General features: G+C 44.7%; 1 protein-coding gene across 1 annotated transcript; it reads left to right on the top strand.

Annotated features, from left to right (window-relative positions):
* Nucleotides 1-82374: 82374 nt before the first annotated feature.
* Nucleotides 82375-275301, top strand: APCDD1L (APC down-regulated 1 like). Its single transcript, XM_086932631.1, has 4 exons — nucleotides 82375-83192; nucleotides 246465-246639; nucleotides 257382-257910; nucleotides 274034-275301. Exons 1-4 carry the CDS (start codon nucleotides 83156-83158, stop codon nucleotides 274799-274801), a joined length of 1509 nt encoding a protein of 502 aa, XP_086788757.1. The 5' UTR covers nucleotides 82375-83155; the 3' UTR covers nucleotides 274802-275301.
* Nucleotides 275302-288358: the final 13057 nt, after the last annotated feature.

The following is a 288358-nucleotide window of genomic DNA, read 5'->3' as shown; positions in this document are numbered from 1 at the left end:
ATGAGAATCCACCCAGATTTCTTTGTTCAAGCAGCCGGAGGTCAACACAGACCCTGAGCTCACCATTCTGCTTGTGCACAACAACCAGTGGAGATAACCATAGGGAAGATTCAAGTGGTTAAATTATTCCCATGGTACACAAAGAATCAAGTTATTTTTCAAGATCCTGCCTAACACTAAAGGGGACGTTTCTCAGCTTATGTTTGACAGGGCTGGCGCCATCCTTCACAACAATTTTGTGTTGTAAATCCCTAATCTTGCCTAATTCACCAGAAAACATATGGGAAATTTATTGATAACATCTTCAAGATCTGGATTGTCTCTTAAGTAGGGGTGGGCGTCAATTTGCGAAATTTCGTCAATTCTGCGTACCGCGCAGAACGCAGAATTGCAGAAAATTCCACGATCCACGGCATAGCGGAATTCGTGAGTAGGGATATTGAACAAAACGGTGGCATCTTCTTGGATAAATAAGCACGGCAGGATTCATTCTGGCACGATGCTCTGTCACAAAAATTAAAGCTCAACAGGAAGCACTTACAGATATAAATAAAGCAGGTGCCGTTGCAGCTCAAATTCAGTAACGCATTAATCAGCCCAAAACGTTTGTGAGAACGGTCGAGGATGGGCAGGTGTGCTTTCTCCCTACATCTACCGTCAAAAATGAGCTGTGATCCTTGATGGAGGTCCATGCATCCATGAGCTTCTCGAGCACAATCCCTGTGTAGTTCTTGTGACCAGGAGGTTCTTTCTTATCATTTACACAGAAAGTATCCAGGAGTCAAAAAATAAACTCTAATCACAAACGACCATTGACATGACAGAAAGGGGGATTGTGAACTAAATTATTCAGTGACACCACGTGATACCATGTAACCAAATTCACGTGTGACACATACCCAAGGTGAGAATTTTCCCATCAGTTGTCGATCTGTTCCGCCACTTTTACATCATATGGGTTCTCCTTACCCAGGAGTTAGTGCACACACAGTCACAAGAGTTGGAAAAAGGACTGTGAGAGTAAGAAGACCCTGCGTTTTTATCTAATCAGTGGTGTCAGTGTGGTTTGACAACTGAAAAAAGCAGTGCAAGTGAGTGATTAGTGAAAGGATAAAATTAGGTAAGACTGAGTAGAAATGAAACTTTTAATGTGTTCTCTCAGCTCCCTAAACATAAAAACCATGGTGAGATAGCAGGTTTGACAAAATATCTGCTCAGCGAGTGGTCGACATGTTTCTGCATAAAAGGAAAAGTGCCTATGCATTCATCAGGACCTAGATGTTGCTACTGCTGTCGAATTTAGTGAGAAGAATAAAAAGGAATCATATCACCTGTTTGTCAGGTTCAGATGTTCCGCCACAATCTAAAAAATAGTCACGTCAACTGAAAGACAATTTTGTAAAAATACACTCATCAGTAGTGTTATTTCTATGATCATGTGAATAGGTATATCTCAACATATTATCACTCACCCAATTCGTGTGGGGATAGCGCCTCACCTCACCTGGCTGCAGCTCAGGTAAATGAGGACCACCGCTCTGTTATGAAAAGACACATACATACATAAGCATTCCACCGTTTATCCCATAAGGAAATAAAATCCACATTAATGACCATATTCAGAGACACTAAGAGTGGTATATAGTGTCTGCTTGTATATCTTATTTGCTTCAATGATCATAAACATACTGTCTTATTGCCCAAGAAAATTGTTATACACGATCACTGCATTTCCATTCTCCTGCTGACTGTTAATGGTGGCCTTCTGCCAGAAGTAATGCTGAGCCTGCACCAGCGATGCATACAGCCTGAACTATCATCTTCAGCCCAGTGTAGCCAGTAGCATAGAAGAGGACGCTGCGGCCTCATAATGAAGTGGCATGCGACCTAGCAGCTGACCAGTAACCTGTACCCACCATTGACACGCATGAGGTGGCCTCTCGACAGGGTGGAGTTCCGAAAAAACTAAGCAATGCTGCCACCTACATGAGGAAGAGCCCGTAGTGCCCCCGCACGTACAGGAAATGGGAAAGCGCCCCCACTGCGCCCAAGCACACAGAACTCATGACAGCTGCTGTTGCCTCCTGCTGCATCCATACAGCACTGCATGTCACCAGCAAGAAAAGTGAGATGCTGGGAAGGGTTCGGAATAGATAGAACACCCTCCGGTTGCCATCTGCAGTCACAGCTAGCCCGGAGAGATGTTGCTGCTTGCTACAACTCCCATCATCAGCCCATCATCAGAAAAATGAAGTGAAGGTATGTTCACAGCGAATGCCTGCAGTCACAAAGCATAATGGAGGGCGTAAGCACAGTGGGTGCCTGAAGCTGCCACTACACTCACTATTTCATGAGCCCTGCTACGGACTGGAGCCATTACAGAAAAAGGTGAGTTGTGCAGACATGTCACACATCGGCCCATTACAGGCTTGAGGAGAGTTGAACGTTCCCCAGTGGCAGGCTGCCACCACAACAAAAGAAAGGAGACACTCGTCGTCCAAGGCAATCCTGAGTTGCACCCGGAATACCTTGTCCAGTGGAAGAAAGTTATGGAAGAGTGTCGGAAGGCGGTGACCCCAGGGGTCAAGATGACTCTCCTAACCACCCGGGACCTCCTCTCCCACAATTACTGCCGAGTCTTATCGAGGGGGGGGTCCCCGCCGGGGAGGACTGATCATACACACTGTCGACACACCACACTTACGAACGGACTCCACACCGTGAATCTTTATCAAGTATGAATTTTATCAAGATAAAAGCAGGGAGCAATACAAAGCGATCGAGGGATCGCGAAAGTCTCGTAACAAGGGAACGGGGAAGTGGGAGAGTCTTAGAGGGCCAGCTGGTACGCCACACACCCTGCGCACAGTTCTCAATCCTCGAACTGGGGGGTACGGGGGCTGGCGATGGGACTTGCTGTCCTACTCACTTCGGTTGCCGATGATCGGGAGGGTAGCGTTGATGGTCCAGCCGGACCAGAGAGTTCTTCAAGCCACGACGAGGTCAGCAGGGCTTAGTCAGGAGTACTTCGTCGTACTCGTAGGTAGGTGGAGCCGCGACAGCGTCCGCAGGGCTCTGGATGGTAGCAAGTGTCTCTCGTTCTCAAGAGTTGGGCGGCGACGAGGTCAGCAGGGCTCCGATGGTTCAGGTCTTACTCTTCGAGAGGGAGCCGCGACCGCATCAGCAGGGCTCCGGTGGTTCAGTTCCTGTAGTTTCAAGGATGAGCCGCGACAACGTCAGCAGGGCTCGGTGGGTCAGAGTCTGTTCTCCTCAAGGTCAGCCGTGATCAGATCAGCAGGGCTTTCTTGTCCAAGATACAACTGCCGGCTAGATGGATGGCAGGCTGTCTTATAGTCCAGGAGCTCTTTGATGTCCCGACCCTCAGAGGCAGGAGGCCGGAGGTCCGAGGGCCAGGCGCCTGATTGTCTGGGCGGCCGTGTCTTTGATGCTTTTGGACCATGCGTCCAGGGAACCCCAGACGCTCATCGAGGCCTGGAGCCAGCTCACTAGGAAGCCAAGAGGTGCGATCGAAACCAGCCCCCAGGGATGGTTCGGAGGTGTGAGGACAGCCAGTTCCTCTGGAGGGGGCCGGAGGTGTGATGGAAATATTGGTTTCGGGTACTTGGTGAGTCGTTCACCCCCCTGGGCGGGTCAGGGCGCGCCGGACGCGCACGCCTAGCTGCAGCCGGGAGTGGCCAGAGGCTGCCGAAAGGGAAGAAGGAGGCCGGCTGGCCGTGGTGGCCAAACATGGAGTCTGCCGGTCACGTGCAGGGGTGCCGGCACGCGGTCTGGAGGTCGTTTCAGGTCCGATGTAGGAGTCTCGTGTATAGTTCTGGATGGACGGCAATTAGTTCTGTCCGTCGTTCTGGGTTTTATGGGGGTCAGCGAGGGCCACGCCACGAGGCCGGGTCCAACAGCTGAAAGACGAGGAGAACTACCCATCTTCTTGGGGGTTCTCTTCGCTGAGGCGGAAGTAGCGGGACAGGCCGTCGGCGTTGGCGTGGTCGGCACCAGGTCTGTGTTCCACAGAAAAATCCATCCCTTGGAGGGAGATGGACCAGCGTAGCAGTTTACGGGTTCTCTCCTCTCATCTGCATGAGCCACCGGAGAGGACGTTGGTCGGTCTGGACCAGGAAGTGGGTACCGAACAGGTAGGGCCTCAGCTTCTTCAATGCCCAGACTACGACGAAGGCCTCTCGCTCGATGGTGCTCCATCTCTGCTCCCGGGGTAGTAGCCTCCGGCTGATAAAGGCTACTGGATGATCAATCCCCTGGTTGTCCACCTGGGAGAGCACGCCCCCGATGCCATGTTCGGAGGCGTCGGTCTGGACCACGAACTCTCTGGAGTAGTCAGGGGCCTGTAGTACTGGAGCGGTGCACATGGCCTGTTTCAATTTCTCGAATGCCTTCTGACAGGCGGGGGTCCAACTAACCTTCTTGGGGTTGGCCTTGGCTGTCAACTCTGTGAGGGGGCCTACAATACCCCTGTACCCCTTGATGAATCTACGGTAGTACCCGGTGAGTCCTAGGAAGGCCCGCACCTCAGTCTGGGTCGTGGGGGTCTCCCAGGCAGTGATAGCGTCTATCTTGGGTTGGAGGGGGGCTACGAGGCCGCTTCCGACCTGGTGCCCGAGGTATACCACGGAGCTTTGTCCTATTTGGCACTTGCTAGCTTTAATGGTGAGCCCGGTTCGACGCAGGGCGTCCAACACCTCCCAGAGGTGGTGTAGGTGCTCGCTCGGGCCAGTGAGCAGTGAACACCGCAATGTCGTCGAGGTATGCTGCGCTGAAACTTTCCAACCCGGCCAGGACCTGATTGACCAGTCGCTGGAAGGTGGCGGGGGCGTTTTTCATGCCGAAGGGCATCACTCTGAAGTGGAAATGGACATCGGGAGTGGAGAAGGCAGACCTTTCTTGGGCCTTCTCCGGGAGGCCAATCTGCCAGTAGCCACTGGTGAGATCGAAGGTACTGAGGTACTGAGCTGATCCTAGGCGGTCAATGAGCTCGTCGGCTCGGGGGATGGGGTGTGCGTCGGTTCGGGTGACTGCGTTGAGTCCGCGGTAGTCTACGCAGAACCTCAGCTCAAGAACGGTGCCGGGGGCGGCTGCCTTCGGAACCAGGACCACGGGGCTAGCCCATGGGCTGTCGGAGGCTTCCACCACTCCTAGGCCCAACATTTTGTCGACCTCAGCCTTGATGCAGGCTTGAACTCGGTCAGGGACTCAGTAGGCTCTGTGTCGTACCGGAGGGCTGTCCCCGGTGTCCACGTCGTGGACGCACCAACTGGTGACGCCGGGGGTGAGGGAGAAGAGGTCTGAGAATTGTCCCAGCAAGTGGCGACATTCTTCACGCTGCAAGGGGGTGAGGGAGGAGGAGAGACTCCCTCCCTCTATGGAGCCATCTTGATCCTTTGCACACAGGAGATCTGGTAGAGGGTCCGTTTCCTCTTCCTCTCCATCGTCGGTGGCAAGGAGTAACCCCAACTCAGAACGCACAAAATGGGGTTTGAGCCGGTTCACGTGTAAGACTTTAAGGGCATTCCTGGCTGATTTTGTATCAATGAGGTAGGTGACCTGGCTCTTGCGCTCTATCACCTTAAAGGGTCCTGTCCACTTGTCCTGCAAGGCACAAGGTTCCACTGGGGACATGACCCAAACCTGTTGGCCTGGTTGAAACTCAACCAGAGTGGCATTCTGGTCGTACCAGCGTTTCATCTCCTCTTGGCTGGCCTCCAGGTTGACCTCGGCCAGCTCGCGAAACTTCCGGGTCTGGTTCCGGAGGGCCAGGACGTAGGAGAACACATCGGTGGGTGTGCTCGGGGGGGCTGTCTCCCAGCCTTCCTTGACCAGGCTGAGGGGACCCCGGACGGGGTGCCCATAGAGCAGGTCGAAAGGGCTGAACCCCAAGGATTTCTGGGGAACCTCTCAGTATGCGAACAGGAGGCAGGGCAGGAGGACGTCCCACTTGCATCGCAAGGGTTCCTTGAGACCCATGATCATCCCTTTCAGGGTGCGGTTGAACCGCTCAACCAGGCCGTTACCCTGGGGATGGTAGGGGGTGGTGAATCTGTACGACACCCCACACTGTTGCCAAAGGGACTTCATGTACCGGGAGATAAAGTTTGTGCCTCGGTTGCTCACCACTTCCCGGGGGAATCCCACCCGGGAGAAGATCCCCATGAGGGCCCGGCCCACGATCGGGGCCGTCACGGTCCGGAGGGGGATGGCTTCGGGGTATTGGGCGGCGTGATCGACCAGAACCAAAATGAACCGGTGACCTAAGGAGGTCCGGGGGTCCAGAGGTCCGACGATGTCGATCCCCACCCTCTCGAAGGGGGTACTCACAACTGGAAAGGGCTGGAGGGGAGCCTTGCGCTTGCCTCCGCTTTTGCCGCTAGCCTGACACGTGGGGCAGGACTTACAGTGGTGTTCCACATCAGCCCGCATGCGGGGCCAGTAAAAATGGGTCACTAGCCGTTGGAATGTTTTATCTTGGCCCAGGTGTCCTGCCAGGGGCACATCGTGGGCCAGGTTGAGGAGGAGGCCGCGGAAACGTAGGGGTACCACCAGCACGCGGGCTGACCCTAGTTCGGCGGTCTTCTGTGCACTGTAAAGTAGGCCGTTTTCCCAATAAAGGTAATGGGAGCCGGACTGGTCTCCAGCGGCCTGGGCTGCGGCCTGTTGCCGGAGCCCCTCAAGGGCAGGGCAGGAGGTCTGCTCTCGGCAGAACTCCTCTCGGGACGGTCCTCCTTCTTGGCGCTACTGGGCAAACTCGGGGATATCTGCTAGGGTGGGGACTGGCTCGACGGCGGGTCCGAGGGGACCTTCATCGGATCCGCTTCCTTCGATGGAGGGCTGGTCGAGGACCATGGGGGGCTCGCTTCCCTCGGGTACATCAGAGGCTCCACTGGGGGACTCGGGCTCTTCGTTCCCGGGATTGGACATTCTGGCGGTCATGGCTCGGGTGCTCACACAGGCCCATTGGGGTAGACCCAACATTTCTAAATGGGTCCTTCGTTCTACCTCTTTCCACTGGGAACTCTCTAAGTCATTCCCCAGGAGGTAGTCTACAGGCATGTCTGTGCGGACCGCTACCCGTAGATCACCTGAAACTCCCTCCCACTCAAACGGGACCTGTGCTATCCTGCAGGTGCGGACGGAATTATCAGCTGCTATCACTCTACAGGAGGTGTGGGGGATGATTAGGGACTCGGGGACTAGCGTGTACCTAACAGACATGATGCTGGCTCCTGTGTCCCTGAGGGCTCCTACGCTGCGCCTGTTAACCTTAACTGTCTGGCGATATTTTTCTGTGTTGTCGGGCAGGTAATCTCCTGGGATCATCTCGCGATTCCCCAGGGAGGCTAAGACCATGGCTGCGGGCTCCCACTCTCCCTGTTCCTCTATCTCTCCCTCTTCTAGGGCCACTGAGGATATCTGTCTGGTGGAGGGGCCAGTGGGAGTGGATTTCGGGGTCATGGGACATCGGGGATCACCGGCATAGTGCCCGGGTTGCTGACACTTGTAGCATGTGGAGCTGGGGCGGAGCCCCGGGGGTCCTGCACTCGGGGCGGCTCTCGTCGTGGGAGGAGAGCGTGGGGCCTGGTTTTTGGGGGGACTACGCTGGGGCCCTGACTGGGATCCTTGCTGTTTGCCTCGACTTCCCCCACCTCGCTGGCGGGAAGATCCTTGGTCGTTCCATGGTGGGTCTCCCCCGGGCCCCTTCTGGACTCGGGTGGCCACCCAGCGATCGGCTTCAACAGCCAGTTTCCGTGGGTTGGCGAGCTTGCTGTCCAGGAGGTGCTGTCTTAGTTCCACAAAGCAATTGGCGGACAGGTGCTCGTAAGCGACTAGGTTGACTAGGCCTTCAAAGGTGGTCACATTGCTGCCCTTGATCCACCCATCGAGGGCCTGGGTGTAGTAGTTCACATAGTCTACCCAGGTGGCGCCAGGAATCTTCTTGCACTCCCTAAACCGCTGGCGATACATTTCCGGCGTTAGGCCGTAGCGGAATGGGAGAGCGTCTTTCATGTGGGGATAGGCGTTCATGTGTGCGGACGGTAGGTCCAGCAGGGTGTCTCTTCCCTCGCTGAGGAAGCGGCTCCACAGGCCGACCCCCCCAGTCCTTCTCGGGGACCCGGTGGTTGGACATGGCAACCTCGTAGGCCTTGAACCACTGCTGGATGTCGTCTCCTTTGTAAAACTCCTTTACGACGTCTTTGGGGATGTGCACCTTCATTTCTTTGGGGATCACCTGCTCTCCAAGTCCCGAAGATCTGGTTGCTTCTGCTCTGGCTTTCAATTCGAGTTCTTTGAGGCTGCGCTCGTGCTCGAGCTGAAGTTTCCGACCTTCATGCTCCCGCTGGAGCTTCTTCTCCTCTAGCTCTCCCTGGAGCCGCAACTGCTCAACCGCCAACTTCTTTTCTGCAAGTTTGAGTTCGCCCTCCAATTTGAGGCGCGCCAGTTCGAGCTCATGGCTTCGGTCACGTTCTCGGTCGGCCATCTCTTCCAATGACCGATCTCTCCCGGTTGCTGGGCTCCGGGTCGGTTGCTTGATTCTCTCACCGGCCGGTGTACCGGGTTCGGTCTGTGGCCTCCCTCCCTCGTCTTCGGTCGGGGGGAGGGGTGCCCAGGACTCTACCCAAGCGGTTAGCGCTTTCTGGAAATCTTCCTTAGTACTTAGTCCGGTACTCGCGATACTCAGTTCTCTGCAGAACTGCTTTAGCTCTCTATGGGTGTAGTCTTCCAAGAGGTCTTTGTCGAATGTTGTCTTCACACCAGATTCTGTAGTCGTCATTGTTGCTATTCTTTTCTCGTGCGTTTGCTGCGTGTGGGTTCAGGTAGTGTGTCAGTGGTACGATCTTTAGACGTAGGTTCGTATCGTGTCGCTGCCACCAATGTTGGAATGAACAAAGAGAAATGCCAGTACTGTGCAATGGTTTAAACGTTTGAACCAGGGTTGCTCAGCCCAAGGACCACTCTTTCAGTCAATTATTTTGAAAAAATGATTCATTTATTTTTGGAATTTTTTCTTCTTTTACTTTTAGTTTTTGACGAGAGAATTCAAAGATCACAATTTTTAGGAGTTCATAGAAACAAAAATAAATTTATATAAATACAACTCACATCTGATACATTAATCAGTATAATCCAGGAGGATAACTAAAGGGTATTTGGACTAACGGTTGGACACGAAAGGAAAAGCACAAATGCCAAAGGTTAAATTCAAAAGATAATACACATAACATATATCACTCATGGACAACAATGTGACGACAGACAAACAAATATGAAGGGGCAAGAGGGAACCTTTCCTCTATCATGATATCATTTCTTCCTATTGAAGGGCCCTATAAAAAGTCCTGTTCCCCCATGGATTTCTGGGGAACCTCTCGGTATGCGAACAGGAGGCAGGGCAGGAGGACGTCCCACTTGCATCGCAAGGGCTCCTTGAGACCCATGATCATCCCTTTCAGGGTGCGGTTGAACTGCTCAACCAGGCAGTTACCCTGGGGATGGTAGGGGGTGGTGAATCTGTACAACACCCCACACTGTTGCCAAAGGGACTTCATGTACCGGGAGATAAAGTTTGTGCCTCGGTCGCTCACCACTTCCTGGGGGAATCCCACCCGGGAGAAGATCCCTATGAGGGCCCGGCCCACGACCGGGGCCGTCACGGTCCGGAGGGGGATGGCTTCGGGGTATCGGGTGGCGTGATCGACCAGAACCAAAATGAACCGGTGACCTAAGGAGGTCCGGGGTTCCAGAGGTCCGACGATTTCGATCCCCAACCTCTCGAAGGGGGTACTGACAACTGGAAAGGGCTGGAGGGGAGCCTTGCGCTTGCCTCCGCTTTTGCCGCTAGCCTGACACGTGGGGCAGGACTTACAGTGGTGTTCCACATCGACCCGCATGCGGGGCCAGTAGAAATGGGTCACTAGCCGTTGGAATGTTTAATCTTGGCCCAGGTGTCCCGCCAGGGGCACATCGTGGGCCTTTTGAGGAGGAGGCCGTGGAAAGGTAGGGGTACCACCAGCACGCGGCTGACCCTAGTTCGGCGGTCTTCTGTTCACTGTAAAGTAGGCCGTTTTCCCAATAAAGGTAATGGGAGCCGGACTGGTCTCCAGCAGCCTGGGCTGCGGCCTGTTGCCGGAGCCCCTCAAGGGCAGGGCAGGAGGTCTGCTGTCGGCAGAACTCCTCTCGGGACGGTCCTCCTTCTTGGCGCCACTGGGCAAACTCGGGGATATCTGCTAGGGTGGGGACTGGCTCGACGGCGGGTCCGAGGGGACCTTCGTCGGATCCGCTTCCTTCGATGGAGGGCTGGTCGAGGACCGTGGGGGGCTCGCTTCCCTCGGGTACATCAGGGGCTCCACTGGGGGACTCGGGCTCTTCGTTCCCGGGATTGGACATTCTGGCGGTCATGGCTCGGGTGCTCACACAGGCCCATTGGGGTAGACCCAACATTTCTAAATGGGTCCTTCGTTCTACCTCTTTCCACTGGGAACTCTCTAAGTCATTCCCCAGGGGGCAGTCTACAGGCATGTCCGTGCGGACCGCTACCCGTAGATCACCTGAAACTCCCTCCCATTCAAACGGGACCTGTGCTATCCTGCAGGTGCGGACGGAATTATCAGCTGCTATCACTCTACAGGAGGTGTGGGGGATGATCAGGGACTCGGGGACTAGCGTGTATCTAACAGACGTGATGCTGGCTCCTGTGTCCCTGAGGGCTCCTACGCTGCGCCTGTTCGATCGGCTTCAACAGCCAGTTTCCGTGGGTTGGCAAGCTTGCTGTCCAGGAGGTGCTGTCTTAGTTCCACAAAGCAATTGGTGGATAGGTGCTCGTAAGCGACTAGGTCGACTAGGCCTTCGAAGGTGGTCACATTGCTGCCCTTGATCTACCCATCGAGGGCCCGGGTGTAGTAGTTCACATAGTCTATCCAGGTGGTGCCAGGAATCTTCTTGCACTCCCTAAACCGCTGGTGATACATTTCCGGCGTTAGGCCGTAGCGGAATACGAGAGCGTCTTTCATGTGGGGGTAGGCGTTCATGTGTGCGGACGGTAGGTCCAGCAGGGTGTCTCTTCCCTCGCTGAGGAAGCGGCTCCACAGGCCGACCCCCCAGTCCTTCTCGGGGACCCGGTGGGCGGACATGGCAACCTCGTAGGCCTTGAACCACTGCTGGATGTCGTCTCCTTTGTAAAACTCCTTTACGTCTTTGGGGATGTGCACCTTCGTTTCTTTGGGGATCACCTGCTCTCCTAGTCCTGAAGATCCGGTTGCTTCTGCTCTGGCTTTCAATTTGAGTTCTTTGAGGCTGCGCTCGTGCTCGAGCTGAAGTTTCCGACCTTCATGCTCCCGCTGGAGCTTCTTCTCCTCTAGCTCTCCCTGGAGCCGCAACTACTCAACCGCCAACTTCTTTTCTGCAAGTTTGAGTTCGCCCTCCAATTTGAGGCGCACCAGTTCGAGCTCATGGCTTCGGTCACGTTCTCGGTCGGCCATCTCTTCCGATGACCGATCTCTCCCGGTTGCTGGGCTCCGGGTCGGTTGCTGGATTCTCTCACCGGCCGGTGCACCGGGTTCGGTCTGTGGCCTCCCTCGCTCGTCTTCGGTCGGGGGGAGGGGTGCCCCGGACTCTACCCAAGCGGTTAGCGCTTTCTAGAAATCTTCCTTAGTACTTAGTCCGGTACTCGCGATACTCAGTTCTCTGCAGAACTGCTTTAGCTCTCTATGGGTGTAGTCTTCCAAGAGGTCTTTGTCGAATGTTGTCTTCACACCAAATTCTGTAGTCGTCATTGTTGCTATTCTTTTCTCGTGCGTTTGCTGCGTGTGGGTTCAGGTACTGTGTCAGTGGTACGATCTTTAGACGTAGGTTCGTATCGCGTCGCTGCCACCAATGTTGGAATGAACAAAGAGAAATGCCAGTACTGTGCAATGGTTTAAACGTTTGAACCAGGGTTGCTCAGCCCAAGGACCACTCTTTCAGTCAATTATTTTGAAAAAATGATTCATTTATTTTTGGAATTTTTTCTTCTTTTACTTTTAGTTTTGGACGAGAGAATTCAAAGATCACAATTTTTAGGAGTTCATAGAAACAAAAATAAATTTATATAAATACAACTCACATCTGATACATTTATCAGTATAATCCGGGAGGATAACTAAAGGGTATTTGGACTAACGGTTGGACACGAAAGGAAAAGCACAAATCCCAAAGGTTAAATTCAAAAGATAATACACATAACATATATCACTCATGGACAACAATTTGACGACAGACAAACAAATATGAAGGGGCAAGAGGGAACCTTTCCTCTATCATGATATCATTTCTTCCTATTGAAGGGCCCTATAAAAAGTCCTGTTCTGAGTGCAACAGGTAGGCCTACTCCACTAAATGGAGGGGTAGACTAGTACAAATCTTATTTCAGAAAACGACCATCCAAAGGTATTATAATTCAAACATTTTTTAAAGTGGGATAGTCGCAAAAAGCGAAATGAATCAAAAAACACCAGGGGGGTCAAACAATGGGGGGGGGGTCGGCGCGTTTCGAATCCCCGGGGTTTTGGGGGATTCTCTTCAGGACCGAACAGCCAAAATCTGAAAAACATAAAATAAACAACGTACTGTCAGACATTCAAGTGGACGGTCCTCAACTTACATCCGGCTTCAAGTTTCATACCTGAGTTATCTTGTGTTGTTACCCATGTCTTGGTGTCTGGAAAAATAAAATAAGCGTGTCTAGCAATTTTTTAAAAAAGGGGGGAACAGGGGAGGCTTAAATATCAAGGAGTGAAAACAGATGTCACTTACATTTTGGGACGATCAGCAGATTCAAAAGTGGGTTCACTGTCACAATTATTTTTCAAGGAGAGAACTGTTGCTCTCTGTAAGAAACGGGGGCAAAGTATTAATGCTTGATGAACGACGCGTAGGTAAAGAAAAACATTTAGGCATGGTCCTAACATCTCGTACTGGTGTTGCAGCCGAGTGGGAGAAACCGCAATTGCATGCCAGTGTTCTTATGAGAGTAGAAGAAGTATTTTTATGGGCGCCGCGTGACTTGAAAGGGGATGCGGGCTAGCGCTGGAGGAATTTAAATTTAAAAAGTGGATGCGGGCTGGCGCTTGAAGGAATTAATTAACAAGGAACAAGGTCGCTCGCCGATTTACCTTGGATCTCCTTAATATCCTCCTCAACAAGGTGTCGCCATCAGTGCAGACGCCGTCTGAGTATCATATCTGGTTGAACGTATTTAAAGGAAGTTGTTGGGATCCTTGTCTGCAAGTTGTTCTGGGAATTGTAGTTTTGATGAAATAACATGCCCGATAATTGTGGGTTATGCGATTTTGCAAAGATACAATGAAGTGCAATATATTGCGCTTGCACATATGACATATTTGCTGCGAGGAGTCATATTATTAGCGTACGAGCTGTACCATTAAATCTGCGTATTTGTGAGTCTTGGGTCCTACCCGATTGGCTAATCGATCCACCTGGTCCTATTAGCTGATATCGACAACTCCGTCTGGCGCGTCATTCGGAATATTGGGCAAGGCAGGACTAAAATGGATAAAGATTGCCACTAATATTCTTGTCAATAGAGCACGGTTGTCGCATTTCTCTCATGCTGGTGTGTATCTGTTGATTCCATGTGAGTTGTATTTATATAAATTTATTTTTGTTTCTATGAACTCCTAAAAATTGTGATCTTTGAATTCTCTCGTCAAAAACTAAAAGTAAAAGAAGAAAAAATTCCAAAAATAAATGAATCATTTTTTCAAAATAATTGACTGAAAGAGTGGTCCTTGGGCTGAGCGATAGCGAGTTCAACCCTGGTTCAAACGTTTAAACCATTGCACAGTACTGGCATTTCTCTTTGTTCCTTCTGTTATTGGCACAGCCTTACTGTGCTTCAGCCAAAACCCTTTTGTTAATTATTATATACCAATGTTGGAAGGCGGTGACCCCAGGGGTCAAGATGACTCTCCTAACCACCCGGGACCTCCTCTCCGACAATTACTGTCGAGTCTTATCGAGGGGGGGGGGTCCCCGCCGGGGAGGACTGATCGTACACACTGTCGACACACCACACTTACGAACGGACACCACACCGTGAATCTTTATCAAGTATGAATTTTATCAAGATAAAAGTAGGGAGCAATACAAAGCGATCGAGGGATCGCGAAAGTCTCGTAACAGCAGGACAGTCTTAGAGGGCCAGCTGGTACGCCACACACCCTGCGCACAGTTCTCAATCCTCAAACTGGGGGGTACGGGGGCTGGCGATGGGACTTGCTGTCCTACTCACTTCGGTTTACGATGATCGGGAGGGTAGCGTTGATGGTCCAGCCAGACCAGAGAGTTCTTCAAGCCGCGACGAGGTCAGCAGGGCTTAGTCAGGAGTACTTCGTTCTACTCGTAGGTAGGTGGAGCCGCGACAGCGTCCGCAGGGCTCTGTATGGTAGCAAGTGTCTCTCGTTCTCAAGAGTTGGGCCACGACGAGGTCAGCAAGGCTCCGATGGTTCAGGTCTTACTCTTCGAGAGGGAGCTGTGACCGCGTCAGCAGGGCTCCGGTGGTTCAGTTCCTGTAGTTTCAAGGATGAGCCGCGAAAACGTCAGCAGGGCTCGGTGGGTCTGAGTCTGTTCTCCTCAAGGTCAGCCGCGATCATATCAGCAGGGCTTTCTTGTCCAAGATACAACTGCAGGCTAGATGGATGGCAGGCTGTCTTATAGTCCAGGAGCTCTATGATGTCCCGACGCTCAGAGGCAGGAGGCCGGAGGTCCGAGGGCCAGGCGCCTGATTGTCTGGGCGGCCGTGTCTTTGATGCTTTTGGACCATGCGTCCAGGGAACCCCAGACGCTCATTGAGGCCTGGAGCTCACTAGGAAGCCAAGAGGTGCGATCGAAACCAGCCCCCAGGGATGGTACGGAGGTGTGAGGACAGCCAGTTCCTCTGGAGGGGGCCGGAGGTGTGATGGAAATCTTGGTTTCGGGTACTTGGGGAGTCGTTCACCCCCCTGGGCGGGTCGGGCGCACCAGACGCACACGCCTAGCTGCTGCCGGGAGCGACCAGAGGCTGCCAAAAGGGAAGAAGGTGGCCGGCTGGCCGTGGTGGCCAAACATGGAGTCTGTCGGTCACGTGCAGGGGTGCCGGCACGCGGTCTGGAGGTCGTTTCAGGTCCGATGTAGGAATCTCGTGTATAGTTCTGGATGGACGGGAATTAGTTCTGTCCGTCGTTCTGGGTTTTATGGGGGTCAGCGAGGGCCACGCCACGAGGCAGGGTCCAACAAAGAGGCTGCAGATCGGATCCATGAAGGCAAACCCACCTCCCCTGCCGTTCATAACCTGGCTTAAGCATCAGAGAGAAGATGCCTAGTCCTACAGACAGGACAGGACCTGCGAGTGGTACAAGATGGAAGAAGATGCACAGATCTACTGACACATCGGAGCTGGCAGGAGGACCCAGTGAGAACAACGGCTGACACGAGGGGCAAGACCGAGGACTTGTACCACTACATGAGTGCACCTACAAGCACAAGCCAGCCACAGAGGCTGAGCGATGTCCCTGGGGACAGCTCAGTTGGAGAACCAAACATAAGCCACCAGCAAGCACGAGCAGCGTCTCTACCACATGCTTCCCAGTGCGACCATCAGTCCTCAAGCTTCGGCTGCTTGTTGAAGTCAATTGTATCCCTGCTAGCAATAGCGCATGCCGAAATAAAAGAACTGCACCAACTATGCAAAAAGTAATGTGGCTGCGAAGTCCCTTCAGTCAACCGTGCTTCATGCAAGTGATCGCCACTTGTCCAAATTGTCTAATAGCAAACACACCACCATTGCCATGTGCATCACCTGATCCAATGAAGGAGCATATTATCACCAGGGTGGAGCTTTATGACCGCAAACATCCAGAGACCAACGAGACACCCCAGGCAACATGAGAGACCAAGTGTCCAGAGACTATCTAATAGCCCACCACACATGGATCCAGTTGGTAAGCATATTAACCATGAGTCATCCACTCTTGCAGTTACACAAATGACTTAGCTGCGATTCTGTTAGTGATCCTGCTATAGCGCCCAGGCATCCCACATGCAGCCCTTCACAGTCTACGCGGTCCCATGGCAACCCAGCGAAAAGGGCTTCCATGACATTCCTGCATGAAGGTATCCTGATACAAGAGATGGTCTGGAAGCTGCTCCACTGACAAGATACCGGGATGCACTGGGGCTTCAGAACAAGGCATCCCAAGCTTTCTCTACACCATGTTAGTCCTGACAAGACTTGCCTTCACAGAGTCAGGACACATACAGGAGAAAGCTCCATAGCAGAATACACTGACACCCCTGGTGCAACAAGTTTTTAACTGTTTGATAACAACCACAAATTGACCAACTGACATGCAGTGAAAGAATTCGGCCTGTATCTACATAGTGTTCGTGACCAGTGGTAGCTGGTTAAACTATGGATGTGTGCTGAGATATCCGGATGCTCCCAACAGCTCCTGTCCACTGCTTTCCTGCGTACTGTCTCTGGAGGCTGTGAGACTGTGTTGTTTAAGTTGAACCTTCCCACAGGTTAGACTTTGTTTTGTTTTCAATAAAGCTTTGGAGGAATGTAGTGTACTGCTGGACACGTTCTAGACTAGTTTATCAGCCACTCCCTTGAGGGCTGGCCTTTACACCCACCCCACACCCATCCAACAAAGGTGTCACTGGTCAGGTTACCCTGCAAATAAAAGAGCCAAAGGGCACATGCTCAAGGCCAGTTCAGTAAAATACAAAGCAGTGTCTGGGTCATCCTTTACAGAGTATGTGGGCCTGGAGCCAATGACCTTACAGTCACCAAGAAGGGTAAAAGAGAGGGCCATGTCTGGCGTTCTGGACCACTCTGGCCAGCCTGTGAAATTCAGTCCCATCCGCCGTCTTGAAAGAAGACTGCTGCGATGCGTGCCCAATCTCTTCAGATGTAGTCCTAGACAGGAAAAGATGCTGCAAGTCCTAAAATGGAAAACTCACATGGTTTTGGTATGTAGTCACTTTCTTGGTTAGCTTTGAAGACTTCATCTGGTACTACAAGTGCATGTATTAAAATGTATGCAGCTTTAAAGTAGTTTAACAGTAAAGGAGTTTTCTGTACAATAATGGGGACATTTGGAGTAAATACTTTATCGTGTATGCCAATTAGACATTTACACATTTGACTAAAGTTGCATTACATTTCATCTCTCTAAAACTATACCACACTTGACGCTTATTTATAATTTTAGGGAGAGGATGATGAGTGATTTGCCCAGAATCACATGATTTTCGGTCAGCTTACAGAGCTGGGTTTAAAACCAGAGGGTCATGTTGCAAAGCCAGTGACCTCGCCATTTGGCCGCCTACTGTGAGGTAATGTTCTGTTCATTGGCATTGCGTATTGCCTTGGATGTGCAACGACCATGTGATACTGAGCTTAGGAATCGACCAGAACCTGGTTGGGTTGAGAATTTGGAAGGCTTGGGTTGGGGTTTGATGTTGTACCTGAGAAATGGCTTAACCAAGAAAGAGGAAACGGAGCACTAGTGTCACGTTTTGGCACAGTTAGATAGGGGCGGAGGCTGAAGCAATGGGTTGTACAGGGGTATGGGTGATGTGTTGACAGGATGCTGGTGTGACGCTTGGAGGAAGGCAGAAGTGAGTGTTGTTGATTTGTGGGGATAAGTAGGACATGGATGTGTAACCTAAGCAATGTTTGAGCTTATTCACGTTGTTTTACAGATGTAGAGGAGGAGTGGGGATAGAAATGAAGTGATCGGTGCCTACTTCCACATCCATAAATACCAAAATGTCAAAAAGATTTAGGTTATATGTTACAGTACGTAATGTTACACCCATTTTGCGAGAGCCATAATCTGGGACCCCCAAGACACTGGAGTCTGGGTACCCACTGAGGAATTTCATATACTTTATTAAGGTCATGGGTTGGTCCAAATTAGGGTGTAAATGGTGTAGATTCCCACGGGTAGCAGGGATTGCACAGTCTCTCCTCAGTTGCTGCATCACTCCATTACAAGCAGCTCTTCCCATTTATTCTTTGGGAATCATCAGGCTCTCATAGACTGCCTAAAATCAACCTTAGAGGTAGCTTACGCTCAGGTTGGCTTGAGTATCGTCACCATAGAAGGGTGAAGAAATGCTGTGGAATCTGCTGATCTGCATGAACAGGAGCAAGCTTAGGTTAAAGGGCAGTATAATTGTAATTGTACTTGCATTTATATAGCGCTTTCTACCCCAGGCAAGGTGTCAAAGTGCTTTTCAGCGAGTACTCGCTCCTCCGGAACCTAAAAAGGAATAGTAGTGAATTAGTACAGGGAAATATGAAAATAATTTGAGTATTTTTTTTACAGAGCGCAAACTTGACCTGAAGTATCGGGTATCAGAGCACTTTACATAGCACCAGTCGCATTACATGAGGACACATTTATTTTTGTTAGGCACGGGGAGATTAAATGATTTGCCCAGAATCACAGGATGGTCAGCATCATTGCCGAGACTCGAACCCGGTTCCCTGGATTCGAGGTCGACCTCCCGAGCCATTAGGCGAACTCTTCTCCTCTCAAGCAATATCAAACCACATGTTTATTATTGTTATTGAGAATTGCTTACTCTACCGTACTTAAATATATTTAATTTATAGACCTTGGAATTCAAACCTGTGACACACAAACCACAAAAGATGTTGGGGACAAGCATTTAACTCACTGAGCTACCTTGCCTTCTAGTGAGCCTTGTGTGCGGCTCTCCACCTAATCAATAAACACCTGTAAATCAATACTTATTGGGCAGGTAAGTATATTGTCTTTATTGGATTGTCATTCTTATTACTGGTACTGTGAGTCACAACTAAACTTCAATACCACATTGGTGAGAAAAAGGGAGAAAACATGTGTGTTCATTGGGATACTGACAACTTTTCCTCCTGCACCATTAAATTCATTTCCATAAATTAACACAAAGAGTGCCGGTAATGACGCACACCTACCACTAATTTCCTGAAACAACTGGTGTGCCAGCCAGCCTTTTGTGGTTGGGGGACTTTCGAAGCAAAAACTGGTGGAAACAGTGTTTCAAATTAATATTCTCCGAAAGTCCTGGCCAAGTTAAAAAATATTTTGGAATAGGCTGTTGGAAATAGTAATACACCATATTCCAAGCCCGACATATTTTACACAGTAATACATCAAGACTTACAAAGCAGTCAAATGCTTGTCTATGGGCAGACCACTGAAAAATGTTTTTCAATATAAATACAAATTTACCACAAATGCCAATTAATTTTGCTACCTGCTGCCTAATTTGAAGGTTGAAAAAAAAATCGTTTCGAGCTCCAAAAGATCCATATTTCTTTTAATCGTTTGGAGCAAGCAGATGTTGTACCTGCCATTCTGCAAAAGATAACATGTCATCTCTCAGTTGTTTATTGCTCTATTCTGGCATTTAAAGAGGTGGCAATGTTGCCCTGCTAGTTAATGGAAGGGATTTTGCTTTCAACAAGAAGCAAAAATGTGAAGAACTTAAACATAATTTAGATGGCATGGAAAGAATTACTTCTATAACATGAACATGTGCTTTTTTTCTGTTCACACAAATGTATATTTTGGTCACAGATACTGTTCCTAAAGCAGGAGGTATTTCAGGAGGGCATTTAGAAAGAAGCTTAGTTCAGCATGAAAGGTTCTAATCTGTTTTTAGTGGGTTTGGGATTTTTTTGTGATGGAAAACGGTGCTTCCAAATGCCATATTGAGTGAACACTGTATCAACCTAACACAGTAGACAGATTTTAGACTATAATACGACTGCTGAATAAATAAAAGACACCTATTTTGTAAAAAGTGTGTATATGTGGGTTTGCTGCTGATGAATGCAATGGCGGTTGGGGGCAAATCACAATGGGGCGCAAAAAATAAACAAATAACAAATACACATAATACAGATAACATCTACAAATACATACATATAAATGTTTATACACATACACATAAACACCAGCAACAGCTCGCAATTCTTCACCCGCTTGAAATGCGGAATCACTGGCGCAGACCAGCTTTTAGTGCAGCATTATTTTATTATGCTCACATATGTCAAGACGCGTTTCGGCCGTCCAAGCGGCCTTGATCACCTGACCATGCATACTAGATCACCCATATTTAAAGTGCTAGGGCATCAATTGGATAGTCGACATAGAAAAAATACACAAAAACACACACATTATAAATACTCAATAATATACACATTAACATAAATATACACTTTAAAAAAATCACTTTCCTTACACTGCTGCTCGATGTTCTGCACTACGTCCTTGTTGTTCTTTAGCACGTCCTCCAATCGTGAAGCCCACAGCCAACTCTCTCATCCAATCAAGACTCTGTTCTAAAGCGTCTTGATTGGCAGGAGCGGGTGGGCTCCACACTCCAAAAGGCACTGTAGGCCTGTGCCTGCTCCCCAACCCAGATGTCAAAGACAGCCGGGTTGGAGAGGCTTGAATTGTGCATGCCGGTTTGGCCGCAGCAAGGTAGCTGGAAAATCCAACTTGTGGGATGTAAACTTAAGTGGCCTCCCCTCACTGCTGCCAATCATTGGCAGCAGTGACGCACTGCCCCTCCCAGCCATCGCACTCCGTTTGCTGGCGGAAAGTGTGAAAAATAAAATGGTAATAACATCATTTTATCACCATATCATTTTTGACGCTTTCTGCCCAGCAATGTGGCGAGGTGACTCTCCTCCACTCCCAAGGAGGAACCACCGCTGCCAATATTGCACATGTTTTCCTCAATCTATTTTCCTCTCGAAGGCAGACAGGGAATGACAGGTGTCCCTGTGCTTCTTTGGGAAAAAAACAATTCATCTTTGTTGAATAACATTACAAATAGAAAAAAGAAAAGAGCAACTTATGCACACCCTCCACTTGACCTATACCCTACAAACAATTTAAGTTTGAGAGATTAGTTACAAATCTATTAATTAAAATTTTCCCCACTTGAAGTCAAATACTCCATATTCAAGTGCAGAAGAGATGAACAGAGTCCGCGGTAAGCAGTTACTTCACATTGATTTATTTTTATTCCATTGTAGGTGTTACATCCATAAATGATTGCCACAAATGATTCTCACAAGCCTCTAACTTGGACTCGAGTCGCAGTTAGAGGCTTGCGAAAAGAGTTGAGGTCGCACAACGTTACTTTTGAGGGTGAAACTTATCAAGGTTCCCCACAGGAGAAAGAGATTTGTTTATTTTTCTATTCAATGTTTTTTCGGAGAGGGTATATATATCTCTCCACTCAAATCTGAAGATATTTGAAGACAAACCGCGTTGCATGTGAGAAATTATATCGATCTCAGTTAGTGTGGGGCACACTACCATACTTCATTTTGAAGTGACTTCCACAGTGAGAAGTGATGTACACAGAATTGAGCTGTGGATCACTGTCCACCAGAATTATTGTGATTTTCTGGTGCTTGGGGATGAATAGGACAACGAGAATTTTGTTGATCGCCTTGATAAAGTCTCAGTAGAGACGAAACAAGTGTTGACAAAAGTGGCAATCATTTATGGATGTAACAACTCCAATGGAATAAAAAGAAATCAATGTGAAGTAACCGCTTACCGTGGACTCCTTTCATCTCTTCTGAACTTTAATATGGAGTATTTGACTTCAAGTGGCAAAAATGTTTAAATAATAGATTTGTAATTTTGAGGCGAACGACTAATCTCAAACTTAAATTGTTTGTAGGTTATAGGACAAGTGGAGGGTGTGCATAAGTTGCTCTTTTCTTTTTTCTAGTTTGTATATCCAACAGGTTCTTTGTTGAGTAATTTGCATCTCATGGTAGTAGATGCATTGGAGTTAAATTTGCACCCCAGTGAAAATTGAAGACTAGTAAGTATATTGATTCACACTGTATTACTTTAGATGCGGAGATAGATTAACACTTCTGATTGTTTGATTGTGCGGTTCCTTTCCCTTTGAGGGAAACACTAATACCAGATTCTAGTATAAAATTCAAATAGGATCTGCTAAATGTCTATAAAGAAACTCCTGGATTGTTAATAGCATTGGGGGGCTCTCTTCTGCAACAATGTTGGCTAAATAATGAAAGTTGGTAACTAATGATGCCACGGAAGGAACAGCTTTCTTTGCCAATAATCACATATTGGCATGGTGGCTCCTCCACGCAGCAGACCTCCTGCTTGCCACACCCCAAGCAGCGGAAGAACGAGAGCTGATGCTTGTGCATTCTTGTACCTCGCTCACGCATTCTAGTACCTGGCTCCTATAGCCTGGAACGAACTACCCTTGTATATCAGAACACACCAGCTCAGTCCTAGATTTCTGCAAAGAAATGAAAACCTGGCTATACCTATAGGCCTCAGTCAGGACAGCACTTCCATTTGGGCACCAGCATACCCGCCCTGGTGACATAACCACCATACAAATACTTATTACTAGTGCTTCCGGTTTTCCATTTAAATGGATTTCTACATATAAATACAGATGGAAAACAATTTTTCCTTTGTCTATATTTATATATAGAAACAGCAAAATACTAGTAAATTTTGCCGCGCTGCCGTGCTTTAGCCCAGAGTTGCCACACCCCTGTTCCTTTTGTTGCTGCCCCAGCCCTACTTTTGAATTCGGCATTTCCAGGACTACGCCGCTCGAGTGAGCTCTGCGCCAGCCTGACGCCATTTTGCAAGGTAAGTGTATTTCTGTGGCCTCAGGGGACAGATTAATGGCGGCCTCACAGCGACCCAGGACACTACCCCTTGAATGCCGCTCCTAATACTGTCTGTCCCGCTGCAGCCTCGGGCTCTGGCTCCAGGCTCCCCCCGATGTATGAACCGGCAGCTGCCCTATTTGAATATTGGTGCAACTATCTCAAGTTGTGTCCCCAGGGTTTCGTAACCTCCGTCCTCATGTGGGTGGGGGGGAGGGGGAGCTTGTGATGTCCTTACTTTGTGAAAGTGATTGGTGTGTGTTGAGTTTGTTGCCATTTTAGTTTGCTGTTCCCTCAGCTCGTGTGCCCCTGCACTTCAAAAATTGCATACTAGCCATCAGTATAAAGTGGAATACATTTGCAAACATGTGTATTCGTTGTGTTTTCATTGGAGAATGAAATTTTTATTTTTAAATGCTTTAAAACTGAGATGGCTGGATTCGAACCTGTGACCACCACGTGTGAACCGGCAGCACCAGGGGGGTTCGTATCGTTTTGTTTTCTTCAGAACAGCAATTAACGATCATTGAGCCGAAGGATTAGGATAACTGCAGCTCAGGGAGTGTGCATTGTATTCTGCAAGCTGTGCTTTCGAATTGTCATGTTTGCCTGGTGTAAACTCTTGTACGACTATAATCTTAAAAAGATATACTTTCCTGAAGCGAGGTGATTGACAGCAGCTCTGCTTTAGAGACTTTGCTGGAAGCCTGCACGCAGTTGGGTTTATAAAATAATTAAATATCTTTACTAAACCTCTGATAAAGAGACACCATGTTGGACACTGTATTCGTTGTAAAAATGAGCACCACATCCGAAAAAACAAATGCAAACCAAACCAGCGTTATGGATTTAATTTTACCATCCTTTGAAAGATGAACGACTGAGGTGACTCTGCCGAATTTGAGCTTACGATATGTCAGAAACCACCACTTAACTTGCTGAGCCATCTGATAGAATGGCATTACAGCAACAGTGTTGGGCTTGGAACAGAGCACTGGCATATCATCAGGTTAGGCTTCAGTGTGCTGATTCAGGCAAACTGCATTTGTGCTTTCCTTTGCCTCCATGCGCTATCAAATTAAAGACAGTCCTGTTAGTTTCTATTTTGTTTTAAACAGCTGGATTTTGTGCCCTTACTCGTGTGTGGTTGTTAGTAAGGTATTGTGTTGACCTATAACAACCGAGCGCATATGTGCATTGTCAATAAGTGTGGAAAAATACTAGCTGTAGCGTCGTCTTTTGCTTGTGGCAAAAATAAATGTGGATAAATACAGAATAAATGCCCAAAAAATAAATATGGATAAATGCAGACGGAAATAGCAAAAAAAAAAAAAACATAAAACCGGGAGCCCTACTTATAACATAACATAACAATCTGCATAATAATTTGCCTTTCCTTGCTGCATGATTAATTTACCTCTGCTGCATAAGTTGGAGCTTTGTTGTATGATTCCAGTGGCCCTGTCTAAAGGTATGGTTTAACTTGCCATGTAACTGACTGGGGTCTTAACATCCACACTCTCGATGGGGAAAACTTGATTTACCCATAGTCCAGCCGGCCCTTGGAGACTAAGGTGGCGCAGGGGCACTTTATTTCAAAATAAACAATGCCCTGTAAGGGGAACCCGGAGTTCCCATTTGCCTTCGCTGTTACACTTGACCTTCAGAGCACCATGATGACCTTGAGAGAGCCCTTTGCTGTTTACCAAAATGATCGGGTTTCCGCTCGGACTGGGCCTGCCTGTGGGTGATCAAAGGTGGGGCGCGCGGGCGGATGCCGCCGAGCTGATTTCATAGCTCATCAGACAAACATACAAACCCTCGACAAGTGCCTGCAGCTCCGTCATGGCTGTCATCCAGCAGCCGCAGCAGCACCCGCTGGGCGCGCGCCAGAGGTAACCGGTTCAACGAGGACACCGGAAGCGCTCGAGGTGCAGGGCCTTCCGTGCACGTGCGAAGCTTCCCTTCCTGAGGCTCCTCGCGCCCTTCAGAACGTGTCATTTTAATATATTGCATGCCTTGTTCTAACGTGGCACGGTACTTGTTATGTTACATTATTAACTGCGTTTCAAAGAAAATCCCATATTTTACATGTGAAGGATCCACCTGCCAAAATGCCTCTAAAGAAACAGAAGTGCTAACACAATCACAAAACGAAATCTTTTATGTTCTCACATTTCAAACAGCAAACGTATTTTTTTATTTGACAAAAATAGTAAATATTCAGTGGGGCTGGACGCCATTTTTTATCCGTGTCTTGCACAACGAGCTTTTTGGATGATTAACTGCAAACTCACAACTGCACAGAACTTTTAAACTGTGGGTATTTTTCACAAAGGTAAACTTACAATTTTGCGTACGTTTGCTACTTTTTTAATTCACTTTTTAGGTATTTACAAAGGGCATTTATGAGTAGTGTCTTTACCAGGGGCGGCTAGTGACATTTGAAAGTGGTGAGGCGTAAACTAATTTGCATGTTGCACCGCAGCGAGCAAGCGCAGCAAGCGAGCCGGAACCACCTTGCATCCATCCATACATCATTCATGCATCCACCCACCCACCCACCCATCCTGCATCCATACATCATTCATTCATGCATACACCCATCCATCCATCCACCCATCCATCATCCATCCTGCATCCATTCATGCATCCACCCATCCATCCATCCTGCATCCATCATTCATTCATGCATCCACCCATCCATCCACCCACTCATCCATCCTGCATCCATTCATGCATCCACCCATCCATCCATCCTGCATCCATCATTCATTCATGCATCCACCCATCCATCCACACACCCATCCATCCTGCATCCATCCTGCATTCATCATTCATTCATGCATCCACCCACCCATCCATCCATCCTGCATCCATCTTTCATTCATGCATCCACCCACCCATCCATCATGAATCCATCATTCATTCATTCACCCATCCATCCATCCTGCATCCATCCTGCATCCATCATTTATTCATGCATCCACCCATCCATCCACCCACTCATCCATCCTGCATCCATCATTCATTCATGCATCCACCCATCCATCCTGCATCCATCATTCATTCATGCATCCACCCACCCATCCATCCTGCATCCATCCTGCATCCATCATTCATTCATGCATCCACCCATCCATCCATCCACCCATCCACCCATCCATCCACCCATCCTGCATCCATCATTCATTCATGCACCCATCCATCCATCCATCCACCCATCCATCCTGCATCCATCCTGCATCCATCATTCATTCATGCATCCACCCATCCATCCATCCATCCACTCATCCATCCTGCATCCATCCTGCATCCATCATTCATAAAGGGGTGGGGATCGTGGGGAATAAACATTGCATGTAACACTGACAAACACAAATGTTGCAGAAGGGCAGCAAAACGAGTGTAAATGAGGGCAGCAAAACGAGTCTAATTGACGGCAGAAGGGCAGCAAAACGAGTGTAAATGAGGGCAGAAGGGCAGCAAAACGAGTTGCAGAAGGGCAGCAAAACGAGTGTAAATGAGGGCAGCAAAACGAGTCATTAGCAGTTAGATTGCCGACAAAGCTACACTCATTTGTAGCAGCGCGCCAAAAACAGCATTCCAAGCGCGTGCATAACAACGTTACTTCCTATAGTGTTTCTTTAATGAGTTAATCAGGTATTTACTTTTCTATCACCACATTTCATAAGCAAACCTGTGCTGCCTAACTGGCGATTGCTACTGCGGCATAATTTAATAAATAAAAATCACTCGGCATCTATATTTCTCAAGGTCGGATTTCACTTTCCGTGTACACTACACTACTACAGTGAACCCGTTTAGTAAACAATGTTCCTTCATAGCACTCTGATCATACCTGAGCTGGTGTGAACGCCGGGTCTCCCTGGCGGAGCGGTTCCTTCGGGACTTGACTGTCGCAGTGTCGCCCTCTCAAGTATTCCTTCCTGGGTCCGGTCAGGTCAGGTCTGAGGTCAAGTCTTCCATCAAACGAACCCCATAAACAAACAGAGGCCGCAGTACGAGGGAGGGAGAGAGCTCTGGCCCCCCAGACAGGGGGTTATGTACCTGGGCTAGGTATTGACCAGCCAATCCTGGCGCTGTATGGTGCCCCCCCCCTGCCAGGATTGGCTGGGGGGGCACCATAACTGCTCGCCCAGTCGCCCTGTACAACCCCGGGGGCTGCCGCCCGCCCTCATGTCCTCTCTCTAAAGGGAAAATCAGGGGGGAAACAATCTGCGCATGCGCGGGCATGTTTGTGCCCAAAAGTCGACATGCGCAGCTTTAGCAGGCCCATCAGGCCCCCACCCCCCCTGCGCACTCCGGGAAAGTCGGGTGTCTCCCGTATTCCCGGCCGGCAGGTAGCGCGATTTTAAAAAAAAATTGTATGTGGTTTAGTGGCGACGCGGTGGGTCTATGGGGCTTAGTGGGGCTACGCCCCTACGCCCCAATGGACGCACCGCGCCTGGTCTTTACATCTGCACTCGGGGCGGAATCTACGCACTCAGGATGGAGTTTCCACACACAGACTAGAATATCTGCACCCGGGTAGAATCGATGCGCTCGGGCGGCACAAGTTTGCTTTCATTTTGCTTACCAACCACCCCAACCAGCTCCAGGGGAAACTCCTTAGCCCAACAGCCAATCCCAGCCTTGCACCTGGGGCGGAGATTCTGCACTTGGGCCAAATTAAATGTAATTACATACACCTGCTAACTATCGACACCACATGCAATCTCAGCACTACAAACTTCATAAAAGCAGCACACAATCAATGCACTGATTTGGCCACACAGACCTCTTGCCTGCGTCCTCTGCACCTTGCCTCCACCATGCTACCTCCGAGGAGGAGGAAGAACCACCATGATAATCAAGTTCATAGTGAGGCACCTCAAAAAACTGTATGGTCAACTCCCCTACAGCAGCAGTACCACACAGAAGGCAGCGCTATGGCAGCATTTGGCTATTGCAATCGCTGCATTGGGGGAGGATGTCAGTACTGTTGCAGACATCAAGAAGAAGAAGAGGCAGGTTCGAGAAGAGGTGGGTGAAGGAAAAGTTCAGCAGGATAGAGGTGGCCAGAACTCTCCCTTGTGAACAAACTGCACCTGCCTCCGTCTCACCACACTCAACATGGATGTCCTCTCCACCATGCCCCCCACCTGCTCCATGGACTTCCTGTTAGTGATGACCTCATTGTGGTGCCAGGTAATATGTGATAATTCTAACAATGACACTACATGCTAAATGTCTGTGATACACTGCCAATATGACTATGGATGTTGTCCCAAGTATGGGAAAATTGCATGGTGAGTCAGACAATCATGTGCCTCATTTCATCCATTCACTACAAGTCCAAGAATCCTTTGTGATAGAGATGGCAACTTCCAATTCCCTTGTCCCAAATAGTGGCCATTCACTGCTGATGTATTCATCTAACACGGGTAAGTGGCAATTCATAAAGTGCCGCATTCACTCACCATTACTGTTGGCATGTAGATGCCATTGAGTAAATATGTGATACGTTGCACATATTGAATGTGAATTTCAAAAATGAATGTGTCCTCATGTAATGCAACTGGTGCTATGTAAAGAGTTCTGATACCTGATTTGGGTCAAGTTTGCGCTACATAAAACTCTGTTAAAAAAAAAAGTGAAGCATATACATTTGGTGGCTGAACTGCACAACGTGAAAACAGTAAAGGTGGGGATCACCCAGCTTCTTCACTTGACCAAATTGTGTGATCCTAGCAAAATGTTGATTTTCACTTTGCCCCCTCTTCCTCTAAAATCACATTTAAACAAACCTTGAAATGCACTACGTCAGGATGTGTGCTGTACAAAACCTTATCCAGTGTCATGCAAAATAGACTATGATGTTGTTAGTGTATAATGGGAACACAGGCCACTCAAAGAGTGCGCAGCACAAAGGTCTGACCTCCCAGTCCGCAATGGGCATTGTTGTCCAGGGGGAGAGGAGGAGAAGAATTAATGTTACCCAAATCTTGGTTGGTAATTATAGATATCAACATTTTACTCTGCAATTCCCTGACATGATCTGATGTGTGAAGATGCAACAGGTCTGCATGTAAGGTAACACTACTTTAGGTTGTTGAAGAGACCAGATCATACTTATGATGCACAACGTGCGGAGAAGCGTGGCTCAATGGTTAGAGTGGCAGACCCTGATGCAGAGGTCTGGCCCAGGACCAGGGTTCAATTCCCGCCTCAGCGGCTCTTGGACTCAATCTCCCCGGACCTGATAATTCTTGCCTCGGTGCCTAGTCTAATCATGGGTCCCACTCTGTGACTCTGGGCAATAGCTTGCTTAATCTTCACAACAGCCCCAGCAGTGCTTGGATGCCTGGCTTCACCTTGGGGATGCCCAGGAGTGGACATCTCACAGGAAAGCCAGGAAGGGTTCCACAGCATTATGAATACAGCGCTACGAGACCTCTGGGTAGAAGGCGCTATATAAATTCAAACATATTTACATTTACAATGCCCCTAAAAATGAAGGTGCATCCAAAGATAGGTGGTGCAGGTTACCTTGGTTACTTCCTTCCTTTAACTATCAGTAACCTTCAATTACACGCTTGCCTTTTAATGCGATATCTGGTTGATGTCAGTACTGTGCTGAGTTAACATCTGCCCAGCTCCGTTGTTTATCAAGGGGCCACATGTAAAGGTCCAGAGAGCCACATGCAGCCCCGCCCATAAATTGAATTTCACTGGTCAATACCTATGACATGTACATGTTAAATCATTACCATAATTCTTTGCAATTAACCCCGGCACAGTGGAGCTGTGCTTATGACGAGCTGAGCTCGTCATGAACAATGGGATTCGGTTAGGATCAGCACAGGAGGGGAAAACCATTAGCAGCCAAGGTGTTAATATCGACATGTATGTAACATTACAGCTGCTGACAGGACTTTCTCAGTGATCCAGACAACACTATCCTGAGTTTGGGAGACATCCTGGCTGCAGCAGTCAAACCCACTACAATGCGTCCATCAGCTAAGCATAGCATGCCATCTAGTGTTGTAAACTATTGATTCCCAAATCATGCACAATAACCAAATCCTTGTGGGAGGACATGATCAGAAATAGCCACTTTTGCATAGCATCTGAAGTTGGTGTGTAAAACGTTCCCAACATATTCCATGATGTGTGTGTCAAGTGTGTATGTTCGCATATGATTCATGCAGAGCAGTAGGTGTGTGTTAGTACACCATTACCAGCTCAGACAGGGTAGCCACTCCATGTCATATATCTCGCAAGGTACCTGTTAAGTTAACATGAGACAGTGACATATCATCATAGGGGTATATTTGACTTGTGTGTGTGATGCATTCTGCATTACATACAATACAAAATGCCTAGAAATTTTTGAATGGAGCCAGTTGGTGTTAGTCGGATTCATGAGGGAGACAGTTTCTAATCTCAAAAGCCTTGCTAAGTTTCCCAATGCCATTTATGATGTGCTGCTCCAGCCCAGATGATGACCTCGAATTCTGGGACTTGTTTTTCATTCCAAAGTGAAACACAAACACAAGTCTCAGTTTCCACAAAATATCACCAACAAGCCTGGAGTAGCACATCACACATGGAGCTGCCAAACATGGCACCTATAAACATGGACTACCCATATTATTAAAAAGGTCCACTTGAACAGACATATGACCACACTGCCACATGAGTTGCAGCACACACACATACAATAGGCCGGATTCACGATGGGCCTCTGCCCTGTGCTGGAGGCCCCCCAGTTGTGGGGGAGTCTTTGCACTTGGGGCGGGATCTCTGCACTGAAAATCTCATTGCAGCAATTCTGGCCTGAGTACGGAGACTCACCCACAATTGCGGCTCCTCCGCCCCAGAGGGCTGAGGCCCTATGTGATTCAGGTCCCTATAGTCAAACTCTCCCGGGAGGTCTCACACATGCACTGACACTGACTTATCAACAGCTTATCACCATTGACAACAGAGTGCAAAACACATGAAGGCCACAACACAACAGGTTGCCCAGGAGAAAAAAGAGTCAACCATCTGATCACGCACCTTCCCTCTGTTTTGTGCAATGGCCCAGTTGCCCAGATTCAGACGTAGCTGAGGGTCCAGAGGTATGTGTAAGCCATGATTTAATGCTATGTTGTGCAAGATGCAACAGGCTACTACAATCTTGCACACAACTTCAGGGGAGTACAGCAATAACCCCCCTTGTATGGTCAAGACATCTGTATCACACTTTCAGAAGACCAAAAGTGCACTGCATGATGGCCCATGTACGTATGAATGGCCTATTGTACCTCCACTGAGGTACAGTGGTTGAACATCTGTATAGTGTGAGGAGATGAGGGGAGAGTGCACATGCAGCATCACCTGAGGAAAATGAGGACATATGTGTACATGTCACTCTTGCATCTTGCATCAATACAGGACATGATGTATTGAATGGGACATGCGTTGTCTATTTAGGGCATGTATGTGGCAAAATGAATAGTGCTGTATGATGGTTGTGTATATTAAAAAACAACCATGCATATCAGACGTGTGGTTCTTGGTAAAATCTCCCGCCATCATCCAGCAGGCAAGAGGTGACCTGAGAATACATGCAAAAACAACAGTTGATGGACAGAATGCAGAACAATGTCATACATTCACCCCAGTACAGAGATCTGGGCCTAAATCCATCGTTTATTTTGCACTCCACACCACCCCAGTTCAGACATGGCCATATGCAAAACAGCCTTGACCCTGTGACTCAAGGGAACAGTCCAGCCCGAACTGCCAAGCCATGTCTTCCCTGGACCGGAATCAAGCATCCTAGGACCAGTTTCTGGCTATCAGCTGTCATCAGCCAGGATAGCTTGACTCCAGTGGTGTGGAGAGCACGGAACTCATGTCTGAGCATACCCGTCCCACCCGGGGTGACAAATGCAAAAACAACAGTTGATGGACAGAATGCAGAACAATGTCATACATTCACCCCAGTATAGAGATATGGGCCGAAATCCATCGTTTTTTTGCACTCCACACCACCCCAATTCAGACATGGCCATATGCAAATCAGCCTTGACCTTGTGCCTCATGGGAACAGTCCAGCCCGAACTGCCAAGCCATGTCTTCTCTGGACCGGAATCAAACATCCTAAGACCTGTTTCTGGCTATCAGCCGTCATCAGTCAGGATAGCTTGACTCCAGTGGTGTGGAGAGCACGGGACTCACATCTAAGCATACTCGTCCCACTCGGGGTGACAAATGCAAAAACAACAGTTGATGGACAACATCTTGTTGTGTGTGTAAGATATTACGCATTTGGCACAACCGATAGACGGTTATGATGCATATTGCAAGGCATGATCTTAAAGCTCATCGTTATTCACAATGTGGTTTTTGTGAAGAAATGTTTCATCATGTGTACATAAACAGAGCGTTAATGAAATATTTCATGTATAAAAGTCCAACTGCATGTATATCTAGCAGAGTAATACACTGTTTCAAACATTGCCGTGAGCCCTTTCATTGTTTCAATGCAATAGTGAGATTGTTGAAAACAAGGCGTGTCCGTGGTGCCATTAACATCGAGAAAGGCATCTTGCCGAAACGCGTCTGTTGCTGCTGGTCCTTTGAAAAATAAAACTTCTTGTAAAACGTCCCTGTGAGTGTGGATTTTCCTTGGGAATTTTGAGGAGTGAAGCGAGAATAATTTTGCGGAGTCCACAGCCGCAAGTCTGCACCCGCCTGCGAGTGCCCCGCCTGTATTTGTGGAATCGGAGCGAGTATATATATATATATATATATATTACACACCAGTCCAAACTTTGTTTGTAAAGAAGGCGCTGACTCCATGAATATATTCCAAAGTAATGTCTCATTATTCCGATTACAGTCTATATATATATATATATATATATATATATATATATATATATACACACATATTACCTACTGGCGGTCACCATGAGGTAGTTATAGTTAGGACCTAATTTCCATAGGAAAACTGCAACATTCTATTCCCAATAACTTTGGCGCCGGTTGACGAATCTTCACCAAATTTTCAAAACTCGTGGGACACTCCGGTCCGCTCCCATCCTTAAAGTTTCACTGTGATTCGTCAAGCGGGGGCAGAGAAAAAGGGGGGTCCCAAAACGTGTTTTCCCCATGCAATTTCCCATAGGAACCTTTAGCCGCAGCTACAACCCGAAATTCTGAACGGAATTACACCAAATTTGGCAAAAAGGTAGCCCTTGGTTCAGAATCATGCCTTTTTGGTAAATGGTGTAAATCCGTTCAGTAGTTGCTGAGAAAATCAAAAGTGAAATCACATATATATCTATGGCCATGCAGGATCCGTGCACCCTCCTGATGACAAGCTGTATGCTAATTGGCTGTCATCACTCCAAACCAGGAAGTGTTGGTAGAACGGAAGCACAAGAAAGCAGAGAAAAAAAAACACAATAAACACGAAAAGGGGATAGGGTAGAAACACCCTGACCCCCTAGGCCTGCTCAGGGCGTCCCACAAGGACCCCCAGGGCCCCCATTTTTTTTATATCGGCAAAATCCACACAGGGTGCGTGGATCCTGTCAATAAAAAAAAAACAAAGCGCTGGCTCCCGCGCTTTGAAGATAATTAGCCCCCGGGGGGCCAAGTCCCGGAGACATGCTCAAAAAAAGTGTGGGGGGCCCAATCCCCCCCACACTGCCCCAGAGACCGCCACCCCCGGGGCAAAGTATTAATAGTTGCGGGCCGCCCGCAGCCCCGGGGACCGCCACTCCCGTGGCTTGGTAATGTAATGTGGGGGGCCTCTAAGGCGCCCCAAGCCCCGGGGACCGCCACCCCCAGGGCTTGACTTAATTGTTATTGAGGGGGGCACACTGCCCCCCCGCAGCCCCGGGTACGGCCACCCCCGGGGATTTTTAAAAAAAATACCCTGTGTGGGGGGCTCAAGTCCCCCCACATGCCCGTGGACCGCCACCTCCCCGGGGCTCTAAATATTTTAATTGGGGGTGAAGAGAGGGGATGGGTCCTGAGGTGACATGTGCAAACATGCCCTGTGGACCGTTTTAAGTTGGGGAAATAATTCCCCTTCAATCCTGAGGGACCCTGGGGGCCAACTAGCCCACCAGGTGCTTCCAGTAAGCGCCACTGCACTGCTTTGTAGAGAGGTGGTGCAGGCCGTGCCCCTTTTTACACCTCTCTGCAATGGCAACTGAACGTACCTAGGGTGCTAATTTGCACCTAGGGACCCTCAGGATTCATGGGGAGTTAATCTCCCAACTTAAAACAGCCACAGGGCGTGTTTACACAGTGGGGAAGCGAAGAGACAGGGCCTGGGGTAACGTGTGCAAACATGCTCTATGGCGCGTTTTAAGTTGGGGAAATAATTCCCATTCAATCCTGAGGGCCCATGGTGGCCAACTAGTCCACCAGGTGCTTCCAGTAAGCGCCACTGCGCTGCGTTGCAGCGAGGTGCTCCAGGCCGTGCCCATTTTCTTTGCAACGCAGCTCTGAGGTGCTAACTAGAGATACCTGATGGGCTAGTTGTACCCAAGGGACACTCAGGATTCAAGGGGACTTTATCCCCCAAATTAAAACGGCCACAGGGCGTGTTTGCACACGTCAGCTTAGCACCCCCTCCGTTCACCAGTGTGCAAACACGCCCTATGGCGCGTTTTAAGAGGTAGTTTTAATCCCCCTGCCCTATTATATACTAGGGGCTTACAGAGGAGGTCATGCTAATAACAGGGGTACCCCAACGCATAGTGTTCCCTAGTGTATGTAGGTGTTTTAACTGTATTCTAAGTGTCTCTTAGCATAGCACGGGCTTTAGGACTGGTTAGTCAGAGTCAGTTACCACCAGTACCCATCTTAAAAAGTTGAGGGTACAGGATGATTTTGCAACAAGGCCTCTTTTTGCTCCTCTGTTTGTTCTTGCTACACGTCTTCCATCTTCCTGCACTTTTCTTCGTCCTTGAGGACTTCTGTTGCTTCTTTCTGCATTTTTTTTCCTCTTTCTGTGTTTTTTCTTCTTTCTTCAAGTGTCCTACCTCTGTAGGCATAGTTAGAAACTAGCATTTAAAAAAGATTTGAAATTCACTTAAAAAACCATAGGTTTCAGTTATGTTAAAGTTTCAGAGGTGTAATAGTTAGCTGGACATTTCACTCGTACAAAACCATTGAAATTCCACTGTTAAAGTTAGTTCAGCTAACTATAACTTGTGCGCCCGCAATGCACTGCTGATGACGTCACATATTACATCGCTCATGACATGGTCAGTGACATCACTCATGACATCACTGATGACATCTCAAATGACATCACTAATGACATCACTGATGACATCATCCTTGTGATAGATTGGCAGACCTCCTCTAACCCTAATATAACCTTTGATACACACATTCAAAAATAGAAACAAAAATTTTCAAAAAAATGGACATACCAATACCAGTTACAACAACCTATTCAGTAAATCCAAGATCTACATACACATCCACTCATTCACCAACAGTCCTATATAGTCACTCATACATATACTCACTCATCATATATACTCATACACCTATACATCCTGTTGCACACCGCCACTCATTCATAGTTACTCACACACGTAGTCACTCATGCTAATAAAGAATCAAACATCCATTTACTTTCATATACAGTTATACACACCCCCTACACTTACTTCTACAGAAATGTACACATACTCTCTTAAACAATCACTTATAGAAGCACATACTTATACAGGAACTCTTCCAATCTGTCACTCTCACATATACTCACTTATATACACCAATAATCACATATATTAGTTTCAAACATATGTAGTTACTCATACAGACACTATTGAGACAGTCATTCACTCACTAACACACCCATACACACACTCATCCACCCATACAGTACTGCACACATGCTGTCTTCAACACATACAAACAGTGAGTCACTCATTCATGCATCTATGCGCTAAGTAATATCCCCCACCGAACCATACAGACACTCAGACATTCATACTGCTACTCAAAGAACCAACTAACAACCCATATAGACACTTATGTAGCTACTCACCAACCCATGCAGCCACTTATACACAAAGTGACAGACTGATACAGATATTTATATATTTATACATTACTCAATAACCCATGTATTCACTAATATACACTTAATCAGTCAGTTATACAATCAATTTTACAAAAAAAACATCCATTTAGACACTTATTTACCCATTTATTCTTCCATTGACCTTGAGATATACATATATAAAAAATATTTAATTTTCAGAAAGACACACATTCACTAGATGACGTCATCAGTGATGTCATTTGAGATGTCATCAGTGATGTCAAGAGTCACTGACCATGTCATGAGTGATTGTTAGAAATGGGATCTCTGGTTGGCTAAGGCTTGCACCAAAGCCAGGTAGAGACCACCACTCTAGTCAGGGCTTGGAAGTTATACACCAAAGATAACCCCTGCTCACCCCTTTGGTAGCTTGGCACGAGCAGTCAGGCTTATCCCGGAGGCAATGTGTAAAGCATTTGTGCACACACACAGCAACAACATCCCAGGCACACTACAAAAGGAACTACACACAAGGTTATATAAAAAATAGCCTTTGTATTCTCATAACACATTAGAAGAGTAAACAGATAACATACACTGTGCCAACTGGCACCAGCAATATTCACAAGGGATTATGTTCACATGACAGGGCCACATGGACCGCTGTCAGAACCATCACAAAGCAAACTTGGTAAAAGTAAAAAAGATCATAAATGTACAACCAGTAAATACTGGTAATCACTGTACTTAGCATCAGCCTGTAACATAAACTACATTATGCACAGTCCCATCAGCCGAGAATTACATTCTGCACCAATCTCACCAGCATAAACACATTATGCAATCACCTCACAAGTCTAAACGCATTAGAGCCTAACCTCCTAAACATAACGCACATTAGGGGCACAAATCACAGAGAACATAATCTCACTAGCATAAACCATAATATGCCAATCAACCTCATATTCATAAACCATTTTTAGAGGTATCAAACAGGGTGCGTAAAACATACTAAATGCATTATATTTCCTAGCACCACATCACATTCGGGCCTGGTGCCCTACAAATCACAACAGTCCCCCTGGCTAACTCAAACAGGGGCTCAACTGCACTATGTCCCAAAAGTCAGAACATTTTCCTGGGGTCACAGCCCCTTCTTTTATACAGCATTTTCCTTTGTCTACAAGGTGCAGGCAATGGGAGAACCAGCTACAACTGGTTCAGGGGAGCTCCAGAGCACTTTTTTTTGCTCAGCCCCTCTCTCCCTTTTACAGGACAGGCTAGGGACATCAGACGCACCACAGGGGGTGGAGACAGCATTTGTGGAGGAAAGGCACAGCCCTATTCAGGTTCCAGGTGCAACTCCTCTCTCCCATCTACATGCAGATCTCCAAATTCACCACCGGACTGACCCATCCTGGCTCCTGGAGCCAACCACACCAGCCAGCCCCTGTCAATCACAAGCCAGACATGCAATTCACATGCAATTCACATCAGGCAGGCAGACACACTGCACACAGAAATGCCAACTTCTAAAAGTGGCACTTCTCCACTAGTCACAATAAATCTGCGCACACCATTGTGCAGCATTTATTCTCACGAGTACCCACATACTAAACTAGCCCTTGCACTCCTCTCATCCCAGGGACACACATATCCCCCATGCATTCCTATGGGAGGGCACGCCAGTCTCACCACACATACACAGAGAGCGCACACACTTTACACTGGACCACAGTGCTAAAGTGCGCAGAGGCCTAAAATCACCAACACTAGGTTACAGAAAAAGGCTAGGAGAACGCAAAAAGTTTCGGGGTAAACCTGCCAAAAGGGCCAAGTCCAACGGTGATGTATATGTGACGTCATCAGCAGAGCATTGCGGGCGCACGAGTTACAGTTAGCTGAACTAACTATAATGGTGGAATTGCAATGGTTGTGTACAAGTGAAATGTCCTGCTAACTATAACACCCCTGAAACCTATGGTTTTTTCTGTGAATATATATATATATATATATATATATATATATATATATATATATATATATATATATATATATATATATATATATATATATATATATACATATATATATATATATATATATATACATATATATATATATATATATATATTTATATATAGATACATATATATATATATATATATATAACAACCATTCATTATATAATATATATATATTATGGCTGTTGCTACGCCGACTCTGGAACCCAAATAAAGTTCAGCTGACGAAGCCACGGAGGTCTGTGCTCTTTTCTTGCCGAGTGAAACCGGGCGATCAGGGAAGAGTTCTGCTATATATATATATATATATATATATATATATATATATATATATATATATATATATATATATATATATATATATATATATATATATATATATATATATATATATATTGCGCTCGACTCTCCCAAAAGTCCAAAAGAAAGAGGCAGCACTCGCGGAGCAAAGTCAGACCAGGGTTTTAATTAGAGGGAAAAGGAAAAGCACAGACGCGTTTCGGCGTGAGCCTTCGTCAGTGTGTCATTCGTCCACATCTAACAGTCCATGTTATAAACATACACACAAACCATAGGCATTGTCATGGACATAGGACTGCAACCCTTACGCCACTGTGGGCGCCATCTTGGAATGGTGTTCTCTCCAAGGGTCAAATACTGATTTTAACATGAAATGATCATGGTTAAAAATGAAGCCGTGGATCGGCAAGTGTCCTATGGCATGTATCTACAATGCTAATATGGTCACATCAGTGCAAAGAAAACATGTAAGAAGTCATATAAATTCTCAAGCACATGAAAGCAAAAAGTAAGGGATAAGAGGAATCAAAAGGAGAGTCAAAATTACAATTGGAAATGGTACCTGTCCTATAACAGTCAATAAACCAAACATTCCGTCATAATTCGTCACGGTTCATAGATAATGCTGTTTACAGGATATATAACAGTGAAAAAACTCTTTTGAATTCCTAAAGCTTGCAAAGGAGTGGTCTATTTACACTATTTACATGTATAGAGTCGGACTAAGCCATTTCTACGTGTGTATCGTAGTGAAGATGAAAATGAAGATTGAGTGCATAGTTGTCTGTCAAGATGGAGGTACCAAAGTCACAGACACACCTATACTCTCAAAGTTGTACCCATCATCCAATTATTTACAAATACATCTACAGGCGGAATCACACGCTTTACGTATATAGTGTATGTATATATCATTTCGGATGGAGTATCTCTGGGTGTATACACACGTCCATGGTAGTCCATACTCAATTTCATCAGGGGGCAAAGATGTATAGGTGTTGCAAATTCTACATAGTAGTTCAGAGAGCATATATACAAATATACAGGTTATACAGAAACTCATAAGTCAGGTTCACAGATCTTATGATTTGAAGACTGCCACCCAAACAGAATGGGAGAGATGTTACTGATCTTGCAGAGTCCATATATATAAAGGTAGAGGTTGTCCCATGGCGCAAACCTATTTCAGATGGATTTTCATCACAGTGTGTATGGCTACCTATAGGAACAGACACTCTACTCATCCCATATCGTTACTTGCCCAAGTGATATGCTAATTCCTCCCCGCTGTTGAGCCCACCAGGTTGTTTCGTGGAGAGATCTACAATATACCTGGACTCTAGTCTGCGGAGTCGTCTCAGCCTGTCACCTCCTCTTACGTTTGGTGGAACCATGTCCAAACCAAAGAATCGGAGTAATTTACGGTCTTTGCTATGCTCATCTGCAAAGTGCCGGGCGACCGGATATGAGGTGTCAACTTTCTCGATCGCCCGTTGATGCTCCAGGATCCTCAGTTTGAGCTCCTTGATCGTACTGCCGATGTAGCGTAAGCCACACGGGCAGACCAAGCAATAGACCACAAACTGGGAACTACATGTGATGAAGTGCTTTATGGGCACTTTCATCCCGGTATCTGGTATTTCAAATGATAGCACCCGTTTGCTGCCACTACAGGCCTTGCAATGGCCGCAAGGAAAGAAGCCTGCCATCCGCTTCAAGGAGTTACCTTTAGGTGATGGTTTCCTAAAATGGCTTGAGACAAGCATGTCACTGAGCGACCTAGCCCTGCTGAATGTAATTAAGGGGTAGGCTGGTAGGTCATCTGCAAGGACACTGTCAGTTTTCAAAATGTTCCAATTCTTAGCTAACATAGCTTTCAGATCCCTCGCCCCTTTGGAATAAGGAGTGATGAGTCTGAATTTGCCTTCACTTTTTTTGGAGTTTCTGTTCCTACCAACTATAGGACTTTCCGTAGCCAACAGTTGCGATCTCTGCGTCTTCCTTACTTTTTTAAGGGTCTTAGAAAGTAAGGTGGTACCGTACCCCCTCATGGAGAATCTTTCTATGCACTCCGAGGCAGCCACCTCGAAATCGGAATCCTTGGAGCAGTTCCTACGGATCCTCAGGAGTTCTCCGTAGGGAATGCTGTTCTTGAGTGGGCTGGGATGGCTACTGCTGGCAAAGAGTATAGAATTGCCAGCAGTGTCCTTTCTATGCAGGGTGGTATGCATCTGATTGTTTTCAATGTACACTCTCAGGTCTAGGTACTCCGCTCTCTATATATATATATATATATCCAGCACAACCTCCCTCCAAAGAGAAAGACGAGACCTCAGCAGGGGAGCCGTTTGGAGCCAGCTTTTATTAAAGAACACCTCCGTACAGACGAATGCATTTCGGCATAATGACAGCCTTCTTCAGCGCCTGGGGTATTCTGCAACAAAGAAAGAAGGAGTTCATATGTCGGTATAAATACCCGCCTCCCCCTTGCTGTTCTGTGCTTGCTCCACCCCTTCCAGGTACAGTCCATAAGCATATGCCTCCCGTTTGGCGCTAAATTGTTATCGCCAACAGGTCCCAGAATGCAGTAGAAAAGTGGGTAGGCATTGCGGGGATAGGAGCAAGTACGCAAGTACGGGCTATGATGTTATGCAGTATATATATATATATGTCCCTTCCTTCCTCTCATTTGGTTATACTGCACCTCTCTACCGCAAAATTAAACCCTGGGGTTTTTTGCCTGGTGGTATCTGCAATAACCGAGCACTTCTACTTTTAGACTCCAGCCAGCTACTGATACAGTGGGGTCAGCTCTAATGGCTGACTGGAGGCCTGCCTGAGAGGTGTTTGTCGCAGCTCCCTCCTTGCCTTTTCCCTTATCTGTTCACATTTCATTTCACATTCTACTCCTTGCATGCGGCCTTTGATGTGGGGGACATTTGAGCCTCCTCCCCTCCCCCCTGGCTAGTCAAGCGCTAAGACATGAAGCACGCAGAGGCCTTCTAGTTATTATCTAACTTGAGATGTTAAAGGTGCTCTGCCCTCCTGGGAGGATTGTGGGAACAGTCCAGTCAGGCTTCAGAGGCTCTGAGTCATAGAAATTTATGAAATTCAGAGGAGCATTTACCAGCAGAGGAAGCTGGGGCAACCAAGGGCCCTGTTGTCAAGTTTCCTGGTTGACCTTTCATTTTACAAACTAATGTAACCTGGTACCTCACCTCAATCATTTAAATTAAAGATAGTAAATTATAAATATCCCTGAATGCATTTGTTTAATAGATAAACACTCAGAAGTGGAATGAACATATGGTGTGCAACCAGATGCACGCCTTAGCCAATGAGATGGCACTTTGACATATGCTGCAGACATCTGCGCAAGGTGGCATCATGCCAAGCTGGGGCTGAGGATCTTGTAAATCACACATTGATAATGGAAGCTTGTGTTTACAGCATTTACAGAAAGGCCAAGAAGTGAATGGTGAATGTCTGTGCTGTCTTCTTTCCCACTGGAACATCTTTTATGCTCACCTCTAATGACTGTGGAAAGCATGCAGTGCTGTGGGAGACTTCAGACCCAGGTCTTCCAATCTAGCAACTTTCACCACCACTAAGTCAAGTCAATGACTTAGGGCCCGATTATGAGTTTGGCGGTGCGGGAGCAGAGTGGACTGTCACGCTGGCGGCCAGAATTGCCAAACCGTGTTTACACTGCCCGTCAAAATACGAGTTACCTCGTGTCTGCCGGGCTGTTTTTGGCTGTCCCATGGTGGAGCCTCTGGGCACCGTAATGGGAATGCCAAAAACAGTTCCTACAGTCCATGCCGTGCAGGAACTGGGTTGCATGCACACATGCTGTGCCCCCCCTGCATGCATCCCCATGCACATGGGCAACAGGAGGCCCTGTAGAGCCCCTTTTGTTTCGGAACCCCCAGCCTTTTTAAGGAGGAAAGACATCCATGACACTGCTGGCAGTCCTGAAACTGGTAATATGCATGGCGGTGTCGCAGCAGCATTACTAGCATATTACTGAGGCCCTGACCACCGCCTCACTGTCAGGGAACAGCGGTTACCGGGCGGCTGCGCCAGTGAAATGGTGGCAGTAACGGCTTGCATGAATCCCGGTGACTGGCCGGGCGGGGGCGAGGGGGTAAAGAGATGTACAAAAAATGTAAATAGACTTACCTCCTCATCGCTCGTCTGCCGTGTCATCTCTCCTCAGTCTGCCAACCAGGAAGAAGCCAGGCTCCCCGGACCCAACCACAATGCTGGAACGAAACATTGTGATTGACCCTGCTAAGCCAATCACAACGCTGCAGTGCAGCGTTGTGATTGGTCTGAGTTGCGTAATTCAGCACTTAGACAGGGATTGAGGGCTTTGGCATGTCCTCCACCCAGGCTGTAATGCAGTCTGGGTGGAGAACATGCTAAGTGAGCATGACTGTTTGGTCAGACCGATACGGCCAGCCAAAGCGTCATGCGCACTTCAGTGTGCCCACCACTCCTCCAATGCCCTGCTCTGTGATCAGAGCAGCCCCTCCCCACCCCCCATGCTTCTGCAGCGGGAAGGAACAAATAAAATGATAATACCATTGTTATTATCATTTTATTTTTCCTTTCCTTTACTGCTGCCATGCAGTGGGGCACCACTAAATGGAGGTCTGACCGCCCAACTTGTAATGGGTACTTACAGTACATCTCCAATGAGAATCCAGATACTCATTGGAGATAATAAAAGTAAGTTTATTCTAGGGAAAGGATCCCATCCATGAATGTCCTCTCAACAGCATAACATCAAGGCTCCAACTTCAGAGCACAGTCAAAGGACATTCACAAGATAACATTATATATCACCTAGCAACACATAGAATCCAGGGATGCCACACATAGAAACCAGGGATGCCACACATCTCCCTCTTTTACAACTTATCAAAGCTAATAAAGATATAATAGCAACTCAAAAGAACAAAGAAAGGAAATACAAAACATGTGGACCACTACTTAACAAAGTCTTTCAAGTAGTTTGGCGGAGATGAAATTCTTGAAGATTTTCGTATGTCACGTGGAACATCAGATTTAAGATCCAGCTCCTCAGAGAATTTTTTAGAACACTTCCGTACTTTATGTGGAACATTAGAAGCATGACCCAGTTCATCAGAGGATTCTTTAGATCTACAGACAAAATCTTTTCTAACCACAACAACTCTGTTCAAATTCCAAATGTGGTGGTCAACAGTTTTAATGGCATTGTTAAAAATCTTAATGAGTCGAATTGGTTTCAAAAATGCTTCAGAAGACTTACTCTTGCAAGGATTCTTAATTAATACCCAGCCACCCACTTTCACAATAGATTTCTATACACATGTCTCCATATCATGATGTTTCTTTCTAGCATCAATTCTTTTTGACTCCGCCAACTTCCAATCACTCTTTTCATTTTCAATGAGTTTATTAGGTTGTAAGTCATTCACCCAAGTAGGCGTTACATGAGTATTAGCACACCTTCCTGCAAACAACTCAAAAGGAGTTCTTTTTGTGACAGCATGGGGAGACAACCTATAAACTTTTATTTTTTTAAACACTTCAGTACGCCAATCCATATTTGCTGATTTGGACCTTTCAATTGTTTCCTTGAGCACACGATTAAAGAGCTCAACTAGACCATTGGTCTCTGGGTGGTATAATGAAGACCTCTTATGTTTAATGCCCTGCGCAGATAAGAAATCTTCCATCTCCCTTGAGACTAATTGTACACCATTGTCTGTGAGAATGGCATTGGGTATACCTTCTTTCGCAATAAGTTTTTCTAGAAAAGCTTTGATATGCTTAGTATCGATCCCTCTGGTTATTGCTATTTCTGGCCACCTTGAGAAGAAATCAACAAGAATAAATATATACTATTCAGTGCCAGAAGAACGAATTGGACCAATAATATCTAAACCAACTTCCTTCCATGGACCATCTGGACGCTCCCGTATAACCATGGGTTGAACCTTTGGTTTAGCTACTCTCTCACTCAGGGCACACTGCACACATCCCTTATTTTACGTTCCACTGGTAAATCCATCCCTGGCCACCAATAAGACAATCTCAATAATTCCTTTGTCTTGAAAATTCCTAGATGACCATTGTGTGCTAAATAAATAAGCTCTTCTCTAAGAGAAGCAGGAGGAGTAAGTCTCATCCCTCTAACAAGTAAACCACTTTGTTCCGATAGCTGATCTCTTACATGCCAACATTTATCAACTTGTTCATCTTCTTTATGTTTAAGATTCCAGTCTTTTTTGATGTACTCAAGGACCTTTAACAAAACACTATCTTCACGTAAGGCTTTTAACCATTTTTTCTATCTAATTTGATGCTTCCCTCAATGATGCACACCATCTCACCATCATCTGCAAAATCATCATCGGTTCCAATTTCATCATCAACTACCAGACCAGATAAGGTATCAGCTACTTTATTTTGTACCCCAGGTAAGTACTTAACTTCAAAATTATAATCTTGAAGAGCCACTACCCACTTTGTTATTCTACTGGAAACCACCTCAATTCCTTTTTTAAAAAGAATTTCACATAAAGGTTTGTGGTCCGTCCTATCATCAAAAACTCCACCCCACAAAAAATTCTTGAGTTTCTTGATTGACCAATAAACAGCACGAGCTTCTCTTTCAATTACTGAGTAATGTGTCCCAGCTCCTCTCAAACTCCTAGACAAAAATAGTATCACCTCATCATGTCCATTGTTTTTCTGTGCCAGAACTGCTCCTTTAAAACAGTCTCTAATGCTCTCTGGAAAACCGAGGCTGCCGAAACTAAGCCAAAAGGTAGCCTACAGAAACAAAACATCCCAAAAGGGGTTACAAAAGCTGTCAAGTCCTTTGAATCCTCATCTAATCTGATCTGATGGTATGCAGATTCCAGGTCTATTGTGCTAAAAACCTTTGCCCCTTTCAAAAGCATCAGCATATCAGCAATTTTTGGAAGAGGATACTTGTCAACCACAACATTTTTGTGTAACTCTCTAAGGTCCACACATAACCGGTGAGAGCCATCAGCTTTTTTAGCAGCCACCACCGGAGCAAGCCAATGAGTTGCCTCCACTTCTTCAATAATTCCATAATTTTTCAAACGTTCTAATTCTAATTGTACCTGTTCTCTGACAGCCACAGGAACATTTCTAACTTTGCAACAAACTGGCTTAGCTCCATCAATCAGACGAATATGATGAACATAGTTTTTCAGACACCCTAAGGTTTCACAAAATACCTTAGGAAACCTTTCCTTTAACATTAATGTAAAATTGTTCACTTTATCACTATCAATGGCAGCAATTGATTTGGAAATAAAGTTTTCTTTAAGCAAAATATGTGGAGACGCATTAGGGTCTAAAATCAAAGCAAGATCTCTCTGGTGAAACCAACTTAATATGTTATCACCTTTCTGTTATATATATATATTTTGGCATTTGCTAATCTTTTTTTGTAATCCAGCAAACCCCAAAAATAACCATATAATTTAATTGGTTCACCACCATAATCAAAAGATCTAATATCAGGGGAGTAAACCTTACTTTTCTCCTCTAACTCTTTGAGATAGAAATCTATAGATATTATGGTGATCTTAGCACCAGAATAAAAAAAAAACCTTTGTAACTTCCCCATCAACAAAAATTTAATCAGTGGGACAAATTTTGCTTTCTTCAGTTTGAATAACCTGAACTTGTATTTGACCAAAATCTACATCATCACTAGAGTCATATGTGTCACTCATATCATAGTAAATTTCTTTCACTTTCCCTCTCTAATTTCTACTTGTACAAGCAGTCGTAAAGTGACCTTTCTTTTTAAATTTACTGCAAGTAGCTTTCCACCCAGGACATTGTTTGTCATTAGCCAAATGACCTAGCTTACCACAGCGAAAACATTTTACTTGAGATAAAATACAATTTAGTGCTACTTTCTGTTAATGAACTTTTCTTTTTAAAATGTTTCTGTCCAATAACCTTCTTACCACTTTGTTTAATGGCCTGTATAGAATTCTTGTCTTTTTTTCCACAGTCTTTTTTAATTACCTCAACACATTTTAAGGAATGTTCTATTCTTTTTGCAATGACTACTACATCATCGAGAGTGGGTTCATCTTTTTGCCAAAGTTCCTCCCTGACACGATCAATACTGCACCCTAGCATAAACTGGTCTCTAATTCTTTCATCAAGAGTGGGACCAAATTTGCAAGATGATGCTAATTTTCTGAGTGCAGCCACATAATTCTCAACAGTTTAATCTTCCAACTGTGATCTACGACCAAAGTGGTATCTCTCAAGAATGATACTAACCTTTGGCAAGTAATGCTTATCTACTTTAGCAATGCATATTTCATACTCGTTGAGGTTATGGTCAACAAAATCCGGAAGATGGTCAAAGACCTCTTGGCCTTCTGAGCCTAGGCAATATAAAAGCAAAGCTGTTCTTCTCTCTGCACTTATGGAGGATCCAAAAACCCTGGCATACCTCTCAGAAACTTTACGCCACTTTAGCCATTTTATAGGAGGATCCCCCCGGAGTTGATAAGAAGAACGGAGGTGCAGTTACATTTTGCATTGTTGAAATATGTGAGAAGAGAACTTACTAGTATGACAAAAAATATGCACAAGCTGATATAAACTAACCGTGGGCGCAGTGCTCCGCTCCGTCCACGGAGTGTGCGTAGTGTTGCCTACTTCGCAATCCGCAAATTAGGCATAGTAGGCAGGCTACGCACACGCCGTGGAGGAGCAAAGTTGTCCGCCACCCGCCTCCCACCCGCCCTCTTTTAAATGGCCTTATAATCTCTAAAAGCATAATAAAAGTAATTAAAAAGACTTACCAGAGATGCGGCGGGCTAGAGATTAGAAGGCCATTTAAAAGAGGACGGGAGGGAGGCGGGTGGCGCGTAGTGGGGCTACGCGAAGTGTGCGGGTATGTGTAGATTCCCCCCCACTTTGTGATGCTCCACATAGCCCCACTATCGCCACTACGCCCACCCTTAATATAAACAAACAACGTTTCAAAGTAGGTACATTTGTAACATACAATATAATAATGAAGTAAGATTGTACTAGGTCACAAACAATTTAAAAGTCCATAAAACAACAGTTCCAACAATGCATAAAAATAGTTTAAAATGTAGATACTGGGTTGACTTTAAACATGTCTTACAGATCACAAATGTATCACTGTGTTAAAAGTAAAGTGTGCGCATCACTGACAAGACACGCTGTTCTCCGACATTGTAAATGTCAAAACTGTACACTTGAGTGAGTTGAAGCAGAGTGAACGTGTTAAAACTAAAGTGTGTGCATCACTGACAAGACACGCTACTCTCGGACATTGTAAATGACAAACCTGTACACTTCCGTGAATTAAAGCAAAGTGAGAGTGTCACTGTTTTTCAAGAAATAGTGTGTGTTTGTCACTGACAAGACACGCTGATGATTGTAAAACACAAAAGTGTGCGTGTCACTGTAATTCTACTTTTTAAGAATATTAATAAAAGTGTGTATTGTAAGATAGAAGAAAAGCTCCTCAGCAGAAGAAATAGACGGAATCCATGAGTAAAGTAAGCTGAGCTTCATTTGCAAGTTCACTCCAGCAAGGTACCAGTTAGAATACTTCCCAACCGCCAGTCATGTCATTTATACGTAGCGTACACATTCAAAGGACAACACATACACACGAGATACAGATCCACATGGACACAGCACGCGAACAACAACACGCAACATTCACACACTTAAATCACAACAGCACGCATATTGTTTGTGGATGACGCACGTGCATTCACGCGCGTCATTCCAAACAATAACATTATACCACACACCTCCCTCCTTTTCTTTTTTTTTTTTTTAAGTAAGAACAAAATCTCTGAACCGTACAGGAGCTCTGCGATTTCTTGAACCTCTCAACAACTCTTGTGTGTTAGAATCACAACTGACAGAGACGGCAGCCGAATCAGATAACCTTGAACTGTCTGCGGTTACATCCAAAAACACATTAAATGAGTCATCCTCATCCAAACACACATTAGGTGAATCGTCTTCAGAAAGGTGCTTGCTATTATTAAACTTTGAAACTCTACTAAAATGCCAAACACTTCCATCCAGTACTCTTACAGCATTCTTGAATACTTCAATTACCTCAACAGGATCAGACCACTTTGCTAACCCTTTATGTACATAACCTCCCTTTTTTAATCTCACAAAATCTCCCACTTGAATAGACACACAACTTTTTGTCTCCACTTTTGACAAATCCTTCTTCATTTTCTCCTTATAAGCATCAACTTTCCTGTGAATTTCTCCAAAATCAATCTCTGCAAAATCAATGCGTCCACAATCCTTGTTCTTTAACCACCAAGGAACCAGATTAGTACTGGGTTTACGCCCTCTCAGTAACTCAAAAGGAGATAACAAGGTAACAGCATTAGGAGCAGTTCTATAAGATAACAGCATTGACTGTAACGCTTTATTCCAGCATAAACCACCTTTGACAGCCAGTTGAATAGCCTCCATGACTACTCTGTTGAATCTCTCTATCTGACCATTGGCTTCTGGATGGAATACCGCTATTCTTCTGTGAAAAATACCACACCTATTAAAATAATTCTCCATTTGCTTACTAACAAACTGTAGACCGTTGTCTGTTACCACCTCTTGAGGAATACCCTCTCTACAGAAAATTTCATCCATAAACTGTATAATAGCATCACTAGTAACCTCCCTAACCATCTTTATTTCTGGCCATTTTGAAAGGTAATCTATCAACACTATGCCAAAAGAATGCTGTTGTGGCAATACACCAAATGGTCCAATAATGTCGATACCAAGTTTGTTCCAGGGTGATGCAGGTAAATCAACAGGTTGTGGTACACTGGGTAAAGCTTTAGCTGTTTTATCACTCCTAGCACACAATCCACACAATTTCACCTGTTGCTCTACAAAATAATCAATACCAGGCCACCAGAAGTTGTTTTTCAAACGCCTTCTAGTAATTGATATACCAAAATGCCCTATATGAGCTAAATCCAAAAACTTCTTCCTGAGACCAAAAGGTGGGATACATTTATCACCTCTTAATAAAATGCCATTTTCTATCGCCAGTTCATCTTTAATTTTATGGTAACTCATTAGACCACCAGTAAAATCTCTTCCTTCAGGCCAGCCCTTCAATACATATTCCATTACTTCTTTAAGTTCTGAATCTTTGTTCATTTCTTTATTCCATGTCTCTTCTTGTACTACTGAATGTTCTGCAAACACTAAATTGACATCACTGAAAACATGTGCTACTTCACATTCATCTTTATCAACCACATCAGATTGACTGCACGCCAATGGAAGTCTTGACATGCAATCAGCATGGACATTGGACTTCCCAGGAATGTATTCTAAAGAATACTGAAAATTCTGTAACCTAGACGAAAGTCTAGCTAATCTAGACGAAAGTGTACGTCCTCCACCCCGTGACAATATATGCACCAAGGGTTTGTGGTCTGATTTAATAACAAATTTTGTCCCCCATAAAAAAGGTCGAAAATGTTCCGCTCCTGTTATGGCAGAGTTTTTGGCTTTATTTAGCAGTGATATAGATCATTAATCTTGCTCACATCTAGTATAGGTATTCTTAGCCTGTGTTGGCCCTTTTAAGCCCTTTTTTCCAGACCTAGAAGAGGATAGCTGCTTAATATGCCTTTATTCTTGACTTTAACCTGTCTATTGCCTATTGGCTTTGACATATTAGACACATTGGTATGGTTTATGTAGGTATTCTGCATCCCTTTCAGGCCTACAGGCCTAGGGCTAGAGGGACTCCATCTTGATGAAGCTGAGAGGCTTTTTAGGGTAAAGGCAATGTTTATAGTTAAGGCTGTTGTGTGCTAGAGGAAAATCCAGTTAGGACTGCTTCTTATCCGAGAAATGTGTTTTTCTCTTGGGCCCAGACGTAACAAGCAGATGGCCACTGCGGTTGCGTGGAAGCCTGGGAGCTGGCACAGGAATTCGGTAGGAGACAGCCCTCCGGTGGAAATTTCCATGAGGGGAGAGGAATCCATATTAGTGAGCTACAGGAGAGGAGGAGTGGTCAGTTCAGTTTGGAGTTCAGTCCAGCGTGGTGTGCAGTTCAGCGTGGTGCTCAGAACAGCTTGGAGCACAGAACAGCTGGGAGCTCAGTTCAGCTTGGAGCTCAGAACAGCTTGCAGAGAGAGAGAGGATGTCTGCTGGAGCTGCAGAATAGAGTGCAGTTCTTAAATGGAGAAAGAAGGCAGACGATTGCTGAAGATGAGGAGAGAGAAAGCAGTGCAGAGAGCATCAAAGAAGGCTGTCAGCTGGAGCAACTGAACCAGAGGCGTGGTGATGTGGTGAAGGAGGGAGAGACAGAGAGAGCCCTAATCCCACCAGAGGCAGAGAGAGAGCCCTAATCCCACCAGAGGCAGAGAGAGAAATCTTCCTTCTAATAGGTGAGGTAGTCTGAATTAGTTACACTTACAACAACTTAATCTTGTTCTTATTCCCTAGGATGTCTAACTAATCCTTCCCTTTCAGCGGAGTGTTCCTGTTATGTTTAATCCTTCTCTTTCAGCGGTGTGTTAAAGTTACTGCTAGTTATAGAGACCCCCCATAGTTTTGTATATGTATGTTTTATTATTGATAAAATAAATGACCCCATTAATTAGTGAATTAGTGTGCATGAGTTTGTTTTATGATAAAGCTATCCTGGCTTCTAGCCAGTTGCTGTTGAGCCACTGATGGATCAAAAGGGAGTAGGAGCGCTTAAATCAAGAAATAACTCAATCACATAGTGTGTATATCTTTGTCCCCATACAGTGAGGGTAATCTTTCCTGGTAGGTATTACTGTTTGAGCAGATGCTACCCCTGATCAGGTAAGTAATAGTGAGGGAGAGAGGAGACTTGCAACTAAGGGACTAAGTTAGTACACCATCCCATAATATTATTGTAGTAGCAGACCTTTAGTGAAGAGACTTCCCAATATATATATATATATATATAGGTGTTCATAGGAATGTGGTCGTCGTTGATATACGGCGTTAGTGAGAACACTGGGGAGGATTACCAGTGCCGATACCCACAGGATTGTGGCTTGAATAAGTGAGAGCGCTAGGAGGTTGAACTAGCGTGTAGTTTTGCAGGATTGCAAACAGTTTGGAAAAGGGAGCATTGGGTTCTGCAGGCCCATGTGTAGACGCACCGGATTGTGTGTCATATCTGCCCTAGGGTAGAACGGTCTGGGTCAGGGTGGCCGCGAGACCAACTGACGTGAATATAAGTGTGGTGTAGGGTATGGATATCCCTAGTAATCAGTGAGTATTCTTAGTATCCCTATAGATTTAGTGGTGTTTTTAATAATATGAGCTTGTATATTGCGAGTTCCCCATCCTCAGGTAGGTACAGGTGCCTGGATAGTTGGTCCTGAGGAGGGATGTGATTACGTTCTGGCTGGGTTGGAGGGGCCCCTAGGGGCTGATCCCACCTACTCAGAAAATCCAGCCATAACAGCTCCCCAAACACATGCCAAAAGTTCTCTTTCAATTACAGAATAATGTCGCTCTGACTCCCTCAACGTCCTTGAAGCGTAAGCTACAATCCATTCTTTACCCCATTCCTCTTGAATCAACACAGCACCCAATCCACAATTGCTTGCATCAACCGTCACAATACATTTCTTGCCAATCACAAATGGTTTGAGACAAGGTGCTCTAATAATCATTGACTTTACAGCATTGAATGTTGCCGTCATAGAATCAGTCCACTCGAATCTGGCATTTTTCTTCAAAAGCATTCTAAAAGGTTCAATTACACTTGCATAGTTCTGGATAAATTTTGCATAAAATTCCACAAGTCCCAAAAAGGCAACCAACTGTTCCTTGTTTTGGGGAACAGGCGCCTTGCTAATGTTTTCCAAATGTGAAGTTTTAGGTCTAATGCCATTTCCACTAATGCAATGTCCAAGATATACCACTTCTTCTTTTCTGAATTTACACTTGGAAGCACGAAGTGTTAGACCTTTCTCTGATAGAGCATTTAACACTTTAAATAAATGTTTGTCATGTTCAATTCTATCTTTTCCAAAAACTAAAATATCATCTTGAAATGCAATTGCTCCAGTTAAACCAATTAAAGTCTCTTTCATCAACCTTTGAAATACCGCAGCCGCACTTGCTAGCCCAAAAGGCATCCTGCAAAATCTGTATAAGCCTTCAGGTGTAATAAAGGCAGTTAAGTCTCTTGAGGCACTTGCTAAGTCTAAACAAGAAAATACTTTGGCATTATCTAAAGTGGAAACCATTTCATGCAGATTAGGTAAAGGATGTGAATCTACACAAATAGCATTGTTCAAACTGCGTAAATCTATGCACACACGAAGATCTCCCCCCGATTTGATCGAAATCACAATGGGTGAAACCCAAGGAGATGATTCAATGGGTTCTATTATTTTCTTCTCACACATATCATTGAGAATTTCTTTTAATTTTTTCCTATAAGAAAGAGGTACATTCCTAACTTTATGGCGGACAGGTAAGGCATTGGCATGTACTTTTATCCGATGTTCAAATCCCTTATATCTTCCTAAATCATCACAGAATAATTTAGGAGATTTTCCTTTAATTTCAGAAATCAAAATATCTTCTCCGCTTTTACTTGGCACAGAATTGCTTGGTTCAGAATCAATGTAGTAAACAGGAGGATCAGCGTTAGGATCAAGTTTCATTCCAAGTTGTTCTTGGTATGGCCAACCCAACAATGAATCACCAGATTTTGTAATATACACTTTTCCATATGTAGAGCGAGTTTTAAATTTAAGTTCAGCTATGAAGTAACCAATGAGTTGCAATCTATGGCCTGTATATCCACTTGGTGTAATATCAGGTTGTATTAGATTAGCATTAGGCCAATTAGACTTAAATAAAATGTCAGGAAGAATAGTGTACCATGAGCAGGAGTCTACAAATACTTTAGTGGATACCCAATCAATGATGATATCACATGAAGGACATTTTTTTACTTTAGGTTCTTTAGATATGCACATTATAGTATTAACATCAAATTCACAATCACTTGAACCTTCATGCTCCTGGTCTTGTACTAAACTGACTTGCCTTGGTGCAGATCTACAGACCTTTGAAAAATGCCCCTTTTTTTCACATCTTGAGCACATTTTATCTACAGCTGGGCATAATTGCGAGTTCCCTAAATGGTAACCACTACCACATCTGAAACAATACATATTGTATACTCTTGGGTCTGGTCTTTGCCACATATTCATCCTTTGATCAGATCTTTGCCAAGTATTTGTTCTCTGATCAGGTTTTTGCCATCTATTTCTATTTTCACTTATATACTGGTTATCATTCCTTGAATTGAGAGTTTTCCTGTATTTTTCTGAGTCCTTAAATTTATCATTTTCTTTATTAAGGATTAAGACACCTGGTTTATTGTTGTTTTGTGATCGAATTTCATCTACAAATTTTTCAGAATGCTCTATTGACTTGGCAATCTCAATTGCAGCATTCAAAGTCATATCAGAAGTTGTCCATAACCTTTGCTGTATTTTTTTGTTGTTGGTACACATGAGAATTTGATCTCTTAGTACTTGATCATAATTAATATGTTCAAAGTCACATGTAACCGCTAATGCCCTTAATGCAGAAACATAGTTATCAATAGATTCATCTGTTTGTTGTTTTCTTGAGTAAAACTTAAATCTCTCCATGACCATGTTAATTTTTTTTCCATATCTAATAGCAAGTTGTTTAGTTGCAATCTGATATACATTCAAATTAGAGGTATCATTTAAAGGAGGTACACTTTTGAATTCTTTAAGCGCAATTCCTCCAAGACAATGCTTTAATATAGCTAATTTTCTTTCAGCTCCACAATCTTCTTCTTCTAGGACCTCAACATATGCTAAAATCATTGGTTCCCAAATATCCCATTCAATTGGAGGATCACCCTTAATGGCTAAAAATGATGGAGGAGGTTGAATCCCCGTCATAGTTGTATAGAAAAAGTTAATAAACAGGTTAATTTAAGCAATTAAATGTGAATAAATAAGTAATTTGCAGTCTCCCTTAAAAGTTTGTGACTCACAACAGTGTGTGCGAATCACAGAAGTCACTTACTGTTCATTGTACTGTGGTATTGAAGATAATTCTTTTATTTATTTTTTACTTCCTCTTGTAAATATGCTCAGTAGATGTTATTCACGATCTTCAAGCCAACTGAAATTGTTTTTTAAACAGAAATCCAATGTTACGGATCAACATCCAATGAAAATGAGCGTTGATAATCTGTTCTTGAGTCATCCAATGGAGAGGATAAGATGACACCCCATAGAAGGAGCTAAGGCAAAAATCGTCGAAGAAAACGACCAATGAAAACGGATTGAAATAAAAAAAAAAATTCCTTCCAAAATCTGTTCGTTGCACGCATAGAAACGTGTTCCCAATCGTCGCCAGTATTGTAAGATAGAAGAAAAGCTCCTCAGCAGAAGAAATAGACGGAATCCATGAGTAAAGTAAGCTGAGCTTTATTTGCAAGTTCACTCCAGCAAGGTACCAGTGAGAATACTTTCCAACCGCCAGTCATGTCATTTATACGAAGCGTACACATTCAAAGGACAACACATACACACGAGACACAGATCCACATGGACACAGCTCGCGAACAACAACACGCAACATTCACACATTTAAATCACAACAGCACGCATATTGTTTGTGTGGATGACGCGCGTGCATTCACGCGCGTCATTCCAAACAATAACATTATACCACAGTGTGCATGGCACTGAAATGACACACTGTTGATAGTACAGAGTAGTGTGCGTGTCACTGCAAATGCACGCTGTTAATAGCAAGTGAAAGTGTGCATGTCACTGAAGCGACACGCTGACAGCCATGTTTCCGGGTATATTGCGTTTCAACACTAAATTTCCACGATCCCAAAATGGCCACTATGTTGTGCGCTCTGACGTAGGGCCATACGGAAGTAAGCGTGTTGAGAAGAGAAGAAGAGGAATTTCGGAACCTCAGCACTCTACAACGTGTGATGCGCTCAGGAAGATGAATGTCGAAGCCTCAGCACTCCACAAAGCGTGATGCGCTCGTGTAAGACAAACGAATCTCCCTCTTTATTTTAAAAAATGCGCTATAGTTAATAAGCCCTTGTAGAAAGTTATGGCTGAGCTCCAAATCAGCGCATCCAACGACAACTAGGCATGGGCGGAAAATCCGTTCCGCTCGCGGATTTTGCGGATTTTCGGGAAATCCGCAATCCGCGAGATTCGCGAATCTCCCGCAAAATCCGCAAATCCGCGAGCAGCGGATTTTGCTCGCACTGCTCGCACTGTTCGCGTGAGTTCGCGCCCCGCGAATAAGTGCAAAATTGCAGAAATACGATCTTAGCAAAACTGAAAGTAACTACTTACCAGGTTCAAAAGTTCAGGCTCATCATTAGTAGCCATTTCCTGTAGTGCTTCCTGAGGGGCCCCTCCAGAGTTCAGTTGCCAGTTGAAACTATTATGTGACCCTGCTCTGAACCTCAGAATAGTTACACATATGCCACAAAGGTCCTGAATTACAGCTAAGGGAGACAAGCAGGAGCCAGGCTGGAAGTTAAAATCCATTAATCAGCCCCTAATTCATTATTGTCAGTTGGGGCAGGGCAGGTGTTGTAACTAATTTTGCAACAATGAAAGCACTTAGCAAGTGCAAAAGATCACTAATCAGGGCGCACTAAGGAAGCAGGTGCCAGCTAAAAAAATATTCTGTGACACATTAATCAGCCCCAAATTAATTCAGGTCATTTGAGGCAGGGAAGGTGTGCTTTGCTTTGCCGAAAATAATGTACACTGGACAACCAGAGGGTGTGGTGATGAAACAGAGGGTGGCATGGGTGGGCCAGAGGGTGGCATGAGTAGTCAGAGAGTGGCAGTGGTGACAGAGAGTGGCAGTGATGAAGAAGAGTGTCCCAAACAGGCTGGACACGTAGAAACAACAAGTTCGCAAAACTTGCGACCCGACAGGTAAGTTTGCAAATTGCGAAATTGTAAAAACCCTCGCGAACTGGCAGAAACACGGGCGAACACAAAAAAAAAAAAATCTGCAAATTCGCGGGAATCCGCAAATCCGCAAAATTCGCGAACGCGAGATCCGCAAAATTCGCTCATGCTTAACGACAACTTCTAATCGTGCGCAACCATTAAATCCACAGTCAAGCATGTTCAAAGTAAAAACTTAACACTGTGCTCTTGAAAATAAAATACACAGCTCCTATCCGTTCAGATCTCCACAAGCGCTCCACATGATAAAGTCCAGGAATCACGTTAAACTTCAAGAGCTTACTTCAAGTTAAACTTCAATTTTTGTAAAGTCTAGCGCTCATGTTAATCTTCAAACACTTAAGACAAGATTATCCATACATCCAAAATGCCACTTTTAAAAGTCACAAAAAATATTTTTCCACTTTACACGTGCCAGATGAGGATTTTTTTTTTTTTAAAGAACTTAAATGTTATAGCTTTTATCAAAACTCATGCAGTCATTAGGTAAAATGAAAAGATAATACCTTATTAAAAGGATAGTAGAAGTGACTATCCTTTGTAGATTAAATGGATGTGGTGTTGAGATCCTTCTTAATGCTCCCTAGAAGAGTAGAGCCATCCTCCGTCGCCAAATGTAAGAATCTAGATACACATTGGAGATAATAAATGTAAGTTTATTCTAGGGAAAGGATCCCATCCATGAACGTCCTGTCAACAGCATAATATCAACTGCAGAGCATAGTCAAAGGATGTTCACAAGATAACATTCTATATCACCTGGCAACACATAGAAACCAGGAATGCCTCAGGTAGCCCCGGTGCGGTGGTGGCTGGACCACCACCGCTGCCCCACGGCAATTAGGCTGTCCTCGGTCTGCCATACTTGTAATTAGGTCCTTCCTTGTTCTCTAGTGCCCACATGAGATTCAGTTTGCAAAATGAGCTGCATGAAAGAACTTACCAAGTATTTGCATCTATGAAAACTTTTTTTGAGACCTTTGTTGAGTACATTAGATACTGCTGCACTGAAAAGATTTAAGATTTAGCTAAACTCTCTTTGCATATTCAGCACTCCAAAAACTAGCGGTCACGCCTTACCCAAGGTGGGGATAACCCTTGGCGGTATCGCGCTAGGGTTGGGGTCCAGTGTGAACACAAACAACAGAGATCAATATCCAGCCAATGCTAAAACATATTTATTTAGAACAGGAACAAGGCAGTGCAGCTTAAAAAGATAAGCGAAACAAAACTGAAAGTCCTAGCAGTTCAAGAAAGCCCTTTCACTCTAAAAGTATTTGTAGTGCTGAGAAACAACTAACCGCTAGGTTAGTCATTCAGTCTTGTAAGTCTCTGAGAGGTGATGGCAATCACTCCTACCCTTTAAATTCTGGTTGGAGTTCTGAAATGCTGGCTATCCCTATAAGGAAACTGTGTTATAATGTCCATGCCCTAATCAATGAATCCTAGCCAGCAGGTAAGGGCTTGCCAAGGACGCTCAGGTGGTTCACCCACAACTGCAGTGATCATCATAACACCCACAAAAAAAGATGTACTACAGTAAAAGAGAAAATAGTGAATGTTTTTGAACATACAGCCTTTACCCCTTCAAAAAGTTAGTTCAATGTCTGTCCAGTGCCCAAGATCCCAGGGCCTCCATCTGCTCTCCTGTCTTCGGTAATGAGCACAAGCATGGGAACTGAGACCTGCTGGGTGAGCTGTCTTGTAAATAAAAAACAAACAAGCAAACAAACGAGCACTGCTGACTATAAAAGCACTGGTACCAATCATCAACATTGTCTCAGTCTGGAGAAAACAGAGGGGCATATTAGCAACAAATAGCGATAATTATCGCTAAATGTGTCATAGTCAGAAACACGGATTCTTCCACGGAGGTCTCTGATCCTGATTCCGAGTATTTACAAGGGACTTTTTCCCAAAGCATTGTTTCCTGAAAAGATGATGAAAATATGAGCCTTTATTCAAAGAATCAGAAGACTTGGATAATGACGCTTAAAAGAGGTAAAGCGTTTCTTGTCTTTAAACAAATGGTGCATCTTGTCTTTACATTTTGGACCAAAAAGTTGAATTTCCCCAAAAGACATCTGTAAGTCTGTTGATTTTGGAGGTGTGTCAGTGATCCAATCTTTCAAGAGTAAGTTGCAATGGCCGCAACAGGTGCCCCAAAAGCCCCTGCTGAAGCTCTTACTCTATTAAAAGAAACATCCGAAAAAAATTCTGTTTGGTGTTTCATTCCTTCTAGTAAATTTGATCATTCTGTTTACCTCTTGGTCCTCTTTAAGTAGCTTATTCAAATCTAAGATAAGAGATTGGGAGGTACGCACATCCTACATTAAAACCATAAAAGCCAGACAGGAGCTTGAATACAAAAAATTTGTTTGCTAAATCAATCTTGATATCTGTTGAGTCTTCTTCTCACATTGATGTTCCTCCCACTAAGGTAGCCACAAAAGAGTCAACTCTAACACAGTTCACAAGCGTTGGTTCCATTTTTCCAGTGGATAGACATGGGACATAAATCTTGGCACGTTAATTCTATTGGGATCTTTCATTTGCCCATGATGACAACTAGTACAAAAGGATGAATAGGAACTCCCTACATCGGTGGTGTTTGATATTGGTGAAGCAGAGCTTCTTCAGAAGTACCAAGAGTCTCAGCAACTGCAAAACCAATATTTTGTCTGATATGCATAAGGATGTCTGGCAATAACCCTTAAAAAATTATTTTCCCTTCTGATCAGCAGATGCCACATCATCATCAGAATTACTGGAATGGGTCTGCCGACATTGTCTCCATCTTGACTTCATATTTTTTAAAGACCCGGCCTGTTCTTTCTTAGCCATAGTCTCAACTACTAGTCTTAATTCTCGCCTCTTCTTCATTCTCTCTAGTATACTTGATGTCCTAGGAAGAGAGGAACTAGAGTCAGGGGAAGACGATGTGTGTATCCTATTCTTCTCATGCTGGCCAATATGAGTAAAGAAAACTTAGTAAGTTAGGTCAATTGGAACAGAAAAACAAAGCGATGATAGCCACCCTTAACCTGAACCACAAAACCTTGCTTGATTACCCCTGCAATGATGGAGGTATGCTCACTATTTTGCCTTTACTCTCTTATTGAACATATAAGTGTTTTAATATTCATGTGGATGCTATAAATAAACATGTGACCTTGCAGAATGTTACGATGACACAGGCCTTTATCTTTCTTTGCAAATGTGTTGTAATGCATGGAGCAACAGAATACAATTCTTAATAAATACAACTGAAACAAGTTACTGATTTGCCTCTGTGTTGAAGGACTGAAGTGCAAAGTCAGCAACCATAGACCATGTGTGTGCTGCTATCACCACTACCTCTCTCATCCTGAAAACCAGGAGGTGTGTGGGCACAACTACCATAAAGGAGGCCTGTTACATGAAAAGAGACAAGCATACTTCTCAAAACAGCTGCAGCTCAGTAGACTAGGACACAGTACATGTTTTAAGATTTTGAAAAGTCTAGACATCTTATCAATCTTTGATCATTAAGGCACACATTTTAGATCACTATATTAGCTATGTACTGATAAGAGACAAAAATGCTGGATTTAGGTGATTTCCCTACTTTTTGTGCCATTCAGAATATTAAAAACTGGGCAGGTGGTAACCCTAGGTGGAGGGCACCAGCTGATCGAGTTGGCAAGCATGTGCAGAAGCCTACCTTGGTGACAGAAAAAGGTTCACAGATGGAAATGGGATGTTTTTGAGGCCCTCCATCCTGAAATTTTTTGAAAGAAAAACAGCAATAGTATCTTCAATTAGGTTCTATTTCAAGACTTCAGGGCCGCTCACTCACTGGATTCAAGGGTCTCTTTCACAAACACATGTTTGGCAGATAATGGATTTTGGGATCCCCATTTAAAAGGAGAAAAGAGGACATCCCGCACCGCGGTGGCTGTGGGGGCCTGTGTTATAACCCTGGTCTCATCATAAGGAACTCACTAAAAGGTCCAGCTAAAAGTAAATCTAATTTTCTTATTAGTACAAGTTGAAAATGTAATAGTTTTTCTTCTCATATTTTCAACTTAGTGAAAAACTCCCCCATAATTCTCGACTTGTGAAAGATTTTCTCAGAGAACTCTGAAAGGTATTTTATTTACAACGTAATAATGCAACCTCGTGAAAAGCGTGTCCCGAAAGGCAAACAATGGAGGAACTTTTTGAAAGCTTCCGAGGTCAGAGTTCAGGCGGGCCCACCTCTTCAAAGACTGTTTGATGCGGCAGACTCACGCTTTTTTGTATTTGTAGTTTTTATGGGGTCCGGTTAAAAGTCTCTTTTAAAATTCTCAGTTTATGATGTCAGGCCTCGCGGCCCACAACTCTGGCTCGCTTCCAGCCAATAAACGACGCGGCCTTGAACTCCTTGTGTGATTGGATACGGACTGATATCAATCGCTTCTCTTCAGAGGCTGGGCTCCAGTTATCTAGAGGTCTGAACTGCATGGGAGTCTTGGAGTTCATGTACAGCTAATCGGCCTGAAGCAGTCAAGCGTTTTATTTTCAAAACAGAAACAGCAGCTACTCCCCCAAGCATTTGTAAATCACACATTTACCCAGAAGGACACATTGGCGCCAAATAACAGATTTATTGCTATTCAACTAAATTATTCTCATTTTATGACCTTTGAAGGTCGAAAGGCTAAGTAGACCCATTGGGATTTGAACCTGTGGACATGAGGTGAAATACAAGTCCCTGCAATGGCTGCATTAATGCAGAGACATCCTAGCTAACACTCCAAGGGATGCAATTGACACTGAAAGTTGGTTCCATGATGCATGAGTTGACTGACTCTTCCCCAGCCCTCCAAGATGTTTTTCCGATGAACTGGAAAGGTGGACTCCACAGTGATTTCAGTAAGGGCCAGCATCTCTGATATAGTCAACCACAAGGACTTCCTGTTTCATAATACTGTGGGGACCAGCGTCTGGATGAACGTATTCCTTATGGAAAGCAGCAAAACCAATGTAATGTCTGCTGATGTCAGGCTAACCTGTTTTCTGAGGTCAGACCAGCTGATGATGTCATTCCAGAAAGTCAGTGTGGCTAAAAATAACCCTGACTGGACAGAAATACAAAGGAGCACATTAGGATGGCGGGCGGACTTTGCCATCCCGTTGTAAAAAGGGACCACCCACCACAAGGGCGGGGGTCCTGTGGGTGCCATTAGGATGCACCTGCCACAGTGGCGGGCGCATCCTGCATTCCTAACATTGTGACGGGCGGTGTGCTCAGCACCGCCCGCCACAATGCTAGGAAGGCATGTTGTGCACTTCCATTCACAACATGGCAGGCACCGCGCGATGCCTGCCATTTTGTGCATTGAACTGCAGGGGAGTACCATAGTACCCCCCATGTGCACCCCCCCCCAGAGTCCCTTGGGGTACGCAACGGCCCCCCCCAAGCAGACTACGCATGCCTTTCCGTGGCGGCAATGCCGCCACGGAAAGGCATGTTCAAGGCCACATAGTAATATGGCTGGCGGTGTCTGTCAGACACTGTCACCATATGGAACTCCTTTCCGCCCGGACAACATGTCGACCAGGCGGAAAAGTGGCGGACGGTCTTTCCGTCCGCCGTGGACCCCCAGCCATTGTGATACCGCCGGCCCGGCTGGGGCAATCCGCCCGCCATCCTAATGGGGCCCATAGTGTTTTAAACACTGTTTGTCACATGTCAAGTCAGTGATGCATGTAAGACTAACAGCCAGGTTGGATTAGGCACCAGCTACAGTGATCTATGTGCAACCAATAGGTCAGTTTAAAATACCAGCCATCTAAGGTTGATATTGATTTAAGTGGTGTTTTTGAAAATCATTGTGCCTTGCCTTTCAGCAACTCTTGATGTTTTGACAAAAGTTGAAAGCAGAAGAGGCTTCAGTAAGTTCAAGTGCAAGGCGGGAACCACCACCTGATATTTGCCTGTTAAAGCCCCAATTCTTCTTGGCAATTAATGGTCTTCAAGCAAGCCGAGACATTTCATTTTTCACATGCTTCTGAAAGGATATGTGAGCAGTTATGCCCTTCAGTTTTGATGTAGGATCTTCCATCTCCCCAACTCCAATAAAGCTGCCATGTGTTTCAGCTACTTGAAGGTTTCTTCGTTCATCAGGTGTGCTGGGCAATGCAGAGTGAGAAGCTAAATTCTGTGTGTATTCATTCCATTAGCCCAGGCAGGTCTTGTGTATGGTCAGAGAACTTTAATCTTGAAGTGGAGCCATCCAGCAGAAAGACAACTACATTTGCGGCCTGTATGTCTCGCAGGTGGCGGGGAGTCCTGCAGGGTTGGGGACGTGCAGGGGTTCATTTTAAATTTAAAAAAATTAAAAACTTACCTTCGGCGGTCCGGTCTCGGATTGCAGCATCCTCGCAGGAAACAGTTGCAGGCAGCCTCCCTCCCCTAAGCCAATCACAACATTGCAATGGCAGCGTTATGATTGGCTGGGACACCAACCGCACAGGCGTTCATGGGGAAGCGGTTTTCTCCATGCAGGTTGGATGCAGCCTACATGGAGAAAAGGGAGAGTGTGCATGACTGGTTTGGTTGGCCCTGGGTTTAACCAAACAGTCAGCGCACACAAGCTGGGCATACTTACAGGAATGTTAGAAAGATAAAACAGTGTCATGGGAAACATCATCTTTACTGTATCTAGGCGTACACACCAAGATAAGATCAAAGGATTCCATATAGATATAAGAGATGTTAGTGCTGCCTGGGCTCTTTCAGATTGAGGGGCATAGTGTCTTTTATTAAACTACAGATCAAGATATTTGATTTTTTCTGTATTCCAGTGAAAGGAAGAAGCAGTGGAATCCACACAAAAACATAGTTTATTCAAAGGGAGAATTTCACACTTACCAAAATTTAGTTTGTATCCTGAGATGGATACAAAGTTTGTGACTTCAGGAAGGCTGGCAAAGAGGTCTGCAGCTGTGAAATAAAGAGCAGAATGTAATCTGCATAAACTGAGAATTTTACCTGTTTGTCCTCATATTGGAAACCCTTAATCTCTGAATGTAAACAACTTTTAGAAAAAGAAAGGTTTTCAGGGCATGTACAAACAATAAGGGAGAAAGAAGGCATTCCGGCTGAACACCTTGATGATGAGCAAAAGATGGAGAGATATTGACTATGATGGATGCTTTGGGGTATTAATATAATAGAGAGACAAAATTAACAAATTTAGCACCGAAACAAAACCAAGAAAAAGTGGTAAAAGTAAAAGGCCAGCTAATTTGTTTGTCGGCCTTTGCGACATCCAATTAAATAGCTGCCAAGGCAATGTTTATATGATTTTGACTTATTATGAAACATTACAAAATAGTCCGGTGTTGTCTGCAGGATGTCTACCTTTAAAAAAACAAGCTGTTCCCTTCCTATTAACTTAGGCATTAAGGGGTCTTGACGAACGACAACGATTTTTTCAAAAATGGTGTCATCGATATTGACGAAGAAAATTGGTCTATAATTTTTACAAAGCTTTGGGTCTTTGTTTTCTTTAGCGGGAAAACATATTGAAGAATCTTGAAAAGAACCCCCAGTAGATTTAAAGGCTATAAAATGAGTAAAGAGCTTATATAGTTTGAGTGTAAGAAGTTTGGAGAAATGTGAGTACAAATCTATGTTGAAACCATAAGGTCCTGGGTCCTTCCCCTTTTTGATGGAACGAACAGCGGTCAGAATGTCATCCATGCAAATATCGTTATCTGAGGAGGAAAGAACTACGTTAGGATCATAAGATTATTTGATAGAGGCTATATATATTGAAAAATATCATCCTGGTTAGCATGGAAATTCGGAGAGTCTGGAAAAAGTTCGTAAATGCAGATGGTATATCTTCATTTTTATGGACGGTGCAGTTAGTGGAGGTTAGGAGAGATTCTATTTTGGTATGATCTTTTTTAATTTTGAGGCAATTAGCAAGTAGTTTCCCATCCTTATTTTGTCCACCATAATATTTGGCACTACATTTAAGGAGATATGAGGTGGCATTCTCTGTGGAAAATGTATTAAAAACAAATGTAGTCATTACTAATTCGTCCAGACAAGTTTTAGAATTAGACATGTGATAAGAGTGTTCTAATTGAATTAAATGTAATTTCTTGGAAGAAGACTTCCACTTGTGGCATCAAAGGAAATGATGAAAACAAACTCTAGAAGCAGCCTTCAAGGTCTCCCAGATAGTCTGAGGGGGATATCTGAAGTCTCATTTTCAAGAACGAAAGTTTGTCACAAAGATTCGGAAATATTGTGTGAATTTAGTATCCAAAAGAAGGGAATGATTAAATCTCCAACATTTAGTACCAGGAGTCACATGAAGAAGATCTAAATCTAGTGTAACAGAGGTATGGTCAGAGATTAAGATGGCGCTGATATCTGAATGCATAATGTGTTGTGGAAGAGACTTTGAAACAAACAGTTAATTTGATATTGGGAAGAATGTGCAGGGGAGAAAAAAGTATGTTCTTGGAGGGTAGGATTGGAGAGTCTCCAAGTATTAATTAGGGATCGTTGTTCTATTGTGGATGCAATTTGGGAATGCATGTGTGATGGTAAAGAACTAAAAAAGACCTAATAAACAGGAAAGAATAACAAAAAGGACATACAAGCATGATGAACAAAACATTGAGGGCGGTGGAACTATGGAAAGGGGATGGCACAACCAAACTCTGAATGGTCAACAAACTGAAGGGAGATCATACCACATCAAAAGGATAGCTGTGGAATCTCGAGGAGACATGGAATATACCTAAAAGAAAGGATATAAACATTATAAAAGCTAATTAGAACACATAAGGCGATGGCAGCTTCGCCCAGCAGACGCGTGCAGCGGGCGCACCTGCGGTGCGCCGAAGGCGTGCCAATGGCAAGCCCGTCTGCGCCCGCCCGGGCCTGGACCTGGCCGAGGGCCAGAACCCCTGCCCCTCCCAAAACACGTCTACTGTGTTATAATACAACAGCCCTTCGTCGCCTTAACACACGGACCTCAACTGCTGTAAGGTAATATCAGGCAACACAAAAACTGCCTGCATATGCGGCTTTTCCCTTCTGGAACCTCAGTATACCAGGGCTTGTCAGATAGCCCAGTTCCCCGGAAACAGCAAGCCTCCCCTTCTAGCAAGAGCAGCACCTTACAGGGAGGACTAGTAAATGTCAGATCACTAGCCAAACATAAGTATGAAATCTCCCAACTCATCTCCGACCATGATCTGGACTTACTGTGTCTGACCGAAACCTGGGCAGACTCAGCATCTGATCCAGACTTTGTAACCGCGACCCCGGCAGGTTACCAGGCGTTAAGGGTAGACAGGCCTCTCAAACGCGGGGGAGGGGTGGCCATTATCCTTAGGGACCACTTCCCAGTTAGATTTTACCCGACCTCCACACCCTTTTTTTGAGTCCTTACTCTTTATAATCGAGCTGAATACTAAACAGACTTTTAAGAGTATTCTCGTATATCGGGCCCCCGGGTTCAGGAGCCATTTTATCTCCAACATAGACAGCCTCTTAGAAACCACTTTACAAAATGATGAATTCACTATTTTAGGATATTTCAACTTCTAACTCGAAGACAGAAACAGCAGGGAGACTGAAAAACTATTGGAGACCCTGGAAGCAGTAGGTCTCAAGCAAAAAGCTCAGACCCCCACCCCCGAGGCTGGCAAATACGCTAGATGGATTTTTCTCCTCAGTTAATAAACTTGCCCCTATTGAAACCCTGGTTTTAACTTGGTCCGATCGCGCACTTATTAAATTCGCACTTCCTTTCACCCCCCTGGGGCCATGCGAGGCATCGAAAACCTCTGCCACAACAAAAAGAAAATGGGAGCGTATGGATAAACAATCCCTACCCTCCCTGCTAGAAGTGTCCCGTCCCCTACTTCTAGGGCCCCCTGAAATCTCAGCCCCAAAATATATTAAATGGCTAAACGACGCCTTTAATACCGTTGCCCCTATAAAGAAAACATCAGGAAATAGGCGAAACCCCTCAGCACCCTGGTTTACCGAAGATCTTGGGAAAGAAAAACAGCTCTGCCGGCAACTAGAAAGACACTGGCGGGCCAACTATTGCCCAAACCAGAAAATTACCTATAAAACAGCCCTATCACAATACAAAGACCACCTAATAGCCTGTAAAAAAGAGTTTTATACTAAATAAATCGAGGAAGCAAAAAACTCATCCAAGTAACTTTTCCGAGTGGTGAACATACTCACCTCGGCAAAGAGGCCAGGGATCACGTGTGACCAAGAGTTATGCAACAACATTGCAGCAACCTTTAAAAACAAAAGTGTTGAATATCTTTAACAACTTTCAGGATTCCACCCCTTCATCCCCGACAGAATCAACTTGTAGAGAGCATAACCCCAATATGCTGCTCGCTTTCTCACCCATCCCTTCTGACACCGTAGCCAGATATATCCAAGATTCTAAATCAGGATCCCCTACTGACCCCTGCCCGCCAAAAATTCTTAAAGAAATCGTTGACCTGGCCAGTCCAGGTCTCACAGAAATTTTCAACTCCATGTTGGGAAACGGCCTTTACAACGAAGCCGTTTCCACGAAATCTTTAACCACGCATGCAGTACAACGCATGCGTGGTTACCACTAAAGCCTTTACCACGCATACCTTTACTACGATGTTTGTAGTAAAGGCATATGTGGTAAAGGTAAATAGTAAAAAAAGGGGGGGGGGGTTTGGGGGGTCTCCCCCCAAATAAAAAACTCACCAGAAGTCACGTCAAAATCTGCAGATAGTCAGCGTCGTTAAAGAGAAATCGGAAGAAAAAAATCAGTTTCCTCTTAACGACGTATGACGTCACCACGCAAATAGTCGAGGTAAAGGTTATGCGTGGTACACGAATTCCGTTGTAACGCATGCGTGGTGAAGGCATGCGTGGCAACGGAATTCGTTGAAACGTCATACATTCCTCCATGTTCAGGTCCGGATCCTTTGCCTCCATCTGGAAAGATACCTCCATCTTACCTTTACTAAAAAAACCTTCGCTGGAGCCTGCGGACCCTAATGATTATCGTCCCATCGCTCGACTACCTCTACCAGCCAAAATAATTGATAAAATTATGAATTTCCAATAAACCCAACGACCTGCTGGACTCCTCTCAGTTCGGATTTTGCCACGAACATGGCTCTGATCAAAGCTACAGAAGAGATTAGGATGGTGATGGAACGGGGCGGCACAGCTGTGCTCATAGTCCTAGATCTTTCAGCTGCTTTTGATACGGTGGACCATTCTATCTTGCATGAGCGGCTCCAGAGAATAGGGATCGGGGGCGCAACACTGGCTCTGCTATCCTCCTTTCTTAAAGATAGAAGACTCACGGTCGAGATGGACGCCTTCCGTTCAGACGCGTACACCCTTCCCTGTGGAGTGCCCCAGGGCTCTTCCCTAAGCCCTTCACTCTTCATCGTTTATGTCTCAGAGCTGGCCCCATTAATTCAGAGCTTTGACTTCTGCCTCACGTCTTATGCCGACGACACTCAGATTGCCGTAACAGTACATAAAAATGAGACTTCTCCCACTGTGCAATTCCAAAACTGTATGCGTACGATCAACCATTGGATGAACACTCACTGCCTCAAATTAAACTCTGATAAAACAGAGACCTTGATCTTTGGCAACGTTCTACCGTGCTGGGGCAACCTTTGGTGGCCTGTGGAGATGGGTGAACCCCCAAAACCGGCAACGAAAGTAAAGAACCTGGGGGTGTGGCTGGATCCTAAACTTTCTCTTATTCAACACACCAATGCTACTGTGTCAGCCAGTCATCTTCTCATCAAAAACATCAGGAAGAGTCTTCCAAACATTCCAGCAGGATCTAAAAAAAACGGTAGTAACAGCTTTAAGCTGGACTATTGCAACGGATTATTGGGAAATGCACAGAAACAATGCCTAAAAAAACTCCAAAGTGTGCAAAACTCAGCGGCACGGCTTCTACTCAATATCCCCAGAAACAACTCAGTCACTACCGAAGTTCGTAAGCTGCATTGGCTCCCAGTGGAGCAACGGATCAAATTCAAGGCACTGTCTTTAGCCTACAAAGCCTTGAACAAAAAAGGGCCGATCTTTCTTCAGAAAGTGCTTTCTTGGTACGAACCCCCCAGAAACCTCCGTTCCTCTGGCACAAAACTTCTGCAGGTACCAAAAAATCTGCACTGTGCAATGGGGCGGGCGCAGTTTCCAATTCTACACTTCAAAGCTCTGGAACTCTCTTCCTTTCGAGCTCAGAAACGCCCCCTCTCTTATCGCCTTTAGGAAGGGCCTGAAGACCTGGCTATTTCAGAACTAACCGCCAGTGCAGACCCTCCTCGCTGTTCATAGCGCCAAGACACCCACAGGTATACGCATGCTCTATAAATTAAAATAACATAACATAAGATGTGAGAAAACGTTATATATAATATATATTGTGAGTAGAAAACTGATGTCTAAGAAAATATTAATAAAGATGGAAAAAACATAAATCAAGTAGCAATAAATGCAGACGTGTCCATCACCTCTTCTCTGCAATTGGCAGTAGGCAGGGGTCCTCATAAGTAGTTGTCTTGTTATTGTATATTACTTTGAATAAACACAGGTGGAATAAACCAGATCTGGCATCGAGAGTGTGGAAAGCTTGTCCTATATCAGGAAACTGTTTCCTTCTGTCTGCTGTCACCTTGGCAAAATCCTGAACAAAACATAAGTTGAAACCAGACCATGAAATGTGACCTTTGGCTTTCAGCTGCCTTGAGGACTTTAAGGAGGTCCAGATACTCTAAAATGTAAATGATTACTCCTCTAGGTTTCTGTGTCATTGACAGAGTCTGAAGAGAATGCAGAGTCTGTGTGCCCTTTGAATATTCAAAGGAGGGGAGGTAGGTAAGTCTAAGACTTTGGAAAGAAAGGTTTGGGAAAAAGTGCACCCTCCAATCCTTCAGCAAGGCCAAGAATATGCAAACTATTTCTCCTGTTTTGATTTTCTATGTCTTCAGCATACTTTTTCAAAGACTAGATTTCTGAGTGTAACGACTGTACAGTTGGCACAGTGTCTTCAATCAGCTCAACCCTTCATTCCATCTGAGTAACTCTAGTGTCCACAAAAGAACATTTTTATCTAGAGTTTGAAATTTCCTATTAGTGTCTTCCATGCAGAGTTTAAGTGTCTGAAAAGTCTTCTAGTAGTAACTCTACTGAGACAGTAATATTGGAATTTATAGGGGAGGGACAGTCTTTTGTGACCCTTTTATGGGTTGATGCATGAGATGTTGTAGGCAGGTTGGAGGGTAGCTTTTTCATGGAGGTGAGGTGATTGTCCCTCATATTAAAAGGAGAATCCAGACAAGAACCCCCAGAGTCATCCATATTTACCAGTACAGAAAAAGGGTCAGAAGAAACTATTTCAGTGATAGTCTTAGTACTTAATGGTTTCAAAGTGATTAAAATTGGAATGCAGAGCAGCGAGTATCGGAAGATAAAAGAGAATGGTTGGCGTGATTCACTCCTCATCGCGCTGCTGCATATAATGTAGAATGCGCATGAAAGGAACAGAGCTACGTTGCCAATGAACCGTCTGCTTCTATGAGGTTTCCCTTGCTGAGGTCCGATACGCCGAAAATGAAAATGGCCTATTGGAGAGGAATGCATTTCGTCTTTCCGTCACTACTGTCATGGAGCTCTGTGAAAGGCAGCCATCCTGGTCCGCACCAAGCCACGCCCCCATCCTATTGCATTACTGTTTCTGTATGGTTTAGGGGGAGTGTGAAAGAGGCTACATCCTGATCCAGGCATGCTCCCCGGATATTCTCTCCTGTCCCATCCCCACTCACAGTAGCCATTGCCAATAAGCTGAATGCTCCGGGTTTGGAATCATTTTATCCTCAACAGAGAATGTGTGTTTCTTTGTGTACACCTTACCTGGATCACACAGGGCAGCCTGTGGACTAAGAGGTAAGACTCTTGATCAAAGAAAGACCCATGAAAGGAGAAGCCTACAGTGGCATAGCCAATATGTCATGGGCCCTGGTGCAAGGACGAAAATGAACCCCCTGGCACCTGTTAGAACTGTGAAGTACAGCAATAATCCGGGTTCATTGGGCCCTGGTATCACTGCGTGTGCTGCACCAATGGAAGCTACACAGCTAGAAGCCTGGTCCCAGCCACTGAATAATGCTTAGGACTGATGAACATCACAGTGGGCATTATGGGACACCTGTCATTCACTAGTATGCTGGAGTGTGATCGTTTTCAATGGAACTCAACTATCCCTACAGCAAGATGAACTGGGTCGTTATCGATTCACCCCGAAGGTCTATAGACAACTGTGTGGACAAATGTCTCGAGCGGACATTTGCTTTGGGAATACCTGCCACTGTTTTAGACTATAAACTAGAACTAGAATCCATCAAGAAAGTGAGGTGGGGGGAGATCCTTCCCTCACCATGCTCCCAAACTCTGGAATTCCCTTCCGAAGGAATGTCGGACCCTGGACAATGAACCAGCTTTCCGGAAATCAATAAATACTTGCCTGTTTTTGTAGCATTTCTAATTGTCCTCCAGACTCAGTCTGCAAACCTGTCTCTTAACACTGGGAAGCCCAGGCCAGGCACGCGCTTTACAAATCAAAAATAATAATAATAATAATAATAATAATAATAATAATAACAACTGCAAGTTTCAAAAAGGAAAAAATATAAAAATTAAGGTATGCCCATGCGCCCATGCACACCAGCTCTTACACCCATGTGCACTCCATTTCATACTGCTGGGCACATGTGATCAGGAAAAATGCTGTCACTCATAGTGCCAGAGAGCCACTGGATGAAGTGGACTGACCAAAATCCCCTAAATATATATGTGTATTTTATTATGATTTTTTGGAGAACATGAGGATGGCTTAAGCTGTCTCTCGGTCCTACCTACAAAAGCATCTGTTGGCTGACTTACAAGCTGCCTTTAACAATGGAGGTGAAACATGTACCAGGTCAAGCCAAATGCAGTAGGTTGAGCTTCAAGCTGCCCTAAGAAAAGACAACTGCTGGCAAATAGCATATCAATGGGCTTTATCATACCAATAACGAACATATCGGTATTCCAAGTCACACGTCACCTCCATTGGTGTCTCGCGCTCTTTAGGCCACAGAAGGAATACATAGGCTTACCCATTTGGCAGGAGCGTTCTTGACTAAAAAATATAAGCTGAGTTTCACAAGCAGTGTTCTGGGCTCCATCCATTACACGATGGAGCCCAGGACACCACCCACGGGCACGGATACTGGAATCATACGACAAGGAAGATCCAAATTTCGGGGCAGGATTGACTAAATTATGCATCAAGAAAAGGCAAGTTATGTGGCATAATGTGGCATAGTCTTGGATAACATTATGTCATCACGTTATTATTTTTACGCATTGAAATAGTGCCTAGGTAAAGATTTCACCTCCTTAGCACTCGCTCAACAACCAAACACAGAAATAACCAACCGAGAGATGACAGGTTAACCTTGTGAAGTTCTTGTATTGCATGTAAGCACATCCCCACGTTTTTTGTAACCTTTGATAGTTTGTTCTAGGAACAACTTTTTTTGTTAAAAACTGCAGATTATGCAACAGGTGAAGGATTATGCGGCAGATGCGGCAAATTGATAATTATGCGAAACAAGCAGCGGCCGCAGATTCGCATAATTCCAATGGTCTTGACCATGAGCCATGGCAAGGCCAGGCCCGGAGCCCTTTAAAACGCGGTAACAGCTTGGCCTAGTTTTCTCCCAAATAAGCGCAGAGCTACAAATTCGTGGCCGTCCAGTTGGGCTGAGTAAGGGTGGAGACAGGGCCAATTATCGGGGGCCACCGGCCTCCTTTGATCTGCTGGGGGCACCGAGTGTAAGTGAAAGAGACGTCTGACCGCACTGGGCCCTGTTTTCTGAAGAATATCTCCCTTTATGCTCTGCTCTGGGGGCGCCGCACCGCTTTGTCCCCATGGCGAATTGATTAAAAGCGCCACTGGCCTGAAAAGCGGGGAGAGCGGCTACGGTGGGAAACAGCGCCTTGAACTATATATACAAAGGGGGAGCCCAACAGGCATGGCGGGTGCCTGTCCTGATTTACATTTGTAAGTGAATGTGTCCGTTTTATTTTCTTTTTTATTTTACATACCACCTAAAGCTGATGTTGTTTCCCTCATTACGCGCGCCTGTTCTGTCCCAGAGGAAACTGCGTCATATTCATCTGACCAGAGGAAACTGCGTCATATTCATCTGACCAGAATCACATCATTTCCGAAAGGCGTGATTTTGGTTCCTCATGTGACAGCTTTACCGTGAGGCCCCCACCATGTCACCGCTTTGTCACAAAAGAGGTCCCCAAAGCTTCAGCAGGAAAGTAGTGCTTGAAGGGACAGCCAAGAAAGAGAGGGGGTGGAGTCGGGGAAGTGGGCGGAGTCTTAAACAGCGGTCTAGTTCCTCATTGTTGGATTGTAATTGTGCCCAGCCAACCACTGGAAACTGATTTGCTTAAAACCATAAAATGCATGTTTACCTAACCCTAACTGGAACCTCCTATGTTGAAGAGCAAGCAAGCAGCGTTTATAACAAATAAACAGGGAAAGAGAGATCAAAACGTCATAGCCAGCCAGAAGGCCGGATCAGGTCCGGTGTGTGCACGTGCACAGGCTAATATTCAAGTTCATTATTCTTATTGTTATTTGGCATTTGCATAGCGCCCGGTTTGCCATTATCACGTCATCGAAGCGCTTTTGGTTGTCAATTGATCACTTTTGCAAATTTTACAGATCTTTTGATGGCAAACAGATCCTGATTTGGTTTTGTGGAGACGCGTGGCCAGTAGAGGGAGAGCGGGTCAACTTTAATGAGTTCTATGTGACCAAGAGTGGATGGAACCTACCAAGTGCTTCAGTATTTTACCAGTTGGCACATGCCCTTTTGCTGGTTTGGAAGTTAGTTGGTGATTGTGAGTGCGTTTAGATCCCTTAAGAGCCAGTACATTTAATATCTGGGATATGTTCAGAATTCTGTATTCAATTTTGCTGTTGTAGGATGGTAGGTGAGAAACTCTCATAATTTGCTATAGCGCAATTATGCAAAATTTCCGCAAAATTACATGTCATTACGTGAAAGGCTCCTTATGCAAAAAAGTAATTGAACGCTTATTTTGGGTACAAATTCAACTCGAAAAAGTAATTTTTAGTTGATTTCTAGGCGCTCATACTCGAAACACTGCCGTTTGCGTTCGGATTTGTAGTTTTGCGCTCAAAAGTTACCCGAATAGTGCAGTCGGGTAAAAAATCTATCTGAAACTATTGTTGAATGTCGACAATAAAAGAATTGCTGCTTGATTTGAATACTAGGCTACATCAGTTCAGATTAGTAGCTTCACGCTCAAAAATTACCTTATCGGTCAGTAAAGGTAAATAATGCAACTCACTTTCAAAACTTACCTGACCGGTACAACTTGTGGTAAGTTCAAGTTCAAGTTAATTTTATTTGATTTAGTTCTCCACTGAGAACCACAAATATTCAGTACATGATATAAAATTTTAAACAGTTTTGTTAAACAGTTTTGTAGTAAAATGTATCCCCCAAATTACACAATGTGGCATAATGGCGTTATCTATGTAATTTTGCCTGAATTGTGTTATGTGAAATTAACTAAAATTGCATCAATTATGCTGCCGTAGTTAACATTTCTGCCAGTCCTAGTGCTATGTCTTGGAAGACGGTACTGTGCTGAGCATACCGATACCCAGCTATGGCCCCCATTATGAGTGGCATGGTAAGTGGGCAGCATTTTCCCCACCCCTGGAGTTACTGATTCCGGGGGCACTGCTTACACCAGTGGCGGGGAAAATCCAGCCCATTACAAGTTTGGCCATAAAGATCCACTAAGAAACCAGGAACCACTGGGGGAATTGGTTATTCTGGGTCCACTTCCTTGTATTATTCCTCATTTGCTCTTGTACTTTCACATACTGAGCATTAAGCTGTTTCCAGATAGCAAAATGTTTGTATAAAAATAAAGAGATCCACGGTGTTCCCACAGATGTCATAAGTCCCTTGAGGTCGGTAACCTTTGTTTTACCACATTCTCACAAATCTGCAAACAAGCATAACAAGCATTTACAATGCAATGGTTTCGCCTTTGGAAAAGTTAGAGCTATTAGCATTGTAAATGACAAAATTTGTATTTATGAGTTGGTTTTGAAAACAGATAAATAAATGGCATTGTCATTTACATTGCCATTAGCTTAATCTCTCGCAAATGTGAGACCTATTGTACCCTACAGACGAGCTCAGCAGACAGCAATTACTACCACACACACACCCAGAGCCACACACACACACCCAGGGCCAGCCACACACACACCCAGAGCCAGCCACACACATCCAGAGCCAGCCACACACACACCCCCAGAGCCAGCCACACACACACTTAGAGCCACACACACACACACACACCCAGAGCCACACACACCCAGAGCCACACACACACACACCCAGAGCCACAGACAGCTTTTTTAGCGTCGGCACAACTGAAATTACAAGGGTGCACTGTATTCTTGTGAATATGATGTGTCCCTGCTTTTTTAAATGATGCATCGCAGCACTGCTAAATTGCTTGCAGCGCCTAGCTGCGTCATTTCTTTGTGAATATGCCCCTATATTTTACATCACAAAAAAGCAGCACAAAAAAACACAACAGCACACATTATCACAAGACGCCACACAACAAATATGCACAAACACTGTAAAACACAATACCTTCAGGATCCTATTTTCATAATATGGTGGTGAAAGGGAAATAAATCTTGACACGCGCTTCGCCGCCGAAACGCGCGTCGAGATTTATTTCCCTATGACACTTTATACTGTTTTTTTCAACTATTCATTGTGTTTAAGAACTAGTTTCTTTTCTTTTATTGTATTTCCAATTATTGTGTCTTTGGTATTTGGAATTTGAATTGTAATTTTCTTTTTAAATGAATTTTGATATGTGATTTTAATAACAGTGTTAATAAATATTGAATATGGACCTTTTGTAACCTCTCTTTGTGGATAATATTGTTTTTGACAAGTGTTACATTTAAGTGCCTAGGTTGCAGACAGACATATTCATTTCTAGGAGCTGGAAGATTAAATGATTTGGCCAGATCAAAGAATATTTGAGCGTCCCTGCCTAGGCTCGAACCCGTTGCCCCAGCTGCAAGGTCGGCCGCTCTAGCCATTATGCCACATCCTCTTACAAGACAGCCCCTTTCAACTCACCTCCCATTTGGCAGGTGTCCAGTGTTGGTCTGGCCATTCGACCAGTCTATCACTGCCTGATGGGCCATTTTGAAAGAGCCAGTGTGTGAGCTGTGCACCACAGCTGAATAGGGAAATGGGAATCTCCTGCGGCTGGAGTGGTTTCATACTCACCCTCCAAGCAGAGCTCTAGTTTCCCATAACAATGCGTCATTCACCCAGTCCTCGGGTTGTACTTTGCATTCTGAGACCTGTAGTCCTGATTTTCTATTGAGATTAAACAAGTCTACATGTACTGAAGGTAAAGCAAAATCCTGGTGTGACATATTTACAGGTGGGAATGGGAAATGTGTGAGCTTGCTTTCAGGGGGCACCCAGATTAATTAATTCAACAGATGTATCTGTGGCAAATTTGAGGGGCGGTGGGGGCTTTCCCTGAATTGTGCAAAACCAGTCACAACCCTAGCGCCCCTGCCGAGGAGCTGGGCATGCAGAGGCCGTGGAGAACCCTCTCGGGGCTGTCAGACAGACAGACAGACAGATACCTTCAGTGTGTTACCGTAGATGGGGGGAGGGAAGGAACGGCACAAGACAGGGACAGGAAGCCATGGAGGGAGGAGAGAGTGTGGGAGGAGGAGTCAAGGAGGGGGAGGGCTGTGGGAGACTGTCATGAAGCAAGGAAATGAAAGGTGGGCGAAGCAAGGAATGGAAGATCAATTGAGGGAGCCTAGATAGATAACATGGAGGAGGAGGATAGAAAGTGAGAGGAAGAGAGAAGAGCAGACTGAAAAAGGGAGAGAGCGAGATGACAAGGGATAGGCCGGATGAGGCAGAGAACAAATAGCTGGCTAAAAGGCAAAAGGTGAGGGGAGAGAGATAATAAACAGAGTGAAATGCAAGTGCAAAAGCAAAAGCATAAGGTAGCAGCGGAGAGAAACATTGTCATCAGTTTAATGATCAGTAACAGCAACGAAGGTTTAGATAGTCCCTCTGTTCACACTCTAAATAAATGATTAAGAGGGTCAATGCGTGGGCTCAGGACTAGCTGAGTCTTTATAAGACCTTGCGAGTCTTCATAAGATTGAGTCCAAAGGCATATCAAATAGCTTACACGAGGCCGGATTCCAGGTCAAACTTTGTGGGTTTATTCAAATTGAAAATTACTACAGAAGGCAAAGGGTAGTTAGTTAGGGAATTAGCAACTAATCTCTTAATAGTAAATCAAAATAATGCCAGAGGATCAACATAAGGTAAACCCCAAAACATAAATATACAGTCCGAACCAAATCTAGTTAAACACGATGACGGGCAGGGTCTGCCTCCAAACAGTGATGATCATCGTCAATTGTATATATACCTTGAATCAGCAGTTCCAGAGTAATGCAAATGTTTTAAGGACCCAGCTAGGCCATTAAATTTCAGAAAACTGATTAATTTCTGAAATTGATTGCGCGGCACAGATTAAAATATTCTGTCCTGCTCATAAAAAAAGTGCCACTCAGAGTATCATACATACGGAAATAAAAGTCACACCTAAGCAAACATGGAAATGTCACACATAAGTCAACAGAAAACACTGCTACACTTGAGCACATAAGTGCATGGCATTGGACCTGCAGATAGTCACTTCACACGGTGTGTTACCGACACCGTCCTGAGCCCCTCCCCTTGCGCGCGCTCAACCGACTCGCTCTTCAGTCCACTCGCCTCTGTGACGTTGCAGCGGCGAAGCCCGCCAAGAAGAGGCATCCATCCCCTCCTGCCAAGAAGTGCGCTCAACCTTCCACGCCATGCAAGGCTAGACGTCTACATTTCACCTATGCGAAGGAAACCGGATCGGGTCATCTCCTATGTAACAGGCACATGGAAACGGTGCGAGTTTAATGTGCGTGAAAAGAAAACCCCGGAGGCACAGTAAGCTCGTCAAGTTACCGCAAATGGATTGTCTCGTTTTCCTACACAAGTCATCGTGTTTTAGGTGCTGGCGTCATGCAACTGGATCATTGTTGCTAATTCGGCATAACAATCGTGCTAAATGTCAGAGGGAAAACTGTAGTTCAGTTGCCTAATAAAGGATTTCTCTCACACCCCACTAACGTTTCAGACCCCGTTTGTCGACTTGATGCTTGAAAAGCACGGACAGCGGGAGGGGGGGCGGGAACGGGTACTCACCTGGACTTCTTCTGGCGGCGGTCGGCCTGGAATGAAGAAAACAAACCTAAAAATAAAAATTAAAAAAACAACCCGCCCACCGCCGAGATGACGCGCACAGAGGGGCGGAGAGGGAAGAAATCGCGGGAACGCCCCCAAATCTGGTCCGGCCATGACGGACAGATCTCTGTTCCAATGGCTAGCCTCCATTTATGGAGCTAGCCAATGGAACAGAGGGGCGGATTCCCAAGCCACACTGTTCGAACATTAGATTTTGCCTGCGCCGAAAAGCAGCGCAGTGCGCAGCTCTCGACGAGGCGAAACCTAAAAACTGCTTTCAGACTTCCACATTTTCTTAGATTGGGGTCGGGAACCTGCAAACATTGTTTCTGCATCTTTTTTGAAGGAAAATAAGAAAAAGATGATATTTTTGTGCTTAACCAATCGGGGTTTATGCCCTACAGCTCTTGTGCTTAACCAATCAGGATTTAGGCCCTACAGCACAAAAAGTTTCTAATTTGATCAAGTTCAGAAGGATGAAATGTTGAATTGGCCCACACTGTCTTACAGATGAGCATTGACAGTGAAAAAGAAGTCAAGTTTTCTACAACATCCCTGTTGTCATGCATCCTGGCTAAAGATGGTGAATAAAAGCCTGAGACGCAAACAGCCACATAATTTTCTAGAAGCATTTGCACTGCGAATGTGCGTACCTTCAAAATGACACTGGAGCATTTGTTTTTATTTACTGATCGGAGTTGCATGGGTAAATAAAATAAGAAGAAGCTCACAAGTTATTTTTTTCCTCATGCTAGTGAAGGGTAGGAGAAGAAAATAAAGGTCAAGAGGGAGAAGAAATACAGAAGGTGGGGCAGAAGCAAGACAGGAGCCTAGTGGGGGCAGAAGTAAACCAAAGGGCCAGCCAGTGGTGGCTCCTCCGCCATGGTGGAAGAGCATTGCATTCTCCGTACATATTTTTCATTGGCTTGTGTCATTTTCCATTGTGAACTGTGGCTGTTCATTGGTAAATAGGCTTAGTAGTCTCTCCTTAGTATCGCCTTGTCTCATTTTGTAATCTCCCATGGCGACACCTCCTGTTACGTGTGTTGTTACTCTGTAGGCTTTAATTACAGCCTCTGAGCACTATTTTCTTAAATAGCTTTGTCCTGCCTACTGTTGCAGACAGGGCACACTCTCTCCTAATGCTTTTCTTCCCTTTTTTTTAGCACGGGCGCTGGCATTTGCAATGCAATAGGTCTCGCATTTGCAAGAGTTTAAGCTGTTGGCATTGTAAATGACAATGCCTATTATTTATCTGTTTTAAAAACAATACATAATTTAAAGGCATTGTCATTTACAATGCCAATAGCCAAACTCTCGTAAATCCGAGACCTGTAGCATTGAAAATGCTTGTTTTTTCTTCAAATTAAGCACTTCATCTGTGGGACGGTACACAGATCGGCTCTCTGCCCATCAGACCAGACTTCTTTTAATGGAACAATGAAGTCGACTCTGCGCTTTTCCACAAACATCACATTGTAGAGGCATTTTTGACAGCTAAAAGGGTCCTGTCTCCCATGTGGATCAAAAGGAGCTGCCTGGGAGTGTCGAGGCGGTTTGTGCTCCTGCTTTTCTTACTGAACTCGCCAAGGAGCTTTGTCTCTTTAGCAACCTCAAGCGATTGCATTGTGCCAGCAAGGCTGGATGCCAAAATTTAGCTCTGCTGTAAAATCAGGGATTACAAGGATGAGTAAGAGGGAGGCACGAGGGGGCGAAAGAAAGAGCGAGGGGGCTGAAAAGAGAAACAGACAAAGATAATGTAGAACCAGGGAGAAGGGGAAAGGGGAAGAGACGAGAGAAAGGGAAGGGATAAAAAAAGTCAAATATCAGGTCGAAATTGGAAGAAGAAAAAAATGACATATAAATAAAACGAAAACGAGAGAATAAAAAGAGCGGCAATGATTGCAGCAGGGTGATGTTTGAAGAGAGGAAGATGAACAGAAAAAAAGTCGAAAATGAAGGAAGAAGTAAAAGGAAAGGGATGGAAGAAAGAAACCAAAGAGGGGAGAATGGAAAAAGAAAGAGAAAGAATGGAAGGAAAAATAAGTTTAAAAGATTGCAAGAAAGGGAAAATATAGGAAAAAAGAAAGAACGAAAGATTGAAAGAAGTGAGGGAAGGAATTAAAACTGAAGAGTGAAGTTTAGCAACACAGCAATGAAGGACTTGAAGAAAGGAGATGGAAATAACGTAAGTACCAGGAATAGAGTAGAAAGGGGAACAAAGAAAAAAAGAATTAACAACGAAAGGAGGGAATAAGTAGGGCAGGCAAAAAGAAACAAGAAAAGAAGTAACAAAAGCAGGGGGGAAAGGGGGAGACAGGGAGAATTGAGGGGACAGACAAACGAGGGAAAGGGCAGGGGTAGGGAGGGAGGAAGGAATGGCGGAACCAAAGTTAGAGAAAAAAAGGGAGGAAGGAAGGAAGAGGAACGTAAAGAATGAAGTCAGGACAAAAGGCTCGAAGGAAGGGGGGAAAAGAGAAAAGACAAGCAAACAAATGAAGGAAAGACGTGAGGGAAAGTGGAAGGAACTAACGGAGGAAGGAATTAAGTAAAATTGGAAGGGGGATTAAGGAGATAGCATGAATGAAAGATGAAGGCATGTAGAGGCGGAGGGCAAAAAGGAAAGAATGTAAGACAATAGGGTCAAAGAATGAAGAAATAACAGCAGGAAATGTATAGAATGAGAATGATTTAGAGAATGCAGGGAGAAAGGACGGAAAGAGTGAATGAAGTAGATGAAAAAGAAGGATGAATGACGAATTAAATCAGCTATGAAGTGGGAGAATGACAGAATGAAAGAACGAAAGAAGAATGGATAAATGAATAACAGATGGAAGAGTTGGTGGGACATGCAATGAAAGAGCTAACGAAGGACAGTAAAAAGGAAGACACTAAGGAAGGCGATTCGAAAAAGGAAGAAATGAAGAAAGGATTAACGAAGGATATCAGCAGAAAGCAATAGAGTGGTTAAAGAAGAAAAAAGGAAAGAAAGAAAGACGTGAAATAAGAATAAAAATAAGTACCAAACGAGGAAGGAAGCAAAGAAGGAAGAAAGAACGAAAGGAATGACGGAAAGAAGGAAGAAAGGGAAAGGAGAAGGAATAAAGGAATGAAAGAAGTAATTAAGTCAATCAAGGACATTAAAAAGTAAAGCACTAAGGAAGGTGACTGGAAGAAGGAAGGAAGGACTGAAGGAGTGCATATGGAGAATTCAACTGAGTGGTTAAGGAATACAAAGGGGAACAGAGAAAGGAGTGAAAGAAGAGTACAAATAATCACAAAACACAGAAAAGAAGAAGAAGAAGGGTCAACTGAGTGGTTAGGGAAGAGAAATGGGAACAAAGAAAGAATTAAAAGAAGAATACTGATAATCACAAAACACAAAAAAAGAAGAAGGAGGGGGGGAGAAGGAAGGAAGGGAGCAAAGAAGGAAAGAAGGAAGTGAGGGAAAGCAGGAAGGATGCAAGGGGAGAAAGGGAACAGAAAAAGAAGTGGAAGAAGAATACAAAGAATCCCAATACACAGAAAAGAGGAAGGAAGAAAGGGAGGGAGAAAGAAAGAAAGAAAGAAAGAAAGAAAATGAAGAGCTTAAGGGAAGCATTTTAAAGAAAGATAAAAAGCCTGTGAAGGAAAAAAGGAAGAAAGGACAAACTAAAACTGCAAGGGTCAACTGAGTGGTTAAAACGAGAAATGTGAGAACATAGAAAGAAGTGAAAGAAGAATACAAATAATCACAAAACACAGAAAAGAGGAAGGAAGGGAGGGAGAGAGAGAGAAGGAAGGAAGGAAGGAAGGAAGGAAGGAAGGAAGGAAGGAAGGAAGGAAGGAAGGAAGGGCTTAAGATAGAAAGAAGAATATGAAAGGAAATGGGAAGAAAGAACAAACTAAAACTGCAGGGGTCTGTCAAACACCTCCTTTAATTCTAGATAAATAGGTGTCTTTGTTTGACCCCGGTCCCCGGTCTGTGCGCGCTCTTTCTCCGCCTGGGCCAGCACGTTGGGTCCTGTGCTCTAGGTGTTGTCACTGACTCTTCAGTTAGCCCAGGGAGGGCTCGGGGTAGCCTTCTATCCATAAATGCGCGTGTAGCCCCCTCCCATGCCCCCAGCCCTGCTGGCAGGCTCTGCCCCGCCGCCCGTGTCTGTGCTGAAACAAAACAGGCTGCCAAGCAGGGGGTGTCGCGGGGCCCGGACCCCGCTCCTGTCAGATAGTTTCCTTCGAGTGACAATGTGATTTTGCAATGTTTAGTCCAATGAACCGTGTTTCTTTAGGGGCCATTCATTGGTGTGATTTATTTTGCTTAGAAACTCCAATAAAACACGTCGGGCGCTCACAAAGGGACGCCGGAGCCCCCGGCTGCACCCCGTCGGGGTGGGGGGGACCCGTGGGGTGCTTCCGGCGCCCCCTGTTTGTCTCAGAGGCACGGACACCGCTGTGAATGAGGGGCTCCGGCCCCAAACGGCGCTTCTCAGGGCTGGGAGGCAGCGCCTCGGGCTGGGAGGCAGCGCCGAGACTCCACCTCCCTCCCAGCCCCAGCCTCCGAGCTGCCTCAGAGCGAGGAACAGCTCCGCAGCTCAGCACATCTCTGAGGCAGCAGGAGGCAGCACGGGTCCAGTCCGCAGTCCCCCAACCTCAGCGCCCGGCAGCCTCTGCGATCTTCCAGCATCCCCACCTGAGCACCTCACCTGACTTCGTACCTCACCCTCCACACCTGGCTCCTCGCCTCTGTGCCTTGACTACACCTCTCCACACCTCACCTGTCCTCCCCACCTGTTACACACCTGCTCCCACCTCACGGCAGTCTTTATCTCCAGACCTCTCTTGTCCACATACACTTCTTTACTATATCCCTCCTGCTTTCTCGCCTCACCTACCCCGGTCCCAGACAGGACCTGATTTCAACCTGTATACCTCACGTGCGTCCACATCTATAGGACATCTGCCCCGCTTCTGCCCCTCCCCAATCACCTCCGCCCTGTGCTTCAACTGCTCCCGCCGCATTATACCACCTGCGTACCTCACCTGCCACGACCTCTTTACATTATACCTCACCTGCCTGCGCCTCTATACCCCATCCGCCCACCATCTGCGCTTACCTGTACCTCAGTTGCCTCCCCAGTCCCCTACCTCCACTACCTCCTAGCCTCTCCTAGTAGCCTCCCTTATGGGCCTTGGCGTGGATGCTGGGGGTCGCTCCCGGTGCCGGAGGGGGCTGGTCTTCTGAGGATGCCCGGCGTGAATACATCTGGATTCCTTCCTTCCTTCCTCTAAGCACGAGCCTGCTTTACACGCCGCGTGGACCGCGCGCGACCCAGGATTACTTGGAGAGTTGGTGGTTTTGTTCGGGTGTCACAGCCTGCGAGAGAAGATGCTGCCCTGGGTGTGGATAGTCGGCTCGCTCATAGGTAGGTGGCCCGGCGAGTACCTGTGTGCAAGCGCGGCATACTGGGGAAGGTCCTGTTTTCGGTTCCACAGAGTAAGGATTGCAAACGACAAGTGAAACAAAACAACTCTATAGCGCTTTATATTACGACCACCATGTTTCTAGGCGCTACGGTTTTTGGATATTAATGGGGAAGGAGGGGTGGAGGGGGGTAGGCTGACTCAAAGAAGATCACATAACGTAACAAGTTAAAAAAAAAATATATATAGCGCCTTATATTTCGATCACCAGGTTTCTAGGCACTACGATTTTTGGATATGAGCTGGGGAACGGGGGTGGGATGACTAATGCTTAATTTGAGCCGGCTGTTTCCGGTGCTCGGCACCGGCACCTAATTGTCAGCACTAGAGGCTGTGACAGCTTGCCACAAATTGGCGGCGTCTGGCTAATTTAGAGATGACCATAACAACATTTAATTGTTAATGCTATATTTATTACAAATGTCTATTACCTGCTTCTAAGCCATTCTTATAGCTTTGGGGGTCTGAAATAGTCCACATTGCCACACTTATAGGAGTGTTAGAGTTAGTAGTTGTGGTGTTACTATCACGGGCAGCATGTCTGGTGCACAGTCGACTGAAACTCAGTAACACACACAGCTTTAATATATAGTTATCTGACCACAGACAGGCCTTTGCTAAGCACTGCATTTAGCAATGCTCTGTTTTTAATGGGGCAGGCGACACTCTGCGGCAGAGGGGATGTACTTTAATGGCACTGAACAGGCAATTCCCAACAGCGTGCACACCCTTTTGATGGGACATAACTTACACTCCTAAGCAGAGATGACATATGTGTCCCTAATGCTGCAGAAACAATGTTTTTAGATGAACTTGTATTTTTGCAATGGGGCAGTTTTAACACCCACCAGCTGAGCTTGACACCTTCTAATGGTACAGAAAATAGAACTCTCAACAGAGTTCACACAATTTTAATGGCGTATAACAGGACCACTGGAGTTATGCAACCGAGGGGGAATATACAGGGTCGGTAAATTATATGGCAAAAAAAGCAAAAAATGCGGCACATTTTGTGATAGTACTACTTCACTGTTGTCATTTTGTACACATGCTGGCAGCTGACGTGGTCTGGGCATACGTTTCACCTCACTAGTACCAGTTAAACACCCAACTACAGCAGCAAGTATCTGAAAGTTGACCAGCCAATCTTTGCCAGGGGCCGTCCACTGCACTGCAGTGTCTTGCCACGTGTTTAGTAACTTTTGATCCATTTGAGCAAGAAACATTGTTTGAGTTAAATTCTGCAAATTTTGCATGGCACTAGAATAATTATATGGCACATGGGGCAGTTACATAATGATGAGGAATATGCAGTGGGCACAGTACCACATAATTCCAGTGGCCCTGGACATACCCTACGCTGCCCAGCAGAATAAATATAAACTTAATTTGGCAGCAGAAATATTCCTCAGCAGAACTGATATACATTAATGGGATAATACTAACACTATTCAGGAGATGGTGCACATTTACTGGGCCTGAACACATCATTCTCAACAGTGTACATTCACTTTTAAAGGGTCATAGCTTACATTCCTCAGCAGAGGAAATATGTCCTTAATGCAGCAGAAACATATTTCCCAGCAGAACTGCTGTGTTTTTGGTGGGACAGTAATAACACTCTTCAGCGGAGTAGATATTTCTTTAATGGTACAGGGCAGCCAATCCCCCGGAGAGATGATATGCTTTTAATGGTACAAAACAGGCATTTCTCAGCAGGACTGAAATACTTTTAAAGGAACAGCATCAGCTCTAGCGCTCCTCAGCAGCACGGACACACTTTTAATACAACAGATCAGGCACTTCTTAGCAGGACTGGTCTATTGGAATGAAACATAGGGTCAGTTAAAAGGGAAAGAGGGGCCCACCCAGATTAATGCATGCCCCCTCCCCCACCCTCCGTATACCTGGGCCGCATTCACATGGTAGACGTGAGCTATGCAAATGCCAACACAATATAACATTAAACAAATATCACAAAAGACAGAATAAATAAATCAATTATTACCAGCACCTGGGGTGGGGAACAAAGCATAGTATGTATGCTCCAATCATGCCTTTAACAGGGCACAAAGGGCACATTTTGACAGTGCCGATGAGCCTAAAACAGGACAGTGCCTGCTCTTCTCTGCAATGTTTACTTAGTTCCAGTGAGAGAAATCAGGCATTTTCCTCAGAGGTGACATATTATAATTGGGAAAACACAGCACTTTCCATCAAGGCTGATATGCATGTAATGAAGCAGAGTTGGCGGGTCTCAACAGGACTGGTTTGTTTCTAATGGGGCAGAACAGTCTCTTGTTAGCTGGAGATTTATATTTTCAATATTTGAAAAAATCCAATTATTAGAAGGGCAGAGAGAATGTTAATGTGACAGCACTGGCACTTACTACTGGCGCAGGTGGAATAGACAAGCACTTTCCTAGCACTGCAAACATATAGGTAATGGACAGAAGCAGCACTTCTCAGCCAGACTGATGTGTTTTTAATAGTACAATAGGAGTATTTTCAGCAGCAATACTAGACTTTAACTGCGACAGTACTTGCACCTTTAAAACAAAGCTTCAAACAAGGCCAATTGAATCGTTCTAATACTTGTAAGTACTGACGATGGGTCAGTACCTGCATGTCCATGCAAGGCTGCAATCAGTTAATGGATTAGTATCAGCACTTTCTATTTGGACTGTTATAGTTTATGTGTCAGTACCAGCATTTCCCAGCAGGGCGGCTATACATTAACGAGTCAGTAGCATCCCTTTCCAGAGGACTACTGTAGTTTATAGATCCCTACGAGCACTTTTCAGGAGCATTCTATAGCTTGCAAGTCGTCACCCGCACTTCCTAGCAGGCTGCAGTACTTTATGTGTCAACACCAACATTTCCCAGCAGGGCTGCTACATTGTAAGAGGTTAGTACCAGCAGAGCTGCTGCACTTTGAGGGGTAGTACCATCAGTTACCATTGAGTCTGTCAAAGGTTATGGGTCAGTACCAGAACTTTCCTTCCATGCTGCATTCGGTTATGGGTCAGTACCAGAACTTTCCTTCCATGCTGCATTCGTTTATGGGTCAGTATCAGCACTTTCCTGCCAGACTGCATTGGTGTATGGATCAGTGCCAGCACTATCCTGCCATGCTGCATTGGTTTATAAGTCAGTATCAGCTCTTTCCTGCCAGGCTACATTAGTTTATGGGTCAGTGCCAGCACTTTCCTGCCAGGCTGCATTGGTTTATGGGCCAGTATCAGCTCTTTCTTGCCAGGCTACATTAGTTTATGGGTCAGTACTAGCACTTTCATATCAGGCTGCATTTGTGTATGGGTCAGTACCAGCAATTTCATGTCAGGCTGCATTAGTGTATGGGTCAGTACCAGCACTTTCATGTCAGGCTGCATTTGTGTATGGGTCAGTACCAGCACTTTCCTGCCAGGCTGCATTAGTTTATGAGCTAGTACCAGCACTTTCCTGCCAGGCTGCATTAGTGTATTGGTCAGTACCAGCACTTTCCTATCAGGCTGCAATAGTTTATGGGTCAGTACCAGCTCTTTCTTGCCAGGCTGCATTAGTGTATGGGCCAGTACCAGTACTTTAGTGCCAGGCTATAGTAGTGTATCGGTCAGTGCCAGCACTTTACTGCCAGGCTGCATTTCTTTAAAGGTCAGTGCCAGCACTTACCTGCTAGGCTGCATTGGTTTGTAGGGCAGTACCAGCACTTTCCTGTCGGCTGCATTACTTTAAAGGTCAGTGCCAGCACTTACCTGCCAGGCTGCATTGGTTTGTAGGGCAGTACCAGCACTTTCCTGTCAGGCTGCATTAGTTTATAGGTCAGTACCAGCACTTTCCTGCCAGGCTGCATTAGTATATGGGTCAGTACCTGCACTTTCATGTCAGGCTGCATTACTTTATAGGTCAGTACCAGCACTTTCCTGCCAGGCTGCATTAGTATATGGGTCAGTACCAGCATTTTCATGTCAGGCTGCATTACTTTAAAGGTCAGTACTAGTACTTTCCTACCATGCTGCATTCGTTTATGAGTCAGTACCAGCAGCGTTCATTGATATTTGGGTCAGAACAAGAATTTCTAAGCGAGGCTGTTATATTCTATAGGTCAAGTCCAGAATTCCCATCCATGTTGTGTTAGTTTATGTACCATTACCAGCTCTTTGGTAAGGGCTGCCACGCGGCACTGGATCACTACGAGTACTTCCCAGCCGGCTGCCATACTTGATTGGTGAAGACCAGGACTTTTCAGCAATGCTGTTATAGTTTATTGGGACAGTACCACAGCCTCCCAGCTGAGCTGTGATCATTTCTGGGTGACACCACAACGTCCCAGCAGTACTGTATCAGTGCTTAGTTAGGATATGGGTCGGTACCAGCACTTCTCAGCAGTGCTTTGTTCAGTTATGGGGCAGTACCAGCACTTCATAGCAGGGCTGTTATATTTATAGGCCAGAGCCAGAAATCCCAGCAGTGCCGTGTTAGTTGATGGGTCAGAACCAACGCTTCCCAGAGGCCTGCTTTATCTTATGGGTCCACTACCAGTACCTTGTGACAAGTTTCTATACCTGATCAGTCAGTACCACCACTTCCCATCGGGGCTGCTATGATCTATGGTTAGTACCAGATCTTTATAACACCAAGAAATGGCATTACTAACCCTGGGCGGAGTTAGCGGAGTTGCACTACTCGAAACACCACAAATTGGTAAAAAATCTCCGCTGCGCTACGTAAAGCTCCGCAAGCGGCGCAGTGCGGTAGAAAAATGCAGTTCGCTGTGATTTTCAGTTCCGTATGCTTGTCCGCACTGTGCGATCATCGCGAACGGCACCATGCACAGCGCAAGCGAGCACTGCTTTCCTTTCTGCCGCTCGAGTAGATTTTTACTTGAGCATCAGCTTTCTCAACGCGAACGGGCAATTTCTCAACGCGAGCGGTTGCGAGAATACGTGCCACTCGCAATGAGAAACTTGACCCCTCCGCGTTGAGAAATCTCGCCAGGAGGTTTATTTTACGTGCTCGCCAATTCGATGTTGACGATCGCAAACAAGGAAAAATCTCACCGGGAGGTAGATTTTCCTCGCTCGCGCTCACCAACTTGACGTTGGTGAGCGCGAAAGAGGAAAAAAAGTGCTGCTTGAAGCAGATTTTTTTGGAACTCCGCAAGCTCCACGTAACGCAGAGTGCGGAAAACTCTGCAAACTGCGCGAGCGGAGCGGAGTTCGCCCACCAGGGTTACATGACACCCTGGGTTTTGCCCCAAACATATTTGGTCATGAGCAGAAAAAAACACCCAATTTTTTTTTTTTGCTACCTACTAAATACTAACTCACAGATCTAGGCCAATTCCAAGAATTGGATGTGATAGGCTCACTCACGTAATGTGACATGCTTCATCATTTACCACCTCCTCCCACCTACTCAACCTTAGGGGGGCGCTAGCCTTCGGAAGTTCTTAGAAATTATTAATTTATTCTGGATAAAATAATTGTATTCAGTTTTTGGGTTAAAAAAGCCTTAGGAGAAAGCACAAACGTATCCTTTATCCAGGTGCTTTCCTAGGCTTGTTTAAAAATACCAAAAGGTATTGTCAGGAGGCATACACAGGTATAATGACCTATATGTGTCTGTGACTTGGTAACATTCTCATGTCAATTGTGATTCTGAGAGTATGGGCAGGTGTAAACCCACCAATGCCCTTCATCTCTCTTTTTGTGTGATATAATACCAGATCTTACCACGCAGGGTGCAGCAGTTTATGGGTCAGAGCCAGAACATCCCAGCAGGGCAGCTTTACTTAATGGGAGAGCACAGCATTTTCTTAGCAGGACACATAGAGTGGGAGAGACATTTTACATTTCTTAAATTGCATCACAAGCTGTGAATGGCTCGGTGGAAACTACCTCAATGCACCTCACATTGAGCTCGGTATAAGCATCACTTGAGTTTGTGCAGGGTAAAACATTCTGTTCAGTAAGACAGAAGTCAGTCTTTTTGGTAAGGCGGATAAATACTGGTCCAGTGACCGCTGGCCTCAGAATCTAGGCCCATGTGTATCTCCCAAACCTGTGGTGTGGAACCTCGGGATGATGATTGGCAATCAGTTGTCAATGAAAAGCCATAAAATCATGTAATTGGCGTCTGTTATGGCATTTTGCGTAAACTAGTACGCAAAATGTTTCAATGGATTCCCATCGAATCCAGGAAACCGCTGGCCCAGGGGCTTATCATAAGTCTTATTGGCTATGGCAATGCCCTGTTGGCCTCCATAAACGAGGAGCTCTACTCCAAGCTTCAAGTTTTGCAGAACTCCGCTGCTAGACTAATATTAAACCTTCCATCAAGAGCCCCATTAGCGCCCAGTTTGAGGACTCTTCGCTGGCTTCCAGTTAAGAAGCGATGCCGCTTCAAAATCCTCTGGCTCGCTCGCAAGAGCATGTATGGAAACGGGACAAGCTATTTTGCCCAGAAACTTAGCTGGTATCAGCCAAGTAGGTCGCTCGGATCAAGTACTAAATGTCTCTTCACCCCTCGAAGAATCCGCACCACAAGGAACGGCGGTCGATCCTTCTATTTTCTCGCACCAGCTTTCTGGAACAAGCTTCAGCCTCATTTTCTTTACACCTCTGATCATAAGCTCTTCCGTAAGAAACTAAAAACTTGGTTATTTGACCATCTATAACACCTCCATATCCGATCATCAGCCCTCACGGAGCCTTCGCTAGCGCCATGAGACCCTATGGTGATATGCGCGCTTAATAAGTTCTTCTGACCTGACTCGACTACTTCGGCACCTATAGATTAACTGGCAAGGGTTTGGGAACTTGGGGGCGGAGAGTTCCACACCTTAGAATCAGACACGAGGGCCAGATATCTCCATTTTTAAACTGTAAGAAAAAAGCATTGAGCCAAATACACACACCATACCAGTGCTTAATTTGTAAACAAATAAGTGCCAGGGCTGCTGTCATGAGGCCACTGCAGCTTTCACCACACATGCTGCCAGTGATAGTAACAACACAACTACTAAGCCTCACACTCCTATAAGTGTGACAATTCGGACTATTTCTGACCCCCAAAGCTATAAGGATGGCTTAGCAGCAGGTAATAGTAATTTTTAATAAATATAGCATTGATAATTAAATGTTGTTACGGTCATCTCTAAATTAGCTAGGCACCGCCAATTTGTGGCAGGCTGTCATAACCTCCAGTGCTGACAATTAAGTGCCAGTGCTGAGCACCGGAAACAGCCGGCTCAAATTAAGCACTGTACTACACCAGAAGGCAACCACCTCCTCTCCAGCTAGGATCTGCCAGTACCCCTATACATCCATCTGAAAAAGCTGATGGGAATCCTCAGTGAGTTGAACGTTCACAGCTGACAAATGTTATATGAATTTTAAAGTTTGTATCCCAGCCAGGTAGATTCAGCCATCCATTCTTCCGAGGTCGGTAAACTGAGTACCAAATCTGTTTTGTAAAGCACTTAGACAACAGCAGGCGTGCTTTAGAAAGCACCACTAAGAAAATAAAGAACCCATTTCAAGTGTACTTTGCATATTTCAGATGCTGTGGTCCTAGGCAGGAGCATGGTTGGACTGGCCTATAGGGCTATCAGCCAGTGCCAAACGGGCTGCTCTGACAGGTCAGTGCAAGGGCCATTTTTCCTGCTGTTTCTGGGCCTGTTTTGTGGTCTGTTGGGCCAGTTTTTACTCTTAATTTCCCAAATATTAAAACAAACATTTCCTGTAGCCAGTTGAAATCCATGCAATCTTCCATACCAAGCAAAACACTTAAAGTGTCTTTACAAGTTCAAAACTGTCCGATTTGCTATCATGGCCCATAGCTTTTCAATTCACTACTGGGGGGCCTTTTTTATTTTGGTGCCCTGGCTTATTTTCTGACTCAGTCCAGCCCTGGGAAGGAGGACTGAATGCACTTACCCAACCTGTCTTTTTTCCCCTATGGATAAGTCTGGGTCAAAGCATGGACCTTGCCCATGTATTTTGTATTTTTAAGTATTCATACAGCACATTATACCCATAGGTGTCAAAGCACTAGCCAGGTGAGAGCAAAGTACACTGAAGAGAGACGAATACACACTGACATGTTTGGCTTCTCCGGTCGCTCTAGTGCCTTCATGTACCAACATATGGACAGTATTTCTGTTGCATGTTCTTTCTTGTCTTTTCTGCAAATACCCAGCTCTCTGTGGTTTTAATATTAGATGGATCATCCAAGCAGCCATGCTTACCTTGTGTGTTTAGGTTGTGTGCCAAAGCAGCTGGAACCATGCTTCTTGTGTTTTACTATACGTAGTGCTACGGCGTGCATTCTGCCACTGGTATGGCCTCAAAGCGCTAACTGTGCACTGTACCTTCTCGCCCTGTGTTAGCGTATTCTATCACAGGCCGGATTCTGCTGCTATCGTGAGCTGTAGGCAGCAGTGGACTGTATGGGCATATTTAATGTTTTGTGACTATTTAACCCCTTCGATGCTCATGACGAGCTCAGCTCGTCATGAGGCACGGTGCTCGTGTGCTCATGACGAGCTGAGCTCGTCATGACCACACCCAGTTCTATTATGGCCCAGCACATGAGAAGAATATCTCAAGCATCTATGAGGTTAACCTGTTGACCGCAGCGCGTATTCTACCATGGTGGGGGCGATTTAATCAGTGGGCGGGGTTTGGAAGGCCCCCAGCCATCCTCCGCACACGCCCACCGTCACTTGGGATGGCCGGTGGCCGTCCGCAGCACCAAAGGGGTTAAGACCCTCATTATGAGAGTCAGCAGAGTGGTAAATGTGGATGGAATTCTGCCACTGGGCATTGGGGTGGTCCCCATGTCTCAGAGCTCAGAATTGGTTCCAATGTTTCTGGAGACAGTACTCCCAGTTCTGCAAACTCTGAGCCCCATAGCTACAGGCTCGCAGACATCAGACCCAGGTTCAACAAGTGCTTGTAAACACCCAGCAGGAGCTAAGAGCAGAAGCACAACCCCCACTCCCCTGCACACGCGAGGTAGAACAGTACCTAGCCCATGTGTGAACGTTTACCCCCAGTACACTGCTTTCCACCCCAACCTCCACCGGCCCTCTGGTGCCCATGTGCCTGGTCTCAGCAGGTGTAAAATGTCAACAGTTTAGTCCCTGGAATCATGGAAACCCACAGTAAAAGTACCCTGTATTCCCTGGTCCAGTATCACCGCGTGTGCGTACGCTCACAGACCCCCCCCCCCAATAACATACCCATTATTATGAGGACCGGCCATTGACCGCAATGAAGTTTGTATTTACTATTGGAACTTCACGCAAGCTTTGATTGTAGGGTAATTTATAAAGCGGACCGAGGGTACTATAACTGCACTTTTAGTTTTCTGATGCACTTGCTTGAAAGCACCTAAACACACAATGGGGGCCGGTCCTCCTAATCCACCTGTCCTCACAAAAAGAGTGTTTGTCTGGTTCTGTCAAGGTTAACTCACGCTATGAGGACCGAGCCGGTACCAACAGTACACACACACACACATGTCTAATTGAATCTGGGTTGACTGGATACCTGTACTCTGTCGTGTGAGAGACCACACAATGGGTGTATCTTGTACAGTTAGTTTGGCCTTCTCGCTGCAAAGTTGTAGTATTGGCTAGATATCCTTAAAGGTTTGTTTGAGAAGCCCCAAATCCGGTTGGGCTTCCAAAGGGATATGTGGTCAGTGAACACCGGGGCACCAATCCACATTGTTCGCCAATGCTATAAAGTTGAGGTCTTCCGCCTGAGGACCGGCCCTACCTGGGGGACAAAAGGGATGTCCAGTGTGATGCGAGCGTGTGGCAAAAAGGGAAGATTAAAATTGTTCTAACCCCTCGATGACCACATTCTCCTCTCGCCTCACCTTCTCCGCCACTCCATGTTTCTGCCCATACCAGACACCACCACCCATTCACGTGCAGTGGACCCAAGACTGGGTGAGCTCTGTGATAACAGTGCATGAAACTGATCTGTGGAGAGGTGTGGTGCAGCGGCCAGGGCAGATGACTTCGGAGCTCAGGGTTCATGGTTTGATCCCTGGTTCCGGTGGCAGCTCAGCTCAGCACCATTTAACTCTGGGTAATAGCTCGTTTAATTTCCACGAAGGCCCCCAGCACCTTGAGACCCATAAGGGTGAGTAGTTCGCGCTTTACAATTACAGATTTACAGATTTATTTTACCATCAGATACATCCTCAATGTATGTCACTCTCCCTGACCAGCCTCGATAACACCTACCGGACTCAGTCAATGTGACCACAACCACTCAGCCGTGGCACCAGGTGGACCTCCGTAAGTACAGTCACTCATGTCCCCATGTATGCCAGCTTCCTTGGCAAGCTAATGCCAGATGCACACTTTCAGTGTCATCAAATCAGGTTGGCGTTGAAGTAGTTAATGTAATCACAAGGTATGTGAGATTGTGTACTGATTTTATGCTTCAGGGCCTAGAAGGTATTGCGTTTTGTAGTGTGTATGCTACATGTTCAATAAACTGTAACACGAACATGTGTCAGCCACTTCACAAGTGATTGAAAACCATGACCTTGTTGCACAGGTATTTGTCAAAATGTGCATTTAAAAGGAAAACCGAACATCATTGAAAAATATGAACTCCTCGTAGGTTAATTTGAGAGAAGAAAATAACAATCACATACATTTCTGTAAAATGTATTGAATGGTATGTTCTCTCAGTCCCAGAAGCCCCTAGGGGATTTTGGCTGCATTACTGAGAACACATATTCATTTCATATACTGGATTGAATGTAAGACAAAAGTAACACCTCAGCAGTTTTTGAAGTATAATTTCTAGATCACACAGTCTGTCAATCTCTCTTGAAGAGTGGGTCATATGTGCAGGTTTCAAAATGTATATGTTTCCTGTGATACATCGACCAGTGCTGCTATGAGTTTTTGTCTGTTTGTTGCCTTGGGTACCACAACAAGTTTTGAGTTTGTTCTCAAAATGTGCCATTGTCACTGAGGGGGGGGGGGGGCTGGGGGGTGACTATTTTATTCTTGTTTAGGAGGGCTCATCTTGAACAAGTTTGAACATCCCTGTTCAAGTTTGAACACCCCTGTTATACACCATTAACTGAATGGTAGCTTATTAGATGTACATACCAAAAAAAACTGAAAGAGCAGAAAGACCTTCCTCGTCATTTGGTTATCTTCTACAGGTGATTCCCCCTCCTGATACCAACATTAAGTACCTTTAGCTTCATATTAGATTCAAGCCATCAGGTAAACATCATTACCATGTGAGCACCGGTCAACATCGCCTACCCAAACATAGGCTCATACATTACACATGATATGGAGTTGGGCCGCCAGGATGTGTACAACAGCCTTAAAAAAAATTGCTGCTTCTCCGTTTTGTCCACTGAGTCCTGGTTGAATAGAGGGAACAGTGTCAAGATACTGGGTTCCATGCACCAGATCCTCTGGGTAAGCCTTGGACCCCTTGACAACTCTTAACATGTCACTGAACCCCATCCAGAGGCTCCAGGGTCAACCATGTCTCCCCCACCTGCCAAAGACAGATGGGCCAGAGAGGGTGGTCAATATTTATCACATGATGGGTTCTGATCTATTGAGGGCCCTGGACCCCTCATTCACAGCTCAACAAAAGCACGTGCCCCTTGCTGAGCCCTTGAAAGCTGCACTGTTGACAAGCTTTCAATACCTAACATGCTCAGTGAGAATACCCCTGTGGGGCAGGGCTTGATTTCCAAACAGCATTTGGACTCGGTTCACTGAGGCAATTTCCTGGGGGAAAGCCGTGGCCCGTGCAGGTAAGAGCTGTTGTGTGGCGTTTTAAGCTCCAAGTGAATTTTCACAATTCGTGCCCTTATATAGGTACAATTCACATTGCCCTTATATAGGCATCGAAATCAAACCCTTATTTAGGCATAGCCCATGATACCCAAATACAGGCATGGCTACTTCCACCCGTACCAAACGTCACAACGACTTCGTGGAAAACCAGCTTAAGCAGTCAGGGACTTACCCTTGCTTGAATATTGATTTGTCCAAGAACTCAGTTACTTTACAAAGAACAACTATTCCTTAGGGGTTCTTTCATGACGTTCATATGCCCAACTTTACGTCAAGCTATGGCATTCCTAAACACCTTCAAGGTATAAATAAGCCTTCATATGCTATGGTAAATGACGGTGGTTCGGACCAGTTCGACTATCTACTTGCCTGCCGCAGCTCGCTGCAGCAAGTGCCGAAGGAAGCCGACTCTCCAGCTGACACACTGATTAAGAGGCTGCCCTTCTCCTGCCGAGAATCCAGCTCCAGCGTTTCCAAGCTCCCCTTGCGGGGTGTTGGGAAATCGAGTCCTTAGACAGAGATACCAGACCTCCTTTACTCTAACAAGGTATGGAGCTGATTAGAACCTAGAGAAACCTTTGGTAGATTCTTGGCAAAAATGACTAAACCTATGCTACACAATGCTTACTTCTTCCCTGGTACTAGACTCAGACTAGACTTAGGTTAGGTACATTGGGGTCGGCGTATTTTAGAAGCACCAGTTGAGTATTTTAGTCTATGTTATTTATGTATCTTTTTTATATGGCTTAGAAACCATACAATGCTCTTACAGTATTATTTCATATGACTGTTTACGCTGTACGCATTATACTTTGCAGTCTGCATAACGATTGTAACAGTCCACCTCTCTTGCATGAGAAAGAAGACTGTTCAATAAAGCCCTTTTATTGAAAACGCCTGTGTCTCTATTTCTCTGCAACTCTGTTGAAACGAAGCATGCACGATTGACTGAGTGAAATACTTATCTATTGTTTCCGCGACACTGAGAGATACATTTCTTATTCTTGGGAAACAAAGTTGTCATGTTTATGCGGTTGTCAGAAACTAATCCCTTTTTGTGAATTCGAGAACTTTTCTAGTGACCTCTGAGCTAGCTGGCACTCACAATTAAGTTTAGTATATTCGATAGAGACCTAGTCGACATAAGTCCCACTTCAAATCTATAGGATATATTATTCCAATGCGCAGAGCCTATTGGGAATATAGGAACTACAATACAGAGCGGAGGGCCAGGTTGGGGGGGGGGGGGGATTCGACAGACAGCCACGAGGGAAAATTAAATAGTTAACTTTCCCTGCTGGTCGTCTATCGAAATTCCCCCCCCACCCGGCCCCACCGCTCTTACCTGCACAGGCCGCGGCTGCTGCGGGACATTCGTTTGATTACGTTTTACCATGTATGCCCTTACTGAAACAAAGGTCCTCAGTAGGAGCGGCCCGTAATTCCTGATGGAACCAGTATGCATTCCACTGATTCCCTTGGAGAATTTGGCTTCTTGAAGTGGTGAAATCTCCAGAGGGCCCTGCAGAGGAGAATAAGGAGTTGCCAGAGGGAATGGACCAAGCATTACAGATCTCCATGTCTGTGACTCATTCCTCAGCAGATTCTCATGGTTGCTTCTAGAAAACCCATTAAGTCCCCACATGTAGAGTTAATAGGACCCCTGGTATCAGTAACTACTGAGGTGCAGAATTACATGCCTGCATTTGAGGACCTCGTCATGAGCCTTTTGTGTGCTCTTGGGCCTACCCAAGTATGCTGCACTGACAGTGCATCAGTTGTGATTCACATGCATAAAGTTTCTTTATCGGCTCTTATTCCGGGGCAACCCACCAGCCCCTCCAGCCTCTGTGGTGCAGGGGGAGGTACCACCACCTCAGGAGCCCTCAACCCTTTAGAAGGGCCCCAATCAGACCTGGATCAATGGCTGTCTATGAGATAAGGGTGACTTAGAGACCTCATCACATTCTGCAGGGGGGCCCCCATGATTTTGAGTTATGCCACTGATTGTATCAGCATTTTAATATCTGTATCACTGTTGAAATGGTTTCCCAGGGTTAGTGTCTCCAACTTAAAAGCTGTTTTGCATGCATGCAATAGCAAGAATGGACCTCAGTCTAGAGTAATGATATGTTTGGAACATGTTCAGCTTTCTTCTCCTAAATTTGTTGCAAAGGCCCTTCATATTCCTTGCTTCGTGCCAACGATAACTTATTTCTGGAGTTTGTATGTTGTCACCTCTTTGGATAGCTGCTATGTGGTCTTGTACAGTTTTTGATTAATCCTGTTGCCTCTCAACAAGTTGGACTATATCTGTTGTTTTTTTCAATACTTTATCATTTTCATCTGTATGTACATTGGCTTCTTTAGTGGAGGCAAATGGGACTGTTCCCCATTGCTATTGGCTCTGGCTCCCCACCACCACAGCTGTTGAATGTGCCAGGAAGCAAGGCAACAGAAAAAACAAACAGACACTGCACCTTCACCTTTTGTCCATCTAACTTCATTCCGAAGCAGTGATGTTTGCTTAAAATGTTTAAATGTTTAACGTATGCATGTATATATCTATATCTAAATATACATCTATAGATATATTCGTAAAAAAGCAAATGTAAACACTTTCAACAAACATAGACCTCTATATATCCACAACTCCTTTCTCTATTTAAGGAAAGAAGGTGCTCCTGGATACGATGAAGATGAGTGTAGAATTTAATATTCAATCATTTGTTGCTGAGGACAGGCATCAATGCGTTTCGGCCTCACAATGGCTGATGACAATCAATCAAGGGCGTTATAAGGCCAAAACACGTTGATGTCTATCCTTGCCAATTATTGATTGAATAATAAATTGCACGCTTATCTTTATCACATCCAGGAGTACCGTCTTTCCTTATGTGGAGAAGGTAGTTGTGGAAAAAAAAAAAAAAAAATATATATATATATATATATATATATATATATATATATATATATATATAATGGTCCACACAAGCTTTATTTGTGGTCTAAGTGATCAAGTTCCCCGGACGAAACGCGTCATGCTGCTGCCCATTTTGGAATAAAAGCACTTCTTCACTCTTCCTTGTGGTCTGTACCTGTTTTGTGCTGGTGTTCGTTGGAATCCCTGTGCTGCAGGACTGTGGACTTCAATATATATATATATATATATATATATATATATATATATATATATATATATATATATATATTACCTACTGGCGGTCGCCAGTAGGTAGTTACAGTTAGGATTATTTTCAATGCAAAATCTCAACATTCTATTGTGAATAACTTTGGTGCCGGTTGAGGAATCAGCCTGAACATTTCCTCAAATTTACCTCGCGGCGCTCCGGTCCTTCCCTGAAAGTTTGGGGGGGATTCATCAATTGGGGGCCGAGATAAAAGGGGGGTCCCTAAACGTGTTTTCCCCATGTTAATTTCCATAGGGCGGTCGACCTCACTTTTAGCCTGAACGGCTGAATGGATTTCCACCAAACTTGGCAAAATTGTAGGGAATGGTAGCCCGATGTGCCTTTGCTATGTCTCAAGATATGTGCTCCAGTGGATTTTGAGTAATTTAGGATAAAAAAAATATATATATCTATGGCCGCGCCCCGGTACGCGCACCGGGGAGCGCACCGGGCGTGCCACGTGATGTGCGCACAGAAAGCTGATTGGCTCTCGGGTATCTGTAAACATTCGAAACAGTCCGGAGCGGCCGACATCTTGTGTCTCGGTAGGATTGAGACACAAGAGGTGGCAAAAACAAAGGGGGAAATGACCAAAAGGGGGCAGGGTAGACCCCCCCTGACCCCCTAGGTTTGATGTTGGGCCATAAAAGGGCCCGCAGGGAAAAATATATATATATTTTTTTTGATTTGCGCGGGGGGAGCGCCCGGTACGCGCACCGGGGAGCGGTCCGGTGAGCGTACCATGGGGAAAAAAGAATGATAGAGTTTTCAAAAAATGTAGCCTTCTTTTATAAATTGGAGGTAGTTCTAAAAAGAACTGTTTTTTTTCTTCTTTTTGTTGTTTTATATTTTTTAATTGTTTTTTTGAACATTTTGTACTTTTTTTGGCTTTTATGAACTATTTTATATTTTTTTTGTTGTATTTATGGGGAGAAACAAAAAACAGGGAATTGAAATGGCTCAACTGGAGCAAAAAAAACCAGGAAAAAATTAGGGTTTTTTGGGGCAATTGTGGTTGTCACCAGCAAGGAAGATGAGCTTTATGCTCTGCTCACCATAGGAGATGGTCTGACCACAAAAAATACATGTGATCCTGAATTCACCGAACCGTGGTTGTATGCAAGGGATCGTCTCCCTTGTCTCGGGTCCCGATGGAGTGGGTTGTTTTTGTTTGGAGGTGCTGGGTGTAGATTGGGGAACGTTGCTGGCCACTTCTCTCATCTCTGCGGCAGCATAGTTGTTCGGATGCTTGCGCCGCATGTGCCTAATCATGGTATTATTACCGAAAGAATATTTTTTATTAGGGTTCCCCCTTGAAAGTTCCATGTCACAAATAAGGCAAGTCACCTTTGGCGCATTGACTTTCTTCTTTCCCTCAGGGATGGAAAAAAACTCCCATAGAATGTGCTGATTGGGTTTGTATGGGGTATTGTCTTCTGCCAGCCACCTCCTCCTCCTCCTCTCCTCCTCTTCCTCCTCCTCCTCCTCCTCTTCTTCTTGACCACCAATTTGATGTTGTGGTGGTCCTCTTGGTGGTGGTGGTGGTGGTGGTGGTGCAGATGCTCCAGCTGCTGCTGCTACTGTAGCCATTTTAAAGTACAAAATATACCACAAAGATCTCAAAACAGGTCTTCCTTAGTCAAAGGACAAAGTCAGAATAAGGAAAAAAGGTGGGGTCTTTCATCATTTGGAAAAAAAAATGTCCTGAACCAATGAAAAGTGTTATTTTCAGGTCACAAGACCAGGGGGTTTCATCATTATGAAACCAAAACTGTTATGAACCAATGAAAAGTGTTATTTTCAGGTCACATGACCCGACGCGCCCCGGGGTGCGTCGTGTAAGCGCATCAGATGCTTACGTAGCGCGATCGTATGCGCTCAAGTGCTTCCGGGTGCGTTTACGCCGTGCGTATCACGTGGACACGGCTACGCGGTACGCCACAATGATGTTTTCAGCCGCGGCATTGGCGCTAACGGGACGCTCCCCGGTTCGCGCACCGGGGCGCTTCAAAAGACTACGCTTTCTGGGGCGCTCACCGGGGCGCGCACCAGGAGCGCTACAGGGCAAAAAAAAACAAAAAATTTAAAAAACAATATACATAAAAAAAGTGTTTAAAATAAATATATAATATAGGATTCATTTTTAAAAATATTACATTTCATAGCTGTAGACATTTGGTATTAAAAAAACTTTGAAATTCACTGAAAAAAACATAGGTTTGAGGCCTTATATATAGTTAGGAATTAGCATTTAAAAAACCTATGAAATTCACTGAAAAAACGATAGGTTTCACACCAGTTTTAGTTAGGAATTAGCATTTAAAAAACCTATGAAATTCACTGAAAAAACGATAGGTTTCACACCAGTTATAGTTAGGAATAAGCATTTAAAAAACCTATGAAATTCACTGAAAAAAACAGAGGTTTCACACCAGTTATAGATAGCTTAAAATTTTACTGACATAAAACCATTGAAATTCCCACGTTATAGTTAGTTGGACTCACTATAACTTGCGCGCCTGCAATGCACTACAGATGACGTCACATATTACATCACTCATGACATTGTCAGTGACATCACTCATTACATCACTGATGACACCATCCTTGTGAGAAAGTGACAGACCTCCTTTCAGTGTAATGTAACCCTTGAAACACATATTCAAAAAGAGAAACTAACATTTTCAAAAAAATGGAGATACCCATACCAGTTACAACAACCAAATCAGTAATTCCACTATCTATATACACATCCACTCATTCACCAACAGTTTTATATAGTCACTCATACATATACGCACTCATCATATGTACTTATACACCTACACATCCTGTTACACACTGACAGTCATCCACAAGTTACTCACACACATACTCACACATGCAAATAAAGTATTGAACATCCATTTATTTGCATGTACAACTATACACACAATAGCACTTTACTTCTAAGGAAACTTACAGATACTTACTCTCTTAAACAATCACTTCTAGAAACACATACTTATTTAAACAGGAACTCTTACAATCTCTCACTCTCACATATACTCACTTATATACATCAATACTCACATATACTAGATAAAAGCGTATGTCGTTACTGATAAAGGCACTAGTGAGACAGTCATTCACTCACTAACACACACATATACACACTCATACACCCATACAGTCCAGCCCATATGCTGTCTTCAAAACACATACAAACAGTGAGTCAGTCATTGATGCATCTATGTGCTAAGTAACACCCCCACCAAACCATACAGACACTCATACTGATACTAAAAAAACATCTAATAACCCATATACACACACACATGTAGCTACTCACCAACCCATGCAGCCACTTATACACAAAGTGAAACACTGATACATATATTTAAATATTTAAACATTACTCGCTAATATATGTATTCACTAAGATACACTTAATAAGCCAGTTAACCAATAATTTCTTTTTTTACAAAAACATCCATTTACACACTTATTTAACCATTTATTTTCCCATCGACCTTTACAAATACATATATAAATCATATTTATTTTTCTGAAAGACACACATTCAATGGATGGTGTCATCAGTGATGTCATGAGTGATGTCACTGACCATGTCATGAGTGATGTAATATGTGACGTCATCTGCAGTGCATTGCAGGCGCGCTTGTTATAGTGAGTCCAACTAACTATAACGTGGGAATTTCAATGGTTTTATGTCAGTAAAATTTCCAGCTATCTATAACTGGTGTGAAACCTCCGTTTTTTTGCAGTGAATTTCATAGATTTTTTTAAATGCTTATTCCTAACTATAACTGGTGTGAAACCTATGGTTTTTCCAGTGAATATATCTATCTATCTATCTATCTATCTATCTATCTATCTATCTATCTATCTATCTATCTATCTATCTATCTATCTATCTATCTATCTATCTATCTATCTATCTATATATATATATCAGCGACGGCTCGTGGAGGGAGTTACGGTGGGGCAGGAGGGAGGGGAGGGGGAGGGGCAGGGCGGAGGTTACTAAAAACCGGCATATGGATAATTGCAGGTAAGTAAACAATTTAATTAATAAAACGAATTTCGTAGTGCGCCTTGCATCGCAAAATGCAATGCAGTGCGAGCTACGAAATTCGTTTTATTAATTAAATTGTTTACTTACCTGCAATTATCCATATGCCGGTTTTTAGTAACCTCCGCCCTGCCCCTCCCCCTCCCCTCCCTCCTGCCCCACCGTAACTCCCTCCACGAGCCGTCGCTGATATATATATATATATATATATATATATATATATATATATATAATGGTCCCCACCAGCTTTATTTGTGGTCTAATATGTCATTTTATTCCACCCACTCCTGAAACTTACTACTAGAGATGCCACTGTGTAGGTATTTCATCAATTTTTGCCATTCGGTGCGCAGGAACTCCATAATCATAACTATGTTAATTAATTTCTCCTTTAGTGATAAATCAGGTTTACTTATAAAATATTGTATTGACTTGTGATATTGAAACTTCTTTGTTTATGTATCTCTGGACAAGTTACCATCCAAATGTCTTTCTGTTGCTACAAGGTGACAGTCTTTAAATCAATTCTAGTTGGTGCGACAAGCTACTTTGTTGCCTCTTCTGGAGTCAGAACAATGGGCATGTTTGATGCACCTTTTCCGGTCTGCACACTCGAAGCTTTCTGTAACTCCTTCATGACAAGCCAAAGCCTGAATGAAGAACAGGGGGAAGAGTAGCGTGCCCACAACCGAGTGTGACTTTAATGCAGTCCAACACTGGGAGGCGATGTAAGCAACTGGAACCACATTTCAGCTTGACAAGGACATTATCACACCACATCTGGAATAAAACCATGCCAATCACCACCTGTGGTCCTGATCTTGATTTATGCCCAGAGACGTTTTAAGGCCTGGGCAAATTGACCAATTGCCCTGGGTCCCCACCTTTCGACTGGGCCCACCTTTAACTGGGAAAGTAGTGGACGTGTGCCTATTTTTCTATCTCACAAACTGTAACATATAATTTCATATTGTTTGAAATCAAATGACTTGAATTAGCAGAAAACGAGTAACCAATGTTAAAGATATCCAAACAGCCCCCCTCCAAATAGTTGTTGCCAGGGACCCCCAAAAACCTTAAGATTACACTATATATCACAGTTGCAACAGCACAGGATTTACTGAAATCCGAATAGTCGCAGTTTTTTTTGCTTGTTATTGTAAAACAAAAAAGTGCTTACTGCTCATGAGGTAGGTAATGCCCATTCTGGACGGAGAAAAAACCCAATAAATATATGTTTCCGAAATGTGACCATTTATAAAGCACACACCACAAACCGAACTGGCTCTGGGTGCCTCATAAATAGGTTTTATCATGGTCACACTCAGTTTTATTAAGATTTTACAAGCAATGCAGTTTACACACAGCTCGCTGCGGCTACGTCTCAGCCCACCGAGCTGTCTTTACATTAGTCTATTGCAAACGATGCGGATGGCCTCACTGCAGCAGCCAGCGAAGAAGGCTGAAGTCACAATAAATATTAGGATCACGGGGCTGGAAAGAGTGACTTGGCCAGGTGAAGGTAAAAGGGAGCTCGTGTTCAGCCGGAAGTGGAGCAGAACTTTACCCGCCATGCTCTGCCTCAGAATAAGACCCCTTCCCATCATCAGGTGCATGGAAAAACCGAGCATTATATTATAGCGCGTGTCTCTCGGCAGGACCGGCCCATGTTCCAAAGAGGACCTTTGTATGGTTCCAGACATGTTGATGTGAGCGCTGTCTGATCCGCCTGGGATGACACCGAACGTTCCAGAAACCGCAGGCAGCTCGCGACAATGTAAACAGAGGAGACACCGAGGCACACGTGCACCAAAAGACTGCACCTCGGTGCCATCCTGAGAATATTGGGGGCCCTGGGCAAGCCACACGACGCCGAACAATAGTAAAGTATATGTTAATCTTTTAGAAGGTTACATTAAAAAAATTAAATATGTCTTGCCCAGGAAACCCATAAACTTTAAAATGCCACCGTGTTAACAGACCGAGTAAGAAGTGGAGACAGACAGAGAGAGAGAGAGAGAGAGAGAGAGAGAGAGAGAGAGAGAGAGAGAGAGAGAGAGAGAGAGAGAGAGAGAGAGAGAGAGAGAGAGGTTTAGATACAAAAAGAGAATAGACAGTGGTCAAATAGAGAGAAAGTTCACTTTCTCAGTGGGCCGTGGGGGCCCTGGGTAATTCCTAACTTTGCCCATGCCTTTAAACTTCTGTGGGCATACCGAACATTTTGGGGTGTGATTAAGGAGCTCACAAAACCATTTGGGATGTGAAGGAGCTCACACCTGCACCGAGTCCACTTCTCGAAGTTGGTAAACTTCGCACAAGTATTGGGGTTTCTTTCCCCTGTGTGCATCAATGGATGAGCCTGCATCCTGGCTTGTAGGATGGGTTGGATGGGAGGGCTCTCTGCGCATGCGCGCAAGAGTCTGACCTATCTCCGCGGTGGCTGCCCTTGATAGTGACGCTGGAACGGAGGATGTCACGCGCATCAGAGAGCGAGCTGCATCCCAGGGTGACTGCACATCCAAGCTTCTGAGGAAGGGAGGCGTTGGTGGGATGGGGGGGGGGGGGGGGGGGGAGAGGGATCTTCACCAATCTAAACCACCAATAGGAAATGTTTTTCGGTGGATTGTGAGACCCACTATGACATCATCCAGGTCGTCCTTTAAAGCTACATGGGAATCTCTCATTCCTGGCCAGCAGTCGAATGATCCAGATCAGTGCACCTGCAAGTGCAGTAGTTCCCTTAGGATAAACTAAACCACTAAATTCCCCTTCTCATATTGCCCTCTGCTGGTTACAGAAGGCACTGATCCTCGCTGCAACGCTCTACTGAAAAGATAAACTATGAGCAGGGGCCAGGCCACTAAAATTATGCTGAGTAATGCAGCACATTTTTGACTGAGTTACATTCTTATTTTGTCATTTTTTTACCCATCTTAACTATGCCGTAGCAAATGTTTCACCTCATTATTACTACTTTAAAACAAAAAGCTTCCACTGTGAGGCACTACATATCACTTAATTTTTGGTAATTTCTGACTCATTTGAGCTAGAATTTATTTTTTTTATCAAATCTGAAAATAATGCAGCAGACAATAGATCATGTGCCAAATCCATAATTATGCGGAAAATGCTACAGCTGCAGAATCACAACATTCCTGAGGCCCAGACTATGAGAATTCCTCTGCATTTCACAACATTTCAAGGACGTACACACTGATGTGGTGCATTGTAATTTCCACTACAACATACAAAGAAACAATGTCACCTCACCTCTCAAAATATAAAATATGCTGGTAAATAGTCACTAGGATTCACCCTGAACTTCAACATCACCCTCAAAGAACACATTCCCAAAAAACGTAAAGACTACCATGTTCCAGCTCTCTCTTTTTTTAGAAAATGAAACAGTATCGTTCAGAAAACGACTTCAGAACTGCTTTCCAATCACTTGTATTCTTGCACCTTGATAGTGGCGGTGCCCTGCTTCACAACTTTTCCGACTCCCCGCTAGCACCTCTTAACCGCATCGCTGCGGCAGCTTTTCCCGCTGTGTGCGGCATTTTTTAAATTACCGCGTTACATGACGAGCTCAGCTCGTCATCAGCACACGGCAGGTAAGCCTCGTCATCAGCATCGAAGTGGTTAAGGGCATCCTACATGCCACAGTACATCTCATCCAGGGCCTGAAGAAATATGATCACATCACCCCCATCCTATGGAACCCCATTGCCCCCCCTTGCTGGCCCGCACCGTCTTCAGAACCAGCCGAATAATTTACAAAGTAATCACGTGGAGCACACCCACGTATCTTGCAGTAGGCTCGCCATCTTAATGTTGCCTGTCAGCACACCTGTAGCCAGGACATCATCAGACTACAGACCAAGAAGTGTAAAAAAAACCAAAAAAACAAAGCGGCAATTCTTTTCCACCTGTGCATACAGGACATTGAACATCCCTGTAGCCATCAGGACTGCCCCAGTGCTTCTCTGATTTAGGAAAGAGTTGAAAACTCACCTCTTTTAACTATTTCTAACTCAGCTATTGCTTCTTTTATTCGTTGATCGACTTTATTCTTTTCTTTGGCCCTGTACAGTGCTCCACTGACTTTTGGCTAGGCATGCGTTATAAAAACAATATATATACATACATACGTAAATATGTCAGCCACATATTATTTCTTTGGTGCAAAAGGGTTACACCTGATAAACAAGATATGCTTTTTATTATTAGAGCAGATTTTCCTTACACAGTGCATTGCAGGTGTGTTCTGGTCATGCAGGTTATTGGGCCTTTATATGCCATAAAGTTATGCACACAATGAATAATTACCTGGTATCAATACAGCACTTCAAACAAGATCTTCCTGTTTTCCGCGAGTTTCTCAATTTGACCAAACCTCACTTGTTTCAAGGTTCATGGCAAGATAATTAAGTGTTCTCCTTCAGACTAATTTTAGCTGATGTTTTTACTTTCTATTTGTTTGTTTTCCCTAAAAATATCCATTCATTCACTCATGTGATCTATATAGTGGTATTAAAATGTCACAAACTTCATAAACATCATAAACATCATGTGTATTATTAAAAATGTCATTACATTGTGGCGGAAATGCATTCAGAACCTCACACACTTCTAGTAACTACTATGCAACTCAACAATGCTGATTGTACAGGTCTTGGAAGGATGAAAAGCTATGTTATCATTATTATGTCTTCATTTAGTTCTCTAGCTTCAGATTTCCTCTCATTTAACAACGAAGCCCCAACCATTTCCGACAGCTTAACCCAAGGTGGACTAGCCGATAGTGAACATAAGAGATATCCTGAATAAGGGTGGGCGTAGTTCGCGAAGTAGCGCTACGCGAAGTGCACTTCGCACTACGCGAAGTGCACTTCGCACTACGCGAACTTCACGTAGCACTACGCGAGCTGCGTAGTAGCATGATCGCACTGTGCAAGATGTGTTTTCAATGATTGCACAGTGCGGACAAGCATCCGGCACTGTGCAATCATTGAAAACGGCATCTTGCACAGTGCGAGCTGTAGCTTTCTGCTGCTCGAGCAGATTATTACTCGAGCTGCAGCTTTCTCAACGCGAACTGGTAGTTTCTCATTGAGAGCGGTCGCGAGCATGCGCAACCACTCACAATGAGAAACCTTACCTCCCCGCGTTGAGAATCTCGCCGGGATGTCATTTTGCTTGCTCGCGGTCGCGAATATGACGTTTAGGACCGTGAACAAGCAAAAAATGAGCGCTGCACTACACTGCACTACGCGTGTTCGCACTGTGCTACGTGCAGCTCGCGTAGTGCGAAGTTGCGCAAACTTCGCAAACTCCGCGAGCGTAGCGTAGTGCTTCGCCCAGGGTTAATCCTGATATGGTGTTGTTCCTGAATGGCCAGCAGGTCTGTAGTGGTCTCCGCCAGATTCCAGACCATGCCCCAGGTCAAGAATTGACTCTGAGGCACATCACAAGCTACTGGTTCAAGAAGTAGCACTTTGATTCTCACCCCATGATGCTGCTTGCTCGTAGCTTGTATACTTTACCATACAGAGATCTCTGCCGGGGTATGTGGCGATCTCCCTATGGCAAAGTTTTGAGAATTGTTACCTACATTTTACCATGGGTAGATCTCCGCCCTGACTGTGGAGTCTCCCTAAAAGTATAGTGAAAATAAAAAATGTTTATTTAACTAAAAACAAATGAGGACAAATATTTTTATGTTAAATATGAATGCAAATTAATTTTATGTACTTATTTTAAATGTAAAACTCAAGAAAATGATGTAGCACTATTAACTTAATTTTGAATGGCATCCTTAATTGATGCAAATATATTGAATTAAATTTAATATTTGTGAAGTTAAAAATGTAAAAATAAATTATCATCTAGAGTGGAACAATGCATTAATAGTTAATAAAAGTTATGTATACAATTAATTTAATGTGATGTAATTATATTTTAGTAAAATATAGTACTACACAAATTTTTAAATGCAAAAAAGTTACAAAAATGTTTTATTATGAAATACAAATATTTACTATTTTCATATATATATATATATATATATATATATATATATATATATGTATATATATATATATGTATATATATATATATATATATATATATATATATATATATATATATATATATATATATATATATATATATATACTAGCAGCCCGCCCCGGCGTAGCCCGGGGCAGAAGGGGGCTGGGGGCAGCATCGCAGCAGGAGATGCGCAGCAGAGCGGCTGGGAGCAGCAGAGCGTACTTACAGTGTTTCCTTGCTCCGGTTTTGTTGGTCCTGGCCGCTTCTGCCCACGCTCGTGTCCGCTGTTTCCCCTGATGTCCCAACTTTGAGGAAAAGGCTTCGGAGGAATCCTGGCCCCCGCCCGTCCCTCCGCCCGTCCCTCGGTGCGCACCCGCGGCTCTTGTCCGCTGTTTCCCCCGACGTTCCGCCTTTGAGTAAAAGGCTTGCGAGCACTCATGGCCCCCGCCCGTCCCACGGTTCGCCCCCGCGGTGGCTTCACTTACCTCAGCCGCTAATCCTCCCCGCACTGCTGAATTTACTGCTCCACTGCTCCTCCGCTTCTCGCCGCTCCTCACCGCTTGTCCGCCGCTCGCTGCTCCTGCCCGCCTGTCCGCAGCTCCTCCCTGCGCTCATGTCTGCCGCTCTTCCTCTTGCACCTGAACGCCGCTCCTCCCCACGCTCCCGATGTCATCACGCACGTCGCGGCCGGCGCTACTTGCAAGGGACTATTTTTTTTTTAATCCTAAATTTTTTAAAGAACGTATATTTTTTATTTTTATGTAGCCTATGTCTTTCTGCTTGCCCTGAGGTTTTCAAAGATGTCTTGGGTGTTTGGATTGGTGGTGTACTTTTCGAGTTTACCTGGCTCAAAGGACACAGTTCTCTCTTTATAATAGTAGTATAGATACATAAATTACATTAAATTATATTTCTTTATATTTGTAACTATTTTAAATAATTTAATTAACATTATTTACTGTGGGGGATTATTTTAAGTCCCTAACTCCGATATTTTCTATGGGACTGTGTTGCAGAACCAGTGGTTGGCCATGTGTGGTGCTAAATTTGCTTCAAATGCAAAAAGAACAAGTGATGGACAGAATGCAGAACAATGTCATACATTCACCCCAGTACAGAGATCTGGGCCTCAGTCGGTCTTTAGACCGACTTCCTCTCGTCTCTTCGGTTGTCTCTTCCCTTATCCTCACTTTCTCACCTCCCCTACCCCCCACTTCTTTTCGCTCTCCTTTCTCCCCTCTCCTAATGTATTGCTGATTGTTTGATGTAATGTGTAATTGTTGATCTTTTTCTGTTATACCGTTTTTGTCTGATGCCCGATGGAGCTACCTGGTTTAGCTTTAGGGGAGATGGGCCGTGGATTCCCTCCTTGGTCATCACCTACCCAGTCGGTCTTTAGACAGACTTCTTTTCGTTTCTCCGTATTGTCCCTTCCCTTATCCTCCCTTTCTCACCTCCCCTGCCTCCTCCACTACTTTTCTCTCTCCTTTCTCTCCTCTCCTAATTGTGTTGCCTATTTTTGGGGGGGATTTATTGTGTAATTGTTTTACTTTTTCTGTTACATCGTTGATTTTCTTTTATATTGTTGATTCTCATGTAAAGCGCTCTAATACCTCCGGGTCTAGCCAGCGCTATATAAAACTCTTTAAATAAATAAATACATAAAAATACCTTCACAGAATGAGAGTGAATTTTCAATACAGTTTCTTTCAGGCAGTCACAAAAAGGTCATAGCTTTTAGAGCCATTTCAAAGAATCTAGGCATTCAAATAGGTAGGGTCTAACTTTTTCTCATAATGTTTTTAATATCTTTCTCCGCCTCCTTTCACATCTGGTTTCATGTGCCATTTCCAGGAAGATGTTTGTAAAAATGGTCCCTCTAATAAGATGAGACTTTTATTTAATGAAAAATATCAGAGCCTGTTCTACGCTTTCTAAAGCAATTTAGTGGCAGAACCACTGTTCACTTATGTACCAATCCCCAGGGTTCTGCACGTAACTGGGTCACCCCATTGTTGCATATTGATTTCCAGGAAGATAGCACATCATGTAACAAGATGGAGGGGGCAGTGGAGGGGGCGGGGGCAAAAGGGGTGAGAAATATTCTCCACCCACCGAAAATTCTCCATCCACCTAAAATACAAAATACGAAAAAAGAGGGGAAAGACAAGAGACGCTGGTCAATAGAAACTGCTACTGCCAGAAGAAGAGAAGCGAGAAGATGGATGGATGAATGGATGAATGGCTGGATGGATGGATAGATGGATTAGAAAGGAGCAACAGAGAGAGAGAGAGAGAGAGAGAGAGAGAGAGAGAGAGAGAGAGAGAGAGAGAAAACTATGCTCAAAGCCCAAAATAGAGGACATATGTGGATAAATACTCCCTTAAAAGATTGCCCAGCAATGTTGTGGAAGGCCACAAATGTAACGGGAACAAATCCTATATTTACAAAACTACTGAAAAAAAAATACAATAAAAAAGGTGCACTTTTAAACAATATTTCACACCCGAACATGCAGTAACATTGTGGTTCTATGGCACTCTACATCACTGCATGCCGGTGCTGTTCCACATGAGATGAAACTGTGTTGATTGGAATGTATCAGATAAAGCAAACAGTGGGAAAGAGCAACCCTCTAACTGGAAACCTCCAATATATAACTCCAATATATAACTATTCATGTTTATTTACAAAGTGACTAATGCTACCTCAAGGGGAGTGTCAGAGAGGTGTGAGATTCCGCCAGTAAATGTACAGGTACTGGTTGACATTGAGTTATTAATGCATTAGATGGGGGTTTAATCTTCTTTTGGAACCCTTTAACCAATTAATGAGTCAGATTTCCAAAGGTGATCCATGCAACCATCCCAGCAAACAGTCAGGTGTTAAATCTTCTTCTGCAAGCTTTTAACCGATTAATTAGTAAAATTTACAAAGATGATCCATAGAGCCACACAGTTCCAACAGGGCACTGGACAGCTCCTTCTTTTTGGGGAGAAATGAACTAAGAATTATTTGCCCTTTCCAAAACTTTGGTGTTCAAAAAACAGGAATTTGAAGAGTTAGGGAGACAGTACATAGCATATGCCTTAAGTTGCACCTGATGCACAGAAGGTATTCAATGTTGTATATTCAGAATTTTTTTTATTGATGCACCATTTTGAGTTTTCTATACTTTTGTGTTTTTTCTTGCACATTTTGTAGGCGATATGCACAATATATGAACTATTGTCAAGATCCATGCGAGAGTTCTTTCTGTCAATACTAGGCTCATATCATTTAACTTTCACAAAATTATTTGTTAAAGGATTAGTGGAAGTATAAAGTGAGTCTAATATTTCAAGCCATCTGAACTGGATTTATCTTGGTCTCTTTGGGCATTGGCTACAGAAACGGTTTGGATACTTGCCTTCTCCTGACAATCATACAGGGTATGAATATGCTTTGGCCAAGTACAGTCTGTTCTCCAGAACTGGGTACTGGATGTGAATGAAAGATTCATGGGTAATTCACAAATCCATGGGTGTTGTCCTAAGTTTAATGTAACTCTTCAAAAAGCTGAATTTTACTTTGGAAATGTTAAATGTTATTCACAGAATTTTTTGAAGATTTTCTCAACCACAGATTCCACACATGAAAGGGGGAAATCTGAAAATGTGGCAGATTGTCCACAGTTTTAAGTTTATTGGTAGTGGTGGACAATGGGAAGGAAGGGGAGTCTTTGGGGTGGCCATGCAAAATTATTGGACTGCCAACAAAGTTAGAAGCCCATGGTTATTATCAAAAAGTTTGCATAGCCAATTCACAGTTTAAAAAAAAAATCATCAAGTTATTGTGATAGTGCAATAGGGTGAGTGTAATTGTGTTTCTAGAACAACGGAGAGGATGCATAGCTCCAATTTGTAATGGTGGGAAATGGATGGAACCTTTCAATCCCAAAAATATTCTCAAAATAGAGGAAAACACTTAGAGATGCTAAGGCACATCTCCGCTACACATTCTCCTGCGGACTGCTCACCCATATATGTAAGCCCAGCCTATGTGTGGAGCATGTATGAACCTAGTTTATGTGCATTGGTCTGAGTTCTCATGGTTTTCTTGTAGAAGTCCCTAAAAGTCTGAAATATACACAGATCATGTGAAGATGATGTATAGATTCAGATTTGATTTTTTTTAAAAGCATATGTAAATTGGTAAGGTTTAGCCTTCTGGAAATTTAGCTAGGCATCTTCACTGTACATTGGGTTACGAAACTCGTTTCGATTCCCTGAATGCTCTAGGATTCTCTAAACCAGTGGTCTTAGACAGATACTAAATAAATTCTGGAAAAAAGAGGGGCTGCGTGTTATCGACGAACAACAGTCTGCTGTGTATCCAATAACGTTCCTTACCATACGCTATCAAAAATATCCTATTTGCATGCAACTTTGTTGGTGAGACCTCACTGCATCGGGTGGCAAAGAGGACTAGAGCAATATTGATAATAATGAACACTAAATGTTCTCTATTTCTGGGAATTCTCTGTTGGATATTCATAACTGCTCTCTTTACTGTTTCATGTGGCCTTGCTCCTGAGTCAATATTATGCAGGATCCTTTTGTGCCAATGGTTTAGCTGTTCATTTGTCTCCATTTTCCTGTCTGCACCCTCCTAACGGAATCTAAAACTATGTTAAAAAAAAATGAGGAAAAGGGCCCAAAATAATAATACACCTAAAACTAATTTTATACTTACACACATATGGTTTTTATTGCTTATGCGAGGTAAAATGTATAATGCTGGTGCCATTATGGCACACCACTGTCCTTTGAGAAAAGAAGGGGATTTGGAAACAAACACATTAACCATTTCCAAATCTTCATATAGATGCATTTTTTTTAAGTTTCAAAAGAAGTTTATTGGAAAATAGATTGCAATACATAAAATCATAATACTCTCAATATAGATGCATTTAATAGAAGTGCTCTTTAAGATGACCAAAGAGATTCCTCTATAGAAAACACATTTAAGAACTCAAACTGAGGACTCCCAATCATAAGTAGGGTTCATTGGAAAGGATATAAAACTTGAGACATTCTAATTTACTCTAGGGGGCATATTTACAAGCCCCTTTTTCCACCACAATGTCACTTTCAGTGACGTTGTGATGGATAGGGGATTCATCTTATTTACCCTGCCTTGTAAATAAGGCACCCTTTCATGTTGTAATTAGCGTGAAAGGGGAGGGCAATAGGTGTTGCATTGGGCGTTCCACCGCAACACCCATTGATTTTGATGCTGCCCCCTATTTACAAGGGCAGCGTAAATAGGAGACAGCGCCAAAATTAAGACCAGGAAACACCTTTAAACAGGCGAAACAAGGTGAAATGCTTTATTTCTCACACATAGAAACAGCAAATTGCCACTGATTGTTAAACGATCATAATAAAGTAATGGCATTTTGAAACTTCTATGTGTGCTGCATTAAGCAGCACACATAAAAGTGACAAAACATCATTTAAACATTTTTTATCTGCAGGAAGGGAAACCAAGGGTGCCTGCAAAGGCCCAGGCTGCTAAGTTTAGCGCCATCGCAGGGGGAATCGCAGGGCTGCGCCATATTTTTGTAAATATGGTGCAGCCCTGTGTTTCTGAAGTGGCAGAGTGCAGTGTTAAGCCAGGAAAACTAGCGCCACACTCCTTCACTTCACTGTAAATAAGCCTATAGGTTTTTAAGAATTGACTGGAGTTAGCTGTAATGAGGTGACATTATGCATCTTCAACTTACAATAAAGTGACTTTATTTCCCGTTAATTAAGGGACACCCTTTGATAGTAACAAGGTGGCAGAGTAACAATGATGGGAATTAGTCTGATCTGCATCATTAATTGGAGAGATGGAATGAAAGAGTCCTCTGTCAAATTCCAGGCCTCTGGCCAACTCATCAAGTCTCGCCTTTAACATTCTAAGTAGTCCCTACATCTTCAGGTTTTTTCCAAAAGCCTGTAGCATCCTCCACGAGTGTCCCAAATTTACAGAGGCTTAGCACTGGTGCTAGTTTGATGCAAAGCAGAAGTTGCCATTTAAATTTACTATCCTGCGCCAAAGGGGTTTTGCTTTGGAAAAGGTGCCATTTTTTTACATTGACAAAGCTACTTTACCCTACTTTGAATCAAGGGGGCATTTCTGGTGCGGATCAGCACCAACACCCATAAGTTCTGACAAAAAGCCTGTCCAAACTTTGCATTAAAAACTGATGCCTAGTTGAAGAGGTACAAACATGTGGTAATGCATTGTGCACAGCACATATCCAATGCATCTGACCCTTCTGCAGTTGTCTACACAGGAATTTTTCCTGGAAGAGAATGCACCCAGTACAACTGCTACGCAAGGCAGGGCACACTCTCCATGGCATGTGCGTCACGTCAAGCAAGGCTGCCCTTTTATGCGCCAACACAGCAGATTACGCCCCAGTGCCAGGTCAGTCTGCATTGATATGGCGCTGTATTGTGTTATCCTGATCACACAACGCAACAGAGCGAATTTGGACACTGCGCTGCATGAAAACTAGGTTAATTTAGGGCAGACGATAATACAAAGCATTGGACACTTTGGCTAACAGCTCATTAGGGAAAGCACACACAATCTTTGGTCTATTTTGGGGACGCAGCGCACATGCTTGCATAACTAGCACTGCTGCAAGATGCTGCTAGGACCCATGGCTACATATTCAAGGCATAAAGGCATGCTTTACAATGTGAACTTCAGCACTCATCATCATGTTATGTTATGTTATGTTAGTATGAATTTATAGAGCGCACGTTCACCCTGGGGTTTCTTGGCGCTGTGTACCGCTGGGGAACCCGTCCTGGCTTTCCCTGTGAGATGGTCCATATTGGGCATCCCCAAGGTGAAGCCAGGCATCCCCGGCAGCGAGGGGGCCGTTGTGGAGATTAAGCAAGCTATTGCCCAGAGTTGCAGCGTGGGACCCATGATTAGAGAGGCACCGAGGAGAGATTTATCGAGCCCGCTGACATTGGTTCCGTACCCTGCCACGTCGGGAATTGAACCCTGGTCCCGAGCCGACCTCTGCTTCTGGGTCTGCCGCCTCTAACCGGTGAGCCACACTTCTCCATCATTGATGTATTTGTTAAATCTGAAGGCTACTTTACATTAGATATATAGCTTAGCTCTGGCAGGCACTTTCTGGTCAGGTCATATGAGAATCAAATAAGTCCACAGCTCAGGGACAGAAGAACAGCCCCTAGGCTATGGTTCTCTAGGTTGCTGGCTTAGCCTAGCCCAAAGCAGTGTTTATGCAACTTAAAGAAAGGTGAATGATATTAGTGCTTCCGGTGCTTAATTTGTAAACAATTAAGTGCCTGGGCCCTTTTTAGGAGGCCATTGCAGTTTGCGCCACGTATTGTCCCTGCCAGCACTGGCCATGGCAGTACCAACACAACTATTACACATCACACGCCTAGAAGTGTGACAATTCAGACTGTTTCAAGCCACTCAAAGCTATAAAAATAGTGTGAGCAGCAGGTATTATCCGTATATAATGTATATTGAATTATTAAACATCTAGTGTTGTGCTTATCCCAAAATTAGACCGACACTGCCACCATGTAGAAGACTGTCATAGGTGCCGGAGTACAGGTGTTGAGAATTAAGTGTTGGTACTGAGCACCGGAAAACACCAGTTGAAATTAACCCCTTGCGTGCTGCCCTTACTGCACTGCTTAATTTTTTACAGGTTGTTCCAGGTGGTGGTAACAAGCCCTCGTTTTTGAAGACCTGGACTTATTGTTCAACATCAGACTAACTTTGACTCAGAGCAGGAGAGAGAAAGGTGGAAAAGACTGGATGGCGGAAGAGAAGAGTAGGGAAACAGAGACACAGGGAGAAAGCCAGCTTGAAAAAGAACACACAAGAGAGACAGGAGTGCAGAGTGAAGAAAGAGCCATGATGAGGTGAAATCAAGACCAGATAGCCTTCATAGTTTGAAACACTGGCATTCAGCAGTTCTCCCAGTGGTCTTAAAAGACAACCTTTGGGCTCCTGTACTTCTTTTTTTCACACATTAAGCACTGCCTCGCTGTCCTAGAGCATGCCTAGTCAGCCATGTTGTAATGACACAGACACCTGCAGCAAGGCCTCAACCTCACACTTTCAGGTTCCCATCACCAGCTGAGCATGGGACCAGAATACAAGAAGGTTCAATTGGTCAAGGACCTCGTGCTCACTTTTTAAGGTCATTAATGAGATATGACACTTCTCCTGACATATGAACGCCATTTATAGTTCTTCTGATTGAAGCGGGCAAGAAATCTGGGCCTCGAAGTACTAAAGTCACTCGGGCAGAGATGCTCCTGGCTGAAAGCATTCCTAGTGGCCGAGAAGTGTTCACGCACTTCCCTCACATTCCTTGTACCCGCTCTTTTTCTGGTATCACTCCGCGTGTGCGTCATGGCGGTTCCACCACTGCACCCGGGTCGCCATTTCCAAGCAGGAGACCGGCTTTGCGTCACGCGACACGGAAAAATGCAAATCGAACCGCAGAGTGCGCGCGCTGGCCTCCGAGCATGGGCGCACGTTAGCTCTGAGGTTTGTTTTTTCACTGGATTCCTATCACCCATGGAACTTGCATGATTTATAAATAGCAGGAACAACATTGTGGGGGACATTCAGAAAAGCCACTTGAAAAGGGGAGCAGCCGGGCCAGATGCCCCAGATCCCTGTTCAAGATTACAGCATATTAGTTTCCCTCGGAATTATTCGTGGGTTCGGAAATTCCCCTTACTTGACAAATTGTGCTGGCAGTAAAAAAAGAGAAAACACGGAATATTTATTCGCTCCGCTGCCGCATGGTGTGGGCATCTGCTGCAATAAAGGCCCATGTCTTAATTTAGGGAACAGTCATGTAAACAAAACCACGGCATTCTATTTGACAGTTTGACAACCTTTTGTAGCCTGAAGACAAGTAATATAATTAACAAGCACTGCCAAGGGAAGAAAGGCTGACAAAAGCTATAAAAACGCTTGCTGAATTGAAGAACAATTAAGAAATGCTTTGTATATACAGTGAATAGATTAGGTTAAGAAATAAACGTGCCTTGACAGAGTGCACTTTTTAGATGTAAAAGAATCCCTCATGCATTACAATGGGAGAGGAAGGATACCCCTAAACAGCCAACAGAAAGGAGGGGAGACTAAACTGATCCTGTGGGTGGTTCAAAGATGTGACAAAGACAACAAAGCAGATTAGTGCAATTAAAAAGGGCCAGTGTCAACAGCAAGGAAAGCTAATAAAGCAGAACAATGCAATTAAAAACGCCAGGGCTAAAAAACAATTAAGCAGGATAATGCAATTTAACAGGATCAGTGCTAAAAAAAAGTCAACAAAGCAGATCAGAGTCAATAGTAAACTTTAAGTAGCAATATGCCCTTCATGGAAAATAGATCCTCTTTCCCTGGTAACATAGATGTACCTGGCATGTGTTTTCTGTTGGGGTGGTGAAATTTAGCCGAGTATTTTTAAATCAGAAATCATTAAAAATAGTGTTTCTGCCGTAAATATTCAATGTCTGTGGTTTGGAGCTAACACTGTCCTATTGCATTGTACCCCATTGTGACTTGTGAATAGCACTTCATGTAACTAGTGTGGCTCGAAGTGGTGTCCTGTACTGTTGGTTAAATCGTTGCTGAACTTGCTATATGTGATGGAAGAGGGTAGGAGGCTGGGTTAGTATATGGAGCACACCTACTCAAGTGGTGCACCTTGCACTAATCCAGGCAACCCCTATGGTGATTTTAATGGTGTCTGATAACCATAGAAAGCTCGCAAAGTTGTGGCTGTGGAGAGCAGCCTTCAACCTTATCTTGACGAAGTGTTAAACAGCTTCTTTTACCCGTCTTAATCAATAGTGTAGGTTAAATGAAAAAGAACCACACAGTGTTTATATAAAAAAATACTTCTATTTATTATACATCTACAGTGGTCTACAAAGAATCTATGTTCTTAGAGTGATCTATTGGGAAGCACTGGGTGTTTGCACCGGGATTGGAAGGGTGCTTCAGTCGTGTCCTGTGGACTGTGCTTAGACATGTAGGTGATACAGAAAAGTGGACGGTAGACAGAGGTGCCTTTGCCAATTCAAACCTTCCCTCGATGGTTCCTATGGTCGGAATAGTCACCATCAGTTTTAAGGTGGAGTCTGTGTTGTGGAGTAACCTCTGGGTGTGTAAAGGTCAGACGGTTGAGGACAACTAAGTCTTAACAGTTCTTTGGAATTCTTGATGGGAGCTTTAATGCCTGACCCGCAAATGACTTTTCACCAATGTCAAAGAACCTGTACCATCACATGGTCAAAAGCAGGGCCATTCTTAGTACGAGCATTTGTCTGTTCAGGGTTAAGTGCAATTTGTGGTGCAGGAAGCCTGAAACAGCACTGTAGGTCGCCCAATGGGCGATGCATAGGAGATACGTCTTACCACTGAAGCCATTCAAGAAATTGAAGCATGGGGTAATGTGATCACAGCTGCCTAGCTGTAGAAAGTGGCTGCTAGCTATGTTCCAGATGTGCTGGAGTTTGAAGAGCACAGTCAGAGCAAGCCCTATGTGTTGTCTGTTGGTGTACACAAAGCAAGAGAGAATCAATGCAATGGCCACCAGTTCCTGAGGGCGGAACCAAACACGAGGGGGCAATGTGATGCAAGATCCTTATGAAGGAGAAAAGGGGTATAATAACCTTATTTAACTGGGATCGATGATGCTGGTGCTGTGGACAGCATTTCCGATTAAATGGACTACAAAAAGATGCTAAGGTTTCGCAGTAAGGCTTTTGACTTGCTGAGGTGGAATTCTACGGTGGTAATGATGAAGGAGATGGGCTTCCGACCTAACATTTTATAGTGGACGAAATTGCTGTATAGCAAGCCCGTAGACAGGGTAAAAACAAGGGAAGTAATACTTGAGCCTTTGCCGGTCGAGCGAGGTACTAGGCAGTCCTGTCTGTTGTCACCTTTACTACTTGCCTTGGCAATTGAACCATTGGTTGCTAATATTTGGCAATCGTGTGATTGCTGGGGTATTAAGATGGAGTGAGTCTCCCACATGATTTATCTTTATGCTGACAATCCCTTGCTCTAATTGCAGAATAAGCTGTGTCTATTCCCACAGGTACTACAAGAATTAAAGCTGTTTGTTACTGATACTGTGTCAACACTGTGTGTCCACAGGTGTCAATCCTGTGCATACCCTATGTGGCCTCTTTCTCTGGAACACATTGATAATTTCCCTGCTTTTCCCCTGCGGTGGGACTCTGTGACCTTCAGATATCTGGGTCCCAGGTAAATCATGGTTAGTTGATCTGATGGATTGTAACGCTATAACAAGCATTGGAAATGCAATAGGTCTCGCAGTAGTAAAGTTTGAGCTATAGGTGTTATTTATTTTTTTGTTTTTTATTTATGTGTTGTTTTTCTAAATAGCTAAATTAATAGCTTTCTTCTTTACAAAGCCAATAGTTATAATTTTTGTAAATGTGACACCTCTAGCATTTGTAAAGCAACATGTTTTGTATTAACGGGACTTATATGTGACTTATATGTATTGATATAAAAAAAACCAATGGCTTTAAAAAACAATTAATAATTAATACGTAAATAAAATGGATTTTATTTTATATTGCCAATAGCTTAAAGTTTATTAAATATATTTAGTGAAGATGCTGTGGTTGCGCTGAGTGAGGGTGAGTGAGGGTGAGGGTGAGTGAGGGTGAGGGTGAGTGAGGGGTTGAGGGTGAGTGAGGGTGAGGGGTTGAGGGTGAGTGAGGGTGGGTGAGGGGTTGAGGGTGAGTGAGGGTGGGTGAGGGTGAGTGAGGGTGAGTAAGGGTGAGTGAGGGTGAGTGAGGGTGAGGGTGAGTGAGGGTGAGGGTGAGTGAGGGTGAGGGGTTGAGGGTGAGTGAGGGTGAGGGGTTGAGGGTGAGTGAGGGTGAGGGTGAGGGTGAGTGAGGGTGAGGGATTGAGGGTGAGGGGTTGAGGGTGAGTGAGGGTGAGGGTGAGTGAGGGTGAGGGTGAGTGAGGGTGAGGGGTTGAGGGTGAGTGAGGGTGAGTGAGGATGAGGTGTTGAGGGTGGGTGAGGGTGAGTGAGGGTGAGGGTGAGTGAGGGTGAGTGAGGGTGAGGGTGAGTGAGGGTGAGTGAGGGTGAGTGTGAGTGAGGGTGAGTGAGGGTGAGGGTGAGGGGTTGAGGGTGAGTGAGGGTGAGGGGTTGAGGGTGAGTGAGGGTGAGGGTGAGGGGTTGAGGGTGAGTGAGGGTGAGGGTGAGGGGTTGAGGGTGGGTGAGGGTGAGTGAGGGTGAGGGGTTGAGGGTGAGTGAGGATGAGTGAGAGTGAGGGGTTGAGGGTGAGGGGTTGAGGGTGGGCGAGGGTGAGGTGTTGAGGGTGAGTGAGGGTGAGGGGTTGAGGGTGAGTGAGGGTGAGGGGTTGAGGGTGAGTGAGGGTGAGGGGTTGAGGGTGAGTGAGGGTGAGTGAGGGTGAGTGAGGGTGAGGGGTTGAGGGTGAGTGAGGGTGAGTGAGGGTGAGGGTGAGTGAGGGTAAGTGAGGGTGAGTGAGGGTGCGTGAGGGTGAGGGGTTGAGGGTGAGTGAGGGTGAGTGAGGGTGAGGGGTTGAGGGTGAGTGAGGGTGAGGGGTTGAGGGTGGGTGAAGGTGAGGGTGAGTGAGGGTGAGGGGTTGAGGGTGAGTGAGGGTGAGTGAGGGTTTGAGGGTGAGGGGTTGAGGGTGAGTGAGGGTGAGGGTGAGGGGTTGAGGGTGAGTGAGGGTGAGGGGTTGAGGGTGAGTGAGGGTGAGGGCATTCACATGTACTGCGCGTGGGTGTCCTTCCTTTCCTGGAAATGCTAACTTTACTGTCTTAAAAGAAAGTGAAAGCAAAGCAGACTAAAGATCGAACAGAGATCGTCGGGGACTTTCCACTTCGACGCAAGTGTGGCTTTGTTCAGCTGTTAGGCAGAGGGTGTTTGTGGAGTGTGGGCGGGGCTACCTGTATTTGATGGGTGACATCACCTTTCGTAGGAGTTTGGAGCTTAACATTGGCCACAGGCTAAGCCAATAGGCCCTAGAGCCCTAGTCTTCAAACTTTTTAAGCCCCCGCGTCAATACATTTCATTAGGGCCCCTAAGTGTAAAACTATCCCCAGTGTGATTCTGTACCAGAAATCGGGCTTAGGGGGTCCTCGAGGACTGTGTGCACTCAGAAAATAGCGCTAAATGCAACAGAAGGCAAGCAGCCTCTTGCACTTGATAAGTCGTTGTGCCTGTACCCCTGTGGTAGGATGTTTGTGCCAAATTACTTATAATTATGCAAACGCCCATAAACAAATACTTTTTAGTTATTCTGTCCCAAAAAAATAACGGGAATTTACTCCGATAACTGACATTATTAAAATTTCTCCTGGGTCCAGTCCTAAACCAAAAAACACTTTGATGAAGAGTAGCCGGTTGGGAGTAAGTGGTACAAAAATACGAAACGATTGCAAGAGGCACCCAGACATCCACCACAAAATGCAGTATCTTTAAATCTTAATCTATTTAGTTATTTATGATAATACCTTACATTATTTCAATTGGACAGGTACATTCTTCGCATTTTTTGGACAATTTCCATAAGTTATGTTATCTTCAATGTGATCAACAGAATGTATAACATAACGATTAGTGACCATACATCTTTTGAGATAACAGAACATTAAAAATTCCTTTAGACACTATCAATATGTGCAGCGCCAGAAGAGCCAACACGTGTTTTATGACAAAACTATAACAAAACAAAAACATACGGTATGCCAGCGCTGGTCATAGAATATATCATTCAGCTGGATCAGTCAATTACATAAAATGATTTCACTATGGTTTGAGGTGAAGGCGGTTTCCAGCTAAAAGTGTATACTTAACTTGCATTCGCAGAGAGGGCAGTACACTGGTAATGTATGTGGGGCAGCTGACCTCACTAGAGAAGTAAAGGCTTAGCTTGGAGTTGGCGAAACCAGAAAATGGCTGTGGCTGGCGCAGGCTGAGACATACATATCGAGGCTGATGCTGTACACTTTAATACTATGTTGAACCCTTTAAGAGATTGGGAGGGTGGAATGTCATTGGGTAGAGATTCCAGTGTATGGGCCCTAGAGGGCAGAAGGCCGGGAAACTGAGGCAGCACAAGGGGGCGTTGGTATGGTAAGAGCTTGCGCCAAGTGACTCGAGTCATAATGGCAGTGTACCGGCACTTCCCCGCAGCAAAGAGTGGAGAGTGAGTACCGGCACTTCTATATTTACATTTATAGCGCTGCTTAAATGTGACAGAAGTGTGCTATTAGGTTCCATTTAAACAAAGGGGTTGTTTGTGTTCGTTTTTCCCGTGGCATTATAAACTCCCGAAAGCTGACACGGCGGGCAGGGGAGGGGGCGGAGCGGGGAGAGGTGCGACACGGCAGGCAGGGGAGGAGAGTAGGAGGAGGAGGGGGGAGGAGAGTAGGGGAGGCACGGCCTAGCGGCCGTGCAATCAAGTAGTGAGGGGGCGGGAGAGTAGGCAAGGCGGGCTGATGCTGTACACTTTAATACTATGTTGAACCCTTTAAGAGATTGGGAGGGTGGAAGGTCATTGGGTAGAGATTCCAGTGTATGGGCCTTAGAGGGCAGAAGGCCGGGAAACTGAGGCAGCACAAGGGGGCGTTGGTATGGTAAGAGCTTGCGCCAAGTGACTCGAGTCATAATGGCAGTGTACCGGCACTTCCCCGCAGCAAAGAGTGGAGAGTGAGTACCGGCACTTCTATATTTACATTTATAGCGCTGCTTAAATGTGACAGAAGTGTGCTATTAGGTTCCATTTAAACAAAGGGGTTGTTTATGTTCGTTTTTCCCGTGGCATTATAAACTCCCGAAAGCTGACACGGCGGGCAGGGGAGGGGGCGGAGCGGGGAGAGGTGCGACACGGCAGGCAGGGGAGGAGAGTAGGAGGAGGAGGGGGGAGGAGAGTAGGGGAGGCACGGCCTAGCGGCCGTGCAATCAAGTAGTGAGGGGGCGGGAGAGTAGGCAAGGCAGGCGGGAGGGGGGAGGAGAGTAGGGGAGGCACGGCCTAGCGGCCGTGCAATCAAGAAGTGAGGGGGCGGGAGAGTAGGCAAGGCAGGCGGGAGGGGGGAGGAGAGTAGGGGAGGCACGGCCTAGCGGCCGTGTAATCAAGAAGTGAGGGGGCGGGAGAGTAGGCAAGGCAGGCGGCTGGGGGCATGTGCACGCGCTTTTAAGCTCAATGCGCATGCGCATTGAGCTTAAATTTCTCGTGCACTGCAAGGAATCGCCACGATTCCTTGCAAGTTGGTTAAAGAGTTGGTGAGCCCCCATAGTCTCGCAAGCTCGATGCGCATGCGCATCGACAGGCGAGACCTAAAAATGCTATCAGGTAATAAAGATCAGTTCGATTTTGAAAAACACTCCCTATATGACCCAAAGAGAGGTCACCAAAATGCTATTTGAAGAAGTTATGGTTCTTCCAGCTGTGGGATGCGTAGGAGTGTTTGATTTCAAATGATATTATGTGGCAGTGCAGCTCTAGTGCTGGGCCAGGTGGGCAGTGGATGTCGATAATGTGGAACTACATTATTTGACAGACAAATTTTGATGGGGAACTGTTGTGAAACATCTGCCAGATCCACAAGCCAGAACTAATACACTGCCACTCCTGTTAATAGTGGTCAAGAAGTGCTGGAAGCGGGTTTTAATATGCACTGGGGTAAAGATCTCATATGTGCCCGAGTTGCCATTGTGGTTGCTGCCAACATTTAGAATATTGACTGACAGGGTTTAGCTGAAGACGTGGACACAGGTGGGGCTGAAACACTTAGGAGATTTAGTGGTAGATGAGCACTTTGCATCTTTTCAAAGCCTCCAACATTCAATATCACATAAACATACATGACTCCCAACTGAATTTGAAAATCTCCTCCCCAGAGGACATCAGGTCCCTCAACACAACTCTACAAAATACTCAAAACTGGCCAACACATAACCATCTCAAACTAAACGCCATCAAAACAGAGTTCCTCCTCATTGTCCCACCCAACCTCAAACCCAAGATTGATTTATGGATGAAGCATCTAACGGCCCTTAAATGCTCTCCTCACAAAACTGATTGTGAAATCTCTGGGGATAACATTAGTCAAGTATGTGAAGATGAAGGAGCACATCAGTGCTGGTACCAAAGGAGCAAACTACCAAATGTACATTCCAAGGAAATTAAAACATTTTCTCCCCAACAACAACTTAAAATAAGTGGCCCAAGCCTTAGTCATTCCAAGATTGGATTATGGAAGTGCAACTCTTTGTGGACTTCCTAGATCCAATCTGTAGCCTCTAAGGGCCTCACTTAATGCTGCTGCAAGACTCATCACTGGAACTAAAAGAAACAAACATATCTCCCTGATTTAAAACCCCTGCACTGGCTACCTTATGCGGTAGGAATACAACTAAAGCTTGCGTGCATGACTCACAAAGCTAAACACTACAACAAACCAAAAGGCCTGGCACAAAAATGTGCGTAACTGGTGGAGGCAGATGCTTGAGAAGTAACAGCACCCATGCCTTGTTGAATTTATGTATTCTTTTTGTTGTCTTGTCACTTGAGGTTACTTTCTGCAATTTGCAGTTTTTCACAGTTTGTACCTCTTTTTCTTACATGTTACTTACTTGGTATCACCTGTAAAGCGCTCTGATACTTGCTTCAGTCATGTTCGTGCTATATAAAACTTAATAAATAAATTAAAATAAAATACATACAAACATTCTTCCTACCTATTAATCTATTCCTGGTGCATAATGCAATCCTTAGTGCTGTCAAGGAAACCTGGGGGGATATTCAAATCCCTCCTGATACACATACCACAGTTCAGCCTATCCTCACGACAGGAGGACACAAACGCCTACTGACTTATTTATACAACCCACTAATTGCAAAAACAAACCAACATTAACAGCTTTAAGAGCTATCTGGAAGGGGGATATCATGGGTGAAATCTATGATAGGAAATAGAAAGGGATAGTGGATTACCTCATGGCAGTGTTGAGGAATGCCTGTTTTCAGTTAATCCAATATTACATACCACACTGCTCCTCTTAGACACCAAGTAGGGTTTGTAGAATATATGGCACAGTGTCAGACGTCTGTCCCAGAAGTAACATAAACAATGCTGATCTTTTACATATGTTTTGGACATGTCCAAACCTAGCCTCCTCTTGGTCTAATGTTCTAATGAAAACTGGCCATTAAAATCAAACAGAATTGATAGAGTGCGGCTAATCACCCGTGAGGGTTTTCAGGCACTGAGAGCCAAACTGCTCGGGGTCTCAGCTAAACAGCCAGGTCTTGAGTCCCCTTCTGAACTCCTAGAGGGAGGGTGAAGTCCGTAGATAGAGGGAGAGATTGTTCTAGGAGATTGTGGTGAGGTAGGAGGAGCATCCTCCAATGTTGCTTTCGACTGCCTTCGACTGCAGATGGTCCAGAATGCTACCGCCCGCCTCGTACTGAGATGGCCCAGGAAGTCGTCTGCATCAGCAGCACTTAAGATCTTGCACTGGCTGCCCATCCATAAAAGGGTGTTATTCAAAATCCTAGTAATCACCTTTAGGTCCTACCACCAGCTGGGTCCTACCTACCTGTCAAAAAGGTTCAGAAGATATATGCCCTCCCGCTCACTCAGATCTTCCAACCTGAACCTGCTGGTGACTCCCAAATTCAGACTAGCCACGAAAGGAGGAAAGTCCCTTGGAGTGCTGGGTGCCAGGGCCTGGAATAAACTACCACTCCAATTGCGCCAGATCCCGTCAGAGAACCTTTTCAGAAAGGCTCTAAAGACATGGATTTTTAAACTCACAGACACAGCCTGTTAAGCCCTAGTCTAACCCCAATCCCTAGAGATACCAGATACTGTCTTACCGGTGCCTCACTAGCTCCCCGGCCAAACACCTTCTAGGCACGGGTGGTTAGCGCCAAGATGCTCAGTGGAGTGTAAGTCGCTTTAAAAAAATAAAATTACGTTACATTACAGATTCGGAGTGTGAGCCAGGGAGAGAGAGGCAGATCTGTGGACTCTGGAGGGTTGGTGGAAGCTCAGGGGGTGGTTGATGTATGCTGACCCTTGGTTGTGCAGGGCTTTGTGTGCATGAGTGAGAATCTTGAATGGTGATGAGGGCTTGAGTGACAGTGCGTCTGGTGGATACTGGGAGCCATTTGAAGATCTTATGGTGCACGTACAGAGTGAGGAAGCTGGCAGAGGAGACTGTATTGATCCAGTTCTTCAAGGTGAGTTTGCAGTCCAAGATGATGCTGAGGTTCCGGCCATTATCCATGGGCGTGGAAGCGGGTCCCAGTTCAACAGGCCACCAGGAATCGTTCCACAGGGAGGTGTTGTTCTTAAAGATCAGAACTTCAGCCATGTCTGTGTTGAGCTTGAGAAAGTTATTTTGCCTCCAGTCGGCGACTCTGGTCATGCACAGGTGGAAGTTGGCCCTTGTAGTGGATGGATCTTTGGACAGCTGTGAGTTTTTTTTTGAAAGAGAGGTGATTGAATTGATTGCAGATTTCCCAGGTGTTATTAGCCTGGGATGTACATTTGCCCTTTTGACCTGGAGGGACTTGGAAAATGTATTTGTAATTCCAGGGTGCCTCCTTGAAATGGCGCTATCTGTTGATTAAAAGGTACCTTGAGGCTATCTGTGGGTCCAGCAGTGAACGTTGAGCATAGCTGTACTGCTGAAGGGGAGCCATTGTAATGAGAGGTGGGAAAAAGCAGTCCAACTGCTTCCTTCCTAATACCACCTTGCTTCCGTGTTCTGGTGCATTTTGTGTCCTGGTGGTTTGGTGTTTTAGTTCTTTATTTAAAGTGAGTTTGTGTGTTCATGTCAGGAGTTGATTGCAGTTTCCACTACTTCCTAGCGGGTGACCAGGGGCATTCACAGGATGATCTGCCAGAGTAGGCAGAGGTAATTGTAGGGTGTGATGACCACTGATGCAGTCTGGGCTTTGGGATGTTTATGAGTACAGGGTATCTCCTAAATGTTGGGCCTAGCTGCTGGTGCTGATTAACTGACCGAGTATGGGTACCAGATACTTCAAGATTGGCTTTTGGTGCCTTGTTTGAAATTTTCAGTGCTTAATTTGAGTCAGTGGTTTCCGGTGCTCGGTACCGGCATTTAATTTTCAGCACCGGGACTTTTGAAAGTCTGTCACAAGGTGTCCCAGTATATCTCATTTAGAGATCAGGACAAGAACAGTTGTTTATTCGTTCGATATAACGTAAAAATGACTGATACCCACTGCCCAAGACATTCTTATAGCCTTGGGGGCATGGAATATTCTGAATTGTCTCACTTGTAGCAGTGTGATGATTAGCAGTTGTGTTGGTACTGTCATTGACAATGCTGACAAGGGCAATAGGCGTCACAAGCTGCAGTTGCATCCTGTCAAGGGCCTTGGCACGGAGAGGTGTGGTGCAGCAGCCAGAGTGGCTGACTCTGGAACACGGCCCACAGTTCGATCCCCAGCGGCAGCTCAGCTCAGCATCATGTGACTCTGGACAGCACCTCACTTAATCTCCTTCATTGCCCCAAGCACCTTGAAACCCTTAAGGGGGTGATATGTTTGTGCTTTCACAAATAGGAATTCTGGGGCAGATTTATGAGGCCCTTGCGCCACGTTTACGCCGCTGTTGCGTCACGCAAGGCGGCGTAAACGTGGCGCATCCCTACGAGGCATTTACAACGTGACGCATCTATGGAGATGCGTCACGGTGTAAGGCCCTGCGCCACATGAAACCTGCGTCAGGTTTCATGTAGGCGTTCCGGTGCAGGGGGGGCGTTCCGTTGCAGGAACGCCCCTGGGAAGTGACTCAGTGAAATCTATAAGATTTCACTGAGTCACTTTCTACGTCAATTCCTTACGCCTGCTTGAAGCAGGCGTAAGGGTGATGCACCATGCAATGTAGGGGTGGCCCCTGTGCATTGCAGGAGTCATGTTGCACTTGCGACATGACTCCAGCAATGCGCCGCCCGTACGCCGAAAGATGCGTCACGCATCTTCCCTGCCTTGCACCATGGTGCGCCGCATTGTAAGTGCGGCGCACCATGGGTGGCGGAGCTGTGGCGCACATTAACTGGCGCATCCCTGGGGATGCGCCAGTTAACGTAAATCTGCCCCTCTTTATTTTAAACAAATTAAGCACTTGGCATTGTGGAACAGTAGTTCGGTTTCCTGCCACTTCATCTCCTTACCACCCACGACTGGAGGACAGACTGTCAGATTTCTTGGAGATGGGAGATTGAAAAGGGTTTTCAGTGATTCTGGCCTGGGGATGAGACAAGCAGGGCACACACGCAAAGCTCTGTAGCATGAGGTTTCTATCCCTTCTAAGCAGCCAGTAACTCTATCTGGCAGGACTCAGAACAACATCTTCTTCCACCCAGGGAGGGACCTGCACTGAAAGCGCTACTGATCCTATCTGAAGCTTAAAAGGTACATCTGAAGGCAAACACGGGCTGTTTACCTTAAAGCAGACGGATTACCACACACCCAGGGCCAGCTCATGAAAAGCCTGTGAGTAAAGTTGTGAACACTTTAAAGAACTCTTTGTTGGGAAGAAATACACAAGGCTCCTGAAAATTGTACGGAAGATGATGGAATTCCTAAAAAGTACTGAAGAAGACAAAAAGTTTGAATTTCTTTTATTTTCATAGAACAAGCACAGATAGGCACATAAAAACAAGCATTTACAATGCAATGGTTTCGCCTTTGGAAAAGTTTGTTATTGGCATTGTATATGGCAAAATTTTGTATTTCTGTTTTTGTTTTGAAAACAGATAAGTAAATGGCATTGTCATTTACATTGCCATTAGCTTAATTTTTGCAGTCACTCTGCATTCTCTAGCACTCCCTAGCACTCCCTATGCACTCTGCACTCCCTATGCACTCTATATGCAGTCTGCATTCCCTATGCACTCTGCACTTCTTATGCACTCTGCATTTCCTATGCACTCTGCACTCCCTATGCAGCACTCTGTACTCTCTATGTACTCTGCACTTTCCACTTCCTATGCACTCCCTATGCAGCACTCTGTATGCACTCTGCACTCTGTATGCACTCTGCACTTCTATGCACTCTGCACTCCCTATGCACTCATCATGCACTCCCTATGCACTCATCATGCACTCCCTATGCACTTCCTATGCACTCTGCACTCCCTATGCAGCACTTTGTACTGTCTATGCACTTTCTATGCACTGTCTATGCACTCGTTATGCACTGTGCACTGTCTATGCACTAAGCACTTTCTATGTTTTCTGTACTCCGCACTCCCTATGCACACTGCACTTTGTATGTATTCTGCATTACCTATGCACTCTCTATGCACTCTGCACTCCCTAGTCACTCTGCACTCCCTAGTCACACATGCACTCCCTAGTCACACATGCACTCCCTAGTCACACATGCACTCCCTAGTCACACATGCACTCCCTAGTCACACATGCACTCCCTAGTCACTCATGCACTCCCTAGTCACTCATGCACTCCCTAGTCACACATGCACTCTCTAGTCACACATGCACTCTCTAGTCACACATGCACTCCCTAGTCACACATGCACTCCCTAGTCACACATGCACTTAGAGCTACACACCCCTCCCAGAGCTACACACACCTCCCCCCAGAGCCACATACACACCACCCTAGAGCTACACACACCATCCTAGAGCCACATACACACTTTGAGCTACACATATATATCTAGAGCCACACACATACACACTGATTACAAACACACCCAGAGCCACACCCAGATGCACACACATACAGAGCTACACATACATACCCAGAGTTACACACACATATACACACCCCTACAGAGCTACACACACATGCACACGTAGAGCCACATACACACACCTAGAGCCACACAAAGACTCCCCTCTCCTCTCCTGACATTTTTGGCCGCATTCATAAGTGATGACATTTGTAGTGGTGGCCTCGGGCGAATTATTTGGCTTTGCAAGCGAAAAATGAAAACTGTCCCCAAACACCAAGTGTTCATCACATGGTGATAATCACAAGGCGATAATGAGCTGAGAAAAAAAGCAATGGCAGAATGGATAGAAGAGCAAATCGGACCCCCTCGATGTCCCCACCCGGCCCGGCACTCCCCACGCCACATGACATGCCAGTGCCGCAGAATAAAGTCGGGCTTAGGCTGAGTGATTCATGTCAAGCACTGCATGACACGTGACTGACTGACTCCGTTCCAGCCCATGTGTCCGGGGGTCCGAAGTGTCTGGAATCTCAACTTACACCCGGTTCCACTCTAGTGACGCACTTCAGTTGTCCACATGTTCTATCAATGTGCTACCTATACAGTTTTGTAAATCACCGAAACATCACCTAGGTCAATTCAGAGCGCTAAGATGTGACAACCATATGTTCGTCTAAATTGGCTTTTTTTAAGATCTCATATGGAAGGTGTTCAGCTATGGTGACATGGCAAGATGCAAACATCAGAAACCAGCTAAACCCTGCCACCTCCGTGCAGAGCCCAGACTATTCCGGATTCCACCACAGCCCATTCTGAACAGACTGTGGGCAGTCCTTTGCCTAACAAAATAATAAAGCGATCTATCTACATAACCTCAATCACAGACCACAGCCCAAGCAAACTCCCAGAAAGAAACAGAGCAAGATGTTGAACGACGCCCACAGGCACAAGGTGTGCACAATAACCTGGATTACAAGCAGGGTGGGTTTGTACCTCCAGCTACTGAGCTCACACTAGTGCACTAATCACGCAGAGAGATTTCACAAAAACTTTCCTCACGTCTTCCAAAGTAATGATTATGCCAGAAAACCACAGTCGCCCCAGAAGCTGAAGGAAACGCACAGCTCACCACATCAACGGGCACACAGACAGCGGGAGGGGGGGACGGCACACGGACAGCGGGAGGGGGGGCGGCACACGGACAGCGGGAGGGGGGACGGCACATGGACAGCGGGAAGGGGGGGAAGGCACACGGACAGCGGGGAAGGCACATGGACAGCGGGAAGGGGGGGAAGGCACACGGACAGCGGGAAGGGGGGGGAAGGCACACGGACAGCGGGAAGGGGGGAAGGCACACGGACAGCGGGAAGGGGGGAAGGCACACGGACAGCGGGAAGGGGGGGAAGGCACATGGACAGCGGGAAGGGGGGGAAGGCACACGGACAGCGGGAAGGGGGGGGAAGGCACACGGACAGCGGGAAGGGGGGGAAGGCACACGGACAGCGGGAAGGGGGGGAAGGCACACGGACAGCGGGAAGGGGGGGAAGGCACACGGACAGCGGGAAGGGGGGGAAGGCACACGGACAGCGGGAAGGGGGGAAGGCACACGGACAGCGGGAAGGGGGGACGGGCACATGGACAGCGGGAAGGGGGGACGGGCACACGGACAGCGGGAGGGGGGACGGCACACGGACAGCGGGAGGGGGGACGGCACACGGACAGCGGGAGGGGGGACGGCACACGGACAGCGGGAAGGGGGGACGGCACACGGACAGCGGGAGGGGGGAAGGCACACGGACAGCGGGAAGGGGGGGAAGGCACACGGACAGCGGGAAGGGGGGAAGGCACACGGACAGCGGGAAGGGGGGACGGGCACACGGACAGCGGGAGGGGGGACGGCACACGGACAGCGGGAAGGGGGGGAAGGCACACGGACAGCGGGAAGGGGGGAAGGCACACGGACAGCGGGAGGGGGGACGGGCACACGGACAGCGGGAGGGGGGACGGCACACGGACAGCGGGAAGGGGGGGAAGGCACACGGACAGCGGGAAGGGGGGAAGGCACATGGACAGCGGGAAGGGGGGGAAGGCACACGGACAGCGGGAAGGGGGGAAGGCACACGGACAGCGGGAAGGGGGGGGAAGGCACACGGACAGCGGGAAGGGGGGACGGGCACACGGACAGCGGGAGGGGGGACGGGCACACGGACAGCGGGAGGGGGGACGGCACACGGACAGCGGGAAGGGGGGACGGGCACACGGACAGCGGGAGGGGGGACGGGCACACGGACAGCGGGAGGGGGGACGGCACACGGACAGCGGGAAGGGGGGGAAGGCACACGGACAGCGGGAAGGGGGGAAGGCACATGGACAGCGGGAAGGGGGGGAAGGCACACGGACAGCGGGAAGGGGGGAAGGCACACGGACAGCGGGAAGGGGGGGGACGGGCACACGGACAGCGGGAAGGGGGGAAGGCACACGGACAGCGGGAAGGGGGGACGGGCACATGGACAGCGGGAAGGGGGGACGGGCACACGGACAGCGGGAGGGGGGACGGCACACGGACAGCGGGAGGGGGGACGGCACACGGACAGCGGGAGGGGGGACGGCACACGGACAGCGGGAAGGGGGGACGGCACACGGACAGCGGGAGGGGGGAAGGCACACGGACAGCGGGAAGGGGGGGAAGGCACACGGACAGCGGGAAGGGGGGAAGGCACACGGACAGCGGGAAGGGGGGACGGGCACACGGACAGCGGGAGGGGGGACGGCACACGGACAGCGGGAAGGGGGGGAAGGCACACGGACAGCGGGAAGGGGGGAAGGCACACGGACAGCGGGAGGGGGGACGGGCACACGGACAGCGGGAGGGGGGACGGCACACGGACAGCGGGAAGGGGGGGAAGGCACACGGACAGCGGGAAGGGGGGAAGGCACATGGACAGCGGGAAGGGGGGGAAGGCACACGGACAGCGGGAAGGGGGGAAGGCACACGGACAGCGGGAAGGGGGGACGGGCACACGGACAGCGGGAGGGGGGACGGCACACGGACAGCGGGAAGGGGGGGAAGGCACACGGACAGCGGGAAGGGGGGAAGGCACATGGACAGCGGGAAGGGGGGGAAGGCACACGGACAGCGGGAAGGGGGGAAGGCACACGGACAGCGGGAAGGGGGGGGAAGGCACACGGACAGCGGGAAGGGGGGACGGGCACACGGACAGCGGGAGGGGGGACGGCACACGGACAGCGGGAAGGGGGGACGGCACACGGACAGCGGGAGGGGGGACGGCACACGGACAGCGGGAGGGGGGACGGCACACGGACAGCGGGAGGGGGGACGGCACACGGACTGACACCTTCGAGTAACTTCCGCGCATTATAAGAATGCATTAAAGAAACAAATAAATAAAGTAGAAGAGCAACGCACAAAAAGCACAACTGACCGTACCAGGATACAGAAAGATCAGCAGGCGTGCGCCAGACCTGAAATATGCAGAAAGCCAAACCCCTAAAAATAAGGAGAGGAGTAGACCAAAAGCTCAGGAAGTAGAGCGGCGAAGCCGAGACACGAACCGGCAACCCCAGCCACAGGAACGAGTACACTAGGCTATCTTCCAGCTCACTCACAGGCATGCATAGTGCACAGAAGTATGCAGGAACAAAGGGGAAACCAATACCCGCAGAGCGGGAAAAATAACCCCAGGACAGGAGAAAGGCGTACACAGACTCATGGCCGGAACCTGAGTCCGAAACCCCCAAAAGGAGAGTACGTGGAATCCGACGCACAGCAATGGGACACCAGTGCCCAGCTTAGAGAAAATGTCATATGTAACAAAACAAACGGGAAGTATTCATCAGAAACGAGAGCCCCTGTCAACAGCACTACATTTTGTTCATTTGTTGCATGTGGTAGTTTACATAATTTTTAATACATATTACGAATATTTAATTATTTTACTTTGGGAATGTGTTCTATTAGTTTATATTTATTAATTATGTTTTAATTTAATATATTGAAATTAATAATTCAATTTTTTAATTGCAAGTGAAGTTAGTATTGCTGTCACATTTTTTATATTGGTCTACACTGAAACTACATATAAAAAATGATTTGCCATTAAAATTTTACTTTGATTTTATTTTTCAATTTTGAAAGCATATATCACACTTTAAGTTGTCCCTATAGTTTGCCAAAGGAAGATCTCTGCCACAAGTTACTAGTAGTTACTTACACTTGTAATCACTTGTAAATTAGGCTCCACCCCCTGAATTCAGGGCGTGCATACGTGTAAGTCTATAGTCTGGAGTAGTTTTACACTCTTAAATCGTGACTACTCAAATGTAGATTTATTCACAGTGAAGTTTACCTTCGTGAGTACCCCCTACATGCACAGAAAGCGAATTTCCTTGTATTAATCCCAGTTTGAAATCGGATTAAATGAAGCACATTTTCTGCATATTGCACACTCAGATGTATTCAGTTTTATTATGTGTTAGACTGTAACTTTCACTTCCTAAAAGTAAGCAATTGTATGAAGAAGTAGGGAATAAAAAAAAAGTATTACATGTGAAAGTCACACGGACAGCCGCTTTAAAACAAACTGCTGAGGTGGCGAAGTACACATTGTATTTTTCATGATTTGCAACATGCTGCACAATGGTACACTCGGGTACAATAGGTCATGGTGCCTCGTGGCCAGTACTGAGACGCCCCGAGGTTCAGAGACAACCTCAGATTGCTAAATGGCAAGAGAATCACCGTGGATGGGAAGGGAGTGAGCAGGGGAGTTTTGGAGAGAGAACGAATAAGATGAGGGTGGGAAAACAAAGTGTAAGGAGTTTGGGAGAATTAAAAAAGAAATAGATAAAAAATGAGATAAGTCAGTTACGTGAAGTGAGTAATTGAGGGGGCGGGGGGGGGGTGGCTGAAGCCCGGTGAGTCCAATGGGTGTTGCGCGCCTGGGGTTAGGAAAGAGGGATTGAAAGAGGGCGCGAGCGGGTGGGGGAGAGGTGGAGAGACTGGAGACTTGTGCTGGAGGGAAGAGCTAAGCAGAGGGTGAATGGAAAGACTTAAATTTGTCAGCAAATATATTGTATTTGGAGAAGGGACTGTTAAAATGTTACTGCCCAGTACTGTAGCCGCCCGGGCAATTATAAAACAGACCCCACCCTCAGAATCCCCGCCCGGGGCTTGAGGTGAAACTGAGGCGCCTCGAAGACAGGCGTGATCTTGCTGGGAGGGGTTGCACCAGTGTGTGCACAAAAACTGGACTCCATGTGGTGTGGCTCAATAGCACGCTGCTTGTTCTCCCAGGAACCTGTAAGTGATCATTGTAAAACCGTGGGCTGATACAAAAACGTGTGGCAGCTCTGGGAGCCGGGCCTGAAGGGACTGCGGGATACCCCCGCACCGACCCATGCACATTTTCTGTATAGAGCCGGGGCCTGAATGGGCTGCGGCGCCCCCGAGCACCGACCCAAGCACTCTTTCTGTGTGTTATGTGTCGCGTGTTGTGACATGAGTTCTTCTAAAGACTGTATAGCGACCTCCAGACAGACATAAAAAGCACAAGACGAGTCTCTGGATCGCTGTAGAGAAACGGATCACCCTCTCTGCAGCTCAGCGACCGCACCTCTGCAGTGGGGGGCGTCCCAGAGCCACAAGAGAGGGCGCCTAGAGAGAGAATGCAAACGCAAGGGCGGTTGGCGCTGTACAAAGTAAACACACAGCATACCTGTGTGCGAGGACAGAAAGCAGGGCCCGCACAGACAGGACAGTGACTGGAGGCAGCGTTAGCAGTTGGAAGGGAAACGTGAGCGCTATCCGCTCAGGCCGCCTCTCAGCGCTACTCACCTGCTGCAGCGGAGTTGGTGTCCTAGTGCCTGGAAGCCCTGAGTGCAGCGCTGGGTTAGCAATTTCTTTCTCGTTCCATAGGGTCTCCAACTCGCTGACTTGTGCTCAGGCACATTTGGGCGCACTCCCAGTAGATGCTACATACAAAGCAGAAATCCGCGTTCCAGCTCGGGGATGTCCGCGTCTAGCCTACAGAGAAAGCATCGCCCTACGGCGGCAGCACCGTTGTTGCGGTCTGATGAATCTCACCTGGTGGAGCTCATTGTGTTGTCGAACCATTGGAGGGGGTCGTGCAGTCACGGCGGAGCCTGGGAGAGAGAGGCGGCAGCAGGGGCCTGAGGGGCAGAAAATAGCAGCGATAAGTATACGAGCTCCCCCTGCAGACCGGCTTCCATCCCCAGGGAACTAACGCAACAATAACTTTCGCACCTCAAACCCCGCGCTTCCCAATAATGCCCACCTATTCGCCCAAAGGAATCCGGGCCACTTAAGTGTACCCCTAAACTTCCTCTTTAAGACTAAGGCTGATTATTCATGTATTTTTTGTTAACTGCCACTTTCACAGCGCACAGTCTGCAATTAGAATTGCATCGTAGCGCCTTAATAACTATCTGTGTATCCCGGTCGCGCTAGCCAGTGTTCCTGAATGGGGCGCTCAGTGGAAATAGTTCACGTGCTCTATGTTTAAACTGATTCTATTCCTAGACTGTCTGCTATGGTAGAATATGCTTAGTCACATGCTCAGATTTCAGACACAGATGTCTGTCTTGGTTTGTCTTTTCACGCTCATCTGAAACCTTGACACGCCGCTTTGTGACCGAAGGAGCATTCCAGCTTATATCCGGTTTCAGGGACTTAAAGGTCGTTTCTAGTGCAGCTTCATGCCCTTCACCACAGGCCCTGACTACAGATTTCTCAGAATAGCCCCCGGAGACAGATAAATAAGCATTGTCACCTCACAAGGGCGCATGGCTCGAGGCAGTGTCCATGGTTTTGCGCAGTGAAGAAGGCAGGAGCACGCAGAGACGGATATCTAAGCGATCTGGCTGCTCAGTCTTGTGACATTACAGAACCAGCAGCGGCCATTTCGGCAACCCCGCCCACGGTAATCATGAAGCACACGGACAGGGGGGGAGGGGGAGGGCGGGAACGGACAGCGGGAGGGGGGTCGGGAAGGCTTCCTCCGTTTGGGGGGGGGTCGGGAAGGCTTCTCTGCAACAGTATTTTTATCGGGAAAGACACGGAAGCGGGAGGGGGGGCGGGGAGCATCTATTTTAGTGCTCCAGAGCCCGCCGGGGCGAGGCTGTGCCGTTTTAGCCTTTCACCGTCACTCAGCTGTTGCCATTCTGCGTGCATCGGACCTGCGCGTTCCCATGTTCGGTGCTCAGGCCTCGGATTACGGCCGAGTTCCTGTGAAGAGAGCCGTCGCGGTGCCTGTGCAGTCCAGCTGACTCACAAACAAAACATTGCTTCCACTCCGCTCCTGAAGCAGCTCTTCGCACGGCGACGGCGAAAGGGGGAGGCCAGCATCAGGAAACAAGCGGGAGGGGGCGGGAAAGGGGGAGGAGAGACGCAGAAGACGGCCGGAGCAGGAAGGCGGGTGCCGGCAATGCCGGAACAGATTCGGGGGCGTTCCCGGCTTTTGGCTGACGTAGCCAAAAGCCAAAAATTCTCGGGAACGCCCCCGAATCTGGTCCGGCCATGACGGACGCCTCTCTGTTCAAATGGCTAGCCTCCATTTATGGAGCTAGCCAATGGGACAGAGGGTGTATTCCAAGAGTCCCTACTGAACACTAGAGATTTCTCTGGGGGCGGAGCTTGCGCTCCGTTCCCCAGTCGAAACCTAAAAAGCGGGACACGTGCATATTACCAGAGCCCTCCACACACAGACCAGAGTGTGCACACAGAGCAACACAGACACAGATTCATACAGACCAATGGACAACATGGCAGCGCAGACAATATATATAACAGAACCTGTTTACAAAAGCAACACACATAGGTACACATAAACAGCACACAAACAGACAGCACAGATGACATAGACTTACAAGCTCACACAGGTCGATGAAAAACACGCTTGAATGAGTTGAGCTTAATATATGTCAAAATTGAAAACAAAGATGAATGTTACACGAAAAATAAAAGCATCACTCAACATGGCGTTTATAAAGTTGACAATGTAACTTATTTTCTGTTTATCTGCTTTTAAGGGATTTATTAGCTCTTCCATAATGATTTTTGTCACAGTTTTCTTGTAAACTTCAGGAGACAAACACCAACTAGTTTGAAAAAGAAGTCACTTATGTTTAGAGAAAATTGACATTAAAACAATTAAACTCTTAATTGGACCAATGGCTCTTTTTTTGCAATGATTTAGTTTTCCGCACTGTCGGTTATTTGTCTCCTGTCACATTAACATGATTTGTAATTTGTTTTTACTGCTAAGAAAAACAATAGAGACATTCTTTGGTTTATCTTTTAAACATATTTATAGGACAAACCAAATTAAAGTTACTAAGCTCAGGTCTGATCCTCACAGTGACCATAAAGGAGTCTGGCATGTGCTGTAATTGCTTTGTTGACTGTGAAGAAAAGACTTGTTTTGCTAATGATAGGACATCCAAATGCCATTCCTTTCTCTTGAGCTCACCAGGCACAAATCACAAAACCTACAATTTCAAATCCAGGCTGCCCCTTTTTTTTCTTCTTGTTGCATGAGCAATGTAATAGAGTTTCATGTGCAACTATTAAATGCAAATATAAAAACAAGGCAGAAGCTTGGTACAAGAGGTGGGCACAATATGCGCAATTTGCTTTTGGTTAATTATGTGAAATTTCTGAACAACTGTGTTTAATTGCACTCTATTATGTGAATTGCAAATCTAGCAGGAAATGCACCCTTTCGTCCAATTTGGACACCTTGCTGCATTTTGCACTAAAAAAATCTCAAAAAACGCAAGAGTTATAAACAGTAAGTTCTGATCATTGTATTGCTCCCATGTACTCATGCTAAATTGTTTCCATGAACGGAGCGTAATTGCATGCAGGGCCGGACTCGGAACCAAAACCGGCCCTGGCAAAGTGATAGATCAGCCCCCCCCCCACCCCCCCCATCCCCCCCCACCTGGGTTGGGGGTGCCGCCGAGCTCTTTTCCGGGGCCGGTTTTTGGCCCATTCGGTTACAGGGCCGATTTTGCAGCTATGCTGCAAAAACGGCCCTGTAGCAAAAACGGCCCCCAGGGGCCCAAAACCGGCCCCCACCCTTGCGGTGCACCGGGTGATTGCCCGGTGCCCGCAACGGCCAGTCCGGGCCTGATTGCATGATGTATTGTATTGTATTGTATTGTAATTGCATTTATATAGCGCTTACTACCCCTGACGAGGCGTCAAAGCGCTTTTTCGGCGAGTAGCACGCTACTCCGGGACCCATAGAGGATTAGTGGGTGTAATAGTGTATTTTCAGGAATTTTGTGTAACAAACGTGATACACAATTACCAACCTTAATTGAGATTATGCTAGCTGAAATTAAATGTAGCCCTGGCCTACTTTGTAGCAGGCAGTTTTAGCAAACAAGGGACTATTGAATGCAATCTGGATTTAACATTACAAGCTCGGCCTTGCAAGATTACAAAAGATGCGCCAATGCAAAACGTTACGGAGGCGCAGCGTGCATTGTAGACAACAATCCTGATGCCATTTGCCACCTTTGACCAATTCAAGCTATTGGTACACACCACTGGGTCTCCAAATCTGCACTGAAAATGAGCGTTTGGCTAAAAAATACTAGGGGTGGGCGTAATTGGCGTATTTTGCCATCGAGTAATTACTTGAAATTACAATGAAATGACTCGAGATTACATAAAATTTCACGAGCATCCCGGCATTTAGTGCTATTTTCTTTGTGCAAAATTCACCTCCTTGCAATCCGCGCCCTGTTGTCATGTGGTAGGCATTTTTGCCCCAAATGACTTCAAATTACGCGGGTGTAAACATGTAATTTCTGGAAATTCCGTGTATCAAGAGTAACGCAAAATTACCAAAATGACTCTGACTACTATGACGTAATAAAAATGTCACCCAGGTCTAGTCGAAAAAAATTCCAAAACTGGCTGAGGGTGAGATGCATAACACAAGATATGGCAACTTTGTTGTTTCGAATTTCTAGACAATAAGTATTGACACGGGTGAAGCCCTCAAACACAATCAAAACTAAGCACACAAAGTGGCTTCGAGGCACTGAAGTGGAATGGAGAGAAAGAAACATGGATCCCAATGGAGGCAAGTAAAATGGGGTGACACTACACCTGACACTACACCTGCTGCACCATATATTGTTAAATCCCTGTTTCTCACTTGGTGCGGTGGGTGGCTAACTCTGGGAGTCTACGTAGCAACTAAGGTTTGGAGGACAAGACGGGTGGGTGAGAGGGCAAACAACAATGGTGAAGTCTGGGTGGTATGGGGCTGGATGGGTGGCAGAAGAGGAAGCAGTGAATGAACAAAGTTACAAATTAGGGCACACTTTTTAAAATCAGGACAGTGCAAAAGATTCTCTGAGAGAGTGAATCCCACCTCTCCACTGTGTCTAAGGTTCGAGCTCTTATATACACTTCTACATATTGGATACATACTATCACCTATGGGCACACAGCTGTTTGTAATTGTATGCCCTTCTCGAGTGCTTCAGCCTAGATCTTTACAAAGATATTCAGGGCCTCAGGCAAAATAGCATTTTGCCTTCTGGAGTGCTCACTGTACACTAACAATAAGGCCATTTTTCCTTAATCAGTACTTGTCATTTTATAGAGGAAGGTAGTGGAGAAGGCTAAGTGGACTGTGCTCGAATGGTAAACTGCGACTTGTACCCACATTTATTAAAGCTTGTGTGAGCAGTTGCATGATGCAACCCAGTTTATCGCTACACACACTGGCCTTAACACGGGCAAATGTAATTGTAATGGTAACTGTTTTCATATTGCGCTTACTGCCCCTCGCCGAGGCATTGAAGCGCTTTAAAATTAAATAATAGATGGATGTTATCTTTTGTGTTGAGTTGTACTGCGCGAGTTTGCACAAAGTTTTGCATGACGCAACACAATTTAGCGATGCACACAAGGGCTTTTATCATGTTAAATAAATAGAAGCCATCTTTTGGACCGAGATGCACTGCAGGAGCATGCACATCTTTATTAAATGTGAGTTTGAGACACAATAAATCCAATCAGCTTTCTTACTACTAATGTACCTGTCCATGCACTTTTGCAGTCTTCTGTCCCTCACCGAAAACCGAAAGTAAAAACCGTAACACCCCATCAAATGTACACAGCGAAAAAAGATCATTAAAAAGTGATAAAATTCCATTTCCAAAACAAAATTCAAAATAAAAGCAATTTGATAAAACTTAACATGGGGGGACGACGGGGCAGCAAAAGATGGGGAAGGCCCGCATAGTGCCTACTTTATGTATTTTTGGCCATGTGTAGGCGCTCTAATGGTAACGGATTTACAGAAGCCTGGGGAAAAATTTGTCAAGAAGTAATAATGTGACACAGTCCAGCTCTTATCTAAATATTTATTTATTTCCCGCTAGTCTCTTTTTCCCGTGCTGATTACAGAGCATGCTTAAGTGATTAGAACAGGATTTTGGAGGAAAAAAAGCAGGCTAGTTCCTTTTTTTGTTTATCCTCATTTTCTGTCGCCACGCAATGTTTTGGCTGGGTCTTTGCCGCAAGATTAAAGTTTCGTGATTTTGTGGATCAACAGCTTTAAAGGCAGCCATTAGGATTGTGGTACATAAAACATTATGAATGGAGTGTAAATCGTCTTAGGGCATATATTTTACCTTAGTGTTAGGGTCATTTTTAAGACATAGGTAACTCAGGGACAAGTTGCCATTCTTGTAACAAGTGTTGCCTGTTGTCCCTAGGACCTCAATAGTCAGATACTATTACAAGCTGACTGAATGCCAAGAACATACGGGCCTACACATTTAAATTTACACTTAGGCACCTATCACTATGTCAGGTGGACTTGCGTCTGCCCGACATCATCTCAGAAACAAGACCGACCGACCTTCGGTCGGCAATCCCAACTGTCTCATTATACGGCATTCCAACATTTCCCTATGGAAGCATGTGTTACAGCCATAACCCGGCCGTAGTACATGCTCCCATAGAGAAATGTGAGGTGGTGTTAATCCCTGCACCCTGAGGTGCCTGCCTTGGGGTGCAGGGAGTAACACCAACCGGAGGCCGCAAAGGAATGGCGGCCCTGCTAGGGGCCCCCAAACACGCTTTCCGACAGGCATACAACAAGTTCTGGGCACATGTATAGAGTATACAGTTTAGGTACAGTAGTGTATTTCCATTAAAGTCGACACCGGTAGTTCAATGAAAGTTGTTTTATGTAGATGATATTCATAAAGGAAAACAACGCCAGCCAACACGTGTTTCGTCAACAGGTCACTACCTGTGACTCTTCAAGGCTGATAATAGCGAAGTGCGTTCTTTGATGAACCAGTGATAATTCCGACCCAGTTTATGGGTAAAGTTGAAGCCGCGGATGGGGCAGTCTCGGTGAAAGCAATTAACACAGGCGGGTACGTCTGCACATTCAGGCCCTGCCGATACACAGAGTCCAGTCTGTGCTCACCTCGCCTCGGAGAATGGGAGCTATCCCACAAGGTTTCCATGCCTGAGAGGCCTGCATGGAAACCCTGCCGGAAACCGTGCATCGTAATCCGGACGATGTAAACCACCGTCCATTTGGATTAGGGGCCGGTTCCGCCTGGCCGGCGGGCTCCTTGACCCCATCGAAAGCCAGCCGGACTGACCATCCGGTTCAATTCCGACCAGCCGAATCAAAATCAGCCTGGCAGAATTGAAACTGACGATGTCGGTCGTAAGGCCTCTGACCTGAGGTCGAAAGCCTTAAGACCTACATCGCAATAGGCCCCTTACTGTTTTGAGTATCTTTAACACTTTTTACAATTCACAAAATCCAAGGGTAAAGTCAATCAAAAGTGTACATTTATTTGCTTGTCTCCACTCACTGAAAAAGGAGGTGGAGACGGATTTTGAGGGCAAATAACTACTACCAAAATGAAAGATCAGTAAGTCTGGCAGCACACAAGGCCAACCAATGATACACCATGCCATAGACAATAAAGGAGACATGGACTTAAAATGAAAACCCATAGGAAATAATGTTACATTAAATTAAATTATTCAAAATAGTTAAACATATAAATATATATAATTTAATGTTTACAAATAAAACATATTTATTATTTCATTATTAAGTAGTTTTACCTTTTTTACATTTACCAACAAATGTAACTACATTTTAATAAAATATAATTGCATTATTTTTAATTAATTCTTTATATCACTTTTATTTATTATTAGTGCATAGTAAAAAAAATGTGATAAAGAAAAAATATCAACACATGGGAAATAATTTGTTAATTTCAACTTCCGAAAAATAAATTTTATTTAATTTGATAAATTTAAATTGGTTAAAAATGTAATTAAAATTACATTAATAGTATTATAGCATGTTTTCCTTTGTTCTACATTTAAAATAAATATATACCATTAGTTTAGACTAATATTCAACATAAAAATATTTGTACTTTTTTTACAAGTATAACTTCCTATGGTATAGTAAAGAGAAATGTAAAATAGATTATTTAACTCAAATAAATTAGTAAAAATGATGAACTTCAGCTCTGAAATGAAGAAATGTACTACTGTTCTGGGTCCCATTTTCTCTATAGTAACTTTAGAAGTGTAGATTGTTAATAGCAATGGGCTTACTCTTTATTGGGTGTGTGCACATCACTCCCTAAACCACTTCCTGGTCCTCCCTAAACCACTCCTTATTTATCCCCAATCCCCTCTCTCTAGTCATTAGTATTCCATGTTTTCCAGCCACTTTCCTGGGTCCCTCCCACATGTATTACTGAAACGTATTCCTACATGTGCATAGACTCAGCAGTCTGGGTAAAGATCTCCCCACAGAGAAGGATAGGAGGAGTGGAGGCAGAAACTCTGCATATAAGTTTGTGAATAGTATATTGTAGTACATTTGTAATACTAATGTAGTACTGCAAAATGTACTTCAATATGTTGTTTATGAATAGGCTCCATCATGTTTTGGCTAGTATAGACTACTCTTATCACTGATACAATGCATCAAGTGGGGTTTGGGTCAGCCCCTTGCTTATGGTTTGATGGCTTTTATTCTTGTTTTTGATTACCCCTGATGCCAAATTTGTATGTACTAAACTTTTGATTCGATGAGTTGCATGTTTCCACTGCTGACATGAGGGAACTACTTTTTAAATGTTTCAGTTGCTCTCTCCCCATCAACTCATTCCCGCTCACATCCCTAACCCTAGGACTCTCTCTCGAGTCTTAACCCTGCACTTGCACATTGCTGTCCCACTCTCCCATACTGCATAACATTTTTTTATTTAAATAAATTGCTTAGGTGATGGTCCTTCAACAGTACACTGGACTCTACTATCAGGACCGTTTCTATGCCTGGTATTGCATTCGGTAAACAACCTTTACAACGCAACTTTTACCACGCAGTGCCTTTACGACGCAACTTTTACAACACAAACCATTACAAAGCATTGCGCTGGGGGGTGCTCTAGGATAGGGAATAGGTTTAATTTACTATCCAACACCTTCCCTACTATCCACGGGGACTGGAGTTGGAATAGTAAATTAAACTATTCACTATCCAGCGCCCCAAAGCACTATGCGTTGTAAAGGCATGCGTGGTAAAAGCATGCGTTGTAACGTCATACATCCATTGCATTCATATTTTTTTAATTTACCTTTTAACACCATGCGCGCTACGCGTTTTCCCGCTGTGCGCTGAGTTTTTAAAAAACCCGCGGTTCATGACGAGCTGAGCTCGTCAAGAGCATACGACAGGCGTAACTCATGACGAGCTGAGCTCGTCATGAGCGTCGAAGGGGTTAATATGACTGTCAGCTACCTGGTAATGGCCAATAAAAGTTTACAAAAATGTACCAAAATTGCTTCCGTGGCATCGGAACTTGTATTCTTCTAAGGATTTTTCTTTATTAGAAAACCTTCCAAGATGGCTGCCCAACACAATCCAGGGTGACAGCCCACGCACACACTAGTGTGTGTACCTTATACTGCAGAATGGCCGTTTAGGATTTTTTTCATTATGCCAGTGCAAACAAGCATTAGCAACAACACTAGCCATGAATCACATATTTAAAGGTGAAACCTGGCTTCGTAAATGGTTTTTTTTTCATGGGCTAGTGAAACTCAGCAGTTCTCAGGAGGTCATAAAACTTAACATTCAAGACTTATGCTTCAAGGGTTGGTTGGTTTAATAGCCCAGATACAGTTAACATGAAAAATGGCCCCCAATATAGAGAAATATGGATGTGAAACTGTGATTTTCGGGTATGATTTTCACCAAGGGATTCTGAGTGACATCAAATAAACGAGAGCAAAGTTTGAGTTGTCTATGAAAGGGAACCACAAGGTGAAAAACATCCACGTAATTCCCTTTTCACTTATCTATAATTTTGTTATACAAGGCCCCTCAAAATTATCTGCCCCTGTTTTCAACTGTTATCAGGGGGAGAGGATTAATGGGGGAGCCATACTTGACATGCCTTCCCCTCCCTGTCTGAAATGTTAAAATAAAATACCTGAACCCCTGCCACACAGCCCACCACTCTCTGGGCCTTCCCTTCTCTCTGCTCCATATGTTGTGCTCCCAGCCCTCCAGTGCCCAGCTTGATCAGTCTAGGATTTCTGTATGTTGTTGCAACAGTGAGTTACCAGGTTTGCTACCCATTGTTTTTACCTCATAGCAGAGAATTACTGGATATAGTATCCAGTTGTTCATGCTAATGACTATATGTGAAAGCCATGCACAGCAAATATAATGTCCTGTAATTTTGAGTTTCTTTCCAAGTATAAACACTTATATTCATAATTTAAGGTTCAATTCTAAGGTAGCAATGTTCCACTTTGCCTGACAGTAAATTATGTTTGTAAAGAAACGCCTCTTTTTGCATGACCACCCCCAAAGTTTTGAACTGATGCTGCTGGTGTTTCGACTCTGACCCTTCTAGGGCATATATCGCATTGGCTCACCCACAATTGGCAGACACTAACTCACTTATAAGTCCCTAGTACATGATACCAGAGGAACCCAAGGCCTGTAAGTTAGTGTCCCTTGCCTGCTATTGCTGGTTCTTGGATCATTAGTCGATGAAGCAAGTTTCCAGGACACAGGCTAGCCTAACTCCTTCTCTGCTTCAGCAACAAAAGTCTTTATTTCAGTACTTCAAGACTAACCCTTATGTAAGGAAGATGGTCAGTCCTTCTGTCCCTGGTGTAATCCTTCCTCTTACTGATTGCTGGATTTCTGCTTCTGTCCTCATACAGAAGCACATGGGGAGTGGAGTAAAAGGGTGGTCCAAGGAGCTTCTGTTGATAACAAACATTACTTAATGTTTTCAAAGTTCTGGTTCCATGGTAATGGCAGGCATCCCATAATGCTACTAAGGTTTGGCAATCAATCAATCAGGGAGTTTTATGCACGCTACTCACCCATGAGTGGCTCCTGGTTCTGGGGGCAGCTATTGATTAGTCAAATGTCCTGCCTCTGTACTCAGGGTATATCGGTCATACACATATTCCCAATATTTAGTTTTTACAATAGGTATCTCTGCCTTACGTATTCCCTTGGGCTGATACCATAATCTGGACAGGCCAAGTAAATTAAACCAGGTTGCCACCTGCTTCACCCAAGGAATGTTTTTGCCGTTATTCATCCTCAACAACTCCTTTGGAGCCTCCCGTTAATCGAGTAGCTGAGCCGTAGACCACAGTCGTAAACCAATACATCAAGGGCTCCAGTGAGAACACATAAGCAATTCTTTTGATGCCTAAATCAAGAAACAAGGAACAAGTGGTGTACTGGTAGGGGCCGAGACAAGGGACCTGAAAAAGTTGTTGTTCCCTACTGCCAAATTATTAGCGTCGACGTATCCCCAAATCTCAGCTCCAAAGAGAGCAGCGCTTTGGGCTTTCACACGATAAACCTCCTAAGCTGGACTTATTTGACGCAACCAGGTCTGCTTGTAGAAACGGAGGACAGATTTAGATCTTTGCGTCATAAGCAAGTGGCTTTTGCTGAGTTGTGACCCCCAGCATAGCTTCTTCGACATCCTAACACCCAAGTAGTCGATGCTGTGGACCTGCAAGTAGTCAAAACTGTGGACCTGTTGAAGGGGCTTTGCATCAACTTTGACTGTATAGTGTCTATATCTACCTTTCCCAAACACCATAAATTTTGTCTTAGCTGCGTTAAGTTCGAGTCCCTTATGGGCACAAAAAATCCAAGAATTTATCTAACAGCATCTGAAGGCCTGTAAGGGTCTTTGAGATTAATAAAGAGTGATCAGCACACAACAGGGGTGGTATTTTTCTCCCATTCAAAACTGGTGAATCATTCTTGCAATCAGCAAGATCATTTACCACCCCATTTATATACAGGGTGAATAGCATTGGTGGCAGGACACACGCTGGCGCATCCCACGCTGTATGGATATTCTTTCAGTTAACTCTCCATGTTTCCCCCACCGGACTTGAGCGCAGTTGGCATCATGCATCCTAGATATCAAGGTTTCCAAATATGTAGGGGCTCCATGCTTAATAATACATTCCATAGGTTTTCTTAGGGCACAAGATCAAAAGCTGATCTTAAATCAACAAAAGCAACATACATTTTCTGATTATTCAACAATACATGTTTCCAGTTTAATAGTGTAAACCTGAAAACTTGATCACATATATTTTGTTTTAGCACAGAAGCCAGCTTGGAGAGGTGAGAGAATGCGGAGGTCTCGCTCACGATAGGGGAACAGTTAAATACACTGGCTACTAGTCTGGGGGACAGACATAGGAAACCATTGATCTGAAGCATCTCATCCATAAGCGCAAGGTGAAAAGGCTGATGCAATTCGCGCTACCACAAACAAAGCTATACCACATGCCTGACCCTAAGATGGCCACCTCAGGCTAAACATGGCAAGACCACCATTGACTTAGCTCACGCCTGATGGCCACTACTCAGCACCAGCCTACACGAAGGGGCTGCAAAGCGGAGAGGGTACTGCCCTCCCAAGAGAGGAAGGCCTACAACACAGCCTTAAGCCACCGAAAAAAGCGTCATAAATGTTGTGTTGCCCAAGTGTGGAACTCCTGAGGGCGCAATCGTTCGGTGGCCTGACCTGTACACACGGACTATTTCTGGCTCAGGCGCTTCCAGCCTGGAGACGCAGTGGGGATCCCCCACTTGCTAACTTTGATCCTAGATCTAGAGACTAGAGGCCTGAAGGCAAGAACAACGGGTTGTCCCACAATCTACAGACTTAAACTAGAGGGAGGACGAAGTGAAGGGTGTTTCCCAATTATACCGGGACCAATGCCTTTGATTGAACTATGATGATGACCCATGGGCGAAAAACCAAATCTGTTAGTAATTACCGCTGAACCTGAGTACCATTGGCCGTTACCCGGTGGAGCTGTCCTATGCAGCTATAGAGGAGTCTGGCCATGGTTCACCCCCTCGGCCGTCACCTACCCAGCCGGACATCGGACACTGTTCTTAATGGTGCTTCACGGTCTGGTCTATCTTTCACTTTGACTGCTTGTTTCCCTTGAAGTCCCTTCCCCCGTCTGGTCTGGCTGACGCTATCTGCATTCCTTTTCCAATGTTTACCTTTGTCCCTCTACCTTCCATTCCACATAAGACGTTTCAGTCTTTGCCATGTAACTTGGAAATAACCTATGTTATCGTATAATCTCATGTTTTTCTACTGTCTGTTCTCATCGCGGAGTCCGAACAACCTTGTCCGATGGAGGTGTCCTATGCAGCCATAGAGGAGTCTGGCCATGGTTCACCCCCTCGTCCGTCACCTACCCAGCCGGACATCGGACACTGTTCTTAATGGTGCTTCACGGTCTGGTCTGTCTTTCACTTTGACTGCTTGTTTCCCCTGAAGTCCCTTCCTCCCTCTGGTCTGCCTGACGCTATCTGCATTCCTTTTTCCCCTGTTTACCTTCCCCCCCTCTACCTTCCATTCCACATAAGACGTTTTGTCTTTGCTACATAACGTGAAAATAACTTATGTTATCGTGTAATAGCATGTTTTTCGCCTATCTGTTCTCACCACGGAGTCCCAACAACCTTGGCCGATGCCCGTTGGAGCTGTCCTATGCAGCTATAGAGGAGTTTTGCCCTGGTTCACCCCCTCGGCCGCCACCTACCCAGCCGGACATCTGACATTCTTTTCCTTGCCTCCTTGTTATGTTTCCTTCCCTCTATATTTCTCTTATGTCTATACTGTATCTGTAACTATTATATAATCTCTAACTTGCTGATCCTTGTGTAAAGCGCTCTGAGCCAGCGCTATATAAAACTTTGCAAATAAATAAATAAATCCATCCAGGCCTGCAGTTTATCCAGTACTTTTCTAGCAAACATTTTTTGCAAGTTATCAATTATACTGATGTAGCTGGACGGGCTAGAAGTGTCACCTTTCTTATACACTGCAACTATCTCTGCCCCCCTCCAGCACTCAGGGGTTTTGCCCACCACGGCTACGGCTACTGCATTTGTTAAAAGAATAATGTATGGGGCCCAGATTAAGGGATCTGGTTTATACAAATTACCAGGTATATGGTCTGGCCAGGAGCTTTTGCTAATTTTAATTGATTAAAAGCCATGCATGTATCTTCAAGGCTGAAAACTAATTCAACATCAGTTTTTTTCATCTGTGAGTATGTCATGGGAAAGAGTTCTTGGTACCAGGGACTGAGATATGAAACTGATAATATCACTTTTGGCATAGAGTACAGAAAAATGATCAACCCACTTTTCCGGCTGAATGTGATAACACGGAGTACTAACACTATCTAAACTTCCATGCGAGACAATTTGCCAGGAGGATCAGTTGTCCCTTGGACCAAGCTGCTACCAGCAGCTCCTGCCAGCTTTTATCAGCCCATTCATTGTTAGCTCTGACTAATGCAGCTTTGTATCTGAGCCGAGCTGCTGGTATGTTTAAGCGACTACACTCTCTTAACCCCTTCGCTGTGGAGGCTATTCCGCCGCAGCGCTAAGGGGGTGGGGCGGCCGCGCGGCGGTTCCGTGCTTGTGACGGAACCGCTCCGTCACGGCTCGCGGGTGAGCTGTGCTTGTGACGGAACAGTTCCGTCACGAACCCGCCCGCCCATTATTTTGTCAGCGCAGGCGCGGAATTCGCGCCGCGCAGGCACGGCGAGCGGGCCGTGACGGAACTGTTCCGTCACAAGCACAGCTCACCCGCGGCTTGTGATGGAACGGTTCCGTCACAAGCAGGCAAGGGGTTAATAGCCCTCTTGAGCGCACTTTTTGCCAACTTCCACTCTGCGTTTTACCATTTGTGCCCCTTCCCAAGAGCAGAATTCTTTTGAGCTGCCTTCTTTTGAAATACTTGACACAGCAGTACGAAAAATTTACCATGGATAGCCAGTAATAATGCAGAGGGTATAGGGGCATTTTTGGACCTAGAAAACAAATGATGAATCCTAGAATGCAGTTCATGAGCAGCTAAAACATGGGGCAAAAGATTATCCTCCCATGTTCTACCTGTTTTGCAAAATGGATGGTTTAAATGACCGAATAAATCAAATGGAGGGACGAGGAAAGCTTGTCCTATCTGTTCCCCGAGATTCAGCATAGGAAATCAAAATTGGATAGGACACTTGTTACCACTTTTACACAGAGAAGTATTGTGAAACCCTCATAAACGTAGTGTATAACGAGAAGCGGTATATTTTGTTCTCCGCCCCACACAAACGTTTTGGCAGCAATCATCGGGTTAAACAAAGTGTGTATTGCCTAGCCTCGCCCGAGGCTTTCTCTGGTTTTTATAGTGGCAGTCTCCAGAGATAAAAATTCGTATAACCCCAACAAAAAAAGAGACAAAAAGGAAGAATAAGATAGTTTCCAACCGAGTAGGTTACTCTTATTTTATTAGTATCGGTGGATAACTAAATTAAAAGAAATTGGTATGCTCGCTGGAAGGTTAGGAATCCATAGCATATATAACTAGTATTGACAAAAAAGTCGACATGTTTCTGCTCTATTGGCCCGTGGGTCTAAGAGCATTCGTCAGGACAAGGACAACAATGAACAAAGATCTACCTATCACTATTTGTGACGTAGGAGGGTAGAGGTATTGATTACAGTCTTACCCTTATGAGGTTCTATGAAGTCACCTGTAAGTTTAAAGAAAGGGTTGGGGTCACTAGTGACATTTACCAGTGTGTTTTTTAAAAAGGAAAAACATTGTACCTTTTATCATGCAAATTCATAAAAAGACAAACTCTATTTAGAGCAGGGGTCTTCAATCTGTGGGGCGCGACCCCCAGGGGGGGCGTGGAGTCCTAGAAAGGGGGTCGCGCATTCCCTATGCACTTTCACCTTTAACTGCCTGAATCTGGAATCCAAAACCTTTGCTCTTCGTTTTGGATTCGGAATAGTGGCAGCTTCAGGCGCTCTCTGATTGGAGGACATCGTGAAAGTATGCAGCGTCATCGGAGATTGTCCTCCAATCAGAGAAATTGAAGACTGAACACCAGGAAATGCCTTTTCGTGCTTCTTCTTGGCTGCATTTGAAATACGATCTTGTGGCTTTTTGCTGGTTTCCAGGGCAACCAGAACTTCGGTTGGTTTCTCTTGTCTATGCCAACGAAAGCTGCTAGCACGCAACACCAGTGAGGACAGTAAACTAACCCAATCAGTTTAAAGAAATATAGACATTTAAAAATGTAGGGCGCATTCAGTGTTTACATCAGCGCCTTGGTTAAGTTCCCGCCCAGCTCCCTTCGGTGTCAGTGAAGTCCAGCCGAGCTGATGTGTTTGTTCTCCGGGGGCGCCTGTCAGTCATTTCTAATTAGGTTTACGAAGTCAGCAGTAGTAGATTAAGGGAGATGTTACTGTAAATCCAAGCAGAAATGTGAGGCACAAAGTGGCTGCAGGGAATGAGGTCACACTTGGACTGCTTGAGAGATCGTTAAGTAGGGGGCATGTTGCTAGAACCAGTGGAAAAATAAGTGATTGTTGTAATATCGATATGAAGAAATTCCAGAAGAAAAGGAATGAATTTTATGAATTTTATTTGTAAGGTAAAAGAGCTTGTGCGAGGAGTGACACTACACAGAGTCAGGGTGAAATCCGACAATACCGTCTCTGACGTCATTGTCTGACGTCATTCTTATACCTGCTATACCTATCCATAGATAGTCACCCAAAAGTAGCCAATTATCTGTATTTTTCCACTTTTAAAAGTTGTTACAGACAGGATATACAATGTTTTCTGTCTGTAGTTATCTGTAAAAGTCCGTAAAAATGGAAAACAGGGAACCCTAATTATGAGGAGTACTAAGTTCCAGAACTTTTTGGAAGGGGGGTCCTCATGCCCGACAATTTTCGACAGGGGGGTCTCGGCATCCAAAAGTTTGAGGACCTCTGATTTAGAGTGTTAAAAATAAGGCGGACATGTTGGCGAATTAATGGTGGCGACTGGTTGAGACATTAACAATTACAAGGAGTGTAACATAGCTCTAATCAGGTGTACTCAAGTCTGTGAACCTGATAGAGAAACGTGATAGAAAAACGTGATAGAAAAACGGCAGTAGTGTGTTCAGCACATTTTGTAATCATGATAGAGTCTATTATACCCCATGTGAGGTCTTACCTTATTATTATTTTAAAAAAGGTTCCCTCAGGAGATCCCAGGCTATAACAGTGTCGGAGAGACAAGATGTTAGTCATTCCGATACTATAAGGACTAAATAAGCGAGGGCGGTAGGGGGACAGCGACTTACCCGCAGCGGAAATGTGTTCCGCGTCTTGTGCTGGCTCTGCCTCCTGGACGCCGAGACCACGTTTCCAATGGCGTTTTTACTCTGCTAGTCGTAGAGATAGAAATGGGACTTTGTATATATTCGTGGAAACACACTAAAAGTGGGTTTTAGAAATAATTGTGTGTTTACAAAGTAATTGTAGGAAATGTACAGCATGGTTTTGTAATTATCGAGGCATAAAATTACATTTCATTAAATTTCGAGTATCAGGGTGCCAAATGTACTCTAAATATGCAGATTACTAGCTAATATCAGCGTGCAAAGTGGTGCCAGCAAATATCATCATTCAGACCATTTTTATTCGTCTTAAGGCGGTCCACCCAGCGTTGTTCTTTTTCGTACAACACTTTTTCAACGTTGGGTGTGTTCTCTTGTACTTTTTCTATGACTGTCCACTTCAGATCTTCAATACAATGGTTATGTTCGATAAAGTGTGCACATAATTTAGTAGTGTTCTTTTTTAAGCGTATATTACTTTTATGCTCACCTATGCGCAGTTTTACCTTTCTACAGGTCATTCCAATGTATTTTTTGGCACATGGACATGTGACCATATAGATCACATGGGAGGTGTTACAATTGCTGTGTTGTCGTTGGGTCCATGTAAATGATGGGGACAGTTGCAATGTTTTTGAAATAGATGTTGAAGTACAGGCTGTGCAGGAGCCGCATGGGTAGTGGCCTGAAACTGGAGCCATATTTATATTTCTGATCTGACTAGTTGGATTTCTCAGTTTTGGGCGAGTATGAACCAGCATATCTCGTAGGTTTTTTGTACGTCTGTTAGCAAATCGGGGCTTTGGCCAGTTAAATTTGCCAGTATTTACAATATGCCAGTTTTTGCTGATCAGTTTATTGACCTGGTATGTTGCTGGGCCAAATGTGGTAACACAGGTTACGAGGTCCTTGTTTTCAGTTTTTTCAAAGGAAGTTAAAAGGTTTTCCCTCGGCTGGTTCTGTGCTCTTTTTTGGCATTTTGATATTGTGCTGTTTTTGTAGTGTCTTTGTTGTAATCTGATGCTCAGGGCTCGTGATTGTGCTTGATAATCCTTTTTTTGACTGCAGTTCCTTTTTAAGCGCAGAAATTGGCTGTAAGGGAGGTTGTCTCTAAGTGGTTGAGGATGGTAACTTTTGTAGGACAACAAGCTGTTTTTAGCAGTCGGTTTTCTGAAAGTTTTTGTCTCGATTTTGTTATTCTCAGAAAAGATCGTTAGATCTAGGAAATCAATACTCTCTTTGTCGGATGTATATGTGAATCTCAACCAAGGGTCACGTGTGTTCAGCCAGTCGACAAAGATCTTTAGGTCTTGGTTATTGAGCCAAATCAAGAAGACATCATCTATGTAACGTTTCCAGTAAATAATACTGGAAACGTATGGGTTAGCAGTTGTAAGTACATGGTGAGTTTCAAAATTACTGACGTAGAGTCCGGCCACCGATGGCGCAAAGGCACTGCCCATGGAGGTCCCATGGCTCTGTAGGAACAGTTGGTTCTCGAACTCGAAATAATTCTCCGTGAGTGCCATCCGACAACATTCCAGGACAAAGTGTCTGGGTGTTCTAAAGTCCCAGTTCTCCATGAAGAGTACGTCTTCCAACATTTCCAGGGTCTCTTTTTGGGGCAGACTCGTATATAGGGATTCAACATCCAATCCCACCAGGAGCATCTTTTCAGAGTCGAAGGTCAATTCTTTCAGCTGATTCAATAAATCTCGTGTATCTTGTAAGTAAGCTGGTGTTTTCTTAACAAGTGGTTGTAGGAATTGGTCCGCAAATTTGGATAAGGGTTCCAATGCTGACCCTATCCCCGACACAATTGGACGGCCTGGAGGTGGTATTCTGTTTTTATGTGTCTTGGGGAGGGAGTAGAAATAGGGGATCTTGGGGTTCTCAGTTACTAGGAAATCAGCCTCTTTTTTACTTATCCAGCCATTTGTTTCCGCTTCGTGAACCATGATGGCAATGGTTGTCTGTAGTCTTGAAGTTGGATCAATAGAGATTTTAGTATAGAATTTCTCATCTGCTAGTAGGTCAAGACATTGGTTCATATAGCCTTCTTTACTGAGGATAACTATACCTCCACCCTTATCCTCAGAGCCAGCACAAGACGCGGAACACATTTCCGCTGCGGGTAAGTCGCTGTCCCCCTACCGCCCTCGCTTATTTAGTCCTTATAGTATCGGAATGACTAACATCTTGTCTCTCCGACACTGTTATAGCCTGGGATCTCCTGAGGGAACCTTTTTTAAAATAATAATAAGGTAAGACCTCACATGGGGTATAATAGACTCTATCATGATTACAAAATGTGCTGAACACACTACTGCCGTTTTTCTATCACGTTTTTCTATCACGTTTCTCTATCAGGTTCACAGACTTGAGTACACCTGATTAGAGGTATGTTACACTCCTTGTAATTGTTAATGTCTCAACCAGTTGCCACCATTAATTCGCCAACATGTCCGCCTTATTTTTAACACTCTAAATAGAGTTTGTCTTTTTATGAATTTGCATGATAAAAGGTACAATGTTTTTCCTTTTTAAAAAACACACTGGTAAATGTCACTAGTGACCCCAACCCTTTCTTTAAACTTACAGGTGACTTCATAGAACCTCATAAGGGTAAGACTGTAATCAATACCTCTACCCTCCTACGTCACAAATAGTGATAGGTAGATCTTTGTTCATTGTTGTCCTTGTCCTGACGAATGCTCTTAGACCCACGGGCCAATAGAGCAGAAACATGTCGACTTTTTTGTCAATACTAGTTATATATGCTATGGATTCCTAACCTTCCAGCGAGCATACCAATTTCTTTTAATTTAGTTATCCACCGATACTAATAAAATAAGAGTAACCTACTCGGTTGGAAACTATCTTATTCTTCCTTTTTGTCTCTTTTTTTGTTGGGGTTATACGAATTTTTATCTCTGGAGACTGCCACTATAAAAACCAGAGAAAGCCTCGGGCGAGGCTAGGCAATACACACTTTGTTTAACCCGATGATTGCTGCCAAAACGTTTGTGTGGGGCGGAGAACAAAATATACCGCTTCTCGTTATACACTACGTTTATGAGGGTTTCACAATACTTCTCTGTGTAAAAGTGGTAACAAGTGTCCTATCCAATTTTGATTTCCTATGCTGAATCTCGGGGAACAGATAGGACAAGCTTTCCTCGTCCCTCCATTTGATTTATTCTGATTAAGCAGCGCACAGCTGTGGGAAATTTACTTTTGAATTTCTTGTTTATGAACCAACAAGAACTCATTTGAAAAATTGAGAATGGAGGACATGAATGGTTTGAGTTTTTCGGGGAGCGACATAAGCGAGATTTTAGCGGCTCATACTCTAATTCAGAACCCAGACTTTGTACAAGTTTTAGCACAGACTGATGATTGGGATAATCTCACAGCGAAAAAACAGGAACAAATAAGAGTTGCTATCCATGGGATAATAATGACTGAATACTTGCGCTCTAAAATAGCTCCGCGAGGATTGTGGATTACGAATGCGCCAAGAATCTTCTTACACGACCTGGCATTCAGACGCGATTGGTCGGCAATCTCGTGGAAGTGCACTCTTGACTATCTAGTGTTAATAGTCAAAACGGCCAAAAGACTCTCAGATGAACTTCTAATTGAAATAGAAGCCTGTGAAGTAGAACTAAAGAAAGGCATACAACCAGCAGTGTACAAAAAAAGACTCGAAGAGATAAACAAGGAGATATCAGAAAGTGAGGACTTCTTGATGCAAAGTAAGTTACAAAAACTAAGTAAAGACATTAAAAAATTCAGCCATGAGAAAATGCATCCCTATACCAACAAAGATTACAAATCATCAGTCCCAAGATCAGATAATGACTCAGATGGCTGGGATTCCTCAGGAGGATCTGATACAGGGTCCGATGACTCTTACAATCGACGAGGAAGAGGGCAATATCGGCCCAGACCACAAAGAAGAGGCAATAGATGGCCTAGACAACAATTTATGGGTCCCCCAATGCCATTCTTTCAGCCATATATGCAACCATATGCGGGTTGGATGAATCCTTATAACCAAGGCCCACAACAAATGCAAAACTTCATGGGGATATCCCAACAAGGAACAAACAATCAGAACCAGGATCCTTTTTTATTGAGGGGTCAAAACCAAAGAGGAAGGAGAAGAGGCATAACATGGCAAGACCAACAGCCCAATGTCCAAACAAGGAGCATGACCTCGACAAAACCGGGGACCAGCAAAACGAGTCACTAATAGTAAATCTAAGCACGGTGACCCTTTCAACAGACCAAGAAAATGTCCTGAACAAAGGACTTGGATATGTCCCTACCCCTAACCTCGACTTGTTCCGACTTAAGTGTGAACTATCAGAGTTTTGTCGTACTCTCAAGTTAAAAGCACACTTTGGGGAGTCACCAATAACCTCTGATCTAGGAGACACAAACCTTCGGAAAAAATCAAACTACAGCCCACCGACAAACACGGTACCAGTAGAGATACTAGCCTTCGAACAAGCGGTCCTAACTGGAATTGATAACTTGGCAACTACTGTGCGAAGACCCTTCCAGAACCTAACGAGATCAGAGAGAATCGCTTTGGAAGAACTACAGACAAACGAGAACATTGTCATAAAACCCGCGGATAAGGGTGGAGGTATAGTTATCCTCAGTAAAGAAGGCTATATGAACCAATGTCTTGACCTACTAGCAGATGAGAAATTCTATACTAAAATCTCTATTGATCCAACTTCAAGACTACAGACAACCATTGCCATCATGGTTCACGAAGCGGAAACAAATGGCTGGATAAGTAAAAAAGAGGCTGATTTCCTAGTAACTGAGAACCCCAAGATCCCCTATTTCTACTCCCTCCCCAAGACACATAAAAACAGAATACCACCTCCAGGCCGTCCAATTGTGTCGGGGATAGGGTCAGCATTGGAACCCTTATCCAAATTTGCGGACCAATTCCTACAACCACTTGTTAAGAAAACACCAGCTTACTTACAAGATACACGAGATTTATTGAATCAGCTGAAAGAATTGACCTTCGACCCTGAAAAGATGCTCCTGGTGGGATTGGATGTTGAATCCCTATATACGAGTCTGCCCCAAAAAGAGACCCTGGAAATGTTGGAAGACGTACTCTTCATGGAGAACTGGGACTTTAGAACACCCAGACACTTTGTCCTGGAATGTTGTCGGATGGCACTCACGGAGAATTATTTCGAGTTCGAGAACCAACTGTTCCTACAGAGCCATGGGACCTCCATGGGCAGTGCCTTTGCGCCATCGGTGGCCGGACTCTACGTCAGTAATTTTGAAACTCACCATGTACTTACAACTGCTAACCCATACGTTTCCAGTATTATTTACTGGAAACGTTACATAGATGATGTCTTCTTGATTTGGCTCAATAACCAAGACCTAAAGATCTTTGTCGACTGGCTGAACACACGTGACCCTTGGTTGAGATTCACATATACATCCGACAAAGAGAGTATTGATTTCCTAGATCTAACGATCTTTTCTGAGAATAACAAAATCGAGACAAAAACTTTCAGAAAACCGACTGCTAAAAACAGCTTGTTGTCCTACAAAAGTTACCATCCTCAACCACTTAGAGACAACCTCCCTTACAGCCAATTTCTGCGCTTAAAAAGGAACTGCAGTCAAAAAAAGGATTATCAAGCACAATCACGAGCCCTGAGCATCAGATTACAACAAAGACACTACAAAAACAGCACAATATCAAAATGCCAAAAAAGAGCACAGAACCAGCCGAGGGAAAACCTTTTAACTTCCTTTGAAAAAACTGAAAACAAGGACCTCGTAACCTGTGTTACCACATTTGGCCCAGCAACATACCAGGTCAATAAACTGATCAGCAAAAACTGGCATATTGTAAATACTGGCAAATTTAACTGGCCAAAGCCCCGATTTGCTAACAGACGTACAAAAAACCTACGAGATATGCTGGTTCATACTCGCCCAAAACTGAGAAATCCAACTAGTCAGATCAGAAATATAAATATGGCTCCAGTTTCAGGCCACTACCCATGCGGCTCCTGCACAGCCTGTACTTCAACATCTATTTCAAAAACATTGCAACTGTCCCCATCATTTACATGGACCCAACGACAACACAGCAATTGTAACACCTCCCATGTGATCTATATGGTCACATGTCCATGTGCCAAAAAATACATTGGAATGACCTGTAGAAAGGTAAAACTGCGCATAGGTGAGCATAAAAGTAATATACGCTTAAAAAAGAACACTACTAAATTATGTGCACACTTTATCGAACATAACCATTGTATTGAAGATCTGAAGTGGACAGTCATAGAAAAAGTACAAGAGAACACACCCAACGTTGAAAAAGTGTTGTACGAAAAAGAACAACGCTGGGTGGACCGCCTTAAGACGAATAAAAATGGTCTGAATGATGATATTTGCTGGCACCACTTTGCACGCTGATATTAGCTAGTAATCTGCATATTTAGAGTACATTTGGCACCCTGATACTCGAAATTTAATGAAATGTAATTTTATGCCTCGATAATTACAAAACCATGCTGTACATTTCCTACAATTACTTTGTAAACACACAATTATTTCTAAAACCCACTTTTAGTGTGTTTCCACGAATATATACAAAGTCCCATTTCTATCTCTACGACTAGCAGAGTAAAAACGCCATTGGAAACGTGGTCTCGGCGTCCAGGAGGCAGAGCCAGCACAAGACGCGGAACACATTTCCGCTGCGGGTAAGTCGCTGTCCCCCTACCGCCCTCGCTTATTTAGTCCTTATAGTATCGGAATGACTAACATCTTGTCTCTCCGACACTGTTATAGCCTGGGATCTCCTGAGGGAACCTTTTTTAAAATAATAATAAGGTAAGACCTCACATGGGGTATAATAGACTCTATCATGATTACAAAATGTGCTGAACACACTACTGCCGTTTTTCTATCACGTTTTTCTATCACGTTTCTCTATCAGGTTCACAGACTTGAGTACACCTGATTAGAGGTATGTTACACTCCTTGTAATTGTTAATGTCTCAACCAGTCGCCACCATTAATTCGCCAACATGTCCGCCTTATTTTTAACACTCTAAATAGAGTTTGTCTTTTTATGAATTTGCATGATAAAAGGTACAATGTTTTTCCTTTTTAAAAAACACACTGGTAAATGTCACTAGTGACCCCAACCCTTTCTTTAAACTTACAGGTGACTTCATAGAACCTCATAAGGGTAAGACTGTAATCAATACCTCTACCCTCCTACGTCACAAATAGTGATAGGTAGATCTTTGTTCATTGTTGTCCTTGTCCTGACGAATGCTCTTAGACCCACGGGCCAATAGAGCAGAAACATGTCGACTTTTTTGTCAATACTAGTTATATATGCTATGGATTCCTAACCTTCCAGCGAGCATACCAATTTCTTTTAATTTAGTTATCCACCGATACTAATAAAATAAGAGTAACCTACTCGGTTGGAAACTATCTTATTCTTCCTTTTTGTCTCTTTTTTTGTTGGGGTTATACAAATTTTTATCTCTGGAGACTGCCACTATAAAAACCAGAGAAAGCCTCGGGCGAGGCTAGGCAATACACACTTTGTTTAACCCGATGATTGCTGCCAAAACGTTTGTGTGGGGCGGAGAACAAAATATACCGCTTCTCGTTATACACTACGTTTATGAGGGTTTCACAATACTTCTCTGTGTAAAAGTGGTAACAAGTGTCCTATCCAATTTTGATTTCCTATGCTGAATCTCGGGGAACAGATAGGACAAGCTTTCCTCGTCCCTCCATTTGATTTATTCTGATTAAGCAGCGCACAGCTGTGGGAAATTTACTTTTGAATTTCTTGTTTATGAACCAACAAGAACTCATTTGAAAAATTGAGAATGGAGGACATGAATGGTTTGAGTTTTTCGGGGAGCGACATAAGCGAGATTTTAGCGGCTCATACTCTAATTCAGAACCCAGACTTTGTACAAGTTTTAGCACAGACTGATGATTGGGATAATCTCACAGCGAAAAAACAGGAACAAATAAGAGTTGCTATCCATGGGATAATAATGACTGAATACTTGCGCTCTAAAATAGCTCCGCGAGGATTGTGGATTACGAATGCGCCAAGAATCTTCTTACACGACCTGGCATTCAGACGCGATTGGTCGGCAATCTCGTGGAAGTGCACTCTTGACTATCTAGTGTTAATAGTCAAAACGGCCAAAAGACTCTCAGATGAACTTCTAATTGAAATAGAAGCCTGTGAAGTAGAACTAAAGAAAGGCATACAACCAGCAGTGTACAAAAAAAGACTCGAAGAGATAAACAAGGAGATATCAGAAAGTGAGGACTTCTTGATGCAAAGTAAGTTACAAAAACTAAGTAAAGACATTAAAAAATTCAGCCATGAGAAAATGCATCCCTATACCAACAAAGATTACAAATCATCAGTCCCAAGATCAGATAATGACTCAGATGGCTGGGATTCCTCAGGAGGATCTGATACAGGGTCCGATGACTCTTACAATCGACGAGGAAGAGGGCAATATCGGCCCAGACCACAAAGAAGAGGCAATAGATGGCCTAGACAACAATTTATGGGTCCCCCAATGCCATTCTTTCAGCCATATATGCAACCATATGCGGGTTGGATGAATCCTTATAACCAAGGCCCACAACAAATGCAAAACTTCATGGGGATATCCCAACAAGGAACAAACAATCAGAACCAGGATCCTTTTTTATTGAGGGGTCAAAACCAAAGAGGAAGGAGAAGAGGCATAACATGGCAAGACCAACAGCCCAATGTCCAAACAAGGAGCATGACCTCGACAAAACCGGGGACCAGCAAAACGAGTCACTAATAGTAAATCTAAGCACGGTGACCCTTTCAACAGACCAAGAAAATGTCCTGAACAAAGGACTTGGATATGTCCCTACCCCTAACCTCGACTTGTTCCGACTTAAGTGTGAACTATCAGAGTTTTGTCGTACTCTCAAGTTAAAAGCACACTTTGGGGAGTCACCAATAACCTCTGATCTAGGAGACACAAACCTTCGGAAAAAATCAAACTACAGCCCACCGACAAACACGGTACCAGTAGAGATACTAGCCTTCGAACAAGCGGTCCTAACTGGAATTGATAACTTGGCAACTACTGTGCGAAGACCCTTCCAGAACCTAACGAGATCAGAGAGAATCGCTTTGGAAGAACTACAGACAAACGAGAACATTGTCATAAAACCCGCGGATAAGGGTGGAGGTATAGTTATCCTCAGTAAAGAAGGCTATATGAACCAATGTCTTGACCTACTAGCAGATGAGAAATTCTATACTAAAATCTCTATTGATCCAACTTCAAGACTACAGACAACCATTGCCATCATGGTTCACGAAGCGGAAACAAATGGCTGGATAAGTAAAAAAGAGGCTGATTTCCTAGTAACTGAGAACCCCAAGATCCCCTATTTCTACTCCCTCCCCAAGACACATAAAAACAGAATACCACCTCCAGGCCGTCCAATTGTGTCGGGGATAGGGTCAGCATTGGAACCCTTATCCAAATTTGCGGACCAATTCCTACAACCACTTGTTAAGAAAACACCAGCTTACTTACAAGATACACGAGATTTATTGAATCAGCTGAAAGAATTGACCTTCGACCCTGAAAAGATGCTCCTGGTGGGATTGGATGTTGAATCCCTATATACGAGTCTGCCCCAAAAAGAGACCCTGGAAATGTTGGAAGACGTACTCTTCATGGAGAACTGGGACTTTAGAACACCCAGACACTTTGTCCTGGAATGTTGTCGGATGGCACTCACGGAGAATTATTTCGAGTTCGAGAACCAACTGTTCCTACAGAGCCATGGGACCTCCATGGGCAGTGCCTTTGCGCCATCGGTGGCCGGACTCTACGTCAGTAATTTTGAAACTCACCATGTACTTACAACTGCTAACCCATACGTTTCCAGTATTATTTACTGGAAACGTTACATAGATGATGTCTTCTTGATTTGGCTCAATAACCAAGACCTAAAGATCTTTGTCGACTGGCTGAACACACGTGACCCTTGGTTGAGATTCACATATACATCCGACAAAGAGAGTATTGATTTCCTAGATCTAACGATCTTTTCTGAGAATAACAAAATCGAGACAAAAACTTTCAGAAAACCGACTGCTAAAAACAGCTTGTTGTCCTACAAAAGTTACCATCCTCAACCACTTAGAGACAACCTCCCTTACAGCCAATTTCTGCGCTTAAAAAGGAACTGCAGTCAAAAAAAGGATTATCAAGCACAATCACGAGCCCTGAGCATCAGATTACAACAAAGACACTACAAAAACAGCACAATATCAAAATGCCAAAAAAGAGCACAGAACCAGCCGAGGGAAAACCTTTTAACTTCCTTTGAAAAAACTGAAAACAAGGACCTCGTAACCTGTGTTACCACATTTGGCCCAGCAACATACCAGGTCAATAAACTGATCAGCAAAAACTGGCATATTGTAAATACTGGCAAATTTAACTGGCCAAAGCCCCGATTTGCTAACAGACGTACAAAAAACCTACGAGATATGCTGGTTCATACTCGCCCAAAACTGAGAAATCCAACTAGTCAGATCAGAAATATAAATATGGCTCCAGTTTCAGGCCACTACCCATGCGGCTCCTGCACAGCCTGTACTTCAACATCTATTTCAAAAACATTGCAACTGTCCCCATCATTTACATGGACCCAACGACAACACAGCAATTGTAACACCTCCCATGTGATCTATATGGTCACATGTCCATGTGCCAAAAAATACATTGGAATGACCTGTAGAAAGGTAAAACTGCGCATAGGTGAGCATAAAAGTAATATACGCTTAAAAAAGAACACTACTAAATGATGTGCACACTTTATCGAACATAACCATTGTATTGAAGATCTGAAGTGGACAGTCATAGAAAAAGTACAAGAGAACACACCCAACGTTGAAAAAGTGTTGTACGAAAAAGAACAACGCTGGGTGGACCGCCTTAAGACGAATAAAAATGGTCTGAATGATGATATTTGCTGGCACCACTTTGCACGCTGATATTAGCTAGTAATCTGCATATTTAGAGTACATTTGGCACCCTGATACTCGAAATTTAATGAAATGTAATTTTATGCCTCGATAATTACAAAACCATGCTGTACATTTCCTACAATTACTTTGTAAACACACAATTATTTCTAAAACCCACTTTTAGTGTGTTTCCACGAATATATACAAAGTCCCATTTCTATCTCTACGACTAGCAGAGTAAAAACGCCATTGGAAACGTGGTCTCGGCGTCCAGGAGGCAGAGCCAGCACAAGACGCGGAACACATTTCCGCTGCGGGTAAGTCGCTGTCCCCCTACCGCCCTCGCTTATTTAGTCCTTATAGTATCGGAATGACTAACATCTTGTCTCTCCGACACTGTTATAGCCTGGGATCTCCTGAGGGAACCTTTTTTAAAATAATAATAAGGTAAGACCTCACATGGGGTATAATAGACTCTATCATGATTACAAAATGTGCTGAACACACTACTGCCGTTTTTCTATCACGTTTTTCTATCACGTTTCTCTATCAGGTTCACAGACTTGAGTACACCTGATTAGAGGTATGTTACACTCCTTGTAATTGTTAATGTCTCAACCAGTCGCCACCATTAATTCGCCAACATGTCCGCCTTATTTTTAACACTCTAAATAGAGTTTGTCTTTTTATGAATTTGCATGATAAAAGGTACAATGTTTTTCCTTTTTAAAAAACACACTGGTAAATGTCACTAGTGACCCCAACCCTTTCTTTAAACTTACAGGTGACTTCATAGAACCTCATAAGGGTAAGACTGTAATCAATACCTCTACCCTCCTACGTCACAAATAGTGATAGGTAGATCTTTGTTCATTGTTGTCCTTGTCCTGACGAATGCTCTTAGACCCACGGGCCAATAGAGCAGAAACATGTCGACTTTTTTGTCAATACTAGTTATATATGCTATGGATTCCTAACCTTCCAGCGAGCATACCAATTTCTTTTAATTTAGTTATCCACCGATACTAATAAAATAAGAGTAACCTACTCGGTTGGAAACTATCTTATTCTTCCTTTTTGTCTCTTTTTTTGTTGGGGTTATACGAATTTTTATCTCTGGAGACTGCCACTATAAAAACCAGAGAAAGCCTCGGGCGAGGCTAGGCAATACACACTTTGTTTAACCCGATGATTGCTGCCAAAACGTTTGTGTGGGGCGGAGAACAAAATATACCGCTTCTCGTTATACACTACGTTTATGAGGGTTTCACAATACTTCTCTGTGTAAAAGTGGTAACAAGTGTCCTATCCAATTTTGATTTCCTATGGTTTAAATGACCTTCTGGTGGGAGGTGAGATGGGACTACAACTAAAACAGTAATGTGAAACCTGATGTCATGTCTGTGCTCCAGTAGACCCCATTAGAATTCAATGGATAGCAACCTTGAATGCTTTTATTTTTTTTGGGGGGTGCAACATTTGTGTCATTTGCATGTGGTAATTATGCAAAAAGTCATCAACATTACTTGAAATGCAAAACAAGGATCTAGTGCTATTTTGTAATCCAAGCCTGACACAAACTTACCAACTACACAGGCATGACGCAAATCTTGCTAGGCCTATTTATCATGCTACTTAATGCGCGGTGAGAGCACACATGCATGTTGACCTTCTCTCATCATCTGTTGAACACTTCACCTCACCCCAGGACAACCAGGTTGATCCTTGCCTCAAAGGCAAAGTAATTCATACCCATGGCTGTGCAAGTCCATTTTCTATTAATTTACACTATTCCAAAGCAAATGGGCCATGGAACTGGCTAAAGTACCCCAATTCAGAGTTTATGTGACTTAGATCCAAACCAATACTACCTATATCTGGTGAGGATACACATCCTGTGACTGAATATGTGTCCCCTCATTACCAGAAAGTTTAGTAGAACTTAGTGGATTTAGTATCTTTGTCACCCTTAGTGTATTTACAAAGGGTTGGCGGAGTTGGTGGAGTGCCACAATGCAGAATTCCACAGAGTTGCATAAAAATTCAATGGAATTCCGATCCGCCCTAAAGAGAATGCAGGCAGCAGACCTGATCAGGGTTCCTGACCCCAAAACAACAGTAAAAAGAAGTGTAGAGGTAATGATAGAATCACCCTCCTAACTGACCTTTCTAAACAACAGGATTCTATCAATGTGTATAAGTGAATACATTTAATAATAGTGATGACGGTCGTAAATGTGAGACGTGGCCCTTTCTTGTGATGACAAGATAAGGGCACTATGTGCTTTTAAAATACCCCTCACACACTAAACAACCCTTTAGTGTCATGCTTCATCATGGGGGTCTTCCCGTCCCTCTACGGGGCGGGGCGTGCTACGACCTACGAGCTACGCGGGAGCACTAGTTGGTGTGACGATAGGCTATGTGTGGTGCAGTGAAGGTGATATCAGTGAAGTGTAGGGACCTATATATGTGAATGCAAAGAATTAAAAATTCCCTGGCTAGTAGAGAAAATGGAATTTGTTATGTTCTCTGGCTGGGAACGTTAAAAAAGGGAGGGGGGTTTGTGGGTAGAGCAAGTTGCTTGCTACCTGGTCAACATGTTTCGTAAGTAGTCTCCTATTGCTTACTCATCAGGACCTCTGATGGTCCCTACAGAGAAAATACACTCAATTTCAAATTCTAAAGAGAGTATGCCTATAGTCCAATAACTGAGTAGCAAAAATCGGCTACCGAGTTAAGCTTCCAGGCTTTACTGGGGCACAGAGTGACACTACCAACACCTCCGAGCCTCTCTCGGTCGTGGGCAAAGAGGGACAGAGTCCACAGAGTCCACACTGTGGGGACACTCCGTCTGCCCGTGTCCTTCCCCGACTTGTGCTCAGGCTCCCCATATAGTTCTCGCTCGCTTGGGATGACTCAAGATTTGGAATGCAGTCCATTTTCAGCGTCACACAACTTTTTCACCACAGTCACACACCCGGGAAATAGTAATTGGTAGACGATAACGTGCAACAGTCACGTGCCTCAACGCGTCAGTGTTGAGAAAAGGGAGTGAGGTACACGTGCAGCCGCCCTTGCTCAAAAATCTTTCGAATGGCATGTTTATTAGCTTTACACAGATGCTCGTACTCAGAGAGAGGGCCCTCGGCGTCACTTGGCCAGGATGTATATTCTGTGGTGGAGTGAGGACACGGGTGAGTTACAACAGCAATGGGAGACCTCAGATACACTGTAGCTGCGCAGTCCGTGCGGGGTGGGGGTAAGGGGTGAGGGGGGGCATCCACAGTCACTGCGACTTAAAGTGTTAAACCAGGCCCTAGTAACCATCAATTTGTGTTAAAATAGATACCTTAGGGGTTTAAATGGGATGAAAAAGTGGGGCGGTCTCTGGCTTTGCTTATTATCAACTTATACTTTGGATTCAACTCTTAGAGTCCTTTCTACTTGCATATCATTTCAGTGCAATAGGCGGTTTCCTGATGAAGGCCACAATGCCGAAACGCGCGTAGTTACATCTACCGCATTGCCCCCATCAATTCCTGTCTATGGCTCTTTTTGTTGTATATATCTTTTATAAAAAACAGAAAAAAAATCATCTAATGTGTATATGAATGCACTAATGGATATCATCTTTTGAATTCAAATGTGATTTGTCTGATTGGAATTGTTATTTATGAAACAACATAATTATAACTTAAAGTATCTTTGAAAAATAAAGTGAAAAATAATTTTTCTATATTTATTGGTGACAATTTGGTCTATCTTTGAATGTTTTCGTATTTTGATGTGTGGGTACATGCTATAATTAGACCTAGAACTGCTCATGTCAATTATTTGGCTGAAATGGCTATAGATCTTCAGCGGTCTCTGGAAATGGCTGTGGCCATAGAAGTTTAACTAGAAATCCTTTCCAAGAGCCATGGCCTCTATAAATAGGGGCGTGGCTTAAAATATGTAAACTAAAATCTTGCACTTTCACAGTGCGTGACCCGACCAGTATTTTGGTGCCTCTTTGTGATCTTTCTCCTATTGCATCCGGGCATATTGCACAATAATGCATTAGCAGCTCCTACCTTATCTATTTCTTCTTTTGCACCCTCTTATCGCCATCTCCTGCATGTGCTCCTTCACTTCACCATCACCCTCACACACAACATACCCACTCACCTGTGAGCATAGCATTTTCTTTTTACTTTGGCCCTGTCAATATTTCGATAGCTGTGTACATCATTCACACACTTTTGCTGAATCACAGTTACAATTGGCACACATGTCTATTGTTTTGTGCACGATGCAGAGAGGCCAAGGATTGAATGAGCATGTGTTCTGAAGGCCGCTATAACCCACTGTCAGGCACTGTGAAAACTTCCACTACTTTTCCCTCAAGTCCAGAGGTTTCAATTTTCCCATTATGGGTTTTACAGGCATAGTACAGAAAGCGAGCCGTGTTTTTTTCCCTGCATAGTTAGAAACATGAATCCAGGGCTCGATAGGCATTTGTTTCAAAGTCCGGTCTAACTGCGGCCGGATTTGAGACCTGGGGAGACCTGCCCCACTTAAAGCCCTTCTTTGGTAGCATCTGAACTACTTTGTTCTTGTTTCAGCGGCCCCATAAGTATATACCCTTAGTTATTTATATATGTGACATATATCTAGGTGACTTTCCTGAAAAGCAAATATATAAGAGACAACTGCACAATGCAGGATGGGGGCAAAGGACACGTTTGAGAGAAAGGAGAGAGGAGATGAAGGGAGTTTGGGGTGAAAGAACTTGCCCCAGAGAGCCCTTTGATCAAATCCTTAAAAATCTTATGCTCTCACACCCTTGCGATCTCTTAGGCAGACTTACTGGACATATAAATCTCGAAAAGATCTGAATGTAATATAATGCCCCAAACTTCACATGAAGGACGGGGGGGGGGGGGGGGGGGGATACTGTTCTATGTTGGTGAGATGCCCCCATCACAGGGCATCAGCGAGTGCAGATCAGGGGAGCAGAGCCTTTATGGGGACAGTCCCGTAGAACCTTAAAAAGACCATCGAGTGAATGAGGTCACAACACACCTCCAAACCCAAGCAGACGTCATCAAACAAAGCAACCTTCTAGAATGCCTATTGCCGGGGACTGTCAGATGTGCAGGACTCGGTTAATATGATTCTCTTCGCCGGCTGGCTCCGTAAACTCGTCTCATGCATGCTAGCTGCCCTCCATCTTCCCCCTGGGCATGCGTGGCAAGGGGCCGCATGTCAAACTTCGTGTCAGCATCTTTCAGCGGCATTTGACGGAACTGGACAGGATCACAAGCCTGGCTCGCGTCAACCAGCTCAAACAGTAGACTTAGGTTTCAAACCGCACCCAAACCCCCTCCAAACACATGTTGGAAACCGCTCCTAATGTATACTTTCAAGAGCTCTGGTACCCTGGCCCGGCGGCCGCTCACCGCTGGCGGGTCTGTACGTCTTCACGCACTTAGCCAGTGATGTCATTGGTCGCTCTTGCTTGGTTTTCACTTTTCTTCAAGCCATTGTGTTGGGTAACCCCCCTGGCTTGATTTTCAGACTGTGCTAACCTCCTGTGTCTACACCCAAGGGACTAATGCCCAGATGCATCAAAGTAATTTTTTGCGATTCCTAATTTGCGAAATTTACCGAATCGCAAGTTAGGAATCGCAAAATGGTATGCATCATTTTTCTCGCATTTTTTTTGCGATTCGGTAAAAATCGCAATTTTTACCGAATCGCATAAAAAATGCAATTTTCAAATTGCGAATTCGCAATTCCACATGTCCTTAGGACATGTGTGTATCAGCCTGATTCATCAATCATATTTGCGCTCGCAAAGGGCCAGATTCTGAGAATCTGGCCCTTTGCGAGTGCAATTTTTGCATTTGGGATTCATCATCCCAAATGCAAAAGTCGCTATTTAGAAACTCGCAAATTTGCGAGGAATAGCATTTAAGGAATCTCTATTAGAGATTCCTTAAATGCTATTCTTGAAACATTTTAAAATTGCGAATTTGCAAATTTCGGCTGCTATTTACCGCGAGGTCAAACCTCGTGGTAAATAGCGAAAACTTAGAAAAATGCTTTTAAAAGCATTTTTCTAAGTTGCATGTTGCACACACACATGTCCTTTGGACATGTGTGTGCGCAACACCTGTTTAAATTTGCATTTAAGGGGTGCTACAGGGTGTCCTTTGGACACCCCTGGCACCCTTCAAATCGCTATCTTATTTGCGATTAGCAAATTGCTAATCGCAAATAAGGAATACTCCCCATTCATTCCTATGGGCCTTTTGGCCCATAGGAATGAATGGGGAGTTATTCCTTATTTGCGATTAGCAATTTGCTAATCGCAAATAAGGAATCTGTAGGAATCGCATTTAATTTTGCGATTCCTACATGAATCCCGTTTTGCGAGTCTGTAATAGCGATTCCTTATGAATCGCTATTTCAGACTCGCAAAACGGGTCTTTCATGAATCTGGCCGTATGTAACTTATAGGTAAAAGTACATTTCATGGGTGCAGGGGGGGGTCCAAATGACCCCCCCCTGCACCCATGAAATGTACTTTTACCTATAAGTTACATACACACATGTCCTAAGGACATGTGTGTCTGTAACTTAACAGTTTAAAAAATGCATTTTTGTGCATTTTTAAACAATTTTGCAAATGACCACGAGGTTCAACCTCGTGGTAATTTGCACTTGCAATTTGTAAATTCGCAAATTTAAAAAAAATGATGCATTGCATTTAAGGAATCGCAAAATTGCGATTCCTTAAATGCAATCGCATTTTAGAAAATCGCAAAATTAGCGATTTTCTACAAAAACAAATGATGCATCTCAAAAAGCATTTTTGGAATCGCAAACGGCCGATTTTAAGGAATCACACCGTTTGCGACTCCAAAAATGCTTGATGCATCTGGGCATAAGTGCCTGGTTTAGATCTTGGCAGAGGGGATTCTCCGTCACAAACGTCCGCCATATTTCAATCCCATTATATCCTATGGAGATCGTAATCCGGCGGAGCGGACTGGATTCCCGTCATGTCTGTGACGGAGTATTCTATTCGCCAAGGTCTAAACAAGGCTCTTAGTAAATTTTCTAAAAAATGTTCCAATCTTTGTTATAAGTCCACACTCGCTAGGATGTTGGTACCAAGTTTTGTGGGTAAGTCGAAACTAGAATGATTAGATATTACTTCTGAAAGTTAGGCTAACTTAATGGCTGAGAAGTATGACCCTGTGGTAGAATGATGAAGCTTTGCATGGTTAACAAAGTTGAAGTCTGTCATGTGTCTGGATTGGAACATTGTTATTATAAGAGAAGGGGCTCTCAGAAGAAATGCTGGCACTTTCGGGGAGGGGGGCACTAAAAGGAGCAACTGAGAACTGCGAGTTGGTTCACTTCAGTTCAATTCCTTCTTTTGTGGTCTACATGAAGACTGTTCTTTATCAGATGGCTTGGCATGCCAGTAATCAGGAAGGGATTCTGACATGAATTAGGCCCATGACAAAATGTCTATGATACTAGTGTCATTAGTTCAATTTCTAACATTTTGCATTGAACTTTTATATAAAATTCTGTCTTATTCCATAAAAATCTGAAATTCTGTGAAATGATGCCAATTATTGGGTGTCACACGAGCAAAAATCCTATTGTGAAAGCAACAGAACAACATGAACGGAAAGAACGTGAGCAGCATTTGCATTTTTTGCACTTTGTTTGGAGCGAAGTACGTCCTTGCGTCCCAGATTGACGAGAAGATGCAATATAGCCTAAAATACAGCACAAAAATGCCAGATTTCCATTTCGCTAATTACATAGAATTTGTCGTAAATCGCATGTAATTGTTAGGCCTGGGCAGAATTTTGATTACACCAAAGTAAACAGAGTAATTTCACATTACTCTTGACACGAAATTACCAATAATAATGTGATTACCCCTGCTTGTGTAGTTAAGAGTAATTTAAGGGTAAAAGTCCTACCACAATAGCACATTTATCGAGCACAAGCGGGCTATTCGCGTTCTGATGCATTTAGCGCTGGTTCTTAGTGCAAAATTCATTTTCACATCCATTTTGGACCAGAGGGTGCATTTTGCAATAAGACAAAAGAGCTACATGGTGGTAGTAAGTTGGGGGAAAATCTTACCTCGCTCGCTATTTCTTAGTGCAAAGTGCATGCTTACGTCAATTTTGGACAAGAGGGGGCATTTTAGTGCTAAGAATGACTATTCTTGTGTAATTCACCCTTAATCTCATGGATTCCTTAGGTCATTCTGCAAGTTACGCATACCCCTAGTAATTGTGCGAAAGGGAGTTAGGGAAATTTTGCACACCCTTAATATAAATGAACGCAGCCTTTATCTTTCCTTTACTACCTTCATTATATAAAAAGCCTGTTTTGTCTCTATGCTTCTGTGTGTAGCCTGCCTCCTGCACTCTGTAACCCGACGGCATCCTGGAAAATCCTTATAAATCTTTAAAATCCTCAAAATGGTAAAGGCCTTTTGAGGGTAATCCATGCTCTTCTGGCACCTAGTTCTGTTATGTTTTCTTGGGCTGGGCCTCAAAGAGGACACGCTCAATGTGGTGGTGTTTACAGGGAGTGGATTTTTAATCCCTCGCATGTGTGTGATTTACAGTTCCAGTTGTCCAAACAAAAATGGAGTGCCATAAAATTCTACTGCTAATTCGTTGGACTGCTTTCCTGCTTCCTGTTGGCTGTGACTGAAAGCACATTTGCTATTGGTGTGAAATATTTAGCAATGTAGATCCAAACTTCACAGCAATATGAGGTGGATGCATGATTTTTCTTTACATTTTACACACACTTTTTTTATAATGAACCAGCATGTGGGAGGAGATGAGGAATGGCAAATGTTCAATGTAAATACAATACTACTTACACCTGCTTTCTAATGACTGAAGTCTGAGGGCAACTAGGTAAAGAAACTTGCAGACGAGACCATGGTAGGCCCTGGAGCGGTGATAACACACTGATCACTCACACTTAGATCCCACATTATGGTAGAGTGCCAGCAAAGTGCGCCATCTTGGATTGGGATGTCTGAACTCAGAGTATGTGTTATGTTTAGTGCTTGTTGGTACTCACTTTGCTTCCTTGACACAGGTTGCCTGAGACAAAGTTCTGCTCAAAACAACTAATATGAATACCATTCCTATAGAGTCTGGACATTGCGTGCCTTCAATATAGCCACAGGCATAGTCAGGCTTCTAGATTTTCCCATTTTTAATAGCAAATCTCTACCTGGTGACTCATCAGCTTTGAGTAGATGAGATCACCTAATATAAGGATCAAAATTAAGCGGTCATTGATCATGGAAAGAAGGATTTGTCATATGGGGCCATATGTATCAAGCCTTTTTCCCATTGGCAAATGGGCTGATTCTCAGAATCGGCCCGTTTGCGAATTGGAAAAAGCCTTTTGGGATGTATCATCCCAAAAAGCCATCGCAAAATAGAGAATTGCAAAATTTGCAATTCTCTATTTTGCGAATGCAGTTAAGGAATTGCAAATTGCGATTCCTTAAATGTAATTCTGGAAGCACCTGAAATTTACTTTTTGGCCTTAGGAATTGCAAATTACCACCAACTTCAAGTTGGTGATAATTTGTGATATTCTTTAAAAGAGCACTTTTTTGATTTTATTAAAGTGCCATATGTGACACATACATGCCCTTAGGGCATATATGTGCGCAAAATGTGCACACATGCAGATTTCAGGGGTGCAACAGGGTGTCCTTTTGGCCCCCCTGCAACCTTGAAATTGCATTCTCAATTTGCGATTCTCTAATTGGTAATCGCAAATTGAGAATGTCTTCCCATTCATTCCTATGGGCCTCCTAGCCATAGGAATGAATGGGAAGGTATTCCTTATTTGCGAATCTCAATTTGCGATTTGCAAATAAGGCATATGTAGGATTCACAAAATTTTTAGCGAATCCTACATACATTGCATTTTGCGATTCTCTAATAGCGATTTGCTAAAAATTGCAATTTGAGAATCGCAAAACTCAATTTTGATACATCTGGCCCTTGGTCCTTTAACCTGTTGATTTGATAATCTCGGTAAAAACCAACTGAAGTCACTCTCATCACTTGATAACGCATCTCACAGCTGATTTTGATAGAAATGCATTTTAGAGATCTGTACTAAGGGATTACCAATCCAATGCTGAACCCACACTTTTAATTCGTCTGCCAAAACCGCAAGATTTTTATTTCACTTTACACTATACAGTGCCAGTTCTGGTTGTATCTAGAAAAATTGGCCGCATTCGTATATATGTGTCTCAAAGTGCAGGGTTGTATCACACTTTTCTGCTCCACCACACAACTAAGCGATGCTATGTGTTTCCTGTGATTATTTGTATGCGTACCAATCCTACGCATGACATCCACTGTTCCATCAAGACCATTCTACAACACCATAAACCTGCACTTTACCAGCTATGCAGAACTAAAGGGGTTTTGCTTGTAGTGTTCTATCACAAAAACTTTTAAAATATCTTCCTGCCAGAAGATTGAGAACAGAATATCAACTACCAAAATTTACTATATTTAACCCCACATGTATGTATCTTGACAATATACACATCTTCTCAAGCTATGCAGCTTTGGAGTTAAAAGTAGTAAATTTATACTTACCGTCATAATATTGTAGTAACTGATATTTTGGCAATGATATCCTCACAGGCAGTGGCGGCTGGCAACTATGGAGATTGGCGGACTGGCAAATGGGTGTTGGTGGGTGGGTGCATGCATGCACGCTACATGTAAGGCACCTATATTATAGAATAAATAGTCAATTACCTTGCTTGCTGCGTGACACGTCCTCCTGGCTTCGATCCCTGTGTTCTTCTTCTCTCCTCCAGGCTCCAGAGCGGGCCCCAGCCAACTCCCCTAGCCAATCCTGACACTGCTCTCATGCTGTTAACCAGCATGAGAGAAGCACCAGGATTGGAGGAAGTGGACTCTGTCAGCGCTCCTAAGGGCACTGGAGGCCAGTGCTGGATCTCACCTCAGCTGTCCAAGACAGCTGGGTTAGAGAAGTTTAAAGAGGCAAGTCTGGCTGCCCATCGAAAAACAGCTGGCCAAAGTGACATCACACTTTAAACTTAAGTGCCCAGTCCACCACTCCTCCCTTCTGCTGCCACTCAGCAGCAATTTCCGCACCCGTTCCTGACACTTGGTTTGGGATGTGGCTTAGTGAAAAATGAAATTTAATAAAGTAACTTTATTACCTTTTTTACATCTCTGCGGATTTTCTGTGGGCATTTTAGTTAGTGGGGTGACACTCCTCCGCCCTAAAGGAGGAACTGCTCCTCTTGAAAGGACAATCTTTTGTCACTCGATATTGCAATATACAACCCGCTCCCCACACGTCTGCCCTGAAAGGGCTAGTAGCTATAATAGAGGTATGAGAGGTCTAATTTTTCATGGCTCATGTTGTTTTTTTCTGACCACTTCGATTATACCTCAACCTCTTTCAGGTGTCTCTTGGTGTTGTTTCTCAGCCGTGTGCCTGCAGCAGCCTCCTCAAGTCCACAGGTTTCTTAACCCCTTGCGTGCGGCGGGAATTCCCCGCCCATGCTGACTCCGCCTTGCGCGGGCGGAGTCATGACGGAACGGTTCCGTCATCAGCACAGCTCACCCGTGGCTGATGACGGAACCGCTCCGTCATCAGCATGCAAGGGGTTAAACAAAGGGGCATATTTAGGAGAGAAGTGGCAGAGCGTGGTATAAGTTTCCTTGCCTCAACGCCACTCGCTGCCACTTCTGAAATGCAGGGTTGCACCATATTTACAATGGTGCATTTCCCCACTGCAGCCCTGCATTTCCCCACTGCTAATTTACCTGCCTAGCGCCAAAGCAGGCCCCCGTGCACCAAAGTGCAAGAGTGTCTACCTTGAGGGGAATGATTGTGTATGTGCAGGAAGTTTTCCCTTCCTGCACATAAATAATCAATGGGGTTTTGCTGTTTCTATGTGTGATGCACAACGCAGCACCCATGAAAACAGCAAAAATGAGGAGAAATATAGCATTTCTCCTCGTTTTGCCTGTTTTTTACCTGGTCTTAATTTTGCCGCTGCCTCCTACTTACCCCACCCTTGTATATAAGGGGCAGCGTCAAAATCAATGGGTGTTATGGTGGACACCACAACATCCATTGCCCTCCCCTTTCACGCTAAGTGTAGTGTGAAAGGGGGCCTTATTCACAAGGTGGCATTAAACCTCGTTAAGTGGCTTAACCCTGCCTTGTAAATAGGGCGAAGCCCCTATCGCCCCAAAGGTTGCTGTATGTTCATGGACTGATGCTTGCTGGGAACTCTTTGCACCATCTGTTCTTTAGACTGTCATCTCAAATCTAGGAGCTTTGCTCTTCACCGGCTCCCTCAAGTTTTCATGTGATCTTTCGGATAGTCTCGGACATGAATTTCCTCTTTTGGGCTCAATCAGATTTCGACTGTCTTCAATTACTTCCTAAAGCTCTTCTAAATGTCTCCCAGACCCATCTGTTTTCAGTGGGGCGCCTGGAGACATACTGATCCATCGCATTGTCTGTGAAATCACTGCCAGGCGTTTCTGAGACACACCAGCCCTTCTTGGGAATGGACAGGTATTTTCAGCTTCTGGTGTAAGACTTTGAAACATTACTCCCCAAGCTCATTAGACTTACTGAATGAACTAAGCTGCTTAGCACACTTCTCAAAATCCTGGCTAGCTGGCTTTTCCACTTTGCTTTTCAGCTATAATTCCTTATCTAGCAATTTTCTTAGTTGCACTTAGAAAAGGGCCTTTTCACAAGGATGCTGCAAACAGCCTGAATTGTCTCAACAAGAGGGATTTTCAAGATTTAAGCACAAACCACAATAGAGGGTCTAATTAGAACTGGGGGATTATCTCAAGGCACTGAGAGCAGGCATGACCAAATAAAAGCTAAGCATGTTTTGGGCTACACTCAGGAGTCTCTTCGCTTGGCGGCTGCCCGTGCCTATTGGCCGAATTAAAGCGACTATCGAGTGAATGATGGGGAACAAAATGTTTTTCATATTCCTTCTGGGCAGTATTCTTCTAGCCAACTTTGCATTTATTATCTCGTGAAATTTGTATGGAGAATAATTGTGGATGTATAAAATTACTCCACTAATCAGAATAACAAAACTCTGCCTGCTCCCGGTATTGCCAATTTCAATTTTCCATGCTAGGGCAGTCCTTGGGCTGCTCTTGATTGTCTGCTTTCTAGACTCTCTCCCATTTACAGTCCACCTCTTGGCTGTCGATCAATGCCCCAGCAGGAGATGGGAACTGGGTATGGTGGGCGACTGCGCGAAATGACATTTACCTCAATGGTCGAGTTTGGTGATACCATGCTCTACGGATGTTTGATGTTACAACGCATACTTTCACAACGCGTACCATTACAATGAAACTTTTACAACTCAGGATCCATTACAACGCATACCATTACAATGTATGCCATTACAACGCAGAGGCTATTACAACGCATACCATTACAACGTAAGTATGGGTAAGTATTTTTATTTTATTTTAATTAATGGAAATGTAATAGTAGTGTAAATGTTGGATAGTGTAGGGGTTAACATTACTATTCTAACTCCAGGGGGGTGTAATAGTAGGGTAAGTGTTGGATAGTGTAGAGGTTAAAATTACTATTCTAACTCCAGGGGGTGTAATAGTAGGGTAAGTGTTGGATAGTGTAGGGGTTAAAATTAAATTAAATACTTGCCCATACTTACGTTGTAATGGCATGCGTTGTAATAGCATCTGCGTTGTAATGGCATGCGTTGTAATGGCATGCCTTGTAATGGATCCTGCGTTGTAAAAGTTTCATTGTAATGGTAGTGCGTTGTGAAAGTTGCGTTGTAATGGCTGTTTCCCATGCTCTACACAGAAGCCCCTGAGTTAAAGTTTCCATCAGTGTCTCTGATATTGACTTTCCAATGTCAGATGTCAGGCCTTTGTGTGAGAGCCCTAAAAATAATTTCTTTATGAAATCCAGGGGTGTGTCTTATTTGTAATTCTGCTGCGAAATAGTACAACATCAGAGAGCTGAAGAGTTTGTCTTATTCGACAAAACTTTCCTGCAGTAGTTGTCCCACAAAAAGTAAGTCCCAGATTTACTAAAGTTTGACGTAACGCAACGCAGCAATGGAACTTGTTCTGTAAAATGGAGAGAGTTGAAATGTGGATGACGTCTATGATATGGCACACTACTGCTCCCTCCTTACACTGGTGCACAGTTTGCAGCCGAGCACCAGCGCAGGCACCTTTGTGCCATGGTGCAAGGGTGCCTTGTGTTATGTAAATGTAAATGAGTGTATACTTGTAAAGCGCACAATCACCTAGAAGGTATCTTGGCGCTGTATACCGCTGTGGAACCCTTCCTGGCTTTCCCTGTGAGATGCCCCTTACTGGGCACCTCCAAGGTGAGGCCAGGCATCCTAGCACTTTCAGGGCCATTGTGGAGATTAAGTAAGCTATTGCCCAGAGTTGCAGAGTGGGACCCATGATTAGAGTAGGCACCTAGGCGAGAATTATCGAGTCCGTGGACATTGAGCCCAAGACCCTGCCGCGTCGGGAATTGAACCCTGGTCCCGGCCCAGACCTCTGCCTCAGGGTCTGGTGCTCTAATCGGTGAGCCACACTTAGCCACATAGGGAGGATGCGATACTTTCCTGCACAAAAACACTCCTAAGAGGAAATTTCCTTTTTTATGTGTGATGGGAAATGCATCACGCTTATAAAGGGGAAGTAACACAGAGAAATTAAAACATTTCTCCTCATTATGCCAGCCTCCCACAAACCCAGGTTTACAGACTTTAGTAAATCTGAGTTTGTGTCAACATCCTTTGGTGGAAACCCATCCTACGTTCATAGAACACCTCCCTGACGCAAGCCAATCCAAGGTAGCATTACCATGCATGACTTTTCCTGCTTTTTGTGGTTTTGTAAATCCCGAAATACATTTAGAGACGTGATGGATCAAACAAGTAACGCAACCCCGATGCAAACCTTAGAAAATCTGACTCTTGATTTGCGTTTTTTTCTCTGGTAAGATCTAATCTTTAATGGATTTTTTTTTTTTTCAAATGCTGGAACTTGATCATCTTTTATTTTTCAAAGAACGGAAAGACACAGAGTGCGCCAACTGCAGCAGTCTGATAGTGAAGAAGATCAAAATGTTAATGTCTCTGACATGCAGACTGTTGCAACTCCAGCAACCTCTAACCCAATGCAGAGCAGGCGTAATAGACTTCAACAGTTTTATAGGCGCCGGTCACAAGCATCACAAAGAGGAAGAGCTCTAGAGGATAGCAGCACTGTCAGTGTTGTTGAGGATAAAATCCTTAAAGTTCAGCGCCTACAAGGCAAAGACATTAGAGTCATGAAGGGAAAACTTTTTTTTTTTGTGTAAATCTTTTTTTTTTTAAAAACAAAAACAGGGAAAAAACACTAACAGGTGGTATACATCGCAGAGTGAAGGATCAATAATATACATTCAGGGGCTATAGACGGAGAATCATCAATAATGTACGATCACGAGTTACATCTGGCATGTGGCCGTGCTACAATCAGGATAGTTAAGCAGCCGCCTAATGTCAACCCCACCTCCCCAGGAAAACAGGATAAACATTGAGTAACAGCCCAAAGTAGGAGGGAGGGGGAAGGGTACAGCAACAATAAGGTTACAGTGTTACATCCACATACCGAACACACTAGTAAGTTACGTAGCAATTGACTGACTCACGCGAATGATATCCCCACCAGAACCCGTCTACCCGTTAACACAACTCCGCCACTCAATGAGACCACCTATATCAGGATTTTGAAGGATTTCAAACATAAAAACTACAAATACGGACTAAACAAACACCCCTCCCCCCACCCTGCACCCCAGAATATGGCTTGCACTCTATCCCCAACTAGTTGCCCCATCTAACTAGGTACTAAATGTAGTAAAACTTGGAGGAGGACATCTCAGTCCAGGCTCCCGGTCCCCCCTCCCCCCACCAGAACCAAGAATCCCCATCAGAAACACACAACACCATTAAGAGGCAAAGTTCGAACTAAACAGGGAAAACAGCAGCTACCACCCTACCTCCCGTAAACACAAAGGTAACGAATCCCACTTCAGAAACCCATGGTGCCAAACCGCAAACAATTTGTCTTATCCTTGACCCATCCGATCAGGCATACAAGCCCCCTCCAGGAAGGTTTTCGCCTCCGCAGGATATTCAAAATGTGGAGACAGTTCAGTAAAGTTCAATACGAGGCGAGGCAAAGTTGCAAAGACTCTGGAACCCTGTCGGCATCAACGATGACCCTCATCGACATAAGCTCCCAACATCGTTGTCCATGTGAGGATAGTGAAAGCATCGAAGAGGGAATACACACTGAATCATTCCATAGATAGTTCCCATCAAGGGTGTCCGGAAGGGGATCGACAATTAAACCATACTTAGTAGACGATATTGGTGGGTTTGGCAATCCGTCGAGCACATCAAGTACATGATTGTCAGCCATCACATTGCCATGAAGCTCCAACACCTCTCGTGGCACAGGGTCCACTGCCGTTACAGGGACCGCCGTGGGTGGTATAAGCTGATCAGGATGTTGAGACGGCACTGGGTCCGGTCCAACTTGTCCGAGTCCGTGGGCAGCCGCAGTTATTTTCCGGACAATGGACTCCACATGGGAGTGTAGTGCCCCGATGGCTGCCACTACAGATCGTATCGACGGTTCATACTCAGTCTGTCCCGCCGAAACTTGTTCCAAGACACCCATGTTCACGTCCCCCCAAGGCCCGGCCTACCCCGGGGGAATCGACAAATTTTGGGACGGACTGTCGCAGAGGGAGACCGAGGACTTACCAAAGTCGCGATCCAGGCTCCGGTGCCACCAGCGTAGATCCCAACCCGGCAAACACCGGCGGTGGCAAACCGGGTCTCCGGGCCAGGGACCCACACCCACAGCGCACTGTCGTGCCTCGTCAACCCTCCATCGATGGTAACTCGAGCAGCAATCGCCGTCAAAATCGGGCTTACATTTTTTTGACGTCCAGGGACCGGACCCTGATGTCCACTCACAGCCGATGTTGTTCAACTGGAGCCCGGTTGGGCCATTACTCGAGTCCCCGGCTCACAAGATGGTGTAGGCCCCAAACTAAAACTCAACGTAACTTTGTCCACAAAGCTGAGAAAAATACCGGGATCGCACCAAAGTACAGCGTAAAAGTTCACACACCCGGAGGCAGAGCGGAATTTCAGGATATGTAGCAGGATTATCCAGCGGGGACGGAGGTCGGCGGAGCCGGGAGCCTAAGCGGCCATCTTGGTTGCAAGCGTAGCTCCTCCCCCCTTTATTGGATTTTCAAATTGAAGAACCGGGTTTTAGAACCCAGCGTCGCCAGGGAAAACGCCCGATGTCTTCGAGTTCCCCTGCCTTGGCAAACAGAGACACAGGACACTTCTTGATGACGTCAAAGACCAAAGTTTATTGACTGCAACCAGGAATAGAGATCTACGAAGCACAACACGGGTGGTTCGCTAGAGACTGCACAATTTCAATGAGCGGAGCATGGTCTTTTATGCAAAAAATCACATTCCAAAGTAGCATCGGTTACACACAAACTGGCCAATGAAAATGTGACATTTCGAAAGTAGCGCGTGACGACAATCCCATTTTCCGTTGTCCAGCCCACCAGAAATGACCAAGCAAATTCCAACTTTCCTGTTCGATCAGGCCGGACAAACCCATCATAAAACCTTAACCCAAATCAGTGATTATGTCGTAAAGGAAGGAGCAGAAACAGATTGGAAGCAAGATAGAAAGATGGGTGCAGTATACTGTAAATTCGGCATGTCCTGCTCTTTGATCTTTATCTGACCAGCTGCTTAACAAGGAACTGGCTCAGCGAGGTCAGCCTCGGGCAAGGGAGTCAGTTCGGCCAGGTCATTCAGAAGTCAGCTAAGGTGTACGTGTCCCAGGGACTCGCTTGGCCGCAGTCATCGGCCTTTGTGAGGGCAACCACACAAAATGGCTGCCGTTCACAAAATGGAACCCGAGGGTTCAAACGAAATCCCTGAATACATAGTGTTCTCATTGATCGATTAATACAAAAACACTCGTACACACCGCACTCGTGATTTGTGGTCCGCTGACACCAAAATCGTCTATTTCCGACGACCTTTATTGAACGGGTTCGGAACCACCGAACCTCAGACCCTCAAACTACGGAACTACAAAATCACTATTTGTAGGAACTTTCAAATTTTCTGTAAGCTGGCTAAGTTGGCGGCGAAGATTTAAAAACAAGTTCAGAGTTTGCTAAAGCCGACTTCACAAATCCCACAGACCCCTGGACTGACTGATTAGACAAGGGAGGACCCATAGCTGAAACTGCTGTGTTCAAGGACTGTGCGAAGAAGGGAAGCGAAGCAAGGAAATTTTGGGCGTATAGGTTGCAAGGACAGGCATGACAGGGGACTAGACGCCAGCAGAAGCTGGCCCTTGTAGGAGTAAGGGAATAAAGAAGAGTCCTACTTTCCCCATAAATGGATCACCTGGAATTATACAAAGCACAGTTCCCATGAGGCACAGGGTCAGACTGATTTGCATATGGCCATGCCTGAACTGAGGTGACGGAGTGAGATAAAGGATGATGATGGAGTAAACCCAGATCAGTTGACTGGGGGTGAGTGCTTGCAATGTTCAACACTCCGTCCATCATCCCCTTTGTTCTTGCTTTGTTCACCTGGTATTCTATCATTTCACACTCTGTGGCATGCCTTAGACAGTGATGAAAAGGCCGTATGACAATTAGAAGCCTTTTCACCCTAACAGCTCCTGAGTTCTGTTGAAAAACTAGACACCGTGCACATTGGAACTCCCAAACATCCCCTTCAACTTTGGAATGGTTGACACAAAGTTTAATTAGAGCTGTCCTACAGCTGTGAGATGTTGGCTTGTCTTGCAGCTCCTCCAGCCAAGTTTTTGGATCCGAAGGGAGCCAACGTCATATCCAGAAGAGAGGTTTGAGGTTGTTCAGACTGTGCATGCCACTTTCCAAACCAAGGTTTCAATCCCACATTTGCATTTAGTTCCACGTGAAGGTAAATTTGCAGTCAAGTGCAGTCAATCTCTCCCCTTAGTCACTCTATCGCCCGGTGTCAGTTGCCTTGCAGTGACGGCGTTCTCTGAGAAACTTCAGCGTAGACATTTTCCAACGCTGAAGATAGTTTATTTTAAAAGATGCCTTTCACAGGCTGGACTTGATCGACATCCCCCTAAAGATTAGTTTACACAAAACTGAACTGCAAAATTGTGAGTGTATTCTGGGATATAGAAATGGCAGCCTTCCAGGACGGATGGTCTGTTGCCAGAAATAAACCAAATTGTGTCTAGAAGACGCCAAGATCCCCTGATCTGTGGTGATCTGATGTGTCTAAACTTCTAAACTTAAAAACAAGGGCATAGTTCTGATTCCAGTTGCACACAACGCAAAGCCTCAAATGGCCCCTGTCTTAAAAACATTGACTGCATACTCGTATGTCTATGTGGTAACACCGGCATCTCTAAGGAGGGCCAGATGGGACCCTTTGCCTCATGTCTATTTATCCTGGCCCCTGTCACCTATAGGCTCCACCACCTCAGCTGTCGCATATGTCAGGAGGTGTCCAAAGCAGTGTTGTTTGCTTACATTATTTACATCTGTCTTTGCGTGTGTGTGTGTGTGTGTGTATATATGTGTGTATATATATATATATATATATATCCAACAAAGCAGGAAACCCAACTTGAAGAAAGCTACGAGAGGTATTCGATTTCCACATGTTTAATGGCAGCATGCTGACAATGCACCAGACGAAAGTCACACCAAGCATATTCCATCGCCAGACGCGTTTCAGGAATCCAAGTTCCTTTCATCAGTGGCGTTGTGCTGTAATTGATTAAAAAGCGCTATGGATCTCATGCAGTTTATATGCACCACCTGTCGACCAAGGCGTGGCCGGCAGCACGGCATTCTGGATGTGATAGTCCTTCAATTAATGGTCCACTGCCTCAAGTGCGGGTCTCGCCAAGCGTAAACCACAAGACTTGGGATACGAGGAGGAAGCGGGGTAAACGCCACTGCAGGGTGGTTGTGCCTTTCACGATGTCAGTAGTAAAGCGGGGCAGGTGACTGTTGGGTGCCCCCATCAAACTTACTTGTGACTTTATATGCTTCATTGTGACATTTGAAGAGGCGCGCTCACATGAGAAGGACACATTGCACTACAACAACCAGCGTGCCGTGCGGTGGGCCACGCCCAGCCCGGCGGGTGTTTCTACTTATGGTGCAAAGCAGAACAGCGCTTTCATTTGTCTTTCAGCACGCCATTGAAGAAGGGAGGAAACTCTCGAAACGCGTCTGGCGTTAGGATTTCTTGATGTATGCTCCTTCCAGCCATCTGCTTGCACACTGCCATGCAACAAAGTGATTATTTTAAATCTTCCTGAGGCCGTCTTCAAATGGGGTTCCTGCATGTGTTGGATTGTTAACAGCCGGTCCCGGTCGTGAAGATTGGTCCACTGCCTCAAGTGCGGGTCTCGCCAAGCGTAAACCACAAGACTTGGGATACGAGGAGGAAGCGGGGTAAACGCCACTGCAGGGTGGTTGTGCCTTTCACGATGTCAGTAGTAAAGCGGGGCAGGTGACTGTTAGGTGCCCCCATCAAACTTACTTGTGACTTTATATGCTTCATTGTGACATTTGAAGAGGCGCGCTCACATGAGAAGGACACATTGCACTACAACAACCAGCGTGCCGTGCGGTGGGCCACGCCCAGCCCGGCGGGTGTTTCTACTTATGGTGCAAAGCAGAACAGCGCTTTCATTTGTCTTTCAGCACGCCATTGAAGAAGGGAGGAAACTCTCGAAACGCGTCTGGCATTAGGATTTCTTGATGTATGCTCCTTCCAGCCATCAACTTGCATACTGCCATGCAATAAAGTGATTATTTTAAATCTTCCTGAGGCCGTCTTCAAATGGGGTTCCTGCATGTGTTGGATTGTTAACGGCCGGTCCCGGTCGTGAAGATTGGTCCACTGCCTCAAGTGCGGGTCTCGCCAAGCGTAAACCACAAGACTTGGGATACGAGGAGGAAGCGGGGTAAACGCCACTGCAGGGTGGTTGTGCCTTTCACGATGTCAGTAGTAAAGCGGGGCAGGTGACTGTTGGGTGCCCCCATCAAACTTACTTGTGACTTTATATGCTTCATTGTGACATTTGAAGAGGCGCGCTCACATGAGAAGGACACATTGCACTACAACAACCAGCGTGCCGTGCGGTGGGCCACGCCCAGCCCGGCGGGTGTTTCTACTTATGGTGCAAAGCAGAACAGCGCTTTCATTTGTCTTTCAGCCCGCCATTGAAGAAGGGAGGAAACTCTCGAAACACGTCTGGCGTTAGGATTTCTTGATGTATGCTCCTTCCAGCCATCTGCTTGCATACTGCCATGCAATAAAGTGATTATTTTAAATCTTCCTGAGGCCGTCTTCAAATGGGGTTCCTGCATGTGCTGGATATATATATATATATATATATATTCCAACAGAACTCCCAACGCGCCACTTCCAACCTTCAGATCAGCGAAGCGCACAAACAGGAGATGGACCACGGAATGGATGACAGGTATTTTAATCCAGATTAAGAAGTTTCAAGCAGGAAATGCATAACGCGTTTCGGGCTACAAGCCCTTGTTCACATGCATAAAAAAGTCTGTCACACTTTTGCTTTTTATAATGCCTGGTGAAAAAGTTAGTGCATGCCCCTCCCACACATCATGTGGTCATAAACATGGTAAACACACTATGTGTTGTGACATATGGAAAACAGACTGGATACATAATATAAATGCCAGTATTTACACAGTAAAACATTTTCTGTTAGCACAAGTAAATAAATACACGTTATTTCCGGATAAATCCGTTAGTAACTCTGGTTCCTATAGAGTATATCACCAGCAAGTACCCATGTATATCATGGGTTGGGCAAACCCTTCTTCAACATATGTCACTAGCATATTTAGTGGTGGGCGTAGTGCAGAGAATAGAGACTAAAGTGCTAGAAAAGTGTGCAAACAGTGCATGTCCTAAAGTGCAAAACATACCAAATTGATATTGTATTTACAAGAGAGGAAGTAAAGTGCATGGTTCATGATACAAATTACCTGCATTCAGAAATGAATAATTCATGCTAACTATACAGATGGACCAGAAGTCACATTCTGTAAGATAAAAGCTTGATAAAAAACATTTCATTTATAAACAGGGTTCATCATAAAAAGTGATAAAATGTGATACTGACAACACCCTGTGTGTAAAACAGTGCTAAAATATACAAATATTATCAAATATTAAGTTAAATAACTATATATATATATATATATATATATATATATATATATATATATATATATATATATATATATATATATATATATATATATATATATATATATATATATACACATATATCATGTGATCAAGGCCTCTTCAGGCCGAAACGCGTTATGGTGGTATGGTGTAGAGCACATTAAATTTATAACGCACCAGTTTTGGGTTCGCCTCGTCTCTGATGCCGAATATCTGCAAGACGTCCTTCTGCCACGAATATATATATATATATATAGATAAAAATATATTTCATTCATACATATAAAGATATAGATATATACACACTTTCGAAGTCAGATGTAAACATTTTAAGGAAACGGGTGTGTGTGTGTGTGTTTGTGTGAGAGGGTGTGTGTGTAACCGTTGTAGGAGCCCTCTGCACTTTTATCTATGGCCTAATTGGTGAATTGGTGCCTCCTTTGAAATTCAATTCTCGAGATGCCATTGTATGGTTATATAATAAAAATGCATTTGTGTTTCGGTATGTGACGATAGGTTTGGACATGGCCTTGGTAGACCCTACTGATAGACATGAATTGTACAATTTCAATTGGCTGTCCGAGAAATGTCCAGTAGGGACCCCGCCAGATTCGAGGATATCCACACGAATGCATGTAGAATCAATACAATTTAATATAGAACATTTAGCGAACCAGTGATTATCCAAAATGTGGCACGTGGATCAACTGTGACAATTGTGATGTGTGGAAAAGAAGGCGTGTTGTGCCTCAATAGGTATTGGTTCATCGCCTCTCTCCTGAATCATGTCACTGATGGGAGGTGCCAGGTCCCATTGTAGCTGTGGCTCTGAGGTTCTCACTATGATCTGGAGCTAGGAATTTAATTGGGCAGTAAGACTTATAGCCTGATACTCAGATTTACAAAGATGAATCTACCCCACCCACCAGTTCTCAGGACTTTTTGTGGTGCTTTGCTGTAGGCATGTTGATCAGAAGACAACAGTTAAATTAAAGGCAGACACTTGGCAGGTGGTTACACTGGCCCTCTGCGTGTAAGGGTACACGCAGGGCACCTTTTAAGGTCCCACTACCACAGATTCACAAGGATGGACCATGAAGTCCACCTACCCTGCCTGGTATTGTGGTGTGTGCTGCACGTGCTCAGAAAAGGTTACCCTGGCATCCTTGCCCTAACATGGACATCAGACACTGTTGCTGCTCACCTTCTTTACCTGCCAGGCCTTCTTTACCTGCCAGACCTTGTACTGCTCACCTTGATCCATCCAGCATGTGCCCGACTGGGCCAGCTCCAAGCCCACTGTGTTAGGATAAGCACTGACACCAGTTAACCCCTTCAATGCTGGTGACAAAGCCAGCTCGTCATGGGCGTTACCTGCGCTGCGCGCACAACGAGCTGGCTTTGTCACGTAACGCAGGTTTTTTGAATTTTCAGCGCGCAGCGGGAAAACCCGCTAGCGCGCATGCGGTTAAACCAGAACTTAATTAAAAAAGCACAGTGGCCAAGGTTTTTCTTAGGGGCTCACTAGATGCTGAATGCCAATTATGTCTAGGCTTGATTCCAACTAATGACTCTTTCTTCCACCACCCTACCAACCCTTTTTCTAACTCCCAGCGCTAACCCTTTGTCAGTGTTTTCCTACCTGTTTCGTTCAATTTCTGTTTCTCTTTTCTGTCTTTCTATCCCTTGCTTTGGGTCAAATTCTATACATTAGGCAGGCTTGCTGCAAACCAGACGAAGACTGCACAGTGCAATCAACGAAATTCTGGAAATTCAGTCACATTTTGGTGATATAGCTGGAGTAACATATTTACTGATTACATACATGAAACACTATGTTGGGCTCACACTAAAAATAATAAACCAGTAATACATTATTGGGGTATTGTAAATGCAAGGAGATCTTCTATTGCGCTAGCGAAGATTGCAACTTGTAGTCAGAGGAGGTAAAGGCATTTTAGTGGACACACAGATGAAAATATGGAAATTGAATTGTGATCTGTCATTAGTAGGGAACAAAGGAGCTATTGAGGAACAAAGGAGAAGGGTGCCCCGATTTGAAAACAAAAAAATGGGACATTTCACAAAAATAGAAGAAGGGCTATAATTTTACAGCAGCCAAGGGGCACAGAATGACAGCACTGATTAACACAGAATCACAGACAAGGTGGTCCAAAGGAAATAAAATATAATTTGTATTCCAATGTCTTGCCTGCTAATTGAATTGCTTTCTGATATGAGCTGCTTGCTAGTCCTGCTTTGGAACAGGTAAAAAGTGCCTCCCACTGTTTTCAGCCAAACCTCTCTGAAAACCAGGACATTTGCTGAAATATATCAAGACAGGTGGTCGAAAACCTGGACTGTTCCAGCAAATCCGAGACACATGGTCATCATACAAAGCATGTCACCCTGAAAAAATGTTACATGACGTTAAACAAGCTGAGCAATATGTATAGACTATGGAATGCACAAGGAAATAAGGCAGTTAAGGATTTTTTGCCCTCTGTGTATTATTTTTAGCCACAGAAATTGATTATTGAAATGATCTTGCTAGATCTAAACTGGCATGGATATGAAAGAGTATCCAGTTTGAAATACCTTTTCTTACCCAGCACAAGACCATAAATTGTGTGACATTTGAAATGGAGCTGCCCTGTGCTGTGACAGCAAAGTTGGGTATTTTAGGACATCTCCTTAGGTACAGTCTTTGACGTGCCAGCAGAACGGGTTAGAGGCTTTGTACTTTTGTAGGCAAATTAGGAATCTGCCCAATGAAGTCCTTTCCCTAAACTTAAATATGCATCAAGGATGAGTCGCACAGCGACAGCTTCATAGGTCAAGAAGTATACTGAAGAGTTGGTGTCTGAGGTCCCTTTTTGATATCCTGGTGCCCTGATTTTAAAAGGTGGGAGAAGCTTTTAGACCATGTCTTTGAATGAATAAAGTGCATGGGACTCTCTACCTCCCCTGCCTTGATGCCATGCTCACTGAAGTGCCAATTCAGGGTTGTTAGGCTCTTTGTGTGGAGACAGTACACAGCCTATTGAGGTGTTAGTGAAACTGTGCTCAGGTCCTCCCTCCCATCCTATTAGTGATGCCCACCCAGTCACACCTAAGCTACCATTGCTGTGGTTGTCTAGGAGGAATACACAAAGCCCAATTGCCAACTATGCCAAGTCATGTGCAGGCACCAAATGGCTAAGGCAAGAAAATTCTAACTTTCTAAAAGAGGAATTTTCTGAATGGCAATTTAAAATCAGACTTCACCATCAGTTAGGATTTTAAATTGTGATTCCAGAGACACCAATTTTGAATTGGTTATATCTTCCTATTCGGAACTTACACTAAAAAAATGTAATAAGGCAACTCCAATTTTATCTTATGGGAAAGATTGGCCTTGCAGTAGTGAAAAACGAATTTAAGTGTTTTTCCCTACCAGAACATTAAAATTTTAAAGTACATGCCCAACCTTTTATATACATTGCACCCAGCCCTCTGGACTTTCCAGGGCCTAACACAAGGGGTGAATTGAATGTATTAAAAAGCAAGGTTAGGTTTTGGCAAAAGGTTTATTTTGCCAGGTTGAAATTACAGTTTAAACTGCACACACCAGGCTCTTCAATGGCAGACCTGAGACATGTTTAACGGGCTACTTAAATGGGTGACACAATCAGTGCTGCAGGCCCACTAGTAGCATCTAATTTACAGGCCATGAGCACATATAGCACCACTTTAATTGAGACTTATAAGTAAATTAAATATGGCAATTGGGTATAAGCCAATACTAACATGTTTAGAGAGAGAGAGCACATGGACTTTAGCGCTGGTTAGCAGAGGTAAAGTGCTTAGAGTCCTAAGGCAAGAAAAAACGAGGTAAAAATATGGAGGAGGAAGGCAAAATGTTAGGGGGAAGACCATCCTAAGGCTGACAGGTCTAACACATACCAAACAGCCAATAGCTTGTGATGAGAGTGAAACAAACAGCTGTGTGGAACCAGAGCTCATTCAATGCATGTTCAAAAGAATTTGTAACAATAGGTATTGAAGAAACTTGCATTGTCAAGCCAGACCAAAAAAAGGCAATTTTTCAGTAATTCAGCACTGTCACTAGGTGTCACTTCAATGCTGCTGCCTTATCTTATGCTGTCACTGGGTGTCAACTCAATGCTGCTACCTTACATCGCCCTAAAGCGATGTCGGCCTTGCATCCCAGCAGCAATGCGATGGCCTGTGCCAGGTTCCTCACCACTCAACCCTACTAACATTCCTCGCCCTGCATCTTCTACCTTTTTTAGTTTTTTGCTTTTCTTTTAAAAATATTGCATAATTCCTTTTCATGGGTGCCAAGGAAGTTTTTTGCCCTACAAGTAGAAGCAAAAACACACATAGTGCAAACAGCAGCCACTTGTGTTCTGTCTGTGTTGTTCCTGTGCTCAACTATGTGATATAATGGTACAATTTTGGGTATTTCGTGTAACATATTTAACGTAAAATGCATGAAATTACACGATGAGGCCAACTTAACCAAAATTCCACCTTTTTATAATGTGGTCTCTGTGGTAAGTTATTTGGTGTCGTGGTAGACTCACAGTTGTACTTATGCATGAAGTGAGGCACAGAGGTGTACATGCTTTAGGTATTGTGTTTGTCTTTAACCGCATCGCTGCGGCGGTTATTTTTACGCTACGCGGCTTTTTTCTAAAAGCCGCGTTAGATGACGAGCTCAGCTCGTCATCCGCACACAACCACCGTGGCTGATGACGAGCTGAGCTCGTCATCAGCATCGAAGGGGTTAAGACTATGGGCCTGATTACGAGTGGCTCGTAGTGTTCTGACCCAGGCGTAAACTCCTGTTAATGCACGTGTCAGAATTACGAGTTTGAAGGCATTTTTAACGCATCCGCTAATTATCGAATATGTTAATTACCTTATCCTTTGAACATTTTCAGCAGGTCAAACCTGCAGTAATTTGACAGGGGAAAACTTACGGTATTTACCGAAACATCTGGATTTTGGTGCATTAAACACCAAAATCTGCATGTTATTCCCCATAAACTTGTGATAGGTGTTATTTACCGCACCCGATAAATAACGTACCCTGTGGTATCGGTATTGATCAGGATCATTAAATAACGCCAGAACTCTTAATCAGGCCCTATATGTTGTTTCTTGTGTAGTACGGAGCTGGGTGCGACAGGCACGTGTCAAATTATTGTTTGGTCTTGTTAGATTGTTGGGCGACAATGTCTTACCGATTGAGCTTTTAGTATATGATTTGGTGTTGTAGTGGTGTGGCCTGATGGGTAGTTTACTGCTTCAGTGAAAAGAAGAGGAGCAAGAGATGCAAGTGGTCACTGAGGGAAGAAATCCTTAGACAACAAATCATTAAAGTGGTTTTCTTACATCCTTAACAAGCCTTTAGAGAACCCTCCTCACACAGGAGACCTGCAGGGAAGCAGACTGAGGAGGAAACGTCCCACCTTCACACAAAGCCAAAAGACACAGCCCATACTTGCTTGAAAAACCCACAGCAACCTCTCCTGCTTTGGCTGGTTCTTCAAGTGGTTATGAAAATGCATGTTTTCCTATGTCTTATTGAGTAGGGTGGGTTGCAGTGATTATCTTGCCAAAGTTTCTGAGGCAAGGCAGACCGTTTCCCACTGCTAACAGCATTAGCAAGGAATCCTCCAAAGACTTTCACTTACCCCAAATATGTGCGGTACAGGCAGAGGTTAGCCCTGCTCTGCCTGCTTGCACGCCATTAGCACCACATTGCTATTACGCGTAGGAAGGCATAAGGAATGATGCTGGTTTTTCCATCTCATAGGTCTTCTCAAAGATCCTGGTAAAATATGGAGCTTGAAGGCCTCAAACTGCAAAGGCTCATAAGGTTCACTGTAACAAGTTGACGCATGAAGATAAAATGGCAGCCCTGGTGGGGCAATGCATAATGTTGCACCATGTTGTATAATGCAAATGGTGCAAAGGTAGACTGGCCTGTAAATTGGGCGGAAATGTGTAGGCCAGTCTACCCCTGGCAACCTATACATAGTTGGCTTGAGCAGCTAACATTGGTGAAAACCTCCCTCTGGTTATCACTACTTGTTCAATGTAAGTGCCTACTACGCTAAAAAGAGGAGAGGTGCACGTAGGCACACTGCGTCACGCCCATAAGCTACGCTGACATGAGATTTGACACAACAATAACACCATGGAGCCTGGGGATAAACTAGTATTGCCAAAGTCAATAGTTCAGGTATAGGTGCCAGATATTTGGATTTGTCTATGCTTGTTTTGTCTTGTCGTTTTTTTAATGAAATGTTGTTTCTGGGGGACCTGCTGAGCCTCAACAATAAGACAAATGTGGGCTAAAACCACAAATATTTTTAAGCCTCACAAAGCACACATTGAGATAGTAGTGCAGGTCATTAAAATCCTCTACTTTGCTTTTGGATGTGGTCCATGTGCAAACAACAAGCTGTTGCTCACCATGAAGTCAGCCAATGGCAGAAGCGGCTGAGCCATTACTCTGTGTTGATGCTGTAGTTAGTGTAATTAAAATGTGAATGACTGAACAACAGATCAATGAAAGAAGAGGGGTTGCTGAATCCTTATAAGTATGTTATATAAATAAATAAAAATTCTAATCAAATAGTCTTGGCTGACATCAGACCTAAGAAGAGATAGCAGCAGGGGAATATGGGGATCCCCATGTTCCACTATTGTTCTTGTGTTCTTAAAAGACTGGAGGAGGTCAAGATAGATTCTTTATGATCGCTGAAACCAGACAACAACAAAAATGCAGACCCTGTGTGGCAGTGAAACATGATTTGTTTGAAGAGAAAGACCTGATTATATTGACAAGAAAGGTGTCAATTTCTCAAGTGCAGGATCCTTTTTCTCCAAACATTATTTATTCCTCATTGGTAATTGGAGCCGTAGCATACTGTCCCATGGGTCAGAAGGATGGATGAGCTGTTGATGTAACCTAACCGCCGCACCTAGAAACATACATTAGACAGGAGCCCTCTAAATCAGCTCTGGAGTTGAGTTCTTTCACAATGCACTGCACACTCGCTTTGTGGGCCATGTATTATTTCAAGGAATAAAAGGAAATTACGTTCAGTGAAATTATTTTGAAATATACGAAAAATAAATTTTTGGATGGTTAACATGCGCTACCACATGGTCAAGCGCAGCTCCCCATTGGTCGTAGCTATCGACCTTTGTTAGTTGATTTCAAGAGTTGTAAGGGAGCAAACATCAGAAATACATTTCAGTTCTGTGAAGCCAATGTGACTCCACAAGGTTAACTCAGAATCAAGAATGTCAACTATAAAGCTGTATTCCTTTCTGCTGCTAGAGTAGATTTTCTACTTGAGCAGCAGCTTTCTCAAGGCGAACAGGAGGTTTCTCAACACGAGTGGTCACGACCTGCCGCGACCACTCGCATTGATAAATCCACCGGCATTGAGAAATCTCACCAGGAGGTTGATTTTCCTTGCTCACCAACTAGACTTTAGCAAGCGCGAGCGAGGAAAAATCTCACCGGGAGGTGAATTTTCCTCGCTTGTGCTTACCAACTTGACGTTGACGAGCACGAGAGAAGGAAAAAACTCAGCAAACGGAGCAGAGTTCACCACCCAGGGTTAAAAAGTACCCTTCTCCAGCCTCGGTCGGTAGTAGGAGTACCTGCATGGCGGTGACGTGGGGAGTGGCAGGGTGGGGGGTACTAATGTAGGTATTACGGAGCTTTACAGGTAAGTAAACATATAAATCTGTGTCTGTGGTCAGCATAAAACTTTCACTCAGTAAAAGCCCAAGAGAGATCTGTTCCCTCTCGAAGTCAGGATGAAGTATCTCTAACTGTGAAACACTCTTTAAAAACACAACTTGCAGCTTCTAGAACATCCATAACTCTTTCCCATCACTGAGAACCTATACAGCAGTAGTTTTAGGGGAGGTGATATGCTTCTCAAGATTTCCACCTTCGTACAACTAGATATGCGGCCGCCGGCCTTGGATGTTGCATCTTCCCGGTACACCATGAACATCCATGTTCCACGCTCGTTGCCAACTTTCATCTCCCAGGCTTCACTGTCTGGCTTCTACTACATCAATAATAAGCCTTTCATTATCTAACAAAAATCATAATATGGCAAGTGCAGAAAGGAAAAAAACTCCCTAGCAATGTTAAGCAAACATTTCAATTTAAGTCCTAATGTCAAGCTAAATGAACTCAAAAATCCAACATGAAAGCACTTTACAATACTATGAATCCATGAGAATACACGAGTTGTGTAAAATGTGAATATATGCATAATAGCATGATTATATCCGTTTCTGAAGTACCCCAAAACTGTTACCTGTACATGCTCATTGATTTTAGTAGTTGCACAACAGTCATTCAAAACATGTGTCACACGCATTAATAAAGTTAGACCACTCTTGTACATAAATGTAGTATATACGTGCATAAATGTATATACCTGACGTAAATGGCGTGGGGCCTAAATTACACTGTTCAATGTTTCAAAGTATCTGAAAATCTCTTTGAGTAGGTAGTGCAGAAGGCTTCATACATTTTTAAGAAAAGAAGCTCAAATGGCATGAAGGGTTTACCCTAAACCTTTCAGTCAGTGTATTGTTTTAGTGGGATTCACTAAATTAACCAGAAAGTTCAATGGTGAGTTCAGATGTACGTTGTTACAACGCATGCTTTTACCACACATGCCTTTACAACGCAGGTTTTTCAACGCAAGTCATTACAACGACTTGCATTGGGGGGTGCTGGATAGGGAATAGTTTAATTTACTATTCCAACTCCAGTCCCCGTGGATAGTAGGGAAGGTGTTGGATAGTAAATTAAACTATTACCTATCCTACAGCGCCCCCCAGCGCAATTCGTTGTAATGACTTGCGTTGAAAAACCTGTGTTGTAAAGGCACTGCGTGGTAAAAGTTGCGTCGTAAAGGATGTTTCCCGGTGAGTTCTGGTTCTTGAGTGTCATTGGGTGTGAGTCTGGGCCTATAAGGGTGTTGTCAGGGGTTTGAATTGGATGTTCTGAGTTGATCAAGACGGTCCATTCAGTTGTGCTGAGCCTTTGCGCCATATTTTCCTATGACTGAAATGACGCTTGCCTCATATTTTGGAATATGAATATAAACGCTGTAATAATTTGTTGTTTATGAACTTTGCATGGAAATAATTAGTATATGCATTTTGAATTCATGTCTTGTTTCTCCTTGCATGCTTGTTCATGGAAATAGAGATCTGCTGCGACGTAATACCTTTATGAGTCAATACCATCCTTTAGGTATTCTAGGATTAGTGGGGCTGGAACCTCTTTGGGGAATGATGCTGAGTTAGCTACTGTAAAACGCTTCTTAGATGTTTTCTACGTCTTCACTAATGGTCAATTCTTTCTCGCTTTATCTTCGAGCTCCAAGAGAGGTGCTTTCTCGGAGCATTACTTTGATAGTTTAGGACATTCAATGGGCCATTCATAACTTGTATCAACTTCTTAAGTTTGTTCAAAGACTGATTACATGTTGTTTGCTGTGAGCACACCATGGATCTTCATGCTCTTGAACCCCAATGGGATCTCCAGGCTCCTACTGATAATATCCCACATCTTTATTCCCTAATGTGGGTCGCTGGGGACATGTTCTACTGGGAAGAGAAGGTAAGACCCCATAAAAATGTCTTGTGAAGAGGGCATCCCCACGAGTCCAGGGTGAATGAATGAATGAATGATTATTTGTAATGCGCGAACTTAGCCCAAGGGCATCAAGGCGCAGGGTCACCCTAGAATATGAAGTGCCCTATGATCACTGCTTCTTTAATGGCCAGAGGCACTTACTTATCAAAGATTTGCGCGGGCGTTCGCATAACAGCATCAGTTTATTATCCCCTTTAAAGGCCAGCGGGTGCATCTCTAAGTCGTGTTGTGTCGCACGAGCGCCCATGCAGCAGAGAGCAAATACAGGCTATACAGTTTGTTCTCAGCATCTCACATGTAGGAAATGGACAAAATATATTTAGAGAGAAACACAAAGGTGCTAAAGGTTATTAAGACAAAAAATTACTTATCATTGATCTTGTCCTAATTGGAAAGAAGTGGCGGCTCCAAATGTTCTTACTAGTCTTTTGTGCTTCTTAAAGTAGGCTTCATGATCACCAGGATAAACATTCTGTTTTACTTAAACGCCATCCAGTGATGGACAGGCAAGGTGGCCACAATCCCCCCAAATCACTCCTCTAACTAAAGGCCAATGAACAAGGATCCCACATCAATAACTTACAAGAAAACCACAAGAGGCACTATGTAAATTGATACTTGTATAGCGCACTACTCACCCGCAAGGGTCTCAAGGCACTTGTACGAATACCGCTGTGGAACCCATCCTGGCTTTCCCTGTGAGGCGTCCACTCCTGGGCACCCCCAAGGTGGAGGCCAGGCATCCTTAGCGTTGTGGGGGCCGTTGTGGAGATTAAGCAAGCTGTTGCCCAGAGTTGTAGAGTGGGACTCCATGATTGGAATAGGCACCGAGGCGAGAATTATCAGGTCCGTGGAATTCTTTTTTTGAGCCCAAGACCCACCGAGGCGGGGAATTGAACCCTGGTCCCGGGCTAGACCTCTGCATCAGGGTCTGCCGCTCTAACCATTGAGCTCTGGATCTTATCCTTTGGCCTGTTGGTACAAGGGCAAGTGCACTTTGCGTACTTTGTGCTGTGTTGTTGTTGTTGTGCCTCTCCATTGGCAAGGGCTCATTTAGATGGATTCTATAAGCCAATCAGAGGGCTTGATTGTTGCTGTAAATCATGGTGACCCATCATTTCTTTTATTTTCATGTAACATTTGCTGGTAGATATTTGCGGCTCTCCACAAAACACTGAAATACCACCTTCACTAATATCCAACACCACTGCGTAACACACAGAATTCTGCGTAACACACAAAATGAGAGTATACTTTTTGGAGGTGATTTGCGGTTGTATTGCTGCGTTTTAGAGTTTGTTGAGGCCTGTAAACTGGCGCCCATGTCATTGGGCTAATCTGTAATCCTAAAATGGGTATTTTACGAAATTTGCAACGTTATGCAAATTTCTAACAAAAAAAATCCTCATCACATCCACTACACCATATTATTGTTTGACATCACGCACCATAACCTTAGTTTGCATTACAAACTTGGAATATCTCTCTCTCTCTCTCTCTCTCTCTCTCTCTCTCTCTCTCTCTCTCTCTCTCTCTCTCTCTCTCTCTCTCTATCTATATATATATATATATATATATATATATATATATATATATATATATATATATATATATATATATATATATATATATATATATATATATATATGTGGGTGTGTGTGTGTGCACCTGCACGTGTGAGTGAGTATGTATTGGTGTTTCTGTGTGTATGTGTGTATCTGTCTTGGTGTTTCTGTGGATTTGTGTGTGGGTGGATGGCTGTGTGTTTCAGAGAAAATGGGTATATTTACGTGATAGTGTGTGTGTGTGTGTGTGCATATTGGTGTTACTGTGTGTGTGCGTTTGTGTGAGTGAATATGTATGTGTCTGTGTGTTCTTGTGTGTTTATGTCTGAGTGTATATGTGTTTATTTATGGGTGTGTACTTATGTGCTTGTGTATGTGTGTGTATCTGAGGTGTGTGTGTTTATCTCTTGGTGTTTGTGGTTCTGTGTGTGTGTGCGAGAGAGAGTGAGTATGTGTCTGACATGTCCTAATGCTTGCCACTGGTCGTCTGGGTCACTGACTTCTGACATCTATGCTTGAAATCCTGGTTGGGACCCAGATTTCATTTTAAGTTAAACCCAAAGAGGAAATTGAATGTTTAAGACATTGGTTTTGTTCCAAACTGGTCAGCTTAAATATATAGGGTGTTGCTTTATGGACATGTGATCTGAGCTGCCTGAGTGCTAGTGATATTCCCCCCTAATTTTTAGAGGCAATGGCTCCTTCCATACCCAGAAGCATGTGCTCTGCACTTGAACCCGTTCCATCTTAACCCTCAGTAACACCGGAGTTGAAGGAGACATTGACGCGCTCCTCCCAGCGGTGGAGAGCAGCTGGCTGTCTCTTTAGGTTTACAATCCAAATGATGTTGGCCGGGGTTGGGGCTGGTGTTGCCAAACTGTTGTAAACTAGCTGTTAATATAGACAGCGCAAATCACCCCGGGCTCCCAGGAGTCTCCTTGTTTGCACAGAACTTTTCCTGACTCCTGCTATCGCCCCTAAATCTTCTGAAGTGGCCAAACACAGGGAACGGCTGCGCGCTGCTGCGCGCGTGATTTACTGCAGCCAGAACCTGGAATTATGGGGCACGCGGTGTCTATTTCTAACTCAGGGAGAAGAATTATGTGGCACGCTGCTCGCAAATTATATGGCACCTATTTGGCAGGCGGTAGGTACTGGCTATGTATTTATTGATAATGAACTTTAGTTGTGAGCGAGGCATTTTTCTGTTATTCTAATAGTTGACCGTCGCAAGCTCATATTTGTGCTGGAAGCAGAGCTTTAAATGGGCCGGTACTGTCCGGTACTGAGTACTGGCACTTTTTTATTTTGAGAGGAAGAGTACCAGCACTTTTTAGCAGAAACGTAATACTTTTAATTGAAGAATAGCAGCACTTCTCAGAAACGAGCAGGTAGTCTGATACAGAGTACCTGCACTTCTATTTTTCCATTTCAAGCACTGGCTGGAAGGTTTTCAGTTTTCATCCTCACTTCTCCGATAATTTTAATTTATGGTTGCTAGCATTTCTGGTTCGGTTTCGGTGAAGTTGTGGTAACTCATGCTCATAGAGTGACCTTGAAACATTTTGTGAAATTTTAAAACTTTGAGGGTGTGCGAGGTGCAAAAGTTTTGTGTTTCACCCACTTCTGTCTGAATTAAAACTTTGCATTACATGGAGCTGTCGTTTTTTATTTTTTATTTTTTGCAGTTTTATATAGCACGGAGTCGTACCATAGGTATTGGAGCTGCTTTGCACGAGCATCAGGTACATTATCCAAGGTCAGAATTTTTTTTTTATTTAGGCATAGGGAGATTAAGTGGCTTGCCCACAATTAGGGGTTGTTGAGAAGACGCTGAGAATGGAACCTGGCGCCCCAGGCCCGAGCCGGCATCTCTGGCCATTACGCCCCGTCTTCTCCCTTAGTTTTCCTTTTGGCAGGAACTCCGTGCCGCCAGTGTAGAAAAAAATGCTAAAGGTTTTTGGGACTTATTGCGGAAGAAAAACAGACCCCTAGACACTGTCATCACATGTAATATAACCGAAGATCTGTGGTATTCTCACTTCGCAAAACTGTACACAGCATCTGCAGTAGAAGCGATGGACTTTCCACCACCACAGATCCTCCGAGGTGATGGGAGCTACGAGGAAAGTCTATTCACCAGGAAAGAAGCTGAAATTGCTATAAAATCTTTGGTCCCTCGCAAAGCAGCTGGTCCTGATGGCCTTCCTGGCGACCTTCTTCGCGCAGACAAAGGTGATTGGGGTATGCTAATCGCATCGTTATTAAACGCTGCCATGGCAGGGGCCCCCCTCCCTGCTTCTTGGATGGCCGCCGAGGTGGTCCCCCTGCACAAGAAAGGCTCAAGAGATGACCCAGCTAATTACAGGCCAATCAGCCTGATAGATTGTTCCCAAAAAGTAGCGGGCAAGGTCCTCTTATCTAGAATTCAGCAGTGGGCAGACGAAAACAAGATACTCTCGGACTTCCAGGCTGGGTTCAGAGCTGGCACAGGAACAATAGAACAATCGCTAAGGCTGCTCATGATCCACTGGAAGGTCGTCACGATTGGGAAGGGTACCTTATACCTGGCCTTCATCGACCTCCGGACGGCTTTTGATTTGGTACCCAGAAACAACCTATGGAAGGTACTGTGTGACCTTGGTATGCCACCCTACTTGCTTTACTTGATCATGAGGTTCCATGAAAATAATTATGCCCAAATACGCTGGGGGCCAAATGGTCAAAAGACCCCAAGAATAGAGGTGAATAGAGGTGTGCGGCAAGGCTGCGTACTTGCACCAACCCTATTCTCCCTCTATGTAAATGGGGTGGTGGATTTCCTGACCAAGTTACCAGCAGATGCGCCCCGTCTGGCAGGTCGTCTAATCCCTACCCTGCTCTTTGCTGACGATACTTTACTTCTGTCAAAATCTCCAATGGGCCTTCAGAAGCTTCTCTCTGGTTTTGACGATTTTTGCAAGCAGAGAGGTCTCTGTATAAATACAGATAAAACAAAGTATCTCATTTTGAACCCCCCGCAAAAACTTGGCCCCCCTCCAACACTGGGGCCCGTTGCACTGGAAAGGACCAAGATGTTCGACTACCTGGGCATCCGGCTGGTGGATTCCATGAAATGGGACTGTCACTTGACCAAAATGTTGTTGAGCCTGAAAAGAGTGACTGGGGCCCTGCTGAAAGAGCAGAGAGCAGCTTCCACAAAACCAATAGCAGCAGTAATGGACATCTACTCGGCCAGAGGAGTAAGTGCAGCACTTTATGGGGCAGAGCTCTGGGGGATGTCAAATATGAAAGAGCTAACTCGAGCTGAGAACACCTTCTTGAGAAGTCTAATGTCTCTCGGTCCATCGGTTCCCATTCTACCACTGCAACTGGACATGGGCTGTCGGGCGATTGAAGATCAAGCAAAGTTACGCCCCCTGCTACTGTGGGCCCGCATCTGGAGAGTGCCAGAGCTCTCAAGCTATGCGGATGGCCTTCGGGAGATAATCAAATCCACAGGTTGGGCAAAAATAAAATGGCTAAGGGACATCAAGGCCCTACTTGCCAACCTGGGGCTGGAAGAAGCATGGCATCAACAGTCAGCCCCGCCCAAAGCTACGTTAAAACATCTCTATTGGTCATGGGTGGCAAACAAAAGAAACTCTTCCACAACGACCTGTAAATCGACCAGAAACTTTGTGGAGTTCAAAGATGTCCCCATCAGAGAACTGTATTTGGACATTATCTCCGCCCCCTGGGAAAGATCCCTGTACTTTAAATTTAGAATAGGTCTTCTCCCTGTAATGGAGCTCACATGTCACTGGAAAATTCCATATCAGACTGCTCCATGGTGCCCCTTCTGCCCTCAGCGCCGTGAATCTGTCCCCCATTTGTTATTCGAGTGCCCTGCCTACAAGGTTCCTCGTATGAAATGGATTAAACCAATGTGTCTCACCTTGGGCACCAGACATTGCAACGTGGCACTAAGAATTTTACTTACAGACACTCGCACATTTTTTGCATGCGCCACCTCGAAATATCTTGGGTGGGCATGGCGGATTCGGTCAAAAAGACTTAGGCAAATTGTTTAATCATGATTTTAAACTTATGGTCTGTTTTCGGCCTATCTTTTTTAGGTAATTTATATAATTCCCCCTCCAGAAATTGTAGGAAAAAACGTTGATTCCTAGTACGTAAGGTGTCTTTTATGCCTTTTATCTGGCAATGTTTAAAATTGAATTTACTATGTATGTATGCTTTTTAAGATATTTTTTTATGTCGAAATAAAGCCTATTTGACTTGACTTGACTTGACTTGAGTTTTATATAGCACGGAGTCGTACCATAGGTATTGGAGCTGCTTTGCACGAGCATCAGGTACATTATCCAAGGTCAGAATTTTTTTTTTTATTTAGGCATAGGGAGATTAAGTGGCTTGCCCACAATTAGGGGTTGTTGAGAAGACGCTGAGAATGGAACCTGGCGCCCCAGGCCCGAGCCGGCATCTCTGGCCATTACGCCCCGTCTTCTCCCTTAGTTTTCTCAGATGTATCAATTCAAACAGTCTCTGGGGCATAGGTACAAGCCCCTGTTGGCACAGGAGCATCACTTTTTTTGACGCTCTGGTGGGCGAGTCCTATTTCCCATATTTACAAGGAGGCGTTAAGCCACTTAATGTGGCTAACGGCACCTTGTAAATATTCCCCTTTCCGTCTCATTCCTCTGCAACAAAGGAGGGGCGTGCAATGGGTGCTACTGTGGGCGTTCTGCCTCAAAACCCATTGCTTTTTGAAGCTGCCCCATATTTACAAGGCTGAGGCAGCACCAAAATCGAACGCCATGGAATTCCAGACGTTAGAATGGCGATATTTCTCCTTGTTTTTATGCAGCACACATAGGAAGAGCAAATTGGCATTATTGGCAGTTTATGTGCAGGAAGGTGTCCATTTCTACACATAAACAATTGCACCTTCAGCACAGGCATCCTTGCAACATGGCGGCAGGGTGCCTGCGCTTTCACTAGGCAGCTTTTTTTGCGCGACCACAAGGGGACACACAGGGGTGCGCCGTACTCTTGTGAATACGGCGAATCCCTGCGTTTAAAAAAGGTTGGAGCGTGGCATTGCCAAATTTGGTGTAGCACAGCCCTGCAACATTTTATTGTAAATATGCCCCTCTGTTGCTGTGAGGTAAAAACGTATTTCAGCAAACACATAAAACTTGAATCACTATAAAACACAAAGATACACATATAGAAAGCACGAAGCATAAAGCGATTACTAACATAAAATAATTGGAAACCTCCGTTTTACAGAATTATTAAAGTGTAATTCACCTTCAAATGACAGTCAACTGAATAAAATTGTATCAGTAAATATGTATTCAAGCGCCTTTCTAATTTTTCTTGGCACTCTTTGCCTAAAAGGAAGAAGCCGACGGACAAAAGTCAGTTAAAAAGTTCTCCTTGTAAATGAGGTTTTGTTGACAATTCGGTAAAGCGACCTAGGCTGGCGAGCACCTTACTTGTCAGGCCTGTGCCGTAAAACGCAATCGCATCTTCAAAGTATGTTTGGACACAGTTGATAGTTCTGAGACATTGGCAGATGTTTGAGAAAATAATGATTAGGTAGACCATGGTGTTTTGTTTAAATTTTGGATGCCACATCCCTGCTTCAGAATGGCGTGCAAACCACCGGAGACTCCCAAAGGATTTTATTTATTTATTTATTTATTTATGCATTTTTATATAGCGCGGACTTTACCCGAAGGCGTCAGAGCGCTTCACATTAGGAACAGAAATGAAACATAATGAGAAACATTACAAAAGAGCAGATTACTAGAACATACGTTACTTACATAAGGTAATAGTGACAATTGTGAGCAAACACAAAAACATGAGGTAGTAAAAATTGTGATGGCAGACCTGTCAGCTTTTGTGACTGTGTATGGCGCCACCTACTGGCGACTGACGTTACCTGACTGATCACGAATGTATCGAAAAGGTTAGGCCTGATTTGTGATTTATAAAATACATTCAGGAGTGGCGACACGGGGCTCTAGAACAGCGGGTCTAAGGCATACAAGGCTGAATAACATCTGTTATTCAGCGCCGAGATACCCTTTAGGGGAACGTGTGCTTTACAAACACACATTATGTTATGTCATGTCATGTTTTGGTATGCCATGTCACATCACGTCACGTCATGTCATGGTATGTTATGTCATGTCATGCCACGTCGTCACTGGTTCAAATATATTCTTTCAATGTTTCAAGCTGTTTTCAAGCTTTCACGCTTTATTACAAATCACAAAAAGATGTTAATAATTCACTTCTGTTCTTGAATTTTCGTCACAATAAATAACACTGAACATAATCTTCACAAAAGTTATTTACAAAAGTTTAAGCTATTGCCATTACAAATTAAATAAATTATTTAAGTATTAATTATTAAAAAAATTAAAATCCATTGTTATTTGTAATATCAACACTTCTAAGTCACGTAAATACAAAACATGTTGCATTATAAATGCTATAGATGTCACATTTGCAAAAGTTATAACTATTGGCATTGTAATTGACAAAGTTGTTAATTTAGCTATTTTAAAAAATAACACATAAATAAAAAAAAATCATTTATAAGACCAATAGCTCAAACTTTTCTAATGCGAGCCCTATTGCATTTCCAATGCTTGTTTTTTATTTTCCCTAGCCCGTCGTCTGTCGACTTCCCTCCCCCATCCTTCACCACAGCCCTACCGCTATTACCTGTACCGACTGAGTCTGTACACACTTAGGAAAGTGTGCATGGGGCGTGTAAGGCATCAAACAAAACAATAACATAAAATTAACTATAGAACTTAAAATGTGTGCACCATGTTTATCAGAAAGGAAAAAAAAATGTATCCATAATATAAAGTTTTACGGTGGGAGGATTAAGTCGGTTCATCGGAATTTGTGATGTTAACAATGCTTTATTTTGTTCCTTTTGATACCATGCAAAAGGAAAGATTTGTTTCCAAAATGTCCACTATATGGCAGGAGCACACTCAGAATAGTCGATAGGGGGCAGCAGCGTAAGAGTTGCCTGGGTGTAGCAGGCTGCTCCTTCAAGGGTAACTACACTGGTGGTATTCTTGATTGAGTTTATTAATTATACTGCAGTTAATTAAACCTTTATATGATCAAGCAGTGCAAGCAGTAAAAGGGAGAGCACAAAACGTGCGCAGGTAAAGGACTCTTTTAAAACAAGCATTTGCAATGCAATAGGGCTCTGAAACAAAAATGCAATTAAGTCTACCCATGCCAGAAACAGAACCATAATTGAAAACCATGTAAAATAGTCATAACATGCTGTGTGAAGCACCCCGAATAATCGTGTCAAAGGCTTGCCAGAAGGCAGGCGAGGTTGCTGAAAAGACAAGCTAAGCTATGAGGCATCATTTCATTATTTTTTTTAAAAGTCCACCACAAATGTAAGCACAGGGGCTTCAAAATCCGGAAACGAGCAAATATTTCCTAAAGCGTGTCCACATCACTTACATAACGAACGAGACGCATGGGGAGCAGCAGCCTTTGATGTGCCGGCCGGCCATGCAGTGAATAATATGGGGAGGAGAAATGCCGGCCTGAGGCAGAGCGCAAAGCAACAGATGGCTTTGATGTGGAGGCAGGCGGCTCGGGCGGATAGAGGCGCGTTCACGAGACCTCATCGAGGTCTTGTGCACTTCTGGAAATCCGCATTTCCAAGAGCTTAGTTTAGCTCTTAGTTTCACCCTAATAGGGCTTGTCCTATTCATTCCTGCGGAATGGAATAGGACGAGCCCTAAACATATTAAAAAGCTATTATACTATTAGTGCCGTCCAAATGCCCGGCGTGCTTCAGTTTAACTCTCTTCAAGTTGGGTAGAAAGTTTGAAGTAAGGGGTTAAAAAAAGCACAAGTCGATTGAACGGTAACTGCTGTAACAGCTGATTATACATACCGATGGAAGACACCAGCGTCATTGGTCTGTTTCAGCGTTGTCCTTAGTAGTGCAAATAAAGCACGTGGTTAAAGTGGCAGTGCTTGGAAAGTGCAGCAAAATGGCCACTATTGTGTAACTGCTATGTCGACTGATTGTTCATATAGAGGGGCACCAGTGCCACTGGTCTGGTTCAGCATTGTCCACAGTAGTGCAATAACACATGAGGGTTAAAGTGGCAGTGCTTGGAAAGTGCAACAAAACATGCAAAATGTCCACTGTTATAGCTCTTAGCTCAGTCGTAAAGGCACTCAGGTTACATTAGAGCAGTTACTCATTTAACCAGAGCGACGCCTTGAAATGATACACAAAGTTAAAGTGGCGGTGCTTGGAGTATCCAGCAAAACGTGCATATTTGCCACTTCCATAGCTCGTGGACCAAGAGTGCACTCAAGTGGCATCACAGTCCTTGTTCGTTCGCCTGCAGCGAAACCCCTTCCAGGTCATAACCCCATTCAATGAGCATGTTCTATCTTTTCCTCTATTACTCATTGCAATTCTTTCTCTTGCATTACGGACCCAGCCTCCTCAATTTCCTGGGAGGGGCCCCTTTTTTTCTGGGCTTCGATTCACAGGTCTAGGCTTCAGCTTGTTACCGATTTGGAGGGTGTCCGTCTGGATCTGCCCGGGCTGCAAGTGCCATCAAGTTCGCCCTGTAACCCTTTCGTGGGCCCTTCCTTCTCCCAGGGGTCCCTGCCGTGTGGCATCCCAAGGACCTTACTTGAGCATCTACTCTACCTTTCCTGAGGCTGAGTCCTTGCCATCTTCTCCCTCGGTACCCATGCCGTGAGGCATCCCAAGGGTCCTGAGGGAGCATCGCATCTACTCTTTCTATGGTGTCATGCCGCCTCTTGGCTCCCACAGTGCCCCTGCCGTGAGGCATCCCAAGGACACTGAGAGAGCCTTCCTTATACCTTCTAGTAATTTTCTCTTTCTACTAGCTTCTTTGTGTTTGTTCCGCTGCCCTCTTTTACTTATGGCTGCGATGCCTCAGTTTTTTTTTATGTGGGTGGGTGGGATTCTCGTCTTCTCTCCTGCAAGGTGGGGGAATTGTGCTCACCTCGGGCCATAGGCCCCTTTTTATCCCCTTCAATGCGCTTCCTAACTCTCCCCCTGATTGGGGGGCTCCATTTGTCTATGGGGGCCAATCCTGGCTTCAGCCAGCATGCTAATAGGGGGCGGGGGGAAGGCTCCCGTCTCCGACCAGTGTTCTACCCGGGCCCCTTTCGGGTCCGGCTTCGCCCGGCCCGGGTCCAGATTGCCCTTTGTGACACTTTGTCCAGCTCAGACTGTGGGACAAACATGCTGCACGCTGAAGAGTCCATTTTTGTTCCCTTGTTTTCAATTGTTACATAGGAGCCTACTGCGTTCACATTTCAAAGTGGGGCATACAGTGGTGGCCGGTACATGTAAGAGCGGTGAGGCGGGTAGGGCAGCCGCGGTTGGCAGTAGGAGTTCCTGCAGGGCGGTGACGTGGGGAGGGGGAGGGGCAGGGTGGGGGTAGTAATATATGGATTACGGAGTTTAACAGGTAAGTAAACATATAAATAAATAAAACAAATTGTGTTGCGCGCACTGCATCGCATTTGGTGATGCAGTGCACGCAACAAAATTTGTTCTATTTATTTATATGTTTACTTACCTGTTAAACTCCGTAATCCATACATTACTACCCCCCACTCTGCCCCTCCCCCTCCCCACGTCCCCGCCCTGCAGCAACTCCTACTGCCACCTACCTTACCAGGGCCGGACTGAGAACCAAAACCGGCCCTGGCAAAGTGCTCTGCCGGCCCCCTGGGGGTGCGACCGAGCTCTCTACCGGGGCCGGTTTTCGGCTGATTTTGTTACAGGGCCGATTTTGCAGCTACGCTGCAAAAACGTCCCTGTAACAAAAACGGCCCCCAGGGCCCAAAACCGGCACCCACCCTTGCGGCGCACCGGGGGATTACCCGGTGCCCGCAACGGCCAGTCCGGGCCTGTGCCTTACGCTCGCCACATCGCCGAATAGGTGATGCGGTGAGCAGAAGGTAAGTGGTTTTATGATTTTTTAATTGAATTTTACCTACCCTGTCGTATGTCGACTTGCCACTCTCCACCCCACCACTCTTACCTGTGCCAGCAGCCACTGGGGGCATATGCACAATATGTGCAAGAGAGTATCTTCTAGGCACAGCCTGCATAGCTTCGAGCTAGTTTCTGTGGCCCACGCTGGGAGTGCGGTGCTTGTTGGCGATAGACCTAGCCTCAGCGCTAAAAACCTAGATTTTATAGAAACCTTTGAGTGTGTCTAACAGGTAGCGCTGTGGATCCAACAATTTGTATGGATTTATACATGACCATGAGTGCTCAAGCTTTTAGAAACGTTCCTTGTCTTTTGTCCACGACAGTAGTTTTATTTGTTTGTTCATCACAAGTTTAAAATCATTGTTGGGTGTGTTTGGTTCCCAAAGATGATGTTCATTCAGCGACTCTAGGGCCTTATGTATGAACACATTTTCCCATAGACACAGAATGGGTAAAACCCTTTGATACATCTGGCCCTAAATCCTCACTTCTGGCGCGGGCCCTGCGATTCATTTTTCTGCCACCTTGAATCTCTTCCCAGATAAAAGATCTTAGGGCCCGATGTAGGTAAATCCCATTTACCGATTTTGAAATACCGAATTGTACCGATTCGGTATTTCAAAATCGGTAAATGGGATGTAGGTCCCAACATCTGGATTCGTTACCGTATCCTTAACAATTCTTTAATTACCGATTCGGTAAATACCAAATCGGTAATGCCCATTCATTCCTATGGGCTTTGAAGCCCATAGGAATGATTAGGCATTACCGATTCGGTATTTACCGAATCGGTAATTAAAGAATTCACAAGGGTGCAGGGGGTGTCACTTTGACACCCTCTAGCACCCCCAAAACGGGCATGTGTGCAATGTGGCACACAGACATGCCCTAAGGGCACGTCTGTCTGTCACATGGCACATGTGTACATGCACAGATGTGCATGTACACAGGAATCGGTATTTTACCATGGATTTGTATTCCATGGTAAAATACCGATTCTGTAAGCCGTGTGATGATGGAACATTGGCTTCCTACATTACATTTTCGGTAATGATAACGATTCGGTAAAATTACTGAAAATGTGCCCCTACATCTCGATAGCCCTTTACCGATCGGAAACGGCAGAAAATCGGTATTTTCGGCCGATTCCGATCGGTAAAGGGCTACCTACATCGGGCCCTTAGTGTTTCCGGCGCACCCTCTCTCAGTGATGACAAGGAACCCTTGCTGTACTAGCCCTTGCTCTTGTAATCCGAACTCGAAGCAAGTCTGTGCTTGGGAGGTATGCTGCGGAAGGTGGAATATCAGGCGGAAAAGAGTTGTTCCCAAATATGCTTAGCTTCCCCCGGAAGGCTACTGACCCATAAGCTAACATTGGCGTCAGTTTTACTTTGATAGCTGCCAAAATTGATTTCCAGGTTGGCATGGGCATTTTACTATGTATTTCTTTTAAAGCTGTGATGAGTGAAACCAGGCAATGTTTTAGTGTATTTAGGTGGAGTCTGGGGGAATGGGGATCTACTGTTTGTAGCTGGAACTTTTTCCACCAAGTTGCCTCCCAAATACCATTTTCCCCTCTTCCTGTGACCACCTCCAAAGATTGTCCTTTTGTTTTTTCTAGATTCACTGCCATTCAATGTATTCTGCAGCATACGGCCAGTGCATTCAACAAATGTTGTAATCCAATTGGGGTTAAGTTCAGAAGAACAATATCATCTGATCATTGTAGTGACGTCAGCAATTGTTGCCCCAATTTTGGGGGATGTGAGTGTGCCTCGTCAAGCGTTTTGCTCAGGTCAGAGATAGAGAGCTATTTTGTCTGATGACCGATGGAGCTACCTGATTTAGCTATAGAGGAGACAGGTCGGGGATTCCCTCCTTGGACGTCACCTACCCAGTCGGTCTTTAGCCAGACTTCCTTTCATCTCTCCTGTCGTCTCTTCCCGCATCCTTCCTCTATTTATGTCTCTCCTTCTCTCCTCTTTCCATGTATTGAGATTGAACTATTTTGTCTGATGCCCGATGGAGCTACCTGGTTTAGCTATAGGGGAGATGGGCCATGGACTCCCTCTTTGATCGTCACCTACCCAGTCGGCCTTTAGACAGATTTAATTTCGTCTCTCCTTGTTGTCTCTTCCCCTATCCTCCCTTTCTCACCTTCCCTGTCCTCTCCCCTCTACGCTCCATTTATTTTGCCCTCCATGTTCCTTAAATGTTTCCCATTGAGACCTAGCTATTTGGCCAAAGCCCGGTGGAGCTACCTGATAGCTATAGAGGAGATGGGTTTTGGGACGTACCCCTCGACCGTCACCTACCCAGCCGGACTTTGGGCAGACTTTCCTTCGTCTTTCTGCTGTATCTCCTCCCACCCCTTTGCCCTTACCCCCTTCCCCTCTACACTTCACTTATCTCGTTTTCTATGCTCTTGTAATTGTTTGTCTAGCAACTGATGTAAATTGGAACTGATGTAATCTTGTAATTTTGTGGAACCTCATGTAAAGCGCTCTGATACCTCCGGGTCTAGCCAGCGCTATATAAAACTCTTAAAATAAAATAAAATAAATAAATAAGAGTGGGGCGAGTATGCACCCTTGTTTGAGACCTTTCCCAGCCATGGTTTTCTTTGGGATGGTACTGCAGACATCTTTGTAATCCACTAGCACTTGCATTCCTTCCAGATGGAACACTGGGGGTCATACTTACAACGAAAGTGGTGGAGCGCTGAGTTAAGCCAAGAAGGCTTAACAGAAACAAACACAGGACTGCATCGTATTTACAATACGGTGCAGCCCTGCACAATGCAGCACACATAGAAACAGCAAAATCGAGGAGAAATGAAGCATTTCTCCTAGTTTCGCCTGTTTAAGACCAGGGAAAACCTGGCACCGCCCCATATTTAGGGCACTCTCGCAAATATGGGGCAGCGCCAAAATCAATGGGTGTTGCGGCAGAACACCCACAGCCGTTACCCACCCTTTCACTCTAATTAAAGCGGGAAAGGATGCGTTTTATCAGAAGGTGACGTTAAGCGAAGTTAAGTGGCTAAATGCCACCTTGTGAATAAGGCGAAGCCCCGATCGCCACAGTAACTTCAGAAAAAGTGACATTCCTGTGGCGATAGGGGCTTGTAAATATGTCCCTGGGTTTCTGCATGGAGCATAGGTCAATCTCCACATCTGGAGTGAAGCTTCCTACAGTTCTTCGAGCAGCACTCCAGTGCTCTGAAGCTCTGAGGGCTGGTCAGCGTGCGCTCAAGGTCTCATCTCCTTCTACTCTACAGCCACTCTGGCTTTTTCTAGTACTAAAGACTCCTCTAAGTGGTATCTCTTGACCCCATGAACTTAACAATTCCCGTAAACTAGCCAGTCAGGGTAGTGTCTAGCTAAACCGGTTGCCATAATCTTTCAGGCAGCAGGCGTACATTAGACCAAGTGCAGGCCAGACACACCACTCTGGATTGCCACTCCATTCTAACAGGCAACAAGATTACAATAAGGTTTTAAAAATGGCTCCTGGTGTGCCATTGGTTTATGAATCTAGTCCAATCATAATACAGCACACACCGTCTGCCCCACCTCTTTGCCATCATTGTAATGTGATTGCTCCCTTTGGTTAGGGTGACCCATTTTGAAAAACCGCAAACTGGGACATGTCACAAAAATAGAAATAGGGCTATGCTGTCAGGTGTGAGAAAGAGAAAAGGTCTGTGTGATCTTGTGTTTAGCCGGACAGGGCCAACAAGTGTGGGTTGATTTGCTCTCAAGAGGGAGTCGATGGTGGAGGTAAGGTGTAGGAGTTTGATTGGTAAATTAAAGGGGCCAAAGAGACAGGCAATGGGAACGTTTGCGCCAAGTTAGCATATTACGCACACCATGACATACAATGGAAGCAGCAGAAGCAGTATTCATGGATTTATATCAAGAAAGCTTACAGTGAAAGAATCAGCTGAAGTGTTGGCTTGAGGAGTTACTCCGATATGTACATAAAAAAATGTATATTGGGCCAAATGCTACATTTCTTTTACTGTCTTCAGGGTCTGCCAGAGTGTCTAGGGGCCCGATGTAGGTAAATCCCATTTACCGATTTTGAAATACCGAATTTTACCGATTCGGTATTTCAAAATCGGTAAATGGGATGTAGGTCCCAACATCTGGATTTGTTACCGAATCCTTAACAATTCATTAATTACCGATTCGGTAAATACCGAATCGGTAATGCCCATTCATTCCTATGGGCTTTGAAGCCCATAGGAATGATTAGGCATTACTGATTCGATATTTACCGAATCGGTAATTAATGAATTCACAAGGGTGCAGGGGGTGTCACTTTGACACCCTCTAGCACCCCCAAAACGGGCATGTGTGCAATGTGGCACACAGACATGCCCTAAGGGCACGTCTGTCTGTCACATGGCACATGTGTACATGCACAGATGTGTATGTACACAGGAATCGGTATTTTACCATGGATTTGTATTCCATGGTAAAATACCGATTCTGTAAGCCATGTGCCAATGGAAAATTGGCTACCCACATAGCATTTTTGGTAATTTTACTGAATCAGTAAATATTACCGATTCGGTAATTATTACCGAATCGGTACTTATTACCGATTCGGTAATAATAACGATTCGGTAAAATTACCGAATATGTGCACCTACATCTCCCTAGCCCTTTACCGATCGGAAACGGCCGAAAATCGGTATTTTCGGCCGATTCCGATCGGTAAAGGGCTACCTACATCTGGCCCTAGAGCATTAATAAACATTGGCCCACGTCTTGGCAGGCAGGGTACATTTCATTCCTTGTCTATGCCCCTCACCGACCTCACCAACCTGATGTGATAGACTTAGCTGGCCTTATTTGCCACAAGACAGTCATCCAGAGGCAGTCTGTACAGACTAAGAGGTCATTTACATTTACACTTTGGCAGGTCAAATTTAGGTTTTACCACCTGGCTCATGGACCTTCGTCCTCAGAACAGCACCAGCCACCAAAACAGAGAAAGCACAGGAGGAAAACAAGCATTTGGAAAACCAACGAGTCTGGCACTGGATGCAGGCATTTTGACGTTCTTGGTGCTTGTTCAGTTTTGTCACTGTGAAGCAGTCAGGCCCTGGTCAATTAAAAAAAATTGCTATAAGCAAAAAAAAGTTTGGGCCTCTAAAATCAAAAATTGCGTAGTAGTCCTTAGCACTGAAGGGAACTATTTTGTGTGGAGATGCACTCTTTTTTGAAAAGCGTTATTGAGAGGAGAGGCAGAATGCCACCACTCACAGTCAGTCGTGGCCGACATTAATCGCGGGTGGGGGATGGGGTCGCACGGCTTGGTCACGCGGAGGGTTAATACATTTTAAAAATATACCTGTCCATGGGTCCCATGCTTTCCTGCTCTCCTGCCTCCAGGAGGAACAGGAAGCAGGCAGCCTCCCGCCCCTCCTCTAAGCCAATCACAGCGCTGCAATGGCAGCGTTGTGATTGATCGGGACGCTGACCTGTCAGGCGTCTCTGGGGAGGCCATTTTCTCCATATAGGCTGCATGGAGAAAAGACACGACTGGGGCCGACCAAACAGTCAGCGCCCTCAGCAGTTGGCAAGCCACTCCACCCCTGCCCTAGAGCAGGACCACCCACCTGCGCTCGCTGCCAAACCCTTCTGCTTTCTCGCAGTGCAAGAAACAGAAACATAAAATGGTAGTCTTACCTTATTATGTTTCTGCTTCTCGCACTGCGAGAAAGCAGTGGGGCGACACTCCTTCGCCCTAATGGAGGAGCCGCCCCCGCTCACAGTGGAAGAAGCTAGGGGCTGAAGTTGGCTGACCCACTGCCACATGCTGTAAGCTGTAGTGGGTGGAAGAAATATGTAATAGACACATTAACAACAAATATGAGTTTGAAGAGTGCTGACTGAAATCCCCTATACATAAGTATGCTATACATATAATTTAGTAAAGCCAAAGGGTCTTGGCGAACACGAGACCTAAAAAAAAGCAGTGACATCAGGTTCTACATTCCATCTTGGTGGCACGCCGGACTTACCACCACTTAGGTATTGTCCAAAGACAGATTTCCAATATGGGGGTCTTTCAGTGCAGGTAAAAAACATAACTAATGCCTCCCAACAGCAGAGAGAAGCGAGAGAACCCAGAGGTGAGTGGAAGGGATTTCGGCTAATTTTTGCCTGATGTCCTATTACCGCTATCCTCTAAATTGGGCCCTAAGAGCCAGAGTTCTCTTTATATGCCTGTAAGATTGCTCAGTGAGCTGAACGTGTGCTGCAGTAGCTGTGACGTCACAGGTACAATTTATGGCCAGCCCTAATCAGCCTTTTACCCTTGAGGTCCGATAAAAGGAGCACCGATCTGGCAACATGTATTACTCAAGAACAAAGAGAACTCGATTTGAGGCCAATAGAATGGATCACGGACCTCAAATTATGCCGATTTTAAATAAAGCACGTTTTGTGCTGGTGCTATATGAGGTATGCAGGCCAGGGAGGCAGCTTTCAAGCATCTGTTAAATACAGGAGAGAACAGTCTGGCTCCTCAAACATTTAAAAAAGTTATTTATAATGGAAACCCCTCTTGCTGCGGAATGCGTGTTCTTGCTGTCAGTGGAAAACTGCAATTGGAACATATTTAGAGGGAATTATGGAAGATTCCTTTTACTGACATAAGAGAGCGAATTAATCGGATCCGTCTCGCCAAGGACTTTATGTTGTTTGCTTTCTTCTCAGCACATCTTTGGGCTTGTCAAAGTTCCAGACTAGTACACATCTTTCTGCCCATTCCAGGACACCATTTCCCATGAAACTGACCATTCGGGGGCTGACAGTGCAGTACCACGCGCCACTGAGCCATAGCCGACCAATCAGTGACTGCGTTAGTTTCCCCCTTATCTGTAGGAATGACCATGGATGCCTGGTATGCATTTCGAAGTGAGTACCAAAAGGCTGGACCGGATCTGAGGTCACCATGTTGTACTACCTGTGCCAAAAAGGGGCATTTTCCTTCAGTTTCCTTTGACCTACCGGGTGAATTTGAGATCGCGAATCATGTGTATTTTTCACCTAAGTTGCTGACTACTACTCTCAGAAACCTTGAGAAGTTGAGAATGGCTTGGAAGTGGTCTCATAGAAAGATTATACCTATCTCTACTTTTTAGGTCTCGCTCCTGCGACACATGGCGAAGCCATGTCGCAGAGCGAGCCTATTGTCGGCGGTTCTGCTTACAAGGAGCTAAGGGAGACAAGAGATGTGCACGCACCGCCTGCCGTATTCGGATCAGGTCGGGTGCGTGTTCACCATCTCCTGTCTCCATTTTAGCTCCATGTAAGCAGACACACACAAGCGCATACACTGAGACACACACACGCACACACACGAGCGCACACACACACACACACAAGCGTACAGAGACACCCCCCTCCCCCCTACAACTAAGCCCCTCTCACCTCATCGGCGCCACTCTGGACTTTTTCAGCCTCCGCGGGGCTCTCCCTCGGGCATGGGAGCCTCGCTTCTCCACTGCTTCTCTGGCCAGGCACTCTGTGAGCGCGGGCTTCAGAAGACGGAAGTCCCACCCCACCACCGGTTTCGGTTTCAGGAATGCACGCGCACGTCTTGTTTGAAATTTTGCCACGCAGGCTGCAGGCCGGATCGGGACACACGCGTAGGCCGGATAGGATCGGGACTTTCACTTTCATTGATAACAATGTACAGCTGGCGCTCCTCCCTGCAAGCCGCAATTGTACTTTAAAGTTAAACTCGCAATGCAGCTAAAAAGTAATTCTGCGTCGTCATCGGTGCCCATTTCTTCTTCCAGGCCCACAGACGGAGCGGTTTCCACTAGTTTCCTGAAACACGATACTACCTGCTATGTTGGGAAACTTCACAGCTGCAGAGGGAATCCAACAAGATATATAGTGAGGTAACAATCTATATACACAGATCTGGGGGAATAGAGATGTCCACAGCAAGTTTAGCGTACCTTGCAAGAGCGCTGACAGAATCGCCATGCACCAAAGGTTCAGGCTGAGCTTTTTAAAGACAACTCAGCCATGCAGAAAGTTGCTTCTCAACCGGACTCTTCTGAAACTAGCAGCGCCTGAACCAGTTCAATCTTCGCACTAGCGGAATGTGCCACATCTTCCGAGTGGGATATTGTTGGGTGACAAGTTCAGCCTTTGCCTGAATCAATCCCCGTGTCTCACCTACAACTGCCTTCTACGTGAACGGAGCCTCACTGCAGGATAGTGCCCAGGAGCTTCTACACTCTTAGCTAGGTACCTTCGAAGCTACACTCTTTTTCTTGGGGGCACGCTCAGTAGCACACAGTCACATAAGAATGTACAGCCCAAAGGGGTCCCGTTTATGGTGCACCTTGAGGCCCCGGGTCGGGGCCAGGCGCAGAGCCGGCGTGTCTGCATTCCGCGCACGGGTGCAGGACAGGTGGTAGTGAGAGCCCTGTGCGTGTGCACGGCCGGGTGTGCAGTGAAGAAGGTGTATGTGTGCACAGGCCTGATGTGCGCTGGATGTGGGCGTGTGCAGCTCAGGTGCACGCCTTGCACAGTACACCAGCCTGACCAGCCCTCGCCTAGCTGCTATATCTTGTCGAGGGGTGCTGGAGGGCTAATTTTTAGGTTTTGCCTTGTGTCCGCTGCGCAGCAGCGTTCGCGCAGGCGAAATCTTATGTTAGAACAGTACGGGTCTTTGTCCCGCCTGCTCTTCCATTGGCTAGCTCCATAAATGGAGGCTAGCCATTGGAAGATAGATCTGTCCGTCATTGCTGGAACAGATTCGTGGGCGTTCCGGCTATTTTTTCGCTCTCCGCCCCTTTGTGAACGTCATTGCGGCGGTGGGCGGATGTTTTTTTTTTTGGGCCGCCATGTTTTGGTCATTTTCAAAGTGTCTTTTGCAGGGGTGAGTTGCACGATTTCCGTGTCCTGTCGTCTCTGTGTACTGTTCTTCTTGTCTGTTGGTTGTCGGGCTGACACTTTGCGCCCTGTACTGTGCGTGGCATCTTGCCGGTACGGTGCGTGTAGAAAAGACTGTGCGCTTCAGGGAAACTAACTGTGCGCTCCCACTGTACTCTGCCGGATTATAAACTGTGCGCTTCATATTGCCTGATGAACTGTATGCTTCCGCTCCCCCCCTTTGAAAAGACCCGTACGCTTTGATCCTCATTGCGAAGCTGTACGCCACGTACGGTTGCTTACGCTAGATACGTGAGCATTGGTAGGGGCCGTCCATTCCTCACGCTAGATGCATGAGCATTGGTAGGGGCCGTCCATTTCTCCCGTTCAGAGCGCACAGGAGCGCTAAGAAGCGTACACCCTGCCCCAAACTTGCTAAAAGTAGCAGAAACACGGGGAAAAGTATTTTTAAATCCCATGCTTTCTCCAGAAGGGACCTTTTAGTGCACTCTGCGGGTGTGTACTTTTTTTCTAAATATATATAGTGCGTATGGAGTGTAGCTGAAGGACTTCCTGTCATTTAAAATGACTCCTGTTTCTGTCATAACGTACCTTGCACCTCGGATAACGCTGCCGGGCGTCCAGTACTCTCAGACAGTGCACTTCCTGGCACCTCGTAGTTTCCATTGTTTGCAGCGGCGGCTACCGATATTTAAGACGACTGCACTTTCATGGCCGCAGACAGTACATACAAAGTGCACTTTCCCATTACACATACTGAACAGGGACTGGAACAAAAAGGCTTCACGTAAGAGTCATTTTTATTTCAGTTGCTGGGCTTTTTGTGACTGTATAGTGCACAAAATCATATGTTTATTAGGTAGCTTAACTGAAGTGCACCTCGTGCACTTTCACCACATGTGCGAACTTGGTGCCAGTACATACTATTTGTATTTCTCAGTTTTCCTCAAGAAAAGCTACAGAAGTGAGCAAGGCTTGTGCCCCGCCTGGAGAGTTGCCCGACTGTGAAGGTGAGGTGGTGGCGCTAAGAAAAGGTTCCTGAAATGGCTCTATGTACACACGATGTATGTTTCTAGAAAAAGGTGGTCCAAAGGAGAGTCCAAGGCTATATCAGTTTTCACGTGATTTTTGTAGGAGAAACACATCCGCCCCCTGGTTCCCCTTCCCCTGGCTGTGCTTGCTCCCCTGCAACCTGGCTGTGCTTGCTTCCCTACCCCCTCGCTGTGCTTGCTTCCCTGCCCCCTCGCTGTGCTTGCTTCCCTGCCCCTTCGCTGTGCTTGCTTCCCTGCCCCCTCGCTGTGCTTGCTCTCCTGAGTGTGTGTGTGGCTCTGGGTGGGTGTGTGTGGCTCTGGGTGGGTGTGTGTGTGGCTCTGGGTGGGTGTGTGTGACTCTGGGTGTGTTTGTGTGGCTCTGGGTGTGTGTGTGTGTGGCTCTGGGTGTGTGTGTGTGTGTGTGTGTGGCTCTGGGTGTGTGTGTGTGTGTGTGTGTGTGGCTCTGGGTGTGTGTGTGTGTGGCTCTGGGAGTGTGTGTGTGTGTGTATGTGTGTGGCTCTGGGTGTTTTTGTGTGTGGCTCTGGGTGTGTGTGTGTGGCTGGCTCTGGGTGTGTGTGGCTGGCTCTGGGTGTGTGTGTGTGTGGGTGTGGGTGTGTGTGGCTCTGGGTGTGGGTGTGTGTGTGTGGCTCTGGGTGTGTGTGTGTGGCTCTGGGTGTGTGTGGTAGTAATTGCTGTCTTCTGAGCTCGTCCGCAGGGTACAATAGGTCTCACATATGCGAGAGATTAAGCTAATGGCAATGTAAATGACAATGCCATTTATTTATCTGTTTTCAAAACCAACACATAAATACACATTTTGTCATTTACAATGCCAATAGCTCTAACTTTTCCAAAGGCGAAACCATTGCATTGTAAATGCTTGTTTTAGTATTTACTCAAACTAGAGGTGTCCGCAGTTGGTCTCTGATGTCCAAGCCATATTTTCAAAATATTTACATTAGATGCGTTCACATATAATTATTTAGATGGGAATCATTCACATTGTGGTTGTCCTGAAAATGCCACATGGATTTTGAACTTCCCTTATCTAACTCATGCAGGAAAAAAGAGAAAACAGAGACCCCCTTGCTGATTTTGTAACCAAGTTTATTTAAAATTCTTTAAAGTTTGACTGCAATGCAAGCAAGTCAGATCCTGCGCCTTGAAGTCCTGAGATCTTACCCACTTTTTACATAGCACGCCTGGGCGTAGAGAGTAAAGGGGACACAGGGTTATATCCGCCCCAGATTTTGGAGGTGTGGGACACCGGGAGAAGGTGTGAGGGGTAAGGATTAAAAAAATCTCCTGAGCTCCTTCAAAAACTTGAGTTCTGGATCAAAGGAGAACAGGAATGTATCTCAGTCCATGTTTAAAAACTCTTGCTTTTAATAAATACTTTTCCAATAATCTGATTATTAAGGTGCATTCGTAGGTGTGTTAAAGAAATACCCTTTCTTGAATTTTTCAAGGCACTGTAGTAAATTAAAGCATGATGTTTGTTGCATAATTTACATGTCATGTATTGTCAGAGCTCGGCTCATTTACGGGGTCTTAGAGCCAGAGCCGATCCTTAGCTTGGCTCTCCCTAGTATTGTGTTGGCGCACTCTTCTCTAATGAATGAGCTACTTGCGGGGTAACTTGAGATCATTGTAATATAGTCATTTGCCTAGGTAACACGTTTTGAAGGTTGTATGACACTACAACGCGGGCTATTACCACGCGTGCCATTACAACGCTGTTTTTACAACGCAAGTCGTTACAGCGAATTCCGCTGTAAGCGCTGGATAGTGGAATAGTTTAATTACCTATTCCAACTCCAGCCCACGTTACAGTAGGGAAGGTATTGGAATAGAAAATTAAACTATTCCCTATCCAACAGCGCCCTCCAGTGCAATTCGTTGTAATTACTTGCGTTGTAAAAGCAGCGTAGTAATGGCAGCTTGTGGTAATGTCCGCGTTGTAAAGGCTGCTCACCCATTTTGAAATGGAACAATGGGTGTAATCTCTAAAACACTAATCTTTTTTCTCTTTCTAATATATATTAGAACATTGGAATATTGGGAGCTCCACTGAAAATAATGGAGTGCTCCGAACTTCTAATTTCTGTTAGAATCTCGGAACTCCAATATTCCAATGTTTGATCACAGTGAAAAAAATGGCCTCATGGAGCACAAGGGAATTCAATCTCCTCAGGCTCCGTGAGGCCTTTGTTTTACAAATTAGAACATTCTGCCCTCTAGTGGTGGAATGTTCTAATAGCCTTAGAGCCCTCCTTAGCGGGCTCTATTGGCCATTAAAGGCCCATCCCCTAGTTAAAGGCCCTCGCCTGGAGCAGGCCTTTAATGGCCGGTCGAGCCCGATACAGTGGGCTGTAAAGCTATAGTCTGTTCTACAGATTTGTGGGTTGCACCAGTGTAGTCCATCTATGCCTTTTAAGTGCAGTCCTTAAAGTTAGGGTGCCCAGGTGTTTTGACTTTGCTGGAATAGTCTTGTTTTCTGTTTCAGCAAACTTTAGGCACGTTTTCATGCACTTTGGTACAGAATACATTATTAAGCCTTATCAGAAATAAAATGTGTTAACACAGATAACATTGTGTGTAAAAGTTGCATTTAATTTCTCTTAGTGCCACATTGTCTGGCTCATCTATGACAGTCAGCACTGCCAATTGTATGTTTCTATGCTCCTTAGTCGATGCAAAAGTGTAGTCCTACGTCTGTTTGTGAACTATCCCAGTGTTTAGTTTTTAAGATGTGGTCACTCAAAAACTATAGTAGCCCTGTATTTGATTCTTTTGTGACATGCTCCCTAGTACGTTTAAACTTCACTTCTGTGCATAAAAAGAATAGGAACAGTTATCCTGACTGCAACAGATGTGGCGGTAGAGATGTGGCAAAAATAACAAAATATTAATAAATCATTAGCTGGTGTGTGGCTTACAGATGCATTATGTATACAGTTTATTTATAGACCAATCTGACTATTTACCCCAATGTCAAAGTTCTGACTTTTTCTGTTTTATGAAATATTTAATAAATACATACTGATTTAAAAAGTTGAGAGCCAACGCCAAAACAAAACATTTTACATACTTAAATTAATCCTGGTCTTTCCTGGTTTAAATTCAGCATGGCTCTCTTCAAGAAGTGTATGTGAGAGCCTCATAAGCAAGGCCCTTGATATGTGTTCTACTCAATTATATGGCAGGACCACACAGCCAGAGTTGGAGTTATTTGTGTGAATGAATCCACTTTCTGAAACACAACAGGCGAAGGTCGGATTGTAGGAGCTTCAGGACCTCTGTGTTTAAGCTTTACCGTTTTGTTACCTTTCTTCAACTGTCTTTCCCATTCTTTATTTTTTCATTTTACTCTTCAAACATGTCATTTGCTGCTTTTGGAATTCATGATGGTCACCTGATGCTAACCTTTTGTACACACGTGTCTGGGTCAGCTTGAGGCTTTTACTAATATCCTATCGAGTAGTTTAGCACCATAAACAAGGCCCCTGGAATAATGTGATTCTGCAGGGGGTGCATTTTCCCCAAAATTATGGATTTTTTGCATTTGTCGCATAATCTGTCATCTGCTGCATAATCTTCAGAGTGTAACAAAAAGATTGTTTCTAGCTCAAGCGGATCAAAAGTTAATAAAACTGCAGTGACATCAACCACCGCGCAGTGGGAAGACATTCACAAGAAAACTAGTTGCTTATTCCTATTCCTGCATTTGGCTGTTGAACTGGAATTGATGAGGTGAAACCTTGGTCCAGTATTAAGATTTGTAAACATGTAAAAATGATGAAGTAATGTAGGCAAGTGGACTTTGTCTATGGTCACCTCCACACTTTTTTTCACCAATGCTGATGGCAACAAGTGCACTAAGAGTGAACTGGAGCCAGCAACCAGACCCCAGTGCCAGTGGTTTCTATTTAAAGCATGGTGCATTTGAATTGGTAACCCCAAATGGCAAGGACTTTAACCCCCTTATAAGTCCCTGGTAAGTGGTACCAGTGGTACCTAGAGCATGGGAGGTAAAGGGGTCACCAGAGCCTGAAGCACTGATTGTGCCACCCTGAGGGACCCCAGTAAAAAGATGACAGCAATCCTGCATTTGCTGACTGCATGAGCAGTGCAAACTGCCAAACTCGACTTTGCCCTCACCATGAGTGGCAAGGCCACAGCACTGTTTTAAATATATGCCAGTCACCCCTTAGTTAGGAGTCCTGAGCCCAGGAGGCAGGATGCATTATATTAAAAGTGTGGACATATGGCCACACAATGGAGGGTTTAATAGCCTACTCTCGAGGGGTCTGGTCAGACACACCCATCTCCAAGGGGAGAGAAAGAAAAAAAAAGGTTAGAGGAAGTAGGATTTTCCTGCTCCACCCACTATATAGCGGAATATGCACAGGATGTGAATCCATATGAGCTTCAGGCTGCAAAACTAACATTCAGGTAAGTAACTTGTTTCTTATATGACCCTCTTTCCATTAAGGGCTACTATAAGTGTTCAGGGGCTGTAGGATAATATGGGCTGGCTCTTGGGTATCTCAAGGTAGTCAGCTAAATTATGGTGCCACTGAAAATTGTCATGTTTGGTATCAAACAACTTGCCTCACCAAACCCAACTTGGTTCCCTGGTCAGATTGGATGTGACATGCACTCAGGTGGCTACCTTAGAGGTTGCCCACCTGGCTGCCCCAGCCTTTCCTGTGCGCTGGCAGACAGCCTGCAGCTGCTGCCATCAAGGCATGTATCTGACCCCCTACTATGAGGTGTGAACTCTCCCAAGAGTAGTCTGCCTTTCAGATATTAAGAGGAGGAAATAGCCAACCCCCTGCCTCTGGCACATTTGTAACCCGGCAGGAGAAAAATTTGATAGTCAGGAGGCGTACATTCCCAGAAGGCTAGCCACATCCTTAGAGTGGGCTACCTATTCTGCACAGCCTAAGAAGGGTTCTGCATTTTTTTAAAGTGGCAGAACAGAGGGTCTGGGTAAAAAAGGTGTCACACTCCTCCTGAAGCAGTCACCTTAGGGGCGGATTAGCCACTGGGGCTAGTAGCCCATTGTCTAGTACCCACACCTCTAACGACCCTAACTCTAGGATTTAAGGGCTTCCCTGGATCCAGAACTTCAGATCTGATTGTCTTTCAACAAAAGACAAAGAAGAGACCCGAGTCTACAATTTCAGGAACCCCTCTACAAGCCAAAGGCAACTCGAGAACTTCCTTCGACTAGAGGTACTAGTTCCTCTCAGCCAGCAAATGTTGGACGCTCACGGAGCCAAAGAATCACTGGCCATCGGGCCCACCGAGGGATTGCCCAAAAGTAAGTTGTCTAGTGCACTGTGGGAAATGTAGTCCTGACTTCCAGCAAGTTTCAGGAAGCTACTGTTTTAACCGGAATCCAGGACATTGAAATACCAAAAGGCTGGGTTTACTGTTACCAACGATTGTTGGGGGCCTGTCAGCCTACTACTACCATTATTCAAGGCTGTACCTTGGCAGAACCCGCATCATCTTCAACTTGATGCCCCAGTGGCCCCTTTGTCAGGATTGTACACCCATTTCCTCATCAGCACCGTCCATGCAGCAAACCCAGCACTCGCGGCTCCTGTGTTCAGCACCAGGGACAGCCAGGCAACTCTGCACCCAGTCCCTATGAGCCAGGTAAAAATCATCTGACTGTCTGACCCTGGTTCTGGGACCCACATCTCCTTACCCGCAAGTGACAGAATGTCACTAGTGTAAATTCCTATAGACCTCAAAGTTATTGGTTTGCAAGAGTGAAATGCACTGATTTATTTTTCTTTTAAAATTCCATAACTCCATTTATACTCATCTAACTTTTTACATTTTGGTGCCTAAAATTATATAAAAATCTGATTTATTTTTAAAAAATGATGTCCGATTTCTTTTGAGTTGTTTCAATTACGTATAGTCCATGTTGGTACTCTGAAATGGTTAGCTCACGTTTCGCTGGAAAAGACAACTGTTCTGTGTCAGACTACCAAGGCTGGGCTAGCTATTTATTTGCTGTGAATTTATAGGACCTGTTCGGGTAAAATGAATATATTGCATAGTGAAGCCTAACCAGTCTCACTGCTTAGATCCCCACTTTCCCATAAATACCATCACAAAATGTGATGCATTATGCCCAGGGCTACGTGAATTATACAATTGTGTGGCAGCAGCAATTTCCGCATAATTTTTGATTTGCTACATTTGCCACAAAATCTATTATCTGCTGCAAATTCTGCAGATTTAGCAAAATAAATGTTGCTTCTAGCTCAAACGGTTCAAAAGTTAGTTAAAACTATGTGACCCGATGCTGTGCGGTGAAAGGCCCTTTTGAATGTTTGATTGGTCACCTTCCTCTAACTTATTGGCTATATCTGGGTGTCCAACTGATACTAATGATGTACAATTAATGCTCAGACAGTGTTAACAAGCTTAAAAATGACAAAATAATGAAGGAATGCTATCACAAAATGTGTCACATAATGACACATAATTCGCTTTTTCATGCTGCATAATTTACTCAACCCTGCCATATAATTTGACTCTCCCCTGCCACATAATTCCAGAGGCCCTGTTTGAGCTGTATAATTTTCCTTTTATTGCTGTATAATTTAGTCAGCCTTGCCACATAATTTGCTACTCCCCACCGCATAATTGTAGTGGCACCAGCTGTAGGTGATAAAGCAAGCTATTCTGTGGAAAATTGCATGGTTGTTAAAAATGATTACTTCAGAGATATGTATGTATAACTGTTTGGTGCACTGGGGACTAGTGACCTGTGTTTCTATAGACCTACGAGGTCCCTGCCTAGGAGAGAAAGCATTGTGAATCTGTAGGTCAGTTTAAAAAATGTATTATGCATAGCGTATGGTAGGCTTTACACAGTATAAGATAGGCTGCCACAAAATGTGCAAAAAGACTTAGGGGGGAATATACTATCACTTTTCAGTAGGTTTGCATCACAAAAGTAGTACAAACTCAGGAAACAGTGTTGTGTTGGATTTACTCTCCAACACATATTCTGATTTGCATTGGAAAGTTGCCTAACATGACGCAAAGTAGAGCTCATTGCTACTTTGTGGCAGTGGACGTTCCAAGGGCTGTACATGGGCATAACCCTGCAACTACTTACAGTCCTTGATGCAAAGCCCCATATACTGGAGAAAAGTAGACAGCATTTTGACAAAAATGTACGTCGAGAAAAAGTTTCTCTTCTCCCAGCTTTTCAAACTTTGCACATGTACTGCACACAAAGTGGTAAACATGTTTAAAGAGTACACTTTCACTACAAAACCTATGCTTGACCTCACACATCCACCTTTGAATGTTGCAGAATGTAAATAAAAATAAAGCTAGCTTGCAAGATGTGACAACATGCCTGCCTTTCCGATTATATACTTTTATCGGAGCATGTGGCTTACAGACCACCAGCACCTTGTAACGGGTCAATAGAGTGTCCCCAACCCTGTCCCTGTCCCAGTGGCGTTGCTAGCCTTTAGGCCAACCGGAATGATCCCTATGTTTGCCGCCCCGCGGCAGATACATTGAGGAATGGGGGAGGGGTGCTGGCGGTTTCTCGGCTTCATGCCGCCCCCTCGACGGCCGAACTAAAGCACGGGGGAGAGATTGCCGCCACCTCCAAAACTCGTGCTGCCCGAGCCGACTGCCTCTGCCTTCCCCTTGCTATGCCACTGCCCTGTCCCCCCCCCCACCCCCCAGGAATTTTGGGCCCGATGTAGGTAAGTACATTTTACCACTTCTTAAATACCGAATGATACCGGATCGGTATTTAAGAAGTGGTAAAATAGAGGAGGGGGAGGATGTAGGTAATACAGAATCGGTAAATACCGAATCGTTAAGATTCAGTATTTACCGATTCTGTAAATACCGATTCGGTAATGCCCATTGATTCCAATGGGCATTGAAGCCCATAGGAATCAATGTGCATTACCGAATCGGTATTTACCGATTCAGTAAATACCGATTTCAGCAATGGTGCAGGGGGTGTCACTTTGACACCCTCTAGCACCCCAAATACAGGCATGTGTGCCATGTGGCACACAGGGCATGTCTGTGTGTCACATTGCACAGGTGTGCATGCACAGATGTGCATGCACACCTGAATTCGGTATTTTATCACCCAATAGGATTGGGTGGTAAAATACCAATTCTTAAGGGCCTGTGGCACTCTTAGGAGTGCCACCTACATGTGGATTTACCGAATCGGTAAATATACCGATTCAGTATTTTACCGATTCTGTAAATTTACCGATTCGGTAAATTTACAGAATCGGTAAAATATAGGCCCCCTACATCTGAAAACCCATTTACCGGTCGGTAAATGGACACCTACATCGGGCCCTTAGAGTCTTCTACGCCCTTGAAACTGCATAATTGTTATACTGCTGCTGCTCAGCCTGAGTGTCTGCGTGAGAGAATGTTGGTGAATGGAATGTTCATGTGAGTGAGTGCCAGTTGGAGATGGGATGAGCAGCAGTAAGGCTGCTCCGGATGTATGACGTTACAACGCATACTTTTACCACGCATACCATTACAACGCGGTATTTACAACGCATACCGTTACAACGCATAGCGCTTAGAGGTGCTGGATAGTGGTAAGTATAATTTTATATTCCAACTCCAGTCCCCGTGGACACTAGGGAAGGTGTTGGATATAAAATTATACTTATTCCCTATCCTAGAGGGCCCCCCAGCTCAATGCGTTGTAATGGTATGCGTGGTAATGCCTGCGTTGTAGTGGTAGTGCGTGGTAAAAACTTCGTTGTAAACGTTGTATACCGGCTGCTCCTGGTGGGGCTCTCATCTATTGTTCAGTGCTGCTAGTACATGCTCCACGTCGAAGTCATTATTTCTACTTGGCATTTTCGACATGATGAGCGTTGAGTCAGAAGATTGACTCTACCGTCACGCATCTGCTATTTTGAACATTTGATCATGAACATTTAATTTATGCACTTCCGTTTCTTTATTGTATTGTGACTCTATGCAGTTTTATTTTATTACTTGCCATAATGCTGGAAGTTTTTACTTTATCACTAGCATATCTAGAGTGAATTTTACTTCCATATTTTCGCATCGGACCTTTGCAGTGTTTTTCCCCTTTACGGGTTAGTGTGGTACAAGCATAGATTTTATGTTTAGTGGAGTTTTGCTTGGTCTGTTTTTGTTACATGCTATTCTACATTAGTACCACCAAGTACGCCTTTGGTTACAGGGTTTATAGTGATTTGTGTTGTGCTTTTATCTTAGTCCTGTGTGGAGTCCCTTTCTCACATCACAACCCAAATTAATATTTGGGTGGAGTTTATTGTTGCTGATAGCTTTACATTTTCTGGGTAGAGCCTTACATTTTAAGTCAATTGATGTGTGCTTGATTGGTTACGTGTAGACTGTTCTCTACTCATCACACCCTAACTTTCTATTGGGGGAAGTGTTTTGCGTAAAGCAGGGATGCACAGTATTCACAAGAATACGGTGCAGCCCTGTGTTTCCCCTAGCACTGGTGCAAAAAAAGCTGCCTAGTGCCAGCACAGGCACTCTGCCACCTTGTTGCAAGGGTGCCTTCGCTGCAGGGACGATTGTTTATGTGCAGGAAGGGACACTTTCCTGCACATAAACAATCAATAATGGTGATTTGCTCTTTCTATGTGTTCTGCAGGATGCAGCGCACACGGAAAGAGCAAAAAACGAGGAGAAAATAATTTCTCCTCGTATCACCATTCTAAGACTAGGTATTCCCTGGCATTCGTTTTTGGCGCTGCCTCAGCCTTGTAAATATGGGGGAGCGTCAAAAAGCAATGGGTGTTGCGGTAGAACACCCACTGCAAAACCCATTGCACGCCCCTTCTTTGCTACAGTGGACTGTGACGGAAAGGGGAATATTTACAAGGTGGCGTCAAGCCACGCTAAGTGTAGACATGGGAAATGGCCCTACGCCACCAGAGCGACTTTTCAGTGGCAACAGGGGCTTGTAGATATGCCCCTAGATGTGGTGGTTTTATCGCTCAAAGATAGTGTCATTGAACGAATAGAAATCCCTGTTATGATATGTAAGTCTGCAAGCCTACGTGCATGATTTACTCAGCCGCAATCCACCATTGCCGCGGTCACAGCCACCGCTGCTGGCCTTACTCAGGAGCGGGGAAGAACCAGACAAAGTTCGCCACTAAACGACTGGAAAATTCAGCTAAGAGCTGGATTATCCGCTCAAAACTGATTTGTTTCAGATGATTTCCAAGCGGTTAAACAATAGAGAGAGGCATTCGAAGCGAAACCTCAAACTCCCCCTTATTTGTGATGGCGCGGTCCATGCGATGGCCTTCCAGCAGGATTTCTCTGTTTTCTCTTGTACTATGTAATAACCAGTGTTTGTTTCCAGAGGATGTCCAGGGTCCAAACCAAACAAGGGCTGGTGCTCTGCCTCAACCAAAAATATCAACTTGCTCAGGATAGGATTGGTGCGTCTCCAGCACTAGAAATCTTTCACAGAGGAGGGAAAAGCTAGTGTTGTGGCCTGACAATTCCCTTGTTGCACATCCCAACAGGACTAGAGAATATTTAGGCTTCTCTGGAGGACTTTGGTCCATCTCCACTATTGCTTGTGATGCAGAGGAGTGGTATGGGGAAGATGATCAGTCCTTACATTGGGTCTGATTTGAGGAGGTGTAATCAGCTCAGTGTAAACATCTTCGTAGAATCAAGCATAATGACATTTTACCGTTTGAGCACTCCCTTTTCTTTAGCAACAATAACTTTTCTAAAGCTAGGCATTACAATCTGGTGCCCTCTTGTGACCATCTGTGGTGGCAAGAAACAGCAGCTGCCTTCTGAGTCCATAATGTAATACTAGCCCTGAGGCAGATAATATGCTGAAAAAATTCTGAGAACCTTCATAATCAAACAGAGATTGAATAAAAGGATTTAAAAAATGTAAATTTAAAAATACTCCATCAGGAACCTCAACATGCTTGAAAAAACACTGTTCCAAAAAGGAAGACAGCTACATACAAGTAGGGAAGAATTACCCCCACAGAATTATAGCATGAGTATTTTGCTTGTGTGCTTTTTCACTCTCTGCCAGTTAATATCATTAAAATGTAGTGTCCTGATGGGTCTCTCCCCTCTACATTATATACATATCTGTGGCATGACTACTTCACTAGACCTCTTGAACCAAATGAGCAAACAGAACAGAAGTGGCTATTATGTGTTGCACAATGGATATCTGTAATGCAAAAATATAGCATAACATGCCAAATCTGAATTTCGTGTCATATGAAATTTCACATAATTTCCTCCAAATTTCATGTCATTACGCAAAATGAAATTATGCAAATTTTGCACACTCCTAGTAAATGGTCACCTCAAACTACGAGTCTTGTGAGCAGCTGGTACTTCAGTGCACATGGACTTGTAGTCACCTTGATGGCGCTGGGCAGACCTCAAAGTACCACATTGCCTCTGGGAGGCACAGAACCACTCAAACCCTGAGGGGCAGATTTTCTAACAAGTCACACAACACATGCCAATGAAGCAAGGCAACTTGCTGTGCTTCCTGACAGGTAGAGAGCAGGCATGCACCATATCAAGCACTGAGTGCCGCCTCGCACCGACATAGACACCCTTGCGCCATGGTACAAGGGTGCCCGCGTTACAGCCAGGATTGTTTTTGTGCAGATAGGGACACCTGCCTGCACTAAAATAATATGCTATGCTTTCTTCCTCTGTCTATGTGTGCTGCAGAAGACAGAGGAAGAAATGAAAAGAAACATATTTCTCCTCTTTACACCTCACTGGGGAAGATGTTCCATTTTGACGATTCCCAGGTTTAACCCCTTCGCTGCGGCGGCTATTCCGCCGCAGCGCTAAGGGGGTGGGGCACCCGCACGGCGGCTCCATACTAGTGACGGAACCGCTCCGTCACGGCTCGCGGGCGAGCTGTGCTTGTGACGGAACGGTTCCGTCACGAACCCGCCCGCCCATCAAAGCGTCAGCGCAGGCGTGAAATCAGCGCCGCGCAGGCACGGCGAGCGGGCCGTGACGGAACCGTTCCGTCACAAGCACAGCTCACCCGTGGCTTGTGACAGAGCGGTTCCGTCACAAGCATGGGAGGGGTTAATACTCTTGGTAAGTTCGGGAATGTGCAAAAATCCATGTGTGAATGCGTGGGAGCACCCGCGCTCCACCCGTGCAACGCCGTACCAGGGCAGAGTACCGCAAGGCATTGACTTGTGCTGCCTTGTGTTACTCCAGAGTTACCAAGCCACAGAAAGCCATGAATGGTGGCTGTGAGTGGCTTACTAAATCTCACTGAAACCCTTGCATTGCCTTCAACCGCCTTGTGTGAGGCAATGGCAATGCAAGAGCTTCTTAAATCTGGGCCTGAGAGATCTGATTCAAACCCTGCTCGGCAGACCAGATCATGTATGTGACCAGCTACAATTAGGCACTATACTCTCCTTGCAGCATGGATTGCATGGATTTACCCACAAATCCTCCTCCAACTTAATAGCTAGTCAGCTCATGACAGGCAAGGCTGTGACTGCCCAAGTCCAAATCATGTCAGTGGCCTGTGTGATGTAGACTCCTTTACATTTCTTCTAGGCTCCATCCTCTTAAAACCTCTCCTCTTCTAAGACACCTCTCTCTGCTTTTGTCAGCATTGTGTTTCCAAGAGAACCTCTAATCTGTTTTCAAGTGGATTCTGCCTGACTGGCTTATTCACAAAATGGCCTCTGCCTTCCCATAGTAAGATGGAGGTTCTACCCGGTCCATTAATGCAGTCTCTGAAGACACCAGTGATAAAGTGGCCTAGAAATAGCATTGAAATGACAGTAGAATTGCCGACAGAACATATCAAAACATTTTAGCAGCTCGTTTCATGCATGTTAGCAAGCACCAATCATATTACAAATGTTTTATTACTTCACTGTGGTTGTCTGTACGCCTCTACAGTTGCAGCAAATAATAGGCTGTTAATGGGACAAGGAGTACAAGTGGTCAACCAGGTGTCATCACTGACAAATGGTATGCGATATTATTTAGACTGCACCTGGCATTTTGGGGAAGTAACATGTGTGCTCCAACTCATTAAATCCATCCCAGTTGAAGTCTAAAGATTAAAACTTGTCTTCAATGAACACGACTCTGGCATCTTCATGGTGTACCTTTTATTAGAACATTGGAATGTTGGGAGCTCCATTGAAAACAATGGAGTGCTCTGGGCTTATAATGGCTGGTATAAGCCTGGAGCTCCAACATTCCAACTGTGAACAGAGGCTTCAGGGAACCTGAGGGGATTCCAATCCCCTCACGCTCCCAAAAGGCTTTGTTTTTTTTGTTAGAACATCCTGTCCTCTAGTGACAATGTTCTAATAGCCTTATAGCCCTTCGTAGATGGGCTATACCGCGATTAAAGTCCCTCTCCCTTGTTAAAGGCCCTCGCCTTCGGCTCGGGCCTTTAACGCTGGAGAGGGCCTTTAATAGCCGGTATAGCCCTCTACGGCGGGCTATGAGGCTATATTAGAAGAAACGTATGCATGTCAGCTTGATTTCTTCTGAGTTCAACAATGTATATTTTACACAAACAGTATTAATAAAAAGAGACATTCGCCCTCTCTTTTTAGAGTTGGAGGAACCTTTGTATTTACACCAGCATTGTTTCTGCTGGTTCTGCCAGTGTAAACCTCTGACCTGGCGGCCATTTGCCAAGTCTGCGAGGTCACAGTGACAGTCACCCCACCCTATTGAGGACGGGAGGCAATCACTTTTATTCCCTGCCTATGGCCGCCATGCGTGGTATGGCTGACACCGTGCTTTACATGGCGGGCATGGGCAGAAAGTAAAATGGCCCACAGTCATAGCAAAAAATTAAACATTTGGTAGTTTATTTTCGCAATACAAAATTGTTTCATGAGCTCAGAAAACATGCAATGCTGTGGAGAACCACAACGGCAGCTTCCTTTACACCAGAGAGATCCCCCCAAGCAGTCAGGATCACTCAAATGGACAGACCATCCTCTGTCAGGGTGGGTGAGGTCAAGGCCTCCACCCCAGTGGGGCCGGTGGGCCATTTGCCAGGTTATAAATGACTGCTTTGGTCTGATTTGAGCAATCAAAAATAATCTTTGGTATCTCCCTTTACAGCAAAATTTAAATTCCCGTAATCCCCAATGATGCAGCTGTATGTGAGTGGACAAATTCTTTGGGTGTGTAAAATTTTTGCATGTTTTGTGAAGACCTTGATTGATGCCATTCGTGTTGTTTACAAAGCGTTCTTGTTTACCTTCACACGTGCAAAATTGCTTGTTGTCCACAGCAAAATAATTTTTACCTTCACCAAAACCAGCCTGCGTTGTAACATTTTATAAAGCTTTTCAATGGGTTATGGTAATGCGCAGGAGAGGACTACTTGTTAGTCTATGTAAAGTACTATTTCTGCAGGACTATTTTGTTGATGTTACATGAGGATATTGTCGGGGCTACTCGAACTATGTGGCAATGGAGAAATAGGTTGTATGTCAATGTTGGCTAAATTAATCATCAAGGAAAAACAAATTCTGCGTCTTATTGCAATACATTCTTTGGCAGTATCATTCCACTATTTTATCATTTCTGCACACATTAATACTGTCTGGACAAAAGTTTCATCCAACTAATGTAAATGTAAATGTAAATGTAAATGTATAGGCATTTATATAGCGCACTACTTACCCGTAGGGTCCCAAGGCGCTTCGACCGCTGCGAAACCCTTCCTGGCTTCCCTGAGAGATGGTCCCTTAATGGGTATCTCCAGGGTGAGACCAGGCATCCCCGGCGGTCTGGTGGGGCCGTTAGTGAAGATGAGGCAAGCTAATGCCCAGAGTTGCCGAGTGTGATCGCTGATCAGAGTGGGCACCGAGGCGAGAGAATTATCGAGTCCGCTGACCCTGGTCCAGAAACCTGCCGCGCCGGGAATCGAACCCTGGTCCCGGGCCGTCCTCTGCTCTCGGGTCTGCCGCCTCTAACCAGTGAGCCACACTACTTCAAACCAAAGGGAGCACATGAATACAAAATCAGTATATGAAAGGCGATCCCTTAATATCTGAGAAATGTGTGCTCCATTTCAGCAATAAATAGTTTTTGTTGAAATCTGCAAATTATACTGCAGAGTGTGGATTATGCAGCAATTGCGGTAATCCATAATTATGCGGAGAATTCCAAGGCAGCAAAATTGCGTGATTTGATGGTAATGGCCATATTTTGTTGCAAAAGTCAATCAATCAATCAATCAGTGACACTTATAAAGCGCGCTACATACCCGTGGGGTCTCAAGGCGCTGGGGGGGGGGGGGGAGCCGCTACTGCTCGAACAGCCAGGTCTTCAGCTTCTTCCTGAAGGAGAGGTGGTCTTGGGTCAGGCGCAGGTCGGTCGGGAGGGAGTTCCAGGTCTTGGCGGCCAGGTGGGAGAAGGACCTTCCTCCTGTAGTCGCTCTTCGGATGCGGGGGACGGCGGCGAGGGCGTGGTTGGCTGATCGGAGGTGGCGTTTGGGAGCGTAGAAGTTGACTCGGCTGTTGAGGTAGCTCGGGCCTTGGTCGTGTAGGGCTTTGTGTGCGTGGGTGAGGAGGCGGAAGGTGATTCTTTTGTTGACGATGAGCCAGTGAAGGTCTCGCAGATGTCCGGAGATGTGGCTGGTTCGTGGGATGTCGAGGATGAGTCTGGCTGAGGCGTTCTGGATCCGCTGGAGTCTCTTCTGGAGCTTGGCGGTGGTCCCGGCGTAGAGGGCGTTGCCGTAGTCCAGTCGGCTGGTGACGAGGGCCTGGGTGACGGTCTTCCTGGTCTCGGTGGGGATCCACCAGAAGATCTTCCGTAGCATGCGTAGGATGTTGAAGCATGCCGAGGAGACGTTGTTGACTTGCCTGGTCATGGAGAGGGAGGAGTCCAGGATGAAGCCCAGGTTGCGTGCATGGTCTGTCGGTTTGGGTGCGGTGCCCAGGGCGGGAGGCCACCAGGAGTCGTCCCAGGCGGAGGGAGAGGGGCCCAGGATGAGGACCTCCGTCTTGTCCGAGTTCAGTTTCAGGCGGCTGGTCGTCATCCACTCGGCTACCTCTTTCATCCCTTCGTGCAGGTTGGCTCTGGCGGCGGCGGGGTCGTTGGTCAGGGAGAGGATCAGCTGGGTGTCGTCGGCGTAGGAGATTATGCTGAGGTTGTGTTTGCGTACGATGGCCGCGAGGGGGCTCATGTAGACGTTGAAGAGGGTGGGGCTCAGAGATGATCCTTGGGGGACGCCGCAGATGACTTCGGTGGCCTCTGACTTGTACGGTGGTAGGCGGACTCTCTGTGTTCTCCCGTCGAGGAAGGAGGTGATCCACTCCAGCGCCTTGTCCTGGATTCCGACGTTGCTGAGGCGCTGCACTAGGGTGCGGTGGCAGACCGTGTCGAATGCCGCGGAGAGGTCTAGGAGGATGAGGGCCGCTGTTTCTCCATTGTCCATCAGGGCTCGGATGTCGTCGGTGGCGGCGATGAGGGCGGTCTCGGTGCTGTGGTTGGCTCGGAAGCCGGACTGTGAGGGGTCGAGGGATCCGTTCGTCTCGAGGAAAGCGGCCATCTGCTTGTTGACGGTCTTCTCGATGACTTTGGCTGGAAACGGGAGGAGCGAGATGGGGCGGTAGTTCTTGAGGTCGGTGGGGTCCGCTGTTGGTTTCTTGAGTAGGGCGCTGAGTTCGGCGTGTTTCCAGCTCTCGGGGAAGATGGTGGTGTCGAGGGATGTGTTGATGATGTCTCGCAGGTGGGGTGCGATGACAGCGTCGGCTTTGTTGAAGACGTGGTGAGGGCAGGGGTCGGTCGGTGATCCGGAGTGGATGGAGTTCATCGTGCGGATGGTGTCTTCGGTGCTGATCGGGGTCCAGGCGTGGAGGGTGGTGGTGGGGGGTGGTTGTTCGGTCATGGTGTGCGTTGGTTGGTTGTTGAAGCTGTTGTGTATGTCCGCGATCTTGTTGTGGAAGTATGAAGCCAGGGAGTTGCAGGGGTCTTGCGATGGGGTGATGTCGTTGTTTCCTGCGCTGGGGTTGGAAAGCTCTTTGACGATGTTGAAGAGTTCCTTGCAGTTGTGTGCGTTGTTGTCCAACCGGTCCTTGAATGCTGTTTTCTTGGCGGCGCGGATCAGCTGGTGGTGTTTCCGGGTGGCAAGTTTGAAGGAGGTCCTGTTGTCCGGTGTCGGTTCCCTTCTCCAGACTTTCTCGAGGGCTCGGCAGTTCTTCTTGGAGCTCTTGAGTTCGTCGGTGAACCATGGGGCTTTCTTGCTGCCGGGTCTGCTGGGCGGGGTCCTCAGTGGGGCGAGTTCGTCCGCGCAGTTGCTGATCCACTTCGTGAGGTTGTCGGCGGCCTGGCTGGGGTTCGCTGAGCTGGCAGGAGGGTGCTGGCTCAGGGAGGTGGCGAGCTGGTCTGCTGTGATCTTGTTCCAGCTTCTGCGGGCGGTCTGTTGCTGGTGGTGGTGGGTCGTTGTTTTCTTGAAGGTGAAGTGGACGCAGCTGTGGTCCGTCCATTGAAGCTCTGTGGTGTGGCTGAAGTTGATGTCCTTGCTGGATGAGAAGACAGCGTCGAGTGTGTGTCCGGCGAGGTGGGTGGGGGTGGACACCAGTTGCTTGAGTCCCAGGTTGGTGAGGTTGTCGAGCAGGGTGCTGGTGTTGCGGTCGTTGTTGTTCTCCAGATGGAAGTTGAGGTCTCCCAGGAGGATGTAGTCAGCGGAGGGGAGGGCATGTGGGCTGACGAAGTCGGCGATGTCCTCGCTGAATTGTGTGCGTGGTCCAGGGGGTCGGTAGATCAGGGTGCCTCTGAGGGTGGCTTTTATGTGGATGAAGTATAGCAAAAAAACTCTTTTCAAAAGATCTTCGTATAGATGACACGCACACAAACAAAACTTTGCAACTCTGCTCACAATATTAGTTGAAAATTCCGACGCCATTTTGAGTCCGTCCCTGCACCTCCACGTGCTCCCACGTGGGTCGTTTGGCGACACGAACAGTTCCTGGAATCCCTGGCCCGCAGACCTCCGATTTCAGAAGGACCACCTACAGTGCTGCAGACTAAAAAAAAACTGACGTTTCATATTGTTTTAATATTATTTTTTATTATGGTTTGGTGAAATAACTCGATGTTTTCCTCCCCTCCTTGCCGGTTCCACGTACTCCCGGATGAGTCATATTAAACACACACTCAATCAATCCGTCCCCACCGTCTCATCTTTCAAGGCTTGTGGCTCATAAAGGAGGCGCTGTAGAAGTGGACAGGCCTCATCAGCAGATTCGTCTGCGTCCAACCGCTTGAAGAGCTGTTATTCCAGCGCGCGGCTGTCGGCACGTGCACTCTCGCGCCTTCGGCAGAAGGGTGGTCGATGTTCGTTCATTTCCGAGTCGTTCCAACGGATCCCTCGGCACCACTTTTTAACCACGTCCATACATGCCAAAATTTTAGAAAAGAAAAGTGGTTAAAAAAAAAATTAAAAAAGAAGAATTGGGAGAATGTGCTTTACTTAATTATTAAAAATAAAGAAAAGCAGAATGTACTTTCCTTATTGACATCTATTGAAGCAGAGGCAGCGTCAGACAGGAGACAGCCAAAACAATGCCATTTTTGCAATGGTTAATTTGTAAAAATATATATATATATATGTGCTGGTTCTCTCATCTGGGGCAGCTTATACCAGCCCATTTCTCCTGTTATTGCAGCCTAAAATAGAACCAACTACTGACCATGAAAGTGAGGAGAGGATGTGTCGTAATAGTCAGAGCTCCTGACTTCAGAGCTGGGGAACAAGGTTTGAGTCTCAGCATCGGCTCAACATCCTGTGATTCTGGGTAAATCACCGAATCTCCCTGTAAACGAATGTGTCCCTAACTAGTGCTCATTAAAAGCACTGGTGTTGGTAATTAAGTGTCGGTAACACATCAGCTCAAATTAAGTACTGCATTTTTGGCTTAAAAAATCTTGTGTCTCCTTTCTGAATCGGGTCTATTGGTGTGTATGCAACGCTTTCCAGCCTGCTGCCGTAGTTGCAATCCCATTAATCGACTTAGGCCTTTGCAGGAAGTGCACTGCGGAGTTTCAGGAAGACCCCAAAATATATAAAGGTTCCCATTTGGATCTAGTGGCACAGTATATAACTGCAGTATGCAGTGTAGTTGGTATTCCTGTTCTTCTTACTATTATTAGTATTATTATTATAAGGACTGTCTGCTCCAATCATGAACTTGGCATGCCTATTGTGTAGGGATCTAATTCTGATGTTTGTTTTTTTTAAATGCTAAACTTGGTTCCTCAAGATATCTGTCTGGAAAAAGGCAGTTTTGTTGCAACTTGTGTTCCTACAGGACGTTTAACTCATCTAGGTCTGGCATTCTCCACTCCTGAAGACACGGTAATGGCTCCCTGAGACCTTGAAAGCCCTCAGCCTCACCCACAAACGCATCCGCATAAAAAACGCGGAGTACCGCAAGAGCAAAAATAAGGATAACGCAGCGGGATACTCAATGTGCCGAGCCAACAAACACATATTTCACTTCCTCATAATGTTTTACAGCTGAGGCACCGCAGTCCAAGGACATCATAGTTGGAACATGGTCCCGGCGCTGTTCTTGGCCAGAGCAGAGATCGGTCACCATCGGCAAAGAGGGGGGAGGGGGCTGAAGTCAGCATAGCTGCTGTGGCTGGCATATGTGCAAAGTGTGAGATTAAGTATCAAGTTACCCTAAAATCATAAAATGTGGCCGAATCGTTGCCCTCATCAGTGGCTAACGATAGCTAAGGGAGGGAAACACAAATCACAGGTAAACAACCTTTACAATGAAACTTTTACAACGCACTACCATTATGACGCAACTTTTACAACGCAAACCATTACAACGCATTGCGCTGGGGGGCGCTCTAGGATAGGGAATAGGTTTAATGTACTATCCAACACCTTCCCTACTATCCACGGGGACTGGAGTTGGAATAGTTAATTAAACTATTCCCTATCCAGCGCCCCAAAGCACTATGCGTGGTAAAGGCATGCGTTGTAAAAAACGCGTTGTAAAGGCATGCGTTGTAAAAGCATGCGTTGTAACGTCATACATCCCAAATCCCAAATCCATTCATCTGGCCTGCAGGCATCCAGCATAGGGACAAACTGGCTGTACCGGGCATCAGGCATTTCCCCGGGAGGATGAAATGGTGGGTGACGGTTTTGTTACTTACTGGGTGGCGGTTTTGCAGCAGTACTGCAATATCGGCCCCCAGTAACAAAATCAGCAAGCAAGTATAGTCCACTTACTTTCATTTCCAGTCTCCCCGGGCCAGCCAGTGATTGACACTTGTATACACACTCTTCTCCCAAACTCCTTGTAGTGGCCAGGCTTGTTTACTATGCACCGTGAGGGGGCCAGCCTGATGAAATTGCTAGGGCTGCTTTGGGTTCCCAATCTGGCCCTGATCTAGCATAGTTCCATAGAGTCCATTGGAGGTGGCTATTTCCTTTTAGGATTCAGCCCTTCCATAGGAGCTCTAAAGTGCAACTGATGGTGCGCCATCTTTCAAGAAGTACAAAAAGTTGATTATTTAACAAATGTTTCAGGAGATTTCATGTCATTCTATCCATACATCGCACCAGTAACCTAAAGCTTGGCTAAAGTTAACATATCTCTCATTATACACATGCCCATGTAAAAAATCGTCTACCCTGCTGAAGGTTGTCACTCCGGTTCCCCCCTAGACCCCTGTCCTGTAGCTGTTATTAAAAATGCCCCTGAGGTCACTCCGGCGACCATGACGCTGTTGCTGAATCTCATTTTAGAGTCAGGTCAGCATCCTAAAGCCTGGAAAATAGCCTCCATTCTGCCATTGATTAAAAATCCTAATCTGAATCCTAGTGATTCGAACAGTTACAGACCCATCTCCCGACTTCCTCTACCGGCGAAAATAATGGAAAAGGCTATGAATGTGCAACTTAACCTGTTTTTTAAAAACAGCAACGCACTGGATCCCACTCATTATGGGTTCGGAGCGGGACATAGTAATGAGTTGGCACTGATTAAAGTCATGGAGGAGGTTCGAGAGGCGGTGGACCAGGGAGGCTCAGATATCCTTATCTTGCTGGCCTTTGATAGGTCCATCATGATGTGCTGATGGGCCGACTATCGAAGGCTGGGGTCCAGGGCAAGGCCTTGACCTATTGAAATCATTCCTGGCTGACAGGTCACAAATGGTGGATCTGGGATGGGGTTGGTCAGAGCCTTTCGCCCTTCCTTGTGGGGTGCCACAGGGGTACTCCCTCAGTCCCATGCTTTTTAATATATATGTTAGCCCGTTGGCTGCCCTTATAAGATCCTTTGGGCTACAGTTAACATCATACGCGGATGACACACAAATTGTGCTGTCCATTCAGCGGGGTACAGAAGCTCAAACAGCTTCCAGATGTTACGACTGTATGAAAGCAGTAACAGGCTGGATGTCTGCAAATTGACTGAAGCTCAATGCTGGCAAAACAGAGGTGATTATTTTTGGGAACAACTCCAACCTCTGGTCACCAGACTGGTGGCACATTGAAATGGGCAACCTCCCATCCCCCATGCTGAAAGCTAAGAACCTGGGGGTGATTATGGACAACACTCTGACATTTGGGGATCAGGTCAGTGGGGTGGTCTCGACTAGTTCTTTCCTCCTCAAAAACCTGAGGAAAATAACATTCTTCATTACAGTGGAAAGTTTCAGGACCTGGGGGCCCGATTCACAGAATGAACTTAAGACTCAATCCTAAACTTACTACTGTTTTGGCATTCACAGATTGCACTTACTACTTTTGGTATTCACAGAATGAACTTACTACTTTTGGCATTCACAGAATGCACTTACTACTTTTGGTATTCACAGAATGAACTTACTCATTTCGGTATTCAAAGAAGTTAGGACTCCTAACTTTAGGACTCCTCAATGCCTTCTGTGAATACCGAAAGTCTTAAAATTAGGATTTTTCTCAATTTAGTAGTAGTAAAGTTAGGACTCCTAACTTAAAATTGTTAACGCTAAAATTGTTATAACGTTTAGTTATAACCATTTTCAGTTTGCTTTGCGGGCGGGTGGTGGGGCTGCTCTGCTTTCCGAGCGGGGCAGGGGATGAGTGGTTTGCCCACTCCTGAGTGCGCAAAGACTGTTTGGTCGGCCCTCTCGGGCATGCAGCTGCATGCAGCATTGTGATTGGCTTAGGGGAGGGAGCCTGGCTGTCTGCTTCCTGTTCCTTTTGGAAGCAGGAGAACAGGAGCAGGGTAGATGCGGGACCCGGTAGAAAGATATGTTTTTAAATATTTTTTAAATTTTTATTATGAATCCCACCGCGTGAACCGCCCCCGCGCCCGCCACCCCACCCGCGAGCCATGCCGGCCTCTACTGGTTAATTTAACGATTTTATCTGTTTAACGAAAAGAGGTCTCTTCACAAAAAGCTACACAGAACCCTATTGTGTCTATATCCTGGTAAACCAATTCCAGAACAATCTGTTTTGTCTGCTCATGTCTCCATGGAAATGAAAAACAGACTGGAGATATGCAACGAGCTAGGGAAGAATTTACATTGTTTCTGCATGCAAGATTCAGGACATCCATTCCACTCCCCCAAGTTAGTAACCACGTCAGGCCAACCGGGTCGAACTGAGTGCCCAATGAAAACAGTTGTTTTTATTTGTGTGGGTCCGGTGGGTCATCCCCAATGAGATTTGTCAACCTCTACCCCTGTGATTGAAATAGAAAAAATTTGTGTGTAACTCATGGGAACAAACAAACAAAGGGGACATGAGGCACGGTGTCAGATGTTGGGCTGTTGGATTTAAACATGTAAGGAACAGCAGAAATAGTAGATACTGCAACACAAACAAAAGGAACAGGTGGCCTCCACACCAGAACACATAGATGCTGAACTGAGATATTTAATACTATGAACCTATAAACACCTTTAAGGACCCTCAAACAAATACAAAGATAGCAGATCACTTTGAAATCGTTCAATGATAGTTCATAAACTGAAGATGGCGGCACGATCAGAAAGTGCTGTGGGTCGCCCAAATTGTGTAAATGGGCTATACAAATGCATGTAACGTAGCTTGCTCACTGTCATATGCTTGTGCCACTCCAACCTTCATGGACATTTTACTTTTGATTGGTGATCCATTATATGGAAGAGTGGGGCATGCTTTCAATGAGACCTCCATTACTCAATCCAGATAAAGAAAATCTGAAAGAATGACCCTAGCTAATCTGGGGTATGTGGTGCCTGTCAATGTACGTTTCAGCACTGGTGTTCAATAACAGCCACATTAAATAGATGAATACATCATTTATGCCAGTGTGCTGGATAAAGTATGCTGAAGGGATAACGCTGGGAATAGAACCTTCTCAAGGTTGGATTGACAATTTCCATAGGATATTTCTACTGTTTGAAAGTTCAGCTTGGTCCTGTTGAAGGCACAACAAAGTTTTAAATTGCCGACAAATGCTGACCTTTTTACATGAGGTGATGATTGCAGTGGAATATTGACACATATGGGTAAAAAGATCCCTTCAAGGAGAAGTTAATAATACACTGTTAACCATGCCCGGACTGGCCGTTGCGGGCACCGAGCAAACCCCCGGTGCACTGCAAGGGTGGGGGCCGGTTTTGGGGCCCTGGGGGCCGTTTTTGTTACAGGGCCGTGTATGCAGCATAGCCGCAAAATCGGCCCTGCAACAAAACCGGACGACAACTGGCCCCGGCAAAGAGCTCAGCCCTCCCCCCGGGGGCCGGTCGAGCACTTTTCCGGACCGGTTTTGGTTCCCAGTCCGGCCCTGCTGTTAACCGTCAACAGATTCTGGGTGGGCACCATTAGAAAATAAAACTATTTGACTTGTGAAATGAGCTTTTAGCATTCAATGGGCAAGTGGAAAAAGAATTGAATATTCGTATTTTCGATTCTTTATTTATAAACTGCAGACTTAAAGAATTGCATGTATTTTAATGTAAATTTAAGTTACTTAATTATTTAGAATTTTCAGGGTTTGCATCATATGTTACGTGAGTGGAGGAAAATGCAAATGTGCTGACCTCTTAAAGCTTTTATGATGTCATAATGAGTTTGCCAATGAAATTAGAAACAGGGGGGCAGATTTACGTTTCCTGGCGCATCCCTGCAAATCAGCAGGGATGCGCCAGGAAACATGTGACACGCATCGTAATCCTTGCGCCACCACAGATGAGCCGCATGTGCAATGTGGCGCATCATGGCGCAAGGAAATGCAGATGCGTGTCGCATCTGCTGCCGTAACGTTGTTGCAGTGCTAGAGTTATGTCGCAGGCGGAACGCAACTCCAGCACTGTTCCAAACTTGGCCTATCCTCAATATGGTGCGTCACGCCGTACGCCTGCTTCAAGCAGGCACAAGGTTTTGACGCAGCTGCGTCGGAAATGTGACTGAGTGAAATCTTGTAGATATTACTCGGTCACTTTTCCGAGGCATTCCTGCGACGGAATTATCCCCCCTTTACATGTGACGAATCTCCCTAGACACGGCACGTTGTAACTACCCTGCAGCATGGCGGGGGCGTAACACAGGCCCACGCATCCCCAGCAGTGCGGGGCGGCCCTCAAGCTCAAAGGGGCCCCCTCAGCGCTGCACTTCGGCCTGAAAGCTCCTAATAGAGTCCGGAGGGGGCCCCTCCATGTACCTGGCAGGGAGGCCCCCACAATTATCGTTACGCCACTGCAGCATGGTGCTGGCTTTACGCCGCTGCTGCATCACAGAAGTGACGCAACGGGGGCGCAAAAGTGGCGTACGGTGCTTGTAAATCTGTTCCAGGGAGTTCAAAATATATTTTCTATAGTGAGGAGTGAGTGCAGCGGGCCGGGGTTCAAGAGGGCTTAGTGAATGACTTTTAAATTATTCAGAACTTTCTTTAAATTGAGCCCAAGAGGGACGATTTGAGTTCTGTACACATGATTTTATGTTTGTTCAATTAAACTCGCCCTCTTGTTGGAACCAATCCTTGTAACATTATCAGACCCTGGAGTGAGAACTCTTTATTACTCTTTATTTATACAATGGATTTGTGCATCTTACTGTTGAATATAATAATGTCCTCCACAGAAACCGCACCTGACAAAAATACTATTGGCCTTATTTACAAGCCCATTGCGCCGCCAGTGTGTCACTATCTTTAACGCACCAGGGGCGCAATGGGGGTTCCCATATTTAAAAGGTCACATAAAGTCACCCTGCGTAACTTTTTATGGCCTTGTAAATATGTTTCCCTTGCACACGTTACTCTGCGTGACAAGGCTTTCCATGGGTGTTGCTGTTGGTGTTCCCATGCAACATCCATGGAACCGGACACATTTCCAGATTTACAAAGTCTTGTAAAGCTGGGAATGCGTCAGAATGCTACGCCTGCCCAGGGGAGGTGTAGGAGTGGCGCAACGAGAAGTATTTTTATTTCTCCTCGGTTTTTCCTTTTTCTATGCGTGCTGCATTCTGCAACTCAAATAGTAAGAGGAGAAAGCCTCCCAGGAAAGTTTTTGTGTAGGAAGATGTCCCTTCCTGCACAAAATCAATCATCCCCGCAACGCAGGCACCCTTGCAATATGACGCAAGGGTGCCTGCAATGGCGCATGGACGCCAATAGTGCGCCAGCACACGGTAAGGCACACAGATGTGCCATATTGTTGCTAATAATACGCATCTCTGTGCTTTTAAAATGACGCAGTTTGGCGCAGCAAAATGCCCAGCGACGGCGAGCTGCGTCATTTTGTAGTAAATGAGGCCCCATATTCTAAATATCGTTTACAAAAATATCACTCCATTGGGTGTAGATTTTTGATTAGGAACCCCAAAAGGGTGATTCACAACATTTATATATGAATATAATACTACACCCATCACCCACGTTGAACCCAATGGCTTCTTGGCGCCTTTTGTTAGCCCCTGTTCCCAACCGCCTCCCCCCAAATTCCAAAACGACGTGGAGGTTCGTTCATAGCATCTCAACCTCAGACTGCGTTCCAAGTGGCGTTCCCTGTTTTCTATTTCACTATTTGATATCTTTGGCGCGCCTCGGAGATCCGTTATTGCTCTCCTAAATCACACGAGATAGACAAGAAGCAAAGGAACTCATGAAAAGGAGAAAATGTGTGACGCACATTTTATTCAAGCGCGAGACATTCCCTGACAAAGGAGTACAGCAAGAACACAAGGCTGACTTTTATAAATAAACATATCATTTGGAATATAGAAATCAGATGTGATGTACGCGTGTAAACAGAAAGCACAGACAGAAAATGACGCAGCACGGATAAAAAACAAACGATGTTAGTCATCACGAGTGAGTTCCAGCTTGTCACTGAAGTCAAAGTCAGCCAGATCCCGACCTCCTTTAACCCCTCCCCTGCTGGTGATGGAACCGCTCCGTCATCAGCCGCGGTCGCGCTGTGCTGATGACGGAGCGGTTCCGTCACGGCCTGCTCGGCACGTCTGCGCGGCGCGGATTCCGCGCCTGCGCTGAGCGTTCCATTAAGCGGGCGGGGCCGTGACGGAACCGCTCTGTCATGAGCACAGCGCGACCGCGGCTGGTGACAGAGTGGTTCCGTTACAAGCATGGGCGCATCGCGCGCCCCCCCCCCCGCCCCCTTAGCGCTGCGGCGGAATAGCTGCCGCAGCGAAGGGGTTAAGAAGTGTTCACCCTCCTGGGTCACGGCCAAAGCGAAAACCTTCAACTTTGACCTCCAAGTATCATCACCAACACTTTTTTACCTCACCAGCCTCTTGAACTTCGCAAATATGGCAACATTCAGTAATTATCCGCGTGGAAAAAGCATAAGAGGGGATGGATGATAACTGATTTTAAGCACCCGGGAACAAAAAATATGTGCAAAATGTTGCCAACAATGCATTTAGCATACTGCCAAGTGTGAGATTTCTGAAATTAACAGTATTTGAAATAGGCAAAACTTTCCCAAATTTGCCAGTTTCAGAGAATTTGAATTGTCAGAACTTGTGAAGTTCAAGAAAATTGCAAATTGTAATTAAAAAAAGTGTAAATCAAGTTAGGACACACCATTCGGTTCAGGCCCTGGTAGAATGCATGGGTGTTTGCTTGAAGACAAAGGCGACAGATCGCTGTGGCATTATACAGTTATGTACTTGCACGTATAATAGTTAAGCCTACAATATTACTAAAACCATAATGCACATTGGTAAGCAACAAATGTTAACTTATTCCTAGGAAATCACATAAGACATATCTGCAATGAAAGTTGTCAATCACCAGTACTGCGCAGCCCAAAAAAAAATACAAACACAAAAAACAAGCATGGAATAAATCAAAAGATCTGTCACACATTAATGGACAATTTTGGAGGAATTTAGTATAGTCTTTTTACTGCAGGTACCAAATACCTCTACAATCTGACCACTTCTTCACATCTCACATAGACACTCAGATATGGGATGGTAATAAAAAAATCCATCCCAACAGATCTCTCCACTTCTCTCTCCCTCCGACCATGCCAGCTCAGGGCCACAACTTTACATAAAAACTCAGACTGGACACCCAGTGCAGTATCCAGCTAAGCAGACTATATCATGTGAAATACCATAAAGGGTAAGGAAGAGCTGTTCAAAGCTAACAGCATACTTAAAACTATAAAACTGCACATCTGTTTCTCACACTTCTTCATTCAACATACTGCTACATTCTGTGGCCCATAGCATAATAACCGCAACTCTGTGGTTTTCACACACGACCAGTGCTTAGTTTGTAAAAAAATAAGTGCCAGGGCCCTAGTCAGGAGGCCACTAATTCTTGCACTGCTCATTGCCACTGCCAGCGCTGCTAAAGACAGAATGAACACAACTACTAAACATCACACCCTCCAAGTGTGACAATTCAGACTATTCCAGGCCTCCAAAGTTATAAGAATCATTTGGGCAGCAGGTATTAGCCATTATTAATGTATATTGAATTAAAAAGAAACTGTTGATGTGCTAATCTCTAAATTAACAGACAGCGCCACCATGTGGCAGACCGTCATAAGTGCGAGATCATTTTTAATACTGGTGCCACCAGCTCAAATTAAGCACTGGACTTGACATGGAAACACTTCTCACCTAGGATCAAATTAAAACCAACATCTTTCCATCCGCACACCCTACATGGTGTTGCGTGCTACTCATGTCAGCATGCGTTTCCCTGCCACACATGGTATAAATGCTTCAATACAATGCAATACATTCTTGATAGGGGGAACATTTTGCATTACACCACAGTTATCTACCTGTCATTATATACTGTATGCAGAGCTTGTAGGACTAAATGGTGTTACATGTGTAATAAATATCACTTTATATATGTGTGTTTGGCAGCAAATGCAAGTGACATTATGTATGAGTTCTAACACCCAACACATCTGTCTCGTTTTCAGCCTTTGCATCTGGCAGTAAACTGTGGGAAGTCCCTGTACGTCAGAGGCAGCATCACAACACAGGAAAGCTGCACTGGGAGCCTCATTGTCAGTACCAACTACGCCATCTGCAGGACGGGGCCCGGATAGCAGCGCCACTCCCTCCCCGACTGGACGGTCACTGGATTTCCACTGGGTGAGTGAACTGCTAACCCTCACTATGAATGTAAATAATATAATGCACTATGTAGAGTTTGGTTGTTTGTCTGCAATCATCATAAGGAAATGAGGAAGAGAAAGATATATGGGGCAATTCACAAAGGCATTTATGGCAGCAGGAGGTGGCACTGGAGGAGTACTCTTTCATAGGCCTTTCGGGAAATGCCTCTGAAACGTCAACCAGCCTTTTAATAAAAGGGCAAAGAAGTCACAGCTTTATTTGTACTGACTGTATCTAGATATTCAAATTTAAATATCCATTGAATAAGTTTAGAGCTAATAAGCATGTAAGTGTATGCAAAAGAGTACTACTTTTCACACTCCAAAATGCCTATGTGAATAGGCTCCAAAGCGATCTGCCTAGGATCACCAACCTTACATTTAGGGGGAGCTTAGTTTAGGTCCAAGTGAACTCCTTAACCACAGGAAGATGTGGTGCTATGGCCAGAGCTACCGACTTCCGAACTGGGAACCAGGTTCGAGTCTTAATGCCGACTCAACATCCTCTGGTTCTGTGCTAATCACTTAATATATCTGTACGTATAACAATAAATATGACCTCACGTAATGTAACTGATGCTCATGTAAAGCACTCCAAAACCTTCAGGGCAAGTTTGCACTATAAAAAAGGGCAAAAAAAGAATACATTTTAAGATAACAGAAATAGAACAGTGAAGTATTTTAGGTAGAATTCCAGTACCTAAAATATCAATTTGTATGAGGGGGAGTTTAGCGACACTAAAGAGGAGAGGCTGTTGATTAAAATGCTATATGTGGCCTTGGGACACCAGGGTGGCTGGATACAATCTTATATTATAGAATTATAAGTGTTAGTTCTATGACAATGCCAGAAAGAATACCTATTTTCTCTGTGAAACTTTCTAAAAAAAACTCTTAAGTTGAATAGAAATTTAGGAATTTGCAGCCAAATTCACAAAAGCTTAGCAAAAAATGTTTGCTCTGAATGCAAATCTGCTATTGTATGCTTTTTTAAAGTAGTTTTATTGAGGGTATTTAGAACACGAACAATCATAATAACGTTTAACACGGCAATATAAGAATTACAAATCAGAGGTACTACAATTTGTAAAGTATGGAAAAAAACAAAAAAAAAACAGAGTTAAGAAAGGAGACTATTTTTATATGAAAAGAGGCAGGAGAGAAACATAGAAGAAGAAAGTAGGGGTGGAGTAGGAAGAAGACAGGAAAAAGAATGGTGAAATGTAGGAGAAAATATACAAAGATAACTAATGAATGTAACTGTGAGTGCACTACAGTTTAAAGGCTGGAAAAAGTCTGGAAAAAGAACACAACCTTCATTCTTTGGGCGTTTTAATTTAGACATGGCAATGCATGGACCTTTGTTGTTACAAAGACATTTTGTACAAATGGAATTAATGTGTGAACAATATTAATTAGGGACCTTGAATGGTAGTATAGAAAGTGCATGAAGGAAATGTGCTACAATTATCAGTTTAAGAGTATCCAATCTAGCCCATGATGATCAATGCAGAAAAGACCAGGATGAAAGTAACTTTTGTAATTTGAGTTTTAAAACACTAAAATTATGTTTGAAAATGTAGGAAATAGTGGGTAAAAACCAAACACCTATGTATTTCATTCTGGACAGGCACCAAGTGAAATCACTGTTTGCAAGTTTATGTCCCGAAATATAACTGAATCACCTGTAAAAAAGGGGGCTAAAGAGGATAAGGGATTGGACATGTAAAGAACAACATCATCAGCATACACCGAAAGTTTAATCTCAGGGAAATTGTGTTCAAATTCAGAAATAAGTGTGTCACATCGAATGCCCTCAAGGAAGGTTTCTAGACAAAGGATAAAAAGTAAAGGGGAGAGGGTACAACCTTGTCTAGTACCTTTATGTAAATTAACATAAGGGGAGAAATGACCATTAATAAAGACACTAGCACAAGGTTCCAAATATAATAGTTTTATAAAAGAAATACATGTAGGACCAAAACCAAACTATTAAATAGTGGTAAACATGAAATGCCAAATAATGTGTTCAAAAATGCCTTTTCAGCATCAAGAAATAAGGCTGTAAGGGGATCCTTATGTTTTTTAGCTAACACAAGAATATTACAGAACATTCTGGCATTATCTTCAGCAAGTCTGCACTTAATAAAGTCAAATTTATCTGGTTTGACAAGGAGAGGTATAACAGTTACTAGACGAGATGCAAGAATCATAGCAAATATTTTGCAATTATAATTGATTAATGAAATAGGTTGGTAATTCTTACAACCGGTGTGATCTTTATCAGGCTTAAATATAGGAACAATTACGGCGTCCATGAATGTACCACTAGTCTTTGAATTTGCAAGAAAATAATTGAAGAGTTCTAGTTACTTGGGGGCTAAAAAAGATGAGAATGAGGAAAGTAATTTAATAGAAAAATTATCTGGGCTAGGTGCCTTAGCTCGCTTTAGGGATTTGATGGCATCTTTAATTTCAAGCAGGGTGATATCAGCATCTAATTTTTGGACATGTGAGAAAGTGAAGGGGGTTGAGGAAGACTTGAATTTTTTTTCACTATGAATGTGTCCAGTATTTTTAAGCTCAAATTGAATTTTTAAGTAATTAGCTAGTATCTTACCAGCTTTATTTTGACCGTCATGATATTTAGAACTAACCTGGAATAGAATATTACATGCATCAGTAGTAGCAATTTTATTGGCTGTAATTAATTCATGTAAAACAGTGGAGGTTTTGGGGGAAGCATAAGTATGTTACAATTATTTAATTTGCTGAAGCGAAGCAGGGTGTTGGGAGCTTAGTTTCTTTTTCTTTGTAGCAGAGAAAGCAACTGTGAAGGCCCAAAGGAAGCCTTAAAAGCATTCCAATTATTAGGAATAGAGGTATCAATCAATTTGTTTTTTTGGAAAAAAGTCTGTGATAAAAGCAGTAGCTACTGTTATAAAATTATGATCTGACAAGCGTTAAATTTCCAACAACCAGTTTTGGATTTACCAAGGGAAAAATCAAAAGAAGATAAAACAGAGGCATGATCCAAAATAAAACGGTAACAGCTATTTGGTAACTTAAATATAATCAATTCTTGAGAAGGTATGGTGAACATTAGAAAAAAAAGTAAATTCACATAAATCAGGGTTGCAAGTTTTCACATCGTGATCGAGTGCTAATGGCTGGTTTGAAGGCCTTATGGGATTTGTTGGGAATTAATTTGCACGTAGATTTCCTGATCGTAAAGGGATCCAACCATTGATTGAAATCGCCTGCTATAATAATGTTATGATGTTATGATGAAGTTTTACTTTGATACTATGCTAGGATCAGGTTTAACTGGGCCATACATATTAAATAAAGAAATACGTTTATTATGAATGGTAGTAGTGGCCAATACCCATTGTCCATTAGCGTCACATTCAGTAGATAGGATTTATATTTTTAGCACTTTATGACATAGGATAGCAACACCACCCTTACGCAGGCCCGGACTGGCCGTTGCGGGCACCGGGCAATCCCCCGGTGGGCCGCATGGTTGGGGGCCGGTTTTGGCCCCCTGGGGGCCGTTTTTGTTACAGGGCCGTTATGCTGCAAAAACGGCCCTGTAACAAAAACGGCCGAAAACCGGCCCTGGCACAGAGCGCGGTCACACCTCCCCCTCCTCCCGGAGGGGGGGGGGGGGGGGGGGGCGGCTGAGAACTTTGCCAGGGCCGGTTCTGGTTCCCAGTCCGGCCCTGCCCTTACGATTGACATCTGTGGAAAAATACCTGACCAACTGATGGACGTTTCAATTTAAACAATTTAATATCCTTGCAATGGGTTTCCTGTAAAAAGGCAATATGCTGGTTACATTTGGACAAATGAGAAAGTACCTTTTGTCTTTTAACTGGATGTCCCAGACCACGGACGTTCCATGAGACAACGTTAAACATATAGGGGAACAAATATTGGGGAACAGTACCATGGAAGCCATGGTACTGTTCAAAAAAGAAAGGGGAGACAAAATCAAACCATGGTTTCACAACAAGATACAACAAAATACATATAAAATGTACACACAGTGATATCAAGTAACCAGTAAGCACTCACATATTGAAATAAGAAAATAAAACAGAAGAGAAAGGAAGAAGAAAATACAAGGATCTGGTAGAAGCAGCAGCTCAGGGAAAGAAGTCTAGATCATAGGAGAAGGACATGAAGACGCATTGTGGGACAAGTTAATAACAGAACAAGAATTACGACAGAGAGATGAAAGATAAATTAAGATACAGAGGCCATGTATTAAAGAAAGTAAAAAAGAGGAGATAAAAGGCAAAATAGCAGAATTCCTAGTATTGCTGAATAGTAGTGTCCATAGTATGAGGAGAAAGAGTCTGAAGAAACGCTTTCAGCATTGCAGGATCACAAAAGATCTTGTGGAGCCCTCATAAGTAATTTTGCATACGTAAGGATGAAGAATGTCATAGCGGATGTTTAATAATCGCATTTAAGGTCAGAGGGCCAGAAACTTGATTCTTCTGACATTAGTTGTGTTAGAGAGATCTTGAGAAATAAAGATGTTGTGACTAGACAAGACAAGACACATATGAGGAACAGGAGAAAGATTCCTCATGTCTTGGCAGCATGAGTATAAGGACGGCCAAGGCAATGTGCTTGTTGAATGTTAAAGGGAGGAGCATTAGGTATACCAAGAATATCTGGAACACATTTTTTCCTAGAATCCAAGAAGGTCAGGACCCTCGATGGCCTTGCTTTCTCTAATCCGTATATACGAAGATTATTCTGTCTATTCCTATTTTGAAGGTCCTCAGTATGAAGTTTATGTTTTAGGATTTCCTCCTCAAAAGTACAGATTTTAGTGGCTACATCTTGAAGATTACTAACACGCTGCTCCATTTCGATTGTCTTACTGCTTAAGCTTTTCATTGGTGGCACACATAAAGGGTTTTAGACCTCTCACTTCATCTAGAATAGTGTATAAAACAGCGTTTTGAGAGGACAGGATAGGTCAGGGAGGATCTTTTTTCACTCTTTTACATTTTGTGATAGAAGAAGCAGCTTTAGCAGATGTATGAGGATCACATGCCATTTGATTAAATGAATAGTATGAGTCCTTCCCATACAAAGGAAGATAAAGTTGACCAAAATGAGAGGAGACAACAGTGAGAAGAACGTCTGGTTGAGTAGCTATTTAAAGTTGAAAAGTAATAAAGTAGAAATATCCCGTGAGCTAGTATGCAGATGAAAACTTAAGGCCATCAACAAATGACCAGCAAAGGCACATTATGACTGGAGGACGTTGTTAGAGAAAGTACACTCCCTAGAGAAGGTTTCCCATAAAACATCAGGCTAGAGGGAGGCTGGGAAAACTCAGCACATAATTTCTTCAGAAACAACCTGCACATGGACTTCTTATAATAAAAGGAAAATCATTTAGGAGACAATGTCATGGCTATTAGATGGAACTTTCAGCAGGCAGTCGATGGTGCGCCAGATTAATGAAGTACAAAATGGCGGCTGTTACGAGAAAAAAAAAAATCACCACCACAACTCTGGGTTCAGAAAGGCAGAATTTAGTTGAAGTGGAGAGCAATAGTTACCAGGTCAGAGACCAATCAAAGTTCCATGTAGTAACACACTGATGAGGCAGGTAAAAGCGAAAACAGAAGGAGAACGCTGCATGTCAACCAGTAGAGTAGGAAGACATCGGGCAGCGTGCATCTAAAATGGCTGCTATGTAGACCGGGAAGTCACTGCCAGGGCACCGGGAAGAATGAAGGCTACATGTAGTGCACCAGTGATATCCTTTTAATGTAGGAGGCAAGAGGAATCATTAGATATGCCCCAAGCAGAGGTGCATCAGTCGGAAATGGCTATTTAGTTGAAAGAAGATCAATGTCGAGGAGGAGCTCAAACGTCAGTCGCCATCTTATTCAGCAAGGAAGCCACACACTCCCCACTTGTCTATGCTTAATCTGGTTTTTTTTTATTTAAGTGGAAATAATGTTTTGCCTTGCAAAAGACCCCTTCTATGCCATCTATTTTGGAATATTCTCATCCCCATCCAAACATTAACCCCACTTACTAGTTCCCCTTCTTCAGGTAAATTTCTGTGCAGTTACAGGGTGCAAACTACCATTAGGTCTTTAGTGAGCACCAACAAACTTATGAATCTGTGAGTGTTTACTAACTTTTACAGTTGGATCCACCCAAGAACGTTCGCTAAACCTACCCTAATCCAGAATTTGTATCTGGAAATTTAGCAATAATGTTGGAATTTCCGTATTGTCAAATTTTATTCAGGAAGGTAAAATCTGCCATTCTTGATACATAAAAGTTGTCTTTGTTTTAGTTGGGTACACAAAGTCTTATAAGTATTGGCTCTCAGTGAAGAAAATGGCCTTTTGATTTTTCATATATTCTATTATTTATGGATGAATATAACCTGCCATGGAAAATGCATCTAAAAATGCTCATATTAAAAATAAATCCTACGATAATGTCCATAAAACCTTTCACACTTAGTACTTCTCATATAATGTGAATAATATACCCCAAATTCTATAGATTGAGCAGGGAAAAACAAAATACGAAAAAGGGTCATACAAGTCTATTATATTTACATGATTGTCCAGATTCGTTTAAGAAAATAATGAAAAATGTAAATAATGTTTTGGGGAGGAGCAGGAGAGTTGGTGCAGTGCTCTAGGGTGTTAGGAAAGAATGCTGGCAGAGAGTGCACAGTTTCCTGTACACCTCCGAAAAAACTCATAAACATAATAAGTAGCTCATATACTTAGGTTTTAAAGGGACAAGAGAATTGAGGAGGTGAAGGGGAAAGAAGGAAGGGGCAGCGATGCAGCAAGGGGACAGCAAAAAAAGAAAAGACAAATATATAAACAATACAGTTTAATAATGCAAAAATATTCATAAAACAGGTGCAATTTATTTGATTGACTTTCCTTTCTTCCTTTATGAATTTAAACTCTTTCTGTTTCCTTTGTATTTATTTGTTTCATTAGTTGTACTCTAGTTATGTTATTTTTATTCGTTTTTTTAATTATATTTTGGTTTTGTCATTTTTGAACAGATTCATTAGGATCAGTCATAGAGGGGCAGTGGGATTGGCACTGTAATGAAACAGCAGTACAATTATAGACAACAGTGCCTCTATTGTGTTATGCCTGTGGTAACCGTACTGTCATGACTTCATGTTATATTGCTAATTTTTATTAGCCAGGCAGATAGCGCCGTGCATCAGTTATTTGGCACTGAAAAGGGATAAATCACAGTGAAGAAAATAGGCAAATCAAAGTGAATATGAGAGAAATTGAACAAAGGTAGCACTTGCATTTGTTACCTCTTTTCCTAAAAGGGTTGTGGTACCAGGAGCAGCTCTTGTGGACAATGGAGTTTACATTCTGGGACAGAACATCAGTTGATCTGTAGAGGGATATGGACACAGGAAAAGTATCCATCTATCCATCCATCCATCCATTCATCCACCCATCCATCCATCCATCCATCCATCCATCCATCCATCCATCCATCCATCCATCCATCCATCCATCCATCCATCCATCCATCCATCCATCCATCCATCCATCCATCCATCCATCCATCCATCCATCCATCCATCCATCCATCTCTGTATGTATGTCTTAATTTATGTAGGAGCATCAGGCAGCCTCCTTTAACATACTTCGGAGCCCTTTTGAGATATTGTAATCATAAATAGATACCAAAAAGCAACAAGACCACCGGAAAAACCTACTGTGCTCAGAAACAAGGGGGTCTCCACTCCTGTAAGAGACTTAACACATTTTCCTAATATAGTAAGGAAAGCAGTGACACTATCTTGAGCCAGGAAAGAGCCTTTCATTAATCTGGGTGTCTTTCTTAGCTTAAGATTGTTATAAGGCTGTCATAAGATTGTCGTCAGCCAGGAAAAGTTGATGGTGCCTGTTCAAATGTGCTCTAAAGCATCCCTAAATTACAAGAACCACAGATCCTTGTTGTCGGACAACTTGTCCATCTTTTTCAGCAAGTGGACCTTTAATTCTGATGGTCAATGTAAAGGTTAGGATAGTTCACTTCCTGCAAGTGCAAGTCTCTGAATGTAGGAATTAGCACAGAAAGTCTGATTCTCGCATGTTATGCCTCAAAAATATATAAATCTAATTATTGCCCCCATCTGAAATGACTGAGACTCACTGTAACAGTAATTCTAAGGGAAAAAATGCCAAGAATCATAATGGGCACTTGCAATAAGGGCTTTCGTGTTCTGCCCTAACGTGACCTTTAAATATCTGACTGCACATTGTGAACCATGGACTATTTGCATTATTCAACTTTGCATTTCACTAATATTGCATGTAGCTAAACTAGGATCCAGAATTTGGCATTCGGTTCTTCCCAGGATGGACCAAACCTGTGATTTCTGCCCCGACTCTACTTCACACCTCCCAAACTGTGGCAAGCCCTTGTGGTATTTTTGTCTTTTGTCCTTGCATGTCTGACTGGAACTCTGCATGAGAGATGGCGAGAGTACTGGCTCATTGCAGCACCACCATCCTAGGATACACACTGATCATGTCTATGTTTGACCACTAGAGGGTGCTGCCTCCTCTCTAAAATGCTAAGTGGCACACAATCAAGCTACCAACCAGGGCATGTATTGCACTTTCCAAAATGATCATGCTCCCGAGACTGCTCTACTTTTTTGTAAATCTCCCAGTTAAAATCCTGGTTTCCTGGTTCCAGGGACTTGACATACTCCTTCATGAACTGATTTGGGATGACAGATGCCTGAGGGTTGCATTAGCTGCCCTTAGCCGCCACCCACTTGAGGGTGGCCTGGGAGTACCAGACTTTGGTTTATACTTTCTTGCAGCTCAGTTTCAGGTGGATCACAAGGTGGCTTAATGGTGTGGGCTTAGCGGAACTAGGACTGTTGGGCAATTAACCCAACCAGGGACTCCTGTTGGCAAAGCTGTTATGTCCAGCACTCCAGATTCCCTGCCTGGGTATCCTTTTGTCTACTGGCCTGAATTTCTGGTGACACAGGCTGTGACGTACCAGCACAGTGTCCTCTTATGCCCCTGAGCTCCCATTGGTGGACCTCCCTCATGGCGATCCATTGACTTTCTTTAGTTCAAGACAGATGGACCCCTTGATGGAGGCAGGGTTGGTGACCCTAGGAGACTGTTCAAACTAATGTTCTAATTCCCTTTAGAACACTGGTGGAAAAATAGGGCCTGCCAGTGGGAAAGTTAATTACGTATGAAACCCTTACTGGTGTCATACAGGATTTGTGGGGTGAGGCAGGAGTAGAATCTACAACACTTGCGGCCCTTCAGTTACTTCTGGCCCTGGGATCGGGACCCCATTTGGCCTCATGGTTCTAAAAGGCTCTAAATGGGATGGTAAATAAACCTTTTGATGCCCTCCAGACTCGTTGGTCTGCCGATTTGGGAAGGGACATGACGGACACTGAATCGGGGAGAATGTTTGCGTATTCACAGGAGGTTTCTCGCAACACATGTCGTAAACACATTCAATTTAATTACACCCATAGGTCATATCTCACTCCTCACAGGATCCAGACAATTTATAGTGGGGAGTTTAGAGGTTGCTCTCACTGCACAACAAAAGTCATTGATTTTGGCCATATGACCTGGGGTTGTCCTGGGCTTGCAGGATTCTAGGGATAGGTAATTTTGCATCTTAATAAGACCCTGTCTAGGTCACTCACTGATACATCTGCTGTATGTTTACTGGGTCTCTTCTGTAGGCCGGGCTCCAAGAAGGTGGGGAGCAGATTTGTGGACTTGGCCCTGGCTCTGGCCAAGCGAGGTATGGCCATGGTCTGGAAATCACCCAGGGGACCTAGCGAGGAGCCATGGGTGTCTGACGTTGTTCGCTGGGCACAGGCAGGGGAAAGGGCACTTCAGAGGGAGAAGCTAGGGGTGCTCATCCCAGACCTATTGCACATCTCTGTAGGGAAGTAGTTGGTGAATGGGAGTCCCCTGGAGATGGGGCTACTGCTGACACTGAGGAGGGGTTGACTGTGGGGTTCAGTCCGTAGGCGGTGAGTGGATCCTGGTGCTGATGTAGATAAGAATAGATTGCCCTCCCCGCTCCCCCGACTTCTTTGCAATTGATGTCATTCTTGCATTCTGTAATAAACCCTAGACAAGCAAGAGCACAGTTGTTTATATTGGACACCGTTTTTGTTAATATTTTAAATGTGTATAATTATTATTATCTTATGGCATTTAGTGCTCCTAAAAGAGAGAACAGAACCCCATTCTTGGCAGGTGTTTGTTTGCTCCTGCTGGTACCGTGTGGGCTAATAATTTTAAATCTAAGTAACTGATTCAGTGTTTATTCAGTACTGCATTTCTAATATCTGTAATCATAGGAAACGGACTCAGTGTTTATACAGTACTGCTCTGTTGTAATTTTGGAAATGCCAAAAAACAAAAGTGTTAAATAAAGGCTAATTGGCAAAAAGGAAACTGGGAGTATCCCTTATAAAGCACCACCACCCCCATCTCAGACTCACTTTTGATCTACAATGTCTCTACTCCCTGAATCTTTGATTAATTGTTTTAAGACAGACTGGAATATAGTTCATTTTTAAGGAATTACACACTGAAAAAGTTGTCAGTAAACTAACCGCACTGAAGAGGGTGCTCATGGGTCCCTGTTTTTTCTCTGTTGCAGGTGTGAAGTCCGCCCTGGGCCGGAGTTCCTCACCAGATTTTACACCTTTTATCCCAATCGCTTCTTTAAGGCCTACCAGTTCTACTACTCCGACCGGCGCTGTCGGGATCCGTCCTACTCCCTGGTGATCAAGGGAAAGATCCGCTTGCGCCAGGCCTCCTGGATCACAAGAGGGGCGACGGAGGCGGACTACCACCTGCAGAAAGTGGGCATCGTCTTCCACAGCCAGAGGGCGATGAAAGAGGTTGCGGCTTTACTAAATGAGACTTGTGCCGGGGCGGTGCCCGTGGGCCGGCCCTGGACCCCAGGGACACTTTATGAGCTCCTCAGCGCCAAAGCGGAGCGGGACTGCACGGCTGCCCTAGGCTTCTCCATGCACGAGCTCAGCCTGGTCCGGCTGGAGAAGCAATACCACCAGAAGCAGGAGACGCTGGTGGCAGAGCTGTTTCTGGGGGACATTCATACCGAGAAGCGTGACAGGGTCCACTACCGTCCAACGGGCTATCAACGGCCCCTGCAGAGTGCCATGGTAAGCAATCCAATTACAGTGACCAAGCTTTCCGGATTTGCCAGGGCGGTCCCGATTTTTCACCAGCTGTCCAGGCAGATTTCAGGAAATTTTGCGCATGTCCTGGTTTTTAGAGAGGGTCGACTGAAAACAGCGGGAGGTGCTTTTATATATTTTACAAAGCAGGGATAGTTAGCAGTTGTTTCAAAAAAGCAATTTAATTAACAGGCAATTTACTGGGTTTCAAAATTGCATTTTATATATGTTCTAACTGCCTGTTCTGTAATTCTCTGCTGAGGAGTGCTGTCATTCTGTGACCACGTTTGAAGTAAAATTGTAGTGCTCCTTCTAGTTTTGTGAAATGTCCTGTTTTTTGGCTTTAAAATTCTGGTCACCCTAAATCCAATGCATTGGCAATTTCGGTATCAGCGCATCATTGAGGCCACTCAGATCTAGCTTCCTCTTTCTCCTGGCTTCTAGAACCTTCTCATGTCCGACAGTCAGAAGTTTCAGCACAAGCTCATGTTAGAATACCTCCTATTCCAGACGGTAAAACAAAATGGCTTCTCATTATCTGAGGTACACTGTGATTTGAGGAATTGGTCATGTTTCCTGATAGACTAGTGCCTTACAAAAAGCCTATATTTTGGGTTGGGAAAGTCAGTCACAGTCAGAATTGTCTAACACCTAACCGTCTCTCCCTAAGTCTGGCCTGATTTAAACAGCACTTGGCTGTTGGGAAATATATTTTATTTGTGCCCTTGTTTTCGTTCTGGCAGGCCGTTCTCAGCATCAACCGACCCTTTCTAGGCACTTGATCTAACAGCAGCACAAGCAACCTTATGTTGTGCCACCGGCAGTGCTTAATTTGAGCCTGTGTTTTCTGGTGCTCGGCACCGGCACTTCATTGTTAACACTGGCATTTATGACAGTCTGCTGCATGGTGGTGCTCTTTGTCTCATTTAGAGACAAGCATAACAACAGTTGTTCATTAATTCAGTGCACTTTAATAATTACTAATACCTGCCGCCAAAGCCATTCTTATAGCTTTGGGGGTCTGAAATAGTCAGAACTGTGTACCTCTCCTCACCCATGCAGGGGTCTTACTTTTATTCCAAAGTCCTAGAGGAGCGAATTCAGTATCTCAAGCCCAGAGTGTACTTGGCTATGGCGTCTTGTTTAAGGGTATTGGTTTGCACAGCAACCCTTGCAAAACTTAGGCACTTATTTATGAGTCACATTTTTTTGTGAGGCTGCTGTGGCGTAATCAATGCGCCACACTGCGCCCTATTTACAAAGTGACGCATCTAGGCAGATGCTTCACTTTGTAAAGTCCCGCGCTACATTATAACTGCGTCAGGTATAATGTATGCAGGGTGGGCGTTCCCCTCATAAAAAAGGCTTGTAGAAGTGCTGCAGTGAAATCTATGAGATTTCACTTCGCTACTTCCACTACTTTACTTCATCAAATCCTTACTCCTGTTTCAAGCATGCGTAAGGACTGACGCAGGGCCTTTCACATGGGACTCGCCCATGTGTAATGACACATTGCTGGAGTTGCGTTGTTTTCCGACACATTTCAGCAATGGGCCATTAATGCGCTAACAGATACGTCACAACTTCTGACATGTCTGTTCAATCCTTGCAACGTGGCGCTCCGTAGTTTAAATACGGCGCATTCATGGTGTCGCAAGGAGGGTGCAATGAAAAGTGTTGCATCGCTGTTTTCAACCAGTGATGCACCACTTTTCATAAATGAGGCCCTGAATTGCTTACATTTACTGCAGGGAGTAGCCTGCTACGAGTTAGGGGTTCATCGTTGGGGGCATAACATTAGTGGCTCTTTAGGTGTGCGGATCCTGATTACATTGATCACTATTGGCCGTGGCATAGTGAAAGAGACATACAGACTTAAGGTAAGTGATGCATAGCTTACACTGCGTTTGCAACATAAGTACTTTGATTGTTCTTGCATGAAAAATCTTCTCATTCTAGGGAATACACATCTCCTTTAGAGTAGGCACTAGGAAAGGGACCCTGGGGTCAAAGTCATGAAACCTGAACCAGACCAGTTAGGCTTTGTAGGAGGGCAGAAACGTGTCGGATAGCACAAGACATGATGCTTCCTCAGTTACCCTCTTGTTTTTAGCTCTAAGATATGGAAGTAACAATAAAATAATCTATATTTCCTACACAATATGTATCAGTTGATTCCACCCCCAGATCTATTTTTAGGCTCCCACAAATCCACCCATACCAGTGTTCAAGGAGAGTAGCCCAATGATAAAGCATGCCACCATGTTTGGGAGAGGGTTTGCATCCTACTTAGAGTATAAATCCATAGGCACACCCTGTTGCACCCCTGATTTTGCCTTGTGTGCCATGTGACACATATACATGCCCTTAGGGCATGTCTGTGTGCCACATGGCACAGGGGTACATGCACAGATGTGCATGTACACTGGAATTCGTTATTTACCATGTAATAGTATTACATGGTAAATAACGAATCGGTAATGGCCTGTGGCACTGTTTTCAGTGCCACCTACATCTGTATTTACCGAGTCAGTAAATTTACCGATTCGGTATTTTACAGAATCGGTAAATTTACCGAATCGGTAAATATACCGATTCTGTAAATTAAGCCTACCTACATGTCAGATCCCAAATACCAGTCGGTAACGGCCGAAATCGGCCGTTACCGACTGGTAATTGGCGACCTACATCGGGCCCAAAATATTAAGAAAAAAATGTGCTGCCCTGATTTGCTCTACTTTTTAATAATAATAATAAATGCTTCTGACATTACCAGTTAAACATCTGTATTATTTACTTCTTTATTTTACAGCATAATTGTTTTAAGATTTAAGAATATGAGCCTTAAAGTCCTAGCGCGATGAAAGGTTATCACAAATGTTTGTGGCCAAACAAACAAAGTCTGTATTCGCTATATTTTCCTCTGTCCTGTTTGCACAAGGACAGGAGGCAAACCTTCGGAAAGAACTGATAAAACATACAAGCCTGATTTAGGCAAGATAAAATCGGTAGGCCTTAGGCAGTAAAGGTTGTGGCAATTTAACTAAAAATTGAAAAACAAGCTCATCCGGTTGCTGAGATGGAGGGCGTAATTAACCCCTTCGCTGCGGCGGCTATTCCGCCGCAGCGCTAAAGGGGCGGGGCGGCCGCGCGGCGGCCGCATGCTGGTGACAGAGCCGCTCCGTCACCAGCCGCGGTTGAGCTATGCTGGTGACGGAGCGGTTCCGTCATGACCCGCCCCGCTCTTTAGAACGCCCGCGCAGGCGCGAAATCAGCGCCGCGCAGGCGCGGCGGCTGGGCCATGACGGAACCGCTCCGTCATCAGCACAGCGCACCCGCAGCTGATGACGGAGCGGTTCCGTCATCAGCATGCAAAGGGTTAAGAATCAGGGGGGATAGCCGAGTCTACCACTTTGCCTAATCATGATTTCTCCCACCCAGTTTTCCTAGCTGCAGTAATACTGAACCTGATTTTAGGAGCCGATATTTGAGCGCTCATGACGAGGTCAGCTAGTCATGAGCCACGGCGCTTCGATGCTCATGACGAGCTGAGCTCGTCAGGACCGTGCCCGTTAGATGGAACGCTCGCACGCTGGGCTGATTACCCTGCTGTGCTGAACGTTCCATTCATGACGAGCTGACCTCGTCATGAGCATGGGGGCGCTGTACGCGCCCCCCCGCCCCCCAGCACAGCGGGGGAATCCCGCCAGCGGCGAAGGGGTTAAGTATCATGAGGCTTTGGCAGGGCCATGTTAAGGATTTTGGGGGCCCTGGGCCAAACGTATTCTGGGAGCCCTTGTTCGGAATGAATTTCATCTCTTTCATGCCCTCTTTGGCCAGGTCACTGATAGAGCACAAACACACTCCAGCAAATTCTATTTTTTTTAACAGACAGTGACGTGTGTTTACAATATTGTGTAACGTCAGAGCCTCACTAATATTACTGCAAATAATCTGTGTAACTCCTACCCATTTCAAATATGTGATGTTTTGATCTAAACGAAAGTTTTTTATGGATGTTGTAGGGAAAAAAAAATCGCTGCAAAATGTCTGTAATAGACTCACACACCACCCACATTAAAAATAAATTAAAGGAAAATGGTATTTAAAACAATCTGATTTAGAATTATTCAAGGCCATTGAGGAAAGACTCTGCAGAGCAGAGCTGACTCTATCAGGGTGCCCCCTGAAAGGCTGGCTCCCCGGGCCAGAGCCAACTTTGCCCATCCCTTAAAACATCTCTGGCTTTTGGCTGCAAGAAAAGTCAAGGCTCACCTCCATCTCCACCCTGACTTTTTTGGGTCTGGCTTGACTGCGCAGCTGTCGACAGACAATTATGTGAGCATCACTAGAGACTGCACTGTGAGCCAATCGTGTGCATCGGTTGCAGTGCGCTGTTGCACCGCCTCCGCTGACGGAATCTGACAAAATGCATTTTTGCTGGTGGTCCTTGGGCTATGTCACTTTGGTATTTTACATTAATACATTGTTTTTGCAATTTCAAAGCCAAGTTTCCTAAAAACAGCTGTTTTCAAGGGGGTGGGGATCAAGGAGTGTGGAAGTGTATATGAGGTAATGCCGATGTCAACACTGCCAACAGATGCTTCTGGTGATTTACAATCCATCATTTCCCTTGGACCTGCTTTGCAAGCCCTACAGGTGGGAAGTGCATCATTTCCTAAGCCTGGGAGCTCTGCACTGCATTGTGCAACAGCCCAACAGGCCTGATGTCATTTCCTCTCCTTCCTTCCGCGTGTGGAATAAATGAGTTTCTGAAGCTGTGGTATTGACTGGAACCAGAAGGCAACACCTCTCGGGGAGCTGGGAACTCCACAGCACCCCTTCCCTAAAGGACAACCATGTTGGTGGAAAACCTTGGAATGAATGCTTGGCTAATCCATCAAAGAGTGGGCAGTTTAATGCTTGGTGGGGTGAGAATTATGCGATGAAATTGCAGAATCACCGAATTACTTTGAACCTCGAGGGGTTGGAGAACCCTCTGCTACAGATCTTAACGCCGAGGACTTTGATTGGTGATGCCTGTTAAGAAGCGGGATCTCTAGACGTGATTTTAGGGCACACAACGCGCCACAGATGCAACTGGTGGTGGCACCTCCAATCCGAGTTTGTGAACATTTGCGCATGTACTTCACGTGATGGCACTTTGTGTGCTGGGACATGTAGTTTCAATGGTATATAACAATAAGGGGGCATAGAAGACTCATCACATAAACACCAGACCTGCCTTTTCTACCCTTCGCTACATGGGTCCTGTTGGCCACCATGCGTTTATCATTTTCTAGATTTGAACCAACATGAGTTGATTGCTACTTTGTCTCAAGTCACAAAGTTAGGCTTGTACTAGCCTAACATGCAAATGATTTTGAATGAACTAAGTATCAATGGCAGACCCACATTATTAAGGTGACCAGTTGACTCCATGCAACCAATACTGCAGTCCTTGGTATTTATTTCACAACGTAATGTTGCATGGCGGTTTTAGTCTAATTGCAATGAATAGCAGCGGCGGCTGCTGCCAATCCGACCTGAAGGGGCAGCCCGGAGAAAAAAATAATAATAAAAAAAAATCTCTTACCTTTCGCGGCCGCCGCGATCTGCTCCTGTGCTGCGCTGCTCCTCTGCTCCCGGCACTCAAATACCCAGACTCCCAGAGCCCACCCAATCCCAGCGCTTCTCCCAGCATGAGAGAAGCGCTGAGATTGAGCAGAGCGGGCCGGTCTCACGCTCCAGCAGTGAGTGCGAGCCTGTGCCCTGAGCACTGGGGATATCTTCAAGGGAACGGCCTGGAGATATCCAAGTGCGCATGTCGGTTTGGCTAGCCATGAACAGGCGGCCAAACCAACAGGTGCACTTTCAGTGCATACCACCACTCCCCTCCTCTGCTGACGTGGCATGGCCCCACTCCACCCTAGACTCGCGGATTAGAAGTCAAAAATAAAATGACATGCATTTCAGCAGTGAGGCGACGCTCCTCCGCCATTGTGGTGGAGCCGCCCCATGCATGAATGACTACAGTTGGACTATACCCCTGGATTAATGTGTCCCATTATTGCTCCACAGCCCTGGCTTTTTTTCACTGTCAGATCTCTCCACAGCCTCTCAGTGCTTAATTTGTAAAAAACAGAAGTACAGGTGCTGAAAATTTTGCCAAGGAGGCCACCGCTCACTTCTTCCTGCGGTGAGCCCCACTTTCAACACTCTCGCTGCCTCAGTCTCTATCTTCTAACCGTGATCTGTTGTCTGTCCCCTCTTTTCTCTAAGAGTCCATCCTCTCACCTCTCTAATAGTTTTCTGTCATCTTTGCCACACCCTGTATTTCTGATTTGCCCTCTTTTCATTTTAGCCCTGCCCTTTTTTCTCTTCACTTTTATCCATGCTCAGCTCTCTCTCCCCTCGATCTTGGCTCTTTACTATCACTCTCTAGAAGTGATTAGCTGTGTCTCTGTTTTATCATTTGTCTGCTTTTTTTCTTCTGTCCTGTCCTCCACATCCTTTCATTCTATCTTATCTCTTCTTCACATCATGGCTGCTTTCTCTTTGCATCTGATTTGCTCTCCTCCTTTTCTTCTACTTTGCTCCGTTTTATCTCTCTCCTCTCTTGTTGTTTCTTCTCTTTACTCTTGCTGTCTCTCATCTCTAACACTGCTGCTGCTTGTAAAACCCTGTCCTCAGCCTGTACATGTCCCTGCTATTTTAAACTCTGCGTTTTCCTGTTGTCATTCATAAAGAAGCGGCAGATGACGTGTTTTACTTTCTTACCTACACTGAGTGCAAAAACAAAATGTTCACCAAATAAAAATGCTTTTTTGCATATATTAATCAGTGCGGTATGACTGGGTTTATTGCGGAACAGGGGGCTGCTCAAGCACAGCAGGTCATGTCACTGCTAGTGCTCCCTGTAATTAGTAGGTCCAGGGATGGCCACAGCATTGGAATCCACTACTCAGCTTGCTGTGACCCTGCCTGCTACAGCACAGTCATTGTCCCCAGCAGTAATGCTCCCAATGCCGGTAAGTATGGCTGTGGTGCCTACTGGACTCACTCACACTCAGCAATTACCATGCTGGGTTGCAGCGCACAGATTCTACAGGTGACGCCATGGCGCACAAAAGTTGTGTTGGGCCACAGCCGCATCGAGCACATTGAGGATAGCAGCAATGCAGGGCTCCCGGATATGCTACTCTGGCTACGCAACAAGTGGAAAGGCACTTACTTTAATTTATTCTTCCTGAAGAGTCCTCACTCACTCCCAAGTTCCAAAGCGCTCTTGCAGCTTCCTTGCCTCAACTCCATCATGAGCCAGCCCACAGCTACAATTATCCAATGGGAGGTTTGGGCTCAGGCAGTGGCAGGGTGCAGCAGACTAGGGGAATAGAATGGAAGCCATAGTTTGTCGATGACTTCTTGGATTTGTGATCAGCGTGATGACATCTTCAATAAAGTGGAGATACATAATCATGCCTGCCTGGACAGGCGTATGCCAGCCTGCCTATGAACATTTACCAGTCAGTCACCATGCAATGTATGTTATTCTTTTTATTTTGAATTTGAACAATTAATATTGAGAGTACCACCTGCAGGGTCAGAAATTGTAGCCCCGGCCCTGTGAAAGAAGTGCTGGTGCTGAGCACCTGAAAGCACCTGCTCAAATTAGGCACTGCAGCCTCTGCATCTCTCCACTCTCCCATTTCTCTGCAGCCCCATCTATCCAGAGTCTTAGCTGCTCTTCACTGCCCCATCGATCTACCGAACCTTCATTTTTTCACTCTTACATCTGTCAGCAGCTCACATTTTATCAAATTAGTGGACAGAGGCACAGGGAGAACAATTTTGAACCAGGAAACAAAGGGCCTGATTGACGGTATGGTGGGAAAGCCGCCAACTGCCAGGGTGGCCAAGGTCATTGCTTCCGTCACCCTCATCGGTCTTGTGTCCGCCATATCTAGAGATCACCTTGAGCCCTGCAGTGATTGCTGCCTTCACAGGAGCCACCGCTATGGAGTTTCAAGAGCTGATTAGCTCACTAGGAATCCGCCATCGGAAGATGCACTCCGCCAACCTTAAGCCAACGAGAAAATTGAAAGGTTTATGTGAACACTAAACAATGTGCGAAGACTGTGCATGGAGCAAGATAGTAACTTTGAGTGTGCAGTCCACCATTTCCTCCAGATGTACTATAACAGACTACACTGCGCCAGTAAGCGAGCTCCAATGGCACTGATGTTTGGGCGATCGCTCAAGAACACTATCCTTGAATCGCCCAACTGGAGACCTACATCGCCTAACCAACCCATGAACCAACAGAGCAGAAAAATAAATGATGATGCAGTCAAGTAAAGTGATGCAATCCAGTGTCAGAGACATTCAAGGTGGCTATGTCATGGTGGTGTGAATCCGACACTCAGCAGGCGAGTTCAGACAACTATTTGAGAGGAAATCTTGGGAAGTCCTTGAAGTACAAGGCATCAGGAGTACAGCGAAGCAGCTGAATGAAACAGTTACTAGTAACATTTCCTGCTTCAAGAAATGGCAAGGCACATTCTTCCTGGAGAGATGTAATGAGTGAGTGTAAAGTAGAGGTGGAGGCAAGGTTCCTTCTGTAATTCTTTATTTCAAGATAAAGTGAAGAACAGGTGGTGCCAGGAAGCACAACTGTATAGCGATATTGTCAGGCTTCAACTGACTAACACAAGCAGAACATACAATGATGAACAAGCATTCTAGAAGCAGGCTCGCTCCTAACACGAGCCTTAAAGCAATATACAACACAGTAAATAAGTACAACATAACTGTGAGTCCCCTTCAGCCGAGTGGGATTAGTGGTTGACCCAATCGACACACCATCAATCACCCTCCGGACTGATCATTGAAGTGTGGACTGTTCTGAAGGAAATAATGCCTCCACCAGAAGCTAGAGTGATCCTATTAAGCGGCAACCAGAGAAAATACCAACTAGGACAAACCCGAGCCCGTCCAAATGGCTGAGGGACTCCAGAAGGGAGAGCTAGCAGCCCCAGACCTGTTGTGGCCTCTCTACCCTTTGCCACTTAAGGCATTATATCAAGAGCATGAAAGTTGACAGTGCGAATGCTAGCAAGTAGTCTAAACACTGCCAGTCGCGCAAAATAGTATTCCAATCCATCGTTTTTAGCCCACTTTTTGCATTCTGCAGTGTGACTGCATGAGTGCGATGGGCATACTTAGATGCGAGTCCTGTGCTCGCTGTGCCACTGAATCCTACCTGCATCCTCCTGACGTGGCTCCAATAGGCCAACACCAGTCTGGGTTTGCTGGTGTTATAGGTCAGAGGGAACCTGACAGGCAGTTCAGGCTGGACTGTTTCTATTGGAGCACAGAGCCAAGGCTGATTTGCATATGGCTGGTTCCTGTCTGGGGTGGCAGAGTGGGCAAGAAAGTGATGGACTAGAATGCCCCCCGACTAATTACCAGTTTCTGAGATTAATTCAAGCATTCCAAGCATCACTTTTTTGTATTCCTTTGTATAAATAAATGCGGTCTGAGCACACGGGCTTAGACCACAGGTTGACCTCAATCCATACTTTCTCTGTGTCTGTTCCACCAGTGGCGGCTCCTCTGCTAAGGGGGAGGAGCATCGCCCCACTGCTCTGTGAACAGCTTAAAAAATAAAATATTATCATTGTATTTTCTGTCCTGGCTCAGCTGGTTGACATTTTAGGTGCAGGGCAGGGCGGAGCTGGGCTGACAGAAGCAGGGGGAGGAGTGGTGGGCACTTGTCATGCTGGGGACAGCAGCGTGGTGATTGGCTAGGGGAGTCTGGGGGCCTGTGTGCTTCCTGCTTCTAGAGTCGACAGAAGAGGATTGAGAAGCAGCGGCAGGCCGGCAGGTAAGTGATTTTTTTTTCATCCCCCCCTCCTCACCACCCCTGTCAAGTAGCAGACACCACTGGTTTCCACAGCGCTGTGTGAAATGCTACAAAGCATTTGCAGTGCTTTAAGCGAACGCACTTTTATAACATTCACTTTGGCTACTTTACGCTTGAGATTTTAAGTTTCTTCAAATTTCTCCCCAAAAATGACATTATGATCACGACTTCTCGTACTAGTAAAGCTGCTGCAGAATCCACATCATTCTGCCCTTAAATCTATTACTTTGGGTGGGGCAGAGCAGGCAAAATTCACTTTGCGTGATGCTTTCCTTCCCCCAAACCAAAAAAAACATGTTTCTCCAGTAGCAAGCATGGCCCCAGTGCCCACATTAACCCTAACTCTGCAACTCCGCATGTGCTCAAAATAAACCCACGCTTTTCGTCGAAACCGCCTAACCACCCAAAAAACAGAATTACCTCCCATTATCGAAGAATTTCCTGCCCACAGAGAATATTTTTGCCAACTTCTGGGATTATTTATCCGTAAAGCTGCACGCTGTCAGCACTCATTAACCCGACAGTAACAATAAAGCAAAGGGAATATGACACAATTACAGAATAGCCGCGCGGATTTGTGTATAAATTACGCACAATGCTGTAATAATCACAGGGCTATTGTATTTCGCCTCCTCGTGCAGCAGGGTCGGGTCTGCGAGGCCCACCTTGTCACGGTCTGGTGGTCTGTGCACCCTGTTTTGCATCAGACACCGGAGCTCGTGAGTGTGTTATACAGGCTGCCTGGAGCCCGCACTGCTCTGCTGGCGAAGGCAGGAAAGGGAAGACGAAAATACCAGTCCCTCGTCTTTTTGAGCTGCCTGTGATTACTGAGGCTGAGTGTCTGCTTTGGCGATACTTGAGCGCACCTTGAGCCAGACTTGGACTGGCCTGGCGGGCGGACGGGTAATGTCAGGAGGGTCGGCCCAAAAGTTCAAAGAGGGCTGTCCAGTGTCGGTAAGGGTTAGTTACATGCCCAAAGTTGGCTGGTTTCCTCAGGGTTTTGCTTACTTCCACAATTGGAGCTTAAGCGGAAGAGACAGCAGTCGCAGTGGCGAGAGAGACAGATGTAGGAGAGAGGCAAACTATAAAACATCGGAGAGGACTCACCTGCAGTTATGCACCCATTTCTAAGGTCAACAGGTGCAACAGACAAAGATTTTTCTTTGAGTAGGTGGGAATTACATGTGACTTTATGCAAAATTTCCAGGAGTGAGTCACATTCAGTGGCGGCTTGCCGCGGGAGCTCTGCTGGGTGGTGGGGTGGGAGGGGCAGGGCGGGGGGTAGTGGAGTCTGACATTCGACGGACAGGAGTAAGGCAAGTAATTAAATAAATAAAACAACTTACCTTGCACGTGCTGCATCGACAACTCTACAGAGTGTCGAAGATGTATCATAAAAGTTCTGAGCCAGGCATCAAAGGGGTATGGCTCATGCACAGAGGTCGAAGTAGGCGGGATCTGAGGGGCATGGTGTGCCCATACTTTTTTAATCTGACAGAAACAGTTCTCCTACTTTATGTTAACAGCCAACTGTCCTTGGATGGTTAATTTCGACATTTGAGATGCCTCCACTGAAGTGCAAGGGGAGCTGTTAAGCCAAGGGAGAGTTAGACAGCGGAACAAGAAAGAAGCCTTCCGGGCAGGATGTCTGTGCACGAAAAAAATGTAAATGTGAGCTTTTGGTTATTTTGCAAATGTAAAGGCTGCTTTGACGCCGGTATTGGTTTTAAATGATACAGTCACTCGAAGAGTATTCTTTTTGAGAGGCATTGCAAGGTGACCTGATGAGCTGGGGAGTACGTGCTTTTATCAGTTATAAATTTTGTTTGCACTAAGTACAATCTGCATATTACTCAGATCTCTATTATGGAAGCACTTTTTTTAAAATCTTAAACCTAAATCTTTTTGTGCACTTTGAGGCAGCCTATCTCACACTGTGTGAAATGCAAGTTCAAATTAATGAAGTACATATTCACAGTTCTGGGGGCCTTGTATCACTAAAAACACACGTCACTATTTCCCACTGTACCAACCAGATTTCAATTCTGTGGCTCTCTGGTTACACACACATATATCATCAGTCAATCCTTTAAATAGAAATGTAGAAGTGCAGGTACTCAGCAGTTAAGAGTGCCTGTTTGATCTTGAGAACTCCCGGTACTTTCCTAGTGAATGTATTGCAGCAGTACTGAGAAGTGCAGGTACTCTCCCTTACAAATTAAAGAAGTGCAGGTACTCAGTACCAGACAGTACCTGGCTATTTAAAGCACTGACAGTGGTGGTTGCATTAACCAGTTGAGGTTTCCCAACATAAAATAGTTAATCTCTCCCTTTTTAGTTTAACTCACTTTTATTTTTCATGTAAGAGGTGGTATTTTATATACAGTTTCTTGAAGGTGTAAGACAACAGAATAGTTACAGAATGTTTTGTTCTTTTTAGCCACGCCTTTGATCCCACTCCCACGTCCACTGACCCAGCACCCACTGGGCTAAGGATCTCAGGGCTAGATGCTTGAAGCGATTTACCGATTGCAAACGGCCCATCAGGCCCATCGGGCCGTTTGCGACCCGGGTCGTCAAATGCTTTCGGCACGTACCAACCCTATTTTGCGAGTCAGTAACCTATTGCCGACTCACAAAATTGGGTTTGTGAGTCGCTATTAGAAAGGGGCTTGTTAAGAATGTCCCTTCCTATTAGCGAGTCGCACTGGTATATAGGAATGTTTTGCGACCAGAAATGTGGTGTAAAACATTCGCAGTTACCACCAACTTCAAGTTGGTGGTAACCCATTTGCAAACAGAAAGGGGCCCCCAAGGGATCCCTTCCACTTTGTGAAAGTGGGCACCAGCATTTGGTAAGGGCAGGCAGTGATCCCATTGACCACTGCCTACTCTTAAAAATTGAAAAGGTAGCTTTTCATTTTTATTTTTGAAATGCATCCTATTTTACTTTAAGGAAAACGGGCTGAATGACAAATAAAAAAAATGCTTTATTTAAAAAGCAATCACAGACATGGTGGTCTGCTGACCACAGCAGGCCACCATTCCTGTGATTATAGCCTTTCACAATGGATCGCAAATTGCGACCTTCCTCATGAATATTGATGAGGCAGGTCCATTGCGACCCACTGCGAATCGCTAACAGTGTCATATACGCTGTTGTACATCGCAGTTTGAGATTTCCTAATAGTGAATCGCTAAAATTCGCTATTAGAAAATTGCAAACACACGATTTTGAACATCTGGACCTCAATTCCCATACTTTGTTTAATACACTTTGGCCTCTGCTCATGCACACCTCAAGTGAGGAGAGTCTCACAGATTTTCATATGCACACTGTGGAAAAGAGGACAAGGGCAGGGTCAACCTTTAGCGTGGGTAAGCTGGACCCATGTACCGGGCACAGACTTTCAGAGGAGCTGCCTGCAGCAGTCTCCGCTGCACTGGCTGCAAAGGAAAAGTGAATTAAACATCCCCCCTTTCCACATTTTGTCTATTTTTCTCATTGCCCTCCTTACTCTTAACTCACTCCCTTTCCCCCCCACTCCTCCCATTTTTTCAACACACCGTTGCCCCGTGGGAGGGGTGATACATTTCGTTTCACTCTGGGTGCTCTCTGTCCAAACAAAGACCACCTCTGTGCGACAGTGTGGCTACAAACCACTAAACACAGAAAAGAAGGCAGTGAAAAAGTGTTTTTAGATCCAGGTGGCTTATGAGATTGGACAGAGTGTCAGGCACAGAATAATGGAAGACTTGGCCACCAAGGGTTCAGGAAATGTCAGGCCCCTCAGAAGAGCTATGGGGTGAAGGGTTCATTATTCCCCAGCCACCGTGCCTTCTGAGAGCCCTGCACTCAACCTACAATATATTTGTTTCCAGGTTTTAAAAATAAAGCTGTCAATTCCACTACAGGGCGCCAGATGCAGATCTATTGTGTTTTTATTTCCCCTACAGGACTATTTTTAGGTCAAGCATTCAAGACCTCTTGTATATACTTTAGTATATACTTATATGTGTATGTAGTTTGTGGACTCTGGCGATCAGCCCTAGGACTTGTCTGCTTCTGCTTAAGGATTTTTTTCTGTTCAACTGCCTCTATTTAACTGTCTTAATGGAAAACGACCAGTAGAGGTCAGTAAAATACCAGAATTGCTTTCTGCTGAAGGACTTTCTTTTTTTTCTGTCAACTGCCTCTATTTAACTTTCTTGATATAAAACAACCAGCAGAGGTCAGTAAAATACCAGAATCACTTTAGCATTCCCTAGATTCCAGTCCATAGAAATTGTCTGCCATGACCAGCCGTAGACCATAATATTTTTATAAAATCTTGTATTTTCAGTGATATGACCACCGAAGGCCCTGATTTTATATTAAAAACAAAGCTTTGGACTATACCATTTCCCACTGAAAGGCAGTGTTTCTCTCTGGGTCTTCCCATTCCTGGTTAAACTTTGAAATGGCCACCCTCCTAGGAGGGTCCAGGACTCAATTTGAGGACCCCACTACTGAAGAACTTCTGATATGACTGGGGCAGGCAGAGAAGTGAGATCTGCTGAAAGCAGCTGAAATCTACTGGGCACAAAGGGCATGAATGCTCAGGGTATCAAACCCAGAATTACAGATTCCCCTACATATTCTCATTTCTAAGGGTTCCCTAAGGGTCCAGTGTGTAGTCCTCCAGCCTCTCACCGGAGTAACTCTGGCATTCCCTGTATCCATAATTCTGAGTGAGGCAGAAGTAATAGGAGAATTACTGGGTCACTGGCAGCAGTGGCGGCTCCTACGCTAAGGCGGAGAAGCGTCGCCTCACTGCTATTAGAGCAGTGCAACAAGGAAAAATAAAATGATAATAACACTTTGTTACTATAATTGTATTTTTCTGCACGGAGCCCGGTTGGAGCAGGGTGGGGCTGGGCTGATTCACAGGAGGAATGGTATGGGCACTACTAAGTGAGTATGACGGTGTGGCCGGCCGTCTTGGGCCAGCCACACCGTCATGCGCACTGAGCATTTCTCAAACCGGCTGTGTTGCACAGCCAGGTGGAGAACTGTCCCAATGCTCCCGGGCACTGCCTGAGCATCCAAACGGGCCACTCAGACCAGTCACAATGCTGATGTCATGCTTGTGACAGCAGCGTCGTAATTGGCTTAGGGGAGCCTGGGAGCTTCCTGCTTCCAGGAGTCAGGAGGAAGAGAGAAAGAAGGAGGAGAGGCGGCAGCCATAACCAGGTAATTGATTTGTTTTCCACCAACCCGTTCCTTAGCAGCCGCCACTGCCTGGCAGGGTCGAACTGGGGCAGAATATAAAACCAGGTACAAAAAGGAAAGCGACTACCATTAAATAGTTTAAAACGAGGCCCATCTTTGCAAATTGGAGCAGTTTTGAACTTGTAAAGACACTTTGCATAAGCGTTTTGCAAGGTATGGAAAACGCATGGTGTTCAGCTTGCTCCAGGCAATTTTTGTTTTAGTATCAGGGAAATCAACAGTAGAAACCGGCCCAGCAGACCATAAAACAAGCCCACAAACAACCAAAAAACCGGACCACACACTGACCTGTCAGACGAGCCCGTCGGGCAGTGCCTGATTGTGCTATAGAGCAGTCCGACCCTGGTCACTGGTAATGAGTGGCTAGGTAACACAACTTGAAAATACACCAGCTCTGCAAAAATCAATGTGATAAAACATCTCACCTATGATGTATTTTTTAAGTAAGAATTGTAGCACAGGTTCTAGTCCTGCACAGTCAGCACAAAGACTGAGAGGTGATTGCCAAGGAGATACAGGAGACAGAGCCTCCAGCAGGAGGTGTGGCTGTGCACAGGAGAACTTACGATTTCCACTGCCAAAACACAGTTTGCACTATTGCTACAATGGTGCAGAAGTATCCCAAAGAACAGGATATACACTCTGTGCAAAGTTGTTGTGGTCATTGTAGATAGGACTAGTATTTGAATTGCTATTGGTATTTACTTAATGTGAAAACAATGGTGCCTTTTTCATACCCCTCATGGGTCGACAAAGCCCGTTTGCCAGCCAGTTGCATGTTGCTCGGTGGAACTGAAACAATATAGAGTAGAAATGGGTCGCTTAAGCATTAATGTCTGGTGATATTGTGTTGCAGTCAATCAATCTAACCTCATATGGTCATTGATGTTTTCTGTCTGTTTATTTTGCAGCATCATGTCCATCCTTGTCCAGCTTGTGGCATAATCTACCGATCGAACGAACACCACCCGCCCATCTTGCCTTTCACGCCTGAGCTGCCATTTCGCATTGGTGGCAAGTGGGTCAGTGCGCACTGCGAGTTGCGGCCCGCCGTGCTGTTCCTCACTCGCTACTTAATATTTTATGAACATAACCAAACCTGGGAAGGCCACTACTACCACTTCTCTGACCCTGTCTGCAGAGAACCTACCTTCACCATCTACGCTTCTGGCTACTACACCAAGGCCAGGCCTTCCTCCAAGGTGAAAGGTGGTACCGAGCTGGTGTTTAGAGTTACCATGGCCAGGGTGACTCCATTGGAGCCGGCAACGGTCTTGATGCTGAACTCCTCCGCTCCCGGCACATGTGGGGAGTTGGGATCCTGGACACTTGGCATGGAGCAGGACATCACTGTCACAAATGGTTGCACCGCTCTTGGCATCCATCTGCCTCACACCGAATACGAGCTTTTGAAGATCGAGCAAGATGCCAAGGGACGCAACCTACTCTTTGTCGGTGAGAGGCCCACAGATGGAACAAGTCCCGATACACCAGAGAAACGTGCAACGTCCTATCAGTCCCCTCTCATGCAATGCGCCATGGATACTGGGGTGAATGCCATTCGCATCAGCCACCATCATTTGAAAATAACTCACAACAATGTGAACCCATCCTTGCGACCTTGTCCTCTATCAATCTTGGTGGGACTCACAACAATGCTTTTCTTATGGTGGAAGTAACCCATCAGACTTTGGATCACCTTGTAAAATAGGCAACACAAAGACATCCTTTCTTGTATTCTTGGAAGAACAGTACTTAGATTTGGTTGTACTTCAACAACACTCAAGCACTCAGGTTCCCTCAGAAGCCAAGGTTTGACAAGTGCCTTGGAAGAAACTGCATTTCATGGATTACTCCTTACAAAGCCAATGATAAAGAACATATTCTCATAATATCATAAGTTTGGAGAAAACGGATCAGTGCCTTAGAGGGTCTGAGACCAGACACATTTGGGTCCTGTCTTGACATGTATGCCTGAGTATATAATGTGTATATGTATTTTCTAACATACAACCTTCTATTTTGGTGGAGATCAATGCAGTTAATATGTAAGTGTGATCATTTCGGTCACATCTTTTGTTTAAAAATCTTGTATTTTTTAAATTAATATTTTCTGAACATTACAATGAATAAAGTGAGATTATATGAGTTTTCCCACTGTAAAAAGTGGACATTTATAAATGGTAACAGTTCAATTGTGTTTCAATCCTTCACACCTTGTTAAAGGAAACATTTGAACACTATTAGATGGAGGCTTCAAGTGAAATAATTAATCAAAGTGACTTCCTTTAATTTAGCAAATTAATGAGTTTATTGAATGAGTGTTTTCTGCCAATTTAATCAGTAGCTTCACCATACTAAGATGTGAAAAGAGGGCCCAGCTCACAGCAGACTTCAGTCCACCCACCTTAAGAGCTGTACCCCTTTTTAGGTCACTGGAATTCTTAACAAATATAGGTACATATTAAACAGGCATTTGTTTCGAGAGCTAGCTTCTAGATGGTGGAAAAAATGCACAATATTTGAATCTAGAATAGCCCCAAGCTGCAAAAATATTGTTCAAGGTAAGTAACTTGTTTATAACATTACACAATACAATGTGTCTGTAGGGAGCTTATGGGAAATAACATGAATATTAATAAGTGGCTGGTGTAGCTATAACTGCCAGGAAAGATTGATAAGGTTTCCTCCTGGTCAAACTGCATAGTACACAATTGTGGCCGAGCATTTTAGGCTACACAGTCCTTTTTGGGTGGGTTCCATCCAGATTTGCCTATGTTTGGGCCCTAAATATAATGTACAGAAAAGCTAAAAGATGAAATGGAACGTGAGTATTGTAATTACCAGTGGCTCAGGTTGAATATGGCATTTCCATTCATTGTTTTATTCTGTCTCAGGAAGTCACCCTTAGTTACAAGTGTAGGACTGTGTCCCTGACAGTGTGTTAGAGATCAAAGGAAGACTGTGAAGGGAATTATGGGCAATGAGATAGAGGTCAAAGGTAAACAGGGAGGGCTAATAGTGGTAGATGTACCAGGGCCCAGAGGCTGGCAACTAATACCCGACCCCCAATAACTTTAAGGAAGCATCACTGTGGGGTCCCACTTTCCTCATTATTAGCATATCTAAAATTAAAACAGAAACCACTCCTTCCAGGATTTCAAAGAAAGAGCCCTAGAAATGAAGCAACTTTGGAAACCTCTGCCCAAGGTCACCTGGTTCTTAAGTATATAGCATAATTCATATGACGTATAGGGTCATATGTACAAGGAGTTAACGCCACCAGAACGTCACTTATTTTGGCGTTCTAGTGGCATTAACGTCTTTACCTTGTTTACATAGCAACGTTAAGCCACTTAGCATGGCTTAATGCCGCATTGTAAATAATGCCTCTATTTGTGCAGCACTTGGCGTGTAAGGGGCGTGCAATGGGTCTTGCAGTGGGCGTTCCACCGCAACACCTATTACTTTTTGATGTTGCCCCATATTTACAAGGAAATGGTTCCATGTTAAAATATCGTTAACAAAAATATAGTTGTATAAATATCGATTACAAAAATATCGACTCCCTATACCTAAACAGGTAAGTACATAAATATCGACTCAAAATATAGTTTTAATAAATATAGATGTAAAAAATATCGACTTTATTAATTAATATAAATTAAATTAAATAATTAAAAAATATAACTATTATTAACAAAATACATTACATTACCTTTATATTTTAACTATTTATAACAAATTAACTCAATGCCATCATTATAAACTTAATAAATGTGCACATATACATATATTTAACACATAAAAGTATATAACAACAAAATACAAACATTTAAAAAAAATATGAAAACATTAATAGTTAAACATTTGATAGCGAAGGGGTAAAAATTACTATTCCCACTCCAGTGAGTGCAACAGTAGGGAAAGCGCTGGATAGCGTAGGGGTAAAAATTACTATACCCACTCCAGAGGGTGCAACAGTAGGGAAAACGTTGGATAGCGTAGGGGTAAAAATTACTATTCCCACTCCAAAGGGTGCAACAGTAGGGAAAGCGTTGGATAGCGTAGGGATAAAAATTACTATTCCCACTCTAGTGAGTGCAACAGTAGGAAAAGAGCTGGATAGCGTAGGGGTAAAAATTACAATTCCCCTTCCAGAGGGTGCAACAGTAGGGAAAACATTGGATAGCGTAGGGGTAAAAATTACTATTCCCACTCCAAAGGGTGCAACAGTGGGGAAAGCGTTGGATAGCGTAGGGGTAAAAATGACTATTCCCACTCCAGTGAGTGCAACAGTAGGGAAAGCGCTGGATAGCGGAGGGGTAAAAATGACTATTCCCACTCCAAAGGGTGCAACAGTAGGGAAAGCGTTGGATACCGTAGGGGTAAAAATTACTATTCCCACTCCAGTGAGTGCAACAGTTGGGAAAGCGCTGGATAGGGTAGGGGTAAAAATTACTATTCCCACTCCAGTGAGTGCAACAGTAGGGAAAGCGCTGGATAGCGTAGGGGTAAAAATTACTATTCCCACTCCAAAGGGTGCAACAGTAGGAAAAGCGTTGGATAGCGTAGGGGTAGAAATTACTATTCCCACTCCAAAGGTTGCAACAGTGGGGAAAGCGTTGGATAGCGAAGGGGTAAAAATTACTATTCCCACTCCAGTGAGTGCAACAGTAGGGAAAGCGCTGGATAGTGTAGGGGTAAAAATTACTATTCCCACTCCAGAGGGTGCAACAGTAGGGAAAACGTTGGATAGCGTAGGGGTAAAAATTACTATTCCCACTCCAAAGGGTGCAACAGTAGGGAAAGCGTTGGATAGCGTAGGGATAAAAATTACTATTCCCACTCTAGTGAGTGCAACAGTAGGAAAAGAGCTGGATAGCGTAGGGGTAAAAATTACAATTCCCCTTCCAGAGGGTGCAACAGTAGGGAAAACATTGGATAGCGTAGGGGTAAAAATTACTATTCCCACTCCAAAGGGTGCAACAGTGGGGAAAGCGTTGGATAGCGTAGGGGTAAAAATGACTATTCCCACTCCAGTGAGTGCAACAGTAGGGAAAGCGCTGGATAGCGGAGGGGTAAAAATGACTATTCCCACTCCAAAGGGTGCAACAGTAGGGAAAGCGTTGGATACCGTAGGGGTAAAAATTACTATTCCCACTCCAGTGAGTGCAACAGTTGGGAAAGCGCTGGATAGGGTAGGGGTAAAAATTACTATTCCCACTCCAGTGAGTGCAACAGTAGGGAAAGCGCTGGATAGCGGAGGGGTAAAAATGACTATTCCCACTCCAAAGGGTGCAACAGTAGGGAAAGCGTTGGATACCGTAGGGGTAAAAATTACTATTCCCACTCCAGTGAGTGCAACAGTTGGGAAAGCGCTGGATAGGGTAGGGGTAAAAATTACTATTCCCACTCCAGTGAGTGCAACAGTAGGGAAAGCGCTGGATAGCGTAGGGGTAAAAATTACTATTCCCACTCCAAAGGGTGCAACAGTAGGAAAAGCGTTGGATAGCGTAGGGGTAAAAATTACTATTCCCACTCCAAAGGGTGCAACAGTGGGGAAAGCGTTGGATAGCGTAGGGGTAAAAATTACTATTCCCACTCCAGTGAGTACAACAGTAGGGAAAGCGCTGGATAGCGTAGGGGTAAAAATTACTATTCCCACTCCAGAGGGTGCAACAGTAGGGAAAGCGTTGGATAGCGTAGGGGTAAAAATTACTATTCCCACTCCAAAGGGTGCAACAGTAGAGAAAGCGTTGGATAGCGTAGGGGTAAAAATTACTATTCCCACTCCAGTGAGTACTACAGTAGGGAAAGCGCTGGATAGCGTAGGGGTAAAAATTACTATTCCCACTCCAAAGGGTGCAACTGTAGGGAAAGCGTTGGATAGCGTAGGGGTAACAATTACTATTCCCACTCCAGTGAGTGCAACAGTAGGGAAAGCACTGGATAGCGTAGGGGTAAACATTACTATTCCCACTCCAAAGGGTGCAACAGTAGGTAAAGCGTTGGATAGCGTAGGGGTAACAATTACTATTCCCACTCCAAAGGGTGCAACAGTGGGGAAAACGTTGGATAGCGTAGGGGTAAAAATTACTATTCCCACTACAGTGAGTGCAACAGTAGGGAAAGCGCTGGATAGCGTAGGGGTAAAAATTACTATTCCCACTCCAGACGGTGCAACAGTAGGGAAAGTGCTGGATAGCGTAGGTATTAAAATTACTATTCCCACTCGACAGGGTACAACAGTAGGGAAAGTGCTGGAACTAAAAAAAAATAATAAACCATCTATCAAATTTAGTATAACATTTTATTTAGATTATAAAAATATTTAATATATACATTTAAATATATTATTATTAACAATCACCTACACACCTAAAATTAATTACTCAATTACATTTAATATTTACTAATTAATGAATGATTATTAATGTATTTTCAAATTAAATAATTAATTAATTAATTGACAGCTTTCACACCATATACACTTATAAACACCACAACACAAACTTAAATTTATTTACTCTTTTACAATTAATAATTATTTAATTATAATTAATTTATAATTAACTTATTAATTATTCAATAAAAATGTATTTACTTCACAACATTTTCACTTATAAAGTCCACTACAAACACCTAAAATTAATTAAACAATTAACATAATTAATTAACGTAATTAATTATCAATTACCTAATTGAAATTAATTAACTAATAATTATTAAACTATTTATATTAAATTAACACATTAATTAATCAATTATTTTAATATATTTAAATTACTTCCCACCCTATTCCCCTATAAAGCCACAACCCGCTACGGAACTAATAACACAAAATTCAACATAAAATACATTAATAACTAATAAAATGCTACAACATATAATAAATTAACAAACAATACTCATTAAAAACACTACATTACTTATAATTATTAAAAAATCGATTTTTTTGTTAACTATGCTTTTGTAAACGATATTTATTGCAACTATATTATTGTTATCGATATTACTTACCTGTCAGTCGATATTCTGGTCAAACTATGTTTTTGTTGTCGATATTTCTTCTTGTCGATATTTCTGCGGAGATATTTATGTAACACGATATTTTGCCGTCGATATTCCCGCTCTACACCCAAGGAAATACCTGGACGATACGAGGAGAAGTGTTTTATTTCTCTTCGTATATTGATCTTTCCACTTTTGCTTCATTCTGCGGTACACAAGGATAGAGCAAATCGCCAATTAAGATTGTTTATGTGCAGGAAGCTTCCTGCACATAAACTATTGACCCAGCAGCAGAGGCAACTTAGCAAAATTGTGCTAGGGTGCCTGCACTGGTGCTCGGCAGCTTTTTTAGTGACAGCACTAGAGGAACTGCAGGGGTGCACCATATTTTTGTATATACGGCACATCCCTGCATTTTAAAACTGTTGGAGCAGAGCGTTACCTATTTTGGAGTAACACCGTGCTCCGCCAGGCTATTATAAATATGCCCCATAGCTCCCCTACTGAGGTCCTGATTACCAGTGGGCCAGTAAATTCCAACCCATGCGTAAACCCCTGTTTACGCATGGGTCGGAATTTCGAGTTTGGCTGAATTCAACACATAAGATAATTATCGAATGCATTAAATACCCCTGCTGTTGTTAAATTTCAGCAGGTTAAACCTGCCAAAATGTAACAGGGGAAACTGTACGGTATTTACTGTACAATGCGGATTTTGGTATGTTAAACGTTAAACTCGAAAATCTACATGTTTTTCTCAATAAACTCGTGATAGGTGTTATTTATCGCACACGATAAATAACGCAGCCCATGTTATCGTTATTTACCATGTGCGATAAATAACACCTAACCTCCTATGCAGGGCCCATTACTCTCATGCAATATCAAAAGTCATCCCACAGAATCCGTTTAATTTTATTTTCAAGTGATTCCCAATTTATATTCTGGTTCTGTAAGACTAATGGCAAATCCAGAATGGTGATTTTTCAATACTTCTCCAAAGAGGGAATGATAATATAGAAAGTTATCTATTTATTGAGTCTTTGCCTCACAACATGAGAGCTTGTTTTTTTTGTATACCTGGTTAGTAAGTGCTTCTTTGATCGGTGAGCTTCCTCAAGCACAAACATGTGAAAGGGCGGAGGAATTTACCCAATACCAGATGTTTTGATACCTGGATTTTACTTCACTTGTTATTAACTGAAGTGCATCTTTGTCCAGCGGCTTGCCTCTCTAAAAACACTGGGGCATATTACCAAGCAATAGCGATAATTATCGCTATTGCTTGGTTAGAGACAAAAATTTACTGCAGCGCTGCGGCGACTTTTATCGCAGATAAACCTTGGTATTACCAAGGTTTATCGCAAATGCGGTAAAAATCGCAGCATGGCATGAATATCGCTGAAAAGTCAGCGATATTCATGCATTATCGAGCTAATGCTCTTAGCCATGTTATCCACCTCCCATTGGATAACATGGCTAAGAACTGCTCAGGGCAGGTGTTAGCTTTTGGAGATATTCCCGCTTAGCGCGAATATCTCCAAAAGTTGGTAACAGGAGATAGCGATGTTAGCGACTGTTTTCAGTCTCTAACATCTTGGCACGCCCACTTTGCATCTCATTAGTGATAAATATCACTGACATGCAAAGTGGGGCCCAAGATGGTCGCTATCTCCTACTAGCTGTCGCTAACTGGTGTTAGCGGCAGCTAGGTAATAGGGAGATAATTTTATCTCCGCTTTCTTGGCTTTTAAAGCCAAAAAAGCGGAGATAAACCCCCTTGATAATATGCCCCATATTTCCTTAGCGTTCCCCCGCAGAAAGTGTAATTTATTAAAAACTAGTGGAATTTGGGTCAGAAACCCCCAAACAAAATTGCTAAAATGTGTTTGATCTTTCTATTTGAATGTGTAAAGTTATAATATTTTTTGCAGAAAGTGAAATCACACCCTGCACCAACAGTCCATACTTCCCAGGTGCTTGGGAGCTGAGCTCTCCTACCTGCGCTATCAAGCCTCTGTTCTCTGCATGGTGCTCCGGCGCACCTTGGAGCCAAAGGTCACAGTGGCAGCCGGCACAGGTAAGAGCAGTGGGTCACGGTGAGGTCGGGGTGGGGGGGAAGTCGACAGATTAGTTAAAATTGAATAAAAAATAAATAAAACCACTTACCTTGCGCTCGCTGTACTGCGGACTCGGAGACGCGGCGAGTGCAAGGTAAGGGGTTTTATTTATTATTTTTACCTACCTCGTCATTTGTGGACTAACCCCTCCACCCCACCCTGACCCACCCCACCACCTTACCGCTTTTACCTGTGCTGGCCACCACTGAAAGGTTAGCGCAACCTGGATTCAGCCCAGTGCCATTAACAATATACTATACTCAGTGAAGAACACCTACCAAGAAGACTAAAACATGGAAAACACAGGTTTAGTCCTGTGGAAGAAACAGGCTAAATAAAGTAGGTGCCTTTCAGTTGTATCCCAGCAGGTAACACCTATCCTTAAAAGTAGACCTATTGGCCCCCAAAGGTAATACACATAGATGGTGACGTGAGATCCTGTGAGATGCTGAATATGGTTAGACGAACTGCAGTATTATGGATGGGCTCTTTGAGGTTGAGAAAGAAATTAGGTTGGTGTGTCCACACTGTGGTTGCTTTGCAGAAGCCAGAGTCCATCCCTTGAAGAACTTGAAGAAAACAGGATTGGAAGGCCAATGATGGTCGCTTAAGTGCAGTGGCAACCAGAGCCGCTCTGCTGAAATTCTGCTTTCAGGGCTCCTGATTGTGTCAAGGAGACAGGCTCAAAGGGGCAAATACAGCAATGGCAAATGGAATGCAATGTTACTTTAGTAGGTCACAGATATACAGAGCGCCTCGGATCTGTGGTAGGTCCTAGGTTTGAAGTTCTTATCACAGATTTTCAGAGAATATGTCCTCCCTCTTAGCTCTTCGTCTCTAGTGCCTTGAGCAGGCTGAGGATGCTGTATCCAAGAGGCACCTGTAGTGCCTCTTGAATGTGAAAGTAGGTGACCACAGCAAGCTACTGTGCTCCAGTTTCCCCTGGGTCCAGGAGAGCAATGAAGGACTAGCTGGGATGTAACCATACTAGTTTTTGACAGAGCAAACATCCATTGATCTCAGAACTTCCCCCTTCATCTAAGGGTTGGTCTTTGAGCTGGAATGGCATTGACATAATTCCAGTGCTTAATTAAAAAAATAAAATAAGTGCCAGGGCTCTCGTCAGGAGGCCACTGCAGTTCACCCCACACACAGCCCCTGCCATGCTGCCAGTAATAGTACCACCACAACTACTAACGATCAAATTCCTACAGATGTGACAATTCAGACTATTCCAGGCCCCCAAAGCTACGAGAATGGCCTGGGCGGCACATAATAGTAATTTATAATGTATTTTATTGAATTATGTGAATTAATAATTGCTGTTGTGGTCTTCTCTAAATTAGCCAGACAGCACCATCTTGTGGTACATTGTCACATGCGCCGGTGTTGACAATTTAGTGACGTGCCGAGCACCGGAAACCACCGACTCAAATTAACCACTGCATCAGTCCCGTTGCCCCCTATCACACCATCATTTTACCCAGATTAAGGCAGGCAGGAAGAGACCTTTCTATTTTTCAGGCAGCCTCTGGAACAGTCACCCAATTTAGTGCTCCATACGACCAGTGATTTTCAATTGGCATAGATATACGGAGATGAAGAGACTATCGAACAGCTGGAGATGGTGTTTAGAGGGATACATGAAAGGCCAAGCAGAGCGATATGTTCTACCCCTTTCTGAAGGTGGGTATCATTATATACAGAACAATAGATTAATTTCATAGACCCTCACTTTCTCGGATCCCTCATTTGTCTGCTAAAATAACATGAATCAACAGTTTGACTTTACTGAAAGTAACAGATTCTTAGCCTGAAATATCTTTCAACAACTAGTGAAATTGTTCTAAATAACAGACCAACTATTCACATTCCAGCATATTGGTTCTCAATCCCTCTGCCAGGTCAATCAATCAATCAGGGAGTTCTTATGAAGCACCACTTGTCACCTCGGCGGGTCTCCAGGCACTGGGTGCTCATGTCTTTGGTCGAAGAGCCATGTCTTTAGCTTTTTCTTCCATGCCAGGAGCTTAGGTGAAGGGGGAGCTAGTTCCAGGAGTTGGCGAATTGGAAGGAGAAGGAACTACCTCTGCAGCGGCTCCAGCGGGGTGTGGGCTAGGGTAAGGGAGGAGGAGTGGAGCTGCCTGGTTGGACGATGGAAAGTCAGGCAGTGGTTGAAGTAGGAGGGCCTGAGGTTGTGAAGGGGTCCTTGTAGGCCTGGGTGAAGAGCTTGAAGGGGAATCTTTTCTATACGGGGAGCCAGTGGAGGGCTCTGAGGTGAGGGTGGTGCTGGTACTCCCCGGGGAGGTTGAAGATGAGTCTTGCTGCAGTGTTCTGGATACTCTAGAGGCGGTTAATTAGTTGGTTTGTGGTTCCGCCTTAGAGTGCGTTGCTGCAGTCGAGGTGGCTGGCAATGAGGGCTTGGGTAACTGTTTTACTGGTGGAGATGGGGATCCATCAGGAGATCTTGTGGAGCATGCAGAGGGTGTGGAAGCAGGAGGAGGAGATGGTGTTGACTTGGTTTTTCATGGTTAGTTAGCTGTCCAGGATGATTCCAAGTTGCGTGCATGGTTGAAGGGAGCAGGTGCAGGATAGAGAGCAATGGGCCATCAGGAGTTGTTCCAGGGGGAGGGGTGTTTCTGAAGATGAGTACCTCCAAGCTTAGAGTAACTCAAGCACCATGCATGACCAATCAGTAGTAATTCAACACACTCTCATAGAAATCATTGGAGGTATGGAGTTTGAAAAAATCTCAGTGGAAATACGCTCCCTCCCAAATTCTTCAAAAATGTAAAAAGAAGCCACTTACCTGTGTGTTTGCCTCCTCCCCTGCCTGGCCGCTCTCCTGCCTGCTCCTTACGTCCATCTGTAATTAAAAAACACTATGTACTATGTTGTATGTAGTATTTACAGAAGGACGTGAGGAGCAGGAAGGATAGCAGCCAGGCAGGGGAGGCAGCAGACTCACAGGTAAGTGGCTTCTTTTTTAATTTTTGAAGAATTTGGGAGGGGGGAGGGAGTGGCTAATTCTTCTCCGCAACAGAGCGTAGAGTAGGCAAATCCCCCCAAACTTCGCTGGAGGAGCAGAGTTACAAGATGAGTCGTTAATTCTTGAGTTCACTGGGGTCAGCGGAGGGTTTTTTCAGGAGAGGCTTGACCTCAGTATGCTTCCCTGCAGTGGGGATGATGACTGTAGAGATGGATGCGTTGAGGTTCTCTGTGAGGTTGAAGCTGTGAGGGTGAGGTGCCTAAGTAAAGTTTCTCTTCTGGGAGTATATTCTTATTGACCACATCAATTACGATAACCAGGGACCTTTTGACAATAACCATTCATGAGTACGTAAAGTAGTACTCTAATAGTACCACTTACCGTACCGATAAATGCTATTCACAATCAACCAGATGGAGATCTCCCCTCAGCTTTTCCACACTCACAAATGAGTAAGATAAAAGCAATTTACAAAAGTTGAACAAACACGTACTACAGTACAACTACTGAAAAAATAGACTTAAATCAACTCCAGCCAAGCTTAGAGTAACTCAAGCACCATGCATGACCAATCAATAGTAATTCAACACACTCTCATAGAAATCATTGGAGACAGGGATAACCATTAATATAAACTGCACAAAGGTTATAATATAAAAGAATTAACATAAAAGATACAGTTTAACAAATTACTTTATGTTAACAAATGTTACGTTTTTCCCATTTTAAATGTTATGTTTTAAAAATAAAATATCATTTGATTTACATTATTTATAAAATTATGTTTGTAATAATACATTGTAACATTTACACTTCGTATAGGTCAATGAATAAAATACTTATGTTCATTACAAAAATCTAATTATGTATAAAGTAAAATAATTCACATTTTATAACCAAGCTTTAGAGGGGGGGGTGAAAATGCTTCAAAAATTGCACTGAAACAAAAATGTTTAATTTAGAATGGTTAAAAAATCGAAATAACAATTGCTGTATGTGTAGTTTAATACTCATATTGCACCCAGGCTTCACATTCATTCAACATACCTAATACTACAAGAGCGCAGGGACTAAACAAGCAGGACTTTCTCATACCCCTCTCACCAATCAAAAAGAAAGGTAACTACAAGGCATGTCTCCTCCTCAGAGAAGTTCCTTTTCCTTTTAATAAGGGTAGGATGCACCTTAGATTCTACTGCAGGTTTGTTTTCATCATGGTAGTGATGTATTCCTAGAGAAAGAGGAATCATGTAAGGGTGTTAATGTTAAAAAATAAATAATGCTTAATCTATGTGAGCTGTGTGAGTTTTGGGCCAGGTCTTTGTATTCCCTTAGATTCAGAGTGCTCCAACCCAGTGGCAGGGACCCTCCTAAACAGACGTAAAGTTCCCTGTAGTAACTTTACAATCATAAATATGGTCATAGACGGTGAGACCACTGTTTTCAGGGGGTGGAGACTAGCTACTCTAAACCTAGGTGGAGATCTCTGCAATGAATTGGCAAGTAGGATGCTTGAGGAAATCTCCGCCCAGATGTAGGTGGACATCTCCATGTGCGGACACCAGTGTGCCAAAATGACTCTTTGTGAAATGGCCCCATGGTGTTTTCATATGTGAGCACAATGTGTGATTGGTGTCTTTTTGACCTCTGCAGTTGTGGCAGATGGTATTCAGATTCCAACACAGTTTCAATGTAGGGATGGTTTATAGTACATCAGGTGAGACAGAACTGACAACTGATAATTTCTAATCAAATGTCTAACTTTTGTGATCAGACCTTCCTCTGATCCAATAGGGACTCTAGCAAAATATGCATACTCTCTGTAAGTAGAACTTTAACCTTCGCTCACCATGGAAGGTAATCCTGACTTTAAATTATCTTACATCTCTCTTCCACAGTCCATCATTCAATAGTTGTCTCTTTACCTGGGGGGTTTCTAGTTCTAACATTTCTTTACTCTCACCCAGTCTCTCTGGCTACTCCGACTCTGTATTCAGGAGCAATCAAAAGTCAACATATTTTCCCCATCTTCACAAGGTATTCTATGCTTCTGTTTTGGTTCTCTCTGATATTCTCCACATACACCAACCCCTTACTTCCCTAATTTCTTTTCAGACTATCTTGTCATTTCTATACGGATCACTCTCAAAATTACATTTCATTCTTCTCCTGTGATCCTTAATTTACTTAATCTCTGACTGACATTCATATATTTAGCTCAGAATGTTGGTCCACTCCTTTCTCCAACACCTTTGTGAGGTAGAATTGCTCCTTTTCCTGCTCCCTAGCCATTTTGATTTTGCCCCTTCCTGATCCATCCACTTTCCTCCTTTGCCCTTCCTTTGGACTGCTTAGCCCATAGTCTCAGAGTGATCTTCAACACTTCTCTTTCTTTCATTCATGACATTGTCACTTCAATTCATGCTTGTCAGCATCATAATCTTAGTAAAATCTGAACGCTTCTTAACTACCATGACACAATAATTCACATTACAATTAATATTCCTTCCAAATCTGGATTATTACTCTTCTCTCTTACTCCAATTTCCACATTTACCCTTGAACCCATTGACTCTCCCTTTAACTTGTCTTGTCAACTCCTTTATTTAAGTCTTTATATTCATTTTTGCCTCATTCGGATAATCCTTCACTGCGTCCTTGGTCTAGTTCCTTCCTATCCTTAAACCTTATCTCTTTGTATGATCCTGCCCACACATTCTGTTCTGCTCTGTCACATATAACATATTGATTGTGTTTTTATCATTGTAGCTTTTCCCTTGCCTCTTGCTATTAAATCTGACCCAACCTTGAATGCCTTTTATCTTCTCTTAGAGGATGTCATTCTCTCATTATATTTTCTTGGGTTTATTGTACTTTATATGTTGTATCAATTTAGCTTTCATTTGGTTAAGAGCTTTGACAAACACTCTAGAGAAATTTCACAAATGTAAATTGAGTTAGATTCTTATTTCCTTTGGTAATGGGCTAGCAGGTGTTACAGTGTCCTAAAGTGTTCTCTGTCTGGGCTAGCGGAGCCAAACTTGCTCTCCTAAGGCAGAATCTGTCAACTCAGACTGATACGTAAGCTTGGTTTCTGGATCTACTTATGGAAT

Source organism: Lissotriton vulgaris, chromosome 7, assembly GCF_964263255.1.
Source record: "Lissotriton vulgaris chromosome 7, aLisVul1.2, whole genome shotgun sequence".
In the NCBI taxonomy this organism is placed as follows: Eukaryota; Metazoa; Chordata; class Amphibia; order Caudata; family Salamandridae; genus Lissotriton; species Lissotriton vulgaris.
The sequence above is the reverse complement of the archived record's forward strand: the minus strand, read 5'-3'. Positions and strand labels throughout refer to the sequence as shown.

Bases quoted from the DNA above. Each gene is read 5' to 3' on its own strand.
- APCDD1L (XM_086932631.1), top strand. From the start codon at position 83,156: ATGCTGCCCTGGGTGTGGATAGTCGGCTCGCTCATAG. The intron at 246,640-257,381 runs GTGAGTGAACTG...TCTCTGTTGCAG, and splicing joins GGTCACTGGATTTCCACTGG to GTGTGAAGTCCGCCCTGGGC. The intron at 257,911-274,033 runs GTAAGCAATCCA...TTTATTTTGCAG, and splicing joins GGCCCCTGCAGAGTGCCATG to CATCATGTCCATCCTTGTCC.